Source organism: Rhinopithecus roxellana, chromosome 1 (assembly GCF_007565055.1).
Source record: "Rhinopithecus roxellana isolate Shanxi Qingling chromosome 1, ASM756505v1, whole genome shotgun sequence".
In the NCBI taxonomy this organism is placed as follows: Eukaryota; Metazoa; Chordata; class Mammalia; order Primates; family Cercopithecidae; genus Rhinopithecus; species Rhinopithecus roxellana.
Window position 1 is genome coordinate 160,495,026 of NC_044549.1, and position 225,928 is coordinate 160,720,953.

The following is a 225,928-nucleotide window of genomic DNA, read 5'->3' on the forward strand; positions in this document are numbered from 1 at the left end:
TTAAGAGAACAGACTTTGGGCCGGGCGCGGTGGCTCAAGCCTGTAATCCCAGCACTTTGGGAGGCCGAGACGGGTGGATCACAAGGTCAGGAGATCAAGACCATCCTGGCTAACACGGTGAAACCCCGCCTCTACTAAAAAATACAAAAATCTAGCCGGGCGAGGTGGCGGACGCCTGTAGTCCCAGCTACTCGGGAGGCTGAGGCAGGAGAATGGCGTAAACCCAGGAGGCGGAGCTTGCAGTGAGCTGAGATCTGGCCACTGCGCTCCCGCCTGTCCAGCCTGGGCGACAGAGCGAGACTCCGTCTCAAAAAAAAAACAACAACAACAACAACAAAAAAAACAAACAAACAAAAAAAAGAGAACAGACTTTGGTTACACTGAGGCAGGAATTTTACTTTTGCCTGCCTTGAGAAGTGCCTTGGATAGGATGTAAAGCCATCGAAATGGCTCCCAGACCCAAGATATCCACTTTCTACCACTCATAGAAAAAGCCAAAACTATAACACCAAATGTCTCTTGCTTTGCTTTACTCCTACTTAGCCCAATTGAGTTCTCCAGATCACAGAGGATAATTCTTTTTGATATATGTGGGACTCCATCAACTGCCCATTCTTACTGATTATGCCATTGCAAAAGGGCCACATAATAAGAGAGACATAGGTTACTACTATATTTGAAACTCCTGGAAGTTTTGTGTGCGTTATTTTTTATTTTTTTTTAGTAAGGAAAAGCCAAAAGAGGCTGGGCACAGTGGCTCACACCTGTAATCCCAGCACTGTGAGAGGCCAAGGTGGGCAGATCAATGTGAGCTCAGGAGTTTGAGATCAGCCTGGCCAAAATGGCAAAACTCCATCTCTACTAAAAATACAAAACTTAGTTGAGTGATGGTGGTGCATGCCTGTAGTCCCAGCTACTCGGGAAGAGAATTGCTTGAACACAGGAGGCGGAGGCTGTAGTGAGCCGAGATGGCGCCACTGCACTCCAGCCTGGGTAACAGAGCGAGACTCCATCTCAAAAAAAGAAAAATAAAAAGGCTGGGTGCGGTGCCTCATGCCTGTAATCCCAGCAATTTGGGAGGCTGAGGCAGGTGGATCACCTGAGGTCAGGAGTTCGAGACCAGCCTGGCCAACGTGGTGAAACACCATCTCCACTAAAAAGACAAAAATAAGCTGGGCATGGTGGTAGGCACCTGTAATCCCAGCTACTCAGGAGGCTGAGGCAGGGGAATCACTGGAACCCAGGAGGTGGAAGTTGCAGTGAGCCAAGATCGCGCCATTGTGCTCTAGCCTAGGGGACAAGAGCAAGACTTCGTCTCAAAAAAAAAGCAAAAGAGAGTTATTTAAAATGTACTGTGTATTAAATTTACCTTAAATACATTTATAATTTGAATATACATACAAAATGCAATGATTGAATATATGTGAATCCAAAAGACTAAATTTGAGGCCCTTTGGACTGCAAGGCCAAGGCCAATGGCCCTCTTTACTCCTCGTGATAAACTTTGGGACCAGACATCCCCCTGCTCCCTCCCCATTCCCAGTGTGCTTGGGTGGGCTCTATGGCATGAGCTACTAATTGTCTATCTAATACCCACCACTCTTATCTTCCTCTCTAAGCAAACTGCAACTTTATTTCAGGAGCAATGGGCGACTTAAAATACATAGTCTCCCAGTTTCCCTTATAGCTTGGTGTGGGCTATGTGACCCATTCCTGGACAATGGAATTTGGACAAAAGTACACTGCATGGGGCTTCAGCAAAATCATTATTTTAATAATAGAAAGGAACTGCTCATCTGACATGGATTTTTCTCTTCTCCCTTTCTACTTTGAATAAAGGCGTGATGCCTGGAGGTGCAATAGTTATTTTGCAATCAGGAGGATGAAAGCCAAAAGCTAACGATGAAAAAGCAGAAAAATGAAAACAATACGGATTCCTAATGGCATTGTGGATTTAGCATATTAGTCTTGAACTACTATCTCTGGATTTGTTATGTGAGAAAAATAATTCCCTGTTTGGAACTTACTGTATGAGCTCCTCTTTTTCTTCTCACTCTTGACTCTTTTCCCCTCTCCCTTCCCTGGCATTGTTATACTGTAAAGTCAGGGCCAGTGAAAATGAATAGGGGTGTGAGAGGAAGAGATGCAAATTCTGGTGTATTAGTCCACTTTCACACTGCTGATAAAGACATATCCAAGACCGGGTAATTTAGGAAGAAAAAGTTTTAATGGACTCACAGTTCCACATGGCTGGGAAGGCCTTGCAATCATGGCAGAAGGCGAAAGGCAGCAGGCAAGAGAGAATGAGAGCCAAGCTAGAGGGGAAACCCCTTATGAAACCATCAGATCTTGTCAGATTTATTTATTACCACGAGAACAGTATTGGGGAGACCATCCCCATGATTCAATTATCTCCCACCAGGTCCCTCCCACAACACGTGGGAATTATGGGAGCTACAATTCAAGATGAGACTTGGATGGGGACACAGCCAAACCATATCATGTGGTAATGATATGAGTCCTAGGTTGATTCCATGTATATGAATGGCTTAATTTGTAAACAGCAGATGCTCTGGACATGCAGTCTAGAACAGCACTTCTCACACTTTAATGTACAAACAAATCACTAAGGGATCTTGTTTAAAATGCAGATTTTGGCCAGGCGTGGTGGCTCACACCTGTAATCCCAGCACTTTGGGATGCCAAGGCGGGCAGATCACCTGAGGTTGGGAGTTCGAGACCAGCCTGACTAACATGGAGACACCCCGTCTCTACTAAAAATACAAAATTATCTGAGCGTGGTAGCACATGCCTGTAATCCCAGCTACTTGGGAGGCTGAGGCAGGAGAATCGCTTGAACCCGGGAGGTGGAGGTTTCAGTGAGCCAAGATCACACCATGGCACTCCAGCCCGGGCAACAAGGGCGAGACTCCGTCTCAAAAAAAAAAAAAATGTAGGCCGGGCGCGGTGGCTCAAGCCTGTAATCCCAGCACTTTGGGAGGCCGAGACGGGCGGATCACGAGGTCAGGAGATCGAGACCATCCTGGCTAATATGGTGAAACCCCGTCTCTACTAAAAATACAAAAAACTAGCCAGGCGAGGTGGCAGGCGCCTGTAGTCCCAGCTACTCGGGAGGCTGAGGCAGGAGAATGGCGTAAACCCGGGAGGCAGAGCTTGCAGTGAGCTGAGATCCGGCCACTGCACTCCAGCCTGGGCGACAGAGCGAGACTCCGTCTCAATTAAAAAAAAAAAAAATGTAGATTTTGATTCCATAGATTCTTGGGAGAAGCAGTGCACCATGGGCCCTCAATGCCCCTACATGTTCTTGCTCTGTATCACAAGAATGCAAGACTCTGGCTGCTTATTACCAGGACCAATTCATAGGGTTATTGTTGCAGAGAGTAACATCATGGGACGAAGTAATTTCCCTCCCCAGCACTCCCCACGCTAAACAGAAAACCAAGAGCAGGCTTGTTTACTGCTCACCATAAAAACAGTGAGCTCCCTAATCTTAGTGTGTCTCAGCTGTGACACAAACCCAGCATCACCTGGGCCTCTCCACATCTCCCCTATGAGACTTGGGAGACACGGGTAACTGATTAAAAACAACATTATGTTCATGATGCCAGTTGTGATGAGAGTAATAAAATCCTTTATCTCTGATCCAGGGCTTGTGTGCTCTGTCGGCATCCATGAAACAGTAACAGCCTAACTTATTAGCCTGGAATTAGGATAAAATATTGGCTCCTTTATAGACACTGACATAGTTCTTGGGGTGGGACCTGAGATTCCACCTTTCTAACAGACCACCAGGTACTTCTGGTACTACTCATCCAGGGACCACATTTTGAGTAGTAATAGTTTTGAAACATTAAGCTCAAGTAACAATATGGCCTTGAGCAAGCTACTTCACATTTCTGAGACTGAGTTTCCACACCTACAAACCGATGAATTTGAAGGTCTCTTCCCAAATTAACTCTATGATTCCAGGTCCCAATTACCATCAACAAGTAGTGCCTCTTCCCATTCTTTCATTCATTCAACCAACACCTTTATATACCCATCATTTGCAAGACACCAGGAATAGAAGGTTGAGTGACAGCTGGATGTGTTCAGAGTTGGGCAAACAATGAATAGTAAAAGCTACTCCATAGGGAAACATAAAGACAGTGCTAAGCAAGTCAATTGCCTCCTTAAACTGGCTGAGTGACCACATAATTTATTTCAAACCAAGGCACTTTTGAGAGTGAAAGAGGAGGTTATTTATAGCTACACCAGGATGACAGGCATAAACTGGGACAATCCTGGAGGCCCTATTCTTAAGGTCCCACAATGCCCTAGTTCCTTCCAGATTTTCTTTTTTTTTTTTTTTTAACTTTTATTTTAGATTTGAGGGTACATGTGAAGGTTTGTTATATAGGTAAACATGTTCATGAGGGTTTGTTGTGCAGATCATTTCATCATTCAGGTATTAAGCCCAGTAACCAATAGTTTCCCTCCCCTCCCCTCCCCTCCCCTTCCCTTCCCTTCCCTTCCCTTCCTATCTTTTCCTTTTTGATCAAAGACCTTTATTCTGCTCCTCATCATTCAGTAAGCCACTTAAGGAGAACACTTTCTTCATCTCTGCTCCAAGCAGCAGCAGCTGCATCCAGGCCTGACTGGAAGATGGACACACGTTGTGGAAGATCTTGTACGGAAAAGCCAATGGTTGTGATCGTGGCTCATCCCGATGTGGGTGAGGGTAGAACAAGAAGAGTATGTATGCAAGTGCCAAGACTGTTCTTCAATGCTGAGGCCTGCGGAGAGGGGCGAGCCGAAGGATACAGATGAAGGCCCGGAACCTGCACCACTGAGCAATCCACCCAAAGGACCTTCCAGAAAAGCAGATTCATCCACAGCTTCTATTGCGTTATCCAAATCTCTCCTCTGGAGAGTTTTCCTCTTTTCCTGTGCAAAAGATGCAGTAGGCATCTTTCGCAGTGGTCTCCACACACAGTTCCCTGGCTCAGGCCAGAATGACTGTTCTCTGTCCCGCCAGCGTCCCATCAGGGTCGGCCTTCACCAAGGCCTTCGCTGGCACCCGAGGCACGCTCGAGGGTTGAACCCCAGGCATTCTCATGGGGCTTGGGGCTGTGGGACCGCTGCCTCCCCACCAGGTCACCACTCCACTGCTTCCAGCCGCCCCCGCCCTCCAGGCCCTGAGTTTGCTGCCCGGTCACCTATTGTGTTTAGAAAAAGAAAGTTACCGTGTTATCAGTGTATCTGTTTTTGTGTGTGTTTGTTTTTTTGTTTTGTTTTGTTTTGTTTTTTAGACAGAGCCTCTCTCTGTGGCCCAGGCTGGAGTGCAGTGGCGCAGTCTTTGCTCAGGGTAACCTCCGCCTCTTGGGTTCAAGCGATTCTCCCATCTCAGCTTCCTTGAATAGCTGGGGCCACAAGTGCTGGCCCCCACTGCCAGCTAACCCTTTTTTTCTTTCTGTAGAGATGGGGATCTCTTTGTGTTGCCCAGGCCGGTCTCGAACTTCTGGCTTCAAGCAATCCGCCCGCCTCAGCCTCCCAAAGTGCTGGTATTACAGGCTTAATCCCACTGCACCCAGCCTGAATTAATTTTACTGTGTATATTTGAAGTTTACAGCATGATGTTATGGGATACATATGTTAATAGTAAAATGATTACTTCAGTGAAGCAGATTAACATACCTGTCATCTCACAAATACTTCTGTTTTGTAACAAGAGCTGCCAAAATCTACTTGTTTAACAAAAATCCCTAATACAACACAATTTTATTAACTATATCCTCACATTATACATTAGCCCTCTAGATTTGTTCATCTTACATCCTTCCAGACCTTCACATCCTCTCTTTGTCTTTCCCAGTCTTCACCCATTTCTTTCCCTCCTGGCATAGGTCCTGAAATGTCCTATTGCATTACCTCAAAAGCTAGTCACAGGAGAACAATGATGTGCTTTGGCAAGGCGAAGACAGTACCGAGTCATTGCATAATCTCCTCTCACATTCGGAGTTCCTGAGCAGCTGCTCTGGAGGCGGATGAAAATAACCCATCATTTCAGTTTTTATAACCCATGCAGGTGAGAATGCTATTTTTAGGGCACAACAATTTAAAAGCTCTTGCTGGCCTAGGGAGAAATATCTTCAACCCTTTAGAGAAATGAAGTGGGTTCTTGTCTTTTCTTTTCTGGCCATAGTCCAGAAAGAGTTTTCTCTTTGTAGTAACATGAAGTGATTCGCTGCTTACTTGCACTGAGGGTTTTAAAAACTGGTGCTAAAAATACCCAACTTAGAAAGTTTCAGACCATTGGAATTTAGGACACCTTCCAGCTTCATGGTCTTTGTTTATCAAAATAAACTTAATGTCCCCCTAATTTCACCTTGGTTTTTTGGAGGGAAAAGTGATACCCTGTGAGTACTGTCAGATACATAAGGAATGAGGTTCTCTTAGTTTGTATTTCCCCAAAGCAGACCTTGAAGCAAGGATTTGGGGGCAAATCGTTTATTCAGGACCAAAGTGACAGAGTGGGTAAGGGAGACAAGGAAGGAAGGAAAGCTAATAAAGCATATGTTAATAAGAATAATTCTGTTGGCCGGGCGCGGTGGCTCATGCCTGTAATCCCAGCACTTTGGGAGGCTGAGACGGGCGGATCAAGAGGTCAGGAGATCGAGACCATCCTGGCTAACACGGTGAAACCCCGTCTCTACTAAAAAATACAAAAACCTAGCCGGGCGACGTGGCGGGCGCCTGTAGTCCCAGCTACTCGGGAGGCTGAGGCAGGAGAATGGTGTAAACCCAGGAGGCGGAGCTTGCAGTGAGCTGAGATCTGGCCACTGCACTCCAGCCTGGGCGACAGAGCAAGACTCCATCTCAAAAAAAAAAGGAAAAAAATTTGCCTACAACAGAATTAATCTTTTTTTTTTTTTTTTTTTTTGAGACGGAGTCTCGCTCTGTCACCCAGGCTGGAGTGCAGTGGCATGATCTCGGCTCACTGCAACCTCTGCCTCCCTAGTTCAAGTGATTCTCCTGCCTCAGCCTCCCGAGTACATGCCACCATGCCCAGCTAATTTTTGAATTTTTAGTAGAGACAGTGTTTCACCATGTTGGTCAGGCTGGTCTTGAACTCCACCTCAAGTGATCCACCCGCCTTGGCCTTCCAAAGTGCTGGGATTACAGGCATGAGCCACTGTGCCCAGCTGGCAAATGGGTTTTAATCCTGCTGAGAGTCTGCCAGAACATGCCTCAAAACTCTCCCACTGTGGAGTGAGAGAGTTGAGGTATTCATATTCCAATGCCCATCCCTCAGTGATTGAGAGCTGCTCCTGGGCCATTAACTACCTGACACTTCTGAACTACTCTGAAGTGGACTGAACAACTCCTACTGCAAGGATAGAGAGTATGCTAGAACAGAGAGACATAGGAAGTCCTCCAGGTAGGCAAAGAACATATGGGTGGGGCACTGACAGCATCTGCTACAAGGGTCAAAGTTGGGTTCATAAATGAACCATGTATTCCTCATTTAAGATATACAGTATGGTCATTTGGAAAACCACTTTTGCCTTGCAAGGTCTGTTTGCCTTTAATAAAGTAGCAGAAAATCCAGCTGTACGTACTAGCCATGGAGCAAGTACAGTGTGGAATTAAAGGCCTCATCATCTGCAATTCCCATCCCCCAACTCCAAAGGCACTAAGAGTAAATGAGGTCACCCTCTCTCTTTAGTGTCAGCACAAGTCTGGGCAGAAGATGACACCACTGACACTCAAAAACTGAGACAGCAGGATTTGCAAGATACAGGAAAGAATAGGGGCGCAGACTCCATCATTATATCTAGACAATGCAAGTAGCAATGCTAATTACCTATGACAGCCATGACAATTAAATCCAGCGAGTGAAAGATGTCCAGAATAGTGCCTGGTGCCCATATTAGAACTCTTGCAGACAAATACAAAGGTCCAAATGTGTACTGTTTTAATTCTTCTGAAAAGAAAAAACACTTGTTTTTTTTTGTTGTTTTTTGAGATAGAGTTTCACTCTTGTCACCCAGGCTGGAGTGCAGTGGCATGATCCTGGCTCACTGCAACCTCTACCTCCCGGGTTCAAGTGATTCTCCTGCCTCGGCTCCCCGAAGAGCTGGGGTTACAAGCATGCACCACTGCACCCCGCTGATATTTGTATTTTTAGTACAGATGGAGTTTCCCCATGTTAGCCAGGTTGGTCTTGAACTCCTGACCTCAGGTGATCCACCTGCCTCAGCCTCCCAAAGTGCTGGGATTACAGGCATGAGCCACTGCACCTGGCCTTATAGTCTGTTTGTTTGTTTGTTTGCTTGTTTGTTTTTGAGACAGAGTCACACTTTGTCACCCAGGCTGGAATGCAGTGGCACGATCCTGGCTCACTGCAACCTCCGCCTCCTGCCTCAGCCTCCTGAGTACCTGGGACTACAAGCATGCGCCACCACATCCAGCTAATTTTGTATATTTAGTAGAGACAGGTTTTCACCACGTTAGCCAGGCTGATTTCGAACTCCCGACCTCAGGTGATCTGTCCACCTCGGTCTCCCAAAGTTCTGGGATTACAGGCATGAGCCCGTATCCTTTTTTTCATATGGTGTCTAATAGGCTGTATAATTAATTCTGTATGCCACTGAACATTCTTTGAAATATTTCTATTGTCTGAATCATATTTAATCAGCTGGGTGTTCCATAAACCATTTGGTGATTCTTCTGTGAATCTCCATTTATAGTAACTGTGGTGAACACTTTTGTACTGACCACTTGACATCTGAGTATTTTGTTGGCGTGTACTCTCAGATGTGAGATTACAGAGTCGAAAGAAGGCCAAAAATCTGGGATTGAGTTGTAAGGGGCCATCTCCTACCAGTGGTCTTCAGTGGAAATCTGTGACATACAGAGATGACTCCCCTTGGCTGTGGAGTCACAGGCCATATCTGCCACCATATAGAATCAGAGACCTCAAGCTTGTAGAAACCCTGGAGATTATCTCCCCCCCACACGCTCTTTGTTTTTCTGATAAAGGAACTGAATTTCAAACAGGTTAAGTCATTTGCAGTTTTTGGCTATTATCTGCCATTTCTTTTGGGCACAAATGTAAGCCCTTGACAAGCCTCTCTGAGAGAGCACAAATGGACGACACTTGGCCAGGCCATCAGACTCTGGACTTGGGTTGTTTTTAGAAATTAAATTACATCACGACACAGAAGATAGAATGGCTAGACAGCTGGCTTCCCAGCCAGAAGGGAGGATGTGCTCTTCTGGTTCTCAGGAGCCTGAAAGGGTACCTCTTTCATCAGCTGACTACACATAAAAGATAAACTATCTCTTCCTACATTTGGAAGAACCACGAGGTTTGGTGGACTGCCTCAGAGCAAAAATAAACCTTCAGGAGAAACAGTCCACTGGGTCAGACTGAGTCAATGAAATCCACACTGGAAAGGGCAAAGTCCTTTTTTGTTTTGTTTTGTTTTGTTGTTTTTGTTTTGTTTTGAGACGGAGTTTCGCTCTTGTTGCCCAGGCTGGAGTGCAATGACATGATCTCGGCTCACTGCAACCTTCCATCTCCCAGGTTCAAGCGATTCTCCTGCCTCAGCCTCCTGAGTATCTGGGATTACAGGCATGTGCCACCATGCCTGGCTACTTTTGTATTTTTAGTAGAGACGGGGTTTCTCCATGTTGGTCAGGTTGGTCTCAAACTCCTGACCCCAGATGATCCACCTGCCTCGGTCTCCCAAAGTGCTGGGATTACAGGCGTGAGCCACCGCGCCCGGCCAAGGGCTAGCGCTTTCATGAGATTGGCTAGTTGTTTCCTTATTTATTAAATGGGGACTTGGACTCTCAGATATGGGATGTATTTTGCAGACATTGTCACAGGCGTACTTATGTTTCCAAAAACACCATCCACTTCCTACCGCAGACACCTGAGGAGTTTTATCTAAGAGCTTTCTCTAACTTTAGGAGTCTTGGTCAGGCCCATCAGGCTCTCCTCTAGTCTTTCTGGCATCAGCCCCAACTCACATCCTGTCTTAAGATCTGCTTCTTGGGAAACCCAACTGAAGACAGTCTAGCCCTTTGAGGGTAATTGCAGGAAACCCTGATAAGAGAAACCAGTTAGTGTAGCAGATACTAATTGTTACATGTCCGGAGTTACAGATGTTAGATTCAGCAGACAAGCACATTCAAACCACTACTCCGTTTACCATGTGTTCGAAAAACTAGAGGGAAGATTGACCATGTGAAGAAGACATGGAAGATATTTTAAAAGCCCAGTGGAATTTCTCCAGATGAAACGGAGAAAGGGAAGCAACTCAGAAAAAACGCAGGTGATGGCTGCAGTGGAGAAGGATCCCAGGCTGACAGGCAGAAGCCAAATTATAATTGTTACAATTAGGGTTAGGTACATAAAACAGGGAGAAAAATTAGCAGTAGTTTAAACAAGAGAGGTTATTCCTGTCTCATGTAAAATAAATTTTACAATGCAAAGCTGAAGGGGAAGGTAAGAGACAATAAAGAAACAAAAAAGATCACCAATAAAGGAACAAGATTTATACTAGCATCACATTTATTATCATTCATGAGAAGTCTTAGAAATTTTGTCTCCTCTTTCTGCCGAATAAAGATGTGGTATACAAGAAACAGTGGAACTTCCAGAGGAGAGCCATGAAAAGAGACTCTAAGATATCAGCTATTTAAGCAACCTAAACACATCCAGTTCACATTCAATCAAAACCTCAGTGAACTCACACAAGAATGCTTTCAAGAAGCATGGAATAAATTTCAAACAATAGAAATAATACACTTTGGGAGGCCAAGGTGGGAGGATTGCTTGAGGCCAGGAGTTCAAGACCAGCCTGGGCAACATGGCGAAACCCTATTTCTATAAAAAATACAAAAATTAGCTGTGTGTAGTGGCATACACCTATAGTCCCAGCTACTAGGGAGGCTGAGGTGGGAGGATTGCTTGAGCCCAGAAAGACGAGGCTATAAAGAGCAATATTCATGACACTGAACTCCAGCCTATGCAACAAAGCAAGACCCTGTCTGTAAAAAAAAGAAAAAAAGAGAAAAGAATAAGAAGATAATGATATTAGTCATATAGTGAAGAAAGCATACATTTCTTCTCTCAGCAGCAAAGAAAAAAAAAAAAAAGAACCAATTAGAAACACTGGAAATAAATGTACAAGAAGTATAAAGCAGGCCAACCATGGTGGCTCACATCTATAATTCCAGCACTTTGGGAGGTCAAGGCAGGTGGATCACCTGAGGTCAGGAGTTCAAGACCAGCCTGGTCAACAGGGTGAAACTCTGTCTCTACCAAAAATACAAAAATTGCCAGGCATGGTGGTGAGCACCTGTAGTCCCAGCTACTCGGGAAGCTGAGGCAAGAGAATTGCTTGAATCCGGGAAGTGGAGATTGCAGTGAGCCAAGATCATGCCACTGCACTCCAGACCGAGTAAGTGAGACTGTCTAAAAAAAAAAAAAAAAAAAAGAAGAAGAAGAAGTGGTATGGTTTTGAGGAATTGGTAGTGTAAGTGTAGAGTGATTGCATTAGTGGCCCAATTAATGGCTGCCCTGTGTCCACACCCTTTTGTAGTCTCCCTGCAAATACCCCAATTCTGGAGGTGGCCATAAGACTTGATTAAGCCAATAGCACAATAGCAAACTTGTTGTAAGAGAGAAGCATGAAAAAATATTTGCATATTTCTGCTTTCTCTCTTGAAGTTCCACCACCACCACCATGAGAAAACACACAGGTTAACCTGTTGGAAAGATATGAGAAATACATGGAGGAAAACTAAGCCAAGACAATCCTAATGAGCCTTTCAGCTGAATCCAGAAGTCAACCATAGACATGGGAATGAGTCCATCAGAGATCGGCCAAGCCCAGTCAAATCCATGGAACTGCTTAGCTGACCTATAGACTTGCCATCGTTATTTTAAACCACTAAATTTAAGAGTGATTTGCTATACTGTAATGCTAACTGATACAGAAATAAAAGAGAATTTGACTTGGATGTTAAAAATATTCAAGTGATGGCGGGTGCAGTGGCTCACACCTATAATCCCAGCACTTCGGGGGCCTGGATGGGTGGATCACTTCAGCCCAGAAGCTAGAGACCAGCCTGACCACATAGTGAAACTCCGTCTCTTCTAAAAATACAAAAAATTAGCGGGGCGTGGTGGTGCATGCTGTAATCCCAGCCACTCGAGAGGCTGAAATAGAAGAATCACTTGAACCCGGGAGGTGGAGACTGTAGTGAGCTAAGACGGCACCACTGCACTCCAGCCTGGATGACAGAGCAAGACTCTGTCTTAAAAAAAAAAAAAAAAGAACATTCAAGTGATTACAGAGGTCATGACATTGATTAGCCCTGTTGTGAAGGAAATGTACTTCTGTCATCCAACTTGACTCAGCCAGGAGTAATATTTGCATAATAATGTAAACTCTATTTCTTGAATTTCAGCATTTAGGAATAACATGGATGGTTGAACCCACGGATACAGAGGGCCAACTGCACATACAATGAGTGCTTGAAGTGCACTGATCTTCAGTGAACAGCTCACTGACTCTTTACATGTGTGTACACCAGAGCAGCTATCACTCAGATGGAGACATAGAACATCACTACTATCCCAAAACATTTCCTCATGCTTCTTCCCCGTCAATCCACCTCTTCCTAGAAATAATCTCTATTCTAACTTCTATCACCACTGATCTGTTTTGCCTGTTCTTGATCTTCAGATAAACCAAAAAGTATATTTTCTTGTGTATGTCTTTTTTTCACCAAACATAATGAAAATTATTTCTATTGCTGCTACCTCAGTAGTTTATTCTTTTTATTGCAGTGTGGTATTCTATCATATGACTAGTCCAGCAATGGGGTTTTGCTGTATTGTCCATGCTGGTCTCAAACTCGTGAGCTCAAGCGATCTGCCCACCTCAGACTCCAAAGTGCTGAAATTATAGGCCTGAGCCACCATGCCTGGTCAGCATTGGGGAGTTTCAAGAACAACTATTCAGCAAAGGAGGGGAACTTCACCACCACTGCATGTCCTGGCCTTCGAAGTCACACAGCATTGCTTCTGCTGTGTTCTCTTTGTTACAGGTAAGTCACCAACACACCCAGATTCAAGCGTAAGGAAAATAAAATCTACCTTTTGGTAGGTGAGTGGTAATATGCTAGATGAGCATGTGGGAGATATTTTGCAGCCAATTTTGGAAAAATACACTCAACCATCCTATCCTACACCCAATTTTTTTTCTCCCTCATCCTTTTTCTTATTGGATATTATTTATTTATTTGTGTTTAGTGAACCACCACCCTTTACTAGAATATATGCTCTGAAATGGTAAAAACTCTCTCTGTTACTCTCTACCCTCTCACCAGTACCTGATGGTGCCTGTACATAGTGGGTAATAAACATGTTTATTAAAATAGTAAGAATTTTGGCCAGGCACCATGGCTCATGCCTGTAATCCCAGCACTTTGGGAGGCCGAGGGGGTGGATCATCTGAGGTCAGGGGTTCAAGACCTGCCCGGCCAACGTGACAAAACCATCTCTACTAAAAATACAACAATTAGGTGGGCGTGGTGGCAGGCGCCTATAATCCCAGCTACTCAGGAGACTGAGGCAAGAGAATTGCTTGAACCTGGGAGGCAGAGGCTGCAGTGAGCCGAGATCATACCATTGCACTCCAGCCTGGACAACAAGAGTGAAACTCTGTCTCAAAAAAAAAAAAAAAAGGTAAGAATTTTGTATCAGGAAACGAGTAGATGCCTCTGGTTAATAAACCAATTAATAAAACTACAAGAATATTTTTAGACATGTGGACCTAACCGCTCAAAGAACTAAAACCAGAATGAGTTTTAAGGAGTTGCCTGTAGGGTACAAGATGGGAAGAGGAAAGATAGGGCAGAGGGTTAGTGCCTTTCTGCGGCATTGCACTTATGACAATTTGTTTTGTTTTGTTTTTGAGACAGGGTATCGCTCTGCCACCCGGGCTGGAGTGCAGTGGCGCAATCTTGGCTCACTGCAACCTCTGCCTCGAGGGCTCAGGCAAGCGGTCCTCCCACTTCAGCCTCCTTGAGTAACTGGGACGTCAGGCATGTGCCACCACTCACGGTTAATTTTTTGTATCTTTCGTAGAGATGGGGTCCTGCCATGTTTGTAGAGACGGGGTCTTGCCACGTTGCCCAGGCTACTCTTGAACTCTTGGACTCAAAGTGATGTGCCCACCTTAGCCTCCCAAAGTCCTGGGATTACCTGCATGAGCCACCATGCCTGGCCCGTATGACAGTTTTAAAAATCCATGTACTTATATTTCTTAGATATTGAAAATTTGCTACCTGCACCTGCTGCGTTCCCACCCTCTGGAGGCCTGGGAACCTGCTGCAGCCTGGGAAGGCTGGAGAGGCAGATGGCAGCACCCATCAGCTCCTCTCCCCATCCCACCTCTTCCCTGAGGGACCAGACCTTACCTGTGTGGTGGTGGGTGGGCTGATTGTCAAGACATGTGTCATGTACATTTGTATCAAGAATAAAGAAGTGACCATGAAAAAAAAATTTGAAAAGATTAAATTTTTAAAAAGGTGATTGTAGAAAATGTGGAAAAACAGAAGAGAATACAAAGGAATAAAGTATTATTTGTAATCCTGCCACCTAGAGAGAGCCACTGTAAATAGTTTGGTCTATTATCTTCTTGTCGAAATTAAAATAGATGGTTCTGTGTCTTGCCTTTTCCTTTTCCATTCATTAATTCTCTTTTTAATCTAGTGCTAAGAGTCATACTGATTAATTCTGTTATGAGGATTTGCACTGGGCCAGAAATGCTGCCTGACAAAGGTATTTGACCTAAGGTTAAAAATTCTGTTAGTTCTTGTTTCTCCTGCTAGAGGACTGCATCATTATACCCTTTTTCTCTTCCTCTCTCTACCCTTGCAGTCCACCCGCACAATTCTGCTTAACCCACTCTTAACCCTGATCTCTTGTCCTTGTTCGGGGACTGCTTGAGCCCATCATTATCTCATTCTCCTCAGCCACAGGACAGCAGTGTGTGTCTTTTTAAGCTATGGCTACATAACAAACGACCCCAAACACAGTGGTTTAAAACAACAAGCATTGTATTATTTTTCACAATTCTATGGGTCAGGAGTTTGAAGAGGACACAGCTTCGTCATATCTATTCCATGTGCTGTCTGCTGCAGCTTAACATCCAACACATCTGAGGTCTCAGCTGAGATCACTGGAAAGGCTAAGGACAAATGAGATCCCTTAAATTGAGGTCATGTGCCTGGGGCTTCGCTCACACTGTCATCTGAGTGCTGGTGTGGTCTCTCCCGCGGGGTAGTCTGCCTTCTTACAAGGCAGCTCAGGCTACCAAGAGCTTAGGCCTTGAACAGTGATGGCATTCCATTAGCTAAAGTAAGTCACAGGCCCAGCCCAGAGTCCAGAGGAAGGGAGCACACAGGGTACAGACACCAGGAGGCGTGGGACACTGGGGACCATCAATATATCTGACTACCACACATCAGATGGACTGGAATCCAGATCCGGTCTCCTCAGTTTATGGGCTATATTGCTTTGGCTTGATTTCTTCACTTCTCTGAGCCACCATGTCCTTCCTTATCTGTAAAATAATTAGAATATCATTTCTTCCAGGCAGAATCATTGTGTGTATTCAATTGTGCATTGTGCCTGGAACCTTCACTGCATGAGATTTCATAGAAGAGACCCAAGCATTAGAAAGGCATGTAGACTGTAAACCTGATGGGACCAGGAGAACATAAGCTCCTGGCAACCTGAAAAAAACTTGGGGAGAGCTTTAGACTTCTAAGGAATCAGAAGTTGGAAGCAACGGTGTTTAAATCTCAAAACAAAAAAATGATCTCAATGAAAAAAATAGATAATATTATACGGTTGCAGGAGTGCAGAAGTTTTTCTTTTTTTTCTCCATCTTGACTTTTTTTATTCTCTTTAGCAATCTCTTGCCTCAATTTTAAGTTTACTCTTTTTCTTCTTCTTATTGAATAGTTTCCTCTGCCAAGTAACCTCTTGTTCTAGCTCAAAACCTGGAGCCTCAAGAAGCCCTTCCCGGCCGGGCGCGGTGGCTCAAGCCTGTAATCCCAGCACTTTGGGAGGCCGAGACGGGCGGATCACGAGGTCAGCAGATCGAGACCATCCTGGCTAACACGGTGAAACCCCGTCTCTACTAAAAAGTACAAAAAACTAGCCGGGCGAGGTGGCGGGCACCTGTAGTCCCAGCTACTCGGGAGGCTGAGGCAGGAGAATGGCGTAAACCCGGGAGGCGGAGCTTGCCGTGAGCTGAGATCTGGCCACTGCACTCCAGCCTGGGCGACAGAGCGGGACTCCGCCTCAAAAAAAAAAAAAAAAGAAGAAGCCCTTCCCGTGTTTATCCACCTTCTTCTCTGGAAGAGTCCCCATAACTGGTCCCCACCGAGGCTGGAAGAAAGCAGAGCTCACACCGCACAGGAGGTCACGAGAACTGTGCCTGGGCTCTTCCTCCTGGCCTCCTGCCTTGCCACGTCCACTCTGAGGCCCCTCCCCCCACACAGTTCGAGGCTCCCTCAAACTGAAGGGATGTGTAAGCAAGTGACCTTTAACCCAATTAGAATCCTCCTGCAATCTGTGCTAATCTTCTTAGGTGTTAATATTTAGCATTACCTTGTACTACCCAGGTGCCAGTCAGGGCAGCTGCCTTGCTTTTCTTCCCCCTGCTTCCTTGATGGGGATTCTGGGGCTGGCAAGGGGTGGGTAGAAATGACTGTTCCTTTGAAAGTCAAAGATTTAATGAAGGGCACAGGAACTATTTCTCAGAGTCGCTATCTGCTGCAGGATAATTAGCACTTTATTAAAGGCCTATATTAAATGTCACAGTGAGGAAGGTGATTGGTGCTTCTCAAGCTTGAAAGAACGGATTCTGATCCAGTAGGTCTGGGGTGGGGCCTGAGTTTCCAGATGTCTAGACACCGGAGGAGACACTGCTGCTGGCGGAGGTAGCCTGGGAACCACATTTAGTGTACTAGACAGGGTTCTCCAGAGAAACAGAACCAATAGGATACATACCTTTATAACATATACACACACAGATGTACGCACACATGGGAAATCCTCACTTAATGTCATCGATAGGTTTTAAGTGAAACGATGTATGACAGAACCAGTTCTACCATAGGCTAGATGATACAAACAAGACTTAAATTTCTATGGCATATTTCTGGTCACAAAAGCATCAGTGAACTTCTAAATAAACACTTATAATATTAACATTGATGTAAATATGAGTTATTCATACATTTAAGAAAAATTAATAAAAATAAGTAAGATAATCATTTACCCAGTTTTGGGGGAATCAATGAGTGATGGTGATTATAGTGGCTGTGGAATAAATCAAGAAATCAATGTTTGCAAAATGAAAGTTGTGAGGAGCACTTCCCGCTACCATAGGGCTCATAAACAATCACACATAGGGAGGGCCTACCAAGTGCTTCTGTCCCGCATTGTTTATCGTGGTGCATTTGTATGATTATCAGATACTTTACACATTTTTTTTTTATAATAATTTTTCTTTATTCATTCATTTTCCAACCTGCTTATTCACGTTCAGGGTTGCAGTGGCAGGAGCTTATCCCAGCAGTTCAGGGGCAAGGCAGCAACCAGTCCTGGACAAGACCCATTCCATCGCAGGGCACACTCATGCACACACGCACACTCATCAGACTGTGACCATTTAGATACACCAATTCACCTAATGTGCACATCTTTGGGATTCAGGAGGAACTCAGAATACTGGAGAAAAACTCATGCAGACATGGGGAGAATGTGCAAACTCCACACAGACAGTGGCCCTGGCCAGGAATGAATTGTTTTTCTCGTTGACATTATAATGAAATGATGTTGAATGAAACGATGTTATTGGCTGGTGCAGTGGCTCCCACCTGTAATTCCAGCACTAGGGGAGGCTGAGGCAGGAAAACTGTTTGAGGCCAGGAGTTTGAGACCAACCTGGGTAACATAGCAAGACCCTGTCTCTACAAAACAAATGTTTTTAATAGACGGATGTGGTAGATTGTGCTTGTAGTTCTAGCTACTTGGGAGGCTGAGAAGAGAGAGAGAGAGAAGGAAGGAAGGAAGGAAGGAAGGAAGGAAGGAAGGAAGGAAGGAAGGAAGGAAGGAAGGAAGGAAGGAAGGAAGGAAGGGGCTGACCCTGGGCACACCTAGGAGTTAGTCCTGCTCTGGAAAGAGCAGCTCTGGTTCAATGGAAGGTTCTTTTCTTTTTTTAAGACACAGTTTCACTCTTGTTGCCCAGGCTGGAGTGCAATGACACCTTCTTGGCTCACTGTAACCTCTGCCTCCCGGGTTCACAGGATTCTCCTGCCTCAGCCTCCTGAGTAGCTGGGATTACAGGAACCTGCCACCGCGGCCGGCTACTTTTTTGTACTTTTAATAGAGACGGGTTTTCACCATGTTGGCCACGCTGGTCTCAAACTCCTGATCTCAGGCGATCCACCCGCCTAGGCCTCCCGAAGTGCTGGGATTACAGGCATAAGCCACTGTACCCAGCCTCAATGAAAGATTATTGTTTAACTTCACCAGTTGAATTATTTCCTGGGTGAAGCCCCAGTGATGGCACTTTCTTGCATCAATAGCACACTTCTCTCTCCCTGTCTCAGCCTAGGCACTTGCTTCCAAGCTGAAACTACCTGCTATATCTTTATATTCAAGAGCTATAAGAAGTTTAATTTTTTCTTTGGATAAAGGCAATTAGCTAACACAAATGACAACTCAATTACCACGTGAATTTAGGATGAACTACATGTAGGAAATAGTGCTACTAAATCAAATAAAGAGGGTTGCTTCAGGTCTTATAAATGAAAAGAGTGGTCACCCCTTTGCAGCAAGCCATTTCCCATAATACGGAGGTCAGGGCCCTTCTTTCCAGAATCACAGACTCTGGTAAAGTTCAACGTTGTCAACATACAATTAGTCATTATGTTGTGAATTCCTGACAAATAAAACTGATAATTTAATTCCTAGTTAAAAGAAGAACGAAGGAAGGAAGGAAGGAAAGAAGGAAGGAAGGAAGGAAGGAAGGAAGGAAGGAAGGAAGGAAGGAAGGAAGGAAGGAAGGAAGGAAGGAAGGAAGGAAGGAAGGAAAGAAGGAAGGAAGGAAGGAACGAAGGAAGGAAGGAAGGAAGGAAGGAAGGAAGGAAGGAAGGAAGGGGAAAGAAGGAAAGGGCCAGGCACAGTGGCTCACACCTGTAATCCTAGCACTCTGGAAGGTCAAGGCAAGTGGATCACTTGAGGTCAGGAGTTCGAGAGCAGCCCGGCCAACATGGTGAAAACCCATCTCTACTAAAAATACAAAAATTAGCTGGGCGTAGTGGCACTCGCCTATAGTCCCAGCTATTCGGGAAGCTGAGGCAGGAGAATTGCTTGAACCTAGGAGGCCGAGATCTTGCCACTGCACTCCAGCCTAGGCAACACAGTGAGACTCCATCTCAAAAAAAAAAAATGAAGAAGAAAGGAAAGAAGGGGAGAGGAGGGGAGGGGAGGGGAGGAGGGGGGAGGAGAGGAGGGGAGGGGAGGAGAAGAGAGGAGGGGAGACAAGAGGAGGGGGAAGGAGGAAGGAAGGAGGGAAGGAAGGAAGGAAAGTAAAGAAAGAAAGAGAGAGAGAAAGAAAGAGAAAGAATGGAAGGAAGGAAAGGAAGGAAGGATAAGAAGAAAGTAGTGCTCCCCCGACAGAAATTGGACGTCGTCGGCCGAAAGGAAAGAGGAGAAGGAGAAAAACAACATCCTCCAAAAAAAAGAACCGCTATTACTCAAGGACCTACTGTATACTGCTGTGTGTGTGTATATATGTGTATATATATATATGTATATACACACACACCCTTAGCAAGGAAATGCTACTAAGTAGTAAGGAAGGGAAGGGATGGGCTATGGACATCTTTCTGCAGCTCTGAGAAGCAGCAAACAACTTTCTATTTTTCCAGACATCTCTTAGCAGCAAAGAGCCTGGGATTTTGAGTCAGACAAGGCTGTCTTCTCTGCTTTCTACTCCCTGTGGACTTGGGCAAGTCATTTTTGCTCTCTGAGAGTCAGTTTCCTCATGTAAAAAATGGGGTGGGGATAATATCAATCTCACTGAATTGTTCAGGAGATGTTGTGCCATAGTGAGTATGATGGCCTAGCAATGCCTGGCACATAGTGGGCCTCCACAAATGGTGCCATGTCTTGCTGTTGCAAGGATGGAATCCAGAAAGCTAAGCAAGAGCTCACTGTCTTCAGCTTTTCCATATTCAGAGTGAGGATGTGGCTTTGTTTTCACAGGTCCAGAGTTAATTAACAGCAGTGTTAGTGGGTGTGCTCCCGTGTTCAGATGGTTCTCTGCTTTGATGGGTACACTTCAGCCACCCTAGGGCAAAATGAGGTCATGCTTTGGAAGCAGGAAGAGAAGTCCTCCTCATCAGCTGTCACACCCTCACATGTTTAAGTGTTTTCATAGACTCTGTTTTCCACTATTAAGTGACACCCTTAGTAACACACATCCTTGTCACAGATCCTTCTCAAATGGCAAAAAATGAGAACATTTTACAGTTCTTGTGCGTTCAAGTCCATTTTTTTCTCCTTCACTCACAAAAGCATTTTCTTTGCCTCCATATGTTTTATTCCTAAGCTTCTGGCTTTCCCAGACTTCCCACCTAAGCTGCCAGACCTGCAAATCCTTTAAAGAACTTATTCTGCTTGTCTGAACTTTCAAATTACTTTAAAATAACTATGGACTGTTCTGCTGATAAGCAGAAGACAGGACCAACTTATTTCTCTGGGTTTCTCCTGTTTTGACTCTTGCCATTTACTCCGACATGTTGTTTAAATTTTACTGATGATTCAACAGAAGCTGCCGCCAGCAAAACCAGTTGTTTTGTGCCTGAGAACATCCTTCTGCTGGCCTAATTGTCTGTGATGATGACAAACCCGATTTCTTTGGCTCTCTCTCTCTTAAGATGCTTGGGAAGAGTTGCAGCAACAGCATGTATGATTAGTTCATTAACATATCTCCAAATTTCTTTCTCCTTACTTATAGGACTGGTTTATTATAGCAGTTTAAAAAAGACTAAATCTTGAGCACAGTCATCGTCTCTTCATTTAGCAAAATGAAGCAAAATTTAGCAAAATTCCTAAACTGCAATTGCTACAATTTCTAAATTAAGAGAACAAAACTGGGCAATGGAAGGTATAGAGTATAGAGTTGCTAAGAAAGAAAGGAAGTTAATGGAGTAAGGCTGAATAGTGTGACTTGAGAAATCAAAGATGGTGCCCAAATGGTTTACTTCACTAGCTGTGTAAGTGTATTAACCAACCTGATTTGCATTTCAGAGACCTCCTAAATTCAAGTTAAGGGTGTTTGTTTGTTTGTTTGTTTTTTGAGACGGAGTTTCGCTCTTGTTGCCCAGGCTGGAGTTCAATGCTGTGATCTCGGCTCACGGCAACCTCTGCCTCCGCCTCCTGGGTTCAAGCGATTCTCCTGCCTCAGGCTCCGAGTAGCTGGGATTACAGGCATACGCCACCACGCCCAGCTAATTTTGTATTTTCAGTAGAGATGGGGTTTCTCCATGTTGGTCAGGCTGGTCTCAAACTCCTGACCTCAGGTGATCCACCCACCTCGGCCTCCCAAAGTGCTGGGATTACAGGCGTGAGCCACCAAGGTTGTTTTATTTTTTTTAAGCCTTAAAGCAATTTAGCACTAATTAGTATATAAAATGTTTTACATTTAAGAAACAAAGATAGGTCATGGGATAGGCTAATTAATTGGGAGGAAACTTTGATTAAGAAGAAATATAAACAAAAGCAAGAGGAGTATAAATTTGTTTTTCCTGCAGAGACCACATACTCAAGCAATGTTGATGAAATTCAACACAATAGGAGAAGAAAGAGAAGAAATACTTTCACTGGATTCTTGGAGGCCCTTACTCTCCATTGAATGCTCCCAGGTGGTCCTTCAACTTCTTATTTTTAATGATCCCTTGGTATTAACTTGTTAAAAGGTTTAAGTGTTAATTGCTAATGTCTAATTATTTAACTTGTTTTAAGTGTTTACACTCGTACCAAAGAAGTATCTGGCTAGGATGTTAGGAAGAAGTTTCTAAACTGGGACAGAGTTTAGACTAGAATGATGACCCCCAAGTTTTTTCCTAACATCAAGATTCAACAAAATCCTTGGTTCTAGAATAGTCTAGGGATTTTCCTCTCTCATAGCCCTTGGCGTTCAGAGTACAGCCCTGGATATGCTGGGGTATTCTCAGGTCCTTTTATTTTGCTGCCTCTAACCAAAGCTACTGGTCTTAGGCCAGAGGGGTGCTTTGACAGTAATAATTCCTTTTCATGAAAGGAAATATCCACATTTCAACCCCATTATTGAGTGTAAGTTCTAAATCCTTCCCTGCTGTTCCTTGGAATTGTGATTTAACATGACTGGTAGCACCAGAACGCAGTAAAACACATGCTTCTACTTGCAAGATGATTATGTAAATGACGCAGTTTCATTATTGTCTTTCGGAGCCATCCTTTGTGTACTGTTTTTCAAAGGGTTCAATAGAGAAAAATGTTAGAATAATTGTAATCAAATTAATTCTTTTTTACTTTAACTTTTATGATTTTTAGTGTGTTTATTATAGAGTAATTATATAGTAAAGAGAAAAATAACAGTAGCACTTTATGTGGAAGGCTGTTTTTGTTGTTATACTAGCAGAATTTGAGTTTCATGTGTCCAGGGCTAGGAGTGGCATCCTTTAACATTTTTCTCTAACTGGGATTCCTTCTTTTTTGAAGGATCTTATCCCTAGAAAAGTTTCTGTTTTATTGAGGAGGATTTCCATGAAAATTATACCTATTATAGGCTTTTCTTAAAGGCAATTTCAATAAGTTAACTAGAAATTAATAGATTTTTGAAAGTCAACTTCTGAAGATTTCAAAGTCCCTAATTCTGGCCCTGAAATTGAATCACTCTGGGAAAATACTCCTCCACCCCAATTCTATTACACCCTTTTTTGTTTTGTTTTTTTTTGAGACAGAGTCTCACTCTGTGCCCAGGCTGGAGTGCAGTGGTGCAATCTCAGCTCACTGCAACCTCTGCCTCCCGGGTTCAAGCGATTCTCATGCCTCAGCCCCCTGAGTAGCTGGGACTACAGGCATGCGCCATCACACCAGGCTAATTTTTGTATTTTTAGTGGAGAGGGAGTTTCTCCATGTTGGCCAGGCTTGTCTTGAACTCTTGACCTCAGGTGATCCACCCACCTTGGCCTCCCAAAGTGCTGGGACTACAGGCATTAAGCCACTGCGCCTGGCCTCTACTACACATTTGAAGGTTAGAATACATACACATGAATCATTAAAAAGTTCAGAAAGATATAAAATGAAACATAACAGCCTTCCTTCCCCTTTACCTCCAGTTTTTCCCTCTAAAGAAATTTAAGTTTCTTCTCTATGCTTCTAGAATATGGGGAGCAGGAACAGATGAGGTCTGTAACCTCTTGGAACCTACACCCTTGTGGAGGAGCCAATTATTAATGAAATGATCAGACAATTACAACATTGCAATTGCAGCAAGTGTCTACCAAGGAAAGCTATTAGGTGCCATGAGAGCCTGTAGCTGGGGTATGTGGCCAGGAGATGGGAAGGCTGCAGAGGTTTCCAGAATGAAGTGACACTTGAGTTGAAAGGGGAAATAGGAATTAACTAGGTCAAGAGGAGCGGGTGTAGATGAAGAGTATTTCGGGAAGAAAAACAGCATGTGCAAAGCCCTGTAATGGGAGGATGGCGCATATGAAAGCCTGAAAGGCAGAGCGTGAACGGCACGAAGGGAGCATGGGAAAGATAAGGCCAAGAGGGAGATAGAGGCTAGACCATGAAAAGGCTTACAAACCACATGAAGAATGGTTTCCATCCTAAAAACAAGAGTGTGACAGATTGGTGCCCATCCATTCTACCCTTTGATGTGACTGCAGAGGCTGGAAAGCTAAAAACTACATTCACAAACACCTTGCAACTAGGGCACTGGAGGCGTCTAGAGTCAGCCAATCAGATTCACTTAAATGAGGCCTAGAAGGTGGAGATGAGGCAAGTCCATGCTTCACTGTTTCTGCAGTTTCTGCTGGTGAGCATGGTCCAGAGCATAGTTACGAAGGGCTCTGGGGTCAAGGGCTCCAATGTTCTAAGAGCATGTGGGGGTCTTTTAAAATTTACATATTTATTCATTTGACCATTGCAGATCTAGGAGAGGCAGCATTACTCGGGAGCCAACAAGTATAGCAGTAGCAATGCCCTCATCCCTGGATAAGGTCGTGTGCTTTAGAGCCCACAGTTTCAGTGGCAGCTTCCAGTTTCTCCATTTGGGATGAAGATAACAGCTCCCTTAACAGTCCAGTTCTATTGTATCCTGAAGTCATTCCTGGGGACCCAACCTAGAACCCACTCCCCTTAGTCCTCCCAACAGTTTCATAAGCACTTAATTCCCTGTATCAACTCCTTTTTACTGGAAAGAGTCATAGGTAAGTTGTCTGCAAATGAACCCTCACAGATAAAAATCAAAGCTATTAAAACTTTTGAGGCAGGAGAGTGCTAAGATCAGATGACCGCCACACGGAAGATTAGCTGGAGGGCATTAGGGTGGATATGTGAAGGCCAATTAGAAAGCTATTTGTCCAGGGCTGGATGCGGTGGCTCACACCTGTAATCCCAGCATTTTGGGAGCCTGAGACAGGCGGGTTACTTGAGGTCAGGAGTTTGAAACCAACCTGGCCAACATGGCAAAATCCTATCTCTTCTAAAAATACAAAAAATTAGCTGGGCGCAGTGGTGGGTGCCTGTAATCCCAGTTACTTGGGAGGCTGAGGCAGGAGAATTGCTTGAACCTGGGAGATGGAGCCTAGATTGCGCCACTGCACTCCAGCCTGGGCAACAGAGTAAGACTCCATCTCAAAAAAAAAAAAAAAAAAAAAAAAAAAAGAAGAAAGAAAGAAAGAAAAAGAAAAAAAATTTTTAATTTTTTTTTTCGAGACCGAGTTTTGCTTTGTTGCCCAGGCTGGAGTGCAGTGGTGTGATCTCACTCACTGCAACCTCTGTTTCCCGAGTTCAAGTGATTCTCCTGCCTCAGTCACCAGAGTAGCTGGGATTACAAGTGAGCACCACCACTCCTGGTTAAGTTTTGTATTTTTAATAGAGATGGGGTTTTGCCATGTTGGCCAGGCTGGTTGCGAACCCTGACTTCAAGTGATCTGCCTGCCTCGGCCTCCAAAAGTGCTGGGCTTACAGGCATGAGCCACACCGTGCCTGGCCTAATATTTTGTTTACTTAGGTGCAGGGACCTTGCTTCTAATCATAAGGCCAAGTTTCCCATGACTGGTGTTTTAAGTGGAATATTGATGTTTATGTGGAATATTTTTCTTTCACTCCCTGTGGATAAAACATCTTAATAACCATAGGATCAGAATCTGAAGCTGCTAGAAATCAACATCCTAAGTGTTCTTCCATCCATCCCCATTCTCAGCAGGATCCAGCAAGAACATCCCAAAGAAATGAAAACTTATTTGTTTTGAAGAAACACAACAAAGATACTGTGGTGTGGCGCGGCGGGGTGGGGGGTGGTGGGGAAACAAATAAACAATAAAACATGTACTCCAAGCAAGAAAGAGGTTTCTGCTTATACTTTTAAAAAATCGTAAAAGATGAGTTCATTGTTATCCCAAGACATCTTGAGTCAGAAATTTGGGTACCTACTTATTCTATAAAATTAAAATGACAGCATCTTTGGAGAGACAGTTGCCTGGCAACTCAGACCAGGAGGTTGTCTTTAGATCCTCTGCAATCATGTGTGTCTATTTTGGTTTTTCTGTTGAGCTCATTTCCTTCCCTACAATCCAAAACTGAACAATTTCTGGAGTAAAATTCCACTCAGAAAAAAGACTATTTTCTTTCAGAAGATATTTTTATTAGTAAGTGCAGCTGTCTTCATGCAGTTGAATCGCTCTATTTTCAGGGCTGGTGCGTGAACATATAAGAAAAGAAAAAAATGCCAGCTGAGAGGAGGTTTCAGATGGAGATGTATGTTTTGAGACTAAAAGCCAGACACCAACTTTCTAAGGGAAAAATCTGGTTCAGCATCTCATAAAAGATCAAAGTATAATTTAACCAGGTGAGAGAAGCTTTGCAAACTCCTACCTCTTCATTGAAGCAAGGAGGGCTATCCAGGTAGGCTTTTCCTTTTTAAGATTAGAAGCCTTGAGTCTCCCATCTCCTGAATTAGTGATCTGGTTCCAGATTTTTTCACTCTGCATATAAACCAAAAAAAGTTAGATAACTGCATTATTTATGATTATTTTTATTATAAACAAGATAACTCAAGTTGAGAGAACTTACACAAAAGAGAATTTACCAAAAGATTTGGGGCATTCAAAAAAGGCCCTCCAAATAACTTGGAAATGGGCAAGAACCACAGAAGGGTCCAGAAGAAGCCTATGCTGAGATAAGTCAATTTCAACAGGCTATTCTGCCTTTGTATAACTCACTCAAAACTCATAATCTCAGGAGACAGTGTCGAATTGGCTAAGTTGAGATTCACGTGTCTGGGCCTGGCAATAAGAGGAAGAGTTCGGTGGAAGGAACATGCAGTAACTCCTTCAGCTTCTAGATGGAAGGGCGAGTACCTAGATTTACAGTCACAACAAGACTGTCCACAGAAGAGGACACAAGACTGTCCACAAAGAGGGAAAAGCAGCAGATTTCCGGCCGGGCGCGGTGGCTCAAGCCTGTAATCCCAGCACTTTGGGAGGCCGAGACGGGCGGATCACGAGGTCAGGAGATCGAGACCATCCTGGCTAACACGGTGAAACCCCGTCTCTAATAAAAAATACAAAAAACTAGCCGGGCGAGGTGGCGGGCGCCTGTAGTCCCAGCTACTCGGGAGGCTGAGGCAGGAGAATGGCGTGAACCCGGGAGGCGGAGCTTGCAGTGAGCTGAGATCCGGCCACTGCACTCCAGCCTGGGCGGCAGAGCGAGACTCCGCCTCAAAAAAAAAAAAAAAAAAAAGAAGCAGATTTCCCAAAAAAGAGACTCTGGGGCCAGGTGCAGTGGCTCACGCCTGTAATCCCAGCACTTTGGGAGGCCGAGGTGGGCAGATCACGAGGTCAGGAGATGGAAACCATCCTGGCCAACATGGTGAAACCCTGTCCCTACTAAAAAAATACAAAAAATTAGCCGGGCATGGTGGCGTGTGCCTGTAGTCCCAGTTACTCAGTAGGCTGAGGCAGGAGAATCACTTGAACCCAGAAGACAGAGGTTGCGGTAAGCCGAGATTGCACCATTGAACTCTAGCCTGGCAACAGAGCAAGACTGTCTAAAAAAAAGAAAAAGAAAAAAGGGCCGGGGGCGGTGGCTCAAGCCTGTAATCCCAGCACTTTGGGAGGCTGAGACGGGCGGATCACGAGGTCAGGAGATCGAGACCATCCTGACGAACACGGTGAAACCCCGTCTCTACTAAAAAAATACAAAAAACTAGACGGGCGAGGTGGCGGGTGCCTGTAGTCCCAGCTGCTCGGGAGGCTGAGGCAGGAGAATGGTGTAAACTCGGGAGGCGGAGCTTGCAGTGAGCTGAGATCCGGCCACTGCACTCCAGCCTGGGTGACAGAGCGAGACTCTGTCTCAAAAAAAAAAAAAAAAAAAAAAAAGAAAGAAAAAGAAAAAAGAAAAGAAAAGGAAAGAAAAGAAAAAGAAAAAGAATAAGAAACTCTGGTTCTGTTAGGAAGAGGGAATCAAGGCCAAAAATATCAAATGTTCATCACTGTCTAAATTGAGCTCCCAGAAGAAGAAACCAAGGCAGGGATTCTTCTTCTTATTATTATTATTATTATTATACTTTAAGTTCTAGGATACATGTGCACAACGTGCAGGTTTGTTACATATGTATACATGTGCCATGTTGGTGTGCTGCATCCATTAACTCGTCATTTACATTAGGTATATCTCCTAATACTATTCCTCCCCCCCTCCACAATAGGTCCCAGTGTGTGATGTTCCCCTTCCTGTGTCCGAGTGATCTCATTGTTCAATTCCCATCTATGAGTGAGAACATGTGGTGTTTGGTTTTCTGTTCTTGCGATAGTTTGCTGAGAATGATGGTTTCCAGCTGCATCCATGTCCCTACAAAGGACACGAACTCATCCTTTTTTATGGCTGCATAGTATTCCATGGTGTATATGTGCCACATTTTCTTAATCCAATCTGTCACTGATGGACATTTGGGTTGATTCCAAGTCTGCTATTGTGAATAGTGCTGCAATGAACATACGTGTGCATGTGTCTTTATAGCAGCATGACTTATAATCCTTTGGGTATATACCCAGTAATGGGATGGCTGGGTCAAATGGTATCAAGGCAGGGATTCTTGTACTAGAGACATATTGAAGATGTACTTTCAGTAGAAACCTGTAAGAGGGTAAAGGATAGAGCAGGGGCAGAGGTTAAATAATGATAGGGTTTCAGTTGAAGTCTAATTTCAGCCTGATCCCATGGATGGTGTGAATTACATCACAGAGTCATCGTCTTTAAGGAAAGGGCTCATCATTTGTTTATCTGCCTGCCCCCATATCAGTCAGTCATTGGGTGCATGATGCCCTCCTGATAGAAAATATAACCTCCCAAGCATTTCTAGGTAAATTGGCTCCCATCGACCAAGAGCAATTCTCCAGAGAAAAGTGTACGTTTGTGCCATTAGCAGGCAATGGTTACAGTAGCTGAGGCTGGGGATGTCAGCACAGTAAAGGGGATGAGGGTGGCGCACCGACATTGTTGATTACAATTATAATAATAAAGGCAAGGTACCTGAATTTAATTTACTAAGTCCTGACTTCCCATCTATGGACTGCCACATCCCATGATTACCACAGGATCCTGGGAGTACCGCTAATTCTGGGACAGAATAAACGAAAGAGATGGATTATTTATTGTGTGGCTGTTTCATTGTGGAAAATGATGTGATTAGCAAAGAAATGCCAACAGAGGGTATAAAGAGGTAAATTTTCTTTAACCATTTCCCATTTGCCCCAAGAACCCTGCACTGGCAGCGAGCTGCACTGTTTTTTTTTTTTTTTCTAAATTATAAATGGGTTAAAAAAAAAAAAGACTTGGAAACTTATGGACATTTTCACTGAACAATGGCTAAAGGAGAGAGGGTTCTAGGAAGGAGGGCAATGAAAAAAAATTGAATATACTTTCTAATGCATTTGAAGAAATGAACCAGAAAAAAAATATTCAAAAAGTCTTATAGACCTAATGGGCAATTTGGGAATAATTAGTGATACAGGCACAGAAAATGAAACAAACAAAAAGTTTGTTAACTCTAGAAAAAACAAAAAGTTGTACAAGAAAGAAAATGTAACTACAATTAGCAACATTTACAACATAAATAAGCAACATTATTCATTATATTATGATTAATATTAAATACATACATAAAGGGAAAGCCATTGAATAGAATTTGATCCTCGTCATCCATAATGGGAGGATATGCTGGGTATTTGCCTATTTGTTCTTAAATTCATTTCCTGCCTTTCCCCTTCCCAAGCTCATATTGCACAGGCTACTTCTGTAAACTATGCTTCCAAGATCTTGATGACTGTTTTGGATGAGTTCAGCCAATAGGAAGTAGTAGCCAGGGATTGGAGGATGGCAGTGAAGGCGAAACCAGGATATTTCTCCTTCCCACTCTTTCTGCCTTGGACAGAGCCCCTCTGGCTCTGGAGATAATAATGGTTTTCTGCAGTTGCTTAAGTTAAGGGTACCTCCACTTCCCCTACTTATCCTTCCAGGTTTTCTAAGCCAGGGTCCTCAAACTCAGCACTACTGACATTTTGGTCTGGATGGCTCTTTGTTTTGGGGGATTATCCTGTGTATTATAAAATGAGTTGCAGCATTCCTTGACAGACTCTATCCACTAGGTACCAACAGTCACCACCCAGCTGTGACAACAAAAATATCTCTGGAAATTGCCAAATGTTCCCTAGGGGTCAAAATCACCCCTAATTAAGAACTGAAGGCTGGGCCGGGTGCAGTAGCTCACGCCTGTAATCCCAGCACTTTGGGAGGCCGAGGTGGACGGATCACTTGAGCCAGGAGTTTGAGACCACCCTGGCCAACATGGTGAAACCCCATCTCTACTACAAATACAAAAATTAGCCGGGTGTGGTGGCGTGCGCCTATAATCACACCTGCTCAGGAGGCTGAGGCAGGAGAATCGCCTGAACCTGGGAGGCGGAGGGTGCAGTGAGCCAAGCTCGTGCCACTGCACTCCAGCCTGGGCGACAGAGAGAGACTCTGTCTCAAAAAAAAAAAAAAAAAAGAAAGAAAAGAAAGGAACTGAAGTTCCAACCCCTTTATGACTGTATTAAATTTTCTCTACTAAATTTGCTAAGGGTTTTAGTTTTCTGACTTGAAGCTGCCTGATTCAGAAAGCTATACACAATGTCTAAATTCAATCAATCAGAAATTAACACAATAAGCATATTATTTAAAAATATGCAACCAATAAAAGAATAAACAAATAAAAGTATTGAATGTAGTTGCTTCTAGAGTGTAGGACTGGAGAGCAAAGGAGAGGTGATTTTGAACTTTTTAATATTTTGTTTTTTAAAATGTATGCACGTATAGCTAATACAAATAAAATACTGGGGCCGGACGCAGTGGCTCACGCCTGTAATCCCAGCACTTTGGGAGGCCAAGGTGAGCAGATCATGAGGTCAGGAAATCGAGACCATCCTAGCTAACATGGTGAAACCCTGTCTCTACCAAAAATACAAAAAATTAGCCGGGCGTGGTGGTGGGTGCCTGTAGTCCCAGCTACTCGGAGGCTGACGCAGGAGAATGGCATGAACCTGGGAGGTGGAGCTTGCAGTGAGGGGAGATCACCGCACTGCACTCCCCCCGGGGCAAGAGAGCGAGACTCCAACTCAAAAAATAATAATAATTAAATAAAAAATAAAATATTGGAAAAAGAGAACATGAGCAATTCAGTATTCTAAGTAAAAAGCTCCAGGGAGAGGCTTAAAATTCTTATTCTCAAATAGATTAAAGAAGCGCTTATTCTGATCTTTGGTTTTTAATCTCACCTAAATCATATTCTCTTATATTTTACCCAGGGCCAAGTATGGCAGTCATCTAGCTTTTATAAATGAGTCATATTTATTTCTTTTCCAAGGTATCTCCAGGCTGCCTCCTCCCAGATGGTTTTGGCCGCAGAACTGGCTTACCTGGTTGCAATCACGTAGTAGTCAGAGAAAACAACTAAAGGCACTACTGTAAATATTACAGGAACACTGAAATAATATTAGAGTCCCTGGGTCTGCGTGGGTTGTGTCCCTCCAGAAAAGGTAGAGGGGAAGGTTTGCAGATGTTGCTTTACTGACTTGTGTCAATGTTTCTTATTTCAATAGTATGCCTTTGCCAAATCTCCGTTCATCTCATCTCCCAAACACTGTGATTTCTACCATCGGCTCTTGTTTATCTTTGTCTCTCCCCATCATAGCAACTGAAACAAAGTTTTGGGATTGAATTGTTGATTTGCTTGATTGTTGTGACTGTGTTCTAGTTATTTTGGAAATTCATCCATCTGATATATGACCAACTAATAGAAGACAGTTTTCAATCTTCTAAAACATAAAACTATGGAAATATATGTATGTGTGTGTATTTTTGTGTGAATAAATATATAAATACATATACCAATATGACATATATTATACATGTATGTATATACATTTTATATATTAAATACATATATGTACATTTTAGTATATACCTTAGTATTACCGTATGCATTTATTTACATGGAAATACTTTTTGTTCTGACTAAAAAAGTAATAGACACTAATTATGGGAAAACTAGGTAACACAAAAAAATATAAAGAAATACATAAAAATTGACCGGGCACGGTGGCTCACACCTGTAATCCTAGCACTTTGGGAGGCTGAGGCAGGTGGATCACCTGAGGTCAGGAGTTCGAGACCAGCCTGGCCAACATGGTGAAACCCCTGTCTCTACTAAAAATACAAAAAAGATTAGCCGGGCGTGGTGGAAGGCACCTGTAATCCCAGCCACTTGGGAGATTGAGGCAGGAGAATCGCCTGAACCTGGGAGGTGGAGGTGGCAGTAAGCCGAGGTCGTGCCATTGCACTCCAGCCTGGGCTACAGGAGCGAGACTCTGTGAAAGAAAAAAAGAAAGAAAGAAAGGGGGGGGGAGGGAGGGAAGGAGGGAGGAAGGAAGGGAGGGAGGGAGAAGAGAAGTAGATAAAAATCATGAATACTCCTATAGTCCAGTAATAGCTACTATATGAGTCAAAATTAATTTCAGCTACAATTACTCAGAAAAAATATCCAAAATAACATCAAATAAAGCAGAAGAATATTTCTCTAATATAAAATGTCTGTCCACTGGCTATCTAGTGCTTGTACAGTGGTTCCAAAGCCATCATAATCCATCAACTTCCAGATCTTCACTCCATCATTAAGGTATAATCCCCATCCTCATGGTCTAAGATATCTGCCAGAGTTCTAGTCATTACATTCACATTCCAAGTAGCAGATTGGAGAAATGAGACAAGAAAGGTACAAAGGACATGTCCTTTTAAAGTGGTTCTCTTTTTTACTTTTTTCTTTAATTTTAAAAAATGTATAGGCTGGGCACAGTGGCTCATGCCTGTAGTCTCAGCACTTTAGGAGGCCGAAGCAGGAGGATCACTTGAGCCTGGGATTTCAAGAACAGCCTGGGCAACATAGTGTGAACCTGTCTGCAAAAAATTTAAAAATTAGCTGAGCCTGGCAATGCACGCCTGTGGTTCCAGCTACTTAAGAGGCTGAGATTGGGGGATTGCTTGAGCCCAGGAGGCTCTACGGAGCTGTGATCACACCAGTGCACGTCAGCCTGGGTGACAGAGTAAGATCTTGTCTCTAAATAAATAAGTAAATAAATAAATAATAGAAATAGAGTCTAGCTGTGTTTCCTAGGCTGATCTTAAACTCCTGGACTCACGTGATCCTCCCAGTTCAGCCTCCCAAAGTGCTGAGATTACAGGTGTGAGTCACCACATCTGTGATAAGGTGATTTTCCAAGAAGCTGCCACACAATATATTTTATAACTAATTGACCAAACTCAGTCACACCGTGCCATAGCTGCCAGAAAAAAATGGGAAATATAGAATGTTTAGGTGGGCACTGGAGTGGGAACGCTAGAATAAGGATCTCCAAAAATCTACTCCTCCATAACAGTAATAAAAATACTGACAAAAATAGTAAAAATCAACTTTTTCAGAACACTGGATATTAATCAAAGGCTTGCAACAATACAAAAAGCATTTCTTGAAGAAATTGGCTGAATTGTGGTTAAAAAACAAACAAAAAACAGTGAGCCTTGTGACATTTTAATTAGCCCTGTTTACAGATTCTCTCCCCACATGAAGAAATAAAGAAATACCACTGGTAATGGTAACTACATATGTAAATACAAAAAGCAGTATAAAGGTAATTTTTGTTTGAAATGTTCCTTTTCTCCTATCTGATTTAAAAGATAACTACATAAAACAATACTTACAAATCTATGTCAATGGGTATATAATGTATAAAGATATAATTTTTATGTCAATAATGGGACAAAGCGGGAGAGAAGGAATGAGCTATACAGGAAAAAAGTTTGTGTATCCTATTGAAATTAACCTGCTACTAATACAAACTAAATTGTTTTAAGTTTAGATATTAATCGTAATCTCTAAGGCAATTACAAAATAACTCAAAGAATGCTAAAATAAATTACAAGGGAATAAAAATGGTACAGTAAAACATATTTAACAATATAGGAAAAAGTAGGAAAATGACAATGATAAAACCTCTTATTCATAATTACATTAAGTGTAAATGGTTTAAACACTCCAATCAAAGGCAGAGATTAGCAAAACTGATGAAAAACATGATCCAACTATATTGTGTCTACAAGTGACACACTTTATTTTTATTATTATTGTTGTTATTATTATTATTTTATTTCAAAGGTTTTTTGGGGAACAGGCAGTGTTTGGTTACATGAATAAGTTATTTAGTGGTGATTTCTGAGATTCTAGTGCACCCATCACCTGAGCAGTATACACTATACCCAACATGTAGTCTTTTATCCCTCACCCCCTACCCTCCTTTCCCCCAAGTTCCCAGAGTCTATTGTGTCATTCTTACACCTTTGCATCCTCATGGCTTAGCTACCACTTATGAGTGAGAACATATGATGTTTGGTTTTCCATGTCTGAGTTACTTCACTTAGAATAATGGTCTCCAATTCCATCCAGGTTGCTGCAAACGCCATTATTTCATTCTACAAGAGACATACTTTAGATTCAAGATATAAAGAGCGACACACTTTAGATTCAAGATATAAAGAGCTTAAAAACAAAAGGATGGGAAAAGACATACCATGTAAAGAGTAACTAAAAGAGGGCTAAAATGGCTGTATTAATATAAGACTAAATAGACTTAAGACAAAAAATTTTTACTAGAGACAGAGGCCATTTTCTAATGATAAAAGAGTCAGTCCCTCAAGAAAGTATAACAGTTATAAACATAATTAACTTAATGACAGAGCCAAAAAGTAAATGACACAAAAACTGACAGAATTAAAGGAAAAATAGACAATTCAACAATAAGAGTTGGAGACCTCAATACGTCACATTCAGTAATGGATAAAACAACTAGACAGAAGATCAAGAAGAAAATAGAAGACTTAAATAATACTATAAACCAACTAGGTCTAATAGACATCTATAGAACACTCCACCCAACAACAACAGAATATACATTTTTCTCAAGTATATATGGGCCATTCTCTAGGACAGAACATATGTTAGGCCATAAAATGCATATCAAAATCTATCACTGTATTTTCTTTTTTTTTAATAGAAGGGAATTTTATTATTTTTTCAGAGAATTCAGACAGCCATTGATTAAACAGAGCCATTTCTCGGCACTCTTTTCTCTCCACTTAAGAAATTGGAATACAGCATGATGAGAAGGATGATGCCAAAACAAGATTGCTGGCCCACATCATCTAGGGTACAAATACGCACTTAATCACTTGACACTTCATCGAAGGCAAAGCAACACTTAGAATCTTTGCCTTCATTGTACACAGCTGAAGCAGGAGCCCAGGGAGGAGGAGACTGCATGGTTTTCCTTGGCAGGGGAGGTGTGCACCCTGCAGTCCTGTGGTGTTGTGGGAAGATCAGTCCATGTTCTGTCAGTTGCCATAGCCCCTAGGATGGGTGTCCTTCCAGTTATCCCACCCCCAAACTCTGTAGAGTGTTCATCATTTTCTCCCTCCTTTACTTCTTGATCTTCCTGTTGCTGAGCCGCTTTCCTGAATTCCTCTGGTGTTGCCTTGGCTGTTCCCCGATCTGGCAATGCTCCATATTTCCGATGTTGTTCACACCAGTCACTCACCGTCATAGTTGCTGGACTTGGATAACCAGCTCCAAATACTTTGGTCTGGGCCGCGTTCCCCATGAGAATGAAGGGTTTCACTGGAGGCCTATCCTGGAGAGATGAGTTAGAAGCTGACGCCTCTTTGAAGAGGCTCTTTCTCTCAGGCTCTTTATTTCCTGGTCAATGCTCTCAGTCTCTTCTAAGCTGATATCAATCCACCTCTGAAGGTGAAGAAGATAATAATATTCATGAACATGCTCGTCACCTGCTTGACCACTTTCCACAGCAGACTTCATTGCAGATATCCCATGGTCTAACTCCTTCTTCTGCTTGTATCTCTTTATTTTAGCCTGTCTTTGAGATGCCATAGCAAGGAGGCTAGGAGAAGCCATGGAGGAATTAGCAGTGTGATTTTCAGCTGAGTTGTGCTTGGTTTTGGGCAGCTCAAACTCTGCAACATGATAGTAATGGCACTGAGTTCAGTAGTTTATAAAGTGTTCTCGAACCTGCTGCAAATGATCTAGACGCTTGCTGGGGTTGACTTGTTTCATGGTGATGGCTCCTTGAAATGCTGGCACCAACAGCTACTTCAGGTCGGTGGAAACAATCTCTTCCAAATCTTCATTTCAATTGAACACGTCGAGCTGCGATAACATTTCGGGAGCCTTCTCAAAGAGGTCCGGGCCCTTGAACACCTTCTCCTGGACTATCCGGTGACAGGTGGTTTCAGTCGCTACTTCTACTTCATCCAGAAGCTGTTTGCCAGTTTCGAGCAGTTCCGGGAGCCGTGGCAACAGTGAGTGACTCATCTTCAGCAGCCATCTTGGGGAGGGAGGATGTATTTTCTTTTTAAGAGAGACACATGTCACTGTTTTGCCCATGCTGGACTTAACCCCTGGGCTCAAGTGATCCTCCTTCCTCAGCCTCCCAAATATCAAAAATGTTAAAAATGTAAATGGATTGAAATCATTCAAATTATCTTCTCCAATCACAATGGAATAAAATTAAATTCAGCAACAGAAGGAAATCTGGGGAATTTGCAAATATGTGAAAATGAAACAAAACATTCATAAATAACTAAAGGGTCAAAAGATAAATCACTGGTGAAATTAGAAAATACTTTGAGTTGAGTAAAAATGAAAACACAATGTTCAAAAACTTATGGGAGTCAGAACAGTGCTAACAGGAAATTTATAGCCGTAAGTACTTACAATTTAAAAAAAGAAAGATGTCAAAACAATTGCCAACCTTCCTCACTATGAAACTAAAAAAAAAAAGAAGAGCAAATTAAACCCAAAGCAAGTAGGAGGAAGGAAATAATAAACATTCAAGCAGAAATAAATGAAATACAGAACAGAAAGGTAATGGAGAAAATAATCAAAATCAAAAGTTGGTTCTTTGAAAAGATCAACAAAATTGCTGAATCTTTAGCTAGGCTGGGAAAAAAGAGAGAACTTGCAGGTTTCTAAAATCAGGAATAGAAGAGGGAACATTACCACAGAGTTTACAGAAGTACAAAAGGTTATAAGGGACTACTATGAATAACTGTATGTTAACAAATTAGATAACCTAGAAATAGAAAATCTCAATAGAGTTATAAGAAGTGAAGAGAATGAATTAGTAATCTGGGCATCAACGTGCCAAGATAATCAGGATTCTTAATGCTAAGGAAGAGGAAGATTGCAGGAGGCTACCATCAGTCTCTGCCACAACCACTGTTGACACTTAGGTTGACACTCCTAGAGTAACATATATGTGTCATTTATCATGTAGACCACTTGGTGACCTAACCAATTTGGTTTATTGGAAATTTAAAATGTAACAACATTTCAAAGGAAGAAAGTCTGAGTTATTCACCAAGTTTACTACCTTGCCAAATTGGCGATTTGTCCATAAAGAAATAATTGGTTGTTTTTTCTTATTTTGTTTTCTAACAGGGTAATGTGAAGGCACTCTCTGAGACATCTCATGTAATTCCACAGCTCCAGTTACTAACTCTGTACTAATTTCTCTAAAACTGTTTCTCTAGCCTCAAGTTTTGTCTTAAACTCCAGAGCCTTATACCCAGGGGCTTCCTGAACATCTCCACTTGGATGTTGTGCAGGTGCTTCCAACTCAAGTTGTCTAAAACTGGACTCTCTGGGTGTCGCCTTTCTTTTACTTTTCTTTTCTTTCAAAGCATGAGATCTCACTATGTTGCCTAGGCTGGCTTTGAGCTCCTGGGGCTCAAGCCATCCTCCCACCTCAGCCTTCTGAGTAGCTGGGACTAGGCATGTACCATTGTGTCCAGCTTGAGTGTGGCCTTTCTAATTAAAAGGTAGCCTTTTTGACTGGGCATAGTGGCTCACATCTGTAATCCCAGCACTTTGGGAGGCTGATAGCTCACTTGAGCCTAAGAGTTTGAGACTAGCCTGGGCAACATAGCGAAACCCCATCTCTCCAAAAAAAAAAAAAATTAGCTGGGCATGGTGGCATGCACTTATAGTCCCAGCCACTCAGGAAGCTGAGATGGGAAGATACTTGAGCCTGTCTCTGTGGATTTATCTATTTTGGATATTTCATATAAATGGAATTGTACAAAATGTGACATTTTGTATCTGGTTTCTTTCACTTAGCATAATATTTTGGAGGCCATCCACGTTGTAGCATACATCAGTATTTTGTTTCTTTTTATGGCTGAATAATGTTCCATTGTATATATATTCCCTAATTTGTTTATTCTCCATTGATGGACAGTTACACTTTCTCTACTTTTTGGCTATTGTGGATAGTACTGCTATGAATATGTACATGTACTTGTTTGAGTGCTCATTTTCAATTTGTTTGGTATATACTTAGGAATGAAATTGTAGGGTCATATGGCTATTTTATGTTTAACTTGTTGAGGAACCACCAGTTTTTTACTGTGACTGAACCGTTTTGCATTCCTACCACAAATTACCTGTGTTCCAGTTTCTTTACATTCTTACCAACATTTGTCATTTTCTGTTTGTTTGTTTGTTTGTTTGTTTAATAATAGCCATCTTGGCCGGGCGCGGTGGCTCAAGCCTGTAATCCCAGCACTTTGGGAGGCCGAGACGGGTGGATCACGAGGTCAGGAGATCGAGACCATCCTGGCTAACATGGTGAAACCCCGTCTCTACTAAAAATACAAAAAACTAGCCGGGCGAGGTGGCGGGCGCCTGTAGTCCCAGCTACTAGGGAGGCTGAGGCAGGAGAATGGCGTAAACCCAGGAGGCGGAGCTTGCAGTGAGCTGAGGTCCGGCCACTGCACTCCAGCCCGGGCGACAGAGCGAGACTCCGTCTCAAAAAAAAAAAAAATAATAATAATAATAGCCATCTTAATGTTTGTGAAGTGGTATCTCACTGTGTTTTTGATTTGCATTTTCCTGATGATTAGTAATGTCGAGCATCTTCTCATGTGCTTATTGGCCATTTGTATATCTTTGTTTTTGTTTTGTTTTATCATTTTTTATGCTTAAAATAATTTTTCATAGAGACAGGGTCTCATTATGTTGCTCAGGCTGGTTTTTCTTTTTCTTTTTCTTTTTTTTTTTTTTTTTTGAGACAGAGTCTTGCTGTGTCACCAGGCTGGAGTGCAGTGGCACAGTCTTGGCTCACTGCAACCTCCCGCCTCCCATTCTCTTGTCTCAATACAATGTGGGCAGATATATCATATGCTATATCTAACCAGAGACTTTATATGAGTTTGTGAAATTAAGCATGACCTCCTGCATTTCTGCCTTTTGCTTTGAGGAGAGAACGCACCAAGTAGCCATTGCCCACTTAGCCTGGGTCCTGGAATGAGAAACACGTAGAAAAGACCCAAACCTAAGCCCAAGCGAGCCTGGACAACCCACTTGCAGTGCACAGACCAGTGAGTGAAAAATAAATATTTGTTCTTACGAATCACTGACATTTGGGAGTTGTCTGTTATGCAACATTATTGCAGCAAATCCTGACTAATACAATCATTGAGAAACTCATTGTTCTCATCAGTGCCTATTGTGAACAATCAGACAGACTTGAATGTGCATAATGGGTTTCAATCAGCTGTTCCCATTTTCCCAGGCATCAATCAGATGGAGCAAAGTCTGTGTAAGAGACCAACTGGCTTGTCTTGAGGATGCTGAAGGTGTTCTTAAAAGGGAAATTTGTGGGGGGTTTTAAAAGTCTATGTTTATATACTAGACACAAATATTCCAGAAGTATTATTGGTGGGAAAATCAAATTACAGAACATAATGAGAGTGACTTGTATGGACACTCTCATTCAGAAAAACATGCAATCTAGCAGCTTCAGAATTTCTATATAGGTGGGCTGGATGTGTGCATAACAATCTCATTGGAAGGGAATTGGGACAAAGAAGGCTTGACCTTGTAGTTGCATAGCACCTTAATATAATTGAAAAATATCCCAATTGGCTATATCAAATAATTGGTTGGAGGGAAGCTGATGAAGATTATGTGGGAACTCTAAAACCCCACACTCACACATAATCCCTGGCTGAGACAGTGTTAGATTAAGTGTATCTATAAATATGTCAAGAGGGGATGTAGAAATTTACATATCAAAATGTTAATGGAAATTATAAGTGAAGTGTGAAATTTAGGGGAATCTTTACCCTCTTCTTTGTACTTATCTGTATTGCTGGAATCTTTTGCACTGAACATACATCATTTTCCCCAAAACAATGAAGCTATTTTCTTCTCTTTTTTTTGAGATGGAGTCTCGCTCCATCTCCCTGGCTGGAGTGCAGTGGCGCGATCTCCGCTCACTGCAAGCTCTGCCTCCCGGGTTCACGCCATTCTCCTGGCTCAGCCTCCTGAGTAGCTGGGACTACAGGTGCCCGCCACCACGCCCAGCTAATTTTTGCATTTTTAGTAGAGACAGGGTTTCACCATGTTAGCCACGATGGTCTCGATCTCCTGACCTCATGATCCGCCTGTCTTAGCCTCCCAAAGTGCTGGGATTACAGGCGTGAGCCACCGGGCCTGGCCAACAATGAAGCTATTTTCTACAGAGAAAAAGAATTCTACTGACCTCCACTTTTTCCTTAATCTCAATTTAATCACCTAAATGGTGCCTAAAAATCTCTAAATTTTAGTTTTCCCCACTATGTCTTTTATTTTATTATTTTTTATTTTTTTGAGATGGAGTCTCGCTCTGTCAACCAGGGTGGAGTGCAGTGGTGTGATCTCAGGTCACTGCAACCTCCGCCTCCTGGGTTCAAGTGATTCTTCTGCCTCAGCCTCCCAAGTAGCTGGGACTACAGGCGCATGCCACCACGCCCAGCTAATTTTTTTTTGTATTTTTAGTAAAGACTGGGTTTCACCATATTGGCCAGGCTTGTCTCGAACTCCTGACCTCGTGATCTGCCCGCCTCAGCCTCTCAAAGTGCTGGGATTACAGGTGTGAGCCACCGCGCCCGGCCCCCCACTATGTCTTACCTTTTTTTTTTTTTTTTTAAGCTATCATCTTTTTCTCAAAACAACCAAATATAAAAGAAACAACACAAGGCATGTAAAAGAGCCCTGGTCTGATGGCTAAGATTCCAGTTCCAGCTGCCTATTTCTCTACGAGACCTCGGCCTCCACATCTAAAAAGGGAAGGATTGAAATAATTAGAAGTTACAAACTCAGGTGCCTACAGGAACCAGGGAGGAGCAAATGAGAGAAGCAAGTGGGCTGGAAACAGTAGGGCTGTATTGCACTGGAGGACACCAGCTCAGCTAAAGGAGGAAGCCTTTATTCTGCACCACAGAAGAAGGCTGTGCTACAGGGTTTCAGTCCCAGGGTTGCAGAATCTTGCGATTTATTAAGTCTGGAAATCAAGTTTTTATATGAAATCTCTTGATTTTTAAATGTTGGCAAGTAAAATTTTAAAATGTTTTGTGAATGCTGGGTGCAGTGGCTCACACCTGTAATCCTAGCATTTTGGGAGGCGGAGGCAGGTGGATCACAAGGTCAGGAGATCAAGACCATTCTGGCCAACATGGTGAAACCCCATCTCTACTAAAAATACAAAAATTAGCCGGATGTGGTGGCGCATTCCTGTAGTCCCAGCTACTCAGGAGGCTGAGGCAAGAGAATTGCTCGAACCCGGGAGGTGGAGGTTGTGGTGAGCCGAGATGGCGCCACTGCACTCCAGCCTGGGCAACAGAGCAAAACTCTGTCTCAAAAAAAAAAAAAAAAAAAAGTTTTGTGAATTCGTTTCCTACCAAAAACCTTAGCTATGAATCCATCTGGCAGCCAGTGAGTGACACTGGGTCAGGCGACCTTCAGGCTCCTTGTGTCACTCTCCTGAAGCCCACCCAGAGGTAACCTAGTGACAGGAGACCTCACAGTTCCCAAGATAGCATTGTAAAAAAAAAAGAACTATTTGTTTTGTTTTTTAATTAAACAGATCAAGTAAGAGATAATTTATTTGTATGTCAAAAAAGTTATCTAACTAATGGGTTTGCTAAATGGCCTCTGTGGTTCAATTAAAATATAATTGAATATACCAAAACATGATTTCTTCATAGCAATGGTGAACACGGGATTATGCAAAGCAAACATTCCAGGCACTGTTTTAATGTTTTAAAGTATTATTTTGTTTAATCCTTACTATAACCATGAGTGAAATTTATTGCCATACCCAAGTCATCTAAGTTTCCTTTTATGTTACATTCTAGGAGTTTTAGAGTTTTGAGGTTTATTTAGTTTTATGATCCATTTTAAATTAGTTTTTGTGAAAAGTTTAAGATCTGTATCTAGATTTGGGTTGGTTTGTTTGCTTGTTTGTTTACATGTGGATGTCCAGGTTTTCCAGTACCATTTGTTGAAAAGACTATTTTTGGCCAGGTGTGATGGCTCATGCCTGTAGTCCCAGCACTTTGGGAGGTTGAGGTGGATGGATCACTTGAGGTCAGGATTTTGAGACCAGCCTGGCCAACATGGTGAAACCCCGTCTCTATTAAAAATACAAAAGTTAGGCAGGAGTGGCGGCACATTCCTGTAATCCCAGCTACTCAGGAGATTGAGGCAGGAGAATCACTTGAACCCAGGAGGTGGAGGTTGCAGTAAGTCGAGATCACACCACTGCACTCCAGCCTGGGCAACAGAATGAGACTCTGCCTAAAAAAAAAAAAGAAAAAGAAAAGACTTTTTTTGCTCCATCATATTGCCTTTGCTCCTTTGTCAGAGATCAGTTGGCTATATTTATGTGGGTCTATTTCTGGGATCTCTATTCTGCTTTATTGATTTTTTGTTTGTTTGTTTGTTTTTGAGACAGAGTCTCGCTCTGTCGCCCAGGCTGGAGTGCAGTGGCGCAATCTCAGTTCACTGCAAGCTCCCCTCTCCCAGGTTCACGCCATTCTCCCACCTCAGCCTCCCAAGTAGCTGGGACTACAGGCGCCCGCCACCACGCCCAGCTAATTTTGTTTTTGTATTTTTAGTAGACACGGGGTTTCACCATGTTAGCCAGGATAGTCTCTATCTCCTGACCTTGTGATCCGCCCTCCTCGGCCTCCCAAAGTGCTGTGATTACAGGTGTGAGCCACCGCGCCTGACCTTGATCTGTTTGTTCTTTCATCAGTACTACATTGTCTTGATTACTACAGCTTTATATTAAGTGTTGAAGTCAGGTAGTGTCAGTTATCCAGCTTTACTCTTCTTCAGTATTGTATTCTGGGTCTTATGCCTCTCCATATAAACTTTAGAATCAGTTTGTTGATATCCACAAAATAACTTTCTGAGACTGGGATTGGGTTTGCTTTGAAACTATAGATTAAGTTGGAAAGAATGACATCTTGACTCTATTGAGTCTTCCTATCCATGAACATGGAATATCTCTCCATTTATTTAGTTCTTCTTTGATTTTGTTCATTAGAGTTTTCCAGTTTTCCTCATATAGATCTAGTACACATTTTGTTAGATTTATACCTAAGTATTTCATTTTGGGGGGTAATAATGTAAATGATAGTATGTTTTTAATTCAAATTCCACTTGTTCAGTGCTGGTGTATAGGTATATAGTTTCCTTTGTGATGTTTTTGGCTGGTTTGGTATTAGGGTTTAGTTAGGAAGTAGTATCCCCGTCTGCATCTATCCTCTGAAAGAGAAGGTAGATAATTAGTGTAATTTCTTCTACAGACATTTGGTAGAATTCACCAGTGAATCCATCTAGGTCTGGTGCTTTCTGTTCTGAAAAGTTATTAATTATTCACTCAATGTCTTTAATAGATACAGGCCTGTTCAGATTGTCTATTGCTTCTTGTGTGTTTTGGCAGTTTGTGTCTTTCAAGGAATTGATCCATTTCATCTAGGTGATCAAATCTGTGGGCATAAAGCTGTTCATAGTATTCTTTTATTATCCTTCTATTGCCCATCATATCTGTAGTGATGTCACCTCTGTAATTTCTGATATCAGTAATTGTGTTCTCTCTTTTTTTCTTGGCCTGACTCATTGTTTCTTAAATCCATGTTAGTCAGATTTTTGTCTATACCACTCCCCAGAAACTGCCTTTGTCAAGGTCAACAGTGCCCTTCGCGTTGTCAATTCCAAAGGTCAGCTTTCAGTCTTTATCTTTCTTGACCTACTGAGCAACACTGGACCCAGCTGATCACTCCCAGTTCCTGGAAACACTGGCCTCACTTGGCTTCTGTGACACCACAACTCCCTGATTTTCTTTCTGCCTCCTGTGGTTCTGTTCCTGATCCTTTGCTGTTTCTTTCTAATCCCCACAGCCCCTTAATGTTAGAGGAGTTTAGGGCTCAGACCTTGGACGACCTCTCCTCTTTTCTACCCTCACTCTCATGGCAAACTCATCCAAATCTTACAGTTTTCAATATCACTATATGATGATGACTCTCAAAAGTATCTCTAGTACAGACATCCTCTCCCCTGAATTCCAGAACCATGAACTCAATAGTCTACTGAATATCTTTATTTAAGACAAATGGGGTAACTCAATCTTTCTTTTTTTTTTAAACAAGCCCAGGCAAATTTTATTAAAGGAAAATTTTTGCATGGTTTACTGTTCACCAGTCTGTTCTGGCATGCTTCTAAGGATGTCAGAGTTACCTGGATCAATGATAGCCAGTGTGCACACTCTGTAGTATTTTCCGCTTGCTGTGCCCAGTTCAGTATTATTGCCACTGTAGTGATGGACACCAGTGTTGGCCAACATTGCATAGTACTCTGTTTTGGATTTCCTCAAAGCTGAGCAGTTGTTCAAGAATGGCCAATTTAGCTTTGCCTTGGCTTCAGAGTCTGCTTCTACCCCAGCACGTACTTTCCACTTTTCATAACAAGTTGGAGCCCAGAGTTAATTGACTCCAGCGCCTTTTTTGTCTTCTTTGCGGCCACCATCTTCCTGCCTTAGGTGCGGGACAGCCCTCAACCAAGAGCAGCAGCTGAGATGGCCGGGAAGCAAAAAAAAAAAAAAAAAAAGAGCATCTCAATCTTAACAAGTTCAAACTGAGCTCCTAATATTCTGCCTCAAACTTACCCAGTCTGCCCTCTTTCACATCTTGGTTCTTGGGTTGGCATCTTCCATGACTCTTCTTTTTCTCTTATACCTCCTGCTCACCCATCTTAGTCTGTCAGCAAATTCTCCTGGCCCTATGTTCAGAATATATCCAAGTATAACCATTTGTTATCACTTCTGCTATCATCCTCCCACATGAATTATTTAATTAACCTCCTTTCTTGTCTCACTACTTTTATACTTGCCTCTTAAAATCTATTCTCAACATAGCAGCCAGAAAAATTAGGTTAAAATGGGAAGTCAGGATGGGGTGACGGCTCACACCTGTAATCCCAACACTCTGGGAGGCTGAGGCAGGAGGATCACTTGAGGCCAGAAGTTTGAGACCAGACCAGACAACATAACAAGACCCTGTATCTACAAAAATTTTAAAAATTAACTTGGTATCATGGTGCATGCCTGTAGTCCCAGCCACTAGGGAGGCTGAGGTAAGAGGATCGCTTGAGCCCAGGAGTTTGAGGCTGCAGTGAGCCATGATTGTGCCACTGCACTCTAGCATGGATGACAGAATGATACCCTGTCTCAAAAAAATAAAATGGAAATCAGATCATGTCACTCTTCTGCTCAAATCCCTGCAATGGCTTTCCATTTCTGTCAGAGAGGAAGCTAAGGTTCTTATAGCACCTAAGATGCTCTGTATATTCTGAATGCCCTTTACCTGTCTGATTCATTTACTACTCTCCTTCACACATATTTCTCTCCATTTATACAAATGGAATTTGTCCTTGTTTTGCCTCAAACATGCCAGTATGGCTACATCTTAAGGGCCTTTGGAACATCCATCTATTTGACGTGATTCCCCCTCCCATCAGATATTCATATGGCTCCTTCCCTTTTCTTCTTCAAATTTTTGCTCAACTGTCACCTTCTTAAGGAGGTCTACCCTGCCCACCCCATTAAAACATAGTCCCTCCCCTTCTCCCCTGAATACTTTTTCTTTGCTTTACTTTTTTTCCCCATGGTGACTTATCCCCTCTATCATACCACAGAATTAGCATATTTCTTATGTTTGTTGTTTATTGCCTATCTCCTGCCAGCAAGAATGCAAGCTCTTAGCAGGCAAGGATTTTGTCTATTCTGTTCTCTGATGTATCCCCACCATCTAGAATAGTGCCTTCACAGTGAGAAGGACCTATGTTAGGACTTTTGACATCATTGACATTGTTTGGAATTCTTTTATGTTAAAATTATTGTATTTAGTAAATGTAAAAATATAAAATACATTACACAACGTATCACACAATATTTGTCACCCTGTCTGTGCATTTCTGTGTATATATAAAACTAAGAGCCTAAAAAATTAAGTAGTCTGGCTGGGCGCGGTGGCTCAAGCCTGTAATCCCAGCACTTTGGGAGGCCGAGGCGGGCGGATCACGAGGTCAGGAGATCAAGACCATCCTGGCTAACACGGTGAAACCCCGTCTCTACTAAAAAATACAAAAAACTAGCCAGGTGAGGTGGCGGGCGCCGTAGTCCCAGCTACTCGGAGGCTGAGGCGAGAGAATGGCGGTAAACCCGGGAGGCGGAGCTTGCAGTGAGCTGAGATCCGGCCACTGCACTCCAGCCCGGGCGACAGAGCGAGACTCCGTCTCAAAAAAAAAAAAAAAAAAAAAAAAAAAATTAAGTAGTCTGAACCTCTTTTGATCTCTCAGGGACTCTAAGTGAATATTTCAGAGTTACTACATTTGAAGAAATCATATTTATTGATGTACTTCTCTTAAGGAGGCAAATTAAGAATTCTTAGCTGGGTATAGTGCTGCAAGCCTGTAGTCTTAGGAGGCTGAGATGGGAGGATCGCTTGAGTCCAGGAGTTCAAGGCCAGCCTAAGCAGCATAGTGAGATCCTATGTCTTAACAACAACAACAACAACAAAATCTGTGAAAAAGAATTTTTTTTTTTTTTTTGAGACGGAGTCTTACTCTGTCACCCAGGCTGCACTACAGTGGCACGATCTTGGCTCACTGCAATCTCTGCCTCCCAGGTTCAAGTGATTCTCCTGCCTCAGCCTCCTGAGTAGCTAGGACTATAGGCATGCGCCGTCACACTCCCTAATTTTTATATTTTTAGTAGAGACGGGCTTTCACCATGTTGGCCAGGCTGGTCTTGAACTCCTGACCTCAAGTGATTCACTCGCCTCGGCCTCCCAAAGTGCTGGAATTATAGGAGTGAGCCACTGTGCCCAGCCAGTATATGCTGTTTTATTTATTTTATCCAGCATTTTATTTGTGAGATTCATCCATATTGTCCATAGTTGTAGATAGTTAATTTTTACTGTATTATGGTATTCATCACATGAATATATCATGATTTATTTATCTATTCAACTGTTGATGAGTAGCAAGATCTCTTGCTGTTCTAGGCTATTACAAATTGTGCTTTTATGAATATTCGAGTACATGTATATTATGGGTCAAACTGCGTCTTCCAAAAATATATATGAAGTCCTAAACCTCTGGTCCATGTGAATGTGACCTTATTTGGAAATAGTCTTTGCAGATATCTGCAAAGTTAGATGAGGTCATATTCAGTTTGGGGGACTCTAATCTAATATGGCTGATATCCTTATAGGAGAAGAGGAAAGAAACCGAAATACAGACACACAGGGAAAACTCCATGTGGAAACAAAGGGAGATACTGGAGTGATGCTGTAAACCAAGGAAAGACAAAACTTGCCAGCCATCTCTGGAAGCCAGGATAAAGATACAGAGCAGACCCTCCCTGAGAGCCCTCAGAAGAACCAATCCTACCGACAGGGTTGTTTTGGGACCTCTAGCCTCCAGAACTGTGAGAGAATCGATTTCTGTTCTGTCAATACATTTCTAATTTGTGCTTTTTTACAGCAGCCTTAGGAAACAAATATAATGTCTTTTGGAGAACTTATGCTAAGCAGTTTTCCAAAGTGTTTGATCATTTGGAGCTGGGCACAGTAGCACTCCTGTAGTCCCAGCTACTCAGGAGGTTGAGGTGGGAAGATCCCTTGAGCTCATGTGTTCGAGGCCAGCCTGGGCAACAAAGTGAGACCCTGTCTAAAAAAAAAAAAAAAGTGTTTGGTCACTTCATATTCACACTAGTTGTATATAAGACTTCTAGTTACTCCAGATCATCACTAGCGCTTGGTATAGTCCATCTTTTTAGCCCTTCTAATGAATGTGTAGTAATATCACATTGTGGTTTTAATTTCTCTAATGACTAATGTTGTTGGACATATTTTCATGTGCTTATTTGCCATCTATACATCTTCTTTAGTAAAGAGCATTCAAATCTCTTGCCCATTTTTAAAATTGGGTAGGTTGTTTTATTATTGAGTTTTGAAAATTATTTGTGTATTCTGGACACAAGTTCTTTATCAGATAAGTGTCTTATAAATATTTTCTGCCAGGCTATAATTTGCCTTTTCCATCTCTTAACAGTATCTTTCAAAGAGAAAAAGATTTGACTTTTGAAGAACTCTAATTTACTAATTTTGTTATGGATTATGCTTTTGGTTTTGTATCTAACAAATCTTTGCCTACTCCAAGCTCAAAATGTTTTTTTCCCTAGCTGGACACAATGGCTTATGTCTATAATTCAAATGCTTTAGGAGGCCAAGGTGGGAGGATTTCTTAAGGCCAGGAGTTCAAAACAAGCCTGGGCAACATAGCAAGACCCCATCTCTAAAAAATAAAATAAAAAGATTAGCTACCTGTGGTGGCACACATTTGTAGTCCCAGCTACTTGGGAGGCTGAGTCAGGAGAACTGCCTGAGCCCAGGAGTTTGAAGCTGCAGTGAGCTATGATTACACCACTGCACTCGGCCTGGGCAACAGGGCAAAATTCTGTCTCTAAAATATATACATATTTTTTCCCTATGTTTTTCCTGTGAACTTTTAATAGCGAAAAACTGTCAGTTTCTCAAAATCTGCCAGTTTCTCAAAATGTTTCCCAGTTATCTCAGCAAAAAACCACATTTCAACTGTATTGTTTCTCTGTCTTGGCCGGGTGCAGTGGCTCATGCCTGTAATCCCAGCACTTTGGGAGGCCAAGGCAGGCAGATCATTTGAGGTCAAGAGTTCGAACGCCAGGCGCGGTGGCTCAAGCCTGTAATCCCAGCACTTTGGAAGGCCGAGATGGGCGGATCACGAGGTCAGGAGTTCGAGATCATCCTGGCTAACACGGTGAAACCCGTCTCTACTAAAAAATACAAAAAGCTAGCCGGGCGAGGTGGCTGGTGCCTGTAGTCCCAGCTACTCGGGAGGCTGAGGCAGGAGAATGGCGTGAATGGCGTGAACCCGGGAGGCGGAGCTTGCAGTGAGCTGAGATCCGGCCACTGCAGCACTCCAGCCCGGGCGACAGAGCGAGACTCCGTCTCAAAAAAAAAAAAAAAAGAGTTCGAGACCAGCCTGGCCAACATGGTGAAACCTCGTCTCAACTAAAAATACAAAAATTAGCCAGGCGCGGTGGTGGGTGCCTGTAATCCCAGCTACTGGGGAGGCTGAGGCAGGAGAATCACTTGAACCTGGAAGGCAGAGGTTGCAGTGAGCCGAGATGGCACCACTGCACTCCAGCCTGGGCGACAAAGCCAGACTCTGTCTCAAAAAAATAAGAATAAACTGCATGTTTCTCTTTCTCAAGTTAAAAAGAAACAAAATAATCCAACCAACCATATCACAAATTCAATTAACTGATACAAGTAAGAATAAATCATGTTAACTGGAATTATCATTGTCATTTGAATCTCAGCAGGATATGAAATTAGCTCTCTACATAGAAGCGAGATTAGGACATCATGGTTGTAATGGTCATTTTAGTTACAAAGGACAAAAACCCAGCAAAAATGAAGAGGTGGATTTCTGGCTTTAGACATATCAAGACTATAAACAATAGCATCTCTGCCTCACTCTCTAGTGCTCAGTTGTGCTTTCTTCTGGCTTGTCTGTATTCTCAAGAAGGTTCTGCCAAGTCATGACAAATATGGCACTTCCTGGTACCACAAAGCAAGGAGGGAAGAGGTGGTTGTTTAGTAAAATTTCTTAGAAAAACTGGCCCACATTTTGGGGAAAAATAAAGCTAGATTCCTACTTAATATCACATACAAAGGTGATTGTCAATGGATTAAAGACCCAAATTTGAAAATAAATATATAGGGCCGGGCGCGGTGGCTCAAGCCTGTAATCCCAGCACTTAGGGAGGCCGAGACGGGCGGATCACGAGGTCAGGAGATCGAGACCATCCTGGCTAACACGGTGAAACCCCGTCTCTACTAAAAAATACAAAAAACTAGCCGGGCGAGGTGGCGGGCGCCTGTAGTCCCAGCTACTCAGGAGGCTGAGACAGGAGAATGGCGTAAACCCGGGAGGCAGAGCTTGCAGTGAGCTGAGATCCGGCCACTGCACTCCAGCCCGGGCGATAGAGCGAGACTCCGTCTCAAAAAAAAAAAAAAAAAAAAAAGAAAATAAATATATAAAGTTAAGTAAGAAAATGTGGGAGACTTTATGTTGAGAAGGAATTCTTCAATGAAACTCAAAAGCATAAGCCATAAGACAAAAATGTGATAAATTTAATCAACTCTTCGTATTCAGTGAAGACCACTGTGTAAGAGTTAACAAACAAGTAACAAGATAGGAGGAGACAGTTGTAATGTCTATAACTGCTAAGTGGCTAGTATCTAGAATATATAAGAGATTTATACATCAACAGGAAAAAGACAGGAACCCCAGTAAATGAGTAATTAATAAAAGGCAAAACCAAACAGGCTATACCAGGCATATGCTTGAATACTCAAACTCATTAGTAATCAGAGAAATAAGAATGAAAGACCATCGAGATTTCACTTTACACCTCTGGCAAAAATTAGAAAGATGGATAATGCAACTGTTGGCTGGTACTGGGGATTTTTCAAGGTCTCTTTTTAAAAATAAAAAAAAAAAAGGAATAAGCTTACCTTGTGCCACATAATTTATTCCTGGTTAAATATCCCAAAGGAATTTTGATACTGGCCCATCTGAAGACAAAGGATACAGTATTATCACAGTCTAGTTTGTATTGATGGGAAATTGGATGCAGTCTGAGAGGTCACACTGGAGGAGTCAATAGGCAAAATATGGTGGAACACCGTGCAGCTGTTAGAAGAAAGGGATTAAATAAATATATAGCAACACGAACAAATCTTTAAAACAGTGCTGATGTACTTATGAGAATGTCATTTATGTTAATTCAAAATACATGCATACGAATCAGCAATACACATTTAGAAGGAAGACTGGTAAACAAAATGTGGATTTTTAAATGCCTTGGAGTGTTTGCCAGCAGTGGGAAGAGGATGGAAAGGGAAACGGGAGTAACAAGAGGATCAAGAAATAAAATGCAAGAGGTCTTGTGTGGACTGTGATAATGATGTCATGAACAATGACATCACTAACTCAGCCCTCTACATCTGAGGTTCAGCAAAAGAGAAACGTAAGAATTGCCCCGATCAGATAGATGTAATTGAGAATATTTTTTTTGTGAAGGAAATGGTTTAATTCCCAAAGGAAATTAAAGACGGCCACAAACTCCTTGGTGCACTCTATTTCTCTTCCCTTAAATCTGGGCTCTATGACTGCTTTACCAATAGAACTGTGCTAAAGTGACTGTGTACTAATTCTGGGCCAGCAAAAGTTCTGGGCTTCTGCTTCCTCCCTCTAGGAATCCTCACTCTTGGGAAACTCCCTCTCAGAATCCAGACACATGCTGTGAGAAGCCCAGGCCACATGGAGAGGCCACGTGTAGACGTTTCATCAGAGCGGCCCAGCTGAGCTCCAGCTTGGAGCTGTGAGCCATGATAGCCAGCTAGGCTTTCCAGCCCAATTAAACCCCAGGGCAACTACAGCCCCAGTTGATATCACAGGAGCAGGAGACCTACCAGCTGAGCCCAGTCAATCCACAGAATCATGAGGGTTTACACATATTGTTTTAAGCCTGCCATATCTTGGGAAATTTGTTACACAGTGACAGATGAACCATATAATTGCCACATCGTTAAAGAATAATCAGAAGCATCCAAATCGCAGTAATGCTCAGAGTGATCCCCAAACCACAAATCGTTTCTTCAAAATTTACAAAAAGAAAAGGCAAAAAGCAAATTAAGAAGGGATGTGGTGATATTGAAATCAATCAAACAGGATGAGATTTTACACCTTCAGAAGGGTGGAGGTTTAGTGGTCTGCCAGATGTCCTACCCGTCCCAAATGGCCCAGAATGTTGGGGAGGCCACAAGGTCTCTGTTTCTTTCTCACTTTTCCTGTCCTCTCATACCTTGGTATTTCAGCCCAACTATTTGATCTGTAAACAAGAATTCTCTAATTTATTGCATGAGGTAATGTATATAAAAATACTTGATAAAATGTAAATACCTATAAAACTTTTTTATTTTAATATATTTATTTGAGACCAGGTTATGAGACTGGCTAATTTTTGTATTTTTGGTAGAGATGAAATTTCATCGTGTTTTCCAGGCTAGTCTCAAACTCCTGAGCTCAAGCAATCTGCCTGCCTCAGCCTCCCAAAGTGCTGGGATTATAGGCATGAGCCACTGCACCTGACCAGTTACAATTTTTAAGTGTAATTAACAAAAAGCCCTTCTATTACTGTATCCTCAATTTCTAGGTATAAAGAATTTTAAAGGCCGGGCGCAGTGGCTCATGCCTGTAATCCCAGCACTTTGGGAGGCCAAGGCAGGCAGATCACTTGAGGGCAGGGGTTCGAGAACAACTTTGGCCAACATGGTGAAACTTTGTCTCTACTAAAAATGCAAAATTTAGCCAGGCATGGTTGAGTATGTCTGTAATCCTAGCTACGCGGGAGGTTGAGGCAGCAGAATCACTTCTGCAGGTGGAGGTTGCAGTGAGCTGAGATCACGCCACTGCACTCCAACCTGGGTGACAGAGTGAGACTCTGTCTCAAAAAAAAAAATTTTACAAACGACTATATTCAGGTTGCTTTCATATTTAGTCTGATGAATATTTGATCTGGACAATGTTATATGTATTTGGGACATCCATTTACAATCAGGAGATTTCACACAAAAATGTAAATGTTTATTTTCTCCTGAAAAATTGGAAGACGTGACAACATGAAGTCCTTGCATTTCCTAACGTCAACAATGGATATCTTACCCCAAGCTCCACTCAAAAAAGCAGAAACAGAGACAAGGATATGTGTTCAGGAGTTGTTTTGGGAAGAGATCTGGGGACAAGAGAGAAATAAAGATGGAATGCCAGTGCAAGGATGTGTTGCAAGGTCACTGCTGCAGGCACCTGGAGCTCAATTCCACTGGGGACTCTAAGAAGCTATGTAGGATGAGCCTCAGTTTTGTGCCAGAAAATAGAAGAAGGGTTATTTATCTATTAGTTCCTATCTTCCCTTGGTCAACAGTTACACCATAAGGTGTTAACTCTCGAACTTCCAGGTTTGCCAGTGCAACCTCATGGCTGCACAGATTCTTGCAGCCATCCCATTCAGCAGCATGGCTTTCGGAAGCCCCAGGGGCAGAAAGCAAGAGATACACAATGCAGCTGAGGCGAGGTATTGTTAGGTTACACTTGTTCACAGCCAGTTTCTGCAGCAACTACTGGAAGAGATGGTCAAAAGGGGGAAACATGATGTGGAGGAGCTGAGAAGCAAGTACCTCAGGTCGCCAAATTTAACAAATTAGGATGAGCTTGTTTTCATCTATGAGAATCCACTGAGAGCTGTTGATTTTTAAAGCTTCTATTTACCATTTTCTTCTATTTTTGAGCACCATGGGTTCCTCCACTCCTGCCCCAGTTATACAAGTCTCCACAGAGAGGGCAGCAATGTGTCCTATCTGCACAGAGACTCTAGCTTGGACGAGCTCTACAAAGAGGTCAGTGACCTCCCAGGATGCCAACCTTCTGTTTCCATAAGTCAAGACATAAGTGCCTAATAACCAGCTAGGAGGATCTGACTCTTCTTAGGTTCTGCTCCTGCTTATATTTCTAGATATTAAAAGGCAGCCTATTTATTAAAAGTATAAACTTGCCCGAGTTTGAATTGACTTCACCTCTTACCGTGTCCTCTCTGTGACTGAGATTTCTTATCTGTAAAAACAGAAATTTAATATAACCTATGTCACAGGCTTATGGTTAAGATTCACTGAGTTAAGCTGGACATGGTGACTTGCACCTGTAATCCTAGTGACTCCGGAGGCTAAGGCAGGAGGATCGCTTGAGCCCAGGAATTAGAGGCTGCAGTGAGCTATGATCATGCCACTACATTCCAGCCTGGGTGATGGGGAGACACCTGTCTGCTAGAAAAAAAAAAAAAATCAGTGAGTTACTGCATGTTAAGTATTTAGAACAGTGCCTGGCACTGAGTAAGCCAGCTCTTGGTAAAAACCCAGTTCCGTGTTGTGCACACATGCAACCAACTCCAGCTGTTCTCTTTGAGTAGGAGGAAAAACCGGTATGCATCTAGTTATTGAGGGGTTAGCAATGCTAGAATCCACTGCCTTTGTTAAATTCCCCACAGTGCAATACATAGAAAATACTATTGATGGGGCTCAGGACATGCCACCCTAAAATATGACGGCAGAAGACCAGAATATGCTACCCCAGATGTGCCCCTTTGGCATAAGGATTATTTTTGAGAAACTGTAGACACAGGAGAAGCTCAGAAAAGTTACCCTTTTGAAAGACAAACTGGGCCGGGCGCGGTGGCTCAAGCCTGTAATCCCAGCACTTTGGGAGGCCGAGACGGGCGGATCACGAGGTCAGGAGATCGAGACCATCCTGGCTAACACGGTGAAACCCCGTCTCTACTAAAAATACAAAAACTGGGGCCGGGCGCGGTGGCTCAAGCCTGTAATCCCAGCACTTTGGGAGGCCGAGACGGGCGGATCACGAGGTCAGGAGATCGAGACCATCCTGGCTAACACGGTGAAACCCCGTCTCTACTAAAAATACAAAAACTAGCCGGGCGAGGTGGCGGGCGCCTGTAGTCCCAGCTACTCAGGAGGCTGAGGCAGGAGAATGGCGTAAACCCGGGAGGCGGAGCTTGCAGTGAGCTGAGATCGTGCCACTGCACTCCAGCCTGGGCGACAGAGCGAGACTCCGCCTCAAAAAAAAAAAAAAAAAAAAAAAAGAAAGACAAACTGACATTTATGAAGCAAATCTCCATTTTTAAAGGTGTCTTTCTCTCTGCACCAGAAAGAGAAGGATAACTAAATTACTAGAGACTCTTATCAATGGAGAAATAATTGATTAAAATGTCATAACAGGCTCACACCTGTAATCCCAGCACTTTGGGAGGCTGAGGTGTGCAAATGGCTTGAGCCCAGGAATTTGAGACCTGCCTGGGCAACATGGCAAAACCCCATTTCTACAAAAATTAGCTGGGCATGGTGGCGCATGCCTACAGTCCCAGATACTTGGATGGCTGAGGTGGGAGGATCACCTGAGCCTGGGAGGTAAAGGCTGCAGTGAGCTGAAATAGAGCCACTGCACTCCAGCACGGGCAACAGAGTGAGAACCTATCTTAAAAAGAAAAGAAAAAGTCATAACAAACCTTGCCCTTGTTAAGATGCTTTTCTTGATCATCTCTCCCTAACCAGGCTTTCCCCATACCCTTCTTCCTTTGTTTCAGGAAACATGGTATTTAAGCCTGAACTCTCAGACAACTTTTTGAGATCTACTCTAGGAGATTTACTTATTTCTCTGGGTATCTCTCATATGTACAGGAGATATACTGTTATTAAACTTCTGTTTGCTTTTCTCTTGTTAATAAAGAGTAATTAATGATGCTCCTAGGACTTTTTACAAATGGGGATACTTAAGTATCAGAGTGATACAAATAATGAAAGCTCACACCACTTGTTCCTGGAGGTGAGATTTAAGCCCAGGGGTTGGGTGCTATGGTCACTCCCTTAACCATTCTTCTAGAGCTGGTGTTCTCCTGCCTTTGCTCCTGTCCCTTCCAGGACCCAGCTCTCTAAGGCAGCTCAGGAGGGTGATCATGTCCTCAGGCCTTTTGTTTTTTGATTGGAACATCTGGAGCTACAAATTCCTTCATGGCCCAAAAGGAATGAGGCTACATTGATGGAATTAATAGGCAGTGGTAAGATTTTAAGCTTGTGCACTCAGCCTTGCAACGTCAATAATCTTCCTTCTAAAAACATTGTCACTGCAATAACCCCAGCCCAGTTAAAACTGCTCAATGTAGGCCGGGCACAGTGGCTCATGCCTATCATCTCAGCAATTTCAGAGGCCGAGGTGGGCAGATCGCTTGACCTCAGGAGATCAAGACCAGCCTGGGCATCATAGTGAGACGCCATCTCTACTAAATACATGAAAAAATAGTCAGACATAGTGGTGCACACCTCTGGTCCCAGCTACTCAGGAGGCTGAGATGGGAGGATCGCTTGAGTACGGGGGCAGAAGTTACAATGAGCCGAGATCATGACACTGCACTCCAACCTGGGCGACACAGTGAGACCCTGTCTCAAAAAAAAAAAGACTGCTCAGTGATAAGGGCAATAATAACAAACATTACAGAGTGCCTACTTACTAGGTGCCAATTCCACAGCAAGTGCTTGACATGTCTCATTTAATCTGCTACACAATGAGTTGAGTACTACTGTTACCCCCACCATGTTTCAGATGAGGAAACTGAGGCTTACAATGCTTAAGTTAGGGTCACAGGTAGCCAGGAAGCAGTGCTGCTGAAATATCAACCGAAGGAGCCCAATCACCTCCTTCTGTAGTATTTTATTTCCAGAATGTCTCCTAAACCACTAGCTTTTCTATAAATCTGCATGCACGCACCATCACCCGGACTACAATAAAAAAGCAATCAAATGATAACCTTAATAAAAGCATTTAAAACATTATTTTTCATTTCCAAACCTGTATTTGTTCCAATCTGTGTTTGAATGGGAAGGAGGAAATTCTGTTGACCTCCTCGTTAGTCAATCCTCCCCCACCAGACTGATTCAGCCCCATAAACAATGGATATAATTATACTGAACAATGGTGTGTTCATTTCTATGTCTAGACGTAGAGTTTACATCTGAAAACAAAAGAGAACAGAAAAGAGAAGGCACCCTACTGGTTTGTTCGTTTTAAGATAGAGTCTTGCTCTGTCACCCAGGCTGGAGTACAGTGGTGGGATCTCTGCTCACTGCAACCTCCACCTCCCGGGTTCAAGCAGTTCTCTTGCCTCAGCTTCCCGAGTAGCTGGGATTACAGGTACCTGCCACCACGTCTGGCTAATTTTTGTATTTTTAGTAGAGACAGGGTTTTGCCATTTTGGCCAGACTGGTCTCAAACTCCCAACCTCAGATCATCCATCCACCTCGGCCTCCCAAAATGCTGAGATTACAGGCATGAGCCACTGTGCCCGGCTCCTACTGTTTTATAATTATTTGTAGCAAATTTTTCTTTTTTTTTTTTTTTTTTTTTTTTTTTTTTTTTTTTTTTTTTTTTGAGACGGAGTCTTGCTCTGTCGCCCGGGCTGGAGTGCAGTGGCCGGATCTCAGCTCACTGCAAGCTCCGCCTCCCGGGTTCACGCCATTCTCCTGCCTCAGCCTCCCGAGTAGCTGGGACTACAGGCGCCCGCCAGGTCGCCCGGCTAGTTTTTTGTATTTTTAGTAGAGACGGGGTTTCACCATGTTAGCCAGGATGGTCTTGATCTCCTGACCTCGTGATCCACCCGTCTCGGCCTCCCAAAGTGCTGGGATTACAGGCTTGAGCCACCGCGCCCGGCCTGCAAATTTTTCTTAGCCTGGATGCTTCCCTTTTGATTAGGATATTCAGAGTATCAGGAATTTTCTTGAAAAACATTCTTATGTAAAGCTAGCAGTGTTAATTTAGGAGTAAAACACAAATACATTTAAACAGTCTCTAGTGTGAGTAGAAACAAGTCATTTTAAACCATAGAGGATTTAGAAAATCATGAATGTGTGAAAGTTTGATGAAGAATAAGTCATTTTCATAGTATCAAAGTATCTTCCCACAAACTACATGTTAATTGTAAAAAGAAAAATAGTAACTTGACAGTGACAAAACCTGGACAAGCTTCATCAAATGATCCAAGTTAACATCATCAATATTGGGACAAAGTGACATCAGGAAAACCGATGTTGTGTGTCTCCAGAAATGATACACTAAGAATGGCACATCATTTCTGCTCAAAAATGCATAACCTGAATTTAATATGAAGAAATTTCAGATAAATTCAAATCAAGGAACATTGTACAAAATAACCAGCCTGTGTTCTTCGAAGGTGTCAGTGTCACGAATAACAAAGAAAAACTGAAGAACTATTTTCAGATTAAAGAAGAACAAAGTACAATTGAATGGGTTTCAGCATGTTTACAGAGTTGTGCAGTCATCACCACTGCCGAATTCCAGAACATTTTCATCAACCCCCAAAAAGCCCATTCCTATTAACAGTGCTCCCCGCAACCCCTGGCCATCAATGATCTTTCTATGTCTATGGGTTTGCCTATTCTGGACCCCTCTCATAAACAGAATCACAATATGTGGCCTTTGGAGGCTGGCTTCTTTCACTTAACATGTTTTAAAGGATAATCCATGTTGTCACGTGTATCAGTACTTCATTACTTTTTATGGCTGAATACCATTACATTGTATGGATATACCACATTTTGTGTATCTATCTGTCATTAGTTGACGAACATTTGGGTTGTTTTCACCTTTTGGCTATTATGAATAATGTTGCTATGAATATTTATATATAAGTATGTATAAGTACTTGGGGGACTTTTTTTTTTGAGACAGCCTCACTCTGTCACCCAGGTTGGAGTGCAGTGGTGCGATCTTGGCTCACTACAACCTCCACCTCCCAGGTTCAAGTGATTCTCCTGCCTCAGCCTCCCAGGTAGCTGGGATTACAGGCATGTGCCACCATGCCTGGCTAATTTTTTGCATTTTTAGTAGAGATGATTTCACCATATTGGCCAGGCTAGTCTTGAACTCCTGGCCTCAAGTGATACACCTGCCTCAGCATCCCAAAGTGCTGGGATTACAGGTGTGAGTCACCACACCCAGGCTCAAACATATGTTTTCAATGCTCCTGGGTATATACCTAGGAGTAGAATTGCTAGGTCACATGGTAACTCTATGTTTACGTTTTTTATGAACTTCCAAGTTGCTAGCAAAAGTGGTTGTACTGTTTTACGTTTTGACCAGGAAATATATAAGGGTTCCAATTTCTCCACATCTTTGCCAACACTTGTTACTGTCCATCTTTTTTATTATAGCCATTCTAGTGAGTATGAAGCAGTATCTCATTGTGATTTTGATTTGCATTTCTTTAACAATTAATGGTGTTAAAGATCTTTTCATGTGCTTTTTGGCAATTTGTATGTCTTTACAGAAATGCCTGTTTAGATCCTTTGCCAATTTTTAAATTGGGCTTTTTATCACAGAGTTGTAAGAGTTTTTAAATATATTCTAGATACTAGACCCTATCAGTGCTGCTTCAACCCACTTAGCATAAAGGAACCAATTTTGAGTGATGTCCCAAAGCAATAAAAGACTCTGCAGCAAATCCAGGCTGTGGTACAAGCCACTGTGCCACTTGGGCCTTTGGACACATAACACTTTGAATGTTCTTTGGTTAAAAAATATATATTTATTTATTTTTAATTAATTAATTAATTAATTTTATTTATTTATTTTTTGAGATGGAGTCTCACTCTGTCGCCCAGGCTGGAATGCAGTGGTGCAATCTTGGCTCACTGCAAGCTCTGCCTCCCAGCTTCATGCCATTCTCCTGCCTCAGCCTCCCCAATAGCTGGGCCTACAGGCACCTGCCACCATGCCCAGCTAATTTTTTGTATTTTTAGTAGAGACAGGGTTTCACCGTGTTAGCCAGGATGGTCTCGATCTCCTGACCTCTTGATCTGCCCGCCTCGGCCTCCCACAGTGCTGGGATTACAGGCGTGAGCCACCACGCCCAGCCAAAAAAAAAAAAAAAATTTTTTTTAAAGGCACTAGACAAAGCCACTGGTGAGCCCCAGGAGGAGAATCTTAGCACACGTATGTATAATCCCAGAGCAAAGTCATGCCCTCTTTTGCTGTTAATTATTCTCCTTTTAAGAAGCAGTTTCTGATTTACTACCAAGCCCTGCTAGAGACTGAATGTTTGACTATGGGAAGTCAAGCATAGCCATGTGCTTTATCATGACATTTCAATCAATCATGAACCACACATACAACAATGGTCCCATAAGATTATAATGGAGCTTAAAAATTCCTATTGGAAGGTTGGGCATAGTGGCTCATACCTGTAATCCCAGCACTTTGGGAGGCCAAGACAGGAGGATCAGGAGTTTGGGACTAGCCTGGACAACACAGTAAGACTCTGTCTCTACCAAAGTAGAAATTTAAAAACTCTAAAAATGAATTTCTGTCACCTAGTGACATTGTAGCTGTTATAACATTGTAGCACAACACATTACTTGTGCATTTATGGTGATACGGATGTAAACAAATCTGTACTGCCAGTTACGTAAAAGTGTAGCACATACAATTAGGTAAGCACATACTACTTGATATTGATAATAAATGACTTGTTACTGGCTTATGTATTTACTATACTATATTTTTAATCATGGTGTCTACTCTTTGTACTCATTAAAAAAGGAAAAGGGGTTAACTGTTAAACAACCTGAGGCAGGTCCTCCAGGAGGAACTCCAGAAGGAGACATTGTTATCATAAGAGATGACAGCTCTATGGCATGTTATTGCCTCTGGAGATCTTCCAGTGGGAGAAAATATTGAGGTAGAAAATAGTGACATTGATGACCCTGACCCTATGTAGACCTAGGAGAATATTTGTGTTTGTGTCTTACTTTTTTTCTTTTTTTTGAAGCAGAGTCTGGCTCTGTTGCCCAGCCTGGAGTGCAGTAGTACAATCCCAGCTCACTGCAACCTCTACCTTCCAGGCTCAAGCGATCCTCCCACCTCAGCCTCCTAAGTAGCTAGGACCACAGGCATGCACCACTATGCCCAGCTAATTTTTTGTATTTGTAGTAGGGATGGGGTTTCACCATTTTGCCCAGGCTGGTCTTGAACTCCTGAGCTCAAGTGATCCTCCCTCCTGATCCTCCCAAAATGCTGGGATTACAGGCATGAGTCACTGTGCCCAGCCTTGTGTTTGTGTCTTAGCTTTTAACAAAAAATTTAAAAAGTAAAAAACAAAATAATTTTTCTTTTTTTGATACAGCCTCACTCTGACACCTAGGCTGGAGTTCAGTGGCGCAGTCACAGTTCACTGCAGCCTCAACCTCCTGGGCTCGAGCTATCATTTCACCTCAGCCTCCTGAGTAGCAGGGACTACAGGCACACACCATCATGCCCACCTAATGTTTATGTTTTTCATAGAGACGAGGTTTCACCATGGGGCCCAGGCTGGTTTCAAACTCCTGAGCTCAAGAGATCCACTTGGCCTCCCAAAGTGCTGAGATTACAGGCACACACCACTGCCCACTGTGCCCGGCCCAAAAATTTTAAAATAGAAAAAAACTTATATAATAAGGATATAAAGAAAGAATATTTTTGTACAGCTGCACTATGTGTTTGTATGTTAAGCTAAGTGTTATTACAAGAGTCAAAAAGGTTTCTTAAACTTTATAAGGTAAAAATATTATTGAAGAAAAAATATTTTTTATACATTTAGCATAGCCTAAGTGTATAGTGTTTATAAAACCTACAGTAGTGACTGGGCACAGTGGCTCATGCTTGTAATCCCAGCACTTTGGGAGGCCAAGGCGGGCAGATCACCTGAGGTCAGGAGTTCGAGACAAGCCTGCCCAACGTGGTGGAACACCATCTCTACTAAATATACAAAAAATTAGCTGGGCATGGTGGCGGACACCTGTAATCCCAGCTACTTGGGAGGCTGAGGCAAGAGAATCGCTTGAATCTGGGAGCCGAGATCGTGCCACTGCACTGTAGCCTGGGCAACAAGAGCGAAACTCTGTCTCTAAATAAATAAATAAATAAATAAATAAATAAATAAATAAAACAAAGTCTACAGTAGTGCACAGTAATGGCCTAGGCTTTCATATTCACTCACTAACTCACCCAGAGCAACTTCTAGTCCTGCAAGCACCATTCTTAAGTGCCCTGTACAGGTGTACTATTTTTCATCTTTTATACTGTATCTTTACTGTACCTTTTCTGTGTTTAGATATCCAAATACTTACCACTGTGTTACAATTGCCTACAGCATTCAGCACAGTAACATGCTGTACATGTTATAGTCTAGGAGCAATAGGCTATACTGTATAGCCTAGGTATGTAGTAGGCTATACCACCTAGTTTTGAGTAAGAACATCTATGATGTTCACACAGTGATGAAATCGCCTAATGATGTATATCTCAGAACATATCACTGTTGTTAGGTGACGCGTGACTGTAACTCTATGAACAAGGAACTCTCTGACCTGCTGATATGAGTTGGCTCTGTGTCCCCACCCAAATCTCCTGTCCAACTGTAGTTGCCAGTGGAGGAGGAGCCCGATGGGAGATGATTGAATCATGGAGGTGGACTTACCCCTTGCTGTTCTCGTGGTAGAGTTCTCATGAGATCTGGTTGTTTGAAAGTGTATAGTACCTCACCAGATGCAATGGCTCACTCCTGTAATCCCAGCATTTTGGGAGGCCGAGGCAGGTGGGTCACCTGAGGTCAGGAGGTCGAGACCAGCCTGACCAACATGGTGAAACCCCGTCTCTACTAAAAATATAAAATTAGCCAGGTGTGGTGGTGCATGTCTGTAATCCCAACTACTCAGGTGGCTGAGACAGGAGAATCGCTTGAACCCAGGAAGGGAAGGTTGCAGTGAACTGAAATCGTGCCACTGCACTCCAGTCTGAGCAACAACAGCAAAACATCTATTAAAAAAAAAAAAAAAAAAAAAAAAAAAAGGTCTTTAAGTAATTTTGAGTTGATTTTGGCTAGGCACAGTGGCTCATGCCTGTAATCCCGGCACTTTGGGGAGCAGAGGCAGGTGGATCACCTGAGGTCAGGAGTTCCAGACCAGCCTGACCAATACGGTGAAACCCGATCTCTACTAAGAATACAAAAATTAGCCAGGCATGGTGACCTGCACCTATAGTCCCAGCTACTGGGAAAGCTGAGACAGGAGAATTGCTTGAACCTGGGAGGCAGAGGTTGCAGTGAGCTGAGATTGCACCACTGCACCGCAGCCTGGGTGACAAAGAGAGACTCCATCTCAAAAAAAAAAAAAAAAAGAAAGAAAGAAAGAAAGTATATAGCACCTCCCCTTTTTCTCTCTCTCCCTCTCTCTCCCACTAGCCATGCGAAGATGTGCCTGCTTCCCCTTCACCTTCTGCCATGATTGTAGTTTTCCTGAGGCCTCTCCAAAAGCAGAAGCCGGTACAGCCTGCAGAACTGTGAGTCGATTAAATGATTAAATCTCCTTTCTTTATAAATTACCCAGTCTCAGATACTCAGGTATGTCCTTTTTTTTTTGAGACAGAGTTTCTCTCTTGTCGCCTAGGGTGGAGTGCAATGACGCAATCTCAGCTCACTGCAACCTCCGCCTCCTGGGTTCATGCAATTCTCCTGCATCACCATCCCGAAGTAGCTGAGATTACAGGCACCTGCCACAATGCCCAGCTAATTTTTTTGTATTTTTAGTTGAGACAGGGTTTCACCATGTTGGCCAGGCTGGTCTTGAACTCCTGGCCTCAGGTGATTCACCGCCTTGGTCTCCCAAAGTGTCAGGATTACAGGTGTGAGCCACCACACCCAGCCATCTTTTCATTGAGACAGAGTTTTGCTCTGTCGCCCAGGCTGGAGTGCTGTGGTGCAATCTCAGCTCACTGCAACCTTCACTTACCAGGTTCAAGCAATTCCATTTCAGCCTCCCAAGTAGCTGGGACTACAGGCACCTGCCACCATGCCTGGCTAATTTTTGTATTTTTAGTAGAGATGTGGTTTCACCATGTTGGTCAGGCTGGTCTTGAACTCCTGACCTCAAGTGATACACCTGCCTCAGCCTCCCAAAGTATTGGGATTACAGGCATGAGCCACCATACCTGGCCTCAGGTATGTCTTTATAGCACTGTGAGAACGGACTAATACACCTGCCAAGCCATGAAGTGAGGCATGTGCAGCAATCCATCATCAGATGGTGGTGGTATATATGATACGGAATGAAGCACGCCTAGAAGGCATAAGTAAGTCATATAGGCACATGGCTCTGACTTGTTCAATATCTACTCCTCCTTTGACACCTACTCTTGATGCATTGCTGCCCCTCCATCAGTCCACATCCATGGTCTTGTGTAGACTCTCCTATGACCAGCTTTGCCAAAAAGCTCACACCTGGCTTACAGATATGTCCGTAAAATGCATTGACTAATGGCTACTGGACAATGCAAATATTGTATATTTTCATCATTGTAGAAAATTCTATTAGAAAGTGCTGACTCAATTTTGCTGATTGCATTCCTCCTGGTTTATTTAACGTGTTCTTCTGCCTTCCAAATTTTCTGTAGTTGGATCTAGAGGCTTAATCAACTTTGTTTTTTTGTTTGGTTTTGTCTATTTGCTTGCTTGCTTGACTGATTTTTTGCCAAGACTGCTTCATATTGTGTTCTTCAATTAGGAGGCACATAACAACTTTATCTCTCATCATCAGCTATTGATGGTCAATAATAGATCGATAACTCCATTAGGGATTTACATGTAGTTATATTCTAATTTTTTCATTTCTTCTTTGTGTATCAGCTGGACTACTTCTATAAAGAACACTTCCACTTCCCCTCACCTACTATTTGGTGACATAGAAGTACTGTACCAAATGGCGGTACTCGAAAGGCAGCATACATACCTGATTCTCTACTTTTATTTCCAAGCTTTCCAAATGAGTTATTTTCTAATGACTAAATAATTTGAGCAGCACTATAAACTCATGAATTTACATTTATTTTATGTGTTTCAATCCATTGCAATTTTTTCTTTTTTTTCTTTTCTTTTCTTTTTTTTTTTTTTTTTTTTTTTGACACAGAGTCTCTCTCTGTCACCGAGGCTGGAGTGCAGTGGCGCGAACTTGGCTCACTGCAAGGTCCACCTCCCGGGTTCATGCCATTCTCCTGCCTCAGCCTCCCGAGCAGCTGGGACTACAGGAGCCCACCCCCACACCTGGCTAATTTTTTGTATTTTTTTTTTTAATAGAGACGGGGTTTCACCGTGTTAGCCAGGATGGAACCACCCATTGTTTTTTTTTTTTTTTTTTTTTTTTTTTTTTTTTTTTTTTTTTTTTGAGACGGAGTCTCGCTCTGCCGCCCAGGCTGGAGTGCAGTGGCCGGATCTCAGCTCACTGCAAGCTCCGCCTCCTGGGTTTACGCCATTCTCCTGCCTCAGCCTCCCCAGTAGCTGGGACTACAGGCGCCCGCCACGTCGCCCGGCTAGTTTTTTGTATTTTTTTAGTAGAGACGGGGTTTCACCGTGTTAGCCAGGATGGTCTTGATCTCCTGACCTCGTGATCCGCCCGTCTCGGCCTCCCAAAGTGCTGGGATTACAGGCTTGAGCCACCGCGCCCGGCCCCCATTGTATTTTTTAACACTCAGATTATCTCACATTTGACCGGTGCAACCTCTTTAAGGTGATTTCTGAATACTTTTGACACCAACCTCTTTGATAGCTTCCTAGAAAGCTGCTTTGACAAGATGCTCCAGGCTTATCTTGCATATTTCATTTTCTATCCCACACTTCGAAGCAACCATTTTCCCCAGAGTCTTGAGTTTCCCAGTGTGAAATGGTCTTTGAAAACCACTCGCTGGGTGCCTGGGGTGCTCATTTCTCTTTGGTTTATCACTGTTTCTAGACCTTTTCAATGGGCAGATCTAGGAAATGTAGAGAGAAGAAAAAGACCATCAACCTCATAGAAAAATGGACTGGAGATTTTAAAAGACACTTCACAAGAAAACAAAATGCAATGTCCTTTAGCCATATGAAAAGATGCACAACCTTGTTCATAATAAGAGAAAATTAAACTAATTCTGATAATTTCTCATCTCCCACACGGACAAAATCTAAAGTTTGACAACACACTCTCTTGGCAAGTTTGTGCAGAAACAGACACTCAAATGTTGCTGGGGAAATGCAAACTAGTAAAGCCTATATGGAGGAATCTGTCTATATCTAGCACAGTTACATATGAATTCATTTTTTAACCCAGGAATCTTATCTCTCAGACTCTATCTTAGAATACCCCGATGGGAGATGATTGAATCATGGGGGTGGACTTACCCCTTGCTGTTCTCGTGGTAGAGTTCTCATGAGATCTGGTTGTTTGAAAGTGTATAGTACCTCACCAGGCGCAGTGGCACACGCCTGTAATCCCAGCACTTTGGGAAGCCGAGGCAGGTGGATCACCTGAGGTCAGGAGTTTGTGACCAGCCTGACTAACGTGGTGAAACCCCGTCTCTACTAAATACAAAAAAATTAGCTGGGCATGGTGGCGCATGCCTGTAATCCGAGCTACTTGGAAGGCTGAGACAGGAGAATCGCTTGTACCTGGGAGGTGGGGGGTGCAGTGAGCCGAGATTGTGCCATTGCACTCCAGCCTGGGCAACAAGAGCAAACTCCGTCTCAAAAAATAAATAAATAGGTAAATAAATAAATATAAATAAATGTAAGATATATACACAATAAAATACTATTCAGCACCCCAAAAAAGAAAAGAAAATTTTGCCATTTGTGGCAACTTGGATGAACCTGGAGGACATTATGCTAAGTGCACTAAGCCAGGAACAAAAAGACAAATACCCCATGATCTCACCTGTAATGGAACTAATAGAAGTAGAGAGTAGGATGGTGATTACCAGGGGCTGAGGGGAGGGAGTGGAGGGGGAAAGAAGAACTGTTAATCAAAGGGCACAAAGTTTCAGTTTGGCGAGACGAGTAAGTTCTAGTGAGCCACCCCACAGCATGGTGACTATAGTTAATAATAGTGGACTATATCTTTCAAAATTGTTCAGTGAGATTTTCAGTGTTCTTATCACAAAGAAATAAGTATGTGAGGTGATGGATATGTTAATTAGCCTGATTTAATCATTCTACAATGTATTCATGTATCAAAACATCACACTTTACTCCATAAATATATACAATTATCATCTGTCAATTAAAAATGAAATATGGCCAGGCACGGTGGCTCATGTCTGTAATCCCAGCACTTTGGGAGACCAAAGCAGGCAGATTGCTTGAGTCCAGGAGTTCGAGACCAGCCTGGGCAACATGGCAACACGGTGAAACCCTGTCTCTACAAAAACAAACAAACAAAAATTAGCTGGACATGGAGGTGCATTCCTATAAACCTAACTACTAGGGAGGCTGAAGTGGGAGGATCGCTTGAGCCTGGAAGGTCGAGGCTGCAGTGAGCTGTGAGCATGTCATTGCACTCCAGCCTGGGCAACAGAGCAAGGCTGCGTCTCAAAAAAATAATAAAATGAAATAAAACATAAGGGACATGAAATAAAGCAAATTACCATGACAGGAAGTCAGATAACAAGCCTTGCCAGTCTACAAGTGCTTTGGGACAAGCTGTAGTGACAGCTGAGTGGGATTTCCCAGTATTTCCTGCAATTGAGCAAGGTCCAACTGCTTGCAAGGTTAATGAAATATGGCTGGTCACCAAAGGAAGTTAAACAGTAGCAAAGATCCAAAACAAAGTTACCTGCAGGACAAGATACCTAGGTTTATTTCCATTTGCATTATTTGCTATAAATAGTGAGGCCTTGGCCTCCTTGTACCACCCTAAGGAAATGGACTATTGCTCTTTCTTTGGTTTTATTGGTAAATGAAAGGGCAAAGGTGGAAGACGTACCCACAGTCAATAAAGTTCTCAGACTGAACCAGTTGAACTGAGGAGGAGAAACAAGAGACCGTATGCATAGGGATATCTGGTAGTCCAGGCAGAAATAAGTCAGAGAAGAGATATTTCTTCTCTGAGATATATCAGAAAGATAGTGGCTAAGCCATCATAGACACAACAAATACAAGTTGAGTGGAGGAACACAGACCCCAATCAGTCTCACTATGTGGTTACTTATGTATGTAGTTCAGCTAAGTTCTTTACATTCATATTGAAACTGGACCCACAAGGTTTAAATCTGACAGTTTTGAGGGAGACATTATCAGACACTCTCAAAACAAGAAACCTGTTTAAAAATGCCTACCCTGACTGTAGAATAATTTGTGATATGGTACCACCTAGTGGTCAATGGCAAATGTGTGTTTTCAAGTTAGGCATGTACAAGCAAAGGCACAAAAGTATTCAATACATATGTAAAATGCATATCCACAAGGATCACTGTCCTTTATAACCTGATAGTCAATGTTTTGAAAACCATTGTTTTTCATATATATTTTCCCATTTTAAATTGTTTTCTCTACCTTTTCCTTAATGGTAGTTAGTATTCCATGACATGGAGTAGTCTCCATTTATCTAGCCAATCTTCCACAATGATCATGTGAGATATTTTCCAATTTTTTGCTATATCAAACAATATTACAACCACCATCTTTTTACATGTAACTTGTCTTCCTTTGCATGATAACTGTGCAGATACATGTCAATAGAGGGCTCTGGTCGGGGCCGGTGGCTCACGCCTGTAATCCCACCACTTTGGGAGCCCAAGGCTGGCAGATCACCTGAGGCCAGGGGTTCGAGACCAGCCTGGCGAACATGGTGAAACCCCGTCACTGCTAATAAAACAAGAATTAGCCAGGAGTGGTGGTACATGCCTGTAATCCCAGCTACTTGGGAGGCTGAGGTAGGAGAATTGCTTGAACCCAGGAGGCAGAGGTTGCAGTAAGCCAAGTTCGCACGATTACACTCCAGCTTGGATGACAAGAGCAAAACTCCATCTCCAAAAAAAAAAAAAAAGTTTTCTGTCTTGTGCAGAAATAAAGTATAACACATACAATTATGTACAGCACATAATACTTGGTAATGATATTTTAAAATTATGTTACTAGTTTATGTATTTACTATGCTGTACTTTTATCATTATTTTAGAGTGTACTCCTTCTACTTATTACAAAAAAAGTTAACTGTAAAACAGCCTGAGGCAGGTTCCTCAGCAGGTATTCCAGAGGAAGGCATTGTTTTTCTTTTTGTTTGTTTTGAGAGAGAGTCTCGCTCTTTCGCCCAGGCTGGAGTGAAGTGGCACGATCTCAGCTCACTGCAACCTCCACCCCCGAGGTTCAAGCAACTCTCCTGCCTCATTCTCCCGAGTAGCTGGGACTACAGGCATTCGCCACCATGCCTAGCTAATTTTTGTATTTTTAGTAGAGACAAGGTTTTGCCATGTTGGCCAGGCTGGTCTCGAACTCCTGACCTCAGGTGATCCACCTGCCTTGGCCTCCCAAAGTGCTAGGATGACAGGTGTGAGCCACTGCACCCAGCCAGGCATTGTTATTATAGGGTTAACTAAGGTTAATTTATCATTGAAGAGAAATGGTGTTCTAGTCAGGTGCAGTGGTTCACACCTGTAATCCCAGCACTTTGGGAGGCCAAGGTGGGAAGATCGCTTGAGCCCAGGAGTTCGAGACTAGCCTAGGCAGCATAGTGAGACCCTGTCTCTTTTTTTTAATTAAAAAATTAATAAATAATGCCTGGCACAGTGGCTCACATCTGTAATCCTTTCACATTGGGAGGCCAAGGCGGGTGGATTACCTGAGGTCAGGAGTTTGAGATCAGCCTGGCCAACATGGTGAAACCCCATCTCTACTAAAAATACAAAAATTAGCCGGGCGTAGTGGCATGTGCCTGTAATCCCAGCTACTCGGGATCCTGAGGCAGGAGAATCACTTGAACCTGGGAGGCAGATGTTGCAGTGAACTGAGATCGTGCCACTGCATTCCAGCCTGGGCAACAAGAGCGAAACTCCGTCTCTACATAAATAAATATATAAATAATAAAGAGAAAATTTTGTTTTCTATAAATGCAGTATAGTTTAAGTGTACAGTGCTTATAAGGTCTACAGAAGTGTACAGCAATGTCATGGGCTTTCACATTAACTCACCACTCACTCACTGCCTCACTCGGAGCAACTTCAAGTCCTGCAAACTCCATTCGTGGCAAGTGCTCTATAAGGGTGTACCATTTTTTATCTTTTGTACTATCCTTTACTGTGTCCTTTCTATGTTTAGGTACACAAATATTTACCATTGTATTACAGTTGCCTACAGTATTCAGTAAAGTAACATGCTGTTCAGGTTTGTAGCCTGGGAGCAACCGGCTACACCATAGCCTAGGTGTGTAGTAGGATATACTATCCGGGTTTGTGTAAACACACTCTGTGATGTTCACACAATGATGAAATCACCTAATGACACGTTTCTCAGTAGGTATCCCTGTCCTTAAGCAATGCATGGCTGTATTCCTGTCATATCCTTTCCCAAAATGCATAGCCTTATTCTAACCATGAGAAAACATCAAACAAACCCAAATTGAGGGGCCGTCTCCAAATTTCTCCAAATTGACCAGTAGTCTCCAAAAACTGTCAAGATCACTGGAAGATAAAGAAAGACTGAGGACATTAGGAGAAACTCAGAGCCTGGGCAGTATGGCAAGACTCTGTCTCTCAAAAAAAAAAAAAAAAAGGTTTGAAAAAATTAGCTCAGCACGGTGGCATATGCCTGTAATCCTAGCTACTGGGGAGGATGAGGCAGGAGAACCACTTGAGCCCAGGAAGTCAAGGCTGCAGTAAGCTATGATTCTGTGACTGCACTCCAGTCTGGGTGACAGAGCAAGACCCTAACTCTAAAATAACAGCAGCAAAAGACTAAGGAGAAGGCTGGGCAACAAAGTGAGACTTCGTCTCTACAAAAAAACAAAACAATGAGGTGAGTGTGGTGGTGTGTGCTTATAGTCCCAGCTACTAGCTACTTGGGAGGACTATAAGTACACACCACCATACTCACCTCATTTTTTTTTTTTTAGGAGGCTGAGGTGAGAGGGTCACTCGAGTCTGGGGGTAGAGGCGGCAGCGAGTCATGGTCACGCAGTGCACTCCAGCTTGGGCAACAGAGTGAGGCGCTGTCTCAAAAAAAAAAAAGAGAGAGAAATAATAACTAAATGCCATGTGAATGTGAAATCCTGGAATAGGAAAAGGACATCATTGGAAACGCTGCTGAAATTTGAATAAGTTCTATGCTTTAGATGATAGTACGGGCACACCTTGGAGATATTGCAGGATTGGTTCCAGATCACTGCAATAAAGTATTGCAATAAACCAAACCACATAAATTTTTTGGTCCCTCAGTGCATATAAAACTTATGTTTATACTATACTTTAAGTCTGTTAAGAGTGCAATAGTGACCATGCCACTGCACTCCAGCCTGGGTGACGAGCGAAACCGTGTCTCAAGAAAAAAAAAAAAAAACTTTATTGCTAACAAATGCTAATAATCATTTGAGCCTTCAACAAGTTTTTAATTATTTTGCTGTTAGAGGGTCTTGCCCCCATGTGGATGCTGCTTACCCATCAGGGTGCTTGTTACTGAGGGTTGGAATGGCTGTGGCAGTTTTTAAGGTAAGACCACAGTGAAGTTTGTCACACCAATGGACTCTTCCTTTCATGAAAGATTTCTCTGCAGCATGCGACTCTGTTTGATAGCATTTTACCCCACAGAACTTCTTTCAATATTGGAGTCAAACCCTGCCGCATCTTTATTAACTAAATGTATGTAATATTCTAAATTGTTTGTTGTCATTTCAACAATGATCACTGGCCGAGTTACAGTGGCTCACACCTATAATCCCAGCACTTCGAGGAGGCTGAGGCAAGCAGATTGCTTGAGCTCAGGAGTTCAAGACCGGCCTGGGCAACACTGTGTAACCCTGTCTCTACAAAAAATACAAAAATTCACCAGGCATAGTGGCATGTGCCTGTAGTCCCAGCTACTCAGGAGGCTGAGGCAAGAGAATCGCTTGAACCTGGGAGGCGGAGGTTTCGGTGAGTTGAGATCACACCACTGCACTCCAGACTGGGCAACAGAGCAAGACTCCATCTTAGAACAAAACAAAACAAACAATGTTCACAGCATCTTCACCAGGAGTAGACTTTGTCTCGAGAAACCACGTTCTTTTTTTTTTTTTTCTTCTCAAGACCGAGTCTTGCTCTGTCACCCAGGCTGGAGTGCAGTGGCACAATCTTGGCTCACTGCAACCTCCACCTCCTGGGTTCAGGCGATTCTCCTGCCTCAGCCTCCTGAGTAGCTGGGATTACAGGTGCCCACTACCACGCCGGATTAATTTTTGTATTTTTAGTAGAGATGGGGTTTCGCCATGTTGTCCAGGCTGGTTTCAAACTCCTGACATCAAGTGACCTGCCTGCCTCGGCCTCCCAAAGTTCTGGGGTTACAGGCGTGAGCCACCATGCCTGGCCAAGAAACCACTTTCTTTACTCTTCCGTAAGAAACATCTCCTATCTATTCAAATTTTATCATGAGGTTGCAGCAATTCAGTCACATGTTCAGGCTCTACTTCTAATTCTAGTTATCTTGCTAGTTTCTACCACATCTGCAGTGACTTCTCACTGAAGTCTTGAACTCCTCAACGTCTCCCATGAGGATTGGAATCAACTTCTCCCAAACTCCTATGAATCCTGATATTCTGACCTCCTTCCATGAATCATGAATGTTCTTTAACGGCATCTAGAATGGTGACACTTTTCCAGAAGGGTTTCAATTTACTTTGCCTGAATCCATCAGAGGAATCACTGTTTATGGCAGTTATAGCCTTACAAAATATATTCTTTAAATAATAAGACTTGAAAGTTGAAATTACTCCCTGATGCATGGGCTGTAGACTGAATGTTGTGTTAGCAGGTATGAAAACAACATTCATCTCCTTGTACATCTCCATCAGAGCTCTTGGGTGACAAGGTACATTGTCAATGAGCAGTAATATTTTGAAAAGAATCTTTTGTCTGAGCAGTAGGTCTCAACAGTGGGCTTAAAATATTCAGTAAACCAGATGTGTAAACAGATGTGCTGTCATCTAGGCTTTGTTGTTCCATTTGTAAAGTACAGACACAGTAGATTTAACACAATTCTTAAGAGGCTTAGGATTTTCAGAATGGTAAATGACCATTGGCCTCAACTTAAGGTCACCAGCTGCATCAACCCCTAACAGGAGAGTCAGCCTGTCCTTTGAAGCTTTGAAGCCAGACATTGACTTCTCCTCTCTAGCTATAAAAGTCCTAGATGGCATCTTGTTCCAGTATAAAGCTGCTTCATCTACATTGGATATTTGTTGTTTAGTGTAGCCATCTTCACCAATGATCTTAGATCTGGGTAACTTGCTGCAGCTTCTACAACAGTACATGCTGCTTCACCTTGCACTTTTATGTTATGGAGATGGCTTCCTTCCTTTACCTCATGAATCCACCTGTGCTAGCTTCAAACTTTTTCCTGAAGCTTCCTAACCTCTCTTAGTCTTCATAGAATTGAAGCTAGTTAGAGCCTTGCTCTTGATTAGGCTTTGGCTTAAGGGAATATTGTGACTGGTTTGATCTACCCAGACCACTCAAACTTTCTACGTATCAGCAATAAGGCTATTTTACTTTTTTAGCATTTGTATGTTCACTGAAGTAGCACTTTTATTTATTTGTTTGTTATTATTTTTTGAGACAGAATCTCGCTCTGTTGCTCAGGCTGAGTGCAGTGGTGTGATCACAGCTAACTGCAACCTCGAACTTCTGGGCTCAAGCGATCCTCCTGCCTCAGCCTCCTGAGTACCTGGGACTACAGGCTCATGCCACCACATCTGGCTAATTTTTATTTTCTATTTTTTATAGATATAAGATCGCATTATGTTGCCCAAGATAGTCTTGAACTCCTGGGCTTAAGTGATCCTCCTGCCTTGGCCTCCTAAAGCACTGAGATTACAGGTGTGTGCCACCGTGCTTGGCCTGGAGTACTACTTTTAATTTCTTTCAAAAACTTTTCCTTTGCAATCACAACTTGGCTAACTGTTGGGAGCAAGAGGCCTGGCTTTCAGCCTGTCTTGGCCTTCAACATGCCTTCCTCACTAAGCTTAATCATTCTCACTGCTTATGTTCAAAATTGTACTGAAAGTTCTAGCTTTTGGTTTAAAGTGAGAGATGTGGGACCCTTCCTTTCACTTGAGCACTCAGAGGCCACTGCAGGGTTATTAATTGGCCTAATTTCAGTATTGCTGTGTCTCAGGGGATAGGAAGGTCCAAAAAGAGGGAGAGAGAGCAGCAGTTCCCACCTTTTTGGCACCAGGGACCAGTTTCATGGAGACAATTTTTCCATGGACTGGGGGATGGGGAAGTAGTTTGGGGATGATTCAAGCACATTACAATGATTGTGCACATTATTTCCACTATTATCACACTGTAATAGGTAATGAAATATTTTTACAACTCACCATAATAGAGAATCAGTGGGAGCCCTGAGCTTGCTTTCCTGCAGCTAGACAGTCCCATCTGAGAGTGATGAGATACAGTGACAGATCATCAGGCATTAGATTCTCATAAGGAGCACACAACCTAGATCCCTCACATGTGCAGTTCACAACAGGGTTCACACTCCTATGAGAATCTAATGCCGCTGCTGATCTGACAGGAGGTGGTGCTCAAATTGATTTAACAAACAAATTCTTCAATGTGAGCAATGGGGAGTGGCTGTAAATACAATACAGATGAAGCTTTGCTGGCTCGCCCGCCTCTCACCTCCTGCTGTGCAGCCTGGTTCCCAACAGGCCATGAACTGGTACTGGTCTGTGACCCAGGTGTTGGGGAACCCTGATATATGGGAATGGCCGATCCACGATGTAGTCAGAACACACATATTGATCAATAACCTTGCTGTTCTATGTGGGCACAGTCCATGGCACCCCAAAACAATTACATAGTAACGTCAAACATCACTAAATACAGATCACCAGAACAGATACAATAATATAATAATAATACTAAGGTTCGAACTATTGTGAGAATTACCAAAATGTGACACCATGACGTAAAGTGAGTACGTGCTATTGGAAAAATGGTGCTGATAGACTTGTGTGACGCAGGGGTGCCACAAACTTTCAATTTGTTAAAAAAAAAAAAAAATTGCAAAGCACAATAAAGCAAAGTGCAATAAAACAATGTATGCCTGAGTTATACCAAGATTAATTTCCTGGTTTTAATGACTACACTATGACATATAAGAATGTAGCATTAGGCCGGGTGCGGTGGCTCAAGCCTGTAATCCCAGCACTTTGGGAGGCCGAGATGGGCGGATCACAAGGTCAGGAGATCGAGACCATCCTGGCTAACACGGTGAAACCCTGTCTCTACTAAAAATACAAAAAACTAGCCGGGCGATGTGGCGGGCGCCTGTAGTCCCAGCTACTCCGGAGGCTGAGGCAGGAGAATGGCGTAAACCTGGGAGGCGGAGCTTGCAGTGAACTGAGATCCAGCCACTGCACTCCAGCCTGAGCGACAGAGCGAGACTCCGTCTCAAAAAAAAAAAAAAAAAAAAAAAAAAAAAAAAGAATGTAGCATTAGATGAAGCTGATTGAAAGGTATATGGGAATTCTCCGAACTTTATTCTAAGTCTGAAATTAGATTAAAATAAAAAGTTTTCTGGGTTTTTTTTTATTTGTTTTTTCGAGACAGGGTCACTCTGTCACCCATGCTGGAGTGCAGTGGCATAATCTTGGCTCACTGTAACCTCCACCTCCTGGATTCAAGCAACTCTCCCACCTCAGCCTTCTGTGTAGCTAAGACTACAGGCACACACCACCATGCCCAGTTAATTTCTTTTCGTAAAAAAAAAAAAAAAAAAAGGCGTGGAGGCTAACGCTTGTGATCTCAGCACTTTGGAAGGCTGAGGTGGGTGGATCACGAGGTCAGGAGTTCGAGACCAGCCTGGCCAACACAATGAAACCCTGTCTCTACTAAAAAATACAAAAATTAGTTGGGCATGGTGGCAGGCGCCTGTAATCCCAGCTACTCAGGAGGCTGAGGCAGGAGAATCGCTTGAACCTGGGAGGCAGAGGTTGCAGTGAACCAAGATCACGCCACTGTACTCCAGCCTGGGCGACAGAGTGAGACTCTGTCTCAGGAAAAAAAAAAAAAGGTGTGTGTCTACAAATGTCAGTAGAGGATTTGGTGTAAAAATATTGAATATAGAATGATGTGAATATTAAAGCCAATAGTTATTTCATATTCTTTTGCCCAGTTTTTAAAAAGTATTGTCTTATGTCTTAGTAAGAAAACATATCTGAACTCCCAGAATAAGGGAATGGAACTAAGAAAGTAGTTAAAACCACTGTCATCCTGGAGTGACAGTGGGCACGCAGCCTTTTCCCTTAAGGAGCAGCAGTCTATTCCCCTGAGGAGCTTGACACAGTGAGGGGAGGCAGGGAGAACAGACTACACTAAAATAACCTAGCCAGTCACTAAATAAATAAACAGAGGAAGGAGACAGTATACAGACTTACTATAATGTATTATCTAAAATGTTTCTGACAAAAACAATTATAGACATACAAAGAAACAAGAAAGTGTGATTCACACTAGAAAACGAGCAACAAACAAAAAAAACAGGCAACAGATACTGCATGTGAGAGCAACCAGACTTCAGATTTAACAAACAAATTCTTGCCGGGCGCGGTGGCTCAAGCCTGTAATCCCAGCACTTTGGGAGGCCGAGACGGGCGGATCACGAGGTCAGGAGATCGAGACCATCCTGGCTAACACGGTGAAACCCCGTCTCTACTAAAAAATACAAAAAAAACTAGCCGGGTGAGGTGGCGGGCGCCTGTAGTCCCAGCTACTGGGGAGGCTGAGGCAGGAGAATGGCGTAAACCCGGGAGGCGGAGCTTGCAGTGAGCCAAGATCCGGTCACTGCACTCCAGCCTGGGCGACAGAGCGAGACTCCGTCTCAACAAACAAACAAACAAACAAACAAATTCTTCAAAGTATAATAGTTGTTATAGATATGTTGGAACAAACTAAAGGAAACCATGATTAAAGAAGTAAAGGGGCTGGGTGCGGTGGCTCACGCCCGTAATACCAGCACTTTGGGAGGCCAGGGCAGGTGGATCATTTGAGATCAGAAAAGCCTGGCCAACATGGGGAAACACCGTCTCTACTAAAAACACAAAAATTAGCTGGGTGGTAGTGGTGTGTGCCTGTAAGCCCAGCTACTCAGGATGCTGAGGCAGGAGAATCACTTGAGCCTGGGAGGCCAAGGCTGTGATGAGTCAAGATAAAGCCACTGCACTCCAGCCTGGGCAACAGTGTGAGACTCTGTCTCAAAAAAAAAAAAAAAAAAAAAACCAAAAAGAAGAAGAAGAAGTAAAGGAGGCTGGGCCCTGTGGCGCTTGCCTGTAATCCCAGCAGTTTGGGAGGTCGAGGTGGGTGGATCATGTGAGGTCAGAAGTTCGAGACCAGCCTGGCCAACATGGTGAAACCCCATCTCACTAAAAATACAAAAAAAAAAAAAAAAAAAAAAAAATTAGCTGGGCATGGTGGCACAGGCCTGTAATCCCAGCTACTTGGGAGGCTAAGGCAGGAGAATCGCTTGAACCTGTGAGAAGGAAGTTGCAGTGAGCCGATATTGGGTCACCGCAGTCCAGCCTGGGCGACAGAGCAAGATTCCTTCTCAAAAAAAAAAAAAAAGGTAAAGCGGTTGGGAGCAGTGGCTCACACCCCTAATCCCAGCACTTTGGGAGGCTGAAGCTGGCAGATCACTTGAGGTTAGGAATTCAAGACCAGCCTGGGAAGCATGGCAAAACCTTGTCTGCACAAAAAAATTTAAAAATAAGCTGACATGGTGGCGCATGCATGTAATCCCAGCTACCCAGGAGGCTGAGATGGGAGGATGCTTGGGCCTGGGAGATCAAGGCTGCAGTGAGCCATGACCATGCCACTGCACTCTAGGATGAGTGGCAGAGAGAGAGATCCTGTCTCAAAAAAAAAAAAAAAAAAAAGACAGTTACAGACTGATTAGTAGTGAAATTACAGGTGTGGGCCATCGCACCTGGACTAACCTGCATATTTCTCAATAAAATATCCCAAGTAAATGTGGCAACCATTGAGCTTTTTTCAATCTGGGTGGTAAATAGACTTGTCATATTATATTCTGTACTTTGCAGTGTTTTGAAATATCTCATAATGATGATGATGATAAAAATATTATTCCTCAAATTCCCTATACTTATAGTTGAAATAATTTGTTGGATTTATGTTTTAAAGAGTAATAAAAGTATATCTAAAATATATATTTTTTCTTCACATGTAAATTTAAAATGTCCACAGGAGATGGCACCAACAGATCATTGGAAAACACTCTTCGTTGGTAATTGGACACAGAATTACAAAATACAGATATAATAGTGAAAATCCCATCGTATTATTAATACTTCTATTAACAATATATATATATTTGAGACAGAGTCTTGCTCAGTTGCCCAGGATGGAGTGCAATGGCACGATCTCAGCTCACTGCAACCTCCACCTCCTGGGTTCAAGCGATTCTCCTGCCTCAGCTTCCCGAGTAGCTGGGATTACAGGCACCTGCCACCACACCTGGATAATTTTTGTATTTTTGGTAGAGATGGGGTTTCACCATGCTGGCCAGGGTGGTCTCAAACTCCCAACCTCAGGCGATCTGCCCACCTCAGCAACCCAAAGTGCTGGGATACAGGTGTGAAACACCACGCCTTGCCTTTTTTTTTTTTCTTTTTTTGAGACGGAGTCTTGCTTTGTTGCCTAGGCTAGAGTGCAGTGGCATGATCTCAGTTCACTGCAACTTCTACCTCCCGGGTTCAAGCAATTCTCCTGCCTCAACCTCTGGAGTAGCTGGGATTACAGGTACCCGCCACCACGCCCAGCTAATTTTTGTATTTTTAGTAGAGACGGGGTCTCACCATGTTAGCCAGGCTGGTCTCGAACTTCTGACGTCGTGATCCGCCCGCCTCAGCTCCCAAAGTGCTGGGATTACAGGCATGAGCCACCAAGCCCAGCCTATCAACAATATTTTGTATCTGCATAGAGATTTACTTTTCAGAAATCAAAAAAAGTCCCAGTTTCCTTATCTTTAAAATGGGTATGAATATCCATATCACAGGAGTGTTAAGGATAAAAAGAGAAATAATTGTATAAACTCCGTATGAAACCATCAAAGGCCATACAAAAGTAAAGACTGACACCCTGATATAGTGAGGAATTATATTTTAAAGTTGTGTGCCCACAGACATTGTAGTGCTTACTAAGCATCAGGCACATATATAAATTAATGGAAATACAATATTGATAATATTTAAAGGCAGAATTTGGAGATTACAGTTAGGGTGGTAACAAGGGGATTTGTGCCAAGAGATTGTCCTCAAAGTGTAATAGAAGATTTGAAAGGTGTTACTACAGTCTTTTTTTTTTTTTTTTTTTTTTTTTATTGAGACGGAGTCTCACTCTGTCGCCAGGCTGGAGTGCAGTGGTGTGATCTTGGCTCACTGCAACCTCTGCCTCCAAGGTTCGAGCGACTCTCCTGCCTCAGCCTCCCTAGTAGTTGGGACCACAGGTGCATGCCACCACGCCTAGCTAATTTTTGTATTTTTAGCAGAAGCGGGGTTTCACCACGTTGGCCAGGATAGTCTCAATCTCTTGACCTCGAGATCCACCCGCCTTGGCCTCCCAAAGTGCTGGTAGTAAAGTCTTTGGCAATCAAAAAAGTCTTCTTGGGAAAATGACACTTGTCCTTCCTTGGAAGGAGATGACACTGGCTACACAAGAGAGTGTGTGACCAGGCACAGTGGCTCATGCCTGTAAACCCAGCACTTTGGGAGGTCAAGGCAGGTGGATCAACCAAGGTCAGAAACTTGAGACCAGCCTGGGCACATGGTGAGACCTCATCTCCATTAAAAATACAAAAATTAGCCAGGTATGATGGTGCACACCTGTACTCCCAGCTACTCAGGAGGCCAAGGCAAGAGGATCGCTTGAACCCAGGAGGCAGAGGTTGCAGTGAGCCAAAATTGTGCCACTGCACTCTAGCCTGGGTGACAGAGAGACTCAATCTTAAAAAAAAGTATGTGGAGTGGAGGCTAAAGGGGATTATAGACAAATGCCATGGCAAATGCAAAAAACAATGTAGTGCCTCTGAGGAACCCCAGTAATATGGCCAAAGTGGGGAGTATGGAGACATGAAGCCAGAGGTCAGAGACAGATTGTGAAGGGCCTTAAAAGTCCTTTTAGGCTGGGCACAGTGGTTCACACCTACAATCCTAGCACTTCGGGAGCTCGAGGCGGGTGAATCACCTGATGTTAGGATCCCGAGACCAGCCCAACCACCATGGGGAAACCCCGTCTCTACTAAAAGTACAAAAAATTAGCCAGGTGTGGTAGCAGGCGCCTGTAATCCCAGCTACTCCAGAGGTTGAGGCAGGAGAATCACTTGAACCTGGGAGGTGGAGGTTACAGTGAGCTAAGATCGCACCATTGCACTCCACCCTGGGCAAGAGCGAAACTCTGTCTCAAAGAAAAAAAAAAGAAAAAAGAAAAAGTAAAAGTCCCTTTAAGGAGTTGGACTTGGTGCTAAGAGCACTGAATTGTCTTAAATGTGTGTGGATATAATCCGATTCGTATTTTTTAAAATCTTTGGCAAAATGGAAGCATTCTGGAGGAAAACAGAAAAGATGACAAGGTTGAAGTGGCGCTAGTCTCAGTGGGAAAGGATTTAGGCTTAAGAAGGGAGTGGCAGTGAGAATGGGAAGATCCAGCCTATTTAAGAAGTAGAATGCACAGACCTTGGTTGGTTGAACCAGATGGGGAAATGAATTAGTAGATGTTTCAGTTACCTGTCGCTGCACAACAAAGCATCTTCAAACTTAGCAGTTTAAAAGAATAACATGGACATCTACATGAAAAGAATAAAGTTGGACCTATAGTTCACACTATATGTAAAAATTAACTCAATGTGAATCAGAGACCTAAATGTAAGAGCTAAAACTTTATAATTTTCTAACTTTCAGAAGAAAACAGGAGTAAATCATGATCTTGCATTAAGCAGTGGTTTATTACATTTGACACCAAAAGCAAAAGTGGTAAAATAAAAAGTTGATAAATTGGACTTCTGTAAGATTAAAAACTGATCGGGCATGGTGGCTTACACCTGTAATTAATCCCACCATTTTGGGTGGCTGAGGCAGCAGGACGACTTGAGGCCAGGAGTTTGAGACCCGCCTGGGTAGGATTTTGTCTCTACAACGAAATAAAAAGCTTAGCCAGGTGTGCTGGTGCATGCCTGCAGTCCCAGCTACTTGGGAGGCTGAGGTGGGAGAATCGCTTGAGCCTAGTAGTTTAAGGCTGCAGTGAACTATGATCGCATCACCACAATTCAGCCTGTGGCAAGACAGCAAGACCTGTCTCAAAACAAACAAATAATAGATTAAAAATGTTTGTACTTCTTACATCAGATAAAACACTTGTATCCAGAATATATACTTTTACAACTCAACAATAAAAAGACAAACAGGCCAGGCACGGTGGCTCATCCCTCTAATTCCAGCACTTTGGGAGGCCGAGGCAGGTGGATTGCTTGAGTCCTAGAGTATAAGACCAGCCTGAGTAACATCGCGAAATCCTGTCTCCACTAAATATACAAAAAATTAACTGAGCACGGTGGCACATGTCTGTAGTCCCAGCTACTCTGGGGGCTGAGACGGAAGAAGTGCTTGAGCCCAGGAGGTCTAGCATACAGTGAGCCCTGATCACGCCAGTGCACTCCAGCCTGGGTGACAGAGTGAGACCCTGTTTCAAAATAAATAAGTAAATAAAATAGAAATAATAATTTTTTTGTTTGTTTGCTTTGTTTTTGAGACAGAGTCTTGCTCTGTTGCCAGGCTGGAGTGCAGTGGCATGATCTCGGCTCACTGCAACCTCCGCCTCCCAGGTTCAAGTGATTCTCCTGCCTCAGCCTCCCAAGTAGCTGAGATTACAGACACCCGTCACCACCCCCAGCTAATTTTTTTTATTTTTAGTAGAGATGGGGTTTCACTACGTTGGCCAGGCTGGTCTCAAACTCCTGACTTCAGATGATCCACCCGCCTCAGCCTCCCAAAGTGCTAGGATTAGAGGTGTGAGCCACTGTGCCTGGCAATAAAACAATTTTTTTTTCCTTGAGATGGAATTTCGCTCTTGTTGTCCAGGCTGTAGTGCCTCAGCCTCCCAAGCAGCTGGGATGACAGGTGCCTGCCACCACACCTGGCTAATTTTTGTATTTTTAGTAGAGATGAGGTTTCACCAGGTTGGCCAGGATGGTCTTGAACTCCTGACCTCAGATGATCCACCCGCCTTGGCCCCACAAAGTGCTGGGATTACAAGCGTGAGCCACCACACCTGGCCAAAAAAATTTTGTTTTAAAAAGACAAATAATAGCCAAGCATGGAGGCTCACACCTGTAAGCCCAGCACTTTGGGAGGCTGAGGCAAGAGGATCACTTGAGCCCAGGAGTTTGAGACCAGCCTGGGCAACATAGTGAGCCCCGTCTCTACAAAAAAATTAAAAAATTAACTAGCATGGTGGCACATGCCTGTGGTCCCAGCTACTCAGGAGGCTGAAGTGGGAGGACTGCTCAAGCCCAGGATGTCAAGGCTGCAGTGAGCTATGATCACACCACTGCCCTCCAGCCTGGATGACAGAGTGAGACTCTGTCTTTAAAGAAAAAAAAAAAAAGACAAATAATCAGATAATCTACTTTGGGGGAAAATCTGCCAGGTGTGGTGGCGAATGCCTGTAGCCCCAACTACCAGCTGCTTGGGAGGGTGAGGTGGGAGGACTGAGGTTGCAGTGAGTTATGATTGAGCCACTGCACTCCAGTCCCAGGTGAGGCCCCAACTCTTAAAAAAAAAAAAGACAAATAATTCAATATAAAAATGGGCAAAGGACTTGAATAGACACTTCTCCAAAGAAGATCTACAATGGCCAACAAGCACATGAAGAGAAGCTCAACATTACTAGCCATCAGAGAAATGCAAAACAAAACCACAATAAGGTAATCCTTTCCATTCTCCTTGGATAGCTATAATCGAAAACACAATAACAAGTGTTGGTGAGGATGTGGAGAAATAAAAACTCTCATACACTACTAGTGGGAATGTAAAATGCTACAGCCACTTTGGAAAACAGTTTGGCAGTTCCCCCTAAAATTAAACAGTTACCCTATGACTCAGCAATTCACTCATAGCTACAGATCCAAGAGAAAACATATATCATACAAAAACTTGCACATGAATGTTTACATAACATTATTTCATAGTAGCTGAATAACAGTAACAAACCAAATGTCCATCAGCTGATGAGCAGATAAACAGAATGCAATTGTTTTTTTTTCAAGACAGTGTCTTGCTCTGTCACCCAGGCCATAGTGCAATGGCGTGATCTCGGGTCACTGCAACCTCCGCTTCCCAAGTTCAAGCGATTCTCCTGCTTCGGCCTCCCAAGAAGCTGGGATTACAGGCACGTGCCACCACGCCCAGCTAATTTTTGTATTTTTCACAGAGATGGGCTTTCACCTTGTCCAGGCTGGTTTCAAACTCCTGACCTCGTGATCTGCCTGCCTTAGCCTCCCAAAGTGCTGGGATTACAGGTTTGAGCCACCATACCCGGCCCAATATATTCTTACCATGGTATATTATTCAGCCATAGAAAGGAATGAACTTCTGATACTTGCTACAATGTGGATGCATCCTGAAAACTTTATGCCAAGTTAAAGAAGCTAGACATAAAAGGTCACATATTGTATGATTCTCTTTATATGTGATGTCCAGAATAAGCAAATCTCGAGAGACAGAAAGCAGATTAGTGGCTGGGGGCTGGGAGAAACGGACAATGACTGCTAATGGGTACAGAGATTCTTTGGGGGGTGATGAAAATGTTTTGCAATAGATAGTGATGACAGTTGCATGACTTTATGAATATACTAAAACTCATGGAGTTGTGCACTATAAAGGGATTATTTACATGATATATGAATTATATAATTTTAAAAATTAGATATTAAAAGAACACAAAAGACAATGGTTTATTACTTTTCACAATTCTCAGAGTTAACTGGGCAGGTTTTCTGCTTCATATAGCTAGGATCACTCATGTGACTGTATTTAGCTGGTAGCTGGGCTGGACTGGATGATTCGAGGCCTCATTTATATGTCTGGAACCTTGGTGCTGGCTGTCAGCTGAACACCTTGGTTCTCCTCCACATCTTCTCTCTTTCTCTCTCTCACTGTCTCTTTCTGTCTCTGTCTCTGTCTCTGTCTCTAGCAGAACAATCTGAGCTTCCTTACAGCATGGCAGCTGAGTTCCAAGAGAGAGAAATGGAAGTTGTCATGCCTTTTAAGGGCCAGGCCCAGAACTACCTCCGCATCCCTTCTGCTGCATTCTATTGGTCAAAGCACAAGGCCAACCCAGACTCAAGGGAAGGAGAACTTGACACGACCTTTCTTCACCCCCCAGCTTTACTGAGGTATGATTGAACAAATAAAAAGTGCATATATTTAGGGTATGTGATGTCTTGATGTGATGTCTTGATATACATATACATTGTGAAATCATTACCACAGCTAAGCTCATTAACATATCAAGCACCTCACGTAGTTACCATTTTCTGTTTGTTTGTTTGTTTGCTTTGAAAAAGGGTCTTTCTGGCCTGTCAGAGTGACTGATGCCTGTAATCCCAGCACTTTAGGAGGCTGAGGCAGGTAGATCACTTGAGGTCAGGAGTCTGAGACAAGTCTGGCCAATATGGTGAAACCCTGTCTCTACTAAAAGTACAAAAATTAGCCGGGTATGGTGGCTCATGCTTGTAATCACAGCTACTTGGGAGGCTGAGGCAGGAGAATTGCTTGAACCTGGGAGGCAGAGGTTGCAGTGAGCCGAGATCACACCACTGCACTCCAGCCTGGGCAACAGAGGGAGGCTCCATCTCAAAAAAAAAAAAAAAAAAAGCAAAAGAAAAAGGGTCTTTCTCTGTCACCCAAGCTAGAGTGCAAAGTGCAGTGGCATGATCACGGTTCACTGCAGCCTCCCAAGCTCAAGCCATCCTCTCATATCAGCCTCCTGAGTAGCTGGGACTACAGGCGTGCACCACAACACCCAGCTAATTTTTAAAATTTTTGTAGAGACAGGGTCTCACTGTGGTGCCCAGGCTGGTCTCAAACTCCTGAGTTCAACTGATCCTCCCACCTCTGCCTCCCAAAGTGCTAGGACTATAGGCATGAGCCACTGCGCCTGGCCTGTGTGTGTGTATGTGTGTGTGTGTGTGTGTGTGTGTGTGTGTGTTGTGAGAACACTTGAGGCCTACTCTCCTAGCAAAGTTCAAGTACAGAAGGACTTTTAAAAGTTCATGCAGGCCCGGTGCGATGGCTCACACCTGTAATCCCGGCACTTTGGGAGGCCGAGGTGGGTGGATCACCTGTGGTCAGGAGTTTGAGACCAGCCTGGCCAGCATAGTGAAACCCCATCTTTACTAAAAATACAAAAAATTAGCTGGACATGGTGGTGGGCGCCTGTAATCCCAGCTACTTGGGAGGCTGAGGCAAGAGAATCACTTGAACCCAGGAGGCGTAGGTTGCAGTGAGCCGAGATTAAGACATTCCACTCTAGCCTGAGAAACAATAGCAAAACTTCATATCAAAAAAAAAAAAGGAAAAATAAAATTAAAAAGATAAACTTCATTTCTTAACATAAGCTTCACTGAGTTCAAGACACTTGTAAATGATGATACCAGCCATTTAGTTCATCCCTAAAGAACTGAGGGGCCTGGGAATTTAACCATGTCAATGCATGTCTTTTTTACATTGTTAGCTGAAGAAAAATGGGTGCCCTTTAAGATTTTTTTTTTTTTTTTTTAATGGAGTCTCCCTCTGTTGCCCAAGCTGGAGTGCAGGGGCATGATGTCAGCTCACTGCAACCTCCACCTTCCAGGTTCAAGTCATTTTCATGCCTCAGCCTCGGGAGTAGCTGGGATTACAGGTGTACACCACCACACCTGGCTTATTTTTAGGAGGGAGAGGGTTTCACCAAGTTGGCCAAGCTAGTCTCAAATTTCTGACCTCAAGTGATCTGCCTGCCTTGGCCTTAAGGTTAGAAAAATATAAATAAGTCAGAAGAAGGCAAATCATGACTGTAAGGTGGATGCCTAATGATTTCCCATCGAAACTCTCACAAAATTGCCCTGTTTGATGAGAGGAATGAGCAGGAGCACTGTTGTGGTGGAGAAAGACTCTCTAATAAAACTTTCCTGTGTGGTTGTTTCTTTTCTTTTTCTTTCTTTTTTTTTTTTTTTTTTTGTTTGTTTTGTTTTGTTTTGTTTTGTTTTGTTTTGAGATGGAGTCTCACTCTGTTGCCAGGCTGGAGTGCAGTGGCATGATCTCAGCTCACTGCAACCTCCGCCTCCCTAGTTCAAGCAATTCTCCTGCCTCAACCTCCCAAGTAGCTGGGATTATAGGCACACGCCACCACACCCAGTTAATTTTTGTATTTTTTTAGTAGAAACAGGGTTTCACCATATTGGCCAGGATGGTCTTGATCTCCTGACCTCGTGATCTACCCACCTCAGCCTTCCAAAGTGCTGGGATTACAGGTGTGAGCCACCGCGCCTGGGATTTTTTTTTTTCTAAATCTTTAGCTAACTTTCTTAAAACACTCTCATAATAAGCAGATGTTATTATTCTTTGGCCCTCCCAGAAAGTCAAGAAGCAAAATGAGTTGAACATCCCCAATAACTGTTGCCATGATCTTTGATCTTGATTGGTGTGCTTTTGCTTTGACTAGACCCCTCCCACCTCTTGGTAGTCATTGCTTTGATTATGCTTTGTCTTCAAAACTATACTGGTAAAGCCATGTTTCATTTTCTGTTACAATTCCCAGAAGAAATGCTTAAGAATTTCGATCTCATTTGTTTAAAATTTCCATTGAAACCTTTGCTTGTCTACAGTTGATCAGCATGCAACTGTTTGGGTAACTATTTAATGGAAATTTTGCTCAACTTTAATTTTTTAGTCAGACTTGTGTAAGCTGAACCAATTGAGATGTCTGTGGTATTAGCTATTGTTTCTGCTATTAATTGTCCATCTTACTCAATTATGGCACAAACCAAGACATATTTTTTCCTTGAAAATTGATGTGGATGATCTGCCACTTGGCACTTTGTCTTCAACACTGTCTCATCTATTCTTCTTCTTTTTTTTTTTTTTGAGATGGAATCTCACTCTGTCACCCAGGCTGGAGTTCAGTGGCACGAGCTTGGCTCACTGCAGCTCCACCTCCTGGGTAGGTTCAAGCAATCCCCCTGCCTCAGCCTCCTGAGTAGCTGGGACTATAGGCACGCCCCACCATGCCTGGCTAATTTTCGTATTTTTTCAGTAGAGTCAAGGTTTCATCATTTTAGCCAGGCTGGTGTTGAACTCCTGACCTCAAGTGATCCACCCACCTTGGCCTCCCAAATTGTTGGGATTATAGGCATGAGCCACTGCACTGGCCATCTCATGCCTTCTTAAAACGAGTTATGCATTTGTAAACTACTGATTTGGGGGGGGGCATTCTCTTTATAAACCTTTTATAAAGGATACATTATTTCACCATTCTTCCATCCAAGCTTTATCATAAATTTGGTGTTTGTTCTTGCTTCAATTTTAGCAGAATTCATACTGCTCTGAAAGGGGCTCTTTTCAAACTGACGTCTTATCTTTCTTAGTGCCTCAAACTGGATCCTGTTTTGACATGTTATAGTAAGTTAGTATGAGTTTATTTTGGTGCAAAAAGAGTTTGAAATCCATGCATAGTTTTTTCATAATACATATTTTCCATGAACTTTTTGAAGACTCCACATATACATTATTATTATTATTATTGAGACAGGATCTTGCTTTGTTGTCCAGGCTGCAGTGCAACCTCTGTCTCCTAGGCTCAAGCAATCCTCCCACCTCAGCCTCCCAAGTGGCTGGGACTACAGGTGTGCGCTACCACATCTGGCTAATTTTTGTATTTTTTGTAGAGACTGGGTTTCACTATGTTTCCCAGGCTGGTCTCAAACTCCTGGGCTCAAGTGATCCACCTGCCTCAGTCTCCCAAAGTGCTGGGATTATAGGTGCAAATCACCACACCCAACCTTACAATATATTATTATTAACTATAGTCACCATGCTATACATTGGGTTCGACTCAACCTCCTGATGGATGGGAGGAGCAGCATGTGCATATTGGGATGGTAAGAGTTGTCAACCAAGAAGCTAGACGTAAAAGGTCACATATTGTATGATTCTCTGGAGGCAGTCTTCCACAAGCAGTAAGAATCACATATAGGCCAGGCACGGTGGCTAACGCCTATAACCCCAGCACTTTGGGAGGCTGAGGTGGGTGTATCACTTGAGCCCAGGAGTTTGAGAACAGCCTGGGCAACATGGCAAAACCCGGTCTCTACCAAAAATACAAAAAATTAGGCCAGGGGAGGTGGCTCATTCCTGTAATCCGAGCCCTTTGAGAGGCTGAGGTGGGTGGTTCACCTGATGTCAGGAGTTTGACACCAGCCTGGCCAATGTGGTGAACCAAAACAACAAAAATTAGCCAGGCATTGTGGCTTGCACCTGTAATCCCAGCTACTCAGGAGGCTGAGGCAGGAAAATTGCCTGAACCCAGGAGACAGAGGTTGCAGTGAGCCAAGATCATGCCATTGCACTCCAGCCTGGATGACAAGAGAGAAATTCCATCTTAAAATAAATAAATAAATATTTTAAAAATAAAAAATTAAAAATAGCAAAAATACAAAAAATTAGTCAGGCATGGTGGCGTGCACCTGTAGTCCCAGCTACTTGGGAGGCTAAGGTGGGAGAATCACCTGAAACTGAGAGTTAGAGGCTGGAGTGAGCCATGATTACACCACTGCACTACTACCTGGGTGAAACCTGTCTCAAAACACACAAACAAACCTACCAACCACCTACAGTCTAAAGTGCTGTGAATGGATAGTGGTATCATTATTAGCTAGAGGCAAAGTGACTCACCATAAGTTTATGACAGAGCAAAGTCCTACTGAGTTTTCCAACTCCCACTCCTGAATTAATTCTCCGTCATTGATGTCAGCCTGGTTGTGATAAAAGGGAAAGCTGCTGATATTGAAAGTGGAGGGAAGAGAGCCCAAATATCTTCAATATAATAGCAAATCCTAGAGTCTAGGATGTAGTGGTTAAGGTAATAGCCATTTACCAGTCTTGTGGCTTGGGAAAGTGGATTAACACCTGTGCATCAGTTTCCCTATCTATGAAATGGGGGACAAGAACCAACATAGATGTGACCACATGTGAGAAAGTGAAAGGGGGACTAAGAAAAAAAAAAAAAAGTTCTGTTAGTAGAATGTCCCCAACTGGACACAAACAGCACTCACAGAATATGAACAATGTCCATAGACAGTTTCACCATGATCGTGTTTTGGACAAGACAGAAACAAGGCCCTCAACAACCACAAAAATGAGAAAACATCCCCTTCTTCTAGTATGCGTAATTCTGTTTTTTTTTTTTTTTTTAACCAGTGACAGCTGTAGCTTGCTTTGTTCCTCCTTCTGGTTAGATAAAATCAAGACTAAATTGCCTGTTTCCTGACAGCATCCAATTCAAATTTGGCCTCCTACTTTCCCAATCCCGTTAGCATAAGCCCAAATTCTATAAGAGGTTCCTCCTAATTCCTTTTCATTAAGAGGCTCCCTACTACACTTCAGGTGTGCCTTTTTATTTTTGTATTATTTATTTATTATTATGTATATATTTATTTTTGAGATGGAGTTTTGCTTTTGCTGGCCAGGCTGCAGTGCAATAGCATAACCTCAGCTCACTGCAACCTCCACCTGCTGGGTTCAAGCAATTCTTCTGCCTCAGCCTCCCAAGTAGCTGGAATTACAGGCACCCGTCACAACGTCCAGTTAATTTTTGTACCTCTTTGAGTAGAGGTGGGGTTTCACCATGTTGACCAGATTAGTCTCAAACTCCTGACCTCAGGTAATCTGCCTGCCTCGGCCTCCCATAGTGCTGGGATTACAGGCGTGAGCCACTGCACATGGCCAGGTATGCCTTTTTATGGTGGGCACATATTCATCAAAAGTCATACTAGAGTATTCATATTGGCCATATTTGAAATAGATATAATATCCAAATGCCCAACAACAAAATGAATACATAAATTAAGGAACAGTCACATAATGTAACATTATAATATATGTAACAATGAGAAACAAATACAACCTCACTCAACAATGTGAATTAATCTCATACTATCGAGCAAAAGAAGCTAGACCCTAAAACATATATTGTATAATGTGTATTCATTAAGTGTAAAAGCAGGTGAAACTAATCCATAGTGTTAAATGTCAGCATAATGATTATCTTTGTGGAGAGATGGGAAGAGGCATGAGGGGAACTCCCAGGTACAGGTAAAGCTCTGTCCTTTCTCTGGGTGCTAGTTACATGTATGTGTTAAGTTGATGAAAAGTCAATAAGCTGTACTTATGATTCATGCACTTTTCTTTGTGTATGTTAGCCTGAATTTAAAAGTTTAAGAAAAAACAAATACCTTTTTTTTTTTTTTGAGACAGAGTCTCACTCTGTTGCCCAGGCTGGAGTGCAGTGGGGCGATCTTGGCTCACTGCAATCGCTGCCTCCCGGGTTCAAGCGATTCTCCTGCTTCAGCCTCCCAAGTAACTGGGATTACAGATGCACACCACTACGCCCGGCTAATTTTTGTATTTTTAGTAGAGACGGGGCTTCACCATGTCCAGCAGGCTGGTCACAAATTCCTGACCTCAAGTGATCCACTGGTCTTGGTCTCCCAAAGTGCTGGGATTGCAGGCATGAGCCGCCACGCCTGGCCAAAAACAAATACTTTTTTAATAGAAAGTTTAAAACAAAAGTTAAAAAAGAAAAGAAAAAAACAGGTATAAACCTGAAAAATCTCCCAATTAACAAAGCTGGGACAATGTTAGCAACAAAATAATGTAGTACTGGAATGTAACCACTATAAGATAAACATCCATGAGTCCATACTGATACAAATAGCTAAATGAGGGAGAAGAGGCAAATTTCCCTGGGGGAAGATAATTTATGTACATACTCCCCACTGCAGGAGGTTGAGCTTAAATACCCCACCTTCCCACCTTGAGTGTGGGTTGCATTTATTGACTTGGTTCCAAAGTAGTGTGGAAGGGTAGGAGGAGTAATCGCACAGTGGAGAAAACTGGCAAGCACTACCTTAGAGAGGTAATCAAGGTTAACATGATCAGTGATGTCATTTTGAGAGCAGGTACCCTTGATTCTATGTGATGAGAATAGCCAGTCACCTTGTGATCTTCCTCCTAAACACCCAAAACCCCAGTCTAACCATGTGAAAAACATTGGCCAAACCCAAATTGAGGCACATTCCACCAAATATCCGAGGAGTAACTCTTCAAAACTGTCAAGGTCATCAAAAACAAGGAGACTCTGAGAAACTGCCACAGCCAAAAACAGCCTAAGAAGACATCATGAGCCGGGCGCGGTGGCTCAAGCCTGTAATCCCAGCACTTTGGGAGGCCGAGACGGGCAGATCACGAGGTCAGGAGATCGAGACCATCCTGGCTAATACGGTGAAACCCCGTCTCTACTAAAAAATACAAAAAACTAGCTGGGCGAGTTGGTGGGCGCCTGTAGTCCCAGCTACTCGGGAGGCTGAGCCAGGAGAATGGCGTAAACCCGGGAGGCGGAGCTTGCAGTGAGCTGAGATCTGGCCACTGCACTCCAGCCTGGGCGACAGAGCGAGACTCCATCTCAAAAAAAAAAAAAGAAGACATCATGAATAAATGCAATGTGGTGTCCTGGACAGGATCCTGGAACAACAACAAAGAAAGGACATTGAAAGAAAGCTGGTAAATGTGAATAAAATGTGTAGTTTAGTGAGTAATAATGCACCAATCAAACTGGTTTATTGGATGTGATCAGCGTACCATAGTAAAATAATTAAGATGTTCATAATAGGAGAAACTAGGTGAGGAGACAGGAACTCTAGGTGTCATCTTTGCAACTTTTCTGCACAACTACAACTATTCTAAAATAAAAAGCGTTTCTTTTTAAACGGGGATCCTCAACAGCGCCTCTCTCACGGGGTTGCAAGAAATCATGAGATAGTACAAACCAAGTGCAGGGCTCAGTGCTTAGCACATAAATGTCAGATGTGATTATTGTAATCTTATGTGACATTGAGGGACAAAAGCTCTGACACTTTGGTATTTTAATCAGAATAAGCAAAGGACAGAGGTACTTACATCCCACCGCATCCGCCCTGCGAACATGCAGAGGTTCCAGCCAGAGTACGTCCGGCCGGGGGCGGGGCGCGGAGGGGACGTCGGCGTGGGGCGGGGCCAGCAGCAGTTCCCACGCCGGCGCTCCAGGCGCGGCAGGCTGCCGCCCCCGGAAGTAGTGGGTACCGGGAAGCCGTGGGGCGGAAGCTGTGGATGGCGGGAGGCTGTGGCGCTCTCTGGGTGGGGAAGCTGTTGCTGTTGCTAGACGACGCGAACTAGCGCTCGTCACTTCCTCAGCCCGCCGTCTGCCCACTCCCCAAGCCGGAACCTGGGGGCCCAGACCCGGGATAGGCACAGAGTTGTCCTCATAGGTCCAGGACAGAGGCCAGCCCGGCGGCGGGAGTCAGTGCCACGCCACCTGCAGGGAAGAACCCAAGCCGAAGCGGGAAGATGGCTGCAGACAAGCCTGCAGGTAGGACGCTAGTGTCCCGAGCGACGAGACCGCGGGACGTGCGGGGCCGGGCGGACCCTGAACTCGGAGGCGGCGGGGCCCCGGGTGGGCACTATAGGGCGACTTGAATTTGGGCGTGCATTTCTTTACCCCATCCTCTATCTCGGCTGTCGCTAACATGAGTCTTCGGGCCCCGGGTCCGATAGTTGTTTTACTCAAGTGCAGTATGAAGTCGCTACTGGCCGCCTTTGCCTTTGCCCTGCTCTCCAGAATAACTCCGGCCCAAAAAGCTTAAGTGTATTTTGCCGCTTCGCAGTATTTTCCGCTTCTTCGTGGGAAAAGCAGACAAGAGAAAGTCACCCTGGAGCACACATCTGCCTATAATATCTCGTGGCTCAGGCTGGGCTTCACCTGGGCTGTTTTGGCCACACGTGGCTTCCTCTGGTCATTGACTCCTATGGAATTAACTTTGTAAAAACCACTTTTTTTCCTTAATAGAGACGGGTAGGGGTCTCGCTATGTTGCCCATGTTGCCCAGGCTGATCTCGAACTTCTGGGCTCAAGCGATCCTTCTGCCCCGGCTTCCCAAAGTAAACCACTTATTTAAATAGGCATATTGCCTCTCTACAGTCTATGCTTGTAAAATCTTGGGTTTGGTACTTAATTGCCCTAGTTCCTCGAAGTTACTTAATCTCGATGGTTTTCTTTATGGATTATTGCTCCCATTCCTAGAATCTTCCCCATTAAGGAATATAAAATTATTTCCTGGCTGTGTCCGGAATGTTTCCCGCAAGAAATTAATATTCTTTGTGGCATCCAGGTTTTATTGGAAAGAACTTACGTGACAGAATTTAAAAATGATGGAACTTAAAATTTTTACAGTGAATTTAGTTTAAAATCTCAGTGTCCTGTGGATTTTAGTAGGTTCTGATCACAGTAACTGACAAGTGAACTTCACTTGGAAATTAAAGTAAGCCAATTCTATTTTAGGTACAGAGGAATAAAAATCGTTAGAGGATCTCTTCAATAATCTTCTAAGAAGAAAAACAACAGAGCAAAGGCCTAGAGAAGGTATAAGGAATGTACTGTGAAATTTTGGATAGGTTGATCAGGGAAGGCCTCTGGTGACATATTTGAGCAGATATCTCAAAGAAGTGAGGGAATGAGCAGATATGGAATGGGGAAAGGTAGATGAGGGAGAGGAAAAAGACATAGACAGGAAAAAGGCATGGCCTGTTCAAGTCTGGACAAGGGGACCAACATCTTCCTCCTTATTTTAGAATGGTGTCTGTATTCCCCACATTTACCATTCCTACTTGCTCATACCATTGCGCTTGTCCGAAATCACCTTGTTAGACCTAAAGCCTATCCAGTTTTCAAATCCTTAGTCATAAAGTCTTCTACTCGTTCATTTATTCATTCGCAAAGATTGAGTGTTGAATAATAGATATGACACACTCCCTGCCTTTGAAGACCTGCAGTTCAGTCTGTTGGAGGAGATGGACATATCCTAGTTGCACTCCTGTTTAGTAAGAGCTGTGTAATGTGTGTAATTGAAGAATAAGGTCCACAGGGATTAGGGGACTGTTTTTTTCGTTGGTTTAAGTTCAGAGGCCATGTTGAAGGAAACTTCCTGCTTAGATATAAGGTTAAATTTGTATAAAATAGATGAATATTTAATGTGGCTCCTTTGAATTTCTGCTCATGTCCATCTCAACTGCTGTGTTTCTGGCCTTTATCTTTTAGTATGATCTATGTCGCATTGAGTAGTCTTCTCACTGGTGTTTGTCTCTTGTCTCTTCCTATCCCATCCATTTTCCTCACTGTTGCCCTGCCCCCCCTTTTTTTTTTTATCCCCTAAGGCATTCATTGAATCCTATCATTCCCCTTCCTATAAAGTTTCTAAGACTGTACATGCTTTGGGCATCAAGTCGTTCTTTTTATTTAATTTTTATTATATTTTCTTTCTCCTTTTAAGTCCTTTTTTTTTTTTGAGAGTCTCCCTCTGTTGCTCAGGCTGGAGTGCAGTGGTGGGATCTTGGCTCACTGTAAGCTCCGCCTCCTGGGTTCCCAGGTTCACATGGTCTCCTGCCTCAGCCACCCCAGTAGTGGGACTACAGGCACCCACCACCACGCCTGGCTAATTTTTTGTATTTTTTAGTGGAGACGGGATTTCACGTGGTAGCCAAGATGGTCTCGATTTCCTGACCTTGTGATCCTCCCACCTCGCCCTCCCAAAGTACTGGGATTACAGGCGTGAGCCGCCACGTCGGGCCGTCCTCACTCTTTAATGTGGTTTGTGAGCATCTTCAAAATCTATTTCCAGCTGGTTTTTCTATGTCAACCTACCCAGCTCTTCACATCATAAATTACTGTTGCAAAGCATTGTGCTTTTTGAGCTTCTGAGCCGTAATGTCCTTTCTCTTCTCCGTCTGTTGAACACCATTCATTCAAAGTCTGTCTTACACGCTGCTTCCTTTCTGAGCTCATGAGGTCAGTATCTTTGTCATGGAGGGTCTTGTGTGTGTGTTCTTCATCAGGTAAGAAAAAAGGGTCATGAAAGGACTTAAGATGAGTGATCTGATCATGCTGACTGTTGTAGATGGTGGATTTAAATGAAGCAAGACAGGAAGCCCAGAGACCACCTAAGACGAGCTAATGTTGTGATATTAATTTATTCAGTAAATATTCACCGATGGCCTGTTTTGCCAGGTACTACTTTAGGAACTGGGCAGGAACAAAACAAAGTCTCTGTTGTGGAGCTTATGTAGTATGAAGGACAGATAAGCATGTAAACAAAATGAAAAATAAGATGATTTCAAGTTGCGATAGATACTCTGAGGAAGGCTGAGTGTGGTGATTCACGCCTGTAATCCCAGCACTTTGGGAGGCTGAGGAGGGCGGATCACCCGAGGTCAGGAGTTCCAAACCAGCCTGACCAACATGGTGAAACCCCATTTCTACTAAAAGTACAAAAATTAGCTGGACATGCTGGCCCACACCTGTAATCCCAGCTAGTGAGGAGGCTGAGGCAGGAGAATTTGCTTGAACCTGGAGGCATAGGTTGCAGTGAGCTGAGATTGCACCACTGCACTCCAGGCTGGGTGACAGAGTGAGACTCTATCTCAAAAAAAAAAAAAAAAAAAAAAATACTCAGAAGAAAAAAATGAGGAAGAGAGGCTGTCTGCAGTTGCTTACACCTGTAATCCTAGCACTTTGGGAGGCTGAAGTGGGAGGATTGCCTGAGGCCAGGAGTTTGAGACAATCCTGGGCAGCATAAGTGAAACCCTGACTCTAAAAAATAAAAAGCCAAACATTGTGGTATGTGCCCATAGTCTCAGCTCCTAGGGAGGCTGAGGTGGGAGGACTGCTTGTACCTAGGAGTTAAAGGCTGCAGTGAGCTATGATCAGGCCACTGTCTGGGCAACAGAGTGAGACCCTCTCTCAAAAAAATAAAATAAAAGGCCGGGTGTAGTGGCTCAAGCCTGTAATCCCAGTACTTTAGGAGGCCGACGTGGGCAGATCACAAGGTCAGGAGATCGAGACCATCCTGGCTAACACAGTGAAACCCCTTCTCTACTAAAAATACAAAAAAATTAGCTGGGCGTGGTGGCGGGCACCTGTAGTGCCAGCTACTCAGGAGGCTGAGACAGGAGCCCGTGAACCCGGGAGTGAACCTGGGAGGTGAAGCTTGCAGTGAGCCAAGATCGCACCACTGCACTCCAGCCTGGGTGACGAGTCAGACTCCATCTCAGAATAAATAAATAAATAAATAAATAAATAAATAAATAAATAAAATAAAAATCAGTAAGAGAGCTGGGTGCAGTGGCTCCGCCTGTAATCCCAGGACTTTGGGAGGCTGAGGTGGGCGGATCACCTGAAGTCAGGAGTTCGAGACCAGGCTGGCCAACATGTTGAACCCTCTCTTGACTTAAAATACAAAAGTAGCTGTATTCCCAGCTACTGGGGAGGCTGAGGCAGGAGAATCACTTGAACCTAGGAGGCAGAGGTTGCAGTGAGCCAAGATCGTGCCATTGCACTCCAGCCTGGGCAACAAGAGCAAAACACCATCTAAAAAAGGAGAGAGAGAGAGAGAATAGAGGTTGACTGAAAGCAGAAGCCCTATTTTTCAGATAGATTAGTTAGAGAAGGCTTTCTTAGAGTTGACATTTAAACAGAGACCCTAAGGATAAAGAGCCATCTGTGTTGGGAATAATGATCCAGGTAAGAGGAGCAACGCATATACAAATGTACAGAACCCTCGCTTGGAAAATGTTTAAAGAACATCAAGCTGACCCGTTGAATACAAGCTCCCTGAGGATACAGACTTTTGTCTATGTTAGTTGTGTTCTAGCTCTAGTCCCTAGAACAATATCTGACAAATAAGAGACAACACATAGTTTCAGGCTGGGCAGAGGTGCTCAAACCTGTGGGAGGCTGAGGTGGGAGAATCGCTTGAGGCCAGGAGTTCAAGACCAGCGTAGGCAACATAACCAGACTTGTCTCCATAAAAAATAAAAATAAAAAAAATAGCTAGGCATGGTGGCATGACCCTGAAGTCCTCGCTACTCCAGAGTCTGAGGTGGGAGGGTGGCTTGAGCCCAGGAGTTCAAGGTTGCAGTGAGCTATAATTGGGCCACTGTACTCTAGCCTGGGTGACAGTGAGACCCTATCTCAAACAGAAAACAAAACAAGCCAATACACATAATTTATAGCTTGGTGAGCAAAGGCAGCATGGCAAGAGATGAAGTCACAGTTGTGTTAGGAGTTGGTGTATGTTGGGCATTATAGGCCATGGAGGGAGTTTGAATTGCCAGTGGACGTTTTCAATAAGGGCATGATGGTGTGATCTGATTTATATTTAACTGAGCCAGGTGAGGAATGATAGAATTAAGAGTAAGGGGTTTGAAATCAGATAGATTAGATTCATCCTAGCTGTACTACTTGGTATTTGTGTGACATTGGGCAAATTTCAAGAAGCCTTTTTTTAAACTTCAGCTTTTCTGCATGTAGAATGAGAATGAAGAAAGTGTCTACCTCACAGGTGTAGTAACAGGTTAAATGATATAATCTCAGGCCCTGAGTTTTTTTGTTTTGTTTTGTTTTGAGACAGGGTTTCACTCTATTACCCATGTTGGAGTGCAGTGGCACCATCATAGCTCACTGCAGCCGTGAACTCCTGGGCTCAAGCGATCCTCTTGCCTTAGACTCTTGAGTAGTTAGGACTACAGATGTGTACTACTATACCCAGATAATTTTTTTTTTTTTTTTTTGGAGACAGAATATCGCTCTGTCGCCCAGGCTGGAGTGCAGTGGCAAGATCTCGGCTCACTACAAGCTCTGCCTCCCAGGTTCATGCCATTCTCCTGCCTCAGCCTCCCAAGTAGCTGAGACTACAGGCGCCCAGCACCACGCCCAGCTAATTTTTTTGTATTTTTTGTAGAGACGGGGTTCCACCACGTTAGCCAGGATGGTCTTGATCTCCTGACCTCGTGATCCGCCCACCTTGGCCTCCCAAAGTGCTGAGATTACAGGCGTGAGCCACCGTGCCCAGCCTGTACCCAGATAATTTTTAAATGTTTTGTAGGTATGGAGTATTGCTATTTTGCCTAGACTGGTCTTGAACTCCTGGCCTCAAGTGATCCTCCCAGCAGATGCTGGTGTTTTCTAAATGCTGACTGTTATTACTTTAGGGTAGTGGTAGGATGGGGAGGGGAGGCAAATGGGAGAAATTTTTTTTTTTTTGAAACAGAGTCTCTCTGTCACTCAGGCTGGAGTGCAATGGGGCGATCTCGGCTCACCGCAACCTCTGCCTCCTAGGTTCAAGCGATTATCCTGCCTCAGCCTCCCTAGTAGCTGGGATTACAGGCATGTGCCACCACGCCTGGCTAATTTTGTATTTTTAGTAGAGACGGGGGTTTCTCCATGTTGGTCAGGCTGGCCTCGAACTCCCGACCTCAGGTGATCCGCTCACTTCGGCCTCCCAAAGTGCTGGGATTACAGGCATGAGCCACGGCGCCCGGCCAGGAGAAATGTTTAAAGATTAAAATTGGCAGATTTTGGTGACTAATTAGAAAGCCGTGTGCCTTGGAAAAGCGTATTAGTTGAGCCTCAGTTTCCACATTCATAAAATGGGGATCCTAATAGCTTTCTGTTGTATTTGCTTCACAGGGTTTTTAGCTTGTAAGGTTCACCCGAGGTAAGTTGTATGTTTTAGCCCACATCCTCTGGGAAGCAGAACTCGATTAAGGTGCTGCCTTTTTATTTGAAAGATACAAACCTGGGGTAGTGAAAGTGAGGGAGAGAAGGAAGTAAGGCAAAGGAAGACACAATAGGTTACATCCTTGGCTACTGCTTCGCTTTGAGCTGTGAAGAGACATAGCAGGTCACTTGCATGTGAGAGTCTTCTGGAAGGATTTTGAGGAGAAACTTCAGAGAGAAAGGAGGGATGATTTATCTGTCTATTCCTCATATTTTTGGTTGCCAGCTGGTTGGGACTCACCCCATGGGGAACTAATTTACCTGTGCTTCTGGGTTACATGCTTTCTCAGTGATGGATCACCCAGCTGATCCCACACCCTGAATTGTATTTCGACCAAATCCTACAGCGAGGAGTGTCTTAGGTTGTAGGTAGGTGCACCAACCAAAAACAAAGGGGCAGTGGAAGGTTCACAAGGTTTGTGTGTCTATATAGCATGGAAAAGTAATATGAAGCCAGTGTCATTCTTGACCAAAGAAATAAATACCAACAGTGTTTTAGGATTTTTTTTTTTTTTTTTTTTTTTTTGGTACTTTTTAGGGTTATTTGAAAGGAGAAGGTAGCTGGAGTTAGGACACAAAATCCCAAATTTGAAGTTTTCTGGGAATTTGCACTAGGAAGATGGTGATGGTAGTCTCAATAAGAAAAGATTGATAGCATTATGAAGAAGGGAAAAACAGAACCAGATGAGTAATAAGAAATCAAGACAAGAGTACTTTATGATGTTGGCCGGGCATGGTGGCTCACACCTATAATCTCAGCACTTTGGGAGGCTGAAGTGGGCAGATCACCTGAGATCAGGAGTTAGACCAGCCTGGCCAACGTGGCGAAACCCCATCTCTATCAAAAATATAAAAAATTAGGCCGGGCATAGTGGCTCACTTAGGCCCAGCACTTTGGGAGGCCGAGGCAGGCAGATCACGAGGTCAGGAGATCGAGACCATCCTGCCTAACATAGTGAAACCCCGTCTCTACTAAAAATACAAAAAAGCCGGGCATGGTGGCAAGCACCTGTAGTCCCAGCTACTCAGGAGGCTGAGGCAGGAGAATGGCGTGAACCCGGGAGGCGGAGCTTGCAGTGAGCCAAGATCGTGCCACCGCACTCCAGCCTGGGCGACAAAGCAAGACTCCGCCTCAAAAAAAAAAAAAATAGCCAGATGTGGTGTGGTGGCATGCACCAGTAGTCCCAGCTACTCAGGAGGCTGAGGTAGGAGAATCGCACGAACCCCGGGGGTGGAATTTTCAGTGAGCCGAGATCGCGCCACTCTACTCCAGCCTGGGCAACAGAGTGAGACTCTATCTCAAAAAAAAAAAAAAAAAGAGAGAAGACATTTTAAGCCAGGACAACCAGAAAAACTGTAGGAAAAACGAACAAATGAGACTATTTTAAGTCAAGACTATTTTTATTTAGGCCAGGCGCTGTGGCTCATGCCTGTAATCCCAACACTTTGGGAGGCCGAGGCAGGTGGATCACCTGAGGTCAGGAGTTCAAGACCAGCCTGGCCAATGTGGTGAAACCCTGTCTCTAATAAAAATACAAAAATTAGCTCGGTGTGGTGGTGGGTGCCTGTAGTTCCAGCTACTCTGGAAGCTGAGTCAGGAGCATCACTTTTTAACCCGGAAGGCAGAGTTTGCAGTGAGCCGAGATGGTGCCACCGTACTCTAGCCTGGGCGACAGAACAAGACTCTAGCTCAAAAAAACTCTATAAAACCAAATGTAATCCCAGCACTTTGGGAGGCTGAGGTGGGTGGATCACAAGGTCAGGAGATCGAGACCATTCTGGCTAATACGGTGAAACCCAGTCTGTACTAAAAATACAAAAAAAAAAAAAAAAAATTAGCTAGGCGAGATGGTGGGCGCCTGTAGTCCCAGCTACTTGGGAGGCTGAGACAGGAGAATGGCATGAACCCAGGAGGTGGAGCTTGCAGTGAGCCAAGATTGTGCTCCAGCCTGGGGGACAGAGCGAGATTCCATCTCAAAAAAAAAAAAAAAAAAAAAAACCAAATGTATAAGTTTTCTATACCTACCTACCTAGTCTCTCTTTCCAGCTAACTGGTACCAAGTTTGCCATTCTTCCACACTTTTTCTATTCCTACACAAGCTCATATTGACTTAAAATACATATTTTAAGTCATCTATGTATAATTTACGGAGATGAGTTGAGTATACTACAGCAACACCGTCCTGCCATTTGCTTTCTTCAAGGTCCAGTAAGGAATCTGCATTATCTGGTTTGTTTGTTTGTTTGTTTGTTTGTTTGTTTTTGAGACAGAGTCTCACCCTGTCGCCCAGGCTGGAATGCAGTGGTGCGATCTCGGCTCACTGCAACCTCCGCCTCTCGGTTCAAGCGATTCTCCTGCTCCAGCCTCCCAGGTAACTGGGATTACAGGCATGCACTATGCCCAGCTAATTTTTGTATTTTTAGTAGAGACGGGGTTTCACTATGTTGGTCAGGCTGGTCTCGAACTCTTGACTTTGTGATCCGCCCACCTTGGCCTCCAAAGTGCTAGGATTACAAGTGTGAGCCACCGTGCCCAGCCCGTGTTTTGTTTGTTTTTAAGATGGAGTCTCCCTCTATTGCCCAGACTGGAGTACAGTGGTGGGATCTCAGCTCACTGCAACCTCCGCTTCCTGGATTCAGGTGATTCTCCTGTCCCAGCCTCACAAGTATCTGGGACTACAGGCGCATGCCACCATGCTCAGCTAGTTTTTTTTGTATTTTTAGTAGAGATGGGATTTCACCATGTTGGCCAGGCTGGTCTCGAACTCCTGACCTTGTGATCCTCCTGCCTTGGCCTTCCAAAGTGCTAGGATTATAGTCATGAGCCATTGTACCCAGCATTATTTGGCATTTTTTCAACTTTTTATTATGAATGATTGCAGACACCTAAAAAATTTAAAAAATAAAATGAATGTCTATATATCTACCCCCTAGTTCAGCAATTGTTATATTTTACCATATTTGCTTCCTATATCACTAGCTATGACTCTTCATTTTTTTTTTTTTTATATGGAATCTCACTCTATTGCCCAGGCTGGAGTGCAGTGGTGCAATCTTGCCTCACTGCAACCTCCACCTCCCCAGTTCAAGTGATTCTCCTGCCTCAGCCTCCCAAGTTGCTGGGATTACAGGCACATGCTACCATACCCAGCTGTTTTTGTTTGTTTGTTTGTTTTGTTTTAAGATGGAGTCTCGCTCTGTTGCCCAGGCTGGAGTGCAGTGGTGCGATCTCGGTTCACTGCAGCCTCCACCTCCCGAGTTCAAGTGATTCTCCTGCCTCAGCCTCCCAAGTTGCTAGGATTACCGGCACATGATACCACACCGACCTGTTTTTGTTTGTTTGTTTGTTTGTTTTGTTTTGAGATGGAGTCTCACTCTGTTGCCCAGGCTAGAGTGCAGTGGTGCAATCTTGGCTCACTGCAACCTCCGCCTCCCGGGTTCAAGTGATTCTCCTGCTTCGGCCTTCTGTGTAGCTGGGACTACAGGCGTGTGCCACCACGCCTGGCTAATTTTTTGTATTTTTAGTAGAGACGGGGTTTTACCATGTTAGCTAGGATGGTCTCGATCTCCTGACCTTGTGATCTACCCACCTTGGCCTCCCAAAGTGCTGGAATTACAGGTGTGAGCCACCGTGCCTGGCCGCACCCAGCTAATTTTTGTATTTTTAGTAGAGATGTGGTTTGACCATGTTGGCCAGACTGGTCTTGAACGCCTGACCTTAAGTGATCTGCCAGCCTCGGCCTCCCAAAGTGCCAATGTGAGCCAACACACCCGACTCTAGCTATGACTTTTCATGTTGAATCATTTCAAAATAGGTTATAAACATCATAACACTTCATTTCTGAATATTTCAACGTGCATTTCTTAAAAATAGGGACATTCACCTACGTAATCACAATACCATTGTCATGTTTTAGACAATTCATGTTTTAATATGTTAAAAATTTCCTGCCAGCCAGGCACGGTGCCTCACACCTGTAATCCCAGCACTTTGGGAGTCTGAGGTGGGAGGATCAGTTGAGTTGAGTTAGAGACCAGTGTAGGCAACATGGTGAAACCCTATCTCTACCAAAAATGCAAAAAATTAGTGGTGGCGCATGCCTGTCGTCCCACCTATAAGGGAGGATGAGGTGTGAGGATCACTGGAGCCTGGGAGACAGAGGTTGCAGTGAGCCAAGATTACACCACTGCACTCCAACCTGAGTGACTGAGACCTTGTCACCAAAAAAAAAAAAAAAAAAAAAAAGCCAATTTCCTGCCAGGTATGGTGGTTCATACCTATAAATCCTAGCACTTTGGGAGGCCAAGGTGGGTGGATTGCTTGAACCTAGGAGTTCAGGACCAGCCTGGGCATCATGGTGCATGGTGAACCCTGTCTCTACAAAAAATACAGAAAGTTAGCTGGGTGTGGTGACATGTGCCTGTAGTCCCAGCTATGACTATAAGTTTAAAATTTATTTGTAGGCACAGAGTCCCAATATATTGCCCAGGCTGGTCTCAAACTCTTGGGCTGAAGGAATCCTGCCAGCTTGGTCTCCCAAAGTGCTGGAATTACAGGTGTGAGCCACTGCACCCAGCTTTATCTCTTGTATTTTCTTAAACTCTGATTTATTTCTACAGACTTGATTAGATTTAGGTTCAGCATATTTTTTAGATACTTTGTGGTTGATGGTATATACTTTATTTTCTGTATAAAGTACATAATGTCAGGTTATCCAGTATTAGTGATGCAAAATTGATCAATTTGAGGTGCTGATAGGAACATGTTTTTCCATTTTCAGTTAGAGGTAATTTATGGAGTAATTGGCATTTTGTAAATATCCACTGTTGTTGATTCTTTCCTCAATCAGTTGTATTATTGAGGGTTACAAAATGATTTTTACCTAGTTATATTGTAGTTTCTACATTTGTTAGTGAATGTTCTTCTTTAAAGAGTAGCTCTCCTGGGCTGGTTACAGTGACTCATTCCTGTAATCCCGGCACTTTGGGAGGCCAAGGTGGGCAGATCGCTTGAGCCCAGGAGTTCAAGAGCAGCCTGGGCAACATAAGGAGAGCCCGTCTCTACAAAAAGATTGAAAAAACTTAGTCGGTGTGCTGCTGCATGCCTGTAGTCCCAGCTACTTGGGAGGCTGAGGTAGGAAGGTCATTGGAGCCAAGGAAGTCAGGACTGCAGTGAACCGTGATCACACCACTGCACTCTAGCCTGGGCTACAAAGTGAGACCCTGTCTCAAAAACAACAACAAAAAAGAATAGCTTTCCCATATTGACTCTTATTTTTCCCAGAGAGACATGTTAAATGCTAAAAGCTTAATTCATTCTTTTCAATTACCAGTTTTCAGAATAAGGAGTTGATGTGGTAGTGACCTATGTTTGATATTTAAAGTGATTTTTTTTTCTTTTTTAAATTTAATTAATTTTTTGAGGCAGGGTCTCACTCTGTTGCCCAGGCTGGAGTACAGGGGCATGATCTTGGCTCACTGCAGTCTCGACCTCCTGGGCTCAAGTGATCCTCCCACGCCAACCTCCCAAGTAGCTGGGACTACAAGTGCATGCCACCACACCCAGCCAGTTTTTCTATTTTTTTGTAGAGACAGGGTTTTGCCATGTGTCCTGGGCTGGTCTCAAATTTCTGGACTCAAGCAAGCCTCCTGCCTCGACCACCCAAAGTGCTGGGATTACAGGTGTGAGCCACTGTGCCCAACTTCTTAAGTGTTTTTAATATTAGAATTTAGAGTAATATGTTGGTTTTTTTTTTTTTTTTTTTTCCTAGACCGAGTCTCACTCTGTCACCCAGGCTGGAGTATAGTGGCATGAACACTGCTCACTGCAGCCTTGACTTCCCAGGCTCAAGCAGTCCTCCCACCTCAACCTCCCAAGTAGCTGGGACTACAGGCATGCATCACCACACCTGGCTAATTTTTGTATTTTTTGTAGAGATGGGGTTTCATTATGTTGCCCACGCTAGTCTTGAACTCTTGAGCTCAAGCCATCTTCCCACCTTGACCTCCCAAAGTGCTGGGATTACAGGTATGAGCCACCATGCCCAGCACTTATATTAGTCTTATGATTTCAATTTAAAATGTATAAGTTACTGAATACTGATTTACACTTGTGAATTTAAGTTGAAACCTTACTGTAGTTATTTTATTTTGTGGACATTAGAGAGTACCTAAGAGTCACTGTAAGTTTAATTTTTTAGATTTATAAGTGATTCTCAGGAAATTTTTTTTTCTTGACATGTTAAAATACAAAAATGTTGTCTTCTTAAGTCTAACAATTATACTTAAAATTGAATATATTTTGTTCGGGTTTTGTGGGAGGGGTTTGCACTAGTTCTCACTTGATAAAATTTTTTTTTTTTATTAAAAAAAAGTTTGGTACTCTGCAGTTTTGGAGAAACTTCTCTAGTAATGAACTGTAGAAATGATCCCTGAAAGTGTAGTCTTGATAAAATTGTTTAAGTAGTTAACATTTTATGTTTGAAAATGTTATGTTGTAGGCCTCACAGGCCTTTAAAAGTAGACCTCCAAGTAGAATAAGTTGTCTGAGTTCAGTGTAAAAGTTTGAGTAAAATCTAGGCTTTTTGGATTTGTAACTTTAATAAATTAAGTATTCATATTTTAAAACGAGTAAATATCAGTCTTTTCTATGCATTAAAAACTCCTCCTCTTAGATGTGAAAACAAAATACTCATCAGCAGTGGCAATATCCTGCTTTGCCTAGTTTCCTTAAAGCATGCTGATATTGTTTTTTCTTTACAGTTTTTTTCTGTTTTGTTTTTTGGTTTTGTTTGTTTGTTTGTTTGTTTTTGGTTTTTTTGAGACAGAGTCTTGCTCTGTTGCCCAGGTTAGAGTGCAGTGGCATGATCTCAGCTCACTGCAATCTCCACCTCCTGGGTTCAAGTGATTGTCCCGCCTCAGCCTCCTGAGTAGCTGGGATTATAAGCGCACACTACCACGCCCGGCTAATTTTTGTATTTTTAGTAGAGATGTGGGTTTCACCATGTTGGTCAGGCTGCTCTCAAACTCCCGACCTTGTGATCCACCTGCCTTGGCCTCCCAAAGTGCTGAGATTACAGGTGTGAGCCACTGTGCCCAGCCTAATTTTTTTATTTTTAGTAGAGATGGGATTTCACCATGTTGGCCAGGCTGCTCTCAAACTCCTTGACCTCAGGTGATCCTCCTGCCATGGCCTCCCAAAGTGCTAGGATCACAGACCTGAGCCACTGTGCCGGCCATGCTAATATTGTTGATTTGAATTTCTGTTCGTTTATTTCTTCACTGATGAACAGGATGCTCAATTCTGTAGCATTGCTTGTTACGAATGGCTTATTCTTTGACTGCAAAGTGTGTGCTTTCCTATTTCTCCAGCTCCTCTTGTCCAGCTTAAAGTGGGGGAGAATATGGTTTAGTGAATAAACCATTTGAGGTTTTGGTAAGTCAAGTATACTTGTTCACATGATAGAAACCATACGTGAGGTATGTTAACCTAGCTGAGCTGTATAGTGACGTTAGTGGGCCTGAATTGTTTTTCTTCAAAGTGGCCTCCTCCTTAAGATTTAAAACTTTCCTTCACAAGAACATCATTGGTATTTTGTGACTGTGATCGTTGATCTCCTTAGGTCATTTAACATCCCTTTTTTCTTTAGAAAAGTTTTCTTTTCTTGATATATCAGTGGAGCTGTATTTTGATGAGTGTAGCTTGTAGTCTCCTCCAATCAGATTTGAATGATGAACATTCTGTATTGGAATGTGTCTGTGCTTTCAGTTAACTGATGATTTTCAGTTTTGAAAACGTGGTGCATTTCTTTTCTGCTTAGTTCAAAACTAAAGGCATTTGTTTGATTAGAAATGAAGTCTATTGGTGTAAAGACTGTCAAGGTTTGTGGGTCAAAGAGCTCTGTATGCATAGAAGGTCAGCCATGTTCATTAGGCCAGAGTAGAAGGAAAGTCAAGCTTATGGGTGAACGGTCGTATACTCTTTCAATTGGCAATGGAGACTACTTTTGGACAAATAAAGAAATGCTGTGGGATTATGTGCAGACTCTGTCTGGTAAGAAGTCAGCAGTTATAAATAATAGATGTTTTTAAAACATTTTAAAAACTGATTACAAAAATGAATACCCATCTCTGGCAGAAAACTTGAGAAATGTACAAATATATAACAGGAAAAATAAAAATAATCCTGTTGAAGTGTATATATATATATATATATATATGGTTTTTTTGTTTTTTTTTTTTTTGTTTTCTTTTGAAATGGGGTCTTGGCCGGGCACGGTGGCTCATGCTGGTAATCCCAGCACTTTGGGAGGCCGAGGCGGGCAGATCACTTGAGATCAAGAGTTCAAGACCAACCTGGCCGACATGGTGAAACCCCGCCTCTACTAAAAATACAAAAATTAGCCAAGCGTGGTGATGGGCGCCTGTAATCCCAGCTACTCAGGAGGCTGAGGCAGGAGAATCACTTGAACCCAGAAAGCAGAGGTTGTGGTGAGCTGGGATTGTGCCACTGCACTCCAGCCTGGGCAACAGAGCAAGACTCCGTCTCAAAAAAAAAAAGAGGAAGAAATGGGGTCTCGCTGATTGCTCAGGCTGGTAGTCATATACTAGGCTCAAGCAGTCCTCCCTCCTAAGCCTCCTGAGTAGTGAAGTGTGTTTTTTTAAAAACAGAAAATTTTTATCCTGAAGTTAAAGAATGTAGGTAAAATAATGGTTTGTCAACACGTAAAAGGTTATTTATTGAGCTCAGTTCTCAAACGTGTGTAGAAATGGGAATTTCAGAGACTCTTGTCAGGCTTAGAGTCCAGCTTATCTATTTATTTATTATTTATTTATTTTGAGATAGGATCTCACTGTCACCTAAGCTGGAGTGCAGTGGCACAATCTCAGCTCACTGCAACCTCCACCTCCTGGGCTCAAGTGATCCTCCCACCTCAGCCTCCCAAGTACCTGGACTATGGGCATGTGCCACCACACCTGGCTAAGTTTTGTGTTTTTGGTAGAGATGGGGTTTTGCCATGTTGCCCCGAGCTCAAGATCCACCTGCCTCGGCCTCCCGAAGTGCTGGGATTACAGGCGTGAGCCACTGTGTCCAGCCCAGCTTATATATTTACTTTAAATTGGCTTCTCTCCTTTTCTGGAGAATTTTAGAAGACTTACATTTTATTTCCCTTTTATATTTCTTTTATTTTTTATTATTTTATTTTATTTTTATTTTTTTGAGATGGAGTCTCACTCTGTCGCCCAGACTGGAGTGCAATGGCGTGATCTCGGCTCACTGCAGCCTCCGTCTTCCAGGTTCCAGTGATTCTCCTGCCACAGCCTCCCAAGTAGCTGAGATTATAGGCATATGCCACCATGCCCAGCTAATTTCTGTATTTTTAGTAGAAACGGGGTTTCACCATGTTGGCCAGGCTGATCTGGAACTCCTGACCTCAGGTGATCCGCCCGCCTTGGCCTCCCAAAGTGCTGATATTTATAGGCGTGAGCCACCATGTCCAGCCTGAGATTTCCATTTTCTGGGGTTGCTGACAGCAGTGGCCACATGAACTACTCTGCTTTTAGTGGAGAATAGAAGCTCAAAATTTTCAACACCTGGGTGGTTGTTGGGTTTTTTTTTTGTTTTGTTTTGTTTTGTTTTGTTTTCCCCCTTTGTCCTGTATTTCTAAGGTACTCTTACAGTTGGGGCCAGAAGTCCCATTAAAGAATGTCATCTAATCTAGGGCATATTTTACTTATTTATTTTATTCATATTTTTTATTATTATTATTATTTTTGAGATAGGGTTTCACTCTATCACCCAGGCTGGAGTGCAGTGGCGTGGTCATGGCTCACGGTAGCCTCAACCTCTGAGGCTTCAGCGATTATCCCACCTCAGCCCCCCAAGTAGCTGGAATTACAGGCACATGCCACTATGCCTGGCTAATTAAAACAATTTTTTTTAATAGAGACAGGGTCTCGTTTTGTTTCCCAGGCTGGTCTCGAACTCCTAGGCTCAAGCAATCCTCTTGCCTTGGCCTGCCAAAGTGCTGGGATTATAGGTGTGAGCCACTGTGCCCAGCCAAGGGGCATATTTTAGAAGAAGCTTTAGAGATAACTTGATGGCAAACTAAGAATTTTTGGCATTTGGTTTAAATCTATTATGCTTCTTTATGAGACGACACATTTTTTAAAATGTTAGGTTTTCTAAAATCTTTAATAATAAATGAAACATGAAAGGTATTTATATTCTTTGTTAAAATTTTATGGTGACAATATGGTGGATTGAGGATTCTGTTTCAATCTAAACTTATAACTTGCTGTCTGAGGTCCTAAAGTCCTGTGTCCCATTTTTACACATTTAAAAATAATTGGTCCTTACCTTTTTTGTGCACCTGACAGTTTTGCAAAACACATGCGTTGGGTAAACAGTATGTTCCTGCAGTTAAACTCCTTGTTATTGACTTTCCACAGAAAAACTGTTTAACATTGTCTTTTGAAACTGGCAAACTTTATTCACTTAACTCTTAGCTTTTCCTCCTCTGTGTTGTATGCTAAAGTGGAAATAAAATACTAATTGACCTGCTAACTTTAATTATCAGAAGTAACACTTTTAATAAGCCCAAATACTAGAATGCCTTTTTTTATAGAGCAGATAAGTTCTCAGATCTTAGATGAGTTTTTTTAAGTACAAGTTATACAGTATTACGTTGTTGTAAGTGGTGACTCTCAAAAGGGTGTGCAGTCTTCTGGGGGTTTCATAGTGATCTGAAGAGCTGTTTCGTAGTCAAGTCACATGAAATTGAATTTTATTGTTAATTTTTATGTTTAAAGTGCAAACGTAAATACATTTTTAAAAATACAAGAATTTTTAGTTCTGGTAAAAGGAAAAGAGGGAAGGGAGCTGTATTTATTTAGCATCTCCAATTAAAGACAGGCCAAAGAAAGACTGGACTGAAGATGTGACTGATTCTTTTAATTATGTCATATTGCCTTCTTGGAAAAAGGAAGCTGGCATTCTTCACTGACTGCTGACATGTGCCAGGCTAGGACTTCCCAAAGTTAGTTCTGTTGACAACGGGTTCTTTTATTTTTAGTTTATTAAGATGAGGTCTTACTCTGCTGCCCAGGCTGGAGTGCTATGGCACAATCTCAACTCACTGCACCCTCCACCTCCTGAGTTCAAGCAATCCTCTCACCTTCGCCTCCCTAGTAGCTGGGACTACAGACGCATGCCACCATACCCAGCTAATTTTTGTGTTTTTTGTAGAGACGGGGTTTCACCATGCTGACCAGACTGGTCTTGAACTCCTGGGCTCAAGTGATCCACCCACCTTGGCCTCCCAAAATGCTGGAACTACAGGTGTGAGCCACCAAACCTGGCCAACAACTGGTGCTTTGAGATGCTCCTGGTGTCTAAGCAGTAATCACAAAGTGCCCAGATCATAAGTGCGCATACAGTTTGTTGAATAGTTTGCTGTGTATCCTTGTAGACTTTATTCTGTACTTATTCAGAGGTACATATTTGTGTATATGTTTTTATAAAACATGGGATTCAGTTGTACAAAGCAGTTTGCAATCTCTTTCTTTTATTTAACAACATGTTGTAGATATTTTTCCACATCAAGTTATGTAGACTTAATAACTGTTAATGTGCCATGGTATAATTTACAATTATTTAATAAATAATGAGGCTGAGTTTCATTTCCTGTTATTAAGCCATTCATATTTACTCTTGTTTCAGCAAGTTTCTGGTGTTTCAGGAACACTATAAAGGACTGTGGCAGGGTTCTTGAGGATAAGGGAACTTGTTTATCTAGGCAACTGCTGGTAGCCATTATAGAAGGAGTCACACTTCCCAGTATCCTGGAAGGAGGCTTGTGATGGATGAGGTGTGAAAGTGGAGGCTACTGTGAAAGATGCAACTCTGGGACACCATACTGGGGGAGCATTCTGCCAGCTCTAGCCCCAACTTGAGTCCATGTTGGCAGATCTATTGAAGGAGAGGGAAGAATGGAAAGGAGACAGTAAGCAAAAGAACCCCATGACTGGTGTGATTCTTGACAACTTTCTGGAAAGTTGGTTGTAGGCACTCTTGAGGGGTAAACTTGGGGACAAGATGGTCTACTATTTCTCATGTGGGGATTTGTCTTCCATTGATACCTTAATTGGGGTTTTACTATGTTGTCCAGGCTGGTCTTGAACTCCTACCTCAGGTGATCCGCCCGCCTCGGCCTCCCAAAGTGCTGGGATTACAGGCATGAGCCACTGTGCCCGGCCTCAGTTTCTTTATAGAAGTGTGTTTGGAGTTACTCAATCTGAGTTGGAAGGGATGCTAAAAACTGTACAATACAGACTCGCATTTTAGTAAATAGGGAAGCTGAAATTTGCCCCAGTTCCACTTCTGTAGCATCTGTTTAATTTCAGAAGTGACATTAAAGTTTTAGTCTTAGTTCAATTCTAAAAATTGTCTGTACGTCACTGTGCAACCTGCCTCCCGCTGTATGTTGAAAAGGATAGAATCTGCACTATCGTGCTACGTATTAGGGGTTTACTCTGCCAGGTATATGCCGATTACTTTACATATATTCTTACTAAAGCCTTACGATAACTTGAAAAAGGGTTTTCTTATCCCCATTTTGCAGATAAGTTCAAGCTTTGGAGGTCTTTGAGTTTCAGTCTGAAGCAACAATTCTGTATGAAAAAAAAATTCATGTATAAATAAGAAATTCAAATATTGTGAGACTTTGAAATTCTTTAAAGTCATACACAGTGACATTGCCATCACCTACCTATGTTTGCGGCCCATGACATCACATTTATGCAGTGGTCACATTTCCTTTTAATGATATTTCCATTAGTGATGCATGGACCTTTTGCTAGTGAGTAGAACCAAGAAACAGAATATTCTTTGGGAGATAATAAAATATAAAAGGCACCTTTTAAAAACAAATGGTAAATTTTTTGCAGAAAACTTAACATTAAAAATGACTAGCCAAGCGCAGTGGCTCACACCTGTAATCCTAGCACTTTGGGAGGCTGAGGGCAGCAGTCACCTGGGAGGTCAGGAGTTTGAGAACAGCCTGGCCAACATGGCAAAACCCCGTCTCTACTAAAAATACAAAAATTAGCCACATGTGGTGGCAGGCGCCTATAGTCCTAGCTACTCGGGAGACTGAGGCAGGAGAATCATTTGAACCCAGGAGGCGGAGGTTGCAATGAACCAAGATTGTGCCACTGCAGTTCAACCTGGGTGACAGAACAAGACTCCATCTAAATAAATAAATAAAAAATAAGGCCGGGCGCGGTGGCTCAAGCCTGTAATCCCAGCACTTTGGGAGGCCGAGACGGGCGGATCACGAGGTCAGGAGATCAAGACCATCCTGGCTAACACGGTGAAACCCCGTCTCTACTAAAAAATACAAAAAACTAGCCGGGTGAGGTGGCGGGCGCCTGTGGTCCCAGCTACTGGGAGGCTGAGGCAGGAGAATGGCGTGAACCCGGGAGGCGGAGCTTGCAGTGAGCTGAGAACCGGCCACTGCACTCCAGCCCGGGCCACAGAGCGAGACTCCGTCTCAAAAAAAAAAAAAAAATAAATAAATAAATAAATAAATAAATAAATAAAAAATAAATAAAAATGGCTAATTTTACATTACCTATATAGTATTCTTGCCAGAAATGTTAAACTGCATGTAATATTGAGGAAATAACCAGAAAAATTCAGAATGTAGGGCATTCTGATTCTATTTAATTAATTCTAATTGGCTTAGACTCTTTTGAAAAAAATAAAAAACCAAAAAACAATGCCTAATGATATAGTGTAGCTCTGTGTCCCCACCCAAATCTCATGCTGAATTGTAAATCCCCAATGTTAGGGGAGGGACCTGGTAGGAGGTGACTGGATCGTGGGGGTGGATTTTTCCCTTGCTGTACTGGTGATAGTGAGTTCTCACTAGATGTCATTATTTAAAAGTATGTAGCACCTCCCCCTTTGCTCTGTCTTCTGCTGACCATGTGAAGATGTGCTTGCTTCCTCTTTGCCTTCTGCCATGATTGTAAGTTTCCTGAGGACTCCCCATATGTGCTTTCTGTGCAGCCTGCAGAACCATGAGTCAATTGAGTCTCTTTTCTTTATAAATTGTCCAGTCTCTGGTAGTTTTGTTGGTTTGTTTGTTTTTGTTTTGAGACAGAGTCTTGCTCTGTTGCCCAGGCTAGAGTGCAGTGGCGCAATCTCAGTTCACTGCAAGCTCTGCCTCCCAGGTTCACGCCATTCTCCTACCTCAGTCTCCTGAGTAGCTGGGACTACAGGCCCCCACCACCACGCCCGGCTAATTTTTTTATTTTTAGTAGAGACGGGGTTTCACCGTGTTAGCCAGGATGGTCTCAATCTCCTGACCTTGTGATCCGCCCGCCTCAGCCTCCCAAAGAACTGGGATTACAGGCGTGAGCCACTGCACCTGGCCCTTTTTCTTTTTTCTTTTTTTTTTTTTCCTCAAGACAGAGTCTCACTCTGTTGCCCAGGCTAGAGTGAAGTGGCATGATCTCAGCTCACTGCAACCTCTGCCTCCCAGGTTCAAGTGATTCTTGTGCCTCAGCCTCCCAAGTAGCTGAGATTATAGGCATGAGCCACCATGCCTAGCCAGCAAAGACTCTTGAGAGAACTATAAAAAGTATTGAAGCATTTGTTAGAGTACTTAACACACTTTTGTTAAGTGAGTTAGTAGTTTTAGATTTGGTTCAGCTGAGATTTTTACCTTTAATTTGGAATTCTATTTTCAAATTAAAACAAAAAGCAAAAAATCTAATATTTAAAATAGTAAATTATAGAGGTAGGAAGTAGTTTTCCCAGCTAAACAGATTATTAACCTTTACTGCGAATTTATATGGACACTTAACATATTAAAGAAACTTTTTAAATGTGTTCATCTTTTAGATTTCTGAGCCTATGAAAATATTCCTTGCCTGGAAATTAGCTGTAAGCCCTTATCAATGTAGTTTTCTGACTAAGTGTTACTACTTTCCAACTAAATTACAAATCTCTTAAAGGCATCGTAGGTGTGTTTATCTTTTTCTATCTCCAGCACCTGGCATAGTTGCTTGACTGTGTGGGACTGTATATTGCTGAGTGGCAGATCTAATATTTTATAAAGATCACAGTATTCTCAGCTTGAATGTCCTCATCAACAGAGCTTGTGGTCTTTATTTAAGTGGGCAGGTTTTCATTGTGTTTCAACTTGGCCAAAGGAAGCTTTTCAAGTTTTCAGAGGAGTAGCTTCTTACTAGCTTGTAACATTGGTCAGTCATTGTTGAGAGAGCCCTAACTTTGGCAACTTTATTAGGAAAAACACAAGATGAAAACTAGGGACAAATTCACTATACAGTAATCCCCCACCTTTTCCTCAGGAGATACAGTCAGGGACCTCCAGTGGATACTTGAAATCACAAATAGTGCTGAATCTATATACTGTTTTTTTTATACATACATAACCATGATAAAGTTTATAAATGAAGCATAGTAAGAGATAAACAACAACAGTAATAAAATAACAGTTATCTGAATGTAGTTTCTCTTTCTCAAAATGTCTTACTATACCCTAGTCACCTCTCTTCCTATGACCTATTGATCTGATAACCAAGATGGCTACTATGTGTCCAAGTGGGAGGTATCTTATACAACATGGAATGCTGGACAAAGGAACGATTGACTTCCTGGATGGGACAGAGTGGGACACTGCAGGATGGCAAGAGATTTCATCATGTTACTCAGAACATTGCAGTTTAAAACTTAAGAACTGCTTATTTCTGGAATTTTCCATATGATATTTTCATACCATACTTGACCTTGGGTGACTGAAACTGCAGAAAGTGAAACTGGATAAGAAGGGACCACTGTACAACTTTTATTTCTAAAGAACTGTAAAACTTATATGTTTGCAGATCAGGGAGCAGAGAAACATGAAGGCACAGGTCAGTCCTCTGGGATCACTGATCAAGAAAAGGAGTTATCCACCAATGCTTTCCAAGCTTTCACAGTAAGAAATGGCTTCTCTTAATCTGCTCAAGTTGTAGGGTTCTGTCAAGTATGAATCTTTTCATAGTGAATTTTTAAATTTACAATTTTTACTCTGTAATAATTCAAGAGTTAATTTAGAGATAAGTAGGTTTATTTAATTTTAAAAATAAATGTTTTAGAGTTTAAATATGGTGAAAGAAATGAGAGTAATTGGAGCCATTCTCAAGTTTTTGTGTTTTTGTAAACATGTTTTAACTCATATACTGTTGTTTTTAAGTCTTTTAAATTTAGATTTGTAAGTATGTGGATCAGTCTTTTCATTTCACTATGCTGTTCAATTCTTTATTTATTTATGAAAATATCAGATTCAAAAATTATTTTCTTGAAGGTACTTTAAAATGGAACCCCAAAACTTTATTGGCAGAATTTTAACTTTTCTGACATTAAACAATATGAAAGAAAACCTTATTTGGTTATCAGGTTACGTGCATGTAAGCAGAAGAACTTAACGCTTGGGTATTCGAAATATATTTACTAGAAAATAAAATTTGGAGTGATTATATTACCTTTCTTGACTAGCCTCAGCCATTAATACCCTGCTAGCACTATGTGTATATACCAACATATTTATCATATCAATATATGTGTCTTATATGTGTCAATGTCAGGGTTTTGAGTCTTAGGAAGTAAATATCCACAGTTTCTTAACTGACATGAATATTGCTTTATCTAGTGACTTTGATTAGTATATGTAGGGAAACTACATCTTTCTTTTTAAGAACTTTTAAGATAAAGATGAATGAAATGTATTTGGAATGATATACTGTTCTTAAAGCTGGTGTGTAATTTTGTGTGTGTGTGTGTGGTTTTTTTTTTTTAGTCTGGAAATTATGATGCCTGTCTACAACACCTTGCCTGTCTACAAGATATAAACAAAGATGATTATAAAATAATTTTGAATACAGCAGTAGCTGAGTTTTTTAAAAGTAACCAAACAACAACAGATAATTTGAGACAAACACTTAACCAGCTGAAGAATCAGGTGATACACAAATGAATTTAATTATAAAAAATATTGTTCTGTTCTTTAATTTATCAGATACAAATAGTTAAGGAAAATAAATGTGATTTGTCTGGCATTTCTTGTCTGAAGCATTTTTTAGCATTAATTTTATTTCCGCAAAATTATTATTCCAGGAGATAAAAGGTATGTTGTGTGATTTTTTTTTTAACTGGAGTTTTAATTAACTTGAACAGAATAGACTAATATACCAAATTCGAATGAGCTTTGAAATTTTGAGAAAGAAAGAACTATATGAAGGAGCTTAGCTATGGAGATATATCTTGTTTATGATTACAAAAATATGATTAATCCTAATGTCAAGTTGTTTTAGCATTTGGATCAGGAGATGATTAATTAAATAGAAGATATCTGCTTTATATCTGGTTTGGGGCTTGAATTGCGGATTGCGGATTGGTCTGGTTATAACGCAATGTTTCTTGAATCCTGCACCAAAAGGGGCTAGACTTTTGGTGTTCAAGAGGGCTGATAACAGTGATGATGCTGATAGGATCAGTTAAGTGTTCACTGTGTGACAAGGCACTGCCAAGAACCTTGGATGCAGCTTCTCATTTGTTCTTCTCAGTAGCCCTGTGAAATAACTATATAATTTTTCTTATTTTAAAAATGGGAAGGCCAAGGCACAGATAGCTGTATAAATTGTCCAAAGACACAAAGTTTTTGAGTAGTAAGAGCTACCTGAACTCAGTTGTGTTTAACTCTAGAGCCTGTAATTTTAGTTACTGTTTCATGCTGTTAGGGAGTCATGAGATCTTCCCTGTAATCATGAGTACCACGATACTGTATCTTATCACCCTGAAGTGTGACACAGGTAGAAGCAAGTGGTTCCTTCAGCCTCTCTATAATCCTTTATAGGCATAAAGTAATTTTTAAACCCCATTAAAATTCAAAAATGAGGCCAGGTGCGGTGGCTCACACCTGTGATCCCAGCACTTTGGGAGGCCGAGGCAGGCGGATCACGAGGTCAGGAGATGGAGACCATCCTGGCTAACATGGTGAAACCCCATCTCTACTAAAAATACAAAAAATTAGCCGGGCGTGGTGGCGGGTGCCTGTAGTCCCAGCTACTCGGGAGGCTGAGGCAGGAGAATGGCGTGAACCCGAGAGGCACAGCTTGCAGTGAGCCAAGAGCGTGCCACTGCACTCCAGCCTGGCTGACAGAGTGAGACTCCGTCTCAAAAAAGAAAAAAAAAAAATTCAAAAATTAGAATAATAGCTACCATTTATTGAATGCATACTTGGTGCCAAATTCTGTATTAAGTGCTTTTTATGCCTTATCTCATATAATCCTCACATTCAACTCTTGAGGCAGTAGGTGCTTATTATCTCAGTTTTCAAACCAGGGTTTAGGAAGTCTAATTTAAATTTATACAGCTAGGAAGGGGAAGACCAGATTTAAACCAGGCCTTCTGACTCTTGCGCCTGTTCTCGTACCTGTCTCAGTCTTCATAAATTCGTATGTCCTCACGTTTCCTCTTTACTCCAGTATTATTACTGATGACTTTATCTGGTGTTCCAGAATCAAAGGAAAAATGGTGCTTACTGGTAATCTAGTACATGCACCCTATGACCCCACAGACAGTTTCTTCCAGGACAGATTTGTTTGGTTTTTGAGAACAAGTTCAGCTTTTAAACTTCTTTTGAATAAGCAATTCCTGCAAACTTCCAGTTAGGCCAAAAAAACTTTGTGAAGTTCTTTCACTAGCTTTTATTGTTCGTAAGGTTTGTTAGGGCCTTCCAACTCTTGAGTTTCCTAGAAGTGTTTGTACTTGTGGTTACTGGCTTCTTTAAATCATACTTCTGTTCGCAGTCACATGTCTTGGGCACAGTGACATCCTTTTTCAACCTATTCCATTTTAATTAACAAATGTCTAATTTCACTTAATGAGTAGTTTTTCTTTTGGCTGAAGCAATTACTAGACTATTTTCGTGAGTCGTAGAATATGTGGCAAAGTTATTCATGTGATAATTATTCAACCATTGCTGAATCCAAAACGTCATAGTTTATCTGAAAGCTTTTCTGGCTAAACTCTTAACTCATTCTCTCTCCATTACCTAACTACAGAAAGAGTTGCCTTTGGAAATTGAGTTTTCACTGTTTGAAGATACTGTTTTTAATCTCTTTCAGATAGTGACTTGATAAGTGACGATTATAAAGAGTTCCCAAACTCACTGAGATGCACATGTTGTTGGTCAGCTAAGACTACTTGCTAACATTTGAATCATGTCAAGCTTAACCACATGGGTGATTGATGTCTGTTGAAGTCCAGTTACAAAATTTACAAACCATTGTGTGTTGTGAACCTTCATGTTCCTTGCCTGAGTCAAACCAAGGCTGTTAAATCCATGTACTGTATATCAGAGTTCTAAGGAAGTGTTGGTCTTAGAATTAATTACTTAATATTGAACAATAATTTATTGCAATCTTCATAATGGCAAAGGTTAGTTTTAATACAGGTAGATTTCCAATTTCATGTGTTATATGGAATTGTGCAATGGTTGTAAAGCTTGATTAAAATTTAAAAACCTGTTGCTACAGCTTACAGAAGGGGGTATACAGTTTCAGAATGCAAAGTGTCATGCTTTTTGTTTTTTCTTTTGGTGTCAGTTACAGATGTCAGCCTTTAGTGAAGCCCATAAAAGCCTTTTCTAACCGTCATGTGTGCAGCAATGTATTTTTGTTATTGAGTACTTTAAAAAATCTATTCTTTTTTATGGGAACAAAACCTGAAAATATACTTTCTAGCCCTATGGTCTTGGGTAAGATAATTAAGTTTTCTGTGCTGGTTTCCTTATGTATAAAGTGGAAATGAAATTATTTATGTCCTCGGTCAGGTGCGGTGGCTCATGCCTGTAATCCAAGCACTTTGGGAGACCGAGGTGGGCAGATCGCCTGAGGTCAGGAGTTCAAGACTAGCCTGGCCAATATGGTGAAGCCCCATCTCTACTAAAAATACAAAATTAGCCAGGTGTTGTGGCGCATGCCTGTAGTCCCAGCTACTCAGGAGGCTAAGGCAGGAGAATCACTTGAACCCTGTAGGTGGAGGTTGCGCTGAGCTGAGTTTGTGCTACTGCACTCCAGCCTGGGTGACTCCATCTCAAAAAAAAAAAATTATCTATGACCTTGTGGTGTGGTGAGGATTAACCTGTAAAAATTTTAACATAGCAAGTCTGGCACATGGTAAATAGTTAACTGTTTTTGTTTTGTTTTGTTTGATACAGAGTTTCACTATATTGCCCAGGCTGGAGTGCAGTGATGTGATCTTGGCTCACTGCAGCTTCTGCCTTTTGGATTCAAGCAAGTCTCCTCCTTCAGCCTCCTGAGTAGCTGGGACTACAGGCGCGTGCCACCACACCCAGCTTTTTTTTTTTTTTTTTTTGTATTTTTGGTTGAGACGGGGTTCACCATGTTGGCTAAGCTGGTCTCGAACTTCTGACCTCAAGTGTTCTGCCTGCCTCGGCCTCCCAAAGTGCTGGGATTACAGGCATGAGCTGCCATGCCTGGCCAGCTGTTATTAACATTTAAATTTTACCTAAGTTTTTACAAAATGAAATCAAACTATGAATATTACGTGACATTTTTATGGGAAAGGTCATTTTGAGTTTGTTGTGTGCCTGGTGTAGCCTCTTGTAGGTCGTGAGACTAGGAGGTGGGAATCCTGCACAGAAGCCCTGTTACCAATTGAAACAGGGAAGATAACTTCACAATGACAAGGAAGATAATTGTCTAGCCATGTGCTGGGTCCTTAATAAAGTCTCATCAAAACATTTTAAAATTTTATTTTGTGTGGCATAGAAGAATGAAAATAATTTTTAGTATGTGAGAGTAATTAAAATCTAAAGATACTGTTGAAAGTATGGAAAAATTCAGAATAAGAATGTTGGCCTGTGTTCCTTTTTATTCATGTGAATTATTTCACTTTTGCTTTTTATTTCCTTAATGTTGTTAAAATATAATCTCTGTTGATTGCTTTATAGGTCCACTCAGCTGTTGAAGAAATGGATGGGTTAGATGATGTTGAAAACAGCATGTTGTACTATAATCAAGCAGTCATTCTTTATCATCTGCGGCAGTATACAGAAGCCATATCAGTTGGTGAAAAACTTTATCAGTTCATAGAGCCTTTTGGTATGTTATCTATCAAGTCAAAAATTTCCCTATCTTCCCTATACTTGCAAAGTTCTCTGATACTTTTACCTAGATAACCTAAATCTGAGAAGTCCATGTCAGTATTCAAAGAAAAAAAGAAAAGCCGTATCAGCTTTAATGGTTAGAAAAGATAAAAATATAATCCAGGTTTTCTTTGAGTGTCCCTTCCCAAATTTTGAAGATAACTGTTAAAAATGCTGTTGGAAAGTGTTGAAAACACTTAGTGATGTTTGTGGGGGTTTTGCTGTTTAAACGCTATTTTATTATACCTGATCCTTTCTTACTTTAGTACGTTAAGGAAGTAGCATTTTGGAATGTTAGGGGACAGTGAGGTATTTCATTTTTGCCTATTGCCTAACTGAAATTTTTGGCAGTAGTTATGGAGTAGGAAGTATAGAACAGTGTTAGTTTTTTTGCTATCTTAATTCACTTACTAACCTCAAGTAGGAGTAGCAAGAAAAGTAAGGGCAAAGGAAAAAAGAAGAGCAAAGGAGAAAGCTGGACCCAGGAAATGGTTGTTAGAGAGGACTGTTGGTTTCTAGCCCACAAGCAGTCAGATTCCATTTGTGAGTTACATTTTTGTCTTTTTTTTTTTTTTTTTTTCCATGATTGCTTTCTTTGACATCCAAAACACAAATGAGAATTCCTAATTTAGCAGGAACGACTGATTGCTGATGTGGTTACCACAGAACAAGTGGTGGGGTGTGATAGCACTCTGTGGTGCTTTGGGAAGAGGTAGAGAGTCCCCTTTTGCTGACAGTGGTTGAACAGCTGATTACTATGGCTCCAAAGAGCCATTTTGAGGTGCTTCTCTTCTTTCCCTCAATCCTAAGAGCTTGGTAGCTGGACAGACTGGGCAGGAGAGACAGCAGTGGTAAGGGATTATGTAATTAGTGACCAGGTCCTTCTGTATAGCTAGAAATCAGAGTTACACTTTTAGGACTGTACACATTTTTCTATAAAGTTACTGTTATTGATGCTTCTTAGAATTTCCGGAATTCAGCCAGGTGCGGTAATCCCAGCACTTCGGGAGGCCAAGACGGGTGGATCATCTGAGTTCGAGACCAGCCTGACCAACATGGGGAAACCCCATCTCTACTAAAAATACAAAATTAGCCGGGCGTGGTGGTGCGTGCCTGTAATCCCAGCTACTCGGGAAGGCTGAGGCAGGAGGATCACTTGAACCCGGGAGGCGGAGGTTGCAGTGAGCTGAGATCGCACCACTGCACTCCAGCCTGGGCAACAAGAGCGAAGCTTGTTAAAAAAAAAAAAAAGAATTTCCGGAATTCATGAAATCCTATTAATCTGCACTGTGGCTGAACAGAAAATAGTAATCAACTCGTCAGTAATCACATCCATTTTTCTTTGAAAATATTATGGCTTTTTTTTTTTTTTTTAACTTTTACTGCTTGGATTTTTTTAAAGACTATTTTTTAGAGAAGGTTTAGATTTACAGCAAAACCAAGAGGAAAGTACAGAGATTTCCCGTGTGTTCTCTGCCCCAACACATCCATAGCCTCTCTCATTACCATTATCCCGCAACAGTATGGTGCATTTGTTATAATTGATAAACCTACATTGATACATCATAGTCATGCAAAGTTCATAATTTACATTAGGGTTCACTCTTGGTGTTGTATGTTTTGTGTGTCTGGACAAATGTATTCATTATAGTATCACACAGAGTATTTTTCACTGCCTTAAGAATTCTGTGTTGTGCCTGTTAATTCCCTTTCTACCTATAACCACTGATCTTTTTACTCTCTCTATAGTTTTGCCTTTTCTTTTCTTTTTTTTTTTTTTTTGTTGTTGAGACGGAGTCTCGCTCTGTCGCCCGGGCTGGAGTGCAGTGGCCGGATCTCAGCTCACTGCAAGCTCCGCCTCCCTGGTTTACGCCATTCTCCTGCCTCAGCCTCCCGAGTAGCTGGGACTACAGGCGCCCGCCACCTCGCCCGGCTAGTTTTTTGTATTTTTAGTAGAGACGGGGTTTCACCGTGTTAGCCAGGATGGTCTCGATCTCCTGACCTCGTGATCCGCCCGTCTCGGCCTCCCAAAGTGCTGGGATTACAGGCTTCAGCCACCACACCCGGCCTAGTTTTTCCTTTTCTATAGTGTCAAACTTGGAATCATAACTACTCAGCTTCTTTTTTTTTTTTTTTTTTTGAGATGGGGTCTCTTTCTGTTGCCCAGGCTAGAGTGCAATGGTGTGATCTCCACTCACTGCAACTTCCACCTCTCAGGCCCAAGTGATCCTCCCACCCCAGCCTCTTGAGTAGCTGGGATTACAGTGAACGCGCCACCACACCCAGCAAATTTTTTTTTTTCTTTTTTTTGAGACGGAGTCTCGCTCTGTCACCCAGGCTGGAGTGCAGTGGCCGGATCTCAGTTCACTGCAAGCTCCGCCTCCCGGGTTTATGCCATTTTCCTGCCTCAGCCTCCCGAGTAGCTGGGACTACAGGCGCCCGCCACCTCGCCCGGCTAGTTTTTTGTATTTTTTAGTAGAGATGGGGTTTCACTGGGTTAGCCAGGATGGTCTCAATCTCCTGACCTCGTGATCCACCCGTCTCGGCCTCCCAAAGTGCTGGGATTACAGGCTTGAGCCACCGCACCCGGCCACACCCAGCAAATTTTTGTGTTTTTTTGCAGAGACTGAGTTTCGCCATGTTGCGTAGGCTGGTCTGGAACTCCTGAGCTCAAGCAGTCCACCCACCTTGGCCTCCCAATGTGCTGGGATTGCAGGTGTGAACCACCATGCCTGGCCAGTACTCAGATTCTTCATACAACATATACTAATTGAGGACATGGGCCAATACTGAGGACCAGACACTGTTCTGGGTCTGGAGACAATGCAGTGAATGAAATCCAGAAGCTCTTTACCCCCGTTAAGCTTCTATTCTAATGGGAGAGAAAGCAACATAATAAAAAAACAGCCATCCCTTGGTATTCAAGGGAAATTGGTTCTAGGATACCCTTCCTCAGATACCAAAATCTGCTGATACTTAAATCCCTTATATAAAACAGTGTAGTATTTACATATAGTCTGTGTACATCCTCCTATACATTTTAAATAATCTCTAGATTACTTATAATATCCAATACACTGTAAATGCTATGAAAATGTTTTTATACCATATTGTTTAGGGAACAATGACGGAAAACATGTCTGTACATGTTCATTGCAGATGCAACAACTCATTTTTTTTCTTTTAATATTTTCAATCTGAGGTTGGTTGAATCTGTGGGTGCAGAACCCACAGATATAGGGGGCTGGCTGTATATTGAATGTTGTGAAGTAAAGCTAAAATTGAATGAGAATATAGAGATTGAGTGGGGATCTTTTAAGTAAGGTAATCAAGCAAGGCCTGGGAATGAGATGATATTTGAAACGAGACCTGAATAAAGAAAGGACGTTAGCCTTGCTGCTGTTTAGAGGGAAAGCATTCCCACTGGAGGTAATGGGATATGGAGAAGACCTGAAGTGAGAGGCTGTGTTTGGTGAGAGCAATAGCAGCAAGGTCATTGTGACTGGAGCTAGGTGGGGAAGATAATAGGAAATAAAATCAGAAGTAGCCACAGGCTCAAAAAGTTTTGGATTTTGAGGCTGGACACAGTGGCTCACACCTGTAATCCCAGTACTTTGTGAGGCCAAGGTGGGTGGATCACTTGAGCTCAGGAGCTTGAGACCAGCCTGGGCAACACAGTGAAACCCTGTCTCTATGAAAATATTAACCAGGCATGCTGGCACATGTTTGTGGTCCCAGCTGCTCGGGAGGCACAATGAAAGGTGAAAAGGTGAAAGGTGAAAGGATCTCTTGAGCCTCGTAGGCAGAGATTGCAGTAAGCCAAGATTGCAACACTGCACTCCAGCCTGGGTGACAGAGTGAGACACCATCTCAAAAACAAAAAGTTTTGCATTTTGGAGGATTACAAATTTCAGATTTCAACATTTCAGGTTAAGAATGCTTAACCTCTATTGGAATTCAGGTTTCTTTCCGCCTAAAGTAATTTCCTCATTACATGTGCTAGTGTTTAGTAGATATTTTCCCAAGGAAGACTTAATCACTGGAATTTCTGAAATGAGAGACCTTGCAGTGCCTAATAAAATGACACTGTTGACATTGCAAGTTGCTCTCATTCATGGCTCTAGGTGATATGCATTCATTTGAGTAAAGATTTATGCTTTGCTCTCTAAAGCTTTGTATCCTTGTCTGGAGGGTGGTCTGAGATGTGTGCTCTACTTTAGATTGTGACTATTCTTTTCCTGTGTTTTTTTCTCCCAGAAGAAAAATTTGCCCAAGCAGTGTGTTTTTTGCTTGTAGACCTGTATATATTAACCTACCAAGCTGAGAAAGCTTTGCATCTTCTTGCTGTCCTAGAAAAAATGATTTCACAGGGTAACAATAACAAAAATGGAAAGAATGAGGTGAGTGTTTAAAGGTAATCAGACTAAAATCTAAAATATGATTAATTCTCTCTGCTTGTTGGTTTACTGTATTAAAAAGGAGAAAACAATTAAAATATGATTAATATTTGTGATTATGAACTATTAACAGCTTTAAGATACAATTTGCATATTGTAAGCTTTACCATTTTAAAGTGTAGAGTTTAGTAGTTTTGAGTGTACTCTCATTTGTACAACCATTACTACTATCTAATTTCAAAATATTTTTATCACCCCAAAAGGAAACCCTGTACCATTTGCAGTCACTCCCCATTTCCCCCTTTCCTGAGCCCTAAGCAGCCATTAATGTACTTACTGTCTCTGGATTTACCGTCTGGACATTATATATGAATGGAATCATAATATGCAGCCATTTGTGACTGGCTTTTTTTACTTAGTATAATGCTTTCAAGCTTCATCCATATTGTAGCATATATATGTATTTTTTTTTCATGTACTTCATGCCTTTTGTGGCTGAATAATATTCCATTCATTATATGAATATGCCACATTTTAAAAATTTCTTTATAAGTTGGTGGACATTTGGGTTCTTTTCTACTTTTTGGTTATTATATATAGTGCTTCTATGAACATTCATGTAAAAATTTTGTAGGGATATATGTTTTCAGTTATCTTGGATATAATATTTAGGAGTAGAATCACTGGGTTATATGGTATCTTAACTCTATATTTAACCCTATGCAAGATTGTTACAAAGTGATTGCACTATTTTAAATTCCCACCAGCCACTTGTGAGTTTGTAATTTCTCCACATTGTTACCAACACTTGTTATTGTCTATCTTAATAAAAACAAAAATTTAGCTATCTTAGAGGGTGTGAAGTGGTATCTTGTTACAGTTTTGATTTATATTTTCCTGATGACTAAGAATGTACCTTGAGGCCGGGCGGGGTGGCTCACGCCTGTAATCCCAGCACTTTGGGAGGCCGAGGCGGGCGGAACACAAGGTCAGGAGATCGAGACCATGGTGAAACCCCGTCTCTACTAAAAATACAAAAAATTAGCAAGGCGCTGTGGCGGGTGCCTGTAGTCCCAGCTAGTCAGGAGGCTGAGGCAGGAGAATGGCGTGAACCCGGGAGGCAGAGCTTGCAGTGAGCTGAGATCACGCCACTGCACTTCAGCCTGGGCGACAGAGCGAGACTCCATCTCAAAAAAAAAAAAAGAATGTACCTTGAGTATCTTTTCATGTATCAGCTTTTATTTTTATAGAATTGAAAGATTGGAATTAAGACAATAGAATCCATAACCTGGATAGACACTATTGCTTTCATTAGGGAAAATTTCATCATTCAAGTTCTTCAAAAAAAACATACATGGCTGGGCATGGTAGCTCACACTTGTAATCTTAGCACTTTAAGAGCCCAAGGTGGGTGGATCATCTGAGGTCAGGAGTTTGAGACCAGCCTGGCCAACGTGGTGAAACCCTGTCTCCGCTAAAAATACAATAAGTAGCTGGGCATAGTGGTGCACATCTGTAATTCCAACTACTCAGGAGGCTAAGGCATGAGAATCACTTGAAACTGGGAGGCGGAGATTGCAGTGAGCCAAGATTATGCCACTGCACTCCAGCCCCCATGGGAGACAGAGCAAGACTGTAACTCAAACTCAAAAAAAAAAAAAGAAAAAGAAAATCATACATTTATGATGTTTAAGCTTCCCCATGTTCTGGTGAGAGACTTGGTGCCCAGTATGAGTACATCCTGAGTCTCATGTTTTTTCTTTTGCCTGTGCTTCTGGTTATCAAGGGATGACCCTTCTTTCTTCCTTTTTTTGCCCCTTTGTTTTAAAAGGAGTGTTTGCAGGAAACATTGTCAATGCCTTTTTGCCTGTGCACATTCTTGAGGTTTAAAAAGAAAATAAACATCTGGCATTATTTTTTTCAATTTAAGTGTGTATTCATAAGGGATTTCAGTTGAATAACCTTAGCATTATACCGAAACATTATGTAGTAAAATATTTATATTCAGTACTTGTAATATTTGATTAAACATAATTTAGTTTAGCAGATGCTTATGTGCGCTGCCAGGTTCTAAGGTACTCTGTTAGGTACTAAGGGGACAAAACAAACAGAAACATTGCAGTCCTTGCTTTCCGGGATCTCAGGTCTAGGAAGAGATAAATTGGGCAACATCTGTTCATAGACAGGGAGGAAAGAGGTGAAAGAGGTTAGGGAATGTTTCAAAGGAATTTGGATGCTTGTTTTGGCCTTGGAAGATGGTTAGTAGTTTGACAAGTCAGAAAAGGAGGGTTACAGCAGGATAACCAGCCTGGCAGAGAATATCACAAAAGGTATGAGCTTATGGTGTGCTGAAGACCTTTCTGGTAATGAAATGGACAGTACCAGAGAAACGCAAAGGAGAGCAGTGGGAGATGATGTTGGCAATGTGAGTGTGAGTGATAGCTTGAAGAACTTTGAATACTGGAAAGTTCAAATTTGATGTGATTGGCAATGTTCATAACAGAGAAAGTTTTAAGAAGTGGGTGGATCTGTTCTGGGTTTTAGAAAGATAATCTGAGTTCTGCTTAAAGTAATATTCATGCTTTTTAAAACAAGCCCAGGCTGGCTGCAGTGGCTCATGACTGTAATCCAGGCACTTTGAGGGGCCAAGGCAGGAGAATCAGTTGAGCCCAGGAGTTTGAGATGAGCCTGGGCAACATAGGGAGACCCCCGTCTCTATGAAACATTAAACTTAGTAAATAAATAAAACCAGCTCATCATTACATTCTACTGTGAGCTCATGAGTAGGGCTTCCTGTCACCCACTCTAGACTACTGAACCTCAGTCTCTAGGAATGGGACCTGGGATTCTGCATTTTTTAAAGACAGGGTCTTACTCTGCCACCTCAGGCTGGAGTATAGTAGCACAGTCACGGCTCACTGCAGCCTTAATCTCCTGGGCTCAGGCAATCTTCCCACCTCAGCTTCCTGAGTAGCTGGGACTACAGGTACATGCCACCATGCCCAGCTAATTTTTGTATTTTTTGTAGAGATGGGATTTTGCCATGTTACTCAAGCTGGTCTCAATCTCCTGGGCTCAAGTGATCCGCCCACCTCAGCCTTCCAAAGTACTGGGATTACAGGCGTGAACCACCATGCCCCACAAATTCTACATTTTGAAAATGCTCTCTAGGTAATTTAGGTTACCTCACTTGGAAATCGCTGATTTAAATTATGGTCAAAAATATTTAATTTTGATAAAACTTTGTCTCATCACCCTGCAGACTGGTAATAACAACAACAAAGATGGATCTAATCATAAAGCTGAAAGTGGAGCTCTAATAGAAGCTGCAAAATCAAAGATACATCAGGTAGTGTAAATTTTAAAGGGGGGCAATGCATCACATACATTTAATTGTAGTTAGGACAAATGAAGCAATGAGATAAATCACTGGAAGCAGTCAGTAATTCAAGGTGCATATATTTGTCTTTTGAAGTATAGTAGTTTTGAAGCACATTTATCCTAAATATATTTTGCTTAGGAGGATAATATAATTTATTTAAATTGCTCTATAAATAAAGTTTGAGAGAAATGGCATGGGAATGTACTGCATGATAAAATCAACTGGAATTTTAAAAAGTCGTCATTAGCCATGTGCAGAAGATTGATAGGATTTTTGCCTGGAACTTGAGTATTTAAGTTTTTTGTTTGTTTGTTTTTTGAGATGGAGTCTTGCTCTGTCACCCAAGCTGCAGTACAGTGGCGCGATCACGGCTCACTGCAACCTCCGCCTCCCAGGTTCAAGTGATTCTCGTGCCTCAGCCTTCTTGAGTAGCTGGGATTACAGTCATACGTCACCACACCCAGATAATTTTTTGTATTTTTAGTAGAGACAGGGTCTCACCATGTTGGCCAGGCTGGTCTCAAACTCCTGACCTCAGGTGATCCACCTGCCTCGGCCTCCCAAAGTACTGGGATTACAGGCGTGAGCCACTACACCTGGCCAAGTTTTTAATTCTACCATGATTTTAGTATTTTGAAGTATATTCAAAGAGTACATTGAAAATAGCGTATTTTCTAAAATTGCAAACTTGTTTTAGCAAGTAATTAGTATAACTATGTTGTAAATAGATTGGGTTTAATTTTCCTAACTAGAAAGTAAAACTTTATGTAAATCCACCATAGTCTTAACGTAGTAACATTTTCACTTTGACAGTACAAAGTACGAGCTTATATCCAAATGAAGTCTCTGAAAGCATGTAAAAGGGAAATCAAGTCAGTCATGAATACAGCTGGAAATGTAAGTTTCTTCTGTACTTTTGTTTTTCAATTTGTGTCTTGTTTAGACTATGGGTATTTGTCAGTTTCAAAAAATTTGTCTTAGTCTGTTATATATACTGCCAGATATGAACCTTGCTATTTTAAAGTTGGGAAGTAGTAATAATACTGCGTCTGTAGTTTAATTTTTTTTTACTTAAAATTACAACAAGCACTTTTCTATTTTATGTAACCTTCAAAACCACCATTTTAAATAACTGCCTATTGTTCTGTGACTGGTTTATCACAATTCACTTAAACATTTTGCTAATATTAGACGTTTAGGTTATTTTAGAATTTTTTTAGTATTGTACTCAAAACATTTATGGCCAGGCATGGTGACTCACCTGTAATCCCAGCACTTTGGGAGGCTGAGGTGGGAGGATCACCTGAGGTCAGGAGTTCAAGACCAGCCTGACCAACATGATGACACCCTGTCTCTACTAAAAATACAAAAATTAGCCAGTGTGGTGGTGTGTGCCTGTAGTAGTCCCAGCCACAGAGCCACTGGGGAGGCTGAAGTGGGAGGATCGCTTGAACCCGGGAAGCAGAAGTTGCAGTGAGCTGAGATTGTGCCATTGCAGGCTAGCCTGGGTGACAGGGTGAGACCATGTCCAAAAAAAAAAAAATTTATTAAAAATCTAACAGTCAAGTTGTAGCCAAAACCTGCCCCTTCCAAATGACTTTTGGCTTGACGGTACCTTCAATTTAACTAGTACTAAAGTATTTGAGATAGAATTACTTCTTCCTTCCACTCCCTCCACCCTAATCTTTCATTGATAATTTTTAAGATGGTATAGGAAAGAAACAGAATTGTGAACAATCTTGATGCTTCTAGGAAAACTATAAATTTAGAAGTATAAAGCCATGAGAAAATATGGTTAAAAATCTCAGGGAGGATCCAGATTAGTCACTGAGTTAGTTAATATGCTAGTGTTTTTTTTTTTTTTTTTGAGACGGAGTCTCTCTGTCGCCCAGGCTGGAGTACAGAGGCGCGATCTCGGCTCACTGCAAGCTCCGCCTCCCGGGTTTAGGCCATTCTCCTGCCTCAGCCTCCCGAGTAACTGGGACTACAGGCGCCCACCACATCGCCCGGCTAGTTTTTTTGTATTTTTTTTAGTAGAGACGGGGTTTCACTGTGTTAGCCAGGATGGTCTCGATCTCCTGACCTTGTGATCCGCCCATCTCGGCCTCCCAAAGTGCTGGTATTACAGGCTTGAGCCACCGCACCCGGCCGCTAGTGATTTTTTATAACAGTTGTGGCCTAGACCAGAGCCTAAGAGGGAGAAGCCCAGTCAGCCAGCCAGCCAGCCAGCCATTATCAAATCTTTTTTTTAAATGATAAAAGACATAATTCCTGCTTTAAAGGAGACCATAGTCATAGAGGAAAGACAAATGAAAATTATTATAATTCATCATCCTAAATCAGCGAAAACTTCAGGAGGAATAGGTACCACTAAGGATAAGTGCCGAAAGCCCTTATTTCCTTAGTAACCAGAACTTTGGGATGGGCGGGAGGCAGAGCAAAGGATAAACTAGGATTTAGAAGGAAAGCCTGTTGCTAAATTAAGTGAATAAATAGGCCATGTGTGATGGCTGATGCCTGTAATCCCAGCACTTCGAAAGGGTGAAGCAGGCAAATCACCTGAGGTCAGGGGTTCGAGACCAGCCTGGCCGACATGGGGAAACCCCATCTCTACTAAAATAAAAAAATTAGGCCGAGCACAGTGGCTCATGCCTGTAATCCCAGCCCTTTGGGAGACTGAGGCAGGCGGATCCCAAAGTCAGGAGTTCAAGACCAGCCTGACCAACATGGTGAAATCCCACCTGTACTAAAAATACAAAAATTAGCCGGGTGTGGTGGCATGCGCCTGTAGTCCCAGCTACTCAGGAGGCTGAGGCAGGAGCCTCACCTCCTTGTTTGAACCCAGGAGGTGGAGGTTGCAGTGAGCTGAGATTGTGTCACTGTACTCCAGCCTGGGCGACAGAGCAAGACTCTGTCTCAGTCAATCAATCAATCAGTCAGGATTCCAGATGTCCTCCTGGATGGATGTTTAGTCTCCAGAGCTCTCTGCATGCTTTTGTACTCTAAACAGGTAGTACTATCTAGAGGGTCCTCCACCATGAGGATTCTTAGGAGAAGTGAAAGGTGATCTACTATTCAAAATGTGATCTTTGGAACAGCAAGATTAGTGCTTACCAATAAGGCATTCTGTTGAAAAATTCTTCCATTTGTAGAATGACGCTTTTTTTTTCCTATTTGGAAAAGTATTTGATTATTTATATCTCTGCAGGTGCTAATGAAAAGTACATTTGTATCCTAAAAAGTAAGAAAGATCACCAGTCTCTCTAATTAAAATGAAGGACATAGATCGTGCTGTCAAATTGGTTTTCAGTTAGTAGTATAGTAGATGGAACACAATCAGTTGATAATCTACAGACTGTATTCTTTTTTTTTTTTTTTCTTTTGTGAGACGGAGTCTCTCTCTGTCGCCCAGGCTGGAGTGCAGTGGTGTGATCTCGGCTCACTGCAAGCTCCGCCTCCCAGGTTCACGCCATTCTCCTGCCTCAGCCTCCCGAGTAGCTGGGACTACAGGCACCCACCACCATGCCCGGCTAATTTTTTGTATTTTTAGTAGAGACTGGGTTTCACCGTGTTAGCCAGGATAGTCTCAATCTCCTGACCTCGTGATCCGCCCACCTCGGCCTCCCAAAGTGCTGGGATTACAGGCGTGAGCCTCCGTGCCTGGCCCAGACTGTATTCTTATACATGCACATATACCTATATTTATTTTTTCAGGTGGACCGTTAGTAATTCTTTTTACAAAGTGCTCTCTGACAGGTTCAATTTTTTAGATTGTGAGAGCAATGAAACATTTAGAGACTATATAGTTTTTTGTGACTATGACTTCATTTATGGTTTTGAACACGTCAGTACAACAGTATAAGATCTTACATTAGGCATCTGAAAACAAATTATCAGTAACTTTTATATTTTCTCTACAGTCTGCACCCTCTCTCTTTCTTAAAAGCAATTTTGAGTACTTAAGAGGTAATTATCGAAAAGCCGTGAAGCTATTAAATAGTTCAAACATTGCTGAGCATCCAGGATTCATGAAAACAGGTAAAAGAAAATTGTGAAATTTTAACTTTTTTTTGCCTGACTCTTGTACCCCTTCTTCCTTGTCCACCTCCCAACACCCAGTCTTTTGAGTGATTTATGCTCATTTTTTAATGAAAATGTTTTAATATTTCTGCTGCAAAAATTTCCATCCTGTTTCTACTTTAGAAGAAACCTCATTACTTCTTGCTTTTACTTTGCTTTCTTTCCTTTTTTTACTTTTCCAGGTTGGATCACTTTCCTCCCCTCCCTGCACCTTCTTTTTTTGTTGTTGTTGAAATAGTCTTGCTTTGTCGCCCAGGCTGAATGCAGTGCCACAATCACAGCTCACTACAGCCTCAACCTCCTGAGCTCAAGTGATCCTCCCACCTCAGCCTCCCAGGTAGCTGGGACTGTAGGCATGCACCATCATGCCTGGCTTACTTATTGTAGAAACAAGGTCTCATTATGTTGCCCAAGCTGATCTCAAACTCCTGGGCTCAAGTGATCCGCCGATCTCAGTCTCCCAAAGTACTGGGATTACAGGCGTCCACCACTGTGCCTGGCCCAGATAGCTTTTCTTTTTTCTTTAACCTGACTTGCCCGCCCTCCTGCCCTTCCTTCCTTCTTTCCCTTCTTTTCTTTTCTTTTCCCTCCCTCCCTTCCTTCCTTCCTTCCTTCTTTCCCTTCTTTTCTTTTCCCTCCCTCCTTCACTTCCTTCCTTCCCTCTCTTCCCTTTCTTCCTTCCTTCCTTCCTTCCTTTCTTTCTTTTTTTTTTTTTGACAGAGTCTTTCTCGGTTGCCCAAGCTGGAGTGCAGTGGTGGCAACATCTTGGCTCACTACAACCTCCACCTCCCTCCTGGGTTCAAGCGATTCTCCCACCTCAGCCTCCTGAGTAGCCGGGACTACAGGCACGCACCACATGCTCAGCTAATTTTTCTATTTTTTGGTAGAGACAGGGTTTTACCGTGTTGCCCAGGCTGTATCGAACTCCTGACCTCAAGTGACCCACCCACCTCAGCGTCTCAAAGTGCTGGGATTACAGGCATGAGCCATCACACCTGGCACTTTAATTTGTTTTTATAAGATCCTTGGACTTTTGCTTTGTAAAGTGAGACTTTTTTTTTTCTTTCTTTTTTTTTTGTTTAGTGAATTACTATCTGTACCAGAAAAGTGAGATCTTTTAGGTAAATAATAAATAATATAATGTTTTTACTTCTTTCTGCCATAAAGGCAGTTAATAATATAATTTTTTTCTGTAACTTACCCAATGAATATGACTTATTTAGATGATTAACTATATCAAAAATCTTTCTATAAAGCTAGGAAAATAAGTATTATTACATATTCTTGCCTCTATTTAAAAAGTCTTATAAATCCCTTGATATTAATGGTAACATGAAAGTAAAATTTGTGACTGTCATTTAGGTTTATATCATCAGTATTTGATGGGGCAGGAGAAGGAAAATCACTTATTCAAGAAATGAGGATAAACTGTTGAAAATGTATGTTTTGCCTCAAGTTTAAAATGCAGACAATATGTTTTTTGGTTTGTTTTGTCTTGTTTTATTTTGGATTCTATTCAGATACACACACAGAATACACATGCAAACATACTCAGATCTTCCCCTATTTACCCTTTCAGTTCACAGGAGTGATGGAAGATGGAGAAAGGCACTTTGTTCCTTATAATTCTCTTGTGGGTATTATTTCTCTTATAAATTCCCATTTCTAATTCTGCTCAATTTTAGTGTTTTGTTTTCATTGTCATAGTTTCTCCTCAGAGGTCCACTAACACACAACATACAATGATCCCTCAAACTAGAAAGATAATATACTTTGAGAAATTTTTGCTTAGGATTTTCTTGATGTAAATGTCAGTATTGACATTGTCAATCTTTAAATTGGAGGTAGGAGCTGGAAGCGGTGGCTCATGCCTGTAATTCTATGCTTTGGGAGGCCAAGGCAGGAGGACCAGGAGTTCGAGGCTACAGTGAATCATGATCATGCCACTGCACTCCAGCCTGGGCAACAGAACAAGGCCTTGTCTCTGAAAATAAATTAATAAATAAAGATGGCCAGGCATGGTGGCTCACACCTATAATCCCAGCACGTTGGGAGACCGAGGCCAACATATCACTTGAGGTCAGGAGTTCAAGACCAACCTGGCCAACAGGGAGAAACCCCGTCTCTACACAAAATACAAAAATTAGCCAGGCATGATGGCGTGCACCTGAAATCCCAGCTACTTAGGATTCCAAAATGCTGGGGTTGCAGGCATGAGCCACCGAGCTCAGCCTTGTGTTCCTTTTTTAAATATCGTCATTGCTTAATTTAAAAACATGTCAGAAGATTACCTTTAGTTTTTAGTGCTAAACAATAAATATCCTGATTATTAATTTTGTCATTCTAGTCTGACATTTTATACCATTAAGGGCCGTTGTTTTGGAATGTTTGGGTAGCTGTTTAGAAAAAAAATATCAAAGGCCAGGCACGGTGGCTCATACCTCTAATTGCAGCACTTTGGGAGGCTAAAGCGGGCAGATCACGAGGCCAGGAGATCGAGACCATCTTGGCTAACATGGTGAAACCCTGTCTCTACTAAAAATACAAAACATTAGGCAGGCGGGGTGGCGGGCGCCTGTAGTCCCAGCTACTGGGGAGGCTGAGGCAGGAGAATGGCATGAACGAACCCAGGAGGCGGAAGTTGCAGTGAGCTGAAATTGCGCTACTGCGCAACAGAGTGAGACACTGTCTCAAAAAAAAGAAAAAAGAAAAAAAATTAAAGCTTAGATTACTTTTTTTTTTTTTTTTTTTTTTTTTTTTTTTTTTTTTTGAGACGGAGTCTTGCTCTGCCGCCCAGGCTGGAGTGCAGTAGCCGGATCTCAGCTCACTGCAAGCTCTGCCTCCCGGGTTTATGCCATTCTCCTGCCTCAGCCTCCCGAGTAGCTGGGACTACAGGCGCCCGCCTCGTCGCCCGGCTATTTTTTTTTTTTTTTTTTTGTATTTTTTAGTAGAGACGGGGTTTCACCGTATTAGCCAGGATGGTCTCGATCTCCTGACCTCGTGATCCGCCCGTCTCGGCCTCCCAAAGTGCTGGGATTACAGGCTTGAGCCACCGCGCCCGGCCAAGCTTAGATTACTTTCATTACATCAAAATAAAATTCAGAGAGATGAAGGATTAACATTTAAAAATAAATAAAAGCAGTAAGACAAAATTTGGATGAATATTTTAATTTTGTGATGGGGAAGACTTGAGTAAACATTTTCCAAAATCTAAATCTAAGTACCATAGTGTTTAGAAAGCATTGCTAAATTTGACCACATTAAAATGTTAAACGTTTTATGATTAAAAATGTAAACACACATACACATACTGAACCAAGTCACAAAACAGATGACAAACAGAGGTGGGCAGGAATATTTGAAACAGATGTGACAGAAGGTTTCTATAACATACAAAACAACTAATAACCAACAGAAAAAACATCTGTAACCAAATAAAGAAATCGGCCGGGCGCGGTGGCTCAAGCCTGTAATCCCAGCACTTTGGGAGGCCGAGACGGGCGGATCACGAGGTCAGGAGATCGAGACCATCCTGGCTAACATGGCGAAACCCCGTCTCTACTAAAAAAATACAAAAAACTAGCCGGTCGTGACGGCGGGTGCTTGTAGTCCCAGCTACTCGGGAGGCTGAGGCAGGAGAATGGCGTAAACCCGGGAGGCAGAGCTTGCAGTGAGCTGAGATCCGGCCACTGCACTCCAACCTGGGCAACAGAGCCAGACTCCGTCTCAAAAAAAAAACAAAAAAAGAAATAGATTGGCCAGGAACAGTGCTCACGCTTGTAATTTCAGCACTTTGGGAGGTCGAGACAGGAGGATCACTTGATTCCAGGAGTTTGCGACCAGCCTGGGCAACAAAATGAGACCCTATCTCTGCAAAAAAATTAAAAATTTATCTGGGCATGGTGGCCCACGCCTGTAGTCCCAGGTACTTAGGAGGCCAAGGCATGAGGATTGCTTGAGCCCAGGGGGTCGAGGCTGCAGTGAGCCCTAATTATGCCACCACACTCTAGCCTGGGTGACAGAATGAGACCCTGTCTCAGAGAAAGAAAAAAAAGAATAAGGGTGAAAGGCAAGAAGAGGCAACACAGGCTGAAAAATACAAATTCCCAAACATGAGAATTTGCTTAGCTGCAATGGTATTTAAAGAAGTGTAAATTAAAATCAGTAGAGACTTACGGTTTAACAAGCATACTCTGTTCTGTTCTTTTTTTTTTTTTTTTTTTTTTTTTTGAGACAGAGTCTTACTCTGTCACCCAGGCTGGAGTGCAGTGGTACGATCTCGGCTCACTGCAGTCTCCGGCCCCCAGGCCCAAGCAATTCTCCTGCCTCGGCCTCCCGAGCAACTAGGATTACAGGCACCCTCCACTATGCCCGGCTAATTTTTGTGTTTTTAATGGAGGTGGCATTTCACCTTGTTGGCGGGGCTGATCTCGAACTCCTGACCCAAAGTGATCCACCTTCCTCAGCCTCCCAAAATGCTGGGATTACAGGCGTGAGCCACTGTACCCAGACTCACTCTGTTCTTTTCTATACATTCTTGCTATTCACTTAATATACTTTGGTTGTTTCCATATATACTTGCTTCCTTGTTTCTAATTTCTACATAATATTTCATTGGTGGATGCAATGCGTATACTTTATATTACTGATGAACATATTTTGTCTTTTGCATTTTTGTATCATTTGTCTACAGTTACTAAAAATTAGCTGGGCATGGTGGCTCATGCCTCTAATCCCAGAACTTTGGGAAGCCAAGGTGGAAGGTGTTGCTTGAGCCCAGGAGTTTGAAACCAGGATAGGCAATATAGTGAGACCCCGTTTGTTTTAAAAATTGTTTTTAAAAAGGAAAAAAAAAATCGGTACAAAATTAGACTAACAAAATAAGACTGGTTTTTAAAAATAATTTTTATCAACTTTAACAAAATAGATTTTAAAAGGAGTTTTAAAATTTTTCAGAAATTTCCCAAATTTCAAATACCTTGTGAACTGTTCTTTAAGAAGTAAGTGGAATGGTAACAGTGTTAACTCATGCAAGATGAGCCCAATTCTTGTCTGAGGGACACCAACATTAAAATTTTTCTGTGGACAAATTTATTTGCATTTTTTTCAGGTGAATGCTTGAGGTGCATGTTCTGGAATAACCTTGGTTGCATCCATTTTGCCATGAGCAAGCACAATTTGGGAATATTCTACTTTAAAAAGGCTCTGCAGGAGAATGATAATGTCTGTGCACAGCTCAGTGCAGGTAGCACTGATCCAGGTAAGCCCAGTACTGGGGTACAGCTTGTATTTACTACATCAGAAAAGCATGATTTAAAAAGCATGAATGTGGTTAAAATACCCACCATATATACTTACATATAGTTAACTCTGATCTTACCCAACAAGTTTGGCTCTGGGGATTTTTAATAGATAATGTTACTTTGAATAGCAATAACAAGGTGTTAAGAGTAATTTTGAATTTTCCAGAAATTTAAGTTGCATTCCATTTTTCATCGATTTGAAAATGAATAATTCCCTGTGGTAATGTTATGTAACAGAATGTTTGATTAGTCACAACATGACTGTGCCAAACTAGATTTATTATAGATTTTTTTTTTTTTTTTTGAGACAGAGTCTAGTTCTGTCACCCAGGCTGGGTGTGATTTCAGCTCATTTCAACTTCTGTCTCCTGGGCTCAAGTGACCCTCCCACTTCAGCCTCCTGAGTCGCTGGGACTATAGACACATGCCACTGTACCTGGCTCATTTTTGTGTTTTTTGTAAAGATAAGGTTTAGCCGTGTTGCCCAGGCTGGTTTGGAACTCCTGGGCTTAAGTGATCCTCCCACCTCAGTCTTCCAAAGTACTGGAATTACAAACATGAGCCACTGTGCATGGCTTATTATGGATTCTTTGCAGAGTTTTACATGTGATACTACTGGCAGCATCTGACAGTCTTTAAGCAATTTCCTCACATTGATCCTTTAATATGCATTATCATATGGATCCTTTATCTGAAATGCCTAAAATCAAACAATTATTTAGCTTTTAAAAATAATAACCTATTTAGGTCGGGTGTGGTGGCTCACGCCTGTAATCCCAGCACTTTGGGAGGCCAAGGTGGGCAGATCACGAGATCAGGAGATTGAGACCATCCTGGCTAACACTGTGAAACCCCGTCTCTACTAAAAAATACAAAAAAATTAGCCAGGCGTGGTGGCAGGCGCCTGTAGTCCCAGCTACTCGGGAGGCTGAGGCAGGAGAATGGCGTGAACCTGGGAGGCGGAGCTTGCAGTGAGCCGAGATGGCGCCATTGCACTCCAGCGTGGGCGACAGAGCGAGACTCTGTCTCAAAAATAATAATAATAATAACCTATTTAATTGGTGCCAAATGTGTTATAAATCAAGGTTGACTGAAACATTGAATAGATGATAACACATGGCAATAAAATGGTTAACCAAGATGAAATTTTTATTTTATTTTATTTTATTTTTTGAGACGAAGTCTCACTCTGTTGCCCAAGCTGGAGTGCAGTGGCGTGATCTTGGCTCACTGCATCCTCCACCTCCCAGGTTCAAGCAATTTTCCTGCCTCAGCCTCCCAAGTTGCTGGGACTACAGGCACCCGCCACCATGCCTGGCTAATTTTTGTATTTTTAGTAGAGACGGGGTTTCACTGTGTTGGCCAGGCTGGTTTTGAACTCCTGACCTTGTAATCCACCCGCCTTGGCCTCCCAAAGTGCTGGGGTTACAGGCGTGAGCCACTGAGCCCAGCCAAAAATTTTAAAAAGTGGAAACTTCATACAGACTCTAAAAATGTTGGCTAGGCAAGATGGCTCATGCCTGTAATCCCAACATTTAGGGGAGGCCAAGGTGGATCACTTCAGTCCAGTCCCCCATCTCTACAAAAATAAAAGTAAAAGAGAATAAAGTAAAAATGTAGAAAAGTAGTATAAGGTTCAAAGGAGTGAGAGTGGGTCCCATCTCTTATCTTTGCCTTCCTGGAGCTTTGTTGCCTGAGGAGCTGGCAAATGAGAAGAGACATCTCTGGCTCTGCCAGTATAGACAACTGAGATGACTCTGGAGAATATTTGTGGGGTTGAGGATGGAGACCACCATTGTTGAGAGCCGTTATAACTCAGATCAGGATTATTGGTGTTAAACATGGTAGTGTCTAAGTACTTAATGGAGTAAATGTTCTCAAGGTTACTATTACTTTAAATCTAATGATGTATTCTTATCTAATTTTTATCACTAGGCAAAAAATTTTCAGGAAGACCCATGTGTACGTTACTAACCAATAAGAGATATGAGTTGCTGTATAACTGTGGAATTCAGCTTCTTCACATTGGAAGGCCTCTTGCTGCCTTCGAATGTCTGATTGAAGCTGTTCAGGTTTATCATGCAAATCCTCGCCTCTGGCTACGGCTGGCTGAATGCTGCATTGCTGCCAATAAGGGGGTGAGTGCTACTTGGGTATCTTTTTGAGCCCTATCTTCCCCCCACTTACTACATGGAATGTTACAGAAAAAAAGAACCTTGGAAACATACATAAGACATCATTCTCTTTTTTTTTTTTTTTTAATTTTTTTTTTGAGACGGAGTTTCTCTCTTGTGCCCAGGGTGGAGTGCAATGGCACAATCTCGGCTCACTGCAACCTCCACCTCCAGGATTCAAGCGAGTCTCCTGCCTCAGCCTCCCGAATAGCTGGGACTACATACACATGCCACCATGCCCAGCTAATTTTGTATTTTTAGTAGAGATGGGGTTTCAACATGTTGCCCAGGCTGGTTTTGAACTCCTGACCTCAGGTGATCCACCCACCTCAACCTCCCAAAGTGCTGGAATTACAAAGTGCTGGGATTACAGGCGTGAAGGTTAAAAAGAGAATGATGATGGTCATTTTCTTTTGATTTCAGTGAAATGTATATGTAGTCTTCCTTAACCATTGGTGAAAAAAATTTAGTTTCAGAAAGTCATTTGTTGGCCAGGCGTAATGGCTCATGCCTGTAATCCAAGCACTTTGAGAGGCCGACGTGGTTGGATCACTTGAGCTCAGGAGTTCAAGACCAGTGAGACACCCACATCTCTACAAAAAATTATTAGGTGTGGCAGCGATTGCCTGTAGTCCCAGCTATTCAAGAGGCTGAGGTGGGAAGATCGTTTGAGCCTGGGAGGTGGAGGTTGGAGTGAGACCAGATAGAGCCACTGCACTCCACCTTAGGCAACAGAGCAAGACCCTGTCTCAAAAAAAATAAAAATTTATAAAGTCATTTGTTAACATTCTCATTCTTGGTAAGTAAGTGTGGCAACATTAAAGAGTTGAAGCCAGTGATAAATTCATGTATGTTGGAACAGTGGTCTGCTAGCTGCTCCAGGGGTCAGGAGCCATGCCATCTGCTGGCATAAGAATAGTGTTGTGTAGCCTGATGATTAGAAAAGGTTTTGGCCAGGCGCGGTGGCTCACGCCTGTAATCCCTGCACTTTGGGAGGCTGAGGCAGGCAGATCATGAGGTCAGGAGATCGAGACCATCCTGGTTAATACAGTGAAACCCCGTCTCTACTAAAAATACAAAAAATTAGCCGCGCGAGGTGGCGGGCACCTGTAGTCCCAGCTACTCGGGAGGCTGAGGCAGGAGAATGGCGTGAACCCGGGAGGCGGAGCTTGCAGTGAGCCAAGATCGCACCACTGCACTCCAGCCTCACTCCAGCCTGGGCAACGAGACTCGGTCTCAAAAAAAAGAAAAGGTCTGATAACGCAATGTGGAAAGAATTGCATTTCCTTCAATGCCTGAGGGTTTTACTTTGGTTTCAGTAAATGATACAGAGTTTATGGATTACACCAGGCTGTTTCTCTCTGACACATGATTGCCCATGGTAGCTATGAGAATAGGCTAGTTTACATTGATGTCCATGCTTAGATTATCTCCAAATGGCAGTTGGTGGAAGCCTTTTGAATTTCAATTTGGGAGGGATCAATAGGAGATAGGGGAAAGATGGGTTGTATCAGAATTGCCAGATATGTGTATCTTCTATTTGCTACCGCACCCCCTGCCCTTGCTGTGAAACACTGGGAAGGTATGATACCTGGAGGTTTTACCTTGCATGCCTGCCATAGGTGATGTTGAGGCTCTCCTGTTGCATAGCAGTTTCTGAGAAGTACAAGAACTAAGTAAAGAACTTAGTTCCTTAAGAACTAAGGATTAAAGAAGTGTGTTTGCGGCCGGGCGCGGTGGCTCAAGCCTGTAATCCCAGCACTTTGGGAGGCCGAGACGGGCGGATCACGAGGTCAGGAGATCGAGACCATCCTGGCTAACACGTTGAAACCCCGTCTCTACTAAAAAAATACAAAAAACTAGCCGGGCGAGGTGGCGGGCGCCTGTAGTCCCAGCTACTCGGGAGGCTGAGGCAGGAGAATGGCGTAAACCCGGGAGGCGGAGCTTGCAGTGAGCTGAGATCCGGCCACTGCACTCCAGCCTGGGCGACAGAGCGAGACTCTGTCTCAAAAAAAAAAAAAAAAAAAAAAAAAAAAGAAGTGTGTTTGCTAGTTTTCATACATGGTACTTAGGTAGTTTATGATTTGAGTATACTAATAGAGGAAGAGATGAGTGATTTGTCTTTGAAAGACTTTAATTATTTAATTATAGTTTGCTTTTTAAAAGACAACTTTCTTGTTGGTTAATTCTTAACTGATAAACAGTTCTAGGTAGAATTTGTACTTCTTAAAGATAAAAGAAGCAAATAGAAATTGCCTATTCTCTTTAATCTATTTATAAATTTAAGTGTTGGGGGCCTTTCTTTGGTATTTACTGGAAACCAGGGTGTTACTTTTTTCTGGGAAAAGAAAAAAGTAACTCCCTAGTTTTGTAAAGTTTAATATTTTCTTTTTAAATTAACTGGTTTTAGAATTAGTACTTTTGGGATTGTGTTTGTTCTACAGAAGCCATTGAGCTTACAAGGTCTCCCCCACTCCCCCTAGAGGAGAAGGAGCGGGAGGGGAGGATAAGTATTTTCCATATTAATATGCTGCTAGTCCTGTTTTTTTTTTTTTTTTTTCTAGAAAAGTTGTAAATTTGTAATTTTTTTAAAATGGTGAAGATGACTTTTGATTGCCATAACTTCATGAACACACAAAATTTGTGCTGCTAATAGGAAACTTGCCACCAGTAATATCTTTGTCTGTGCTTTTCCTCCTAAAAAAGAACTTTAGGGTAACCTAAAAAACAGTAAAAACAAGCCCAAAACACTAATAAAATCAGAGGACAAATCGCAACAGGAGTAATTGTAAACTCCAAATAAAATTTCATAAAATCTGTTAAGTCAGGACAGGAGGTATGCTGAACAAAGCAGTTTGTACTTTCAGAAATAAGTTCATTTTGGATTTAAAAAAATTAACTTGTTTATGCTAAGGAGGACATTTTGTCCTGAATATCTGGTACGTATTATTTTAGACTTGGCAGAGGCAAGGCTTATATTTACCTGGGCAGTGTATAATATATGGGAAAAGATCTGCTAAACAAAAATAGTCTCAATATTTTAATTATGTGTGATCCTTTTACCTTAAAACTGATCTGGCACACTTTCCGGCTATTGGTAATTGAAGGTATGGATTATTGTATGTTTTTTAGTTCCGAACATTCTACCGTGGGCCAGTTTGTTTTCATCTGTTACATCTTCAGATCTGGCCATTTGGATCAGTTTTCATGGCCTTAGCAATAAGACAAGAGAATATAGATGAATCAATGTAAATTTATCACCATGACTAGGAAAATAAGTCAGAATGGAAGTCCTCACAATAATAGTTTAAAATATCCACTTTTTCATTAATATTTCATGGCATTCTCTATATACAACTAGTTTTGATCAGAGCAGTTTTATTGTATTTTTTAGCACTGTGTAGTATGTTCTTTATTAAAAGTCATGTGTGGAAGTGCAACTATAATAAGTTACATTCAGAAGCAATAAGTAATAGTACAGAAACATTTGTGTTTAGAGAAAAGACTTTGCAGGGCAGAGATTAGTTTTGCAAATTCATATTGATTGACTCCAGTTTGTTCTGGTATGTGATAATTTGGATGTCATTATAAGATAACTACTTGGGATTCCACCTGCAGGTATATTAGAGACTTGTTTTATTTTATTTTTCAAACAGGGTCTCACTCTGTCACTCAGCTAGAGTACAGTGGCATGATCATGGCTCACTGCAGCCTCGACCTCCCTGGTGTCAAGTGATCTTCCCACCTCAGCTTCCCTACTAGCTGGGGCATGCATGACCGCACCTGGCTAATTTTTGTATTTCTTTGTAGAGATGGAGTTTCACCGCATTACCCACACTGGTCTCGAGTTCCTGGGCTCCAGCGATCCACCTGCCTCAGCCTCCCAAAGTGCTAGGATTACAGGTGTGAGCCACCTTGCCCAGCTTAGTTTTATTTTTATTTTATTTTATTTTATTTTATTTTTTTTTTTTTTTTTGAGACGGAGTCTCGCTCTGTCACCCAGGTTGGAGTGCAGTGGCCGGATGTCAGCTCACTGCAAGCTCTGCCTCCCGGGTTTACGCCATTCTCCTGCCTCAGCCTTCCGAGTAGCTGGGACTACAGGCGCCCACCACTACGCCCGGCTAGTTTTTTGTATTTTTTTAGTAGAGACGGGGTTTCAACGTGTTAGCCAGGATGGTCTCGATCTCCTGACCTCATGATCTGCCCGTCTCGGCCTCCCAAAGTGCTGGGATTACAGGCTTGAGCCACCGCGCCCGGCCAGTTTTATTTTTTAAATTAAAAAAGATTTGGCCTGGAGTGGTGGTTCATGCCTGTAATCCCAGCACTTTGGGAGGCTGAGGTGGGTGGATCAGGAGGTCAGGAGATCAAGACCATCCTGGCTAACATGGTGAAACCCCGTCTCTACTAAAAATACAGAAAATTAGTTGAGTGTGGTGGCACCCACCTGTAGTCCTAGCTACTTGGGAGGCTGAGGCAGGAGAATTGCTTGAACCCGGGAGGCAAAGGTTGCAGTGAGCCAAGATAACACCACTACACTCCAGCCTGGGTGATAGAATGAGACTCCTCAAAAAAAAAAAAAAAAATTAAAAAGGTCTTTCGGGGCCGGGCACAGTGGCTCATGCCTATAATCCCACCACTTTGGGAGGCCAGGGCGGGCAGATCATGAGGTCAGGAGATCCAGACCATCCTGGCTAACACGGTGAAACCCCGTCTCTATGAAATATACAAAAAAATAGCCGGGCGTGGTGGCGGGCGCCTGTAGTCCCAGCTACTCGGGAGGCTGATGCAGGAGGATGGCGTGAATCCAGGAGACAGAGCTTGCAGTGAGCCAAGATTGTGCCACTGCACTCCAGCCTGGGCGACAGAGCAAGACTCTCTTAAAAAAAAAAAATTTCGGGCCAGGCACAGTGGCTCACACCTGTAATCCCAACACTTTCGGAGGCCGAGGCGGGTGGATCACAAGGTCAGGAGTTCAAGACCAGCGTGGCCAACACGGTGAAACCCCATCTCTAAAAAAAATACAAAAATTAGCTGGGCACAGTGGTGCACGCCTGTAGTCCCAGCTACTCGGGAGGCTGAGGCAGCAGAATCGCTTGAACCTGGGAAATGGAGGCTGCAGTGAGCCGAGATTGCACCACTGCACTCCTACCTGGGCGACAGAGTGATACGCCATCTCAATAATAATAATAATAATAATAATAATAATAAAAGATTTTTCCTGGCTGGACGCGGTAGCTCACACCAGTAATCTCAGTACTTTGGGAGGCTGAGGCGGGTGGATCACTTGAGGTCAGGAGTTTGAGACCAACCTGGCCAACATGGTCAAACCCTGTCTCTACTAAAATACAAAAATTAGCCAGGTCTGGTGACAGGTGCCTGTAATCCTAGCTATTCAGGAGGCTGAGGCAAGAGAATCACTTGAACTCAGGAGGTGGAGGTTGCAGTGAACCGAGACTACACCACTGCACCCAACCCTGAGCGACAGAGTGAGACTCGTGTCTAAAAAAATAAAGAAAAGAAAAAAAAAAAATTCCAGCCTCGGCAACTTGGCAAAACCCTGTCTCTAAAAAAATAAATAGAAAAATTAGCCGGTCATGGTGGCACACACCTGTACCTGTAGTCCCAGCTACTTGGGAGGCTGAAGCAGGAGGATCACTTGAGCCCAGGAGGTAGAAGTTGCAGTGAGCCGAGATCATGCCATTGTATTCTATCCTGGGCAACAGAGCCAGACCTTGTCTTTAAAAAAAAAAAGAAAAAGAAAGGAGAAAAAAAAAGGTAGATACAGGGTCTTACTATGTTGCCCAGGCTGGTCTGGAACTCCTGGTTTCAAGCGATCCTCCTGCCTCAGCTTCCCAAAGGGCTGGGATTACAGGCATGAGCCACTGCACCCAACCAAATTAGAGACTTAGAATGAAGGGGGGTGATAAATGAAATTATCACTGTGAGCTCTGTCGTGAGATAATATATCTTAATCAGATATCCTAAAGTAACTATGTATGTGTAAGTAGCTTTTATTATTTTCAGTTTAATGTTTATTCATTTGGTTTGGGGATTTTAATGTCCTAGAAGGCAAGTATTGTGTCCATGTAAATTTTTACCATGTACAGCTTATTAAAGTTTATTTATATATTGTTGACAATGTAATTAATACTTTGAATTAAGAAGGAAATGATCTGTGTTTTAGGAAGTGGAGCTGCTTCACTTTTCTTTTACACTGTATTTTGGGCTCTCATTTTCCTTAGTCGATGTCAAAGTACCTGTAATATGTAGCATGGCACTGGAGGTATAGAATATTCTAAGTAAATAATTCTAAATAAATTTTTGGGACATAATTGAATTGGATTTTGTTCTTAGAATTTTCTCGCATCTCATGTAAACAAAATGTAGCATATATCCCAGATTTTCAGCCTTATGTACTTTTTCCACTAATACCAAACATGTTTCCGTTATCACCAAAAAAGGTCCTCATTGATTTTAAGAACTTTCTTAAATTTAGAGTAATTGTGAGAGGTATTCCCCCATTTTTTATACCACATCTTACAATTCCCTTGAATTTACTGGAAATTATTTGTATTTTGTAGACCTCTGAACAAGAAACTAAAGGCCTTCCCAGCAAAAAAGGAATTGTACAGTCTATTGTTGGTCAAGGCTACCATCGTAAAATAGTTTTGGCATCACAGTCTATACAGAATACTGTTTATAAGTAAGTATTTTGCAAAGAAAAAGTATATATATTTAATATTAGTTTACATAATGTTACTTACATATAAAAGTATGCTTAGGATTTATCATTGCATAGGAGTACCCGCTTTGTAACTAGGTTTATTGCTATTTCAACAAACAGACCCTCATATATAGGTCCATAGTGAATGTTACCTAACGTGATTTTGGTTTATTACATCCATGGGCACTGTAATTATTGATGGCCTAGGAAACCCTAGTCTGTTCAGTGCCATTATTAAGAATGTCCAGAAGAGGGCATCTTGGTAGCTCCTTTTTATGTAGTTTTGGTTATCATTGATACTTTTCATTTAGGTATTTTCTTATAGTTCCCTAGGACTGAAAATACACGAAAGTGAATTCTTACTATTCAAAGAAAAAAGGTGTATGAAAACATAAAGCAACCAAAGTAGTATAGAAGCTGTCACATGTTTAACGTTCGTTTGACAATTTGGAATTGCCATTATTTGTAAAGTGGCAAACTTTGCAAATAATTAACTGCCTTAATTTGTTTTTGTCAAAGAACAAAATTGTTCTCTGCCATTTAAAAGTATTTCCAAAGTATAGAAAATATCTGATACACGATAATTTAGTCTTACTTTATTTAGTTAAACTATGATGCAGGAATATTTTTTAAAACTATTATGATAAAGCATTTCAAAGTTTTAAAGCAATTTCAAAGTTGTTACTACTTTTCAAAATTTTATTTTTCCCTAATAAAGATTCTATTTGGGTATATCAAACCAACAGAAAGTTGTATAAAGTGTCAATGAAATTATAAGACAAAAAGTAATGTTGCTGTTTCAAAGTGTATAGAGGCATTTTTGAAAGCAAGGATCAACCAAAGTAAGGCTCAAATGTGAAAATCTATTCTCTTCCCTTTCATCCCATTCTTAATATACTTCTCCTTGCCCTCATTACAGTTGCCCTTGTCTGTAGTTTCTCTAGTATGTTAACATTAACATTGTGATATACATCAAATTGTCTCTCCTTGGTCTCATTCCTAGAGACACAGTGTATGTAATTTATATACTTGCAACCCATTATTTATACTATTGCAACCTATACTTAGGATTTAGGTTATTTAGCATGCTTTTACAACTGCTTATATTAAAATTTCTACCTATTAAAAGGCATAGCTTTCATTTATAATCTATTGGTTTTATTCCTCATAATAAAAAAGCCTTATTTTTAAATCTTTTATCCACTTAGCTAATTTGGTTTTGTTCTTTTAAGTGATGGGCAGTCTTCGGCCATTCCTGTAGCCAGTATGGAATTTGCAGCCATATGTCTCAGAAATGCCTTGTTGCTGCTACCTGAAGAACAGCAAGATCCAAAGCAGGAAAATGGGTCTAAAAATAGTAATCAATTAGGTGGGAACACAGAGAGCAGCGAAAGCAGTGAAACTTGCAGGTATTCTAATCCTTGTGACCTCCCTTGGCAAAATCCTTTCAGGACTTCTTTAGTAAACCCTTTTGTTCTTTAAGTAAATTCCTAAATTCTTCAACCTAAATTTCTGAAATTCTCTGTTTTGCATAACAAGAGAGGAAAGCATTTATGTTTCTAAGTCTTTCTGGAAGAGAGAAGTAAGGTGAAGGCTAAGTTAGGAGAGATCCTTGAAAAACAAAAGTAGAAAGTAGCAGTTTTGGCCGGATGCAGTGGCTCATGCCTGTAAAAGGCTGAGGCAAGAGAATCACTTGAACCCAGGAGGCAGAGGTTGCAGTGAGCCAAGATTGTGCCACTGCTCTCCAGCTTTGGCAGCAGAGTGAGACTTCATCTCAAAAAAAAAAAAAGAAAATATCAGTTTTTCATTGACAACAGGGATATTTATAAGAAGTCCTGTTGTCAGACAGCTTAAAACAAAAAAAAATTGACCAGGTGTGGTGGCTCATGCCTGTAATCCCAGCACTTTGGGAGGCCAAGGTGGGTGGATCACTTGAGGTTAGGAGTTCAAGACCAGCCTGGCCAACATGGTGAAACCCCGTCTCTACAAAAACTACAAAAATTAGCTGGGCCTGGTGGCGGGCACCTATAATCCCAGCCTACTAGGGAAGCTGAGGCAAGAGAATCACTTGAACCCAGGAGGCGGAGGTTGCAGTGAGCCAAGATCATGCCACTGCTCTCCAGCCTGGGTGACAGAATGAGACTCCGTCTCAAAAAAACAAAAAATTTATTAAAATAAACACTTGGCCGGGCGCGGTGGCTCAAGCCGGTAATCCCAGCACTTTGGGAGGCCGAGACAGGTGGATCATGAGGTCCGGAGATTGAGACTATCCTGGCTAACACAGTGAAACCCTGTCTCTACTAAAAAATACAAAAAACTAGCCGGGCTAGGTGGTGGGCGCCTGTAGTCCCAGCTACTCGGGAGGCTGAGGCAGGAGAATGGCGGGAACCCAGGAGGCGGAGCTTGCAGTGAGCTAAGATCCGGTCACTGCACTCCAGCCTGGGCGACAGAGCGAGACTCCGTCTCAAAATAAATAAATAAATAAATAAATGAAATAAAATAAAATAAAATAAACACTTAACTCCTAAAGCTGCTCATAGTTCTTCTTATATTCTGCCTGTCCTCTTAATATAATATAATCACTAACCTCCAGAATATTTTTGTATGTTTCTGGTTTTCTAGTATAAATTCAAAATTATGCAAATCTGGGCAGGGTACTGGAGGAGGCCAAGAGTTCAAGTCTAACCTGGGCAGCATAGCAAGACCCTATCTCTTCAAAAAAATTTAAAATAAATAAAAATTATGTGACTCTATAGAAATTGGGAGAACTTTGTAAGGACAAAACAAATAACATTTTATATATAGGAAATTCTGCTTTTTTTCTTTCTTTTTTTTTTTTTTTTTTTTTTTGTTTGTTTGTTTTTTTGTTTGTTTTTTTGAGACAGAGTCTCCCTCTGTCACCCAGGCTGGAATGCAGTGGCACGATCTCAACTCACTGCAACCTCCGCCTCACAGGCTCAAGCGATTCTCCTGCCTCAACCCCCTAAGTAGCTGGGATTATAGGCACAGCGCCACTATGCCCGGCTAATTTTTGTATTTTTAGTAGAGATAGGATTTTGCCACATTGTCCAGGACAGTCTTGAACTCCTAACCTCAAGTGATCCACCCTCCTCAGCCTCCCAAAGTGCTGAGATTGCAGGCATGAGCCACTACACCCAGCAGGAAATTCTGTTTTTTATACATGGCATCTTTGAACTTACGTCTCACATCCCGGCGTTTTTTCTTGATTATAATAGTGGTCGATACATGTTTACTATAAAAAATTTGGGCCAGGCATGATGGCTTACACCTGTAATCCCAGTGCTAAGGGAGACCAAGGCTGAAGGATTGCTTGAGGCTAGGAGTTCGAAGCCGGGCACCATTAGTCCCAGCTACTTGGGAAGCTGACGTAGGAGGATTGCCTGAGCCCAGGAGTTTTGAAGCTGCAGTGAGCTATGATCATGCCACACTGTACTCCAGCCTGGGCAACAGAGTCTCAAAAACCCAGTCTCAAGAAAAGGCGGGGGTGAGGGGTCAGAGGAATTAGAATAGTGAGAAATGTGTGAAAGTTTTGAGTTATTTCCTTTATGTAGTAAAGATACTGTTTTCAGTTAGAGATTTTTTAAAGCAGTGTTGGGGAGGAAGAAACTAATATACAATATAGCTTTAACATGTTAGTGTTACCAAATTACTAAGCATTTCCATTGTTTAACTCTTTTACACTTTTGTTGTAAAAAGTTAGATGGGAGGCCAGGTGAGGTGGGTCATCCCTATAAATCCCAGCACTTTGGGAGGCCAAGGCAGGTGGGTCACCTGAGGTCAGGAGTTCAAGACCAGCCTGGCTAACATGGTGAAACACCGTTTCTACTTAAAATACAAAAAATTAGCTGGGTGTGGTGGTGCATGCCTGTAATCCCAGCTACTTGGGAGGCTGAGGCAAGAGAATCACTCGAACCCGGGAGGCAGAAGTTGCAGTGAGCCGAGATCGTGCAATTGCACTCCAACCTGAGCGACAAGAGCAAAACTGTCTTGAAAAAAGAAAAATAAAAGTTGGGAGTAAGGATAGGGAAACAAAATTTTACATTTAATTTTTTATTTGTTGCTCTTCATAATTAAGACTCTTACCTCTATTTTAGCAGTAAAAGCCATGATGGAGATAAATTCATTCCAGCTCCACCTTCTTCTCCACTGAGAAAACAGGAATTAGAAAACTTAAAGTGAGTATCTAAACAAAATTAGCATTGCATCTATTGAAATGAACACATTCATGGCTGGGCACAGTGGCTCACACCTGTAATCCCAGCACTTTGGGAGGCCAAGGCTGGTGGATCACTAGGTCAGGAGTTCGAAACCAGCCTGACCAAGATAGTGAAACACTGTCTGTACTAAAAATACAAAAATTAGCTGGGCACGGTGGCGGGTGCCTGTAATCCCAGTTACTTGGGAGGCTGAGGCAAGAGAATTGCTTGAACCCAGGAGGCAGAGGTTGCAGTGAGTGTGTCACTGCACTCTAGCCTGAGCAACTCCGTCTCAAAAAAAAAAGAAATGAACACATTCTTTTTTATGAACACATTCTTTTTTATGAACATTCTTTTTTATCTTGTTTATACTGTTAATATGATGAATTACACTGATCAAATGTTAAACTAATCTTTCAGTCTTGTGATAAACCCTACTTGGTCAGAATGTATTTTCTTTTGTATAAATTTTTAGATTTGATTTGTTAATACTTCATTGGGAATAAGTGCTTCTATATTCATGAGGAAGATTGGTCCATACTTTCCTTTCCTTGAAATTATTTTGTCAGATTTGGTTTCAGGATTATGCTGACCATATAAATGAGTTGAGAAGTACTTCATCTTCCTCTGTTTTCTGCAGGAGTCTGTGTAAGATAGGTATTACTCATGGACACGAAGAGGGGAACAACGGGCACTGGAGCCTCCTGGAGGGTGGAGGGTGAGAGAGGATCAGAAAAAATAACTATTGGGTACTAGGCTTAGTACCTGGCTGACAAAATAATCTGTACAACAAACCCCCATGACATAAGTTTACCATATAACAAACCTGCACATGTACCCCTGAACTAATAAAAAGGACAGGTGTTACTTCTTCCTTAAGTATTTGATAGAATTCACCAGTGAAACCATCCAGCCTAGGATATTCCTTGCTGGAAAATTTTTGATAATGAATTCAACTTGTTCAACAGAACACTTTTTTCAGATTTTGTATTTCATCTTTTTTTTTTTTTTTTTTTTTTTTTTTTGAGATGGAGTCTCGCTCTGTCGCCCAGACTGGAGTGCAGTGGCACAATCTTGGCTCACTGCAAGCTCCGCTTCCTGGGTTCACACCATTCTCCTGCCTCAGCCTCCCAAGTAGCTGGGACTACAGGTGCCCGCCACCACGCCTGGCTAATTTTTTGTATTTTTAGTAGAGATGGGGTTTCACCATGTTGTTAGCCAGGATGGTCTTGATCTCCTGACCTCATGATCTGCCCACCTTGGCCTGCCAAGGTTCGGGGATTACAGGCCACGCGCCTGGCCTGTATTTCATCTTATGTCAGTTTGGTTAAGTTTTATTTTTCAAGGAATTTTCCAAGTTGTCAAATTTATTGGACTAACATTGTTCATAATTTTTTTTACCTTTTTAATGTCTGTAGAATCTGCAGTTATACCTCTATTTTCTTTCTTTCTTTCTTTTTTTTTTTTTTTTTGAGATGGAGTTTCACTCTTTGTCCCAGGCTGGAGTGCAGTGGTGTGATCTCGGCTCACTGCAACGTCTGCCTACTGGGTTCAAGCGATTCTCCTGCCTCAGCTTCCCAAGTAGCTGGAATTACAGGTGCCTGCCAGCACGCCTGCGTAAATTTTTGTATTTTTAGTAGAGATGGAGTTTTACCATGTTGTTGGCCAGGCTGGTCTCAAACTCCTGACCTCAGGTGATCCACCCACCTGGGCCTCCCAGAGTTCTGGGATTATAGGCATGAGCCACTGCGCCCGGCCAATTTTCATATGTGATATTTGTGGGATCTCTTGCTTTCTCTTCTTTCCTAAGCAGTTCTGCTAGCGATTTACATATTGGATTGATGTTTTCAGAGAGTAGACTTGTACTTCATTTTCTGTTTTCTATTTCATTTCTGCTCTTTATTTTATTTTTCCACTAACCCGTGAGTTTATTTTGCTCTTTTTTTAGCTTCTTATGCTGGTCACTGATTTTTAGATGGTCCTTTTCTACACAGTTCCCTTCAAGCCTGCTGTGACTTCATTCCACAAATAGTTATGTTTTATTTGTTTATTTGACTCCATGGTGTCTTTTTTTAAAAATTAAACTTCATTTAGAGACGATTGTAGATTCACGTATAGTCTATTGTAGATTCACATATAGTCTAAAAAACAATACGGAAGTCTGGGCAACATAGTGAGACTCTGTCTCTAAAAAAATCAAAAAAATTAGGCTGAGTGTGGTGGTTCACACCTGTGATTCCAGCACATTGGTGGGATGCCGAGGCAGGTGGATCAGCTGAGGTCAGGAGTTTGAGACCAGCCTGGCCAACACAGTGAAACCCCATCTCTACTAAAAATACAAAAGTTGACCGGCGTGGTGGCAGGTGCCTGTAATTCTAGCTACCTGGGAGGCTGAGGGAGGAGGTTGCAGTGAGCCAAGACCGCGCCATTGCACTCCAGCCTGGGCAGCAAGAGTGAAACTCCATCTCAAAAAAGAAAGGAAAAAAGAAAAGTATCTGGACGTGATGTTGCTTGCCTGTGGGTCCAGGTAGCTGGGAGGCTGAGGTAGGAGGATCACTTTAAGCCCTGGAGGTCATGACTGCAGTAAGCTGTGATTATACCACCAAACTCCAGCATGGATGACAGATCGAGGCTCTGTCTCTAAAAATAAAAATAATATAGAGACCTAATCTACCCTTTACCCAGTTTCCCCAAAGGTAACTTCTTACAGAACTTTAGTACTTGATGGGCGTGGTGGCTCATGCCTGTAATCCCAGCACTTTGGGAGGCCATGGTGGGTGGATCATGAGGTCAGGAGTTCAAGACCAGCCTGAGCAATATGGTGAAACCCCATCTCTACTAAAAACACAAAAATTAGCCAGGTGTGGTGGTGCGCACCTATAGTCCCAGCTACTCGGGAGGCTGAAGCAGGAGAATTGCTTCAACTGGGGAGGCGGAGGGAGGTTTCAGTGAGCCAAGATTGTGCCACTGCACTCCAGCATAGGCGACAGACTCCGTCTCAAAACAAAAAAAGAACTTTAGTACAATATCACAGTCAGGATATTGACATCGATACAGTCAAGATGCAGAACTTTTTTGTTTGTTTTACAATATTTTCATTACATTCAATTTCTTAAAAATTTTAAAACATTTTGTGGCCAGGCGTGATGGCTCACGCCTGTAATCCCAGCACTTTGGGAGGCCGAGGTGAACAGATCACGAGGTCAGGAAATCGAGACCAGCCTGGCCAACATAGTGAAATCCCGTCTCTACTAAAAATACAAAAATTAGCCGGGCATGGTGGCGTGCACCTGTAGTCCCAGCTACTCCAGAGGCTGAGGCAGGAGAACCGTTTGAACCCTGGAGGCAAGGGTTGTGATGAGCTGAAATCGTGCCACTGCACTCCAGCCTGGGCAACAGAGCAAGACTCTGTCTCAAAAGAAAAAAGAAAAAGAAACAAAACTGCCAGACTCTTTTAACAAAGTGACTGTGCCATTTTACATTTCCACCAGGGATGTATAAGTAATCCAGGTTCTTTACCACAATATTTCATATTTTCTTTTTTTAAAAAAATTATTTTTTCATCACATACTTGTTTTGATATTTGTGTGTGTTGTAGGTACTTTTTTTTTTTTTTTCGCCAGGCTGGAGTACAATAGCGTGATCTTGGCTCACTGCAGCCTCCGCCTCCTGGGTTCAAGCAGTTCTCCTGCCTCAGCTTCCCAAGTAGCTAGGACTACAGATGTGCACCACCACGCCCAACTAATTTTTGTATTTTTAGTAGAGACGGGGTTTCATCATGTTGGCCAGGATGGTCTCTTGACCTCGCAATCCACCCGCCCTGGCCTCCCAAAGTGCTGGGATTATAGGCATGAGCCACCGCACCCAGCCTCTTGTAGGCACTTTTTACTTTACTCATTCTAATAAGGAAATAAGATGTGTAGTGCTATCTCATTGTGATTTTTATTTGCATTTCTCTAATGAACTTCTTTTTATGTGGTATAGCTTTTTGTTTTGTTTTGGTGTGTTGTCATTGTTGTTGCTGCTGTTCTGAGACTGAGTCTCGCTGTACTGCCCAGGCTGGAGTGCAATGGCAGGATCTCAGCTTACTGCAACCTCCGCCTCCCAGGTGCAAGCGACTCTCATGCCTCAGCCTCCTGAGTAGCTGAGATTACAGGCATGTGCCACCACACCTGGCTAATTTTTATATTTTTGGTAGAGACAGGGTGTCATCATGTTGGTCCGGCTGGTCTCAAACTCCTGAGCTCAAGTGATCTGCCCACCTCAGCCTCTCATAGTGCTGGGATTACAGGCGTGAGCCACCACATCTGGCCTTTACCAGTAATTTTGTAGTCTGCACACTGCTCTGTACCTTACTTTGTTCCCGTATCAGCATAAACCTTTGTTTCACTCTTTCTCATGGGTGCCTAGAGTTGCATTTTGTGGATATGATCTAATTTGTCCAACATTGTTTTTTATTGAGCTGTTTATAATGTTTTCAGTTTTTGCTGTTACAAATAATGCTGCAGTAAGTATGGTTATACACATTTAAAAGGAATCCTTAATGAAGAAGACATTTGAAACAGTTTTTTTTTTTTTTTTTTTTTTTTTTTTTTTTTTTTTTTGAGACGGAGTCTCGCTCTGTCGCCCAGGCTGGAGTGCAGTGGCCGGATCTCAGCTCACTGCAAGCTCCGCCTCCCGGGTTTACGCCATTCTCCTGCCTCAGCCTCCCCAGTAGCTGGGACTACAGGCGCCTGCCACCTCGCCCGGCTAGTTTTTTGTATTTTTTAGTAGAGACGGGGTTTCACCGTGTTAGCCAGGATGGTCTCGATCTCCTGACCTCGTGATCCGCCCGTCTCGGCCTCCCAAAGTGCTGGGATTACAGGCTTGAGCCACCGCGCCCGGCCTGAAACAGTTTTTTAAACTTGATTTAATTTTTACAGGTTTACTTGAATGAATACTAATCTTTTTTTTTTTTTTTTTTTTGAGACGGATTTTTGCCCTTGTACCCCAGGCTGGAGTGCAGTGGCGTATCTTGGCTCACTGCAACCTCCGCCTCCCAAGTGCAAGCAGTTTTCTTGCCTCAGCCTCCCAAGTAGCTGGAATTACAGGCATACACCACCACGCCGGGCTAATTTTTTTATATTTTTAATAGAGATGGGGTTTCACCATGTCAGTCAGGCTAGTCTCAAACTCCTGACCTCAGGAGATCCATCCGCCTCAGCTTCCCAAAATGCTGGCATTATAGGTATGAGCCACCCACCCGGCTTAATGAGTACTAATTTTAGGATTGCTTTATTTATGTGTGCAATTTAAGAAGTATATTGTTTCTGCCAGGTGCGGTGGCTCATGCCTGTAATCGCAGCACTTTAGGAGGCCAAGGCGGACAAATCGCCTGAGGTCAAGAGTTCAAGACCAGCCTGGCCAACATGGCAAAACCCTGTCTCTACTAAAAATACAAAAAAAATTAGCTGGGCATGGTGGCGCACACCTGCAGTCTCAGCTACTCAGGAGGCTGAGGCAGGAGAACTGCTTGAACCCAGAAGGCAGAGGTTGCAGTGAGCCGAGATCATGTCACTCTACGCCAGCCTGGGGGACAGACTGAGACTCTGTTTCTCACACACACACAAAAAGTAGTATATTGTCTTATAATGGTAAAACATCTGCAAAGTTGTGTAATTTAACTTTACCTTCTGAGAATGTCATTAAAGAGAAGTGTGTATATAGGGTGGGATTACTCTCGAAGAGTTTTGTACCTTTCATGGGTACAGCTGTTTGCTTTGCATATGTCATTGGGAGGATTGATGATTTTCAGAGAAAATAATATCACTTCCGTTTTTTTGTGTGTGTGTGAAAAGGAGCAAAGGGCTTCCATAGGGAATGCCGTCATGATAAAGTGAGGCAAGGGTGGATTCTGTAGTATATATATATTTTTTTCTTCTGGAGCAGATGGGAGGGAGAAAGGAAACAGTACAAGATGGAAGGAGCCTTAGGGTAGATTTATAAAAAGGACTGCTATGCCAGACAGTAACAATGGTAATGTGGACACAAATGGTGAAGGGGAGGAGTTGTAAAAGAATTGTGTCATAATTTTCAAAGCCATAAAGCTCACAATGCAGTTGGGTGTGTTAAAGGGCAATTCTGTGGCAGGAGCCAGCTGTCTTCTATGTAAGGAGCCTGAGCACTGTGTTTTAAGATTGTGGAATTCTTCGAGATTTCATCTATTTCTGACCTGAACTCTTAGGTTATTGAAAATGTGACTAGTGTATAGTTTAGCTTTTATGGACCATTATATTTGACCCCTTGGGCTCAATAATACCCAAGACACCAATGCAAAGCCCCGTTTTCTGTTTCCAGCATAACTGATATGCAGTAAATTAGCATGACTTTTCCAGTGGCCACTTTTTATGATACGGGTTCATAGCCCCTTGAGTATTTTTGTTTTTTTTCATTTGTACATAAATTAAGTCCAAAAACTTTCATTCTAACCAAGTTACCAAGTATGGTTTTAGAAGGCAGATAATAATTAAAGAAGTTGTGAGATTCTATATTAAATCAAGGTAGTTTTCAGAAAAATATTCTCACAATTGAAATAAAAATGTGGCCCCAAATTAGGAAAATGTCTCAGAAATCAACTAACTAGTTTAATGGTAAGATTTGGATGAACTTAGAGATATAATGGATGAAGAAAGTTACATAGTCATCCTTTGGTATCCTTGAGGGATTGGTTCCAGGGCCCCCGACAGAGATACCACAGTCCTCAGATATAAAATTTCTTATATAAAATGGTATAGTAATTGCACATAACCTATGCACATCCTCTCATATACTTTACTTATTTTATTTCATTTTTTTGAGACATAATTTCGCTCTTGTCGCACAGGATGGAGTGCAGTGGCTCAATCTTGGCTCACTGCAACCTCCGCCTCCTGGGTTCCAGTGATTCTCCTGCTTCAGCCTTCCAAGTAGCTGGGATTACAGGCATGTGCCACCATGCCTGGCTAATTTTTGTATTATTAGTAGAGACAGGATTTCACCATGTTGACCAGGCTGGTATTGAACTCCTGGCCTCAAGTGATCTGCCCATCTTGGCCTCCCAAAGTGCTGGGATTACAGGCGTGAGCCACTGCACCCAGCCTTCTCTCATATACTTTAAGTCATCTTTAGAGTACTTATAATACCTAGTGCACTGTATATGCTGTATAAACAGTTGTCATACTATGTTGGTTTTTAATTTTTAAAAAATTGTTGTAGTGTTATTTTTTATTTTTATATTTTAGAATATTTTCTATTTATAGTTGGTTGAATCTACAGATTTGGAACCTGTGGATCCCAAGCACCAACTGTATATATAATGACACTTTTAGAAATTTGCTTCAGTTTCTGAACCACTGAGTGCTGTATGAAGCCGTAAGTTTTATTCAGTTAAGGAGATAACACACTTACACAAACATTCTGTGCCCTGGAATTAAATAAATGCTATGACTTTGAAGTTTTAAGGTGATTCTGTTCCTAGATGTTTATCAAAGAAAAACAGAAACTTGCCCACAAAAGAATTTTATAGCAGCTTTACTCCTGGTAGACAAAACCTAGACATAGCCCAGGTATTCATCAGTAGAAGAATGGATAACTAAGTTGTATTACACTTGTATTTTGGAATACTAGTCAGCTATAAGGAAGAACCAATGAGGTCGGGCACAGTGGCTCATGTCTGTAATCCCGATGCTTTGGGAGGTCCAGGCAGGCAGATTGCTTGAGTCCAGGAGTTTGAGACGAGCATGGGCAACATGGTGAAACACCATCTGTACAAAAAATTGGCTAGGCACGGTGCTGCACGTCTGTAGTTCCAGCTGCTCGGGAGGCTGAGGTGGGAGGATCACCTGAGCCCTGTAGGTTTGAGGCTACGGTGAACTGATGTTGCACCGATGCACTCCAACCTGGGTGACACAGTGAGACCCTGTCTCAAACCAAAACCAATTACTAATACACAAGTTAACATGGATGAATCTCAAAACATTTTTGTTTCTTCTTTGCCTTCGCATGAGGTATATACTGTGTGATTCCATTTATACCATTTATATGACAAACAAAACTTTCTGAGTAGACAAAACTAATTTATGTTGCTAGAAATCAGAACAGTGGTTGCAGGAATTGACTGGAAAGAAATGTAAACGCATCAATTTAAGCAGCAGACCCCAACACCTTTTTGGCACCAGGGACCGGGATCGTGGTAGACAATTTTTCCGTGGAAAGGGTTGCAGGGGAGGTGGATTCAGGATGATTCAAAAACATTACATTTATTGTGCACTGTATTTCTATTACTATTACATTGTAATACATAATGAAATAATTATAGAACTCACCATAATGTAGAATCAGTGGGAGCCCTGAGCTTGTTTTCCTACAACTAGATGGTCCCATGTGGGGGTGATGGGAGACAGTGACAGATCATCAGGCATCAGATTCTCATATGGAGCACCCAACCTAAATTCCTTGCAGGCACAGTTCTCGATAAGATATGCATTCCTATGAGAATCTAATGCTGCTGCTGATCTGACAGGAGGCAGATCTCAGGCAGTAGTGCAAGCCATGGGAGCAGCTGTAAATATAGATGAACCGGGCTGGGCGTAGTGGCTCATGCCTGTAATCCCAGCACTTTGGGAGGCCGAGGCGGGTGGATCACCTGAGGTCAGGAGTTCGAGACCAGCCAGGCCAACATGGTGAAACCCTGTCTTTACTAAAAATACAGAAATACAAACATTAGGGTGTGGTGGTACGCATCTGTAATATATATATTTTTAGTAGAGGCAGGGTTTGACCATGTTGTCCAGGCTGGTCTCAAACCCCTGACCTCAAGTGATCCTCAAGTGTTGGGATAACAGGCATGAGCCACCGTGCCCAGCCAAATTTGGTTTCTTAACTAAAAAAGAAGAAAATACTTATCTACTTGTATTTAATATGTATTCCTTAGATTCTAAGGCTGCAGTATCCAAGCCATTCACCACATATGGCTACTAAGCACTTGAATTGTGTCCAGTGTGAATTCAGGTGCACTGTTCAAGTGTAAGACACACACCAGGTTTCAAAATGTACTATGAAAAAAATGTAAACTATGTCATTAATAACTTTTGAATCAATTATATGTTGAATTGATATTTTAAACATAGTAGCTTAAATTAAATATATTAAAAATAGGCTGGGCGCAGTGACTTACGCCTATAATCACAGCACTTTGGGAGGCCAAGGTTGGCGGATCACCTGAGTTCAAAAGTTTGAGACCAGCCTGGCCAACATGATGAAACCCCCTCTCCCTACCAAAAGTACAAAAATTAGCTAGGTGTGGTGGCGGGCACCTGTAATCGCAGCTACACGGGGGGCTGAGGCAGGAGAATCATTTGAACCCGGGAGGCAGAGGTTGCTGTGAGACGAGATTGCGCCACTGCACTCCAGCCTGGGTGACAGAGCAAGACTCCATGTCAAAAAAAATAAATATAATAGGCCAGGCGAGGTGGCTCACACCTGTAATCCCAGGACTTTGGGAGGCCAAAGTAGGTGGATCACCTGAGGTCAAGAGTTTGAGATAAGCCTGGCCAACATGGTGAAACCCTATCTGTACTAAAAATACAAAAAATTAAGCGGGTGTAGTGGCACATGCCTGTAATCCCAGCTATTAGGAGGCTGAAGCAGGAGAATCGCTTGAACCCAGGATGTGGAGGTGGAGGTTGCCGTGAGCCCAGATGGTGCTATTGCACTGCAGCCTGGGCAACAAGAGCGAAATTCCATCTCAATAAATAAATAAAATAAAATAAAATAAAATAAAATAAAAATAATTTTACGTGTTTCTTTTAATGTTACTTTTTAAACGTGTTTGTTAGAAAAATTTAAATTACATTTATGGCTTCAATTGTATTTCTTCCTTTTTTTTGTCTTTTACAAAAAAAAAAAAAAAACTATACCACAAACTTTCACTACACCATACACAAACGTCTGGCCTCAAGCAATTCTCCCACTTCAGCCTCCCGGATAACTAAGACTACAGGCATGGGCTGGGCTCGGTGGCTCATGCCTGTCATCCCAGCACTTGGGGAGGCCGAGGCGGGCAGATCATGAGGTCAAGAGATCAAGACCATACTGGCCAACATAGTGAAACACTATCTCTACTAAAAATACAAAAATTAGCTGGGCGTAGTGGTGCGCGCATGGAGTCCCAGCTCCTCAGGAGGGTGAGGCAGAATTGCTTGAATGCAGGAGGCAGAGGTTGCAGTGAGCTGAGATTGCGCCGCTGCACTCCAGCCCAGTGAGAGAGTGAGACTCCGTCCTCCCCAGCCCAAAAAAAAAAAAAAAAAAAAAAAAAGACTACAGGCACGTACCGCCATGGCTAGCTACTTTTTTTATTTTTTGTAGAACCAGGGTCTCACTGTGTTGCCCAGTGTAGTCTTACACTCCTGGGCTGAAGCAAAACTCCTGGGCTCAAGCAGTCTTACCACCTTGGCCCCCCAAAGCATCGAAATTACAAGTGTTAGCCACTGCAGTTGGCTGTGGCTCTAATTACATTTCTCTTGAATAGAGCTGCTCTCAGGTTTTTTTTTGTTTTTGTTTTTGTTTTTGTTTTTGTTTTTGTTTTTGTTTTTGTTTTTGTTTTTTGAGACAGAGTCTGGCTCTGTCGCCCAGGCTGGAGTGCAGTGGCTGGATCTCAGCTCACTGCAAGCTCCGCCTCCTGGGCTCACGCCATTCTCCTGCCTCAGCTTCCCGAGTAGCTGGGACTACAGGCGCCTGCCACCTCGCCCGGCTAGTTTTTTGTAGTTTTTAGTAGAGACGGGGTTTCACCGTGTTAGCCAGGATGGTCTCGATCTCCTGACCTTGTGATCCGCCCCCCTCGGCCTCCCAAAGTGCTGGGATTACAGGCTTGAGCCACCGCGCCCGGCGCTCTCAGGTTTTTAAGACAAGTGTGTTTGAATGTTTGTATAACATGATTTTTACATGTGTGAATGTTGTTACTATGCCACAGTTTTTTTGTACCACAAGTTTTAACTGCATTATTTATCTCTTTAGAAAATTTTTTTTCATTAAAAGTCCTAATACCCAAAGGAATCATCTTAGAACATAGTTTCTTGGGCAGGATTGATACTTTGGCTATATGCTTTGATTTAGATGTGAATATTTGCTGCATCCATTTGGGAGATAATAGGTTTTTTAAATACAATGATTGATTATAATAGAATAATGTATTTTTCTTCTGATATGTTTTTTGGTATTTATTTATTTATTTATTTAGAGATGGAGTCTCGCTCTGGCCCGGACTGGAGTTCAGTAGCACAATCTTGGCTCACTGCAACCCCTGCCTTCCGGGTTCAAATTATTCTTCTGCCTCAGCCTCCCAAGTAGCTGGGATTGCAGCTGCCCACCACACCCGGCTAATGTTTGTATTTTTTGTAGAGACAGGGTTTCACCATTTTGGCCAGGCCAATCTCAAACACCTAACCTCAAGTGATCTGCCCACCTCTGCCTCCCGAAGTGCTGGGATTACAGGTGTGAGCCACCACACCCAGCCTGTTTTTGTTTTTTTGTTTGAGATGGAGTCTCGCTCTTGTCGCTCAGGCTGGAATGCAGTGGCACAATCTCGGCTCACTGCAACCTCCGCCTCCTGGGTTCAAGCGATTTTCCTGCCTTAGCCTCCCGAATAGCTGGGACTACAAGTGCATGCCACCACTCCCAGCTAACTTTTTTCTATTTTTGGTAGAAATGGGTTTCACCGTGTTGGCCAGGATGGTCTTGATCTCCTGACCTCGTGATCCGCCCACCTCGGCCTCCCAAAGTGCTGGGATTACAGGCGTGAGCCACTACACCCGGCCACCTTTTTTTTTTTAATAGCTTTATCGAGGCTGGGTGTGGTGGCTCGCCCCTGTAATTCTAGCCTTTTGGGAGGCCAAGACAGGTGGATCATTTGAGCTGAGGAGTTTGAGACCAGTCTGGGAAACATGGTGAAACCTTGTCTCTATTAAAAATACCAAAAAAACTAGCCTAATGTGATTGTGCACACCAGTAGTCCCAGCTATTTGGGCGGCTAAGGCAAGAGGATCACTTGAGCCCTGGAGGTCGAGGCTGCAGTGAGCTGAGATCACGCCACTCCACTCCAGCCTAGGTAACAGAGTGAGACCCTGTCTCAAAAATAAAAAATAGTTTTATTGGCCAAACGTGGTGGCTCACGTCTGTAATCCCAGCACTTTGGGAGGCCGAGGCGGGTGGATCACCTGAGGTCAGGAGTTTGAGACCAGCCTGATTAACATGGAGAAACCCCATCTCTACTAAAAATGCAAAAAAATTAGCCGGGGTGGTGGCAAATGCCTGTAATGCCAGCTACTCGAGAGGCTGAGGCAGGAGAATCACTTGAACCGCGAGGCAGAGGTTGCAGTGAGCTGAGGTCGTGCCATTGCACTCTAGCCTGGGCAACAAGAGTGAAACTCCGTCTCAAAAAAAAAAGAAAAGAAAAAGAAAAAATAGCTTTATTGTGGCCAGGCACAGTGGCTCACACCTGTAATCATAGCACTTTTGAAGGCCAAGGCAGGTGGATCACTTGAGTTCAGGAGTTTGAAACCAGCCTGGCCAGCGTGGCGAAATCCCGTCTCTACTAAAAATACAAAAATTAGCCGGGGGCGGGGGGCGAGTGTGGTGGCTCATGCCTGTATTCCCAGCACTGTGGGAGGCCCAGGTGGGTGGATCACCTAAGGTCAGGACTGGCCAACTTGGGGAAACCCCATCTCTAGTAAAAATACAAAAATTAGCTGGGCGTGGTGGCAGCCAGCTGTAATCCCGGGTACTTGGGAGGCTGAGGCAGGAGAATCAATTGAACCCAGGAGGCAGAGGTTGCAGTGAGCCAAGATCGTGCCATTGCACTCCAGCCTGGGGGACAAGAGCCAAACTCTGTCTTAAAAAAAAAAAAAAAAATTGCCAGGTGTGGTGTACAACTGTAGTCCCAGCTACTCAGGAGGCTGAGACAGGAGAGTCACTTGAACCCGGGAGGCACAGGTTGCAGTGAGCCAAGATTACACCACTGCACTCCTGCCTGGGCGATTGAGTGAGACTCTGTCTCAAAAAATAAAAGCTTTATTGAAACAATTCAAATGCCACACAGTTAATCCATTAGAAGTATACAATCCATGGTTTTTATTGTTTTCATAGTATGTACAACCATCAGCAGTCAATTTTAGAACATTTTTATTACCCCAAAAACAAACCCTATACACTCAGCTATTACCACCCCCCTTCCTCATTCCTAACTAATCTACCTTCTGTCTTCATAGATTTACCTATTTTGAACTTTCATATAAATGGAATGATCTACATGTGAGCTTTTGTAACTGGCTTCTTTCACTTCACATAATGTTTTCAGGGTTCATCCAAGTTGTAGCTTGTATCAGTACTTTATTCCTTTTGATTCCATTATCTAGACATACATTTTATTTATCCATTTATCCATTGATGGAACATGTGGATTATTTATCTTTTTGCTATTGTGAATAATGCTCCTATAAACATTCATCTACAAGTTTTTGTGTGAACTTTTTTTTTTTTTTTTTGAGATGGAGTCTCACTCTGTCACCCAGGCTGGAGTGCAGTGGCACAATCTCAGCTCACTGCAAGCTCCACCTCCCGGGTTCACGCTATCCTCCTGCCTCAGCCTCCCAAGTAGCTGGGACTACAGGCGCCTGCCACCAAGCCCAGCTAATTTTTTTTGTATTTTTAGTAGAGACAGGGTTTCACCGTGTTAGCCAGGATGGTCTCAATCTCCTGACCTCGTGATCCGCCCTCATTGACCTCCCAAAGTGCTGAGATTACAGGCGTGAGCCACCGCGCCCAGCCATTTGTTTTTATTTCTCTTTGGTATATACCTGGGTGTGGAATTGCCTGGTCACAGATAGCTCTGTTTAATTGTTTGAGGAATTGCCAGACTGTTTACTTTTTTGATTTTTATTTTTTTGAGATGGAGTTTCGCTTTTTTTGCCCGGGCTGGAGGGCAATGTTGCAACTCCTCTCACTGCAACCTCCGCCTCCTGGGTTCAAGCGATTTCTCCTGCCTTAGCCTTCCTGAGTAGCTGGGATTACAGGCATGCACCGCCCCCATGCCCAGCTAATTTTGTATTTTTGTAGAGAGAGGGTTTCTCCATGTTGATCAGGCTGGTCTCAAAACTCCTGACCTCAGGTGACCCACCCATCTCAGCCTCCCAAAGTGCTGGAATTAACAGGCATGAGCCACCGCACTCAGCACCCAACTGTTTTCTGAACTGTTGGCACCAGTCCATAACCCACCAGCAGCGTAAAGGATTCCAGTTTCTTCACATTCTCACCAACACTTATTATTGTACCACATCTTTTTATACATTGTAATGAGTAGCAAGTGGTATCTCATTGTGGCTTTGATATCCTTTTCACTGAAGAACAATGATGTTGAACATCTTTTCCTGTGCTTGTTACTCAATTTGTATGTTTTCTTTGGAAAGATGTTTATTCAGATCCTTTGCCCATTTTTTAATTGGGTTATTTGTCTTTATTATTGAGTTATAAGAGTTTTTGTTTGTTTTTTGAGATGGAGTCTCACCCTTGTTGCCCAGGCTGGAGTGCAGTGGCACCATCTCAACTCACTGCAAAATCTGCCTCCTGGGTTCAAGCGATTCTCCTGCCTCAGCCCCGAGTAGCTGGGATTACAGGTGCCTGCCAGCACACCCAACTAATTTTTGTACTTTAGTAGAGACGGAGTTTTGCCATATTGGCCATGCTGGTCTCGAACTCCTGACTGCAGGTGATCCACCCACCTTGGCCTCCCAAAGTACTGGGATTACAGACATGAGCCACCTCGCCCAGCATTTTTTTTTTTTTTTTTTTTTTTTTTTTTTTTTTGCAGGGGAGGGGCAGGGGGGATGGAGTTTCACTCTGTTGCCCAGGCTGGAGTGCAATGGTGCAATCTTGGCTCACCCACCTCCAGGTTCAAGCAATTCTCCTGTCTCAGCCTCTCGAGTAGCTGGGATTAAAGACATGCATTACCATGCCCAGCTAATTTTTGTATTTTTAGTAGAGACGAGGTTTCACCATCTTGGCCAGGCTGGTCTCGAACTCCCGACCTCAGGTGATCCACCTGCCTTGGCCTCCCAAAGTGCTGGGATTACAGGCGTGAGTCAATGCGTCCAGCCAAGAGTTCTTTATATGTCCTAGATGCAACTATCAGATATATGACTTGTAGTTATCTTCTCACATTCTGAGTGTTGTCTTTTCACTTTTTTGAAGGTGTCCTTTGAAGCATAAACGTTTTCATTTTGATGAAATTTAATTCTTAAATTGTTTCTTGTGCTTCTCATACCATATCTAAGACTTCTTAACTAAATCCAAGATCATGAGGATTTACCATGTCTTCCTCTAAGAATTCTAAGTTTTAGCACTTACATTTAGGTCTTTGATCCATGTTGAGTTTTTGTTTGTTTGTTTGTTTGTTTGTTTGTTTGTTTTGAGATGGAGTTTCGCTCTTGTTACCCAGGCTGGAGTGCAATGGTGTGATCTTGGCTCACCTCAACCTCCACCTCGGGTTCAAGCGATTCTCCTGCCTCAGCCTCCCAAGTAGCTAGGATTACAGGAATGTGCCACCACACCTGGCTAATTTTGTATTTTTAGTAGAGACAGGATTTCCCCATGTTGGTCACGCTGGTCTCAAACTCCCGACTTTAGGTGATCTGCCTGCCTCGGCCTCCCGAAGTGCTGGGATTACAGGCATGACCCACTGCGGCCTGCGTCATTTTGAGTTAATTTTTATAGATGAGGAGAGATAAGGTTCAACTTCATTTTTTTGGCATACTAGGATCTTATTAATAGTAGAGAAATATTGGGTGATGGGTGCACCAAAATTTCACACATCACCACTAAAGAATTTGTGTAACCAAATGCCTGTTCCCCCAAATACCTATGGAAATAAAATGAAGGATGGAAGGGAGGGAGGAAGAAAGGAAATAGCTGGGTGTGGTGACTCATGCTTGTGATTCCAGCACTTTGAGAGGCTGAAGTGGGAGGATCCCTTGAGTCCAGGAGTTGAAGACCAGCCTGGCTAACATAGTGAGACCTTGTCTCTACAAAAAATTTAGTCTGGGCATAATGGCGCACGCCTGTAGTCCTAGCTACTTGGGAGACTGAGGTGGGAGGATCACCTGGGCCCAGAAGTTAGAGACTGCAGTGAGCCGAGATCACACCAGCCTGGATGACAGAGCTAGACACTGTGTCAAAAAAGTAAAGGACTGGGCACAGTGACTCACGTCTGTAATCCCAGCACTGTGGGAGGCCAAGGCAGGTGGATCACCTGAGGTCAGGAGTTCGAGACCAATCTGACCAATATGGTAAAACTCCGTCTCTACTAAAAATACAAAAATTAGCCGGGCATGGTGGCTCATGCCTGTAATCCCAGCACTTTGGGAGGCCGAGGCAGGCGGATCACCTGAGGTTGAGAGTTCGAGACCAGCCTGACCAACGTGTAGAAACCCTGTCTCTACTAAAAATACAAAATTAGCCAGGCATGGTGGCACATGCCTGTAATCCCAGCTACTAGGGAGGCTGAGGCAGGAGATTCGCTTGAACCTGGGAGGTGGAGGTTGCAGTGAGCCAAGATCGTGCCATTGCACTCCAGCCTGGGCAATAAGAGCAAAACTCCGTCTCAAAAAAAAAAAAAAAAATACAAAAATTAGCTGTGTGCGGTGGTGTGCGCCTATAGTCTCAGCTACTCAGGAGGGTAAGACAGGAGAATTGCTTGAACCCTGGAGCCAGAAGTTGCAGTGAGCCGAGATCCCACCACTGCACTCCACCCTGAGCGACAGAGCAACACTCCATCTCAAAAAGAAACAAAAAAGAATAAAGAAGTAATTTCATAGATTTAGTCATGTAACAATATTTCATTGTTGCATAGTGGCTTAATAACTGTCATGGGTATGAACTGACTTTTAACATGTTGCATATTATAGAACGTCTTTGTTATTCATTGTGAGATTGTGATATTAGCTGAACTTAATGGAGGCTGTTCAAGAGTCTGGAAAAGAGTGTAACAGAACTGAAAAAGGTAGGAAATAATGTTGGAGCCAACATGGGAAATGTCTGTACAAGAAATTAAAATCAAAGTATACAAAATTTAAATGAATTTTGTTTTTTTTTTTTGGAGACAGTGTCTTGCTCTGTCACCCAGGCTGGAGTGCAGTCTTGGCTTACTGCAGCTTCTACCTCCCAGGTTCAAGCAGTCCTCCCACCTCAGCCTCCCAAGTAGCTGGGACTACAGGTGTGCACCACCATGTTATGCTTATTTTTAAATTTTTTTTTGTAGAGACAAAGTCTCACTGTATCACCCAGGCTGGTGTCAAACTGCTGAGCTTGAGCAGTTCTCCCACATCAGCCTCCCAATGTGTTGAGATTATAAGCGTGAGCAACAGCACCTGGCCTGAAAATGAAATTTTAATTTAATTGGTCATTTCTAAAATGGTAGGCCACAAAGGGATAAAAGGAAATGTTTGGAGCAAATTTAATTAAGCCAGTTAAGTTATTTCACAAGTGTAAATTATAAAGCTTAATTGGTTCTTTCAGACTCTAATGTGACACTTAGTGAATTATTTTCCATTCAATTAAAAGGTACCTCCTGTGGTCCAGTGTTTATAAAAGAAGATGAATCAAACAAATGGTTGATAACATAAATATTATAGACAGTTTTAGTGTGCTTAAGAAACCATATTTCTTCTGTTGTTAGCCCGTTGGTGATATTGTAGCCCATAAGACATACCTAAAAGAGGATTATGGCTAATAATCTTTTGAATCTTATATTGCTTTTGCTAGAGATCCAGCTCCATTTCAGTCTTACGACTGAGTGTGGTCCTCCTGAAACTTGTTCATCTAACAGACTCTACCATAGAAGGAGCCTGCCTGTGTGACATTTCCTTCACACCATCAGCAATTCGTGTTCACGGTGGCATGATTCACATCTGCCTCCAAGGATCTCATTTAGATGAACTGGTGATCAGATTGATCACAAACCAGGGTTAAAATAATTCTTCAGGCCAGGCGGGATGGCTCACTGTAATCCCAGCACTTTGGGAGGCCGAGGCAGGTGGATCACCTGAGGTTGGGAGTTTGAGACCAGCCTGGTCAACAGGGAGAAACCCCATCTATACTAAAAATACAAAATTAGCCGGGAGTGGTGGCGCATGCCTGTAATCCCAACTAGTAGAAAAGGCCAAGGCAGGAGAATTGCTTGAACCCAGGAGGCGGAGATTGTAGTGAGCCAAGATCACACTATTGTACTCTAGTCTGGACAACAAGAGTGAAACTACGTCTCAAAAAAAAAAAAATTATTTAGTGGTCAGCCATTCTGTGGAAACCACACAGGGCTACTGATGTGGATAAATCATTCAGCCCCTGTGGGCCGCCTTTTCCTTTTCTGTCAAATAAAGCAATTGGATTAGGTGATCTTAAGGTCCTGTCCATGTGTAAAATGCTAAGTCTCTGGGAGAGACATTTATATTTTATTTGCTGCCCAGGATAAGACTGGGTTCTTTGGGATGCTAGATTTGATAAAGATAAAACTTTTTTAGCTTTTTTGTGTTAGACTTCTATTTGTGTTGGATTTGGACTATGTCAACTATGTTTGTCAGTAAGATTCTTTTTTTTTTTTTTTTTTTTTTTTGAGGCGAAGTCTCACTGTGTCCCCCAGGCTGGAGTGCAGTGGCCGGATCTCAGCTCACTGCAAGCTCCGCCTCCCGGGTTTACACCATTCTCCTGCCTCAGCCTCCCGAGTAGCTGGGACTATAGGCGCCCGCCACCTCGCCCGGCTCGTTTTTTGTATTTTTTTTTAGTAGAGACGGGGTTTCACCATGTTAGCCAGGATGATCTCGATCTCCTGACCTCGTGATCCGCCCATCTCGGCCTCCCAAAGTGCTGGGATTACAGGCTTGAGCTACCGCGCCCGGCGTCAGTAAGATTCTTTTTGCACAGAACTGTTATTAGCAAAATGTTTACAGAAGACAAAATTAAAAACTAATTGAACATCTAAACTTCTGTTAAGAGTTGAAAGTTGGCCGGGCGCAGTGGCTCACGCCTGTAATCCCAGCACTTTGGGAGGCCAAGGCAGGCAGATCACCTGAGGTCGGGAGTTCAAGACCAGCCTGACCAACATGGAGAAACCCCTTCTCTACTAAAAATACAAAAATTGAGAAGTTTCCCCCTTGGGCAGTGGTGGAGGTGGTAACCGCGATAGTAGCAGCTCCGGTGGCAGCAACAGTGACTATGAGAGATGGCAGCAGCTGCAGCAGGACCTGCAACATCCCAGAGGTTTTTCCAAAGCTGCTTGGATGCTGTAATAGACGAGGACCCCCAAGCGGTGTTAGAGTTGCTGGCTAAGGCTTTGGAACAGAAACCAGATGATGCACAATATTCGTGTCAAAGAGGTTATTGTCACATTCTTCTTCGGAATTACTGTGTTGCTGTTGCTGATGCAAAGAAGTCTGTCGAACTCAATCCAAATAATTCCACTGCTATGTTGAGAAAAGGAATATGTGAATATTATGAAAAAAACTATGCTGCTGCCCTAGAAATTTTTACAGAAGGACAAAAATTAGTGCAGATGCTAATTTCAGTGTCTGGATTAAAAGATGTCAAGAAGCTCAGAATGGTTCAGAATCTGAGGTGTGGACGCATCAGTCAAAAATCAAATGTGACTGGTATCAATCTCAAGTAGTCATTACACTTATGATCAAGAATGTTCAGAAGAATGATGTAAATGTGGACTTTTCAGAAAGAGTGATCTGCTTTGGTTAAACTTCCTTCTGGGGAGGATCACAATTTGAAACTGGAACTTCATCCTATAATACCAGAACAGAGCACGTTGAAAGTAGTTTCAACAAAGATTGAAATTAAACTGAAAAAGCCAGAGGCTGTGAGATGGGAAAAGCTAGAGGGGCAAGGAGATGTGCCTATGCCAAAACGATTCATAGCAGGTGTAAAGAACCTATCTATATCCATCATCATCTCCTTATACAAGAAACTGGGATAAATTAGTGGGTGAAATCAAAGAAGAAGAAAAGAATGAAAAGTTGGAGGGAAATGCAGCTTTAAACGTTATTTCAGCAGATCTATTCAGATGGTTCTGATGAAATGTGCCATGAACAAATCCTTTATGGAGTCTGGTGGTATAGTTTTGAGTGCCAACTGGTCTGATGTAGGTGAAAAGGAAGTTGAAATCAATCCTCCTGATGATAAGGAATGGAAAAAGTGCTAAATAAATTAATTTGTTCTCACAAAAAAAAAAAAAACACAAAAATTAGCCAGGCATGGGCCTGTAATCTCAGCTACTCGGAAGGCCAAGGCAGGAGAATTGCTTGAACCCGGGAGGCAGAGGTTGCAGTGAGCCAAGATCATGCTATGGCACTCCAGCCTGAGCAACAAGAACAAAAAACTCTATCTCAAAAAAAAAAAAGTTGAAGGTTGGCAAATTTAACATTTTTGGATTATTGTAGACAAATTGGCATGAATTTTTTTCTTTAGAAATTTTATTTTACTTTTTTTTTCGAGACAGAGTCTTGCTGTGTTTTCCAGGTTGGAGTGCAGTGGCGTGATCTCTCACTGCAACCTCTGCCTCCTGGGTTCAAGCGATTCTCCTGACTTGGCCTCCTGAGTAACTGGGACTACAGGCATACACCACCACGCCCAGCTAATTTTTGTATTTTTAGTAGTGACGGGGTTTCACCGTGCTAGCCAGGCTGGTCTCGAACTCCTAATCTCAGGTGATGGGCCTGCCTCAGCCTCCCTTAGTTCTGGGATTACTGGCATGAGCCACCATGCCTGGCCTCTTGAAATTTAAAAATCTCGGCTACTCTGGGCATACTGCCTGTGGGGTAGCCCTGCTCTCCAAGGACCATTACAAAAGAAAAATAGATATTTAGTATATACTTTCCCATATTCAGTTTGTTGAAAGAAATTACATTATTAGCTGGGTATGGTGGCTCACGACCGTAATCCCATCACTTTCGGAGTCCAAGGCAGGCAGATCACCTGAGGTCAGGAGTTCGAGACCAGCTTGGCTAATATGGTGAAACCCCATCTCTACTAAAACAACAAAATTAGGCGGGTGTGGTGGTGCATCCCTCTAGTCCTAGCTACTCGGGAGGCTGAGGCAGGAGAATCGCTTGCACCCGGGAAGTGGAGGTTGCAGTGAGCAGAGATCATGCCATTGCACTCCAGCCTGGGTGACAAGCACAAAACTCCATATCAAAAAAAAAAAAAATTACTTTTTTTTAATTTTTATTTTCATTTTTATTTGTTTATTTTTTTGGAGACAGAGTTTTGCTCTTGTTTCCCAGGCTGGAGTGCAATGGCATGATCTCAGCTCACTGCAACCTCCGCCTCCAAGGTTCAAGTGATTCTTCTGCCTCAGCCTTCCAAGTAGCTGGGATTACAGGCATGTGCCACCACACCTGAGTAACTTTTTGTATCATTATTGGATTTTTTAAGCAAATTTTTCAAATGTTTACTGTGAAGCTACTTTGTAAATTTATTTTTCTTTGACAAATGGTGACTGACTGGATTTACCCTCATTTTAGCCTTTTTTAATAAGGGTTAAACTATTTCAGATATTTGGTTTAGATTTCTTTAACTCACAGGATCTATGGCTTGACAAATTTTAATGCGCAGTCTTGCATAGCTTGTTGTAACTTGGTGCTTGAAGAAAATGTTTACTCCTTTCTTTTCCTTTCCTTTTTTTTTTTTTTTTTTTTTCTTCTTCTTTTTTTTATCTTCTTTTCCAAGGGTTGGCATTCTGGGGACCTAGAGCTAGTTCCTTCAGCATGTGAAGGGGAGAGTGGGGTTTTGTCAGATCCTCCACAGGGGGGAAAAGCTAGTGTCTCTTCCCTTGAGGTATAGTTCTTCCAGTCTGATGAACTGTCAGATCCACTGAGTGATTGGTAAAGCAGATTGGACAGTGACTCGAGGAAGTGGGGGTGGGGACAATATTTTAAGTAGTAACTATCAAAACTAAAGTGATTTTCTGGGGGCTCAGTAGAGCCATGTGTGCTTCTAGCGTTAGCAGTCTGCAGGAATTGTGCAGAGTGTGGTGTTGTTTTCTAAGAGGAAAAGGAGGATGAGTGTGAGAGTGATGAGAGGTGAGTTGGGATGGATTGTAACGCACCAAGAGAAGGGAGCATAAACGTTGGTTTGAGTTTTGGGCAACGAAACTTGCTTAATCTTGATGGCTCTTAATCACAATGTCAGCCCTAAAGTTTCATATTCACAGTTGAGAACTTTTAATTGAATGATTATTTTTTATAGAGTCTTTTACCCTGTTTTGATTTAGAAGTTAAAGAAAGCAGATTTTTATATTGTACGTAATTATAGTTTGGGCTTCCTGGGAAACAGAATCCTGCTGCAAATCTTACATGACTGATTTCTGGACCCAAAGTGGGTTTGACAGTGGGCTGGAGCAGTAATAGCCCACCTACTGTCGGGAGAGGCCAGGGCAGGCATTTCCCAGCAAGCCTGCCTGAAGTGGGTCTTGTCCTAGACTCTAGGACCTAGATCATGCAGGAAAAGTCCCCTGTTTGTGGGAGCTGGAAAAGAGTTGGCTTCATCAGCAAAGTGACCTACCAACAGGAAAGGTGGGGGTCTGGAGAAGCAGATTTAAAATGTTGAAAGCTGTGTTTCTTTAACAAATACCTATTAATCACCTACTGCCTATGTGAGATATTGCTCTAGTCTGTGTAGGAAACCACAGAAGTGTGCTTCTACTTTTAAGGAGCTTATGTTTTACACTGACCTTTGGCAGAGTCACACATGAAAATGGATATTGGGCCGGGTGTGGTGGCTCACGCCTATAATCCCAACACTTTGGGATGGGAGGCCAGGGCGGGCAGATCACAAGGTCAGGAGTTTGAGACCAGCCTGGCCAACATAGTGAAATCCTGTTTCTACTAAAAAATACAAAAAATTAGCTGGGCGTGGTGGCAGGAGCCTGTAATCCCAGCTATTTGGGAGGCTGAGGTGGGAGAATAGTTTGAACCCAGGAGGCAGAGGTTGCAGTGAGCCAAGATTGCGCCACTACACTCCAGCCCAGGCAACAGAGCAAGACTCCATCTCAAAAGAAAAAGAAAAAAAAAAGGATATTAAATTTTGTGACTGTCATTCACGTGGGTCCTGAACTAATTTTTTTTTTTTTTTTTTTTTTTTTTTTTTTTGCGACAGAGTTTCACTCTTGTTGCCCAGGCTGGAGTGCAATGGTGCGATCTCAGCTCACCGCAACCTCTGCCTCCCAGGTTCAAGCGATTCTCCTGCCTCAGCCTCCCGGGTAGCTGGGATTACAGGCATGTGCCACCACACCCGGCCAATTTTGTATTTTTGGTAGAGACGGGGGTTTCTCCATGTTGGTCAGGCTAGTCTCGAACTCCTGACCTCAGGTGATCTGCCTGCCTCAGGCTCCCAAAGTGCTGGGATTACAGGCGTGAGCCACCGTGCCCAGCCACTAATGGTCTTGAGCCTCTGTAGACCAGACCTTTAATAGTCTTTTTTTGTTCATAAGCAGTACATATCTGATATGTTGTAGTTACTCAGTATACTTCTTGAATGAATGAATGTCATTGCCATTTTAAAATAAAAATACAAATAAGCCAAAAGGAGAAATGAAGTCGCCAGTCTTGCCACATAGACTTAACTACTAACATGCTTCTGAAGATGGGAGAGAACTAGCCTCCTGCCACTGGTCCCTGAGTCTTCCTTCATGGGGAGGGTTCATTGTAGGGACTGGCCATGGGACAGCCTTGGTGGTAAAGCCAGCTGTTGGAGAGCCAGAGATATTGATAGTAGGCTTGCCAGGAAAATTCCTTTGGAAGTGGCACTGCTTGCTTGCTCTCAAATTACTATCCTCTGTAACAAGATTCAGATTTAAAATTATGTACTCAGGGACAAAATATAAACTTTGTGTTTGGATTAAACTTTTCTTCCTGTTTAAAAAGAGAAGTTAGAATACCTGTGTTGTGGCCGGGCGCGGTGGCTCAAGCCTGTAATCCCAGCACTTTGGGAGGCCGAGAAGGGCGGATCACGAGGTCAGGAGATCGAGACCATCCTGGCGAACACGGTGAAACCCCGTCTCTACTAAAAAAATACAAAAAACTAGCCGGGCGAGGTGGCGGGCGCCTGTAGTCCCAGCTACCCAGGAGGCTGAGGCAGGAGAATGGCCTAAACCCGGGAGGCAGAGCTTGCAGTGAGCTGAGATCCGGCCACTGCACTCCAGCCTGGGCAACAGAGTGAGACTCCGTCTCAAAAAAAAAAAAAAAAGAATACCTGTGTTGTGTATGCCTAGAACTTAGAAAAATTACAATGTACAAGAATCTTTTCTGTTGTGTTTTTTGTAAGTGGTCTTGTGAGTTAATAAAGAAGCAATGTGATTAGATGGGAAGAATAGCGGATTGGGAGTCTACAATGTCAAATGTTAGTCCTAACTAATCACACACTAAGTTAAAGACTATGTTTAACCACTTTGAGTCTCAGTTTCCGCATCAGTTAAGGAACCACACTAGACAGTCTTTCAGCCCTCCCATGGTAGTATAAGGCATAAACCTCAATTTCCTTATGCTTCTTCAGGACCAGTCTACTTTTCTGTGTCATTAAGAGTTGAGGGGCTGCCTTTCTAAGATTCTGGGAACCAAATTCTAGGGTAGTTTTCTTTTTTTTTTTTTTTTTTTTTTTTTTTTTTTTTTTTTTTTTTTGAGACGGAGTCTTGCTCTGCCGCCCAGGCTGGAGTGCAGTGGCCGGATCTCAGCTCACTGCAAGCTCCGCCTCCCGGGTTCACGCCATTCTCCTGTCTCAGCCTCCCGAGTAGCTGGGACTACAGGCGCCCGCCTCGTCGCCCGGCTAGTTTTTTGTATTTTTTAGTAGAGACGGGGTTTCATCGTATTAGCCAGGATGGTCTCGATCTCCTGACCTCATGATCCGCCCGTCTCGGCCTCCCAAAGTGCTGGGATTACAGGCTTGAGCCACCGCGCCCGGCCTTCTAGGGTAGTTTTCTAAGATTCTAGGAACCGAAAGTTAGCAAGTGAAGAGGAAACAGAATACTTTTGAATTTGCCCAGCTGTGCTTTTTATAGGAAGAGCCATTTCTAGTCAGAGGATTTTAGAGCATTTTAAAACTCTGTGGTGATATGCTGGTTACATTCTTCCTTAGACTAAAATTACAACCTGAATGCACTTAATGATACATATGTGTATTGTAATTTGTAAACATAACTCAAAACCCTGTATCTGAGTCAGGTCTTTTGTGGTTCGCCATTCAGACTTCATTTCTATTTGACAAGCGTTTATTTTAAGATTGCTTTGCGGAGCAGTTGTTTAACATTCAAGTGATCTATTAGTGTTAAGTCTTTAACCAGACTTGTTTTAAATGAGCTGTCTGTTAAGTAGAAAACCAAACTATAGAAACTTAGATTTCCAATCCAACTTAGCAAAATCAATGTAACTTAAATGTTGTCTTCACATATGTTTGTTTTACCTGTTTTTTTCCTTCAGTATTCATTTAGAAAAATAGTAACTGTGTGAATACAATTTTTTAGTTACTCTTGATACTGTTGTTTAGCAAGAACTGTAGACTTAATTGGTTGAGAAAAGAACATTTAGAGTAAATGAATGCTTTAGTAAGTTAATTATTTCTTAGCATATCACAAATATATGTAGAAAGAATAAGATCTGATTCTATAGCTTTATTCCTAGGTTATTAAAAGCAAACTTCTGTGGAAGTAAGTTCTCATTAGGCTCTCTCTATATAATATGTATACACACACATACATACATACATGCATGCATACATACAGGCTATGTATTGTAATCCATTTGGTTATTTTGTTGGTGATGTGGGTCAACTGGATGAAAGCTGAAGATGACTTATGTAAATAGCCAAACCATGCTTCAGAATTGTTTTATACATCAATCTAATTCTTACCATTAGTACCGTGGCTTCCTCTCCTCTTTCCTGGTTTCCAGATTGTCACAGTTAAAGGGCATTTTTTTCCTATTTAGAAAATATAACCATTATCAATTTTTAAAATGAGATTTTCGGCCCCTTCCCTTTTGTGTTGTAGGTGCTCCATACTTGCTTGCAGTGCCTATGTGGCTCTGGCTTTGGGTGATAACCTTATGGCTTTGAATCATGCAGATAAACTTCTTCAGCAGCCCAAGCTGTCAGGATCTCTTAAGTAAGTGTGACTTGCCCTGTGTGTCCCTGGTTTCTTTTGTTTGGAGGTTTCTCCTTGGTTTGTGGTTTATGTTGCTTCTTTTTATTCTTCCAGTGGAATATATATTTGTAAGGAAAGCAGCTGTTTAAACGAACTTTTTTTAAGCCATGCCTCGGCAGTGAAAATGTTTTCACTTGTGCTGTACAGAGCATTAGGAGACAAAAACTTCGGACTCTAGTGTCCACTTCTAGGCTTCACTGCAGCACTTTAATTTCCCAAATAAGTCAAGTCCTCAGGGAGAAGACCTTGTACAAAAAAGGAGTTTGGTCAATGTGATAAATCTACTTTGAGAGACCAGGTACAGTGGCTCACGCCTGTAATCCCAGCACTTTGGGAGGCCGAGGCAGGCAAATCACAAGGTCAGGAGTTCAAGACCAGCCTGGCCAACATGGCAAAACCCCGCCTCTACTAAAAATACAAAAAATTAGCTGGGCATAGTGGCAGGCGCCTGTAGTCCCAGCTACTCAGGAGGCTAAGGCAGGGGAATTGCTTGAACCCAGGAGGCAGAAGTTGCAGTGAGCCAAGATCGCACCACTGCACTGTAGCCTAGGCTACAAAGCATGACTCTGTCTCAAAAATAATAATAATAATAAAATATATAGACAAATAAGAATTTTAAAATATCTTTCCAAGCTACTGTATCATTCCAAAATGAGCTGGTTTTAGTGAGGCCCCAAATACTTCTTCATTAATGTCATTGTCATTCTAAAATTTTCCAAAGCACATTATCTTTTTCTTTTACCAAAATTGAGTAAAATACAGGCCAGATGTGGTGGCTCATGTCTGTAATCCCAGCACTTTGGGAGGCCGAGGGAGGCAGATCATTTGTGGTCCAGACCAGCCTAGCCAACATGGTAAAATCCCATCTCTACTAAAAATATAAAAATTAGCCAGGTGTGGTTGCAGGCGTCCATAATTCCAGCTACTCGGGAAGTTGAAACAGGAGAATCACTTCAGCCTGGGGGGCGGACGTTGCAGTGAGCCAAGGTTGCGCCATTGCACTCCAGGCGGAGTGACACAGCAAGACTCCCTCTCAAAAAATAAAAATAAACTACATACCCCTTGAAATTTTTGTATGATGCTGATCCTGGAAATTTTATCAAAAGCCACGAGTATTCTGTATAACATTAGAGCAGTTGTTCTTTCATTCATTGTATAGGTATATACCTATAAATGCCAAAATATAACTACTTACTCTTGCTTTTTAGTGATCCCCAAACATACCTAGTGCTTTTTTTAAAAAAAAGTAATTAAGGCCAGGCGCGGTGGCTCACACTTGTAATCCCAGCACTTTGGGAGGCCTACGTGGCAAATCATTTGAGGTCAGGAGTTGCAGACCAGCCTTGCCAATATGGTGAAACCCCATCTCTACTGAAAATACAGAAATTAGCCGGGCATGGGGGCGCACTCCTGTAATCCCAGTTACTCAGGAGGCTGAGGCGCGAGAATTGCTTGAGCCTGGGAGGCAGAAGCTGCAGTGAGCCAAGATTGTACCACCGTACTCCAAACTGGGTGACAGAGTGAGACTCCATCTCAAAAAAAAAGTAATAAGAAATCATTCGACAATATAAGAGACTTTGTCACAATTCAAATATAAGGGAGCTCCTGCTCTTCTGCAAGAAAATCTTGTCCAATATTCAGGCTTGGAGATGGGGAAGATCCTAATTTTCAGTTCAAGGCATTTGGGTTGCCTCTAAAGTACCGTCCATCCTTACCATTGCCTAACTCAAAATACCAACTTTGGGAATTGCAGCTCCTGCTGGTGTTCAGATTGTGGTGTATACGGCCATTATGAGAGAACTGGACTTTGTGTGTGTGTGACTGAGTCTCTCTCTGTGACCCACGCTAGAGTGCAGTGGCGCAATCTCAACTCACTGCAACCTCTACTATCTGGGTTCAGGCGATTCTCCTGCCTCAGCCTCCTGAGTAGCTGGGACTACAGGAGCCCACCACCACACCCGGCTAATTTTTTTTTCTTTTTTCGAGACAGAGTTTCACTCTGTCACCTAGGCTAGAGTACAGTGGCATGATCTCAGCTCACTGCAACCTCTGCCTCCCCGGTTCAAGTGATTCTCCTGCCTCAGCCTCCTGTGTAGCTGGGATTGCAGGCGCACGCCACTATGCCCTGCCAAATTTTTTTTTTTCTTTTTTTTGAGTCGGAGTTTCACAGGCATGAGCCACCGTGCCTGGCTAGTTTTTGTATTTGCTCTTATTGCCCAGGCTGAAGTGCTGTGGCGTGATCTTGGCTCATCACAACTTCCACCTCCTGGGTTCAAGCGATTCTCCTGCCTCATCCTCCCAAGTAGCTGGGATTACAGGCATGTACCACCACTCCCAGCTAATTTTTTTTTTTTTTTTTTTTGAGGCGGAGTCTCGCTCTGTCGCCCAGGCTGGAGTGCGGTGGCCGGATCTCAGCTCACTGCAAGCTCCGCCTCCCGGGTTTACGCCATTCTCCCGCCTCAGCCTCCCAAGTAGCTGGGACTACAGGTGCCCGCCACCTCGCCCGGCTAGTTTTTGTATTTTTTAGTAGAGATGGGGTTTCACCGTGTTCACCAGGATGGTCTCGATCTCCTGACCTCGTGATCCGCCCGTCTCGGCCTCCCAAAGTGCTGGGATTACAGGCTTGAGCCACTGCGCCCGGCCTAATTTTGTATTTTTAGTAGAGACAGGGTTTCTCCATATTGGTCAGGCTGGTCTCAAACTCTTGACCTCAGGTGATCTGCCCGTCTCGGCCTCCCAAAGTGCTGGAATTACAGGTGTGAGCCACCACGCCAAACCTGGAGAGCTTTAAAACTGTAAAAGTTTAGTTTGTGTTGTTCTTATGAAGAAAATCATTAAGATTTCGAGCAGATCAGAAGGTCCCCAGTTAAAAAAAAAAAAAAAAAAAAACGGGTGTGGTGTCTCACGCCTGTAATCCCAGCACTTTGGGAGCCTGAGGTGGACGGATCACGAGGTCAGGAGATCAATACCATCCTGGCCAACATGGTGAAAACCCGTCTCTACTAAAAATACAAAAAATTAGCCGGGCATGGTGGCATGTGCCTGTAATCCCAGCTACTCAGGAGTCTGAGACAGGAGAATCCCTTGAACCAGGGAGTCAGAGGTTGCAGTGAGCCAAGATCGTGCCATTGCACTCTAGCCTGGCAACAGAGCAAGAGACTCCATCTCAAAAAGAAAAATAAAAAAAGAGAGAGAGAGAGACAGATTTTTAGCAGGGATGAATATGTCTAAGGCTGTTTTAATTTTGAAAAAATCCATCAGGTGATCATCAGGAAAATGGCTCGAAGTAAGAGACTGGAAGAAGTAGGCTGTTGTAAGCCAGGAGGGTGTGCATCTGACCTGGCATTCATGAGGATAAAATAGACGATGTGAAAGCAGGAAACCTTTCAAATAGAATCTGATCTGGCGCTCTGGTGCTTTTAGACTCTTCCAGCAGCAGAGACTGGAGGAATCAGATTCTCATGCTCTACACACGGGCGTCTATTCTTGGATCTCTCTCTATAGAACAGCATAAATTTGTCAATTGCGAACTACTTTCTGAATTGATATGTATACTTTGTTCTACTTAGCTAATATGAAAATTGTTATAGTATTTATATATTTTTTTAGAGACAGGGTATCATTCCATGGCCCAGGCTGGAGTACAGTGGCACAACCATAGCTTACTGCAGCCTTGAACTCCTGGGCTCAAGCAGTCCACACACTCTGCCTCCCAAGTGCTGGGATTACACACATGAGTCACCACACCCAGCCTTAAGATGTTTTTAAAGAGATAAAATTTAAGTAACTCTTTTTTTTTTTTTTTTTCTGATACAGAGTCTCGCTCTGTCGCCCAGGCTGGAGTGCAGTGGCGCAACCTTGGCTCACTGCAAGCTCCGCCTCCCGAGTTCACACCATTCTCCTGCCTCAGCCTCCCTAGTAGCTAGGACTACAGGCACCCACCACCACGCCCAGCTAATTTTTTGTATTTTTAGTAGAGACGGGGTGTCACCATATTAACCAGGGTGGTCTCGATCTCCTGATCTCATGATCCGCCCGTCTCGGCCTCCCAAAGTGCTGGGAATACTGGCGTGAGCCACTACACCCGTCGAGTAACTCTTTTTTTTTTTTTTGAGACGGAGTCTCGCTCTGCCGCCCAGGCTGGAGTGCAGTGGCCGGATCTCAGCTCACTGCAAGCTCTGCCTCCCGGGTTTATGCCATTCTCCTGCCTCAGCCTCCCGAGTAGCTGGGACTGCAGGCGCCCGCCACCTCGCCCGGCTAGTTTTTTTGTATTTTTTAGTAGAGACGGAGTTTCACCGGGTTAGCCAGGATGGTCTCGATCTCCTGACCTCGTGATCCGCCCGTCTTGGCCTCCCAAAGTGCTGGGATTACAGGCTTGAGCCACCGCGCCCAGCCTATAACTCTTTTATTTTTATTTATTTATTCATTTATTTATTTTTGAGACGGCGTTTCACTCTGTCATTCAGGCTGAGGTTCAGTGGCATAATCACCGCTCACTGCAGCCTCAGTCTCCCAGGCTTAAGTGATTCTCCCATTTCAGCCTCCTGAGTAGCTGAGACTACAGGCGTATGGCACCACGCCCAGCTAGTTTTTGTATTTTTTTTTTGTAGAGACAGGGTTTTGCCACGTTGCCCACGCTGTTCTCAAACTCCTGGGCTGAAGCAGTCCACCCACCTAGGCCTCTTGAAGTGTTGAGATTAAAGACATGAGCCACTATGCCCAGCCAGTTGATTCGTTTTACCTAAATAAATTTAGATTTCAATTTAAGAACATGAAATTTGAGACATATATCCAATGTATAATAACATAATATACCCAGCATTATTTTACATTGGGTATTTTTGTAATGTTATACTTTTCAGTTTGGAATCTGTTTTTTCATTTTAGGTTTTTGGGACATTTATATGCTGCAGAAGCCCTCATCTCTCTCGACAGAATATCTGATGCCATTACTCACTTGAACCCGGAGAATGTCACTGATGTCTCCTTAGGGATCTCTTCAAATGAGCAGGACCAAGGTTAATGAGGACACCTTTGATCGGAACTGGTCACAGTTTCCATTTCCTTCCTGTCATAATTCAGGATGTGTGGAAATTTCAGGGCATGGTGGTAATGAGGAGAATAATTTTAGGTCGGCTTTCCACATTTTTGTCTGTACTTACTTTGTAGCAGTTGTTTGCTAAGTAGACCTGAGAGTTAATGGCCACATTGTCTAAATTCTCACTTTTGAAAGGCTGGTACTGTTAGAATGTTTAATGTGGTTCTGATACTGTTTATTTGTTTTCCTTTGGAGTGATTCTAAAATCCATAGGGGTGTAAAAATACTGCATTCAAGAGTCAGTTTCAGGCCGGGCGCAGTGGCTCACACCTGTAATCCCAGCACTTCGGGAGGCTGTAGCAGGAGGATCACTTGAGCCCAGGAGTTCAAGACCAGCCTGGGCAACCTAGTGAGACCCTGTCTCTATTTTAAAAATAAGGAAAGAAAGAAAAGTTTGTTTTAAATCATTGCTAAATTTTTTAATAATTGTCAGGTGTGGTGGCTCACGCCTCTAATCCCAACACTTTGGGAGGCCGAGGTGAGCGGGATCACCTGAGGTCAGGAGTTCAGGACCAGCCTGGCCAACATAATGAAACCCCGTCTCTACCAAAAATACAAAATTACTGGGACGTGGTGGCGCGTGCGTGTAATCCCAGCTACTCAGGAGGCTGAGACAGGAGAATCGCTTGAACTCAGGAGGTGGAGGTTGCAGTGAGCCAAGATCACACCACTGCACTCCAGCCTGGGTGACAGAGTGACAATCTGTCTGGAAAAAAAAAAAAAAAAAATTAAATAATTTAAGCTGTGCGACATTCACTTCACTCAAGATTAGTGCTCAGGTTTGAGATGGTAGTGGGGTGGTAGCATTCTGACATCTTTTAATGGAATCTCCACTACATGAAAAGTAAATAAATTGCTTTATATTAAATTTCCATTTCATAAAGAAAGTTAGGTTTTTAGAAAATATGCTCTTGGCTGGGCACAGTGGCTCACGCCTGTAATCCCAGCACTTTGGGAGGCCATGGTGGGTGGATCACCTGAGGTCAGGAGTTCAAGACCAGCCTGACCAACATGGTGAAACCCTGTCTCTGTTAAAAATACAAAATTAGCCAGGCATGGTGGTATGCCCCTGTAATCCCAGCTACTCAGGAGGCTGAGGCCAGAGAATCATTTGAACTCAAGAGACAGAGGTTGCAGTGAGTCGCACCATTGCACTCCGGCCTGGGCGGCAACAGGAGCAAAACTGCATCTCCAAAAAAAAACAAAAACAAACCAGCCTGACCAACATGGTGAAACCCTGTCTCCACTAAAAATACAAAAATTAGCCAGGCGTGGTGGCACATGCCTGTAATCCTAGCTATTCAGGAAGCTGAGGCAGGAGAATCGCTTGAACCCAGGAGGTGGAGGTTGCAGTGAGCCGATATTGCGCCACCGCACTCCAGCCTGGGCAACAGCAAGGCTGCATCTCAAAAAAAAAAAAAAAAAGAAAGAAAGAAAAGGAAAGAAAATATGCCCTCTGCCTTCTGAGCCTGAGGAAAAAAAAAAGAAAATATACTCTGTTGTTCTGCCCCTCAGATTTATTTTCATGTTTTTATAGGATCAGACAAAGGTGAAAATGAAGCAATGGAATCCTGTAAGTAAGAAGTTTTGTGATACTTAAGTAGCCTGGCCTGCATTCCAAAAATTAGACTCTAAATCTTCTGTGTTCGTTTTTCTGCCTGAGGAGTACTGCTGTGCTGAGTGGCTCCTCAAGGCAGTAGGTGGGGTTGCTCCCTTGTTGTTTGCACAGCCTCTTCACCGGTATCTACACTCTTTTTCCCCAGCTGGGAAGCGGGCCCCTCAGTGCTACCCCAGTTCCGTCAACTCTGCCAGGACTGTGATGCTGTTCAACCTTGGCAGCGCTTACTGCCTGAGGAGTGAATATGACAAAGCCCGAAAGTGTCTCCACCAGGTGAGTCCAGACTGGGAGGAACTGAACCTTGTAAAGCAGCCAACACAAGTTTGAGGTTTATATATATATTTTTTAATTTTGTTTGAGGCATCTGGTCAGTTTGTTAAACATTGGAATATCACTTTCCCAGATTGAAAAATATTCTTGCAATGTAAACAACTGATCAGCATTGTAAATTAACCTAGACACTTAATGAAGAGTTTTTCTTGATGATTTAACTTAATTTTTTTTTTTTTTTTTTTTTTTTTTTTTTTTTTTTTTTTGCCGGGCACGGTGGCTCATGCCTCCCAGCACTTTGGGAGGCCAAGGTAGGCAAATCATGAGGTCAGGAGTTTGAGACCAGCCTGGCCAATATGGTGAAACCCCATCTCTACTAAAAATACAAAAATTAGGGCCGGGCGCGGTGGCTCAAGCCTGTAATCCCAGCACTTTGGGAGGCTGAGGCGGGCGGATCACGAGGTCAGGAGATCGAGACCATCCTGGCTAACACGGTGAAACCCCGTCTCTACTAAAAAACACAAAAAACTAGCCAGGCGAGGTGGCGGGCTCCTGTAGTCCCAGCTACTCGGGAGGCTGAGGCAGGAGAATGGTGTAAACCCGGGAGGCGGAGCTTGCAGTGAGCTGAGATCTGGCCACTGCACTCCAGCCTGGGTGGCAGAGCGAGACTCTGTCTCAAAAAAAAAAAAAAAAAAAAATTAGCCGGGTTGGTGACACACGTCTGTAGTCCCAATTACTAAGGAAGCTGAGGCAGGAGAATCACTTGAATCTGGGAGGCGGAGGCTGCAGTGAACCAAGATCACGCCTCTGCACTCCAGCCTGGGCAACAGAGCGAGACACTGTCTCAAAAAAAAAAAAAGAATGTTTAAATTTCAAATCAGAATAAGAAGCAACTTGGGGCCAGGCACAGTGGCTCACCAACACTTTGGGAGGCTGAGACAGGCAGATCACTTGAGTCCAGCAGTTGAGACCAGCCTGGGCAACATAATGAGACCCTAGCTCTACTAAAAATACCAAAAATTAGCCAGGCATCGTGGTGCATTCCTGTAGTCCCAGATACTTAGGAGACAGAGGTAGGAGGATCACCTGAGCCTGGGAGGTCAAGGCTGCAGTGAGCCAAGATTGTGCCACAGCACTCCAGCCTGGGCAACTAGAGTGAGACCCTGTCCCCCGCCCAAAAAAAAAAGACGAAGGAGTAACTTGACAGTTTTAATTATTAAAATTCCAAAAGATGGAAAACTGTCTAAAAGATCACTTACATAAATAATAGTGCATCTGTACAGTTGAAGACAATGCAGCTAACTCTAGGTACTAAATTGAAAGATGTCCAAGACATACTAAATGAAAACAGCAAGGTGTGAAACAGTTTCTATGCAACCCTGTATACATGCATAAAAGATCTCTGAAAGGACACACCAAGAAACTGAATATTAGTTGTAGGGGTGGCAGGATGAATATTACATGGCTGGAGCAGTAGAACAGGAGACTTTTCAGTATATACTCTTACGCTTTTAAATTTTGAATTGTGTAAATCTTATTTTCAAAAAGTGAATTACAGACTGGGCGTGGTGGCTCACACCTGTAATCCCAACACTTAGGGAGGCCAAGGCAGGCAGATCATGAGGTCAGAAGCTTGAGACCATCCTGGCTAATACGGTGAAACCCCATCTCTACTAACAATACAAAAAAATTAGCCAGGCATGGTGGCATGTGCCTGTAGTCCCAGCTATGCGGGAGGCTGAGGCAGAAGAATAGCGTGAACCCAGGAGGCGGAGCTTGCAGTGAGCCAAGATCGTGCCACTGCACTCCAGCCTGGGCAACAGAGTGTGACTCTGTCTCAAAAAAAAAAAAAAAGTGAATTATAAATCCACCTTTCGCCGGGCGCGGTGGCTCAAGCCTGTAATCCCAGCACTTTGGGAGGCCGAGACGGGCGGATCACGAGGTCAGGAGATCGAGACCATCCTGGCTAACACGGTGAAACCCCGTCTCTACTAAAAATACAAAAACTAGCCGGGCGAGGTGGCGGGCGCCTGTAGTCCCAGCTACTCGGGAGGCTGAGGCAGGAGAATGGCGTAAACCCGGGAGGCGGAGCTTGCAGTGAGCTGAGATCTGGCCACTGCACTCCAGTCCGGGCGACAGAGCGAGACTCCGCCTCAAAAAAAAAAAAAAAAAAAAAAAAAAAAAAAAAAAAAAAAAAAAAAAAAAAAAAAAAAAAAAAAAAAAAAAAAAAAAATCCACCTTTCAAAAGCCAATACTAGAGAAACTCCATACACACTAAAGAAAGCTGCTGGCAAGTCAGGGCATGGTGGTTCACGCCTGTAATCCCTGCACTTTGGGAGGCCGACGCAGGCAGATCCCGAAGTCAGGAGATCGAGACCATCCTGGCTAACATGGTGAAACCCTGTCTCTACTAAAAATACAAAAAATTAGCAGGGCATGGTGGCAGACACCTGTAGTCCCAGCAGCTTGGGAGACTGAGGCAGGAGAATGGTGTGAACCCGGGAGGCAGAGCTTTCAGTGAGCCAAGATTGTGCCACTGCACTCCAGCCTGGACGACAGAGCGAGACTCTATCTCAAAAAAAAAAAAAAGAAAAGAAAAAAAAGAAAGCTGCCGGCAATACATAACTAAAATAAACCTCTGAATTCTACTGCTGAAATGGTGCGTCATGAAGCTTCAAGGAAGATTTTGATTGGATCTCTTTAGGTCACCTGCCAATCCCTGGACCAAACATGGGCATGGAGCCATACCTGTCGTAGGGGACTGGGTATCACCATTGGCAGCCCCAGAGGAATCTCACAAAATTAGAAATAATTCCTCGGTCAGGCGCAGTGGCTCAAGCCTGTAATCCCAGCACTTTGGGAGGCCGAGGCGGGCGGATCACGAGGTCAGGAGATCGAGACCATCCTGGCTAACACTGTGAAACCCCGTCTCTACTAAAAAATACAAAAACTAGCCGGGCGAGGTGGCGGGCGCCTGTAGTCCCAGCTACTCGGGAGGCTGAGGCAGGAGAATGGCGTAAACCCGGGAGGCGGAGCTTGCAGTGAGCTGAGATCCGGCCACTGCACTCTAGCCCGGGCGACAGAGCGAGACTCCATCTCAAAAAAAAAAAAAGAAATAATTCCTCAAAAGAACATTCATCCAGCAAATATCTGTTGAGTACTTACTTCTAAGCTAGGCCATGGGAATAAGGCTGCAAATAAGCAGACATGCTACAACCTTGCCCTTGTTTGTAGACCTTTGCAGTTAGGAGACACCTTTCTAAAAAGGGAATTGCATGGTCAGAGGATATGCAGGATTTTAAGACTTCTGATATAGAAAGTTTGTATCAAATGGTACATTCTCCAGCAGCACATAAGAAGGCCCACATCCCTACATGCTTGCCACAGCAACTAAAGTTGAAATTAAACCTCTTCTCAGGAGATAGGGTGGCTTTCATAAAAAGCCTATGTGGCTTTCAGCCAGACGTGGTGGCTCATGCCTGTAATCCCAGCACTTTAGGAGGCTGAGGCGGGCAGATCACCTGAGGTCAGGAGTTCGAGACCAGCCTGACCAAGATGGAGAAACCCTGTCTCTACTAAAAATGCAGAAATTAACTGGGTGTGGTGGCGCATGCTTGTAAGCTCAGCTACTCGGGAGGCTGAGGAATTGCTTGAACCCAGGAGGCGGAGGTTGCAGTGAGCCGAGATCGTGCCATTGCACTCCATCCTGGGCAACAAGAGCAAACCCCGTCTCAAAAAAAAAAAAAAAAAAAAAAGCCTATGTGACTTTCACATAGGTTCCTGCTTATGTAAGCAACCTTGTTGTGCCTAGAAGTGATGATGCTTTACCATGTGGAAAATAACTACAAATTCTATTTAGTCAACTTAGTGGCATCTGGTCAGCATTTCTGATCCCAAATCAGACAAGTTAAGTCACAGACTGTACAGGGTAACATGTTTGATACTATCTAGGCATTGAGTGTATGAGTTAAACCAGTAAGAGTTACAATGTTTCACTCTTCTCAGTAGCAAGGCTAGGATGTTTAACAGCCCCTCTCAAAGTGCCCCCAGACCCCAATCACTGCAGCAAACAGAGCTTTTGATCTAAAGTTACAGTGTGTACAGTCCAGCTCAGGTTCTCATACAGCAGGTGGCCATGGCTGCTGCCACGCTGGGAGAGACAGATGGGGTCAGGCCTGGTTCGGGGTCTGAAGGGGGTCTTGTTTTGGTCCCTTGGTTTTTAGGTTAATCCAATGGCTGGAACTTTGTTAATTGGGAGGCCCACCCTGCCTGGGAGGGAAGAACGGTGATGTGAAGAGTTGGAAAGGGCTCTGAGTAGATGTTTCCAAGGTTGCCTGCCCACTACTAACCATTCTGAACAGCCAGTAAGCAAAATGCCATTAAGTATCATAAAGATGTTGTCTTGAATTCTTGTATTTTAAAAAAAGCTTCAGACTAGTCATTGCAAAAAACAGTAAATAAAATGTGTTACTAGCCACTTGGATGGAAAATAGAGATTTTAGTATCCATAAAATGGGCCGGGCACAGTGGCTCATGTCTGTAATCCCAGCACTTTGGGAGGCCAAGGCGGGTGGATCATCTGAGGTGAGGAGTTCAAGACCAGCCTGGACAACATGGTGAAACCCCGTCTCTACTAAAAATACAAAAAATTACCCGGGCGTGATGGCAGGAGCCTATAATCCCAGCTACTCAGGAAACTGAGGCAGGAGAATCGCTTGAACCCAGGAGGCAGAGGTTGCAATGAGCCGAGACCGTGTAGTTGCAGTCCAGCCTGGGCAACAAGAGCAAAACTCCGTCTCAAAAAAAAATCCACAAAATGGTGTAAAGACGATCTTGCCTATACAGCTTGCCTAGAAATCTAGGCTTAGATGTATAAAATTTCATTTTCTAAAAAGAGTTGTTATACCTCAGTGATGTGGCGAGAGGAATAAAAGCCCCCCCACCTCATTCATGAGGAACTTCTTAGAAGCACGTGCTCTGGGCAAGATGCCCCACTAGTCTGGGATTTCTCCTGATTCTGCCAGAAACCAACCTAGTACATGTTTCTGGTTCTCCCCAACATCTCCCACATTCAAGCTTCCACTTAGACCTTCAGTACCATTTCTCCCCATTTTCTGCCTATGAGTTATCTACCCTGCAAGGACTAAAGCAGGCCTCCACTACCCCAAAGCTCTATTTGAAAGAAACTTCTTTTCTCTCCATATTCACAGCACATTCACTGCCTTTCTCCCTGGTATTTATGTAACTTTGTTTGGATTATTGTTAGTTATTTGCATGGTTGTTTATTATCAGGGGAAGTCCCTGACTTATCTCCATACCCACCTCTGGTCAGTAAGTGTTTGTAGAAGTCCATTATCTGATTAGATTAAGAGAAGAGGCAGAGCTGTCTGGAAGCAATGAGCAACTAAAACTAGATGGGGAAATACAAGTTGATAATAAGGTGAAGAATATTTTGGCTATAGCCCAAAGAGGCCCAGACTGAAGAAATAAACCTGTAATTTCAGCACTTTTGTCCAGAGCAGTTCAGGCTTCTTTTCTCAGGACTGGATCAGAGAGAAACTGCTGGCCGATGCTATGGCTCTTACTCAGATCTAAGGGCAGCATGTTGCCTAAACTAGTAAATTATTTTATTGGACTAAATTGTACTGTGTTTCAGTCCTTAAGAATGGGGACACCAAACATGCTATGTGGTACATTTTTTCTGTATTACTATTTAGGTTTGAATTGTTATTCCTGACATTGACAACTTACAGTTTATAATACTGAGGTGTTACTTAGGAAAACAAATGGGCCTGCAGATTTTGATGTAAATGCAACTGTATGTGTCTGTTGTGAAAGCCAGCAGCAGACTTGCATGGTTGATTGTAGTATCAGGGTGTCCTGATCTCAAAGTCACCCATCTCAAAACCCAGAGTATTACATATCTAGCTTAATTGGTAGGTTTTAAGACAAAAGGAGCTGAGGCTCATCACAGCAAAACAACAGGTAGTCCCTAGGAAGTCACGAGGGAATGAGCTTGAATAAATTTGTTACCTTGTTGGTTGGCAGATGTACTTGGAGTGTATATCTTAAGCTGTTGGTTTTTCATGGGCATCTTTCTGTTTTGAGCAAAGGCGGCTTCAATGATCCATCCTAAAGAGGTGCCCCCTGAGGCCATCTTGCTGGCAGTCTACCTTGAGCTGCAGAATGGTGAGTAATTCTCTCTGTTTAGGACTGTATCCCTTCAAAGAGCCCGAAATTTTTTGGTTGGGGGACAAGGTCTCACTGTGTTGCCCAGGCTGGAGTGCAGTGGTACCATCAGAGCTTACTGCAGCCTCCAAACTCCTGGGCTCAAGCAGCCTTCCCACCTCAGCCTCCCAGGTAGCTAGGACTACAGGTGCACACCACTGAGCCCAACTAATTTTTTTAAATTTTTTGTGGAGATGTGGTCTCGCTTTGTTGGCCAGGCTGCTCTCGAACTCATGGGCTCAAGCAATCCTCCCATCTTACCCTCCCTAGTAGCTGGGATGACAAGCATAAGCCACCATGGCCAGCCAAGGCTGAGATTTTTAATGTCTGTTTTTTCTCTTCAGATTCAAAACTTTGCCTTCCTTGAAGATATGACCCTTCAAATTCTTTTTTTTTTTTTCTTTGAGATGGAGTCACGCTCTGTCACCCAGGCTAGAGTGCAGTGGCACTATCTCAGCTCACTGCAACCTCTGCCTCCCGGGTTCAAGGTTCAAGAGATTCTACTGACTCAGCCTCTCGAGTAACTGGGATTACAGGTGCCCGCCACCATGCCTGGTTAATTTTTGTATTTTTAGTAGATTAGTCCTGGGATTACAAGAGTGAGCCAGAGCGGACGACCCATCAAATTCTTCTACATAAAAATATAGTTAGGAGCTGGGCGCAGTGGTGCATGCCTATAATACCAGCACTTTGGGAGGCTGAGGTGGGCTGATCACCAGAGTCCAGGAGTTTAAGACCAACCTTGGCAACATAGCAAAACCCCATCTCTACAAAAAATACAAAAATTAGCTGGGTGTGGTGGTGTGCACCTATAGTTCCAGCTACTCGGAAGGCTGAGATAGGAGGATCACTTGAGCCCTAGAGGTTGAGGCTGCAGTGAGCTGAGATCATGCCAGAATGAGACCTTGTCTAAAAAAATAATAGGCTGGGCGCAGTGGTTCACACCTGTAATCCCAGCATTGGGAGGCTGACGTGGGTGGATCATTTGAGGTCAGGAGTTTGAAACCTGCCTAGCCAACATGGTGAAACCCCATCTCTACTAAAAATACAAAAATTAGCCAGGCGTGCTCTCGCACGCCTATAATCCCAGGTATTCAGGGGCTGAAGCAGGAGAATCGCTTAAGCCTGGGAGGTGGGAGGTTGCGGTGAGCTGAGACACACCACTGCACTCCAGTCTGGGCGACAGAGTAAGACCGTGTCTCAAATAGTAATAATAATAAATATCTATATCTAGATAGATTGATTGATTGATATAGTTGGGGAGTTTTTGGTATCCTACAAATACTCCTTAGAAGTTAAGCTTATCTCCTTTTATCTGAGAAAATACAGAATCATAACTTCTGACACTTAATTATAATTAATCCCTATTAACCTTTCTCATAGGCAGTTAAATGACTAATTGAGAACATGAGTTAGAATGTAGTTGCTTAGAGTTGTACACCATAGTATTTTCAACACATATATTAACGAGTTTTACAGTAAGCCAGTTCTTGCTGAGAATTATTTATTCAAACATAAATTCAGGTCATGCCTCTAGGGCATATACGATCTGCAAGATGTATCTCACTAGAAGAAAGGCTGTCGGCTCTAGATATGAGATAGCATGAAGTAGAAAAGAGACATGAATGAGAGAGATTAGAAGGGACAGAAATAGGCCGGGTGCAGTGGCTCACTCACGCCTGTAATCCCAACAGTTTGGGAGGCTGAGACGGGCGGATCACGGGGTCAGGAGATCAAGACCATCCTGGCTAACATGGTGAAATCCTGTCTCTACTAAAAATACACAAAATTAGCTGGGCGTGTTGGCACGCAGTTGTAGTTCCAGCTACTCAGGAGGCTAAGGCAGGAGAATTGCTTGAATCCTGGAGGCGGAGGGAGATCATGCCACTGCACTCCAGCCTGGACAACAGAGCGAGAGTCCATCTCAAAAAACAAAAAAAGGGGACAGAAATGAAGTCACAGCCAGGCGTGGAGTCCTAGCTACTCTGGAGGCTGAGGCAGGAGGATTGCTTAAGGCCAAGAGTTCAAGGCTATAGTGTGCAGTATTGCTCCTGTGAACAGTCACTGCACTCCAGCCTCGGCAACATAGTGAGACCCTGTCTCTTTTTTAAAAAATAAAAGAAGGCTGGGCATAGTAGCTCATGCTTGTAATCCCAGCTACTCTGGAGGCTGAGGCAGGAGAATCGCTTGAACCTGGGAGATGGAGGTTGCAGGGAGCCATAATCGCCCCACTGCACTCCAGCCTGGGCCTCAGAACAAGACTGTCTCAAAGAAAAGCCAGTGTTCAAAGGCATAACTCCTTGTTGACCACGGGAACTCTTACAAGGCTCCCCTTTTTTTTAATAGCTGAAGAAGGGGTCTTAAGTGCCTGGCACCCAGCTGGACTTAGCCTCCTTAAAGATGTGATTAGGGTTAGTGCATTGCCCTAGATTGTTTCATTGTTTTTTGTTTGTTTTGAGACAGGGTCTTACTTTGTCACCCAGGCTGGAATGTAGTGGTGATCTCAGCTCACGGCAGCCTTGACCTCCCAGGTTCAAGCAGCCCTCCTGCCTCAGCCCCCCACGTAGCTGGGACTACAGACATACACCACCACGCCCAGCTAATTTTTGTATTTTTTCTAGAGAACGGGGTTTGACCATGTTACCCAAGCTGGTCTCAAACTCCTGAGCCCAGGCGATCTGCCCACCTCGGCCTCCCAAAGTGCTAGGGTTACAGATGTGAACCAACCCTCCAAGCTGATCATTTCTTTTATACAGCCCACCTGTAACAAGTTCTCTATCTAGGCTGTACCTTAGAATCACTGGGAAACTTTTAAAAATTCCATTGCCCGGCCGGGCGTGGTGGCTCACGCCTGTAATCCCAGCACTTTGGGAGTTCAAGGCGGGCAGATCACGAGATCAGGAGATCGAGACCATGCTGGCTAACATGGTGAAACCCCGTCTCTACTAAAAAAAATACAAAAAATTAGCTGGGCGTGGTGGTGGGCGCCTGTAGTCCCAGCTACTTGGGAGGCTGAGGCACGAGAATGGCATGAACCCGGGAGGCGGAGGTTGCAGTGAACCGAGATGGTGCCCCTGCACTCCAGCCTGGGGACAGAGGGAGACTCCGTCTCAAAAAAAAAAAAAAAAAAAAAAAAAAAAAAAAAAATTCCATTGCCCAGGCCATGCCCTACATCACTTAAATTGGAATTTCTGGGGATAAGATGGAGGCTTTATGGGATTCCAGTGTACAGCCAAGGCTGCAGATGACGGCTCTTCTAGATCATCTTTTACCTCCCTAGCAGGATTCTCATGGCTTGCTTTGTGTGTGGTAGTATTGTTGCATGCTTTTTTAATGGGAAGTGTTTTTATAGGTAATACTCAGCTGGCCTTACAGATCATCAAAAGGAATCAGCTGCTCCCTGCAGTGAAAACACACTCTGAAGTGAGAAAGAAGCCAGTGTTTCAGCCTGTCCACCCGATCCAGCCCATCCAAATGCCGGCTTTCACCACTGTGCAGAGAAAGTGATACTTCGCTTTTGGAAAACTGTTACCTGAGACCCAGGGGAGTATTTACTGGCCATTTTACTTGTATCACAGCAGAATGAATAAAAGATGGTGAAGGCTGTTAATTGTGAGACGGTTCTACCCCTGACTTTTTGCCAAAAGCTTACTTAAAATTAAGGATTTACTAAGTCATCATCAGCTGTTTTTCTTGATTTCAGCCAGACTATTAATTTTGAGACATTATGTAATATATGCCATAGGCAATTAAAACATAATTTTATCAGAAGTCTTTTCTTGACTCTTAGATTATTTTAGCATCTGAGGTTTTGTGTTAATGTTTAAAAATTGACAAAGAAGAACATCAACAGTAGATAAATAGCCAATTCAGAAGCTGACCTGGGAGTGAAGGGGAGGGAAAGAGAGTTGATGTGTTTTATGTCTAGTGATGACTGAAAAGACCAGAAAATGTGTTGAGAAATTTGGTTAAGAAGACACAACTGGGCCAGGCACAGTGGCTCATCCCTATAATCCCAGCACTTTGGGAGGCTGAGGTGGGCAGATCACTTGAGGTCAGGAGTTTGAGACCAGCCTGGCCAGCATGGTGAAACCCTATCTCTAGTAAAAATACAAAAATTAGCCAGGCATGGTGGCACATGCCTATAGTCCCAGCTACTCAGGAGGCTGAGGCAGGAAAATCACTTGAACCTGGGAGGTGGAGGTTGCAGTGAGCTGACATTGCACCATTGCACTCCAGCCTGGGCAACAGAACAAGACAGTCTCAAAAAAAGACACAACTGATCTGTTAGGAATCATTTGCTTAAAAAGTGTAAATACAACAGGGTTCAGTATACTGGCCCTGTTCACTCTCCTAGGTTCTGGAGTCTGTTAGCAGGCAGTTCAAGGTTCATTACTAACCCTTTTGCAAATGCAAACAAGAATTTAATAGCTTCTTCCCAATAGACAGTTATGTGTTGTGGGATTGACATTGAAAAACTTGCCAATAGGATGGATAGATACTAACATTAAGTAGGGGGAAAAGAACAGTACAAGTGGGTGCAGTGGCTCACATCTATAATCTCAGTGTTTTGGGAGACCAAGGCGGGAGGATGGCTTGAGGAGTTCAAGACCAGCCTGGGCAATATAGCAAGACTCTGTCTCTAAAACTTTAATTTTTTTTTTTTTTTTGGAGACGGAGTCTTGCTCTGTCGCCCAGGCTAGAGTGCAGTGGTGCAATCTCGGCTCACTACAAGCTCTGCCTCCTAGGTTCACGCCATTCTCCTGCTTCAGCCTTCCGAGTAGCTGGGACTACAAGGGCCCACCACCACGCCTGGCTAATTTTTTGTATTTTTAGTAGAGACAGGGTTTCACTGTGGTCTCCATCTCCTTACCTTGTGATACGCCCGCCTTGGCCTCCCAAAGTGTTGGGATTACAGGCGTGAGCCACTGCACCCGGCCCTCTAAAACATTTTTTTTTTTTTTCTAAAACATTTTTAAAAGCCAGACATTGTGGCCCATGCCAGTAGTCCTAGCTATTCTGGAGGCTGAGGTGGGAGGATTGTTGAGCCTAGGAATTCAAGGCTGCAGTGAGCTATGTTGGCACCACTGCACTCCAGTCTGATTGACAGAGTGAGACCCTATCTTAAACAAACAAACAAAAAAAGACAATGTAGATTTCCTTTAATAAATTGAGTGTCCCCTAGTTAAGATGGTATTTGGTAGATTCATCAAAGCTTGCCATTTAGGAGTATCCCTTAACGTCACAACCCTTCACTTCCCTAGTTTAGAGATGCACTAGCTGAATCTACATGTTACCTCAGTTTCAGAACTAGAGAGACAAGTGTGTGGAGAAGCACTGATTTATCTGAAACTTTATCTGAATTATTCTTTTCTCTTTTTTTTTTTTTTTTTTTTTTAGACGGAGTCTCACTCTGTCTCCCATGCTGGAATGCAGTGGCTGATCTCGGCTCACTGCAGCCTCTGCCTCCCGGGTTCAAGTGATTCTCCTGCCTCAGCCCCCTGAGTAGCTGGGATTTCAGGTGTCTGCCACCATGCCTGGCTAATTTTTGTATTTTTAGTGGAGACTGGGTTTCACCATGTTGGTCAGGCTGGTCTGGAACTCCTGACCTCGTGATCCACCCACTTCAGCCTCCCAAAGTGCTGGGATTACAGGCCTGAGCCACTGCACCTGGCCTTTTTTTTTTTTTTTTTTTTTTTTTTTTTTTTTTTGAGATGGAGTTTTGCTCTTGTTGCCCAGGCTGGAGTACAATGGCGCAATCTCAGCTCACCGCAACCTCTGCCTCCCAGATTCAAGCAATTCTCCTGCCTCAGCCTCCAGAGTAGCTGGGATTACAGGCATGCGCCACCATGCCTGGCTAATTTTGTATTTTTAGTAGAGATGGGGGTTTCTCCATGTTGGTCAGGCTGTTCTCGAACTCCCAACCTCAGGTGGTCTGCCCGCCTCAGCCTCCCAAAGTGCTGGGATTACAGGCGTGAGCCACCGAGCCTAGCGTATCTGAATTATTCTGTTGCTGATAAGAAACAGAACTCAGGTAATGATATATACTAGAACCGAGTATTTGTGATTGAGATAGGCATTAACAACAGACTCAAAGAAGGGGAGAATATCCTTCTTTCCTTAAACAGGGATGGATGTATTTAGGGGCTCCATTGGTCAAGTGCCACATTGCAGTTGTGTTTTACACAGAGTAGGTCTTCACAGGTGGACATAGAAAGCAGAGATAGCCTAGCTTCCTTGAGCCTCTTGAAGCCCCTTCCAAGTAGGCCCATAGGACCCATAATCTGCACTGTTGTTGGTTTAAGTCTGCTGTCTCTGGTTTCCCATACTCCAGACCAACAGCAGTACTGTGAGACTCACTCAAATGAGCAGAATTGCTTAGCCTGGGGATTTGCTGGAGAGTGAGTTCACAGACTTCATAAATTGCTAGGAACTCACATAGTCTTGGTAGTATGAAGTGGGAAAAGCCCGATAATTGTACTTCAAAAAAACACGTCTTTAGAAAAATCAAGAAATTAGAACTTTCTCTGCATGCTGTTTGTTTATGGGAAAGCAGGACATACCTAGTAAGGCTAGGGCAGGTCCCATGTTAAATAAGACCACATTTGGCTTCAACTAGCAAAAAATAGACCTGTGATTTAAACAAAGATTCTTTTTCTCTCACTTGAGAAGGGGATACGAAGGCAGCTGCTGGCCTGGGTTCTAGTGTCCCGTGATGCCATCCAGGACTCAGCTCTGTTTTTCCATGCCACTGTCCTCAGCATTTGGGCATTTGTTTCCATAGTCACAAGATGTTCCAGTGTCACATCAGCATTGAAGGCAAGAAAAATAGGGCAAAAACTAGCTAATCTTGATGGGAGACTATCTGGAACAAAACTTTCTTAGAAACCCCCAGCAGCCTTCAGCTTAACATCTCTTTTGTCACATCATGTCATGGAGCCATCCTAAGCTGCAGGGAAGCCTGGCAAAGACGTCATTACCGTGTCTGCTGCAGTTGCTGGCATAGCCCTGCACATCCTAAGGGAGGCCAATTCAATGTTTTCAGATTAATGTTCCAGCAGTCAGCTTTTCTTTTTTTTTTTTTTTTTTTTTTTTTGAGACGGAGTCTCGCTCTGCCGCCCAGGCTGGAGTGCAGTGGCCGGATCTCAGCTCACTGCAAGCTCCGCCTCCTGGGTTTAGGCCATTCTCCTGCCTCAGCCTCCCGAGTAGCTGGGACTACAGGCGCCCGCCACGTCGCCCGGCTAGATTTTTGTATTTTTTAGTAGAGACGGGGTTTCACCATGTTAGCCAGGATGGTCTCGATCTCCTGACCTCGTGATCCGCCCATCTTGGCCTCCCAAAGTGCTGGGATTACAGGCTTGAGCCACCGCGCCCGGCCTAGCTTTTCCTTCTACTGCCTACTGTCAGCAGAGCCCAGCAAATTAAATATAAGCTCGTCATCTCTGTGTCTGGACTCATACTGGTTCCCATAGCCAGGAAGGCTTCTCACCTATTTTTTGTGCCACAATTTGTTAAAGCCACCTCTGCTAACTGAGGTAACCCTGTCAGAAGGGTGTGAACCACCACAACAACTCCATCTTAAATGGGAGCTGGGTAAAATAAGGCTGAAAGCTACTGAGCTGCATTCCCAGGTGGTTAAGGCATTCTAAGTCACAGGATGAGACAGGAGGTCGGCACAAGATACAGGTCATAAAGACCTTGCTGATAAAACAGGTTGCAGTAAAGAAGCCAGCTAAGACCCACCAAAATCAAGATGGCGATGAGAGTGACGTCCTTACTGCTACACTCCCACCAGCACCATGACAGTTGACATATGCCATGGCAACGTTGGGAAGTTCTATGGTCTAAAAAGGGGAAGCATGAATAATCCACCCTTTGTTTAGCACATCATCAAGAAATAACCATAAAAATGGGCAACCAGCAGCCCCGAGGGTTGCTGTATAGTAGCCATTCTTTATTCCTTTACTTTCTTAGTAAACTTGCTTTCACTTTACAGACTTACACTGAAGTCTTTCTGAATTCTCTTGGAATCTAGATCGGGACGCCTTTCCAGTAACAACCTTATCTGTACAAAAAGGCTTCTGGCCAGGTTTGGTGGTTTACGCCTATAATCCCAGCACTTTGGGAGGCCAAGGCGGGTGGATCATTTGAGGTCAGGAGTTCAAGGCCATCCTGGCTAACATGGTGAAATCCCCGTCTCTACTAAAATATAAAAATTAAATGGGCGTGGTGGCGGGTGCCTGTAATCCCAGCTACTCGGGAGGCTGAGACAGGAGAATCACTTGAACCTGGTAGGCGTAGGTTCCAGCGAGCCAGGATCATGCCTCTACACTCCGGTCTGGCCGACAGGGCAAGACTTGTCTCAAAAAAAAAAAAAAATGGCCAGGTGCAGTGGATCCCAGCACTCTCGGAGGCTGAGGCGGGCGGATCACAAGGTCAAGAGATCGAGACCATTCTGGCTAACACGGTGAAACCCCGTCTCTACCAAAAATACAAAAAATTAGCTGGGCGTGGTGGCGGGCGCCTGTAGTCCCAGCTACTCGGGAGGCTGAGGCAGGAGAATAGCATGAACCCAGGAGGCAGAGCTAGCAGTGAGCTGAGATCGCACCACTGCTCTCCAGCCTGGGTGACAGAGCGAAACTCCATCTGGAAAAAAAAAAGGCTTTAAATGTAACTTTTTGAAGTTTTTCCTGGCTGTTTCCAGTTTCTTCCCCCTTTGTATTTTCCCTGGTACATACAGTTCCTTCTATGGTATATGGTTTTCTGGAATTTAACAGGTATGAGAACCATAGGCATCAGTCTCAAAATATGGCAACTAACTTGCTGGTGTTTGCGTTTTAGGTTTTTGGGTTTTGTTGTTGTTGTTGTTGTTGTTGTTGTTGTTATATGGTCTTGCTTTGTTACCCAGGCAAATGGTGCAGTGGCTCCATCAAGGCTCACTGCAGCCTGGACTTCCTGGGCTCAAATGATCCTCCCACCTCAGCTTCCTGAGTAGCTGGGACTACAGGCAAGAGCCACCATGCCCAACTAAGTTTTATATTTTTTGTAGAAGTGGGTTTTCACTATGTTGTCCAGGCTGATCTCAGACTCCTGAGCTCAAGCGATCCACCTGCCTCAGCCTCCCAAAGTGCCGGGATTACAGACATAAGCCACCGTGCCTGGCCTTTGCTGGGGTTTTGAATTCTGAGAGCCATTAGCTCAATTCAAGCTTCACCACTCATTCAGCTGCATCATCTACAATATGGGACAAAATCTACCTCATGAATTTCTTCATGGACCCAGGAGGATGTTGTTGCAAGTGTCTCCAAAACCTCATGGCATGAACCCTCAGAACAGCTTTAGTCTTCTCTTATGCCCTCTGGCCCTTAACCCATAATTTGGCCTCCTTCAGAGCTCTGTTAAAGCCATGCCCTTGACTGGAACATAGGCCAGCAACCTTGCATGGCCTTATCTGATGCACTGCCATCTGCCTGCATGTGGATACTATCCACCCTCCGCCTCCTCTTTCGTATCGGAGTGCCACCTCTCATAGTCCCTTTTCTGACTAGTTTTCTGACAGCTCTGCCTTTATTCAGTCTAAGTGACTTTGAGGAAATGACTTCATCTCTCTTGAGGTTTTCTGACCAGTTTCTAAAATGCTTTTCTCCAGGGCCTAGTGTGAGGGTTAAAATGAGATGATGAATGCAAAGTGTGCCTAGCAGACACTACAGGTGAGTTCACTTACCCCTCTTGTTACCAAAAGGGTCTGCTCAGCCCAGTCTCCCTCTGTACTTCCTTCATCTCAGTGCTACCTCTGAGCCTCTCTCATTCCTTCCTGTTCTTGGAAGTCACCTGGAGAAAAGTGACTGATGACATCGTGGACCCTCTAGCCAGACTGTTTAGCTTCAAATCTTGGTTCTCTCATTGGAACAAATTTGATATGAAACAAGTTGCTTTGCTTCTTTGTGCCTGAGTTTCTTCATTTGTAAAATGGGGATACTAATTCATAGGATTAGAATGATGTTTAAGGGTGCGGCCATTGTACGATTGCTGAATGTGCCTTGAACTCCCAAATGTTTGAAAGGAAACACCATAATTTTCACTGTATCGTGTAAAAGTGATATCAAAGCAAAGACTTTCCTGAAGCACCGACATGTGACAGTAGCACTGGGGCTGGACAGTGGGGAATGGAGGGGAACTCCTTGAGGTAAATTACCACCTCCTTCACTTTTTTTCTGAGACAGAGTCTCACTCTGTTGTCCAGGCTGGCCTCAAACTTGGGTTCAAATGATCCTTCCACCTCAGTCTCCCTAGTAGCTGGGACTACAAGTGCAAGCCACTGCGCCCAGTCCTTCACTTTTGATATGCCTGGTGTCTGGTTCATAGTGGCTGCTCAACACCTAGTGGCATCCTGTGTTCTCATCCTGTTCTTTCCTGCTTTGCCCAGGACCTCATCTTGTGATGACAAGAGGTGCCAGATCTCCTTGCCTCAGATTCCCTGTCCCACCCTTTCTGCCTCACCACAGCCTGTGACTTCCTATAGCACAGCTCGGGCTCCTGCCCGGGGGTTGCTTCAGGGATACCTGAAGGTCTCTTTCTGCCCTTCCTACCTAGCCTTTTTTTTCTTTTTTTTTTTTTAAAGTAGAGACAGTCTCACTGTGTTGCCCAGGCTGGTCTCAAACTCCCGGCCTGAAGTGATCCTCCCACCTGGGCCTCCCAAAGTGCTGGAATTACAGGCATGAGCCACCACACCCAGTTTAGCTACTATTAATCCCTCCCTTATGCCCCATTTGTTCCACCACTGGATTCTCTGCCATCCCCTAAAAGGAGTCGCCATTTCCTACCCTCAGAGCGTTGCTTCAGTCTCTTCTGCTGCCTAGAATTTTCTCCCTTCCAGTTTTAATGTGTCAACGTCCTGGGCATCCCACACTGCCTCTCCATAGCCCTAACCTCCTGCAAGGGATTTCCTCTTGTGCCCCCACTCTTCATTTCACACATGCTTACTGAGGGCATACTCTGGTCCCAGAAGCTTTTTTGTTTGAGCCCCATAGTAACTAGGCAAATCTGCAGGCGCATGTCTTTCATGACGTGTTCTTTGTTGACCGTGTTTCCTTTCCCCTACTGGATTGTAAGTACCTTTGAAGACAGGCTGTGCATTATACAGGGTGTGGATTGTTCTAGGTGAACAATAAAGTCTGCTAAACAATTTTTGGTGACATGTCCTTTCTAGGCCTGGCAATGACACCCAGGCCCTACTTCTTTCAAGGTGGGGAAGGCCTATTAACATAAGCCCAAGGTTCACAGGGCCTCAGCATCCTTGACCTCTGCGCCTTTATGGAGTGAGAGTTAAATAGTAGCCCGGGACGGGTGGGTTAGTTACTGGTCAAAGTCAATCCTCCAAATCAACTTGGCCCGGCCTAAAGTAACCAAACCCATGCAGAAAACTTGCAATTTAAAAATTCATCTTCCCTTTCTTCCTGGGAAGGACAGGACAGAAATGCAGGCTCTGGGGTGGGAGTGGGGCTGCGACGGGAGGAGGCAGCGAAGTTCATTAGCCCCCTCATTTGGGGCAATAGGAATCCGTGTGGTGACAAACAATTGTCCTGGAGGATTTAGGGGGATTTGGCCAAGTGTCCCTGTGGGCCCCCAGCCTCCTCCTAATCCCGTCCACATTTCAGACTACTTAGGATCGCATTAAATGTCAAAGCCGGCGTTTAGGGAAATATCTACATTTCGTATGCATCGCTCGGATGAAAAGAAAAGCTGAAACGAACCTCGGAGCTTTTGGCGCGAGAGGCGCTCTGTGTGGTCCCGGGTGTGAATGGGAAGAGGGGGCGGCGCCCCGGCGGCCTCCCAGCCCAGGAATGCAGGCCTTTCACATGTAGAAAATGCTAATGCTTTGTTCCTGCTTCGGCCTCCCGGAGGCGCAGAGGCGCCCGGCCGGATTGTCCCGGCCGCATTTGCATGTGAGCGGCCCCGGGTCCCCGTCCCCATCCCCGGCCCTCCCCCACCCCAGCACGGCTGGCCGCAGACTTCTGTCGTCCGGCTGGGGCCGCCCGCAAACGTCCTCTGCCATCATTTATTTTATCCCGGTTAAAGCCACAAATAGCTACTTTCTGGATAAATAGCCTTTCCCTGGGGTTGCCGGGCAGGTGAACGTGTTTTACTCCATACTTGGGACACTGATACACTGAGTTGTATCTGGAACAACCTCCGTTCCAGCGAGGAAGGGCACGGCGCTGGCTGAGCCATGCCCCGCTCCAGCGTCACATTTATGTCCTGTGGTGAATACCCTGTGTTTGGCGTGACACTAGGGGCCCTAAACTACCCACTACGTGGTTCGTCTTCAGTGGCATCCAGGCGACCGCAGGTGGCGGGGCCGAAGGGGTAAGGGTATTTCATGCACATTTTACGGAAAGAGACAAAACCCAGAGAGTTGAGGGGCCACCGGGGTTCCTCTCTGAGCACAGACTGCCGGAGCGCAAATGCGCGGACTGACCCAGCGGCGGGCGCGGCGGCGCCAGGCGGACTTAATCGCGGGCGCAGCGCGAGGCTCGGGACCCAGAGCGCCACCTACCGGCGGCACGGTTGGCGCAGCGAGCCCCAGAAAGGCAAGGGACGCTGTCAAGTCCAGGGGCCCTTCAGCTAGGAGCCCCACCCGCCCTCCAGCTGAGCCTCAGCTGTGGCCCACAAACGGGGCCCAGAGCGTGGCGGAAACGCCGAAACCCGGCCAGCAGGTACCCGCATCGTCTCCTCCTGCCACCGCGGCGCTTGCTTCATTAACTCCGTTTCATTTTATTTCTTGTACTTTATTTTTATTCATTTCAGTTTATTTTGTTTTGTTTCATTTATTTCACTTTAATGTTTTAATTGATTTATGGTTTTACTTCATTAATTTTACTTCATTTTTTTTTTTTTTTTTTTTTTTTTTGAGACGTAATCTCGCTCTGTTGCCCGGGCTAAGGTGCAGTGGCGTGAACTCGGCTCACTGCAAGCTCCGTCCACCGGGTTCACGCCATTCTCCTGCCTCAGCCTCCCGAGTAGCTGGGACTACAGGCGCCCACCACCTCGCCCACCTAATTTTTTGTATTTTTAGTAGAGACGGGGTTTCACCGTGTTAGCCAGGATGGTCTCGATCTCCTGACCTCGTGATCCGCCCGTCTCCGCCTCCCAAAGTGCTGGGATTAGAGGCGTGAGCCACCGCGCCCGGCCCATTAATTTTACTTCATTAATTCTATTTTCCCCATTAATTAATTTTATTCTGTCTCAGTATTTAATTATTTGTTTCACTACTTTATTTGTGGGTGACAGTAAAGGGTGGATACCTTTTTTGTCTTATTTTTCGTTGTTACTGTTTTTTGAGACGGAGTCTCGCTTTGTTGCCCAGGCTGGAGTGTAGTGGCGCATTGCAACCTCCGCCTCCCAGGTTCAAGTGATTCTCCTGCCTCAGACTCCTGAGTGGCTGGGATTACAGGCGTGCGCCACCACAGGTAGCTAATTTTTGTTTTTAGTGGAGACTGAGTTTCACCATGTTGGCCAGGTTGGTCTCCAACTCTTGACCTCAGGTGACCCGCCCTCCTCAGCCTCCCAAAGTGTTGAGATTACAGGCGTAAACCACCACACCCTGCCGGCCTCAATCTTTTTTTTTTTTTTTTTTTTTTTTTTGAGACGGAGCCTCGCTCTGTCGCCCAGGCTGGAGTGCAGTGGCCAGATCTCAGCTCACTGCAAGCTCCGCCTCCCGGGTTTACGCCAGTCTCCTGCCTCAGCCTCCAGAGTAGCTGGGACTACAGGCGCCCGCCACTTTGCCCGGCTAGTTTTTTGTATTTTTTAGTAGAGACGGGGTTTCACCATGTTAGCCAGGATGGTCCCGATCTCCTGACCTCGTGATCCGCCCGTCTCGGCCTCCCAAAGTGCTGGGATTACAGGCTTGAGCCACCGCGCCCGGCTCAGTCATATTTTTAAACCCCTTCCAGGTGCCTGCTCTAGGCAAGATACCTTGCCCAGTGTACAGGGCAGAAAAGAGGAGATGACCACATAGTCCTAAGCTGAAGAGCCCCAAGCCAAACTGACAAACGACAAAGACCCAATAATTCAAACCAGGCTCCACGGAGGAAGTGTCATTTCAGGTGGGCAGATACAAAGGGACAGGAGGCTGGTTCAGGTGACTGGATAATAGGAGCTGTGTTCCAGATCAATACAAGGAAGGAAGAGTTCCATCACACTGTGGAGAGTCTCTTGCGCTGCAGCAAGCTGTCTGCAATTTGAGTTAGGCCAGGAAAGTCTCAGGTCTTAGCCCTGATGGTTCTCTGGTTTCCATGGGAGGGCCTTCAAGGTTGTGACATCCTCCCCCCATACCATGTACAATATGCTGTGTGTTATGTATTATTTTGAGGATAGGGGAAGATGATTCCCTATTTATTTGCTATCAGTTCTCTAGAAAGCACAATGAATTGCATTTCTGAATATTCACCTTACTTTCCCCCAACGTTTAATTTTTAAAAATATTAAGTATGTAGAAAAGATGGGTGGGTGGGCCCGGTGGCTCACGCCTGTAATCGCAACACTTTGGGAGGCCGAGGTGGGCGAATCACCTGAGGTCAGGAGTTCAAGACCAGCCTGGCCAACACGGCGAAACCTATCTCTACAAAAATACAAAAATTAGTTGGGCATGATGGTGGGTGCCTGTAATCCCAGCCACTCAGGAGTCTGAGACAGGAGAATTGCTTGAACCCCGGAGGCAGAGGTTGCAATTAGCCGAGATCACACATTTGCACTCCCACCTGGACAACTGAGCAATACTCTGTCTCAAAAAAAAAAAAAAAAAAAAAAAAAAAAAAAAAAAAGTCGCTTAATGAGCCTCTTTATGTCCTAGATCCACCAACTGATTCTTTGACAGCATTTACTATAGCATGCTTCCTCTTTCACTCTCTCTCTCTCTCACACACACACCCCTTTATGTATGTATGTATCTATCTTTTCTTACTGAAAAAAAAATTTTTTTTTTTGGAGTCTCGTTCTGTCACCCATGCACCACAGCCAGCTAATTTTTTTTTTTTTTTTGAGACAGAGTTTCACTTTTGTTGCCCAGGCTCAAGTGCAATGGTGCAATCTTGGTTCACTGCAACCTCCGCCTCCCAGGTTCAAGCAATTCTCCTACTTCCCGAGTAGCTGGGATTACAGGCTCCCACCACCATGCCTGGCTAATTTTTGCATTTTTAGTAGAGACGGTTTCACGGTGCTGGCCAGGCTGGTCTTGAACTCCCGACCTCAGGCGATCAGCCCTCCTTGGCCTCCCAAAGTGCTGGGATTACAGGCATGAGCAACCGGGCCCAGCCCCTACTGGACTTTTAAGAATGAAATTTGCCCTGGGCAGGGTGGCTCACACCTGTGAGCAAGCACTTTGGGAGGCCAAGGCAGGTGGATCACCTGAGGTCAGGAGTTGGGGACCAGCCTGGCCAACAGGGTGAAACCCTGTCTCTACTAAAAATACAAAAAAATTAGCCGGGTTAGGTGACCGGCTCCTATAATCACAGCTACTTGGGAGGCTGAGGCAGGATAATCGCTTCAACCCGGGAGGCAGAGGTTGCAGTGAGCCCAGATCCCACCACTGCACTCCAGCCTGGGCAACACAGTGAGAATCCCTCTCAAAACAAAAAAGAAAACAATTGAGACCAGGCACAGTGGCACACACCTGTAATCTCAGCATTTTGGGAGGTTAAGACAGGCAGATCACTTGAGCTCAGGAGTTCAAGTCCAGGCTGGGAAACTTGGTGAAACTTTGTCTCTATCAAAAATATAAAAATAAAATAAATTAGCTAGGCATGGTGGCGCACGCCTGTACTCCCTGCTACTCAGGAGCCTGAAGTGGGAGGATCACTTGAACCCAGGAGGCAGAAGTTTCAGTGAATCGAGGTGGTGCTACTGTACTCCAGCCTGGGAGACAGAGTGAGACCCTGTCTTAAGAAAAAGAAAAAAAAAAAGGCCGGGCCCAGTGGCTCACACCTGTAATCCCAGCACTTTGGGAGGCCAAGGCAGGCAGATCACCAGTTCAGGAGATTGAGACCATCCTGGCTAACACGGTGAAACCCCATCTCTACTGAAAATACAAAAAATTAAAATTAGCCAGGCATGGTGGCAGGCGCATGTAGTCCCAGCTCCTCGGGAGGCTAAGGCAGTAGAATGGCGTGAACCCAGGAGGTGGAGCTTGCAGTGAGCCGGGATTGTGCTACTGCAGTCGAGCCTGGGCAACAGCAAAACTCCGTCTCAAAAAAAAAAAAAAGACTAGTATCAAAATCCCCCTTCTAGGAAACTACAAACATTTTCCTCTTAGATACCAAATGGAATGCCTTCCTGATGATTTGCTGTTGTATAGCTTCACTAGTTCTGAAGGCCACATGTCAAGATCAAGGTGCCAGCATGGCCAGGTTCTAATGGGGCTCTCTTCCTGGCTTATAGATGTCTGCCTTCTCCCTGTGTCCTCACTTAGCTAGAACTGGTTTCTCTCTCTCTCTCTTTCTTTTTCTTTCTTTCCTTTTCTTTCTTTCTTTCTTTTTCTTTTTCTTTCTTTCTTTCCTTCTTTCGTTCTTTTTCTTTCTTTTCTTTCTTCTCTCTTTCTCTCTCTTTCTTCTTTCTCTCTCTCTGTCTTTCTCTCTCTTTCTCTCTCCTTTCCTTTTCCCTTTCCCTTTCCTTTCCTGACAGGGTCTCACTCTGTCGCCCAAGTTGGAGGGCAGTGGCACAATCTCAGCTCACTGCAACCTCCACTTCCTGGGTTCAAACGATTCTCCTGCCTCAGCGTCCTGAGTAGCAGGGATTACAGGCGGGCACTACCACACCCAACTAATTTTTGTATTCTTACTAGAGACGAGGTTTCACCATGTTGGCCAGGCTGGTCTCAAACTCCTGGATTTAAGTGATCCACCCACCTTGGCCTTCCAAAGTGCTGGGATTACAGGTGTGAGCCTGTATCTTTAAAAATTTGCTCTTGCTTTTCTATTTAGCTCCCAGCACTCCTGTCCCCACACTGCTTCCAAAACAATCCAATAAGGAAAGCACAAAGACATCCAAATTTCCCTTTGTAAAAATGGCATGTTTTCTAGGTTGAGAAACTCCAATTTCCATTTAATTATCCTGGGTTTCATTAGCGCTGAACACCAGAAAGGGAGGAATCTGGGAGATTTGGGAGGTGGCTGCAGATGCAGGCAATGGTCAAAACACTGGTTACAGGAGCCCTGTTAGGATGAGGAGACGCAGCACGGTGTTGAGAAGTGGTTAGTGTGGCTGCTCTTTCTTGATTTACATCTGGTGAAATGCAGGATGGACAGCACTCCTGAGGTGGGGATTAATCCATCATCATCTGATGGGGGCAGATTTTTAAGGTCGTCTATCTCAGATAGAGTTTGGTTTAATGGCAGGACTGGAAAGAAGCATAGATCGGAAAGGTTGTAAAGAAAGAAGCCTTCGGCCAGGCACAGTGGCTCACATCTGTAATCCCAGCACTTTGGAAGGCCTAGATGGGTGGATCACTTGAGGTCAGGAGTTCGAGACCAGTCTGGCCAACATGGTAAAACCCCATCTCTACTAAAAATACAAAACTTAGCCAGGCATGGTGGTGCGTGCCTGTAGTTCCAGCTACTAAGGAGGCAGAGGTGAGAGAATCTCTTGAACCTGGGAGGCAGAGGTTGCAGTTAGCTGAGATGGCACCATTGCACTCCAGCCTGGGTGACAGAGTGAGACTCCGTTTCAGAAAAAAGAAAGTAAAGAGAAAAAGAAAGAAAGAAGCCTTATGCCCGTGCCACACTAAGTGGTTGGGACAAGGAGCCGACTTGGACAAGATTCCTGCTGTCCCCCTGAGAAGAGCAACACTAGCCACAGGCCCAGTGATGCCACCACCAGGCACGAGTCCCACCAACACAGGCTCCTGTCACTCAAGTCAGGCAAAAGGTGGGTTCTTTTCCATGGACTTTGGATTTTCACTTTGCTGCTTTCTTTTTTTTTTTTTTTTGAGACAGAGTCTTGCTCTGTCGCCCAGGCTGGAGTGCAGTGGCCGGATCTCAGCTCACTGCAAGCTCCGCCTCCCGGGTTCACGCCATTCTCCTGCCTCAGGCTCCTGAGTAGCTGGGACTACAGGCGCCCACCACCTCGCCCGGCTAGTTTTTTGTATTTTTTTTTTTTTTTTTTTTAGTAGAGACGGGGTTTCACCATGTTAGCCAGGATGGTCTCGATCTCCTGACCTCGTGATCCGCCCGTCTCGGTCTCCCAAAGTGCTGGGATTACAGGCTTGAGCCACCGCGCCCGGCCCACTTTGCTGCTTTCTAATTTCTTTGTGATGCATCCACGTGTATGCTTCCTCCTCCTCCTGGATAGCACTTCAGGGAAGGTGGGAAACATGTTCTCAGAACCGAACTACTGAGGTCCAATTCCCAGCCCCACTATTTCCTGTGTGACCTAGAGCAAGTTACTTTACCTGTCTGTACTGCAGTTCCCTTTTTTTTTGAGACAGAGTCTTGCTCTGTCTCCCAGGCTGGAGTGCAGTGGTGCTTGCTATGTTGGCCCACTGCAACCTCCGCCTCCCGGGTTCAAGAAATTCTCGTGCCTCACCCTCCCGAGTAGCTGGGATTACAGGCATGCACCATCACACCCAGCTAATTTTTGTATTTTTAGTAGAGATGGGTTTCACCGTGTTGCCCAGGGTGTTCTCGAACTCCTCAGCTCAGGCAATTCGCCTGCTTCAGCCTCCCCAAGTGCTGGGATTATAGGCGTGAGCCACTGTGTCCAGCCAATTTCCTTATTTGTAAAACAGGATGATAATGATACAGACCCCTAGACCTGTTAATGAACCTTAAATGAGGTTGTATTTGTAAAGCTCAAGAAACAGTCAGTCCCTAGTACTCAGGAAGTATTATACTAGATCAGTGAAAGTTATAAGTAAATGTAGAACCTACCATCAATGCCATGTAGAACTCCTGTATCCAGACCTCCCTTGCAGACTTGGAAGGGAAGCAGGATGGGTTCACGGAAAAGTCTTGAGCGTTGGGATTAGACGCTCCTGGATTCACATCCAGCTCTGCTACTCCCTGGCTCCGTGAGCGTGTAAGCTTCTTGGCCTCTGAACCTCAGCCTCCACAACTGTAAAATGAGAATAATGCTCACTTTGCAGGGCAGTGGTAAGGAAAAGAGTTTCCTTAGCTAAGGCTACACAGTAAATGGCCTCTGCTGTTGTCAGAGTGGTTCCTGAGGTTTTCTGATTTTTGCCTATGAAAATCCAGTCCACTAGGGATGACAGCTGCCACAGGTGTAAGGAGTGGGTAAGAGTGAACCTTCCCTGGCCTGTACTTTCCCTGAATCCCCTGAAGTTTTCAGGCCTTCTTTCCCAGAATGGGGGGGAAAAATAGGCTTTTTCTTCCTTCTGGTTTTTCATAAGAACAGTGTGGCTGGGCGCCGTGGCTCATGCCTGTAATCCCAGCACTTTGGGAGGCCAAGGCGGGCGGATCACAAGGTCAAGAGATTGAGACTATCCTGGCCAACATGGTGAAACCCCATCTCTACTAAAAATACAAAAATTAGCTGGGTGTGGTGGCAGGCGCCTGTAGTTCCAGCTACTCTGGAAGCTGAGGCAGGAAAATTGCTTGAACCTGGGAGGCAGAGATTGCAGTGAGCTGAGATCGCACCACTGCACTCCAGCCTGGTGACAGAGCAAGACTCTGTCTCAAAAAAAAAGAGAGAGAGAACAGTGTGAAAAACTTTGAAAATTACAGGAGTGGTTTTGTGATCAAAAACCTGAAGTCACATGCAACCCCTCATTTGGCCGGTCAGCCCCTCACAGGCCCCAAAAGTGGGGCAGCTGTTGTGTAGCCCAGTATTGCGATGACAATTGTCCCTTCAGCTTAGAGTCTGATGCTCTATAGAACTCTTGAGTATAGGTTCTATCTATCTATCTATCTATCTATCTATCTATCTATCTATCTATCTATCTATCTATCTATCATCTATCATTTTTTACTACAATCCAGACTAGACTAATCATTAAAATAGAAAACAGGGGCCAGGCGCGGTGGCTCACACCTGTAATCCCAGCACTTTGGGAGGCCGAGGCGGGTGGATCACAGGTCAGGAGATCGAGACCATCCTGTGAATGGTGAAACCCGTCTCTACTAAAAATACAAAAAATTAGCCGGGTGTGGTGGCGGGCACCTGTAGTCCCAGCTACTTCGGAGGCTGAAGCAGGAGAATGGTGTGAACCCGGGAGGCAGAGCTTGCAGTGAGCCAAGATTGTGCCACTGCTTTCCAGCCTGGGCCACAGAGCAAGATTCTGTCTCAAATAAAAAATTAGAGAACAGGATTCTTGGAGGAGATGACAAGCTGTGGTCCCTCCTTCACTGATTCCTGCAGTAAAATTCAAAGAACAAAAGGATTCAAGGCTGGGCATGGTGGCTCATGCCTGTTATCCCAGCACTTTGGGAGGCCGAGGCGGGTGATCACTAGAGGTCAGGAGTTTGAGACCAGCCTGACCAACATGGAGAAACCTCGTCTCTACTAAAAATACAAAAATTAGCTGGGCATGGTGGCAGGCGCCTGTAATCCCAGCTACTTGGGAGACTGAGGCAGGGGAATCACTTGAACCCAGGAGGCGGAGGTTGCAGTGAGGTGACATCCTGCCATTGTACTCCAGCCTGGGCACAAAACTCCATCTCAAAAAAAAAAAAAAGGCACTTTGGGAGGCCAAGGCAGGTGGATCACCTGAGGTCGAGGGTTCAAGACCAGCCTGACCAACATGGAGAAGCCCCATCTCTACTAAAAATAAAAATACAAAATTAGCTGGGCGTGGTGGCACATGCCTGTAATCCCAGCTACTCAGGGGGCTAAGGCAGGAGAATTGCTTGAACCCAGGATGCAGGTTGCAGTGAGCTGAGATCACGCCATTGCACTGCAGCCTAGGCAACAAGAGCAAAACTCCCTTTGAAAAAAAAAAAAGGATTCAGCAGAAACAGATCGACATGTTTTTTTTCTTTTGTTTTGGAAATTTTAACCAGGTTTGGCTATTCATGAAAACTTTTTTTTTTTTTTTTTTGAGACGGAGTCTTGCTCTGTCTCCCAGGCTGGAGTGCAGTGGCCGCATCTCAGCTCACTGCAAGCTCCGCCTCCCGGGTTTACGCCATTCTCCTGCCTCAGCCTCCCAAGTAGCTGGGACTACAGGCGCCCGCCACCTCGCCCGGCTAGCTTTTGTATTTTTAGTAGAGACCGGGTTTCACAGTGTTAGCCAGGATGGTCTCAATCTCCTGACAATGTGATCCGCCCGTCTTGGCCTCCCAAAGTGCTGGGATTACAGGCTTGAGCCACCGCGCCCGGCGAAAACTTTTAATAGCTGAGTTTTTTCTGTGTTTTGTTTTGAGTGGGAGTGAAGTTCCGAAAGGGTCAGGAACAAATGGAGAAAAATGGAGCTAACAGGGGGGCCTTGGGGCACAGTGAAGTGTTCATAGGCCCAATGAGTCAAAGGCACAAGAATTAAACTGGAGAGAGTGAGGAGCTCAAGCCAGACAAAGCCAAAGTGGTAGATTTCCTTTCTTAGGCCAACTAGGTTTTCCTTTGCTATGAAGGAAGAGGGGCTTTTACATTTTTGATCTAAAATAGAGGTGAATTTAGGGTGCCGTACGGCTGCATTTTTCACCCCTCAGAATCCCTTCAGCTTGCAAAAGGTCTTAATGAGGTCTACTGGCCCTAACTCCACCTGCATGGTCAGTGTTTCTTTCTTTAGAGGGTGATTCTGCTGAATTAAAATTCAATTAATCCAACTTTAAAGGCAAGAAAAACTATTTGTGAAAAATCATTAAACAGCACATAAAACCTTTTGAGGAAGAGTGAATACTAGGAGAAGTACAGCCTGGCTTTTGTTAAGGTACTTTGGGCCCAATGAGTTAACTTTTTCAAGGAATTTTAACAAGATAGTGGTCAAAGTGGAATTTGTTCGTGTAGTTTATTTAAGGTTTTACAAGGCCCTGCAAAGAGTCCCTCCCCTAAGTCTGGAGAAGAGAGTTTGTAACAACGTGGTGAGAGGTAAAATCTTAGGGGGGCATTTTTAGACCTGGGAGAAAACAAAACGACTGGCTTAGATGCTTCAAAAATATCAGGGTCCTGGCCAGGCGCTTAAACACTTTATGGCAGGGCGCTGTGGCTCACACCTGTAATCCCAGCACTTTGGGAGGCGAGGCGGGTTGATCTTCTGAGGTCAGAAGTTCGAAACCGGCCGGGCGCGGTGGCTCAAGCCTGTAATCCCAGCACTTTGGGAGGCCGAGACGGGTGGATCATGAGGTCAGGAGATCGAGACCATCCTGGCTAATACAGTGAAACCCCGTCTCTACTAAAAAATACAAAAAACTAGCTGGGCAAGGTGGCAGGTGCCTGTAGTCCCAGCTACTCGGGAGGCTGAGGCAGGAGAATGGCGTAAACCCGGGGGGCGGAGCTTGCAGTGAGCTGAGATCTGGCCACTGCACTCCAACCTGGGTGACAGAGAGAGACTCAGTCTCAAAAAAAAAAAAAAAAAAAAAAGAAGTTCGAAACCATCCTGGCCAACATGGCAACCCACCCCCCATCTCTACTAAAAATACAAAAATTAGCTGGGCATAATGGCACACGCCTGTAATCCCAGCTACTCAGGAGGCTGAGGCAGGAGAATCACTTAGAACCCAGGAGGCGGAGGTTGCAGTGAGCCCAGATTGTGCCCTTGCACTCCAGCCTGGGTGACAGAGCAAGATTACATCTCAAAAAAAAAAAAAAAAACAAAAAAAAACGGGTCTCGAAAGACAAAGGAAGGCCAGAGAACTGCCACAGATGAAAGGAAACTGGACCGGGCACAGTAGCTCACACCTGTAATCCCAGCACTTTGGGAGGCCAAGGCAGGTGAATCACAAGGTCAGGAGTTCAAGACTAGCCTAGCCAACATGGTGAAACACCATCTCTACTAAAAATACAAATGATTTAGCCGGGCGTGGTGGCTGGCGCCTGTAATCCCACCTACTCGGGAGGCTGAGGCCAAGAATTGCTTGAACCTGGGAGGCGGAGGTTGCAGCGAGCCAAGATTGCGCCACTGCACTCCAGCCTGTGTGACAGAGCGAGACTCCATCTCAAAAAAAAAAAAAAAAAAAAGGAAACTCCGAGACTTGACAACTGAATGTAGCATGTGATCATGGATTGGATCCTGGGAAGGGAGAAACAAATTTTCCCAGAAAGGACAGATTTGGGACAACTAATGAAACGTGAATCTAGTCTATGGATTAGATAATGGTAGTATATCAACATTTAATTTCCTGACTTTGAGAACTGTACTTTCGTTATGTAAGATAATGACCATGGTCTTAGGAAATGCACAAGGAAGTGATTAGACATAAAAGGCCATCACTGGAGCACCGGTTCACGCCTGTAATCCCAGCACTTTGGGAGGCTGAGGTGGGCAGATCACGTGAGGTCATGAGTTCAAGAAATAGAAGGGCGTCATATCCACAACTTTACTCCCACATGGTTCAAGAAAAATGGTATACGTGTGTATAGATATACTCACGCTTACAATACACACGTATTTACGTATCCCAACATATACCTACTGTGTACATGTAATGCATGTATATAATAGAAAGATATAGTAATATATATGTAAATATATGGGAGAGAAGAAGTGATAATGCAAATTGGGCAAAGTGTTAATATTTGGGGACTCTAGGTTAAGGATATATTGGAGTTATTTGTACTATTACAATTTTTCTCTACATTTGAAATTATTTCAACGTACAAGGTACGGTAATAAAAAATTAAGTGAAACTAAATAAATTTAAGAAGAGATAAAAGCTTTAAAAAGGCCGGGCGCGGTGGCTCAAGCCTGTAATCCCAGCACTTTGGGAGGCCGAGATGGGCGGATCACGAGGTCAGGAGATCGAGACCACCCTGGCTAATACGGTGAAACCCCGTCTCTACTAAAGAATACAAAAAAAAAAAAAAAAAAAAAAAAAAAAAAAAGCTTTAAAAAAAAGCCAGGCATGGTGGCTCATGCCTGTAATCCCAGCACTTCTGGAGGCTGAGGCAGGAGGATCATTTGAGGCCAGGAGTTCAAGACCAGCCTGGTCGACATAGTGAGACCTCATCTCTATTAAATAAACAAATAAACAAATAGGCTGGGCACGGTGGCTCGCCTGTAATCCCAGCACTTTAGGAGGCTAAGGTGGACGGATCACAAGGTCAGGAGATCGAGACCATCCTGGCTAACATGGTGAAACCCCGTCTCTACTAAAAATACAAAAAGTTAACCAGGTGTGGTGACACACACCTGTAGTCCCAGCTACTCGGGAGGCTGAGGCAGAAGAATCGCTTGAACCAGGGAGGCGGAGGTTGCAGTGAGCTGAGATCCAGCCTGGGTGACAGAGTGAGATTCTGTCTCAAAAAAATAAATGAATAAATAAATAATAAACAAACAAATGAATAAATGAAAAGAAACCTTAAAAGAAAAAAAAAGAAAGAAAGAACAAAAAGGAGGTAGGTAGGGAAACAGTCTGTGACATTTTTTTATTTCCTCTTGCCCCATAATATACCAAGACAGGTGCTAATAGGCTACATAAGAATCACCCCAAAGAGGTTTGTAACCAAACTAGGAAGACCTAAGACACTTGCAGTAATTGAAAACCTGTGGTTAGGCCGGGCGCGGTGGCTCAAACCTGTAGTCCCAGGTGGCGGTCACCTCTAGTCCCAGCTACTCGGGAGGCTGAGGCAGGAGAATGGTGTAAACCCGGGAGGCGGAGCTTGCAGTGAGCTGAGATCCGGCCACTGCACTCCAGCCTGAGCGACAGAGTGAGACTCCGTCTCAAAAAAAAAAAAAAAAAAGAAAACCTGTGGTCATCCATGTGTCCAGCAGCCATCATTCAACAAAGAGTTAATGAGGACTTCTGGTTCCCAGACCAGAGTTTGTGACTTAGCTCCTGCCTCCAAGGAGCTGGCAGTTTTATGCAAGAAACCAACATGCACAAAATTATTGCAGTGTCCACAAGAATTGTGATGGTAGCATAAACGTGGGAGTGTGCATCTCAGTCTGGGGAGGGAACCTGCCAGAAAAAACTTACTTCTCAGAACATGTGACACTGAAAGTAGGTTTGGAAGGCTGAGTAGGAGTCAGAGAAGGGAGTTGTGAGCCATGGTAGATGAGACGGTCTGCAAAGCACAGAGATAGGAGACAGTATGCAACAGCCAAGCAACAAGGGCACATTAAGCAAAGTGGGTGCTGAAAAGCATCAGGCAGGAGTCTGGACAGGCGAGTCACCGCTGAAAGGCTTCGAAGAGGCTAGTTTGAGCTAGGATTTGAAGAAGGAGATTGCCAAGGATGCGTGAAAACCAGGTATTATAGACAAACAGAGGCAATGAGCACACAGGTCAGGAATGGGCAAATCCCAAGGCTGAGGGAACGGTAAACACCCTGGAGCCTGGGAGTCTGCACAAGGTGGGGTTGTGCAAGGTGTTTGCTTCTCACCTGAGCCTGCAGGCTTTCACATGAGGCCTCAGCCTATAGTCCCATGGTCAGGGTCAACCCAGGAAAACAGAAATGACTTTACATATTTATAACAGAGAGATTTAATGGGGGGATTTTGTTGGACAGGTGATAGAATCAAGAGGTCAGCTACAGCAGGAAGCCGCTGCCACTTCTAGGCTGGAGGGTCAAGGGAGGAAGTGATATTACCTGAACCCAGGGTTGAGGTCACCTGCTGGAAGCTGAAGCCACAACAGGTCTGTAACTGGAGCCATGGAAGAGATGCAGCCACTACTGAAGACAGGAGTTGCTACCCAAGGCAGAGGGAGGAGAGAATACCCTGGTTTTTCCCTTCTCATCCTCTAGTCAACTGTCATCCTCCTATTGGCTAAACCCAGCCAAAGCCAACTGACACAGGAACTGAGGGAGTATAACTGAGGATCAGCGTCACTGTGATCCAGGACAGACCAGGGGAAGGGCTGGGAATGGATCTGAGGGCACCCAGACCCAGAAGCAGTCCATATGGGAGCTGTTTTCAGTCCCACACATAAACTGGGCAGTCTTTTCTGTCCATGTGTCAGCACTGACCCATTCAATCACCCAGTGTTCTTCGGCTCAGGAAATGGTACCACCATACCTCCAGATGCTCACGAAAAATCTCTGGAGTCAACCCCACTCTCACCTTTTGACTTCTTTCATCCAACCCATCAACAAATCCTAAGGGCTCTATTTTATTTTTGTTTGTTTGTTTGTTGTTGTTGCTTTGAGATGGCGTCTCGCTCTGTTGCCAGGCTGGAGTGCAGTGGCTTGTAAAATGGAGAAATCAAAAGTGCCATTTTCTGGCTATTTAGAACCATTATCGGCCGGGCGCGGTGGCTCAAGCCTGTAATCCCAGCACTTTGGGAGGCCGAGACGGGCGGATCACGGGGTCAGGAGATCGAGACCATCCTGGCTAACACGGTGAAACCCCGTCTCTACTAAAAAATACAGAAAACTAGCCGGGCGAGTTGGCGGGCGCCTGTAGTCCCAGCTACTCGGGAGGCTGAGGCAGGAGAATGGCGTAAACCCGGGAGGCGGAGCTTGCAGTGAGCTGAGATCCGGCCACTGCACTCCAGCCTGGGCGACAGAGCAAAAACTCCGTCTCAAAAAAAAAAAAAAAAAAAGAACCATTATCGAGTTTGTATTGGGGCCAAGCGGTGTTGCAGAAAAAATTAAGAGGCTTAGGTTTTAGGTCAGGCAAGAGTTGAAGAGGTTCAAGTTTTTGAGAACACAGGCTAAGGGAGAAGAAGGAGGAATGGAGGGTGGACGTTTGCCCATAGTGAAGGAGGCAAGTCCAGAGAAAAGACAGGGTAAAGACATGGAGAAGCGGGTGTAGTAAGCAGCCCTGGGCTGCAGTGTGGGTGAGCAGCCAAAGCAGGCGTCCCCACAATTGACTTGCCACCAAGGGAATGTGGGCGAATGACCAAGGCAGGCGTCCCCGCGGTGATCAGACTCCAAGGGAAGACTGTCTTCCCGAGTCCGTGACCGGCGCCGGAGTTTTGGGTCCACGATAAAATGTGTCTCCTTTGTCTCTACTAGAGAGGAAAAAGAACTGCAATTGGAAGGTCAGGGAGATTGAAGGGTAGCTAGAGAGGCTGGAGAAGAGAGTAAAAAGACCGCTTACCCGATTTGAAATTGGTGAGATGTTCCTTGGGCTGGTTGGTCTGAGGACCCGAGGTCATAGGTGGATCTCCTCACGGAGTGAGGGCAAGGACAGGGGAATGGTCTCCCAAAGGAGTCCTCCTGTCCCGGGTCTTCGGCACCAAATGTCACACGCGTCCGTGTGAAGAGACCACCAAACAGGCTTTGTGTGAGTAACAAGGCTGTTTATTTCACCTGGGTGCAGGTGGGCTGAGTCCGGAAAGACAGTCACCCCCAGTGATGAGGTGGGGCCATTTTATAGGATTTGGGTGGGTAGTGGAAAATTACAGTCAAAGGGGGTTTTTCTCTTGCGGGCAGGGGCGGGGCATCACAAGGTGCTCCGTGGGGGAGCTTCCCAGCCAGGAGAAGGAATTTCACAAGGTTCATCGCTCAGTTAAGGTGGGGCAGGAACAAATCACAATGGTGGAATGTCATCAGTTAAGGCAGGAACTGGCCATTTTCACTTGTGATTCTTCACTTGCTTCAGGCCATCTGGACAAATATGTGCAGGCTTGGGCTCAGAGGCCTGACACAATTCTCCTGCCTCAGCCTCCCAAGCAGCTGAAATTACAGGCATGCGCCACCATGACCAGCTAATTTTTTTTTTTTTTTTTTTTTTTGAGGCAGAGTCTCGCTCTGTCGCCCGGACTGGAGTGCAGTGGCCGGATCTCAGCTCACTGCAAGCTCCGCCTCCCGGGTTTACGCCATTCTCCTGCCTCAGCCTCCCGAGTAGCTGGGTCTACAGGCGCCCGCCACCTCGCCCGGCTAGTTTTTGTATTTTTAGTAGAGACGGGGTTTCACCGTGTTAGCCAGGATGGTCTCGATCTCCTGACCTCGTGATCCGCCCGTCTCGGCCTCCCAAAGTGCTGGGATTACAGGCTTGAGCCACCGCGCCCGGCTATTTTTTATTTTTTTATTTCTCTGAGACCGAGTTTTGCCCTTGTTGCCCAGGCTGGAGTGCAGTGGCATGATCTCGGTTCACCGCAACCTCCGCCTCCCAGGTTCAAGCGACTCTCCTGCCTCAGCCTTCCTGAGTAGCTGGGATTACAGGCATGCGCCCCACACCCATCTAATTTTGTATTTTTAGTAGAGACAGGGTTTCCCCATGTTGCTCAGGCTGGTCTCGAACTCCCGACCTGAGATGATCTGCCCACCTCAGCCTCCCAAAGTGTTGGCATTACAGGCATAAGCCACTGCGCCCGGCCAATTTTTGTATTTTTAGTAGAGACAAAGTTTCACCATGTTGGCCAGAATGGTCTCAATCTCCTGACCTCATGATCCACCCGCCTCGGCCTCCCAAAGTGCTGGGATTACAGGCGTGAGTCACAGTGCACGGCAAGGGTTCTACTTTAAAAACACTGTGTATTTCATTAGTTTGAAGAGGCACATTTTTCTTTTTTTTTTTATTTTTTCTTTTTTTTTTTTTGAGATGGAGTCTTACTCTGTCGCCCATGCTGGAGTTCAGTGGCGCCATCTCAGGTCACTGCAAGCTCTGCCTCCCAGGTTCATGCCATTCTCCTGCCTCAGCCTCCAAGTAGCTGGGACTACAGGCACCCGCCACGGCACCTGGCTAATGTTTTGTATTTTTAGTAGAGACAGGATTTCACCATGTTAGGCAGGATGGTCTCGATCGCCTGACCTCGTGATCTGCCTGCCTCGGCTTCCCAAAGTGCTGGGATTACAGGCGTGAGCCACCGTGCCGGGCAAAGAGGCACATTTTTCACTTGATATTTCTGAATTTGGGATGAAGTTTTCAGAGGACTAAACTAGTGGAGTTTTTCTTTGTGTGGCGGTAATAATGGTATATGCTTCAATTATTTATTGCTGCTTAACAAACCACTTGAGAACTGAGCTGCATAAAACCACCACCATTTTACCTTGCTCACAGGTTTTGTGGGTCTGGAATTGAGAGAAGGCACAGCAAGAAATATTTGTCTCATCTTCACAATGCCTGGAGTCTTAGCTGATGGCTGGGATGACTGTAAGGGCTGGAGGCTAGAGTCATCTGGAGAGGAGTCACTCTCATGTCTGGCTCCTTGGTTGGGATGACATGAATAGCTGGGGGCTCCCTGGCTGGCTATCTATCTATCTATCTATCAATCATCTATTGTTATATATTCTCGGAACTTCTCCATGTGGACTCTCCACATGGCCTCTCTATTATGGCAGCTCATGGTTCTGAGGGTCAGTGTCCCAGCTACTTATTCTGATTGGACTGCTGTAATAAAATACCATAGACTAGGTAGCCTGTAAACAACAGTTTACCTTTTTGAAGGCTAGGAAATTGAAGATAAAATACCAGTAGATTTGGTTTCTGGTAAGGGCCTGTTTCTTCATAGAAGGCATCTTCTCGCTGGGCGCGGTGGCTCACGCCTGTAATCCCCGCACTTTGGGAGGCCAAGGTGGGTGGATCACGAGGTTAGGAGTTTGAAACCAGCCTGACAACATGGTGAAACCCCGTCTCTATTAAAAATCCAAAAATTGGCCGGACACAGTGGCTCACACCTGTAATCCCAGCACTTTGGGAGGCTGAGGTGGGCGGATCACGAAGTCAGGAGATCGAGACCATCCTAGCTAACACAGTGAAACCCCGTCTCTACTAAAAAATACAAAAAACTAGCCGGGCGAGGTGGCGGGCGCCTGTAGTCCCAGCTACTCGGGAGGCTGAGGCAGGAGAATGGCGTAAACCCAGGAGGCGGAGCTTGCAGTGAGCTGAGATCTGGTCACTGCACTCCAGCCTGGGCGCGAGACTCCGTCTCAAAAAAAAAAAAAAAAGATAATGAAAAAAAAAGTACAAAAAATTAGCTGGGTGCGGTGGCAGGCGCCTGTAGTCCCAGTTACTCCAGAGGCTCAGGCAGGAGAATGGCGTGAACCCATGGGGAGGCGGAGCTTGCAGTGAGCCGAGATCGCGCCACTGCACTCCAGCCTGGGCGACAGAGCGAGACTCTATCTCAAAAAAAAAAAAAAAAAAAAAAAGAAGGTACGTTTTCGTTGTAACCTCACAGGGCAGAAGGGGTGAGGGATCTCCCTGGGGTCTCTTATAAAGGCACTAATTGATCATGAGGGCTCCATTCTGATGACCTGATCACCTCCCAAAGGCCCCACTTCCTAATACCATCACCTTGGGTGTTAGGATTTCTTTTCTTTTCTTTCTTTTTTTTTTTTGAGACGGAGTCTCGCTGTGTGGCCCAGTCTGGAGTGCAGTGGCGCGATCTCGGCTCACTGCAAGCTCCGCCTCCCGGGTTCACGCCATTCTCCCGCCTCAGCCTCCGAGTAGCTGGGGCTACAGGTGCCCGCCACCACGCCCGGCCATTTTTTTGTATTTTTAGTACAGACGGGGTTTCACCGTAGCCAGGATGGTCTCGATCTCCTGACCTCGTGATCTGCCCACCTCGGCCTCCCAAAGTGCTGGGATTACAGGCTTGAGCCACCGCGCCCGGCCCCTAGTTTTTTTTTTTTTTTTTTTGTATTTTTTAGTAGAGACGGGGTTTCACCATGTTAGCCAGGATGGTCTCGATCTCCTGACCTCATTATCTGCCCGTCTCGGCCTCCCAAAGTGCTGGGATTACAGGCTTGAGCCACCGCGCCCGGCCGGTGTTAGGATTTCAACATATGAATTTTGTGGAGACACACATTCAGACAATAGCACCCAGTGAGCAAGACGAAAGTTTGCCTTGGAAGTCACATCGCATCGCTTCCATTGTACTCTGCTGCTTGACGCAGTCATAAGCCCACCCAAATTTTAGGGGAAGGCACACAGACCCCTGACCTCTCCATAAGAAGAGTGTCACGGCCTGGCACAGTGGCTCACGCCTGTAATCCCAGCACTTTGGGAGGCCGAGGTGGGCGGATCACGAGGTCAGGAGATCAAGACCATACTGGCTAACATGGTGAAACCCTGTCTCTACCAAAAATACAAAAAATTAGCCAGGTGTGGTGGCGGGCACCTGTAGTCTCAGCAACTCGGGAGGCTGAGGCAGGAGAATGGTGTGAACCCAGGAGGCAGAGCCTGCAGTGAGCCGAGATTGTGCCACTGCACTCCAGCCTGGGCGACAGAGCGAGACTCCGTCTCCAAAAAAAAAAGAAGAGTGTCAAAGACTTTGGGGCTATGTTTTAGAACTGCCACAGTGTATCTTAAAATTAGTGGAGTCTTGGCCAGGCGTGGTGGCTCAAGCCTGTAATCCCAGCACTTTGGGAGGCCGAGACGGGCGGATCACGAGGTCAGGAGATCGAGACCATCCTGGCCAACACGGTGAAACCCCGTCTCTACTAAAAAAATACAAAAAACTACCCGGGCGAGGTGGTGGGCTCCTGTAGTCCCAGCTACTCGGGAGGCTGAGGCAGGAGAATGGCATAAACCCGGGAGGTGGAGCTTGCAGTGAGCTGAGATCCGGCCACTGCACTCCAGCCTGGGCGACAGAGCAAGACTCCGTCTCAAAAAAAAAAAAAAAAAAAAAAAAAAAAAAAAAAAAAAAATTAGTGGAGTCTTAGAGTCCACAAAATACGGTATCTTGAATTTGAGCACCCCTCACTACCTCTACTGCTAACACCCTGGTCCAAGCTATAATCACCATCCATCTGCCTCAGTGATTCCACTCCATCCCTCCTAGGCACCCTCACCATTTATTCTCTACATAGTAGCCAGAGTGATCCTTATAAAACATAAATCATGGCCGGGCATAGTAGTTCATGCCAGTAATCCTACCACTTTGGGAAACTGAGGCAGGTTGATCACTTGAGATCAGGAGTTCAAGACCAGCCTGGGCAACATGGTGAAACCCTGTCTCTACTAAAAATGCAAAAATTAGCCAGGCATGGTGACTCATGCCTGTAGTCTCAGCTACTTGGCGGGGCTGAACCTGGGAGATGGAGGCTGCAGTGAATCATGCCACTGCACTCCAGCCTAGAGAACAAAGTGAGACCCTGTCTCAAAAAAACAACAATAAAAACCCACAAACAGGCCGGGCGTGGTGGCTCACGCCTGTAATCCCAGCACTTTGGGAGGCCGAGGGAGACAGATCACCTGAGGTCAGGAATTTGAGACCAGCCTGGCCAACATGATGAAACCCTGTCTCTACTAAAAATACAAAAATTAGCCGGGCATGGTGGTGGGCACCTGTAATCCCAGCTACTCGGGAGGCTGAGGCAGGAGAATCGCTTGAACTCAAGAGGTGGAGGTTGCAGTGAGCCAAGATCATGCCATTGCACTCCAGCCTGGGCGAGAAGAGCAAGGCTCCATCTCAAAAAAAAAAAAAAACCCATAACAAACAAAAACACTTAAATGGTATCATAGACTGCCTTGATCTTAATCTCCTATCGACTTCTTATCACCCAGAAGAAAATCCAAAGTTCTAACTTGGACTTATAAGGCCCTATATAATCAAACCCCTGACTTTATATCTGACCTTACTTCCTGCCAGTTTACCCGCCTGTTCATTCCATTATTTCAATGGCAACATTACTGTTTCTCAAAGGAATCTATCATATTCACACCTCAGGGTGTTTTAATTTGTGGTTCCCTCTTTCTGTTACACTTCTCACCTAGATATCTACATAGATATCTTTCACTTCATTCTGGTCTCTACTCAGATGTCATCTCTTCAGACAGGCCTTCCTTGACCTCTCCATCCAAAAACAGCACACTCAACTCTATCACTCTCTCCCCACGCCTAGCTTGGCTTTGCTGTGCTTTGCTTTACAGCATTGATCACTAAAGGCTAATCTGCTCCACATTCATTTACATGTGCATTATCTGTCTCCACCTACATGGCTGGGACTGTTTTGTTCACTGCTGCTTTCCCAAAGTCTGATCTATGGTAGGTGCTCAATAAATACTAATTGAATGAATTCACTTTTTGCCTCATTTCTTCACTGTGTAACCTCAGGCAAATCACTTCTCAGGGCAGTTGGCAAGCAGACTGGTGGATGGCTGTTCCTGCAGGGTCTCACTCACATAGTTGTTAGTTGGCCAGCTGTCTGTGGGGAGATGGAGGTAACTGAGCCACATGTTTTTCATCTACCAGCAAAGTAGCCCAGGTGATCACATAGGCTGAATAGCAGCAAGAAGGCAAGCTCCACATTCTCTTCCACTTGTGTCATGTTTGCCATTGTTCCATTGGCCACAGCACGTCATGTGGCCCTTCTCAGAGTCATAGTGAGAGGGCACAGTCAAAAGGCAAGCATACAGGGAGCCATGAACAAATCGGGGGCCACGATTACAACAGTCTACCCCAACAGCTAATTTCAGAAGAGAGTACTAGCTTAAGTGCAGCAAAGGTGGGAGGTGGCAAGGAGGAAAAACAACTTCTGACCCAGTGTTCTGGAAAAGCAGTGGACTTAGTGTCACTTTTCTTTTTTTTTTTTTTTTTTGAGACGAAGTCTCGTTCTTGTCCCCCAGGCTGGAGTGCAGAGGTGCAATCTCGGCTCAAGCTCCGCCTTCCGGGTTCACGCCATTCTCCTGCCTCAGCCTCCCGAGTTAGCTGGGACTACAGGTGCCCACCACACCTCGCCCAGCTAGTTTTTTTTTGTATTTTTTTAGTAGAGACTGGGTTTCACCGTGTTAGCCAGGATGGTCTTGATCTCCTGACCTCGTGATCTGCCCGCCTTGGCCTCCCAAAGTGCTGGGATTACAGGCTTGAGCCACCGCACCCGGCCTGTATTTTTTGTAGAGAGGAGGTTTTGCCATGTTGCCCATGTTAGTCTCAAACTCCTGGGCTCAAGTGATCTGCCCTCCTCGGCCTCCCAAAATACTGGGACTACAGGCGTGAGCCACCATTACAGCCTAACATCTGTTTTTTTAAACTTATTTATGTATGTATTTATTTTTGAGACAGAGTCTCGCTCTGTCGCCCAGGCTGGAGTGCAGTGGCGCCATCTCGGCTCACTGCAAGCTCTGCCTCCCAGGTTCACGCCATTCTCCTTCCTCAGCCTCCTGAGTAGCTGCGACCACAGGCGCCCACCACCTCACCCGGCTAATTTTTTGTATTTTTAGTAGAGACGCGGTTTCACCGTGTTAGCCAGGATAGTCTCAATCTCCTGACCTCGTGATCCACCCGCCTTGGTCTCTCAAAGTGCTGCGATTACAGGTGTGAGCCACTGCGCCCGGACCTATTTTTTTGCTTTTTAATAGTAGCCATTTTGATGGACGTGAGATGGTATCACACTGTGGCTTTGATTTGCATTTCTCCAATGATTAGTGATGTTGAACATTTTTTAATGCTTGTTTGCCATATGTATGTTTTCTTTTGAGAAGTGTCTGTTCATGTCCTTTGCCCATTTTTTTTTTTTTTTTTTTTTTTTTTTTTTTTTTGAGGCGGAGTCTCGCTCTGCCGCCCGGACTGGAGTGCAGTGGCGCGATCTCAGCTCACTGCAAGCTCCGCCTCCCGGGTTTACGCCATTCTCCTGCCTCAGCCTCCCCAGTAGCTGGGACTACAGGCGCCCGCCTCGTCGTCCGGCTAGTTTTTTTTTTTTTTTTTTTTTTTTTTTTTTTTTTTTTTTTTTTTTTTTTGAGACGGAGTCTCGCTGTGTCGCCCAGGCTGGAGTGTAGTGGCGCGATCTCGGCTCACTGCAAGCTCCGCCTCCCGGGTTCCCGCCATTCTCCCGCCTCAGCCTCCGAGTAGCTAGGACTACAGGCGCCCGCCACCGCGCCCGGCTAGTTTTTTGTATTTTTAGTAGAGACGGGGTTTCACTGTGTTAGCCAGGAGGGTCTCGATCTCCTGACCTCGTGATCCACCCGCCTCGGCCTCCCAAAGTGCTGGGATTACAGGCTTGAGCCACCGCGCCCGGCCTAGTTTTTTGTATTTTTTAGTAGAGACGGGGTTTCACCGTATTAGCCAGGATGGTCTCGATCTCCTGACCTCGTGATCCGCCCGTCTTGGCCTCCCAAAGTGCTGGGATTACAGGCTTGAGCCACCGCGCCCGGCCATTTGCCCATTTTTTAATGGGGTTGTGTTTTGCTTATTGATTTGTTTAGGTTCCTTATAGGTTCCGGATATTAGATCTTCATCAGATGTATACTGTGCAAATATTTTCTTCCATTCTGTAGATTATCTGTTTACTGCGTGATAGTTTCTTCTGTGTGCAGAAGCTCTTTGGCCTAATTAGGTCCCACTTGTCAACTTTGGTTTTTGTTACAATTGCTTTTGTAGTCTTTGGCATGAAATCTTTGCCAAGGCCTGTGTCCAGAATGGTATTTCCTAGGTTTTCTTCTAGGGTGTTTATAGTTTTGGGTTTTTTTTTTTTTTTTTTTTTTTTTTTGAGACGGAGTCTTGCTCTGCCGCCCAGGCTGGAGTGCAGTAGCCGGCTCTCAGCTCACTGCAAGCTCCGCCTCCCGGGTTGACGCCATTCTCCTGTCTCAGCCTCCCGAGTAGCTGGGACTACAGGCGCCCACCTCGTCGCCCGGCTGGTTTTTTGTATTTTTTAGTAGAGACGGGGTTTCACCGTATTAGCCAGGATGGTCTCGATCTCCTGACCTCGTGATCCGCCCGTCTCGGCCTCCCAAAGTGCTGGGATTACAGGCTTGAGCCACCGCGCCCGGCCAGTTTTGGGTTTTATATTTAAGTCTTTAATCCATCTTGAGTTGAGAAGGAAGGATCCATTTTCTTTCTTATGCATATGGCTAACCAGTTATCCCAGCACTATATATTGAATGGGGAGTCCT

At 43.6% G+C, this 225,928-nt stretch overlaps 1 protein-coding gene and 4 pseudogenes across 5 annotated transcripts; 2 read left to right on the forward strand and 3 right to left on the reverse strand.

Moving 5' to 3' along the window:
- Positions 1-35,353: 35,353 nt before the first annotated feature.
- Positions 35,354-36,610, reverse strand: LOC104655085 (annotated as a pseudogene).
- Positions 36,611-44,502: 7,892 nt separating this feature from the next.
- On the reverse strand, positions 44,503-89,215 carry LOC115898298 (annotated as a pseudogene).
- Positions 89,216-92,538: 3,323 nt separating this feature from the next.
- On the forward strand, positions 92,539-193,883 carry CNOT10 (CCR4-NOT transcription complex subunit 10). 5 transcript variants are annotated; one of them, XM_010354455.1, is made up of 19 exons: positions 92,539-92,882; positions 115,038-115,132; positions 115,994-116,155; positions 120,173-120,323; positions 124,625-124,767; positions 128,027-128,113; positions 128,960-129,043; positions 132,067-132,184; positions 137,337-137,486; positions 139,465-139,667; positions 146,285-146,406; positions 147,660-147,836; positions 150,543-150,623; positions 176,746-176,859; positions 181,786-181,916; positions 183,534-183,569; positions 183,760-183,887; positions 189,998-190,073; positions 193,465-193,883. In XM_010354455.1, the coding sequence occupies exons 1-19, from the start codon at positions 92,861-92,863 to the stop codon at positions 193,617-193,619; spliced, it is 2,235 nt and encodes a 744-aa protein (XP_010352757.1). In that variant the 5' UTR covers positions 92,539-92,860; the 3' UTR covers positions 193,620-193,883. The 5 variants fall into 5 exon arrangements, with proteins under 5 accessions (XP_010352757.1, XP_010352758.1, XP_030788624.1 ...); XM_010354456.1 differs by having other exon boundaries at positions 150,546-150,623; XM_030932764.1 differs by having other exon boundaries at positions 124,628-124,767.
- LOC115892315 lies at positions 105,480-105,569 on the reverse strand (annotated as a pseudogene).
- LOC104655084 lies at positions 169,805-170,907 on the forward strand (annotated as a pseudogene).
- Positions 193,884-225,928: the final 32,045 nt, after the last annotated feature.

Bases quoted from the DNA above. Each gene is read 5' to 3' on its own strand.
- CNOT10 (XM_010354455.1), top strand. From the start codon at position 92,861: ATGGCTGCAGACAAGCCTGCAG. The intron at 116,156-120,172 runs GTGATACACAAA...ATTGCTTTATAG, and splicing joins TTAACCAGCTGAAGAATCAG to GTCCACTCAGCTGTTGAAGA. The intron at 146,407-147,659 runs GTAAGTATTTTG...TGTTCTTTTAAG, and splicing joins ATACAGAATACTGTTTATAA to TGATGGGCAGTCTTCGGCCA.